This window comes from Penicillium canescens (assembly GCF_028828765.1).
Source record: "Penicillium canescens strain IBT 15451 chromosome Unknown utg000002l_segment0_segment0, whole genome shotgun sequence".
NCBI classification, from domain to species: domain Eukaryota; kingdom Fungi; phylum Ascomycota; class Eurotiomycetes; order Eurotiales; family Aspergillaceae; genus Penicillium; species Penicillium canescens.
The window spans coordinates 59,850-268,361 of record NW_026703964.1 but is presented as its reverse complement, the minus strand read 5'-3'; the positions used below and the strand labels follow the sequence as shown (position 1 = coordinate 268,361).

The 208,512-nt window shown below is 48.6% G+C and overlaps 75 protein-coding genes across 75 annotated transcripts; 35 read left to right on the top strand and 40 right to left on the bottom strand.

Moving 5' to 3' along the window:
- Nucleotides 1-562: 562 nt before the first annotated feature.
- N7446_001282 (amidase) lies at nucleotides 563-2,145 on the bottom strand (the record flags this gene model as incomplete). The annotated part of the gene is made up of 2 exons (XM_058510031.1): nucleotides 563-723; nucleotides 795-2,145. The coding sequence occupies 2 exons, from the start codon at nucleotides 2,143-2,145 to the stop codon at nucleotides 563-565; spliced, it is 1,512 nt and encodes a 503-aa protein (XP_058375567.1).
- Nucleotides 2,146-2,900: 755 nt separating this feature from the next.
- N7446_001281 (putative protein kinase (Lkh1)) lies at nucleotides 2,901-5,128 on the bottom strand (the record flags this gene model as incomplete). Its single annotated transcript, XM_058510030.1, has 6 exons — nucleotides 2,901-3,101; nucleotides 3,155-3,242; nucleotides 3,292-3,754; nucleotides 3,804-4,151; nucleotides 4,198-4,279; nucleotides 4,337-5,128. 6 exons carry the CDS (start codon nucleotides 5,126-5,128, stop codon nucleotides 2,901-2,903), a joined length of 1,974 nt encoding a protein of 657 aa, XP_058375566.1.
- A 1,984-nt stretch (nucleotides 5,129-7,112) lies between these two features.
- On the top strand, nucleotides 7,113-8,805 carry N7446_001280 (uncharacterized protein; the record flags this gene model as incomplete). Its single annotated transcript, XM_058510029.1, has 4 exons — nucleotides 7,113-7,203; nucleotides 7,419-7,791; nucleotides 7,843-8,157; nucleotides 8,274-8,805. The coding sequence occupies 4 exons, from the start codon at nucleotides 7,113-7,115 to the stop codon at nucleotides 8,803-8,805; spliced, it is 1,311 nt and encodes a 436-aa protein (XP_058375565.1).
- A 368-nt stretch (nucleotides 8,806-9,173) lies between these two features.
- N7446_001279 (uncharacterized protein) lies at nucleotides 9,174-10,964 on the bottom strand (the record flags this gene model as incomplete). Its single annotated transcript, XM_058510028.1, has 2 exons — nucleotides 9,174-9,805; nucleotides 9,881-10,964. 2 exons carry the CDS (start codon nucleotides 10,962-10,964, stop codon nucleotides 9,174-9,176), a joined length of 1,716 nt encoding a protein of 571 aa, XP_058375564.1.
- Nucleotides 10,965-11,550: 586 nt separating this feature from the next.
- ysh1 (cleavage polyadenylation factor subunit YSH1) lies at nucleotides 11,551-14,584 on the top strand (the record flags this gene model as incomplete). Its single annotated transcript, XM_058510027.1, has 5 exons — nucleotides 11,551-11,703; nucleotides 11,760-11,857; nucleotides 12,163-12,497; nucleotides 12,551-14,011; nucleotides 14,070-14,584. 5 exons carry the CDS (start codon nucleotides 11,551-11,553, stop codon nucleotides 14,582-14,584), a joined length of 2,562 nt encoding a protein of 853 aa, XP_058375563.1.
- Nucleotides 14,585-14,716: 132 nt separating this feature from the next.
- On the bottom strand, nucleotides 14,717-16,372 carry N7446_001277 (aminotransferase, class III; the record flags this gene model as incomplete). Its single annotated transcript, XM_058510026.1, has 5 exons — nucleotides 14,717-15,032; nucleotides 15,099-15,551; nucleotides 15,605-15,951; nucleotides 16,007-16,309; nucleotides 16,360-16,372. The coding sequence occupies 5 exons, from the start codon at nucleotides 16,370-16,372 to the stop codon at nucleotides 14,778-14,780; spliced, it is 1,371 nt and encodes a 456-aa protein (XP_058375562.1). The 3' UTR covers nucleotides 14,717-14,777.
- Nucleotides 16,373-18,742: 2,370 nt separating this feature from the next.
- Nucleotides 18,743-19,460, top strand: N7446_001276 (uncharacterized protein; the record flags this gene model as incomplete). The annotated part of the gene is made up of 4 exons (XM_058510025.1): nucleotides 18,743-18,775; nucleotides 18,829-18,903; nucleotides 19,070-19,343; nucleotides 19,393-19,460. 4 exons carry the CDS (start codon nucleotides 18,743-18,745, stop codon nucleotides 19,458-19,460), a joined length of 450 nt encoding a protein of 149 aa, XP_058375561.1.
- Nucleotides 19,461-19,710: 250 nt separating this feature from the next.
- N7446_001275 (RNA-binding signal recognition particle subunit SEC65) lies at nucleotides 19,711-20,937 on the top strand. Its single transcript, XM_058510024.1, has 2 exons — nucleotides 19,711-20,263; nucleotides 20,335-20,937. Exons 1-2 carry the CDS (start codon nucleotides 19,807-19,809, stop codon nucleotides 20,709-20,711), a joined length of 834 nt encoding a protein of 277 aa, XP_058375560.1. The 5' UTR covers nucleotides 19,711-19,806; the 3' UTR covers nucleotides 20,712-20,937.
- Nucleotides 20,938-21,124: 187 nt separating this feature from the next.
- Nucleotides 21,125-22,480, top strand: N7446_001274 (WD40 repeat domain-containing protein; the record flags this gene model as incomplete). The annotated part of the gene is made up of 3 exons (XM_058510023.1): nucleotides 21,125-21,162; nucleotides 21,209-21,371; nucleotides 21,425-22,480. 3 exons carry the CDS (start codon nucleotides 21,125-21,127, stop codon nucleotides 22,478-22,480), a joined length of 1,257 nt encoding a protein of 418 aa, XP_058375559.1.
- Nucleotides 22,481-22,572: 92 nt separating this feature from the next.
- N7446_001273 (uncharacterized protein) lies at nucleotides 22,573-23,950 on the bottom strand (the record flags this gene model as incomplete). Its single annotated transcript, XM_058510022.1, has 3 exons — nucleotides 22,573-23,335; nucleotides 23,386-23,463; nucleotides 23,517-23,950. 3 exons carry the CDS (start codon nucleotides 23,948-23,950, stop codon nucleotides 22,573-22,575), a joined length of 1,275 nt encoding a protein of 424 aa, XP_058375558.1.
- Nucleotides 23,951-25,091: 1,141 nt separating this feature from the next.
- Nucleotides 25,092-26,503, top strand: N7446_001272 (uncharacterized protein; the record flags this gene model as incomplete). The annotated part of the gene is made up of 2 exons (XM_058510021.1): nucleotides 25,092-25,203; nucleotides 25,263-26,503. 2 exons carry the CDS (start codon nucleotides 25,092-25,094, stop codon nucleotides 26,501-26,503), a joined length of 1,353 nt encoding a protein of 450 aa, XP_058375557.1.
- A 430-nt stretch (nucleotides 26,504-26,933) lies between these two features.
- Nucleotides 26,934-28,254, bottom strand: sur2 (sphingosine hydroxylase; the record flags this gene model as incomplete). The annotated part of the gene is made up of 2 exons (XM_058510020.1): nucleotides 26,934-27,511; nucleotides 27,564-28,254. 2 exons carry the CDS (start codon nucleotides 28,252-28,254, stop codon nucleotides 26,934-26,936), a joined length of 1,269 nt encoding a protein of 422 aa, XP_058375556.1.
- Nucleotides 28,255-28,798: 544 nt separating this feature from the next.
- On the top strand, nucleotides 28,799-29,651 carry N7446_001270 (translationally-controlled tumor protein; the record flags this gene model as incomplete). Its single annotated transcript, XM_058510019.1, has 3 exons — nucleotides 28,799-29,019; nucleotides 29,070-29,352; nucleotides 29,410-29,651. Exons 1-3 carry the CDS (start codon nucleotides 29,005-29,007, stop codon nucleotides 29,649-29,651), a joined length of 540 nt encoding a protein of 179 aa, XP_058375555.1. The 5' UTR covers nucleotides 28,799-29,004.
- A 616-nt stretch (nucleotides 29,652-30,267) lies between these two features.
- N7446_001269 (putative C6 transcription factor) lies at nucleotides 30,268-33,995 on the bottom strand (the record flags this gene model as incomplete). The annotated part of the gene is made up of 9 exons (XM_058510018.1): nucleotides 30,268-31,342; nucleotides 31,394-31,420; nucleotides 31,472-31,561; nucleotides 31,611-31,681; nucleotides 31,730-32,052; nucleotides 32,102-33,116; nucleotides 33,174-33,213; nucleotides 33,261-33,799; nucleotides 33,852-33,995. 9 exons carry the CDS (start codon nucleotides 33,993-33,995, stop codon nucleotides 30,268-30,270), a joined length of 3,324 nt encoding a protein of 1,107 aa, XP_058375554.1.
- A 1,633-nt stretch (nucleotides 33,996-35,628) lies between these two features.
- Nucleotides 35,629-36,328, bottom strand: N7446_001268 (uncharacterized protein; the record flags this gene model as incomplete). Its single annotated transcript, XM_058510017.1, has 2 exons — nucleotides 35,629-36,039; nucleotides 36,251-36,328. 2 exons carry the CDS (start codon nucleotides 36,326-36,328, stop codon nucleotides 35,629-35,631), a joined length of 489 nt encoding a protein of 162 aa, XP_058375553.1.
- A 281-nt stretch (nucleotides 36,329-36,609) lies between these two features.
- Nucleotides 36,610-37,814, bottom strand: N7446_001267 (uncharacterized protein; the record flags this gene model as incomplete). The annotated part of the gene is made up of 3 exons (XM_058510016.1): nucleotides 37,694-37,814; nucleotides 37,204-37,576; nucleotides 36,610-37,024 (listed from the first exon to the last, which is right to left on the bottom strand). The coding sequence occupies exons 2-3, from the start codon at nucleotides 37,443-37,445 to the stop codon at nucleotides 36,610-36,612; spliced, it is 657 nt and encodes a 218-aa protein (XP_058375552.1). The 5' UTR covers nucleotides 37,446-37,576; nucleotides 37,694-37,814.
- Nucleotides 37,815-39,210: 1,396 nt separating this feature from the next.
- Nucleotides 39,211-41,789, top strand: N7446_001266 (uncharacterized protein; the record flags this gene model as incomplete). The annotated part of the gene is made up of 5 exons (XM_058510015.1): nucleotides 39,211-39,406; nucleotides 39,454-40,432; nucleotides 40,481-40,757; nucleotides 40,805-40,922; nucleotides 40,978-41,789. 5 exons carry the CDS (start codon nucleotides 39,211-39,213, stop codon nucleotides 41,787-41,789), a joined length of 2,382 nt encoding a protein of 793 aa, XP_058375551.1.
- A 2,227-nt stretch (nucleotides 41,790-44,016) lies between these two features.
- Nucleotides 44,017-46,447, top strand: xlnD (beta-xylosidase XylA; the record flags this gene model as incomplete). The annotated part of the gene is made up of 2 exons (XM_058510014.1): nucleotides 44,017-44,319; nucleotides 44,375-46,447. The coding sequence occupies 2 exons, from the start codon at nucleotides 44,017-44,019 to the stop codon at nucleotides 46,445-46,447; spliced, it is 2,376 nt and encodes a 791-aa protein (XP_058375550.1).
- A 204-nt stretch (nucleotides 46,448-46,651) lies between these two features.
- On the bottom strand, nucleotides 46,652-48,619 carry N7446_001264 (phosphatidylinositol N-acetylglucosaminyltransferase subunit A/GPI3). Its single transcript, XM_058510013.1, has 5 exons — nucleotides 48,505-48,619; nucleotides 48,415-48,446; nucleotides 48,328-48,362; nucleotides 47,884-48,272; nucleotides 46,652-47,836 (listed from the first exon to the last, which is right to left on the bottom strand). The coding sequence occupies exons 1-5, from the start codon at nucleotides 48,519-48,521 to the stop codon at nucleotides 46,843-46,845; spliced, it is 1,467 nt and encodes a 488-aa protein (XP_058375549.1). The 5' UTR covers nucleotides 48,522-48,619; the 3' UTR covers nucleotides 46,652-46,842.
- Nucleotides 48,620-48,795: 176 nt separating this feature from the next.
- N7446_001263 (putative ATP-dependent RNA helicase DBP6) lies at nucleotides 48,796-51,244 on the top strand (the record flags this gene model as incomplete). Its single annotated transcript, XM_058510012.1, has 2 exons — nucleotides 48,796-50,135; nucleotides 50,185-51,244. The coding sequence occupies 2 exons, from the start codon at nucleotides 48,796-48,798 to the stop codon at nucleotides 51,242-51,244; spliced, it is 2,400 nt and encodes a 799-aa protein (XP_058375548.1).
- Nucleotides 51,245-51,699: 455 nt separating this feature from the next.
- N7446_001262 (uncharacterized protein) lies at nucleotides 51,700-52,062 on the top strand (the record flags this gene model as incomplete). The annotated part of the gene is made up of 1 exon (XM_058510011.1): nucleotides 51,700-52,062. One exon carries the CDS (start codon nucleotides 51,700-51,702, stop codon nucleotides 52,060-52,062), a length of 363 nt encoding a protein of 120 aa, XP_058375547.1.
- Nucleotides 52,063-52,134: 72 nt separating this feature from the next.
- On the top strand, nucleotides 52,135-52,531 carry N7446_001261 (uncharacterized protein; the record flags this gene model as incomplete). Its single annotated transcript, XM_058510010.1, has 2 exons — nucleotides 52,135-52,350; nucleotides 52,379-52,531. 2 exons carry the CDS (start codon nucleotides 52,135-52,137, stop codon nucleotides 52,529-52,531), a joined length of 369 nt encoding a protein of 122 aa, XP_058375546.1.
- A 217-nt stretch (nucleotides 52,532-52,748) lies between these two features.
- On the bottom strand, nucleotides 52,749-53,429 carry N7446_001260 (uncharacterized protein; the record flags this gene model as incomplete). Its single annotated transcript, XM_058510009.1, has 2 exons — nucleotides 52,749-53,282; nucleotides 53,337-53,429. The coding sequence occupies 2 exons, from the start codon at nucleotides 53,427-53,429 to the stop codon at nucleotides 52,749-52,751; spliced, it is 627 nt and encodes a 208-aa protein (XP_058375545.1).
- A 723-nt stretch (nucleotides 53,430-54,152) lies between these two features.
- Nucleotides 54,153-54,978, bottom strand: N7446_001259 (ADP-ribosylation factor family protein; the record flags this gene model as incomplete). The annotated part of the gene is made up of 2 exons (XM_058510008.1): nucleotides 54,153-54,874; nucleotides 54,930-54,978. The coding sequence occupies 2 exons, from the start codon at nucleotides 54,976-54,978 to the stop codon at nucleotides 54,153-54,155; spliced, it is 771 nt and encodes a 256-aa protein (XP_058375544.1).
- Nucleotides 54,979-55,506: 528 nt separating this feature from the next.
- N7446_001258 (uncharacterized protein) lies at nucleotides 55,507-57,255 on the top strand (the record flags this gene model as incomplete). The annotated part of the gene is made up of 2 exons (XM_058510007.1): nucleotides 55,507-55,585; nucleotides 55,682-57,255. The coding sequence occupies 2 exons, from the start codon at nucleotides 55,507-55,509 to the stop codon at nucleotides 57,253-57,255; spliced, it is 1,653 nt and encodes a 550-aa protein (XP_058375543.1).
- A 1,394-nt stretch (nucleotides 57,256-58,649) lies between these two features.
- N7446_001257 (Ribosomal protein L10e/L16) lies at nucleotides 58,650-59,108 on the top strand (the record flags this gene model as incomplete). Its single annotated transcript, XM_058510006.1, has 2 exons — nucleotides 58,650-58,873; nucleotides 58,901-59,108. 2 exons carry the CDS (start codon nucleotides 58,650-58,652, stop codon nucleotides 59,106-59,108), a joined length of 432 nt encoding a protein of 143 aa, XP_058375542.1.
- A 164-nt stretch (nucleotides 59,109-59,272) lies between these two features.
- Nucleotides 59,273-60,106, top strand: N7446_001256 (uncharacterized protein; the record flags this gene model as incomplete). Its single annotated transcript, XM_058510005.1, has 2 exons — nucleotides 59,273-59,804; nucleotides 59,890-60,106. 2 exons carry the CDS (start codon nucleotides 59,273-59,275, stop codon nucleotides 60,093-60,095), a joined length of 738 nt encoding a protein of 245 aa, XP_058375541.1. The 3' UTR covers nucleotides 60,096-60,106.
- An 873-nt stretch (nucleotides 60,107-60,979) lies between these two features.
- N7446_001255 (chitin deacetylase CDA4) lies at nucleotides 60,980-61,690 on the top strand (the record flags this gene model as incomplete). Its single annotated transcript, XM_058510004.1, has 1 exon — nucleotides 60,980-61,690. One exon carries the CDS (start codon nucleotides 60,980-60,982, stop codon nucleotides 61,688-61,690), a length of 711 nt encoding a protein of 236 aa, XP_058375540.1.
- A 75-nt stretch (nucleotides 61,691-61,765) lies between these two features.
- Nucleotides 61,766-62,912, bottom strand: N7446_001254 (mRNA splicing protein PRP18; the record flags this gene model as incomplete). Its single annotated transcript, XM_058510003.1, has 2 exons — nucleotides 61,766-61,958; nucleotides 62,011-62,912. The coding sequence occupies 2 exons, from the start codon at nucleotides 62,910-62,912 to the stop codon at nucleotides 61,766-61,768; spliced, it is 1,095 nt and encodes a 364-aa protein (XP_058375539.1).
- A 309-nt stretch (nucleotides 62,913-63,221) lies between these two features.
- Nucleotides 63,222-64,049, top strand: N7446_001253 (SAP18 family protein; the record flags this gene model as incomplete). The annotated part of the gene is made up of 1 exon (XM_058510002.1): nucleotides 63,222-64,049. The coding sequence occupies one exon, from the start codon at nucleotides 63,222-63,224 to the stop codon at nucleotides 64,047-64,049; it is 828 nt and encodes a 275-aa protein (XP_058375538.1).
- Nucleotides 64,050-64,561: 512 nt separating this feature from the next.
- N7446_001252 (uncharacterized protein) lies at nucleotides 64,562-65,063 on the bottom strand (the record flags this gene model as incomplete). Its single annotated transcript, XM_058510001.1, has 4 exons — nucleotides 64,562-64,615; nucleotides 64,692-64,807; nucleotides 64,960-64,995; nucleotides 65,045-65,063. 4 exons carry the CDS (start codon nucleotides 65,061-65,063, stop codon nucleotides 64,562-64,564), a joined length of 225 nt encoding a protein of 74 aa, XP_058375537.1.
- A 341-nt stretch (nucleotides 65,064-65,404) lies between these two features.
- N7446_001251 (glutathione S-transferase) lies at nucleotides 65,405-66,303 on the bottom strand (the record flags this gene model as incomplete). The annotated part of the gene is made up of 3 exons (XM_058510000.1): nucleotides 65,405-65,760; nucleotides 65,834-66,219; nucleotides 66,266-66,303. 3 exons carry the CDS (start codon nucleotides 66,301-66,303, stop codon nucleotides 65,405-65,407), a joined length of 780 nt encoding a protein of 259 aa, XP_058375536.1.
- A 1,663-nt stretch (nucleotides 66,304-67,966) lies between these two features.
- On the top strand, nucleotides 67,967-69,056 carry N7446_001250 (Enoyl-CoA hydratase AKT3-1; the record flags this gene model as incomplete). Its single annotated transcript, XM_058509999.1, has 4 exons — nucleotides 67,967-68,283; nucleotides 68,333-68,443; nucleotides 68,503-68,859; nucleotides 68,915-69,056. 4 exons carry the CDS (start codon nucleotides 67,967-67,969, stop codon nucleotides 69,054-69,056), a joined length of 927 nt encoding a protein of 308 aa, XP_058375535.1.
- A 402-nt stretch (nucleotides 69,057-69,458) lies between these two features.
- Nucleotides 69,459-70,919, top strand: N7446_001249 (glycosyltransferase family 4 protein; the record flags this gene model as incomplete). The annotated part of the gene is made up of 1 exon (XM_058509998.1): nucleotides 69,459-70,919. The coding sequence occupies one exon, from the start codon at nucleotides 69,459-69,461 to the stop codon at nucleotides 70,917-70,919; it is 1,461 nt and encodes a 486-aa protein (XP_058375534.1).
- A 102-nt stretch (nucleotides 70,920-71,021) lies between these two features.
- Nucleotides 71,022-72,065, bottom strand: N7446_001248 (2-hydroxyacid dehydrogenase; the record flags this gene model as incomplete). The annotated part of the gene is made up of 1 exon (XM_058509997.1): nucleotides 71,022-72,065. One exon carries the CDS (start codon nucleotides 72,063-72,065, stop codon nucleotides 71,022-71,024), a length of 1,044 nt encoding a protein of 347 aa, XP_058375533.1.
- Nucleotides 72,066-73,619: 1,554 nt separating this feature from the next.
- Nucleotides 73,620-74,613, top strand: N7446_001247 (FYVE zinc finger domain-containing protein; the record flags this gene model as incomplete). The annotated part of the gene is made up of 2 exons (XM_058509996.1): nucleotides 73,620-74,084; nucleotides 74,227-74,613. The coding sequence occupies 2 exons, from the start codon at nucleotides 73,620-73,622 to the stop codon at nucleotides 74,611-74,613; spliced, it is 852 nt and encodes a 283-aa protein (XP_058375532.1).
- Nucleotides 74,614-75,099: 486 nt separating this feature from the next.
- Nucleotides 75,100-75,752, bottom strand: N7446_001246 (GNAT family N-acetyltransferase; the record flags this gene model as incomplete). Its single annotated transcript, XM_058509995.1, has 2 exons — nucleotides 75,100-75,492; nucleotides 75,525-75,752. The coding sequence occupies 2 exons, from the start codon at nucleotides 75,750-75,752 to the stop codon at nucleotides 75,100-75,102; spliced, it is 621 nt and encodes a 206-aa protein (XP_058375531.1).
- Nucleotides 75,753-76,091: 339 nt separating this feature from the next.
- N7446_001245 (rRNA (cytosine-C5-)-methyltransferase RCM1) lies at nucleotides 76,092-77,879 on the top strand (the record flags this gene model as incomplete). The annotated part of the gene is made up of 2 exons (XM_058509994.1): nucleotides 76,092-76,289; nucleotides 76,353-77,879. The coding sequence occupies 2 exons, from the start codon at nucleotides 76,092-76,094 to the stop codon at nucleotides 77,877-77,879; spliced, it is 1,725 nt and encodes a 574-aa protein (XP_058375530.1).
- Nucleotides 77,880-77,989: 110 nt separating this feature from the next.
- Nucleotides 77,990-79,394, bottom strand: N7446_001244 (uncharacterized protein; the record flags this gene model as incomplete). Its single annotated transcript, XM_058509993.1, has 4 exons — nucleotides 77,990-78,954; nucleotides 79,004-79,072; nucleotides 79,121-79,246; nucleotides 79,304-79,394. 4 exons carry the CDS (start codon nucleotides 79,392-79,394, stop codon nucleotides 77,990-77,992), a joined length of 1,251 nt encoding a protein of 416 aa, XP_058375529.1.
- A 185-nt stretch (nucleotides 79,395-79,579) lies between these two features.
- Nucleotides 79,580-82,204, top strand: N7446_001243 (GMC family oxidoreductase; the record flags this gene model as incomplete). Its single annotated transcript, XM_058509992.1, has 3 exons — nucleotides 79,580-79,611; nucleotides 79,923-81,382; nucleotides 81,438-82,204. The coding sequence occupies 3 exons, from the start codon at nucleotides 79,580-79,582 to the stop codon at nucleotides 82,202-82,204; spliced, it is 2,259 nt and encodes a 752-aa protein (XP_058375528.1).
- Nucleotides 82,205-82,401: 197 nt separating this feature from the next.
- Nucleotides 82,402-83,119, bottom strand: N7446_001242 (glutathione S-transferase family protein; the record flags this gene model as incomplete). Its single annotated transcript, XM_058509991.1, has 2 exons — nucleotides 82,402-83,013; nucleotides 83,066-83,119. 2 exons carry the CDS (start codon nucleotides 83,117-83,119, stop codon nucleotides 82,402-82,404), a joined length of 666 nt encoding a protein of 221 aa, XP_058375527.1.
- A 481-nt stretch (nucleotides 83,120-83,600) lies between these two features.
- On the bottom strand, nucleotides 83,601-83,822 carry N7446_001241 (uncharacterized protein; the record flags this gene model as incomplete). The annotated part of the gene is made up of 1 exon (XM_058509990.1): nucleotides 83,601-83,822. The coding sequence occupies one exon, from the start codon at nucleotides 83,820-83,822 to the stop codon at nucleotides 83,601-83,603; it is 222 nt and encodes a 73-aa protein (XP_058375526.1).
- Nucleotides 83,823-84,005: 183 nt separating this feature from the next.
- Nucleotides 84,006-85,469, bottom strand: N7446_001240 (putative pyridine nucleotide-disulfide oxidoreductase AMID-like; the record flags this gene model as incomplete). Its single annotated transcript, XM_058509989.1, has 5 exons — nucleotides 84,006-84,043; nucleotides 84,097-84,404; nucleotides 84,453-84,810; nucleotides 84,870-85,211; nucleotides 85,262-85,469. 5 exons carry the CDS (start codon nucleotides 85,467-85,469, stop codon nucleotides 84,006-84,008), a joined length of 1,254 nt encoding a protein of 417 aa, XP_058375525.1.
- Nucleotides 85,470-86,334: 865 nt separating this feature from the next.
- sidI (putative long-chain-fatty-acid-CoA ligase) lies at nucleotides 86,335-88,291 on the bottom strand (the record flags this gene model as incomplete). The annotated part of the gene is made up of 6 exons (XM_058509988.1): nucleotides 86,335-86,660; nucleotides 86,714-87,043; nucleotides 87,094-87,473; nucleotides 87,523-87,820; nucleotides 87,884-88,075; nucleotides 88,135-88,291. 6 exons carry the CDS (start codon nucleotides 88,289-88,291, stop codon nucleotides 86,335-86,337), a joined length of 1,683 nt encoding a protein of 560 aa, XP_058375524.1.
- A 1,919-nt stretch (nucleotides 88,292-90,210) lies between these two features.
- N7446_001238 (uncharacterized protein) lies at nucleotides 90,211-92,949 on the bottom strand (the record flags this gene model as incomplete). The annotated part of the gene is made up of 10 exons (XM_058509987.1): nucleotides 90,211-90,276; nucleotides 90,322-90,897; nucleotides 90,947-91,129; nucleotides 91,179-91,511; nucleotides 91,570-91,667; nucleotides 91,718-91,876; nucleotides 91,930-92,132; nucleotides 92,182-92,456; nucleotides 92,509-92,804; nucleotides 92,856-92,949. 10 exons carry the CDS (start codon nucleotides 92,947-92,949, stop codon nucleotides 90,211-90,213), a joined length of 2,283 nt encoding a protein of 760 aa, XP_058375523.1.
- A 491-nt stretch (nucleotides 92,950-93,440) lies between these two features.
- N7446_001237 (putative transcription regulator (RTG2)) lies at nucleotides 93,441-95,435 on the bottom strand. The gene is made up of 2 exons (XM_058509986.1): nucleotides 95,326-95,435; nucleotides 93,441-95,269 (listed from the first exon to the last, which is right to left on the bottom strand). The coding sequence occupies exons 1-2, from the start codon at nucleotides 95,412-95,414 to the stop codon at nucleotides 93,577-93,579; spliced, it is 1,782 nt and encodes a 593-aa protein (XP_058375522.1). The 5' UTR covers nucleotides 95,415-95,435; the 3' UTR covers nucleotides 93,441-93,576.
- Nucleotides 95,436-95,921: 486 nt separating this feature from the next.
- Nucleotides 95,922-98,203, bottom strand: N7446_001236 (uncharacterized protein; the record flags this gene model as incomplete). Its single annotated transcript, XM_058509985.1, has 2 exons — nucleotides 95,922-96,489; nucleotides 96,537-98,203. 2 exons carry the CDS (start codon nucleotides 98,201-98,203, stop codon nucleotides 95,922-95,924), a joined length of 2,235 nt encoding a protein of 744 aa, XP_058375521.1.
- Nucleotides 98,204-99,638: 1,435 nt separating this feature from the next.
- N7446_001235 (ferric reductase family protein) lies at nucleotides 99,639-102,359 on the top strand (the record flags this gene model as incomplete). The annotated part of the gene is made up of 7 exons (XM_058509984.1): nucleotides 99,639-100,151; nucleotides 100,201-100,241; nucleotides 100,290-100,628; nucleotides 100,681-100,910; nucleotides 100,970-101,022; nucleotides 101,079-101,200; nucleotides 101,258-102,359. The coding sequence occupies 7 exons, from the start codon at nucleotides 99,639-99,641 to the stop codon at nucleotides 102,357-102,359; spliced, it is 2,400 nt and encodes a 799-aa protein (XP_058375520.1).
- A 983-nt stretch (nucleotides 102,360-103,342) lies between these two features.
- On the top strand, nucleotides 103,343-103,942 carry N7446_001234 (hydrophobin family protein). The gene is made up of 3 exons (XM_058509983.1): nucleotides 103,343-103,676; nucleotides 103,727-103,812; nucleotides 103,864-103,942. The coding sequence occupies exons 1-3, from the start codon at nucleotides 103,412-103,414 to the stop codon at nucleotides 103,918-103,920; spliced, it is 408 nt and encodes a 135-aa protein (XP_058375519.1). The 5' UTR covers nucleotides 103,343-103,411; the 3' UTR covers nucleotides 103,921-103,942.
- A 340-nt stretch (nucleotides 103,943-104,282) lies between these two features.
- On the bottom strand, nucleotides 104,283-105,862 carry N7446_001233 (uncharacterized protein; the record flags this gene model as incomplete). The annotated part of the gene is made up of 3 exons (XM_058509982.1): nucleotides 104,283-104,949; nucleotides 104,999-105,367; nucleotides 105,417-105,862. The coding sequence occupies 3 exons, from the start codon at nucleotides 105,860-105,862 to the stop codon at nucleotides 104,283-104,285; spliced, it is 1,482 nt and encodes a 493-aa protein (XP_058375518.1).
- A 313-nt stretch (nucleotides 105,863-106,175) lies between these two features.
- N7446_001232 (uncharacterized protein) lies at nucleotides 106,176-107,889 on the top strand (the record flags this gene model as incomplete). The annotated part of the gene is made up of 7 exons (XM_058509981.1): nucleotides 106,176-106,517; nucleotides 106,568-106,976; nucleotides 107,028-107,126; nucleotides 107,180-107,261; nucleotides 107,319-107,430; nucleotides 107,480-107,639; nucleotides 107,696-107,889. 7 exons carry the CDS (start codon nucleotides 106,176-106,178, stop codon nucleotides 107,887-107,889), a joined length of 1,398 nt encoding a protein of 465 aa, XP_058375517.1.
- A 171-nt stretch (nucleotides 107,890-108,060) lies between these two features.
- rglB (polysaccharide lyase family 4 protein) lies at nucleotides 108,061-110,207 on the bottom strand (the record flags this gene model as incomplete). Its single annotated transcript, XM_058509980.1, has 4 exons — nucleotides 108,061-109,278; nucleotides 109,326-109,340; nucleotides 109,401-109,492; nucleotides 109,550-110,207. The coding sequence occupies 4 exons, from the start codon at nucleotides 110,205-110,207 to the stop codon at nucleotides 108,061-108,063; spliced, it is 1,983 nt and encodes a 660-aa protein (XP_058375516.1).
- A 1,241-nt stretch (nucleotides 110,208-111,448) lies between these two features.
- N7446_001230 (uncharacterized protein) lies at nucleotides 111,449-113,050 on the top strand (the record flags this gene model as incomplete). The annotated part of the gene is made up of 3 exons (XM_058509979.1): nucleotides 111,449-111,781; nucleotides 111,847-112,848; nucleotides 112,907-113,050. The coding sequence occupies 3 exons, from the start codon at nucleotides 111,449-111,451 to the stop codon at nucleotides 113,048-113,050; spliced, it is 1,479 nt and encodes a 492-aa protein (XP_058375515.1).
- Nucleotides 113,051-113,246: 196 nt separating this feature from the next.
- N7446_001229 (transcription factor domain-containing protein) lies at nucleotides 113,247-115,710 on the bottom strand (the record flags this gene model as incomplete). Its single annotated transcript, XM_058509978.1, has 7 exons — nucleotides 113,247-113,614; nucleotides 113,666-113,904; nucleotides 113,964-114,377; nucleotides 114,443-115,272; nucleotides 115,322-115,406; nucleotides 115,468-115,552; nucleotides 115,602-115,710. The coding sequence occupies 7 exons, from the start codon at nucleotides 115,708-115,710 to the stop codon at nucleotides 113,247-113,249; spliced, it is 2,130 nt and encodes a 709-aa protein (XP_058375514.1).
- A 206-nt stretch (nucleotides 115,711-115,916) lies between these two features.
- N7446_001228 (fungal specific transcription factor domain-containing protein) lies at nucleotides 115,917-117,600 on the bottom strand (the record flags this gene model as incomplete). The annotated part of the gene is made up of 4 exons (XM_058509977.1): nucleotides 115,917-116,321; nucleotides 116,388-116,676; nucleotides 116,724-117,141; nucleotides 117,192-117,600. 4 exons carry the CDS (start codon nucleotides 117,598-117,600, stop codon nucleotides 115,917-115,919), a joined length of 1,521 nt encoding a protein of 506 aa, XP_058375513.1.
- A 2,016-nt stretch (nucleotides 117,601-119,616) lies between these two features.
- On the bottom strand, nucleotides 119,617-121,243 carry N7446_001227 (CRAL-TRIO domain-containing protein; the record flags this gene model as incomplete). Its single annotated transcript, XM_058509976.1, has 4 exons — nucleotides 119,617-120,161; nucleotides 120,216-120,315; nucleotides 120,383-120,424; nucleotides 120,482-121,243. The coding sequence occupies 4 exons, from the start codon at nucleotides 121,241-121,243 to the stop codon at nucleotides 119,617-119,619; spliced, it is 1,449 nt and encodes a 482-aa protein (XP_058375512.1).
- Nucleotides 121,244-124,269: 3,026 nt separating this feature from the next.
- On the top strand, nucleotides 124,270-125,935 carry N7446_001226 (uncharacterized protein; the record flags this gene model as incomplete). Its single annotated transcript, XM_058509975.1, has 4 exons — nucleotides 124,270-124,510; nucleotides 124,569-124,830; nucleotides 124,889-125,533; nucleotides 125,584-125,935. The coding sequence occupies 4 exons, from the start codon at nucleotides 124,270-124,272 to the stop codon at nucleotides 125,933-125,935; spliced, it is 1,500 nt and encodes a 499-aa protein (XP_058375511.1).
- A 378-nt stretch (nucleotides 125,936-126,313) lies between these two features.
- On the top strand, nucleotides 126,314-130,283 carry N7446_001225 (hybrid sensor histidine kinase/response regulator; the record flags this gene model as incomplete). The annotated part of the gene is made up of 3 exons (XM_058509974.1): nucleotides 126,314-126,381; nucleotides 126,441-129,946; nucleotides 130,036-130,283. The coding sequence occupies 3 exons, from the start codon at nucleotides 126,314-126,316 to the stop codon at nucleotides 130,281-130,283; spliced, it is 3,822 nt and encodes a 1,273-aa protein (XP_058375510.1).
- A 2,295-nt stretch (nucleotides 130,284-132,578) lies between these two features.
- Nucleotides 132,579-134,561, top strand: N7446_001224 (uncharacterized protein; the record flags this gene model as incomplete). The annotated part of the gene is made up of 6 exons (XM_058509973.1): nucleotides 132,579-132,661; nucleotides 132,720-133,183; nucleotides 133,243-133,604; nucleotides 133,662-133,811; nucleotides 133,875-134,058; nucleotides 134,359-134,561. 6 exons carry the CDS (start codon nucleotides 132,579-132,581, stop codon nucleotides 134,559-134,561), a joined length of 1,446 nt encoding a protein of 481 aa, XP_058375509.1.
- A 2,469-nt stretch (nucleotides 134,562-137,030) lies between these two features.
- Nucleotides 137,031-138,173, top strand: N7446_001223 (uncharacterized protein; the record flags this gene model as incomplete). Its single annotated transcript, XM_058509972.1, has 6 exons — nucleotides 137,031-137,217; nucleotides 137,266-137,333; nucleotides 137,395-137,777; nucleotides 137,828-137,892; nucleotides 137,942-137,994; nucleotides 138,162-138,173. The coding sequence occupies 6 exons, from the start codon at nucleotides 137,031-137,033 to the stop codon at nucleotides 138,171-138,173; spliced, it is 768 nt and encodes a 255-aa protein (XP_058375508.1).
- Nucleotides 138,174-138,577: 404 nt separating this feature from the next.
- N7446_001222 (glycosyl hydrolase family 43 protein) lies at nucleotides 138,578-140,569 on the bottom strand (the record flags this gene model as incomplete). The annotated part of the gene is made up of 10 exons (XM_058509971.1): nucleotides 138,578-138,615; nucleotides 138,694-139,108; nucleotides 139,214-139,304; nucleotides 139,376-139,511; nucleotides 139,576-139,581; nucleotides 139,634-139,778; nucleotides 139,857-139,944; nucleotides 140,009-140,312; nucleotides 140,380-140,440; nucleotides 140,498-140,569. 10 exons carry the CDS (start codon nucleotides 140,567-140,569, stop codon nucleotides 138,578-138,580), a joined length of 1,356 nt encoding a protein of 451 aa, XP_058375507.1.
- Nucleotides 140,570-141,060: 491 nt separating this feature from the next.
- N7446_001221 (uncharacterized protein) lies at nucleotides 141,061-142,314 on the bottom strand (the record flags this gene model as incomplete). The annotated part of the gene is made up of 1 exon (XM_058509970.1): nucleotides 141,061-142,314. The coding sequence occupies one exon, from the start codon at nucleotides 142,312-142,314 to the stop codon at nucleotides 141,061-141,063; it is 1,254 nt and encodes a 417-aa protein (XP_058375506.1).
- A 1,911-nt stretch (nucleotides 142,315-144,225) lies between these two features.
- Nucleotides 144,226-145,728, top strand: N7446_001220 (FAD-binding oxidoreductase; the record flags this gene model as incomplete). The annotated part of the gene is made up of 2 exons (XM_058509969.1): nucleotides 144,226-144,487; nucleotides 144,560-145,728. 2 exons carry the CDS (start codon nucleotides 144,226-144,228, stop codon nucleotides 145,726-145,728), a joined length of 1,431 nt encoding a protein of 476 aa, XP_058375505.1.
- A 4,964-nt stretch (nucleotides 145,729-150,692) lies between these two features.
- Nucleotides 150,693-151,385, bottom strand: N7446_001219 (uncharacterized protein; the record flags this gene model as incomplete). The annotated part of the gene is made up of 1 exon (XM_058509968.1): nucleotides 150,693-151,385. One exon carries the CDS (start codon nucleotides 151,383-151,385, stop codon nucleotides 150,693-150,695), a length of 693 nt encoding a protein of 230 aa, XP_058375504.1.
- Nucleotides 151,386-155,833: 4,448 nt separating this feature from the next.
- N7446_001218 (FAD-binding oxidoreductase) lies at nucleotides 155,834-157,963 on the bottom strand (the record flags this gene model as incomplete). Its single annotated transcript, XM_058509967.1, has 4 exons — nucleotides 155,834-155,901; nucleotides 156,256-156,423; nucleotides 156,481-157,644; nucleotides 157,705-157,963. 4 exons carry the CDS (start codon nucleotides 157,961-157,963, stop codon nucleotides 155,834-155,836), a joined length of 1,659 nt encoding a protein of 552 aa, XP_058375503.1.
- Nucleotides 157,964-158,731: 768 nt separating this feature from the next.
- N7446_001217 (uncharacterized protein) lies at nucleotides 158,732-161,357 on the top strand. Its single transcript, XM_058509966.1, has 5 exons — nucleotides 158,732-159,074; nucleotides 159,136-159,239; nucleotides 159,301-160,093; nucleotides 160,148-160,770; nucleotides 160,828-161,357. Exons 1-5 carry the CDS (start codon nucleotides 158,991-158,993, stop codon nucleotides 161,279-161,281), a joined length of 2,058 nt encoding a protein of 685 aa, XP_058375502.1. The 5' UTR covers nucleotides 158,732-158,990; the 3' UTR covers nucleotides 161,282-161,357.
- Nucleotides 161,358-161,575: 218 nt separating this feature from the next.
- On the bottom strand, nucleotides 161,576-163,165 carry N7446_001216 (MFS transporter; the record flags this gene model as incomplete). Its single annotated transcript, XM_058509965.1, has 3 exons — nucleotides 161,576-162,231; nucleotides 162,281-162,821; nucleotides 162,896-163,165. The coding sequence occupies 3 exons, from the start codon at nucleotides 163,163-163,165 to the stop codon at nucleotides 161,576-161,578; spliced, it is 1,467 nt and encodes a 488-aa protein (XP_058375501.1).
- A 261-nt stretch (nucleotides 163,166-163,426) lies between these two features.
- N7446_001215 (beta subunit of fatty acid synthase) lies at nucleotides 163,427-169,709 on the bottom strand (the record flags this gene model as incomplete). The annotated part of the gene is made up of 5 exons (XM_058509964.1): nucleotides 163,427-163,849; nucleotides 163,907-164,022; nucleotides 164,080-164,568; nucleotides 164,631-165,464; nucleotides 165,506-169,709. 5 exons carry the CDS (start codon nucleotides 169,707-169,709, stop codon nucleotides 163,427-163,429), a joined length of 6,066 nt encoding a protein of 2,021 aa, XP_058375500.1.
- A 480-nt stretch (nucleotides 169,710-170,189) lies between these two features.
- Nucleotides 170,190-171,714, top strand: N7446_001214 (2-methylcitrate dehydratase; the record flags this gene model as incomplete). Its single annotated transcript, XM_058509963.1, has 2 exons — nucleotides 170,190-170,547; nucleotides 170,597-171,714. 2 exons carry the CDS (start codon nucleotides 170,190-170,192, stop codon nucleotides 171,712-171,714), a joined length of 1,476 nt encoding a protein of 491 aa, XP_058375499.1.
- A 1,833-nt stretch (nucleotides 171,715-173,547) lies between these two features.
- On the bottom strand, nucleotides 173,548-176,037 carry N7446_001213 (Zn(II)2Cys6 transcription factor; the record flags this gene model as incomplete). The annotated part of the gene is made up of 5 exons (XM_058509962.1): nucleotides 173,548-174,133; nucleotides 174,187-174,653; nucleotides 174,711-174,884; nucleotides 174,954-175,776; nucleotides 175,829-176,037. The coding sequence occupies 5 exons, from the start codon at nucleotides 176,035-176,037 to the stop codon at nucleotides 173,548-173,550; spliced, it is 2,259 nt and encodes a 752-aa protein (XP_058375498.1).
- A 1,627-nt stretch (nucleotides 176,038-177,664) lies between these two features.
- On the bottom strand, nucleotides 177,665-179,034 carry N7446_001212 (uncharacterized protein; the record flags this gene model as incomplete). Its single annotated transcript, XM_058509961.1, has 3 exons — nucleotides 177,665-178,424; nucleotides 178,490-178,687; nucleotides 178,748-179,034. The coding sequence occupies 3 exons, from the start codon at nucleotides 179,032-179,034 to the stop codon at nucleotides 177,665-177,667; spliced, it is 1,245 nt and encodes a 414-aa protein (XP_058375497.1).
- Nucleotides 179,035-179,532: 498 nt separating this feature from the next.
- Nucleotides 179,533-185,154, top strand: N7446_001211 (uncharacterized protein; the record flags this gene model as incomplete). Its single annotated transcript, XM_058509960.1, has 5 exons — nucleotides 179,533-179,615; nucleotides 179,669-179,695; nucleotides 179,752-180,188; nucleotides 180,244-184,958; nucleotides 185,020-185,154. The coding sequence occupies 5 exons, from the start codon at nucleotides 179,533-179,535 to the stop codon at nucleotides 185,152-185,154; spliced, it is 5,397 nt and encodes a 1,798-aa protein (XP_058375496.1).
- A 913-nt stretch (nucleotides 185,155-186,067) lies between these two features.
- On the bottom strand, nucleotides 186,068-187,360 carry N7446_001210 (SMP-30/gluconolactonase/LRE family protein; the record flags this gene model as incomplete). Its single annotated transcript, XM_058509959.1, has 2 exons — nucleotides 186,068-186,612; nucleotides 186,673-187,360. The coding sequence occupies 2 exons, from the start codon at nucleotides 187,358-187,360 to the stop codon at nucleotides 186,068-186,070; spliced, it is 1,233 nt and encodes a 410-aa protein (XP_058375495.1).
- A 436-nt stretch (nucleotides 187,361-187,796) lies between these two features.
- N7446_001209 (MmgE/PrpD family protein) lies at nucleotides 187,797-189,373 on the bottom strand (the record flags this gene model as incomplete). Its single annotated transcript, XM_058509958.1, has 2 exons — nucleotides 187,797-189,032; nucleotides 189,095-189,373. 2 exons carry the CDS (start codon nucleotides 189,371-189,373, stop codon nucleotides 187,797-187,799), a joined length of 1,515 nt encoding a protein of 504 aa, XP_058375494.1.
- A 402-nt stretch (nucleotides 189,374-189,775) lies between these two features.
- On the top strand, nucleotides 189,776-191,090 carry N7446_001208 (TauD/TfdA dioxygenase family protein; the record flags this gene model as incomplete). Its single annotated transcript, XM_058509957.1, has 4 exons — nucleotides 189,776-189,944; nucleotides 190,003-190,332; nucleotides 190,385-190,759; nucleotides 190,819-191,090. The coding sequence occupies 4 exons, from the start codon at nucleotides 189,776-189,778 to the stop codon at nucleotides 191,088-191,090; spliced, it is 1,146 nt and encodes a 381-aa protein (XP_058375493.1).
- Nucleotides 191,091-208,512: the final 17,422 nt, after the last annotated feature.

Below are 208,512 nucleotides of genomic sequence, written 5' to 3'. Positions count from 1 at the left end.
CCCTAATGTTCTATTCCTTTATAAAATCTTGTGCTACATACCGCGATACTATAACTTACCACTACATCATAGTTGTATAAAGAAGAAACACTAATCCGCACAAAAGCCAACTTCTATATTTCAGATTGCGTAGTGCCGACCGAGAAGAGCCAAGTTACATAACCAAAAAGCAAAAAGAAAGTACTCGCGCCCGGGATCGAACCGGGAACCTTCTGAGAATTGTGAGATTCAAATTGTGAATCAGACGTCATGACCATTAGACCACGCAAGTGCTCGGGTGATTACTCATTCACAATTGTGGTTTGTGAGAGAGACCGGAATTGTCCAAAAAAGGCAGCTATACATGTCCACATCACTTTATATGGCATACGAAGTTATAGTGCCAACAAGTTATATAAAAAAGCAATATACCAAGCAATTGGGTAGATATACCTATATATTTCCATCCTAACCCCGATATGCTTATCCACAGTATCCTTGGATTGTAAGGATCATGCTTCTCGGCCTCTAGCAACCACTATAGTAATGGCCCACAACCCTTCCTTAACCACCTATACCTGCCTCATTCGAAACAATTCAAAATAGGTGCCCTCCTAGCCTCCGACATCCCCTCAACCCGCTCCGCAAGATCAAGCAATTCATCCTCCCCCCACTGCCGTCCCATAAGCTCCAATCCAACTGGCACGCCCAGAATAGAAGAATCAGAGCTAGGGCTTCTTCCAGCTAGGTCACACAATATATAAGTCAGACCAATCTATACGCCAGCCGGATTGCCAAGTATTAGAATAACATACCAGGAATACAGATGGCAGGCCTCCCTGTCAACGCAGCCAAAACTCCATTTCGACCCGGCTGCATCGTAGCCCCAATCTTCACGGGCAGTTGTCGTTGATGTGGATAAGCTAATGCGTCGATATCATATGCATCGAAGCAGTCACGTAAGGATTCTTTTAATGAGGCGATATACTTCAATCGTTCTTCATGTGCTGCGCTGTGGGGCGAGTATGTTTCTGGGTCTTCTAGTGCAGCTGTCATGACATGTGTCGCGGCTTTTTGATCGTATTCTCCGCTCTGAATAATCGTTTCGAGGGATCGATGTGGTGTTGAGGTTATAAATGGCGATTGAAGGAATTCATCCAGATAGTGCTTGAATTCGAAGGCTTGCGTGTCGGCTTTTGCGAGGAGGGTTGTGATGCTCCAGTCTGGATGACTGGATTCTGGGATTGGAACCAAGGTTATATTCTCATCTTGGGAGGCGAGAGATGATAGACTTGTTCGGATGATATCCTGTACGATCTCGTTCTCGGAGAGTAGTTCCGGCTCCGCACATGATTCCTCGATTGCGAAGTATGCTTCCAGGACTCCAATTCGAACTTGGCGGCCTGGTCTGCGAGGTGGTATCGAAATAGAAGTAGACCCATTCAGATCATCATATCCATCTCCACCTCCATCTTTCATGACCCCATACATAACCCTCACATCACAAACACGCCTCCCCATAGGCCCTGCACAATCCTGCGTCTCGGAAACAGGCACAAGACCTGCACACGACACCCTCCCCGTTGATGGTCGGAATCCTACAATTCCACAAGCTGACGCCGGTGAACGCAGTGAGTTCATCGTGTCTGTGCCGCAACCAACAAGTCCAAAGTTACATGCCAGGGCCGCGGCTGTGCCACCGGATGAACCACCCGGCGTGCGACCTGCATCATATGGATTGAGGGTTTGGCCGCCTAGGGATGAGGTTGTTGTTCCTTGTAAGGCGAATTCATGGAGGTTTGCTTTGGCGAGGATGATTGCGCCTGCTTTTAGGAGGCGGGTTACTACTTCGCTGTTGGTTGTGCGGAGGTCTTTGAGGGCTGATACTCCTGCGCTGGTGGGGAGGTTGTATGTGCTGTAGTTGTCTTTGAGGATTACGGGGACACTGTGTAGGACTGGGTAGGGAGTGTTGTTTTTGTTGAATGTTTCTGTTTCTGTGGCCTTTTCTTCGGCGGTTTTGAGGGCTTCTGGGTTGAGTGTTATGAGGGTTTTGAGGGTGCTATCGTGTTGCTTGATCGCTTCCAGGTAATGGATTACCAATGCTGGGCCATTGGAGGGATCCTGGCGTAGCAATTTGTGGAAATTAGAGATAGTGATTTCGTCCATGTCGGGAGTTGATGAGGGGTATTGGAGACGTTGGAGAATGCGTAGATCCGATGAAGGATGAATGATGCGAGATCGGCATCAATGCAGGAAAACAATAGATTTACAGGTACAATTGAGTACAGATACAATTGATTTCCAGGTACAATTGCAGAGCTCATATGTTATATCTACACATACTATTCCATTACATTCTATCAGATACTCATCTCTCCATACATGCAGTTCGGGTTATTCCGCCCCGAAAAGAGACACATATCACAAAATTGAATGAGAGCGAGAACTCCCTGATTGAACACTTATGTACACCCCATACGATTAAACCATTGGACGCCAAAAGCAAAATGGTATAATCATCCGGACTTAGCCTATCCTTCCAAGCCAACCGGATTCCTCAAACGCGAAAAAAGCAATAACATATAACGCCTGTAAGGCATAATAGATAAACAAATAAGGTTAGGATATGAGTTGCACCCAGAAGAGACATGCAGTAAGCCGAGCTGTTTTGCCATGTGGTGCCAACAAACCGAGATACAGCAAAGACTGCATGAGATCCTGCAGCCGAAGAAATAAAAAACATCGTGATCATGATTTTGCCAGTGAAAACACCTTTCCGTCCCATCCGCCATAGAAACAAAGATTACCCTCGAGATATGAAGCTGTCTATCCATAATTGGATCCTTTTCACGCCGGTGAATTCCCTTTCCATGCTGGCAAGGCCGAGTGTCGGCCGCTATAACTGTGTAAACCGAAGAAGCTCAAGCACGTTGTTGTTGTTGACGAGAAAGTCCCTGGCCAATGCGGTAAGCCTCAGTGCCATCGTCAACGAGCGTTTCCTTGAACCAGGGGTGCTTCAGCGCCGCCTTTGCGGTGATCCGATTTTTGGGGTCATAGACGAAGATCTTCTGCAGCAGGTCGAGGAATGAACGGTTGAAAGGTGTGTTGGTGGGAATGAACTCCTAAATAGCCAGAATCAGCGAAAGAGCTAGTATAAAGATATGAATAAACGTACCGTCAACCCCTTCATTGCGCGCACATACTTCCGCGAAGCCCGAGTGGTTTCATTGTTGGGGTAATCGAGCTTGCTCCGGACGAAATATCTAGGCAAAGTCAGTATCGGTGATGACGAGTTTGAGGGGACAAATTTACTTTGAGGCAGAGTTGCTGCCACCTTGTTTTCCACCCGCCATTACTCTCTTCACCAACGCTTGGTCGATGCGGCTGCCATTGACAGCCTCCATCATTGCGAGGTGTTCGAGGTTGTCATGTGTCTGGAAGAGGGCGTCTCCGGTGAAGAACTCCACCAAGATACATCCAATACTCCAGATGTCGCACGGGAAGCTCCAGCCGAGATTCAGTATGATTTCGGGGGCCCGGTAGTGGCGAGTTGAAACAACAGAGGAGTGGTATTCATCGTCAAAAGTGGCCGAGCCAAAGTCGATGAGGCGGATCTCGCTATCGAGGAGTACTCGGCGCTGCCGTGCGTTGCGAGATGTGGCATGAGAAGAAGAGGGAATGGTGCGGTTGTAGGTAAAGGTCTGGTAAGCGTTGCTAACGAGCAGGATGTTTTCGGGCTTGAGGTCGGTGTGAATGAGGTTGAGGTCATGTAGGACTGGGCGGAGTTAGTTGGAACATGGGATGAGAAGGAGCGAGAAGCTTACAAGCAACACTTGTAAACAGTTGCCGGGCGAACTGCTGGATCTGGCTGCTCGGGAAGGGTACAAAGGCATTTCCCTTGAGGAAGTCGAATACGCTTTGCCCTAGCAGATCTGTGACAATGCAAATGTGATTCCTGAAGTCGAAGGTATCCCGCAGGTGGATGCATTTGTTGCGGTTGGTCTTGTCGTTTGAAGACAGAGTTGACAAGACTCGCAGCTCAATTCGTGAAGCATCGCGGTACTTTTGGATCGATCGGATGATTTTGACTGCACAGCGAGACTTGCGGTGCTTGTCATATGCCTCCACCACCTTGCCAAAAGTACCTTGGCCCAGGAGTCTGATGACGGAGTCTAGAAAGTCAGTATGATCATCAAACCATGAGAAATCTGTACTCACATCGATCGGTCAACGCGGTGTCGGGTGTGACGATGTAGTGACCATCGTCATCGTCGAACTTCTTGTTTTGAGCGCTTGTGCTCTGAAAAAGGCAAAATCTGTCAGTAATCGCATAAGAAACGGGTCAAAAAACACTCACATCGCGAACGATAGGCACATGAACATCCTTGGCCTTGATGGGTGGTTTCGGAGGTGGTACGTAGCTCAGGAAAGCATCGCCTGTAGTCTCCAACTCTCGTCTTTTCTGCTCATCGCGAGTCGATTTACGCGTGGCGACGCGCTTCCGCTTTTGACCCACAGTGGCATCCTCGTAGTATACCCCATTGGGGGCACCAGAGCTGCCCTGCGAACCGAGCGATGTTGGTGCGGTTGTGTGTAGCGAAGTGGTGCGGTCCGTGGACAATGAAGCCGACGACTTGTCGCCATATTGCTGCGGGTTGATGGAAAAGGATGGACGGTCGTAGTGACCCAGATCGTAGGCGGTTTCAATCCCCGTTCGTCGCCTCTTGCCGGCCGGCTGCGGAACAGCAGGAGGTACTCTCGCAACAGACGTATGGGCCGAAGGAGCCGCCCCGTTGGACTCTGGTCCGGGACTATCATCAATCACAATGACTTCCTTGGGAAGACCATTCTTGTAGAACTCAGTCCAATCTGGCTTCTTTTTCCGGCCTCCCACAGAGGGAGCCACGCTGGAGCCGCTCTGATGGGTCATGGCCGAAGGGGTCGATGTCGTCGGAGGAAGTCTCGGAGGTTGAGTGTACGGGAGTGTGGTGGTTGTCGGAGAGGGGACGGAATAAGCGTAGGGATTCGCGAGGCGAGTCCCCGTGGTGGAAGTCGGGTAAGAGGTATTCGGTTGGTAGGGGTGGTGAGGGTATCCGTAAGCCTGGTGGTGAGAAGGATGGGTTGCAGTGGCCGTGGAGGGAGTGGACATGGTGCACGAAGTCCTATCCGTCAGAGGAACGGTAGAAGAAGAAGAGATTGGAGGAATTTACGGCCGATGGCCGATGATCGTTGTGCGCGACTCTCTCGAGAGGAATGGGCTTGGAGGCAAGGATACGCCAGAGAAGCAAGTGGAGATGCAAGATCGAGGGAACGCGAAGATGAAGGACACAGAATGAATCAAAAGTGCATTTCCTCAGAGGAAAGCTGAGATCATTGAACGAGGCGACATTGGAGGGGGAGAAGACAAGAGATGGGAGAGTCGGAGAGTTGGGGGACGTAAGAGCGTTGCCGATCTACGCGGTAACCTCGCCTTGATAACTCATTTTTTTCATTACATTTAGGACTAAGCCTCATTTTGATTGACCCGAGAGACTATATATGTCTCTTCTTCCATTCACAGAGGCCTCTAAATATGCCTTGGCCAATTTGACTCTTGGGGGTTCTCTATACAGGCTACGGTACACCTCCGGCCACAAGGTGAACGGGCCTCCCAAGGAGAAACGATCAGCGGGATATTATGGCCTCATTCCAGTCCCAATCGCACACCCGGAATGAGATCAAAGGCGTCTAGAGAGGGTCTTGGTCCGCCACCGGGGAGCACGTCCAAGCCCTGGCTTTAGCCGAACCATCCAGTCCACCAGTCCACACAATCCCCGCAAATCATAAAGAACATGAGTCCCATAATATGATTGAGACAGAAATATGTCAAATCCATTTCCACAGATTTCCACAGGGCGTGGAGAAACATAAAAACCAGCGTGAAGGGCGGATGTGGCTCACCGTAGACTCTCCGCATCATCCCTTCAGGTGACATTCCAGCTGACTCAGTCGTCCTTTATAGCAGAGATAAGACAAAGACATCTTGGGAGTACAATATGACCATATGAAACTATGACCATATGTAAATATGACAATATGGAAATATGAAAGGATCTCCGGAAAGAATGGGGGAAACGGCCACTTAAAGACAATCTAATTATAAGGTTGAATCAGATATTGAATGGTTCAGCCTGCGATTGTCGGTTTGCCTGAAAGGTAAAAGTGTAAGGATTCTCAGCAGAACTGGTGTAAGCTTTGAGACGAAGCATCGCAAAGTAGTGAGGTATAATTAGTAGGGAACATTCTGATATAGGAGATGTAGCCGCGTTGGTGGTGATGATCGCAATAATGGCATATCTCAGATAGAAAAGAAGAAAGTTGGTGGATCCGATTAACGTTAATCGTCCGACATGATAATAAGCCTAATTTCTGAGATTGGGTGGAATTATTGCAAAAGAGTTCTACTATAAGTCGATAAACTTGGTGGCACTAGGAAACTATATATCTTCAGGTTAAACGGTTATGTTCACCGCTTCTTCCGTCTAATTTCCTGTCGAAAGAACGGGTATTCTAGTTAGAATTTTCATTTGCTTTTAACCTTACAGCAAATAAGAGGGATATGCATATACGCTGTGCCGTCATGCTATGTTGCGCTTCTGGAAGCTCGAGCTGCCTCGGGGGTTATTTCCGAAAAAAACAAAACAAATCCGATTTGCCTCAGCCAGAATGGACATGGAAGAAGAAGCTAACATGTTTCAAGCTATAAAAGTCTCCACAGGAAAGCGGCAATCTTGCTCTGGGCTTAGCACCCGGTCGCAGTGTTGCCCTAATGGGGTGTGGCTGTGAGGCCCGCCATATTTTCTGGCCCATGCTTAGCTCTTTGGACCATTCTATAATATTGTATGGTTAAATTCGCACTGCTCTAGGGCTGAGTGGGGGCCATTTCTTTGGGGCCTAATTCCTACCAGCTGCATACCTATAAGAGCATGCTTCGCGACTGGAGGGTGGTGATGACCTCCCTGGCTGAAAGCCAGCCATGGTCCTATATAAATTGCTGCTGTTCTGCTGGTGCTACAACATTGTTTACCCCAATACAATTATTATTTTCGTCTCAGAAACCCCTTGACATCTCATATAAATAACGTCTTGACATCATGTCATACCTAGGATCAAAGGCCGTCAAAGGTCTTGCAGCAGGCATAGGTCTCAGTTTCGGAATCTATATCTGCACACAAGGCAAAGAAGGTGCAACAAATACAGTTAAACGAGGAAGATAACCAGCCAACAAGGAGTCTCTCAGAAGGAGCACACGCGACTCACATGAGCATGAAGGCGGACATCTCCCCCAAGAGAGAACCGCGATAGACTCCTTGGAAGAGCGGTCGGAGCTCGAAGAGGCCCAAGACGAACTAAGGCGCACCCCAGGAGACAAAGCCCTCCAGACTATAACGAAGCCCAAGAAGCCGTTGACGAAGCGAGTCTGGCTCACCGGTTTGCATCTGAGTATCCGCCTCCCGCATACTCGCCGACTGATGACACCCCCGTACCGCAACTACCTGCGCCAATCCTCTTGCCTCAGCGCAGACCAAAGAACCGCAAGCGCGGCTTCGTTCATGCGTATGCACCGGATCTTGCCGACTTTGGCATCGATCAGCCTATGTTCTCTGATTTCCTGAATACTGCCGAGAAGGCTTGTCAGGGAGCGCGTTGGTTGAATGCAATTAACCTGGCATCGATTGGAACGATGTTTATGCCCAGTGCTACGGGAATTGCTGTGTCTATTGCCATCCAAATAGCTACTGATGTTGCAATTGCTGTAGATGGAGCCCGGAGGTAAATCGTATATCGTTGATCATCGAGAGATCGACTAACGTGTTTGACCAGGACCAACACATTCTTCGATAAGATGAATCAAGAGTTTTTCCAGCCCCGTGGTCTCTTCTGCCTGGTAATGACTTGGAATCCTGAGTTACCGGATGCCCCATCTACTACTTTGGGTTTGAACTCCCTGATCTTCAAGGCTACAGATAGAGGTGGTTCAGACATGCTCAGCCGTCTTCGGCACAAGTTCAAGTCCTCCGACGGGAAAGGATTTATCTTCCCCGAGATAGCACCTTTGGTATTCCCAGAGCTTGACCAGCTGGCCTCGGACGAAGATGCAGAAAAGAAGCTCTCAAAGACCAAGAAGAAGAGGAGTTCGTGAGCAACTACTGGGACAAGCGAGCCCAAGCTAAATTCGTGAGAAAATGGAGTATCTATATAGAATCTCATTCATTGCTAATGCTATAAATCTAGGCCACAAACAATCCTGACAGTCATTTAACCCAAGGACCAAAGCCTACATTTACCTCGTGCTATGCCGATCCCAATCACCCTGCCAGCAGCGGCGACCTGCTTGCTCTGGTGACTGGAGGCCATCTCTCTATGGGCAAATTGCAGAGTCTGAAGGGTGCTCGTCCTGGTCTAGGGCGTACTCGCGGTTCATACAATCAGGATCCATACGCCAGCCATAACTACTCTTACTCGCAAAATGAACCGCGGTCTAACCCTTCCACTCCTCATGCTCCTCATGGGCGACCTCTGGGGAGGGGTATCATTGGAGATTTGAGGGATGCTCGAGACTCCCGCTCTCCCAGACAAAGAGGTCCGTATGGCTCGAGTGTGTACGAGGCTCAAAGTGGTGAATACAGAGTGTTTGATCGAACAGCTCGTGGTGACCGCGGGCAAAACATTGGCCTTCTTACGCCGATTGCGAAACTGCGTCAGCAAAAGGTCTTATACTTGGCCATTGTCAATATGCCGTCTGAAGCTGAAATGGCCCAGGCTCGTGAAGCTTTGGGTGCATGAATGTATAGAGGATACGGGCTAAATTGTGAGCGTTTTGATACATTTCAATATCAAAGCGAGCTTCTACGTAATACGTACGTAGCAGGTCATTTCGAGTGCGTATAAATTTAAAGGAGTTGACATATCGAAGGGCGACAAGACATAATAAAGCGAGGTACAGAAGTTCCTCTGTCGCCAACGAAAGATGTATGCTCAACCTGTAGATGAAGAAATCAAAGAACATCGCCCTTCACCCCGACAACCAACGCCGCCCAGAACACACAGATAATGCAGAAACTCCTTGTCGAAGCCATAGTGAACATAGCCAAGACGAGCGTAGAAAAGAATTAGAGACACAAGAAATAAGATTACAAACATTTATGACCTGATTAGTTCCCACGGTCTCGATCCTCTTTGGGGTCCTTCAGATAGCCCTTTTGCACGTGTTTGGTACCCCGTCCATCAGCCTCCAGCATGAACAACACATCTCTGACTTGGATACCCGCCCCCTTTTCTTGGTCTTCGCGCCATGTTCCGAGACGTCGGTGGCTCTGGCTGGGTGCTGATTCCCCGGATCCAGATCTTTCTGGACCAGCAGTTGGAGTAGAAGGAGCTGGACGCGAGGGCGATGAGAACCCACTGGCAGGACCACCGGACTTCAGCCATGAGTATGATTTTTTAGCACCGAACATGCGACCAGATAGCGCCATACGCGCCGTCTCCACCGATTGCTGGTGCTGTTGAGCTTCGCTCGCTTTGGAGTCTACCATCTTCTTCGCCTCCTTCTTCGTGATGGATTTCTTGTCGAAGCTGGGCGTCCTGTCGCCCATAGGCGTCGAAGGTGCGGACCCGTTGATGTCGGCGGACTCGACTCGACCGGCTTCGCCAAGAATAGCATTGCTATTACGTTTGGCACGCTTGGCTGCACGTCTTTCTTCTTGCAAAGTTTCCCTTTGAATAAGTATGCGGAACAGCTCTGCGTTGGATTTTGTGCCAGATGATTCAATTGCAGAATGGGGGCCTATAAAAATGTTAGCAACAGATCAATAATGAACAAAAAAGTCCAGCAAATTATATGTTACGGAGGGTAGCATACGCTTCACAGGAGTTTGTGCGTTCCCTGCAGTCGGCCCAAGGGGTTGCGCGATGTCTTTCCACTCCGTGGGAACTGCGCCATGAGAATGTGCCCGGCGACTTCGAGCGAGAGACGAGGAATAGTCAATGACACCTCGTAGTCTTTCTTCGCAGGAGATCGATAGAATGTTCAGTATGTCGACAAGAGGAGCACCATCCTGGTTGAGAATTGTCTGACCAGTGCGCACCACAGAAGACCCATCTGGACCAGTGACTTCAATAGGCTGGGGCCGACCTGGAACAGGATGGAAAAGACCCTCAGCCGGAATTCGGACACCAAGATCAAAGCCTCGCTTCTGAAGCTTCTGCTCAAGAAGTTTTGTCAATAAAAACGGCTCTTGGATGTGGTATTGCGCCCGTCTTGCTGCCACAGTATCCTCGCGGGTCGGTTCATTAGGATCTTTGAATGGAACGGGTGTTTGCGAAGACGGTTCGGTAGTGAAAGAATCATTCGTTATCGCGGGCTTAATCTGAGGCAATTCACCGAAACTGTTGGAAGCTGAAAGCGTTCCCGAAGTAGACACTTGAGAATTGAAAGAGGTGTTGATAGGTGGCGGGTGAGGCATCTGGAGTCCTCGCTGGGGTGGCTGCGCCTGCGCATTCTGCCCTGAAAAGCTCCGTGTGAGAAATGCCTCTTCTTCTCTCACATCAATGCCAGATGAAGCCAAGACATCCGTCAGTTCAGCTGCATCCGTTGTCTTATCCACCGGGCGAGAAGGAGGTCCCATGGTCCCAGGAGGGGCCGGGGGAGGAGGGGCGGGTGAAGTCATATTGACATTCATATTCATGTTAACCGGTGCTCCGTTCATCTGGGCTGGATTTGGTGGAAGCTGCATTGCGCCAAAGCTCGGGGAACCGTAAGGAGACTGTGTCTGGGAAGGCGGGAGAGGCGATAAACGAGGTCTTTTTGATGGAGGGGGAGCAGCGGCTCCATTCACGGGAGATGCAGCCGAGTTGGGAGATGGCGAGGAGACAGGCGGGGAGAAGGGCTGCGTAGAGAACGGCGGCTGGGGTTGCTGCTGCTGGGGATGCCGAGCTTGCGCCATGGTGACGGCACAGTGAGAATATGATTGTTTTAAAGATGAGAAGGGTCGCTATTGCGCAGATCCGGGGTGGTCTTCAATATGAAGAGACGTCCACGCGTGGCCGTTGAAATGAGCAGATTGCTCGCACCACCAGCTTCCAATAGCTGTAACCATCTCAATAAGTGTACTGGGCCATGGAGGCGACACGCAAATTGACCAGCAGTTGAGTTTAACGCGAAAGTGCCGGCAGGGTGAAGGGAGAGGGTTGGGGTAAGGGAGCTTTTACTGCGTGGCCGAGTTTGCTCCGCGGATCGCGACCAGCACGTGACGAATGTTTGACTAAGCGCCAAAACCTCCAGGGCTCCTTGCTCTTTCAATCACCCGTCAAGTCGCATAACATCATTTCGTTGACGTCTTTATTTCAATTGCCAGGCAGCTGCATCTTTTGTTGCTGCGTTGCGCAGGCCATGGTTGTTGCGATCAGCGCATTCTGAGATCTAGCACCTCCAACCTCCACCGCGGGCCTCAGTGCCCAAACAGCTGTTTTTCGGACTCAACTAGGACATATTGACATTCATTTCCCCTCATTTGATCTGCCTACGACAAAATGGCGGCCAAGCGCAAAGCCTCAGCTATGGGCACAGCCGTGGATGACGAGCCCGTTGATCCATCAGATGAGCTCGCATTCTATTGTCTCGGCGGCGGAAACGAAGTCGGCCGAAGTTGCCATATTCTGGAGTACAAGGGCAAGACAGTCATGGTAAGTTAAGGTTGCAAGCAGTGGCAATTCAAATAACTGATCTTTGTCTCATTCAGCTTGATGCGGGCATGCACCCAGCGAAAGAAGGCTTCTCTGCCCTTCCGTTCTTTGACGAATTCGACCTGAGCACAGTGGATGTTCTCTTAATCAGCCAGTACGTGCTTCCTTCCTTCTTTGCTTTACATGAATTACAGTCTGTGGGAAAGTGTTGGACCCTTTGTGCAGGTTCTAACATCACCCGATGTGAGGCTTGGGTTGATCTGGCAGTCTACTGCCGGGACCTGTCTCGATCGAGGCACATATTTTTTTCCCTGGATATATATGAGAACCCCAATACAATTGAATGTCATGCAAATATTTCTTGTATTCCTGTACCCTTCGAATTTGCTGAATTTGAGTGCCTTTGATCTTGTGTGTTTCTCCATGACCGTCGCAGTGCTAATGGTATGCTCTCCATAGTTTCCACGTCGACCACTCCTCAGCCCTTCCATATGTTCTCAGCAAAACCAACTTCAAAGGCAGAGTCTTTATGACTCCCGCCACTCGAGCAATTTACAAATGGCTCATTCAAGACAACGTTCGAGTCAGCAACACATCCTCTTCCTCTGATCAACGCACGACGCTATATACCGAGCGTGATCACTTATCGACTCTTCCCTTGATTGAAACCATCGACTTTTACACTACACATACGATTAATGGCATTCGCATTACCCCGTACCCGGCTGGTCACGTCCTTGGTGCAGCCATGTTCAAGATTGATATTGCTGGACTCGTGACTCTGTTTACCGGAGGTAATTGTGTTCCAACGAAAGAAGTCACCAATCATTCCACTAACCTCGAATAGACTACTCTCGCGAGGAAGACAGACACTTAATTCCTGCGGCGGTGCCCAAGGGCACAAAGATTGATGTCCTTATCACAGAATCGACATTCGGTATTTCCTCCAACCCGCCACGGCTAGAACGTGAGGCTGCATTGATGAAGTCGATCACGGGTGTCTTGAATCGTGGCGGTCGAGTTCTCATGCCGGTGTTCGCCCTCGGTCGTGCCCAAGAGCTGCTTCTCATCCTTGATGAATATTGGGAAAGGCACCCCGAGCTTCAAAAGTTTCCTATCTACTATATTGGAAATATGGCACGTCGGTGTATGGTTGTGTACCAAACCTACATCGGTGCTATGAACGATAATATCAAGCGTCTCTTCCGGCAACGCATGGCCGAGGCCGAAGCCAGCGGCGACAAGAGCGTCAGTGTCGGGCCATGGGACTTCCGGTTCGTCCGCAGTCTTCGCAGCTTGGAGCGTTTCGATGATGTTGGAGGATGCGTGATGCTTGCTTCTCCCGGTATGTTGCAGACTGGAACAAGCCGTGAACTGCTTGAAAGATGGGCACCGAGTGATCGCAACGGTGTTGTCATGACCGGTTACAGTGTTGAAGGAACCATGGCCAAGCAACTGCTTAACGAGCCAGATCAGATCCCGGCTGTTATGTCCAAGGTGTCTACTGGGCATGGACGAGGCCGCGTTCCTGGAGCGAATGACGAGGATCAGAAAGTTATGATTCCTCGTCGATGCACCATTGACGAGGTCAGCTTCGCGGCCCATGTTGATGGAGTTGAAAACCGCACCTTCATCGAGGAAGTTGCTGCGCCAGTTGTGATTCTTGTCCATGGCGAGAAACATCAAATGATGAGACTGAAGTCGAAGCTGCTCAGTCTTAATGCCGACAAAGCAGTCAAAGTTAAAGTCTACACACCAGCAAACTGCGACGAAGTTCGCATTCCGTTCAAGAAGGATAAGATTGCGAAGGTTGTGGGAAAGCTAGCAGAGCTTGCACCACCCTCAGAGGAGGCTGATTCCCAGCTCATGGCTGGAGTGTTGGTCCAGAATGGGTTCAATCTATCGCTGATGGCCCCGGACGACTTGCAAGAGTATGCTGGGTTGACGACCACAACCATTTCCTGCAAACAGCATATCACCCTCAGTTCTGCGAGCATGGACTTGATTAGATGGGCCCTTGAAGGGACGTTCGGAGCCATCGAGGAAGTCGGCACGACCAAGAAATCACACAGCAAGAGCCAAAATGACGACGACACCGATGAGACCGTAAAGCCGGAGGAGGCCGATGAAGAGATTCCATCAGACGAGACGCAAACATTCCTTGTCATGGGATGTGTATCTCTTCATTATCATTCGCGGACTCGCGAGGTCGAGTTGGAGTGGGAAGGAAACATGATGAACGACGGTGTTGCGGATGCGGTGATGGCTGTTCTCCTCACAGTCGAGAGCAGCCCTGCCTCCGTGAAGCGTAAGATCCCAACAACCCTCTCGACGAGAATTATGCTAACCACATTTGTTGATATCAGAATCCGCTAAAAACAAGCACCACCATCACCACGACGATGAAATGGACATGCCTACCCTTCCTAATCCACACGCCCAATCCGGGCCTCAGGAAAAGCTTGCCCGTATGCTAATGATGCTGGAAGCACAATTTGGTGGTGACAACATTGGCCCAATTGAACGCCCTCGCGTCCCAGCCGATCTCGCACTCGGCCCAGAACAAGATGTAGATGAGGCTAACGAGGAGCGTATCTCCGACATCGAGGCTGCGGAAATGGACCGTCTTATTGCTATGGGTATTCCAGTCCCTGGCATCGAGATCAAGGTGGACAAGCACGTTGCGCGCGTCTGGCTTGAGGACTTAGAAGTTGAGTGTGGTAACCCCGTTCTGCGTGATCGTATTCGCGTTGTCGTTGAACGGGCTGTTGAGACTGTTGCTGGACTTTGGGCGGAAAGCTCGATGCCTCGTGAACATGCTACCAATGGGAAACTTGAGTCCGAAGCTGCTGCGAAGAAGGCGGCTGCTATTGAGGCTTAACGCTGATCTAGATTATCACATAACTTATATTTGGTTTACTTGTACAATACCGAAATGTCACCAAATGATTTGACCTGGCTACTTGTACTTAACTTTCCAAGTTTGTTCGATTCAGTTGCTACTCAACTTTAAATTGAGAAATTGACATTAATGCATGTTCTTAAGCATCGGCATCTTCCCCGTAGAAGAAAGCCTACTTCTGTAGCGTTGCAAAAACTTCCTCTAGAACCTTCTCGAGGGCGTCCACAATAATGTCAATTTCCCCCTTGGACACAATATAAGCCGGTGCAAGTATCAGATGGTCTCCTTTGATTCCATCCACAGTGCCAGAGCTGCAATACAGCGAGACGCTGTGCTCCGGCTGCAGACCCTTCTCCTGGATAAGGAATGACAAGCGGTCGTTGGGATCAAAAGGCTCTTTCGTAGCCTTATCTTTGACGAACTCGAGCTTGGAAAAAGTCAGTAATAAGTCCAACCCACTTAGCGATGAAGAAGATAATATATGATAACTCACACCCCAGAACAGGCCCTTTCCTCGAATATCTCCCACATAAGGGTGACTCTCAAATCGCTGCCTCAGCTGCTTTTCAAGATAAGCTCCCATTTCCCGGACATTATCCAGAAGCTTCTCTTGCTTGATAGTCTTCTGCACGGCTAGTGCAGCTGCACATGAGATCGGGTGGCCCTGGTATGTCTGTCCATGGCGGAACACCCCAGTGCCCTTGTCCATAGTCTGGACAATAGAGTCATCTATGAGGATGCCCGAGACCGGGGCGTACCCACCACCCAGACCTTTTCCAATAGTCTGAATATCAGGGACGACATTCTCCTGCTCCCAGGCATGCAGGGTTCCGCAACGGCCCATTCCACACATGATCTCGTCGAAGATGAGGAGTGCGCCGTACTTTTCGCAGACGGCTTTCATTGCTGGGAAGTATCCTGGTACTGCTGGTACACAACCAAGGGCCTAAAATGATTAAATTAGGGAGTTGGGTTGGAAAAGACCGAAGAAGATCTTACCGCGCCAACGACCGGCTCAGCAATAAATGCACACACAGTCTCGGGACCAACACGATGGAACTCAGCATCTAGTTCGGCGGCGAGACGGGCAACATAATCTTCGTCAGACTCCCCGTCAAACTTGTTGCGATATGCGTAGCAAGGAGAAATGTGGGATGTGTTCTTGGATAGGAGAGGCTCGAATGGTTGCCGACGCTGCACGTGTCCACCAGCAGAAAGGGCACCCAGGGTAGTGCCATGGTAAGAAGGCAAACGTGCGATGAACCTCGTACGCTCCGGCTGAGGTGTAGGGAGTTCCAAGAAATATTGACGTGCCAGCTTGAGTGCAGCCTCGATAGCCTCAGAGCCTTGGTGACAGATATCAGTCATACCCTTGTGATCTATGTCATTGAATTGACTTACCTGAGCTGACTACAAAGAGCTTGGATAGCTTTCGGCCAGTGGAGTCAACTAACAATTGAGCAAGTTCCTCAGCTACCTCAGTGCCAAAGAAGGCAGAGTGACAGTAGGACAACTGGTCCATTTGATCCTTGATGGTCTGGGTGACTCCTTCATGGCCGTGTCCCAGACATGAGACAGCTGCACCACACGTTGAATCAAGGAATTTGGTCCCATCTTCCAAGAAAATGTAGCTGCCCTTACCACCAACAGCCTTCTTGGGGATGAAGCGCGTATCTCGGTGGAGGACGGCGCTGGTCTTGTCTTCTAGTAATATGTCAGAATGAGAACAATATTGAATACATCGTGGAGCATACCAGTTTGTGCCATGATTAGAGGTGTGGTTAGAAGAAAGAGAATTAGAGGAGATAACGACTCTTATGTATCCAAGGATCTTACGTACTCTGTGTACCCGAGGCAATGCTCCTGTGGGTCTGGGTTCGGCATGCCGAGGAGAAGCCGAGCACTGGATTGGTCTGGGGTAACACTCGGACTCCTTACGCGGGGTGGGGGCTTTCTCCGCCGACTTTCCTATCTCGTTTAGTCAAATGTGACTCATATACTTGATAAGACTAAAAGAGCCGTCGGGGGTTTCAGCTTTATTTTATAGTTTAGTTTATGTAGACATTCGACTCCGATGAACTCTACGTTTTCCCACACGCGGCCATCATGTTCCTACACCCTTTATATGTGGAACAATGTTGGAATGTTGGAATTAACGGCAGCACCTCCTTTCTCACGTCCATCTCAGTGGATGTCTACCTATGAATATTCTTGAGTGATGTCCGAGTTGACCAACCTCGACGTCGATCCTCTGCCCGTGACATGGACAAACACGCCCCTCTGTTTCTTACCGAGAGCGTTTGATCAACTTGGAAGTTCATACCTAACTTTTGGCGTCTATAGAACAGATTTGACGAAGGACTCGACTTAGATATCACCCAGGCATAAACTAGACAGTCCCGAATAATTGCCCCTGGACCGCCGGATCGTTCTGATAGTAAGTCGTCTGTATGGATTGTATGTCTTGTATTTCGCTCCCTACACAAAATTACTTCTCTTTCTTAAATCCAGCCTCATTTCCGACCATTTCCAACGACGCATAGACAATGATTGATACGAACCTGATTATGTCTACATAAAAATATGATACCACGTCGAGAGAAAGGTCCTATTCAAGACCCCGGATTGGAATACTGATCGTTGGACAAGGGACACAATCATTTTAATTGGGATCAATAATCTTCAGTCAATTCAGAAAGCTCGAACGGGGTCAGATTAATCTCAGTGAGCTGTATCTCACCATCTTGCCCCAAACGAGGTGCTTCAGGGTTAGCTTAAAATATGCGCTGAGCTCTCGGATCTACGTTCTTCGCCAGCAACATAGTTGACTCATTCAAGGTAAAGGTAGTTTCTGTATACTGCTTTGATGCTATCGATATGGTTCAGATCAAGAACTTGGGAAGGTGATTTTCATTAACGTGAGATGCGATCGTTCAATCACATCATGTAGGCTGCCAAGTGCGCGACTGGTGTAAGATTCTTTATTTCCGCAAAGAACTTGAACATGGGAACCAAGTCTCAGACTATCTATAATTTTTTTAATGTTATTTTACTGAAGTACCTGAACATCGGGTTAGAAAACTGCCGTAAAATTCCATTTCCGTAACCTCACTAGGCACGCTTGATATTCTAGATATGCCAGATAATAATTACTATTCACTTCCATAAGTTGAGTTATTCTTCTGATCGACAATAGTACCTCACTAACTGCCTGTGGAGTGTTCGATCAGCTCTAGGGGAGGGGTCAAAACACGCAACTGAGCACGCGAGCATTCGCTGTACAAACATGTTCCCGCAGCCACATAGCTGCATTGATCCGCGAATGAAGTGAATGCTGTAATAGTTCATGGAGAGCAAAAAAGATCGAATAGGAGATGTTTATTTACAAAGCTACATTCTTTTCCTGCAGGGAAATAAGGAAATGTCATCAGCCACTCTGATGGTGTCAACGAGACTAAATCAAAAGATCTCGAATCAATAGATTCTACTCCCCATGAAAGGAACTTACCCCTCACAGTATTGCATCTAGATCGTATAATGGCAGTAATTGATTCTCGCTCTCGCTCTCGCTCCATATAGATCGTCGTTGTAGAGTCCTAGGATTACAGGACACATGTAGCGTAGCCGGATTGCTGCCCAAGCAAGATGCGCAGTCGAAAGTGAGATGACCAGAAAGAAAGGAGAAAAGGAGAAAAAAAGAGAAATATAAAGGCCGGATCGCCCAGGAGACAATAGATAAGTGCAACTCTTTATTGCCCTAATTGCCAGAAAGACATTGACCGAGCCCTCACCAGTATGATTTCATAACTCTTACTCCTTTTTACGATAGTTGCCAGGTTCTCTACTGCTCTCTGTCCCTTGGCGCGGGATGTGCTAAGTGACAACGCCCCCGAAATCTCCCATGAGAAATTGAACGACATCCTGAAACGGATCAAAGAGCACGTTCCCTAGGAGGGAACTCATCGGGTAGAGAAACGTGATTGGGGGTTTGATGCTGAGCCCCAGCTCCTTGATGTTACCGGAGACAATACATGGCAGGCCCCAGGTCCGGATGATATGTGAGAGAAGACATCTACGGTATCATGGCTACGGAATTGCATCCCAACTTTTGCAGCCGTGGTCCTTGTCCCGGTCTCAATGCCTTCGCCAACCACGGATATTATGATAGGCGTACAATGTAAAAGCTCCATGATTCTCAAATCATTAAGGCTGATAACTACGAGGTCGGCGTTGTTGGTCCCCTGGAAGGAGCAATAGGTCCCAACGAGGCCTACGGACTTGCGCTCAGGTTTGGGGAGGTGAGCTTAGTAGTACTATGCACACTAAACTAGAGAAGAATTCTGACAGCACAAAGCCTATTACCTGATGGAGATGTTAGCCTATATTCCGGGCTACGGAACGGATTCCTGACAACTGGTACCGCCGACACCGTGGAATTGGACTATTCGCGACGGATCTCTAAAGTATCAAAACAGTGCCAGATCCTGTGCTTGTCGGGGGAACACTGGCACCGTAAACTCCTTCACCGGTGTAGATCAGGGTAACATTACCGGCGGTGCGTACAACATCTTCGGCTTGCTCAACCCTAAGAGGTGCTCATGCTTCTTCTACCAACTCATTCTCGCTGTCGTGCCGGATTTTCCGAGGAGCCGCTTGCTCGAAGATCCCCTCAGTCCGGCTTTGAATCTGTTGTCCGACAAGTTGAAACCATTCATTGATCCGGAGTGTGCAAAGATCGGTAAGTTTGATCTTAAAAGTATACAGTTCCTTGCTAATGTGCGTAACAGCCAACATCAACGACAGTTTTGCTGCCCAATTTCCTGGCGTTGCCCTGGAAACCAATAATCGCCAGTAATAGACAGGAGAGAGTGTTGTAATGTAACACTCTTAACTCTTTTTTCTCTTTTTTGCTTAACATACACAGTGTTTGGGCTATGGTTTGGAGATCATATAGTCGATAGTTGACATGCCGCTCGCTTAAACTTGGACAATGACATTTTCAATAAGATGTAGTTAGTATGAAACTGGAACAACACGTGTAACACGCATGGAAAGAAACTGTAGAGATTCCAACGTAGCCAAGTTAGAAGTGATATCGCGGAACTCCCAAGGCGGTCACTCGCCCCCCTCCGCACACAACTTTCGATTCTGCCACTGGCCACGATCTTCCCCAGACATCAGTTTCAATCAATTCAGCCAACATGTCGCACGCTCGCGTTGAGGAAGTCTCTGACTCCGACCCTGAGGAGGTCGCCCCCGAATACGACAGCGACAGCGACCTCCCCGCCAATGCCATCATCTCGCCCGCAAACATCGCAAACCGGGCCCCAGCACCCCAACCGCAAGCTCAACCCCAGATGCAAATGCCTCAAATGCAAGCCCCCGAACCACAGCGCGAGATCCCAAGACACTTCTCATGCCTGTACCCCGTTTACTTCGACAAGACCCGATCGCGTGCCGAGGGCCGCAAAGTGGGCGCTGAGCTTGCGGTGGAAAATCCTCTTGCTAGAGATATTGTCGATGCTGTTCAGATGCTTGGTTTGAATGCTGGCTTGGAGCCGGAGAAGCTGCATCCTAAGGATTGGGCGAACCCCGGTCGTGTGCGTGTGCAGGTTAAGAATGAGGATGGGCAGCTGGCCAACTCCAAGATCAAGAACAGTACGTGGCCAATTACCCATGAATTGGAAAACATTTTTGCGTGGGAAGATATGCTGACTTTATTCGCTTAGAGCACCACCTTTACATTCTCGTTGCGCAGTACCTCAAGGCCCACCCGACCACCGATCAGTCCCCTTACCGGTTACGCATCCGTGGTCTGCCCATGCCTGAGAAGCTTCCCGCTGCCCCGGCCGCCCCGCGGGGTTGGAAGATCGGAAAGATCCTGCCGATTCATTCCCCCGCCTACAGCGGCGGTGGCGTCAGCGATAACCCGCTCAAGGATGCGATGGCCGAGATGCAGAACATGCAGGGAATGCCTGGTATGCCTTCTATGCCTGGAATGCCAGATCTGAGCATGTTGGGTCTGGGTGGCGGCGAGCCTGCAGGGCCAAGCGGTGCTGGCGGCGCCGAAAAGAAAAAGAAGGAAAAGAAGAAGGGCAAGGCGTGATTCGGCATTTCGGTTCTTTTTCTGTGTTCCACTTGCATTGTACGGCGATGGGCGTTGCTTCTTTTCACTTTTATATTTTATGCACCCGAGGATACTTATTCCTTGATACCACAGATCTGCGATCTGACCATTGGGGTTCTATATACTCCGCTGGTGCACATCAGAGCCGATCTTGTACATTCATAAATCCATGCCCAACAGACATTCTATTTGTAGATCATGGTAGCCCATAAATACTAGAAACCCCTTCGCCACAAAGTGTTTGCTTTGCCTGCCCAACCTCCTGTACATCAGCCTCCCCAACCACAGACAAGGACAAAGCTATTGACTGCAAGGGGCTGTAGATTATATCACCAGTATCAACACGTCGCGTCCCTGGAAATCACATTCCCTTGACATCAATCTGAAACATCATGAGCCAACTTCTTACTCCCAGACAAGCAGGAGAACTGTAAGAGCCTTGATATTCCCATGAGTACTGTCTAACCCTCATCTAGTCACAAAGCCATTATCGCATACCTATCATCGATCAACGTGAAGAGCACAGCTATATTACAAGAAGAACTCTTCATCGATGGAACTTTCGAAGATGCCACTCGCAAGAAGTACGAGGGGCTATTAGAACGCAAGTGGACGTCCATCATGCGCTTGAACAGGCGGGTGCGATATCTCTTCATACGCCTGATCCAGAATGCATATTGACATAAATATAGATACAAGAGTTGGAAGCCACCAATGAAAAGCTAGAGACTCAACTCCAATCCGCTGGGACTGTCAGGTCCCATCATGACTCGACCAACTGGCTCCCAGATGCCCAGCCAAGACATGCGCTCCAATCTCATCGAGACGGCATCACATGTATGGCTTTTCACCCGGTCTATTCATCCCTGGCATCTGGATCTGAAGACTGTACCATCAAGATCTGGGACTGGGAGTATGGCCAGTTGGAGCGAACGCTCAAAGGTCACAGACGACCAGTTCTGGGACTGGACTATGGAGGCCCCAAGGACCAGATACGACTGGCGTCTTGCTCGAGTGATCTCACCATCAAGATCTGGGATCCGAGCAATGAGTATGCTAATGTTCGCACGCTGTGTGGCCATGACCATTCTGTTTCTGCTGTGCGGTTCTTGACTCCGAATGGGAACTTGTTGGTTTCTGCTAGTCGGGATGCGTCGATTCGCATTTGGGATATGTTGACTGGGTATTGCGTCAGGACAATAGACTCGCAGGGTGAGTGGATCAGAGACATTGCACCATCTCTAGATGGGCGCTATGTTGTCTCTGCGGGCAATGATCGAGCGGCTACCATCTGGGAAGTTTCGTCGGGAGATGCTGTGGCACGGTTATTGGGGCACGAGAACAAGATTGAATGCTGTGTTGTTGCGCCAACTGCAAGCCATGAGTATCTTGCTACTTTGGGGCCGAAGAAGTCGCACGAAGAAGGGTTGTTTGTTGCAACTGGGTCTAGGGACAGTACCATCAAGTTGTGGAATGAAAGAGGGCAGCTCATAAAGACATTGGCAGGCCATGATACTTGGATTCGAGGGCTGGCTTTCCATGGAAAGTATCTGCTTAGTGTCAGTGACGATAAAACCATTCGATGCTGGGATTTGTCCCAAGATGGGCGGTTGGTGAAGACGGTCAGAGGAACCTCTACGCAGTTCTTGAGCTGTATTCGTTGGGGCCCTAGTTTATTACGGTCTGGAGGAACTTCTCATGTGCTTGCGATTGGCAGTGCAGACTCTAATGTGCGGGTCTGGATGTGACAAAGCTGGGAGTTTGGGGTAAATGTGTTTACTAGAAGAGTGTCACTGTGTACCTAATACCGAAATAACTTATGGCTCGAGACTTTTATCACTCAGTGTTTCTGCGTATATGTAAGTCCTTCAGGCGATTCTCCATTTCTGTACTGCCAAAGCCGGCTAAAATCCTTCACACGAAGTACTCCGTCTATGCCGTTTGTTTGCATTTGCTGGCTCAATGCAGTAAGGAAACCCTTGTCTCGGGCTATAGGTCGATACTTGACTCTATGCGAAGAATCAGGGTATGAATTGATCCCAGAGGCACATGGCTCGACCTCCATATCCATGAACTGGTTAGACTCAAGCACTCTGTGATCAGGGCCCAGGGTAAACATGTTGTCCAAGTAATGCTGATTTAGTAGATGACCCGAGCTTGGACGAACAAACAAGCGGCCCATGAATCGATTTGGAATGTCCGCGAAGTGAAGCACGCCTCCCAAGGCCACAATATCAGCTGCATTAGCGTAGTGTTCAATGTAGCCGACTGGGTTTCCATGTTGATGCGCAAGATCGGTCGTTGAGTCTATGTCAGGCCTTGCCAACTTCGTCCACCGGGGAGCGTTGAAGTGATTTGCAGCAGATCCAAATGTGAAAATCTCTAACCGACAGAGGAGATCATGGGGCAATTCATCCAAAAGCCAATCCATGACGAGTCCTCCTTCGATGCCGCCTTGGCTGTGAAGAAGCAGGACCACTTTGTCACATTCCGGGTTTAACAAAGCCTGCTTTATCAAGGCATATGAGTCTCGGATATCACCCGTGGCATAGGAAAAGTCTCGCTGAATGAGACACTCAATCATATCAAAGACAATACCGGCGCTATATTTCTGTTAGTATTTTGTCCTTTCTCTAGATCAAATATCACTTACGTGCGGTTATGTATACCGATTATCCTTCTCCCAAAGGTGCTGGATAGTTGATCAACATTCATCTGAGCCCATCGACATCTATATTGAAGTGAGCCAACGAGCAAAAGAAACTGCCAAAAAGAGTAACTCACCCAGCTGCAATCCCATTTATGTAGAACCAACACTCCCGGTCATGACACGGCCGTTCAGCCACAGGCACTTGTGACACCAGAATTCGCCGAAAACCATTCAGCCCAACCATGACAATCACATAGTTGATTAACAGTGCACCAGTGAAATACGCCAGAATCCAAAGAGCGGGGATCATGAATAGGAACATGACTGGCAGCGATACCAGAATCGCAACCTGGTAAATCATAAGAAATATGTGTATCACCACAATGAACCCGTTGCGCAACGACGGATAGAACTCATCCCACGGACCGGTGCGACCTAGATGCAGGGGCAGGAAGATCCCTGGTAGCGCCCAGATCTTGTCGACGAAGAGAACCAAGTCGCTCCATAGTAATCTCGCAGGTGATGCGGTATAGGGCAATGGTGTACCCTCCTCACCTGGGCAGGTCATAGTGAAACGTCGCCAGGAGACTGTGACACTGAGTGACGAGACAGCGAGACAGTGAGACAGTTGATTTCGAGGTAACCTAATTCTCTGTCATGTGATTCTATTGTGACGCATCTTCCCATGTGATCGAAGATTACTCTACGGAGTACACTTCGAACATATCAAGTATATTCCACTATTACTTGACTGTTTACTGATTTGAGCTCATCTATAGTTCCAAACAGAGTAAGCCTTTGGGGCTGTGTTATAAGCTTATCATAGGTCTGCATTCCAGCCGTGGCTTGGCCCTCCGCTATGATCTTATACTGATAAGGAAATGTTGAGCTATATCTCTAGTGCTATGCAAAAAGCTCGCTTAATGGCACTTTAAGATATCGAATGTATGTGTTCAATTTCATTGATCTTTGTTAGATATGGTACAGCGCCTACAGATCAACTGTTGACAAGGGCAAGTGTCTAACAAGGCAATGCCTGTTGACATTGATTGCTATGTAAACCCACGTAACAAGTTTCATGATTCTCCGTTTGCGTTCGAGATGTATGCTTTATTCATGACTGTTTGGTCTCAAATCGTAGTCTACAGATCGTTCTCAAATCAAGTATTGGATGGACATGGGAGTAAAAGGTGTTTTCATGTCCGTGATATATTGGTCAAGACATTGATACTACGAAAACAAGGGCACCGACACTAGTTATCCGATAAAACTGTTAAACAGGCTCTTTCAGGCTTCGAGTTAATAACAATGGCGTTTCATGGACTTCTTTTTTCTCGACTATTTCCACTAAGCCACTGCCAGAAGGTCCTCTGTCGGTTGAGTTAATAACAAAGAAACAATGTCCAAGGAAGCAAAGAGCCATATAATGCCATCAATGGCTTTGTCCGTTAGACAAAAAAAGATCAGAAGGAACCATATTTGTCTCCTTGGGACTAAACAATTTGTGCAAGCTGCCAAAGATTTACCACAGATGAAAGAACATCTTTGTAGTGCCCGTAATTGATAGATAAATAGCAGGTCCAAGCCCGATATCTCTTCCTCTACCATCAAAAAAATACCAAGTTTTACCAAGCTAGAACAATACATTTCCAAAACTCAGACTCCCATGGCTAAGTTTCGCGTTCCCGACTACTTCAAGGGCCGCGCCGATGCGACCCTTCCACCCAACCCGAACGATGAAGACAGGCACGGTAAGGACGGACATCGAAGACATTCAGTCAGTGGTCATGGACCCCGGTCCTCAGGAAGTAGACACCCGCGGTATGTCACTGACCTGACAAAAGAAGAACTGAGAAAGCTGATAAATATCTTTCATACAGATACAACTAGGAAGCATGATGAATCCACCAAGAAGAAAATCGCCGACCTGCCTAAGCGGGTACGCCGTGAACGCTTTGCGAGTTCGAATAAAGACATGTGCCGACTGCACTATGGAGTCAATTCGGATGTCATTTGCGATATCTTGAAATTGATTAAGAGGGAGGTCGAGTACCACATGCGCAGGTATGACCGGTACCCGCACCTGCTGAGACCGCTTGATCAACTCATTTTATCGAAGTTGCGCGGCACCAAGGGGATGTGGACAAAAGAGCGTAGCGCAGGTTTCTGGCCCTATCAGGAGAACTGCTGTCATGCGTGCATGGTGGCTCGAGTCACTAATGATAAGAATTTTTTACGCAATATTCGTGTTTCCCTTATAGCTCGAACGCCAACCCGCAAGTGTCACAATCCGCGCAGACTCATGACGTTTGTGGATTATTCCATAGGCCAATTTCCTGAGTTTGTCGATGAGTTATTTGGCACGTCCAGCCAGTTTGCGTTCATCTTGAAGGACACCCGCAAGAAGTGTATCAAGGCATGGTACAATGATCCCGACAACAAAGGCAGGAGAAGCGGACGACCAAGGCACGGTAGTGGTCACCCTAGGAGGTCGGATAGTAAGTATGACCTAAGGAAGGGTTATGTCCAGGCACCGCCAGAAATTGCATCGCGTCACCCTTCCCAACAGTATGATTCAGGAGGCCCGTCTTCAATTAGACGCGCTGAAACAAACATTGGGGCGCACAGCATGCATCAAGGGAGCTCGACCCGGCCGAAAAATTCCAGTTCTTCACGTCGGAGGCAAGACTCCGTAGTTCATCGAGATACCTCACGCTCGCGCCATGGCACTAGTTCGGAGGCTGGCCCTAGCAGTTCTCGATCCCATGGGCACAGCACGACGGAGCTCCGCCGGAAGCGTGTCCCATCACCGCCACCAAGCTCTGCCATTGGACCTCGAGATGAAGTAGATAAGCTGATTGATATGTATCGAAACATGGGAACGAATCCGTACAAACGAAGAGAGGAGCGTTTGGCAACAGGCCACAATGATCGTCAAGTTTCCAACTCGGTCGAGGTGCCGGTAGCCCATCAGTACACCGCATCTGAGTATACTCCGTCGGTCTATTCTGAGGAAAGCGAGTGGGTTGACGAGGAAATTGTGGATTGGGAGGCTCATGAAAGGCATATGTCAAAGTACGAGTCTGACGCGATGACCGTCTGGTCTATGGTGTGTGGCTAGGCGAATAAGAGGTGAAGAGTTGATGTTCACTCTCGAGGTCTTCTTGTCTTGTTTTCCATATCTACTGGGATTATCGCCCAGGTGGAATAATTTGTCTTTTTCTGCGTTTATCTGCTCGTTAGTTCTTGTTTTTTGTTTTCCCTTTTCCCTTTGTTCCTAGTAACTTTTTGCAAATCGAATTATCTCACACAACACCAATGAAGAACCAATGTAGATGGCAAATGAATAGACATTATTGACAGTAGCTCGTAAAGCAAACCATGTACAAAGCACTGACAAGCACATTCTGAAGGTATTAATACATTGGGATCCAAAACCCCTTATACAAAAATGACGGAAAGCCCCATAGTCTGGCGGAGACGACCAGCAGCTCCAGGAACGGGATTGGGGATGCATAAAAAAGTGACACGTGCTTCATTTCATGACGGCTTTAGTTGTGGAGAACACTTCCAGGAACCCCATGACTTGGGCCCTTGAGACTATCGACAGTCTTTCGGCGCAGACGGGTGCGGGTGGCGGGCCCCTCGGGCGAGACAATCACGCGCTCGTGTTCGCGTTCCTCTGTAACCGTCACAGCAGGAGCGGCTTCAGGTGTCTGGGTAACATCAAAGTCCACCTGCTTTTGGGCATTCTCACGGGCTCTCTCGTAACGCAGCTTAACCTCGCCAGTCCACTGGGTGCCAAGAAGACGATCCCAAAAGATGAAGAAAGGCTGGGAGAAATTGGTCTTGATACCCCAGCTTTGGTGGTGGATGTCATGGTAAGCGGCGTTGTTGGAGGTGAAATGCTGCAATGGATCCCAGGGGAAGGCATAGCCACAGTGATCATCGACAGTCTTGATAGTCGAGAAGGTGAAGAACCACATGGCCTGGCGGTTAGTCATGCCGGAAACCAAGAATCCAATTCCAGTGCCAGCCGTGTCCAATAGGAATCCCTCAACCGGGTGGTTGTAGAGAGCACCGAAGGCATATGGAACATAGAGACGGTGATGACGGGAGTGAAAGGTCACTGTGGCCGTTAGATAAGAGATAAGTAATAGTCTTCGAATGATTAAACCCACCATACAACCACCGGTTCAAATGCATGGCCCGGTGGAGGAAGTACTGCCAAGTATCCACGATAGAGACGGCAAGCATAAACTGCAGAGCCGGCACGAAGTACCAGTAGATGAAGCCTGCAACTGCAAGTTCCCAGCCCATGAAAGCGGGGGCGAGAACTTCAGCTCCATTCTCGAGAATCTGCGACTGTGTCGCACTTGGGTAGGAACCACCGGCCAAAGCTCCGGCGAGAATCGTGTGGCCGCTTTGGGACATAGACTTGGCAAGGCCAACCGCATCCACTCCAACAAGAGCCAACAATGATGGGAGGGCCTTCTGGGCAATCCGCAATCGCTGTGCCCACACGGCCACATCGTGCTCCTCTCTTCCAACAGTCTCCTCCGCATCGAAATATACTACCGCAAGACCTGCCACGGTCTGGATGATTTGTTGCAATACGACATCACGAACAACTTCCCACCGAGTCACGCGATTCCGCTTCAAGACCTCTGCGGGGGTGTGGAGTCGGTATTCAACAAAGTATTCATTAACATCCAGATAGTGATAGATCATGGACATGCCCCAATAGGCGATGATGGGTAAGAGCAACGCAAGAACGTTATCGGGAATCGGATCAAGCAGGTTCTCTCGCGTTTTGAGTGTATAGGTTGGCAAAGGAGGGAGGTCGAACGCGACGGAAGCGTTTACGGCCATGATGGCGGAATATGCCTTAAGCTGGCTAGCGAGGTCGAAGTCGAAGAGGTCTCGAGACGAAGATTGAAAGAGGTGGAGTCAAAAGAAAGCAAAGAGAGTGGATGCCAGCAACTTCCGCGGAAGTCCGGGGCTGACAGGAGCAGCAGGCGCGACACAACGACGCAAAAGTGCCCAACCGAGAATTAGGGAGGCTGTATAAGTGTAAGACAATAAGAATGAAGGAAAGGAAAAGAAGGTGATAAAAAGATAAAAGATCGCGAGTTCGATCAGGAGACGGATGTGACGGGTGGCGCCAGACGGAAACGGACAAGGGTGACAGTACAGAACGATTATCGATGGGTTGTTCAGTGGCAGAGAGGAGCAGATACGGTATGGTATGGTAAAAGATTGATTGCTGACTCAGATCTATAGTTCCCCGGGGGTTGGCAGATCATCCAACGCTCAAAGCACTCAATTTACCGCATTAAAGTACATCAAATTTCACCAGCGAAAGGGAGAGAAAGTAATTGAAACCAATCCCCTCTTTAAAACTATTTGCTTTCCGCCTAAAACACCCAAGACACCAACAAATAATAATCAGGCGCTAAGGCGGTGGCCAGACCCCTTTGGGAGAGAAGCAAACAAGCCAAATTCCCCCACTCCGCCACTAAAAAAAACTTCTTCCCCTCCTTTATTTTTCTCTCTTCTTCTTCCAGCGCCAATTTCCCTTCTCTTTCTATTTTTTTTGAGACGTCTCTTCCTACCGCCAAAATGATTATCTACAAGGTATGTTCGCAAGCGCCCCTTGATCACTTTCAATTTAACAATGCATCTAGGATATTGTCTCCGGTGACGAGCTCATCTCCGATACCTTCAACCTCGTTCCCGCCAAGGACTGCGACATCCTGTGGGAGGCTGACTGCCGCAAGTACCTGAAGAAGAAGAACGAGGACTTCGCTCTCGAGGGTGCCAACCCCTCCGCCGAGGACGCCGAGGAGGAGGGTGGTGAGGGTGAGGCCGTCATGGTCCACGATATTGAGGACCAGTTCCGTCTCGTCTGGCTCAAGCCCGAGGAAGGTCTTAAGCCCTCCAAGGAGAGCTACAAGTCTCACCTGAAGGGTATGCTCACCTTTTTCTCCGTCCCCCGTACAGATGGCTAATTCACACTCTTTACAGCCTACATTAAGAAGCTCAACAAGCGTGTCGCCGAGACCAAGTCCGAGGCCGAGCTCAAGGCCTGGCAGGAAAAGGTCAAGGTTGCCATGAAGAAGCTCACCTCCAACTACGACAACTACGATCTCCTCATGGGCGAGTCCATGAACGGTGATGCTATGTACGTCCTCATCGATTTCCGTGAGGATGGTGTCACCCCTTACGCTACCGTCTGGGCCGACGGTCTCCGCGAGGAGAAGGTCTAGATAGTTATGGATCTAATGCAGGCGGCAATAAAAAGAAATGCATCTCACGAACAAATACCCTGCAGGGAAGAGTGAGACTTCCAGACCAGACGCAAAGCAACTACATACCCATCTTGGGTCTGTGTCTGTTCTATAATGCTCTCATGTTCTTTATATCCTGATTGAGTGATCCATTGGGTCAAGAGTTACGCCTCATGAATTCATCATCTACTTACGTCTCCAATTTTGGAGTTCCTACGTACTTTTTTTCGATTCCTTAGCTTTATAGTCCCCTCGGTGTACCCATCATACAGTAAAGTATCAACATACGGTCATTGGGCTTTTCATCATCACCAATGATTGAATCTGACCGAGGATTGCATGATGGAGATAGCCCCAGATACCCCTGATAATCCTTGCCAATCCCCGGAAACTGATCCGGTGGGACCAAACAGCGAACGCATAGACCACAGAGGGCACCCACATGTAGTCTCTATGGTTCGTTATACTACTAAATTTGCGATATAAACATTACGGTGCACAGAGAATTCACATATCATATCACTAAGTATTTAGAAACAACTATAGGTACATAACATTAGCATTACAAGTATGTCAATTATGTCCAAACAACACTCTATGTATAAGTCGTACGATCAGTAGCCCGACCAACCATTCGAGTTCTCCAGACTGCTAGCACCGTTGCCATTCCAGGACGGGGGAAATTCATATCACTCGGGGAAGGTACCAGTGGAAGACCATTGCGATAGATATCGGCCATATCCCCGCTGGAAGAATTATTAGTATTTGATGCGTTCCCAAGGTTGGCAAAGTCAAGACCCGCAACGGGATCTAGTTCCATGAGATCATCTGCTACGGGGAGATGTTGTCCGAAGACCGCATCCCATTGGTCCCAATCGAAGTTGAGGTTGGGATCGACCATGGAAGGTGGGGTAGAGTCGCCTAGAGGCATGGGATTTAGAGGGGATGTATCCATGAAGGGTATGGCGTGTGAAGGGGCGAGGTTTGAAAGTGGCTGTTGGTCTTGCTGTAGGGGGATAGTCGAGGCTGAAGGCGGCTGAGCCTGGATTGGCGGAGACACATCCTGGAATGATGCCAGTTCCGGCGAGGATGAGGGGATATATGGACCAGCTGTAGGGGGTGGCATGGAACTGGGTGTAGATTTCGGATCGTATTGTGTGTTGAAGGAAGGTAAGGGTTTGTCCTGGGGTTTCTGTGAATATCGTAAGGGACTGGGTCGGGGAGAGGTAGAGGTGAGATTCGACAGATTGTGAGAGCGAGTGATGTTATAGAATGTTTTGTTGAAATCGTTGACTTTAGGGTCATGTGCTGACGCAGCCCGAGAAGCTGGTCTTGACACTGCTGGAGATCCAGAATGGGAAGCGTAGAGCGGACCATCAACATGAGGATCACCTGCTGGCGAGGAAACACCGGCTTGGATTTGATCCTGCTCAGTCCACAGCATTTGAGGATTAAGGCCCGCCTTTTGCCAGGCCTTTTGACGAAGGCGACGGATCATATCCCAGGCTTCACGGCCTCCATCCTTTAATGGTCGTTGTGTCGATACACCGTCCTCACCCCCTACGACTCCTCCATCTGGACCAGATAGAGCAAGTATGCGGTCGATTAATGCGCGTGATTTTGATGCCTCGGGGCTATGAGGTCGCTCATACAAATCAATAAGCATGATCCTATACTTCGTTAGTGTGATGGGCGACATAAAGGTAGAAGGTGAATCATACATAGTGGCATGCATAGGTTGATGGTTGCTTGGAAGAAGGTTAGTGTACATATTGGTCAACCTTAAAGAGAGAACTTACCCGGGCCAGCTCCACTGGAATGGCTGGAAATCAGGATCAGTTGCGAGTTGAATGAACTTCTTCATAAACCCATGACAATGTCGAAGTGCACTATAACAATCAGAATATAACCTAAATTTGGAACGGCGTGTCAACGAACCTCTGTCGTGCAGCAGGCCAAATGCGGCTGCGAGCGTTCTTGAGGAAAGGTTGATAGGCAACACAAAAGGCCTTGAACAAGATTAGCAAGGACAACACCATGGAGTTTAGGAAGCGCACCTTGTCAATATACAAAGACAGAATGATTCTGGCCCACTTATGGAAACAAACAAGAACCGGGGAGTGGTATTGTTCTGGACATCCTGTCGGTCCCTCGCCTGGAAGCTCTGTATCAGAGGAGCGACCATCCACAGGGGATTTGGACATGGATAGAGCCCGACCAGAGGTCGAAGAATGGTCAAGAGCGTTGCCCTCTGGAATCCGCTGTATTATTGAATTCAGCTTCAGCTGTAATTCTAATAGTATAGATCGAAGTTCCTCCATGTCCTGCCTAAGAAGAGGCTTGATACCAAGCTGGATTTTCAGTATCCGTCGGACAGCACCTAACGGGATCTATTAGCTGCTGCATCTCGAAAAGGAAATTTAACTCACGGGCCATGGCATATTTCCCCCTTGCAGTGAGGTAGTACACATTGACCATAGATGGCCCGCCGCAAAGGTTGGGATCGTCCGGATTGTCAGGTTGGCGTCCATGAGATGCGACCGATTTCTCATACTGCTCGGCCGCTGGGCTGTCCAACAGTGTATCTTTGATTTCACTGGTCTCGCACACATCCCAGTAGTTTTCGTCACTGACAAGAGGAGGCAAACCACTTGACATCGCAACGACGCCATCCATATGCATAATATGCCACCACAATCGGCGTCGGTATTCTGCCTCGCACGGATTGATGCCAAACTTAGCTGGATCGCGATGTAATCCCATGTTCTGTGCCACCCTCATCGCCAGACTAACAAACAGACTGCTCGTTAAAGGCTCTTCCTCTTTTGAAACGATGGTCTGCACAATGAGATAGGCCGCAAGTCCTTGAAGAGAAGGGCTGCGCGGGAATGATATTTTTGTCAACCAGCGTGTGGCCTCGTCGCTATACATCGTTGAGAGTGCAAAGCGTGAAGATACGTTGAATTCAGCTTTGATTGCTCGAATTGAGATTGTGACCGAGCCGCCATACCAAATGGCATACAACAGTGGTATGAATGATGGACTTGGGCAAGGGTCACCTGAATAGCTGCTGTAGTCATACCAGTTCCAGAAGGAGTTGTAGAGCTTGAGAATAGTGGGAGGGTGGAGAACAGGGCTGATGGCGTGTACGCCAGACATAAATCCTTTGTAAAGAATGTGACTCTGTCTCTTCGTTGGAATATGGTCAAGCATTTCTGGCTCCACCACCTTTTCATTTGTTGACGGTGAATCACCGGATGGAAAGATAATAGATTGCTGGAACGACCGGGACGGGGGTGTCATCGAAGGCGTTGAGCTGCCTACTGACTCCCTCCATGACGGTTGTGTATTGGTAGCTGGGTCTGGCGTTTGCGTGTTTCTTTCTGGAGCTGGCTGATCATGCGAACGATTTTGATCTCTCAGCAATTGATTAAGCTCATTGATCTGGAATATGAGTTAGCTGCAAAGGGTTCACAAGTATAGCATTGATTCATAACATACTTCATCCGAAATATAAGCCCAATACGTGGTGCCGACATATCTGGCCTGGGTCAAAATAGTTCTCGATAAGAATTGAATCCAACCAACCTTGATCTTCCACCATCCTCCAAGCTTAAGTGGCCCAAATTCAGACTACCAACCGGGTCGACCAGATCAGTAGCTCGGCCTGACGGGATCGGGAACTCGTCGCCACTTGATTCTGCCGCGATGCGACGCGGGCTGGCAGGTCGCGATAGTGCTACATTTCCATGCGTATGACTCGGCCGTGGATCGTTCGATGTTGTAGGTTCCACCTTCGTATCGAGGGTCGTGTCTTTCTCGGCTGCAGCTTCCAGGGCTTGGTTCGTTCCGCCAAGACGCTCAATCATCGACATGAGCTTGTCCAATCGTGACTCAATTGCGCGGGGGTCGGATTTGTCGCTTGTTGATGATTCGGCCTGTTTCAAGTGCCCATAAATCGATTGAAGCTCATCGACTCCTTCCTCCAATATTTGTGCATTTTCTCTCCGTCGCTTGACTCCGTGCGTATGCTGAGAGGTGTCACGCGCACCTTCATCCCTTTGCGCCGAAGCATCGTAGATGCACTCGGTGTTATTTTTCACACAGTTTCCACATATCGGATGTCTCTGATAGGCGTAATCCATTAGCTACATCTAAATTCATAGCAGAATCGCATACCTTGTCACATTTGACCTTCCGTCGGCGACAAGTGTGACAGCTGTAGCTCGCGCGATTTCGGGTAATCTGGCGACTAGATTTGGATCGCAAGCCAGGAGGGCTAGAGGAGCCCGGCAAGGGGAAATTGGGTAGACTGGGGTTCATAGTAAGACATCAGGCTTGATGGGGAGTTGGTGTGGAGGAGTGCGGGCGGTATAAACCACAGCGGGGTCCACGGGGGAGATGACATACGACAGAACCACACGGGAATCGCTGGTTACCAAGCAGGATAAAAGGGTGACTTTATGTATACAGGTCAATGACGATCAAATTATTTAGAATTGCGCGAGTATGATTACTATTATATTTTTCCGACCGTATAAAAGGTAGGTAAAAAATAGTAATTTATCCTAGTAAATTAGCAAGTTATAAGTCTATTTTAGGTGACTTCATATAAAATTATGCGAATAGGCATTACCTATAATAGGCCAGGCAATGCCTATAGACAAAAATGGGCGGACCTTCCCTTAGCCCAAACGCCTGAGGCCCATCGTGGACGGCAATAGGCCTTACCTGAAGGCCTATACTTTAAGGCCTATAGACAGGCATTGTCGCAGTCTACCTAGGATAAGCGAAGACACCTATGGGGCCACCCGCCTACATAACGCCATAGCTGACGTGCTCTCGACTAACCTAGTCGAGTAGCGGTATGGCCTAAGGTAACCTATTGTTACAAGTTCGCAACGGGAAAGTTTAGTCGGGACAGGCAAAGTCTGCTTCACAAGCATGAAGAAGCCGATATTGTGCGGCGCACATAGGTGTCTGCTATTCGAGAGCACCAGACGGCTATGCTCTCGATCTATATCAATCTCCTACGAAATTATATCTACAGTCTACCCAACTATTTTTAGTAATAACGCACGCAATTATGAGCTGGTTCTTGGTGGGTATTTTCGGATAATACTGATATTCTGAGCAATAGGGCCAGGACAACGACCTACCAGAACTCAGGCCGCAGATTGACTTACTTTGGTGCCAACTTTGCCATGGCCGCTGATCACCCCTCTTATCATAGCAATCACCCCAGAGATCCAATAGCATTTCCTTTGGAAGGGATCTGCTCGCGAAGGCGAGCCAAATGTGCCGCGAACAAGGCCAGGCTCCAAGCTTCTCATGGGATGGTCCCTGTATACATGAACTGCCGGCGGATGAGGTGGTCAACCATTAAGCTGATACGGTGCCAGCCATAAAAGTACCCTAATTGAAGGCAGGGGGAGCGGATCAGAACATCAATGCGCGTAAGTGAAGCGCACTGAGGGCATTGAGATCAGGGTGGATTATTTTGTGCGCTAAATAAAGCTGCTCGAATTTAACAAGTTGTGACGGCGTGCTTTCTGCGCCCCTGGGCTACTCCAAGTGACTGCTCAGTTTAACCCTCCCGTCTTTTGGCTTGTTGCCATCCGCAGGAAATTGTCGTACTTAATCAATTTGCTGATCCTCTCCTATAAACCTTTGTGGCTGATTCTGGCGGTCACCGCTGCTTCCAGACTAGCTGTTACCTCGACGTACACAGCCCTTGGGACTGGCTGGCAAGTATGACCCGGAACAGACCAGGCTGGAATTGGCCAAGCGGAGTGTTCGAGATTGATATCCGCACCCGCATCGAGGAGCAAATCGACGATCTCAGAATGACCCATCTCCATCGCTATTTGCACAGCTCTTCCGCAGGAGAAATAGACTGGTATTAAGACGTCTGTCCTTTCAAATTCATGGACAGAAAGAGGCCGGCCACGACCGCCTAACTCATGGTAAGAAAAATGTTGGCATCAGCGCCGTGTGCAAGTAGCAATTTGACCAGAGCGACGTTGCCCAGCCTGGCTGCCCGGATAAGAGGCGGCGTAATATCCTCTGCTCTTAAAAGCTTCAAATCTAGGTAGTCGTAGTCTTGGTATGCCAAGGGTTCTTCCGAAAGAGGTCGATCCGACTCTTCAAAGTCGCAGCAGACACCATGTGTCAGAAGAATGGTAGCGGTTACTGTGTCCTCCTGCTCAATCTCGAGCGCAAGAGCTCTTGTGCGGGCGCGGTCGGTGGTTTTCCGCAGGAGAATCTCAACTAGCACGTTCTTTCTTTTTCTGACTGCCTTAAGCAGAGCTAGTCCGTCTCTTATAGAATGCGTCGAGTCCACGTTAGCACCGTGATCGAAGAAGATCTAATCTTTCGTGCTCAACAGCCCATTCGAGTGGTGTAACAGGCCCTGCGTAAGTCGTATTCGTTAAAAGCTGAGAGTTGGTGGGTGTATGCTCGAAAGTGTAGAACATTTGCGTTCAAGTTTGGACAGTATCCAAGGGTTTGTAAGATCACGCGCTTGCTGTATCTAGCTTCCGATGCAGCCCCGAGTGCGTCCTCTTTCTGGCGCTCACTGGGATGTTCCGTCGCAGGTGGAGGTGGCGGTTTGCGTTGATGATCTGTTTCTTCGGGCTTAGCGGGAGCTTTTTCATCGGTGAAGCGATTTTTGAAATGGAATTCTTAAACTGTCAGATCCCACAGTAGATCCCACCTATCATCCTCTGCACGGGTTAGTAAAGCTTCCCTTTCCGCAGTCCGGCTTTCTCTAACCCGCTGTGGCCAGTCTGCCGACTAATTAAACATCGAAAGCATGTCACTCCAGTCCGTTTCTTTGTACAGAAGTTCTGCAGATTTCCGCGAAAAGACCGTTGTGGCGTCGTGAGACTTGAAAGGGGTCATGATTTTCCGCTGAAGGCATTCAGTCCATTTCAGGCTACGGAAAAAAGCGTTTTGTGGGGTCTTTATCAAGATGCCTGGTTAGAATGTCCTTGACGGTTGACGGCAAACTCTCAGGGAGCTGTAGTCCTTGTCCAATAATTTTATGTCGCCTCTCGTTGTCGTCCTTGCTGTAGATCGGGGGAATGCCAATTAACATCTCATAGAGAATAATCCCCACATCCCACCAATCCACTGCTGGGGAAGCGCTTGCGGCCGTGGAGAAGAATCTCGGGGGCTGGGTACTGTGGTGTCCCAGGTATAGTGCGATCCGTGTCACCGTCCTCCATAATCTGTAGCGATTATAAGCCAAAAGTTCGAGGCTTGCACAGGCTAATGTTGCCTCGGCCGACTTGAAGGCAAATTTGGGCTGTGCAATGAAAGGGTGCTGGATCCCAGAGCGGAGACTGAGGCTGGGTAACATATTGATGCCAGCATCGATCCGGGATCAGCAACATGATCGCAGCTGCAAGAATCCACTGTTTGCATGCCATAGCTTCGACCGGTGTCTTTCTTTCTAACGTATACAGAATCAAATTTCTCAACGTAGACAAGACCAAGATAATCAAGACTACTCTCATTGCAGACAGACCACACATTCTTCGTCTCCAAGGTCGGCATTTCTTCCTTTGAGTACGAAGTCGAAATCGTCAGGGTATCCGTACCATCTTGCACGTCTACGCAATACTCACCACTGTGAGACCCAGGTGCATTTCTCTGAATCAGGAACAGGTTCACGTTAATTAGCCCAAGGGGTATGACCTGGTTTTCATATCCTTCCGATGACATCAATTCATCAAACTTCTTGTCCCCGGCGAACATGGACACAGTCATTTCAGAAGAAGGAGAGGCAGAGACGTCAAACTTCAGTGGCCGTTTCAGTGACCGTTTGAACAATGCCCAAGAAACCGATCTAGGAATTTTCACATACGTCGCCTCTGAAGATACCCGGAACCCCTCATATTCTACGATTGCGTAGAGCCGCCATCAATATCTTGTTTTGAGATCTCGACTTGAGAAGGTATTGCCTTGAGCAGGACTTTCTGAATCTTGTAGGTCCGGGTCATGTGGTAGGTTCATACAATAAGAGGAGCCAAGGTGAACAGTCAGGGCTCCAGATCCGGGCGGCTCGATATCAGACACGGACTCTGTCCCGTTCATGGTACCCTGCTGGTTTCCATCTCCGATGGGAGTCTCAGACATTGGTGCTTGTGGTATTTCACTGTGTACGGGGTATGGAAAGGGAAGGATGTTAAGATTCATATGATATGTATTCCACTGGAGCCTAGACCTGATGGAGGCCCCTGAGCCATTTCCAACCTCGGAATGCGCCTGATGCTTGCTAATATGTGGTAAATGCATACATCTTCACATTACCGGTACAAATGTATTGAAAAAATGTAGACAAAAACTTCATGTGGAAGAGGAACTATCTACAAGCATTTAAGAGAAAGACCAATTATCTGCCAACTACTTCTAACTAGGCGGACGTTGTCATGGACCTGCTCGTGCTCGTCGCTGTCCAAGTCATCGGCACATATTCCGCACCCGACTCCGCAGCGTCTAAGTCCAGCTCTTCATAGAAGGTCTGATACTCCTCCATCTGCTCGGTTGTCCACGTGGGGAAAGCCGGCATGACCAGGGTCTTAATGCTATCTCGCGTGCTCAATGGCACCCAATACTCCGCTTCATCGTCGGCGCTATCATCATGATAGTATTCCACCACATCTTCCTCTATGCCAATGCGCAAGCGCAAGTCTCACTTAATTGGTGGACCAACAGCACCTACATCACCGTTGGGGTCAAATATTCGCTGCGCGCTAAGTCAGTTCTAGGAATTACACTCATTCTATGCTATAAGGCCGACCATTGGTCTATCGTAGAACTAGCGCGTACCGTATCTCTTGAAATCGACAAATAGGACGCTTAAAATGTCGTCAAACCTAGCCGATTTCGGCGCCCAATTCACCGTCACCTAGCGTTGTGGTGGTACCTCAGTAAAGCCTTATTCTTAAGCAACAGCCGCTTATCGCGGAGAGCAGAGAAAGACTTGATTCGGAGATAAATGAACAGCATCAAGTTCTTGAAGGCCATTGTCTCTGAAGCCTTCAGTCCAGGAGGTAGAGGAAACTGTTTTCTTTATATCCGAGTTGGTCGATGCCTATCCAATTCTCTGTGTCTATGTACATATTCCTTATGGCACCTTACCATTTTCATAAAGACCCAGCCATTATCATTTCTAGTTAAGCTTGAGTCATCCATCCAAATAGACGCACATCCCAACTGATGTTCCCTATGCCTAGCGACAGGTAATAGCCATGACATCTCACCTAGAGCTGGAAACAACAACTAGCAGTCTTCACGGCCAAATTCCCTACCTCATCAAAACTCAAAAGCCGATGCAGTTCGGTGTTGTTTCCGTGAAAGGCCGCCACCCCCGCATGCCGATCAACTGTATTTACCCGTCATCAGAGTTACATGGCAGATGTCTCTGTACCATATTATGTGCGGGGAAGTCCGACACGATGAATTGTGATATAAAATGCGCCAGTGTAATGTGAGATTCAGTTAAGCAGAGGATCTTCTCTATCCCTTGATCATGAAGCTTCTCAATCTCACGCTTTACACGCTGTTTGTGTGTATATCCACCACCCAAGCCGTGATATTCAAGCCACAAAATGAGTATAAGAGTTTGACCCACAACAATGCCTCTGTGCCTATTGACCTAAGTTATTACTTTAACAATCGCGCATTTGGACTCAAGCCAAATGATTCTAGTTTCGATGGCTCAGGGAGTGAGTAGCTCGGGCGTATACAAATGGATTAGATTAACTGTCGACAGATTCCTATCCAGCAGATCAAATGCCACCTTCTCAATTTACATACGGGGGCATCTTCTATCGGTTTTCCAACTTCAATGCTTCAGGATATGACAATGTACTAGTACAAGGACAAGAGATTCTTGTCCCAAGATCGAAGTATTTCAGTTACCAGATGCTTGCGGCTTCCGAGACAGGGATGGCATCTGCCTCTATTGAAGCAAAGTATAGTGATGGCAGCACGACATCTGGGCCCCTCTTAGTTCCGGCTTGGTGGAGTTGGCCATATCCTGCTGGTGCAGACCTTTCGTTCGGACATTATTTGACAGAAAATACCACCAATTTCAATCGATCCAATATTTTCCAGACTGTCAACTGGCTCGACTCCTCGAAAGAGCTCGTTTCTCTCTCGCTTCCTAATTCCTCGACTGGTGCGTCAACTGAGCCCGGGGGCGCGTCAGTAAACACAAAACTGCACATCTTTGCGCTGTCAATACTGCCGGTACCCGAATATCAGTCCAATACTCCAAGACTTGAGATTCAATACGCTCGCTCTACGCAAAAGTGGATTGATGGATCCGACAAAGTTCAGATCATTGAAGCCCTTGTCAACAACGTTGGATCTTCCCCCATTACACGAAACAACAGTGTGCGCATCCAAGTTCATTCGCCCGGTCTCGAAACCGTAACTGCTGCTATTATCAAACGACTCGGCCCTGGAGACCAAGCTACAGTTGAGATTGGTGTTCAAAACAGGAAGGGAGTACCCATAAGCAGTGGTCCAGCGACAGTCATTATCAGTGGGCATGATGTAGTCTCGGCGCCATATTCCTTCAATGCAACGTATGGAATTCGCCCATTTGAGGCCAATTATGAGTCGATCTACAGTCATGAATCCCCAAACTGGTACAACAATGCCAAATTTGGTATCTTCATACATTTCGGTGTGTACTCTGTGCCAGGCTGGGGAAACTCTGGTTCTAAAGAAAACTATGCAGAATGGTAAGTCAATAATCTCAAGCAGCTGCGTTCATCTCTCAAAACATAAAGGTATTGGTGGTCCTTGAACACCGCGAATGACCCTACGAATACCTCTGGTTACCATTTGGACAAGTATGGACCGGACGTCGTTTACGATGATTTCATCCACGACTTTACTGTAGATGCATTCTCCCCCAAAGAATGGGTCGATCTATTTTCAGATGCCGGTGCCAAGTATTTTGTGCAAGTTAGCAAGCATCATGAAGGCTATGCTCTTTTCGATCTCCCAGCAAACATCTCCATGAGGACATCTGTAGCCCTCACACCACATCGAAATTTGGTCAAGGTACGGAAGGCGTCCAGTGTCCCATAATATAAAGCTCATCCCTTCAGGAACTATTTGATGCAGCCAAGAAATATCAGCCACATCTGCACCGGGCCGTATACTACTCACTCCCTGAATGGTTTCATCCAGACTACAAGAAATACGGATTTGGCAGTTGGCCAGGAGGTAAGATGTCTATGGTCAACTTCTTCTTGTTCATGTTTGTTTTTGACGCCCTCAGGAAATGCCACCAATCCTTTCACGAACGAGACCTTGCCATATACTGGCTATGTGCCACTGGCAGACTTTATCGACGACAAGATACTGCCTGAGATGAATATTTTGGCGGACCTTGGTACGGAGATCCTGTGGTGTGATATTGGCGGACCCAACAAGACAGCGGAATTCGCATCAGCGTGGTTCAACCGTGCCGCAGAGGAAAACCGACAGGTTGTCATGAATGCTCGATGCGGCCTTCCAGGTGACTTTGATACTCCGGAATATGCTCAGTATAAAAGTGTTCAACGCCGGAAATGGGAAAGCAGTGCTGGCATGGATCCATACAGTTATGGATTCAATCGCGCCACCCCTCTGGCCAGCTATATGAACGCCTCGGCGATAGTCACCACACTGATTGATATTGTGTCTAAGAATGGTAACTTCCTTCTTGACATCGGTCCTATGGCAAATGGGACCATCCTGGACATTGAACAGCAACACCTCCGGGAGGCTGGGAGGTGGATCAAGAGCCATGCTGAAGCTATATACGATACATCTTATTGGTTTGTTGCCCCCGAGGAAGGCGAAAATATCCGATTCACGACTTCACAAGATGCTTTCTATATCCATTGCTTGACAAGGCCAAATAACACGCTCACCTTGTCAAGCCCGATTCCCTGGTTGGAAGGCGACAGCTTAACTGTTGTCGGCGGCCACATGCACGGTACCGAAATCCCATCAATGAAGACAGCGAATGGTAGTGTGGTCCTGTCTGTGAGCAGTGAAGTTGCAAGGGCAGATCAATTTGCATGGGTTTTCAAGATCACTTACTGAACCCTACACACACAGATGAATGTATGCGTCTAAGTGGAAATTAGCTAGGATGGCCACGGATTTGGGACGATGTTGAATCAATGCAGTATTGGTTGTTTTTGGGTCTGCTACCTACTATTTTTGAGACCAATGAATACTTCTGGCGTTCAATCGGGTTTGAATATGAAGCTATTTAAAAGAGGCCAATCTTTGGCTGGACTGATATGAGAAACGAAAGTCGTATAAGCTAACAAAAGGCGCCATCCGCTAGTGGCATGGAGTCGAGTCGTGGGTGGAAAGAACAATGGAAGGTGGTGATCACAGGTTTCTTTGTTCACATCTTTAGTTCTCTTCACCGTCCCTTTCTCTACATCCTGCAGCGCAACCAAAAAAGCAACAGCCCTTCTCTTCGCAAAGAGAAGAGAGCACTCACTATCATGAGTAATTCTCCTCTCTCGCCTCCCGCTCTGCCATCGCCGATAAAAACCCCTCGATGGTCACCCATGGCGGACCCTTCTGTGATCCGTTGGCACGCGCGAGATGACCGTCGCGAAAAGAGAAAAAACATGAGAGATGTGAATCTGAGCATCTCATTGGGCTTGGCCAGTTTATTCCCTATTGGTCTTCTGTTGGCACACTGAGCTGAAGCTAACAATCTTCCCTCGACACAGAAGCTCCGCAACCTCAGCGAGGATCATGACCAGTTCTCCTCGGACAATGAAGAGGTATTTATAACCAACTGCAGCATCGATTTGCGGTCCTATACTGGATATGGCTTATTATATGGCGTATTCATATATTGTGTCCCACGCTAGCATTGCCCCTGCCAATCACTACTATCATTTGGAGATTGCAGAGGCTAATTACTGACAATGATGTTAGGAAAAAACAGTCAAAGAGGAGCTTGAAGTGACCGAGGAGGATCCTGGGTGCGAGGTATCTCTTAATGCTTCTTTGACCATCATGAGTTCTCTATGGCCATCTAGTATCATCAACTAACACGCTCACCGAAGGCGGCAGACGTCGACCCGAGCAGTGTTTCCCAGGTACAGGAAGTTCCGGAAGAGAGTAGGTGACTTCTCAAACACCTCCATATAGACTCGATACTGATGTTTTGGCAGAGACCACTGAGAAGGATGCCTCCCCCAGGAGGAGAAAGTATGAACATTCCATACATTCTCTTGCGCCTTCCATTTGTTTTTGCTTTTATCTAAAAACGGGTAAGGTTGTGGATCTCTTGATGTTTTGTATTTTTCTGGACTGTGAAGTGCTATTTGCTGCCAGCGTTATGTCTTTGCCGGTCAGTTGATGCCTTCACAACGATCAGATTTGATACAAATGGATATTCTCTTTTCCCGTCACTGGCTGGTATTTCTGATCTCAAGCCAAGTTATTTTCTCTGATCTCTTTCTTGATTCTCGTATCTATCACATACTCATCATTCAGAAGACGCATGATTTACATCCAGTTGGACATATAAGAATCGATGGAATATTTAGAGCTCAAACACCCATATCTGGGCACCTTTTAGATGACTTCATATGACTTAATTTAACCCACTTTTCTCTATGTCCATGACCTATATTACGTATAGGGAGCTAAGAAAGGGGCTTAAGTTATAGGCAAAATGTATATTCTTTTGCAAGACCCAGACATTCACCATTGTTGATGAACGAAGACCCAAAAACCTCATAGCAATTAGGAATACTCAACTTTAGAGAAATGGCTAAAGAGAAAGGCAGAATATAACCGGAAGTAAGGGGGAACTCGGCAAAACTGGTAGCGGGGGAAGGGGAAGCAAACCTGGCCTGATGTTATTGCATCACATCATATCTACAGCTTCAGGCTAAATTCGCAGATAATTTGCCAAGAATATTTTCATTTCCGTTATACTTCCAAGACTCGGATGGCTTGAATGGCTTGGGATGGCTTACGCCGAGACGGTAGGCTAAATCTTACGTTAATCGGCAAGGAGCTTTCCCGATACAACTATGGGATGTTAGGCAGATGCAAACAGAACTCATTTGGACACTTTCACATTTTCACAACACTTCAGGCTAAACACCTGCACGACTCGCAACGAACTCGGCGAAACCCCGCGTGAACAACCCCAGGCTAAACCTCGGGGGATCGACTGTTGCTTGCCCGATTGGGCTGTGTGGGGGTGAGCTCCGGCTATAGATCTGTTATAGCCGGCGACGTATAACTTGAAGCTGCTGCCGGGCTGTTGATCAAAACATCACTCAATATGAAGTCGGTGTTCTCCTTACTGGCCTTTGCGCCCACCGCGCTGGCGCAGGCTCAAACAAGCTATGTCGACTACAACACCGAGCCTCAGCCCAATTTGACTCCTCAGACGGTGGCTACTATTGATCTCTCTTTCCCCGACTGCTCCAATGGTCCATTGAGCAAAACTCTGGTCTGCGACTCGTCTGCCAGGCCTCATGACCGCGCTGCTGCCTTGGTAACGCTGTTCAATTTTGAAGAGTTAGTTAATAGCACTGGGAACAACATACCTGCGATTCCTCGGCTGGGATTACCGCGGTATCAGGTATGAGTGAAGCTCTCCAAAAGTTATTAGAAATTTTAATGTTAATTGATTACAGGTATGGTCTGAAGCTCTCCACGGATTAGACAGAGCGAATTTTACCCACTCTGATGAGTACAGCTGGGCAACTTCTTTCCCATCTCCCATCCTCAGCATGGCTGCCCTGAATCGGACCTTGATCAACCAGATCGGTGACATCATCTCCACCCAAGGTCGCGCTCTGAACAACGTGGGTCGATATGGGTTGGATGTCTATGCGCCCAATATCAACACCTTCCGTCATCCGGTCTGGGGTCGTGGTCAAGAAACTCCCAGTGAAGACGTATTCCTCGCGTCCGCATACGCCTACGAATACATCACCGGAATTCAGGGAGGCGTGGACCCTGAGCACCTGAAGTTGGTCGCAACCGCAAAGCATTATGCGGGTTATGACATTGAGAACTGGGACAACCACTCTCGTCTCGGAAACGACATGAACATTACGCAGCAAGATCTAGCCGAATACTACACTCCACAATTCGTCACTGCTGTCCGAGATGCTCGGGTACACAGTGTCATGTCTTCATACAATGCTGTCAATGGTGTACCAAGCTCGGCCAACTCTTTCCTGCTTCAGACGCTCCTCCGTGACAGCTGGAACTTTGTCGAGGATGGTTACGTCTCTTCGGACTGCGACGCTGTGTACAACGTCTTCAATCCCCATGAGTACGCTGGGAATGTGTCTAGCGCCGCAGCAGACTCAATCCGTGCTGGTACTGATATTGATTGTGGTACTTCATATCAGTACTACCTCAATGAGTCCTTCGCCCAGGGCGAGATCTCTCGCAGTGAAATTGAGCGTGGCGTTATTCGTCTGTATTCCAACCTGGCCAGCTTGGGATACTTTGATGGTAAGGACAGCAAGTATCGGAACCTTGATTGGTCCGACGTTGTCAAAACCGACGCCTTGAACATCTCGTACGAGGCTGCAGTAGAGAGCATTGTTCTTCTCAAGAATGACGGCACTCTGCCACTGTCCAAGAACACCAGCAGTGTTGCTTTGATTGGGCCATGGGCGAACTTCACTCAAGGGCTTGTCGGCAATTACTTTGATGCTGCAAATGCCCCATACCTGACCACACCGCTCGCCGCACTGCAGCAATCGAGTCTCGACGTCAACTATGCTTTTGGCACCAACATCTCCTCACACACTACAGATGACTTTGAGGCTGCCATCGCCGCTGCGAAGAAGTCAGATGTCATTGTTTTCGCTGGTGGAATCGATAACACTGTCGAAGCTGAAGGCTTGGACCGCATGAACATCACTTGGCCTGGTAACCAGCTTGATCTCATCAAACAGTTGAGCCAGCTAGGCAAGCCCTTGATTGTTCTGCAGATGGGCGGTGGCCAAGTCGACTCGTCGTCTCTAGAGGCCAACAAAAATGTCAACGCCCTTGTGTGGGGCGGTTATCCTGGACAGTCCGGTGGTCTTGCATTGCTGGATATCATTACCGGCAAGCGAGCACCCGCTGGCCGTCTGACAGTAACCCAGTATCCCGCCAAGTATGCCACGCAGTTCCCGGCTACCGATATGAACCTGCGCCCCAGCGGCGACAACCCAGGCCAGACCTACAAGTGGTACACAGGAAAGCCCGTGTATGAGTTCGGACATGGACTGTTCTACACTAAATTCAAGGTATCTCTCGCACGCTCCCGATCGACCAGTAACGGAACCGCCTTCGACATAGTCAAGCTTCTGTCACGATCCCACGCTGGCTATAATGTGGCTGAGCAACTCCCTTTCATGAACTATACCGTCGATGTTACCAACGCGGGCAGTCTCCTTTCAGATTACACTGCCATGGCATTTGTGAACACAACTGCCGGGCCAAGCCCTTACCCCAACAAGTGGCTTGTCGGTTTTGATCGTCTCGGCTCTATCAAACCTCACGGCTCTCAGACCATGTCGATCCCAATCTCGCTGGACAATGTCGCTAGAACAGATGAATCCGGCAACCGCATTGTTTATCCCGGGAGATATGAGCTTGCGCTGAACAATGAGCGCTCTGCTGTGATGTCCTTTACTTTGACTGGTAACGCAACGACTATTGCTAGCTGGCCCAAGGAAGAGCAGCAGGTTTCTCCTGCATAGATCTGGCTATCATAATTATTGAATTAGAAATAAACTCGTCCTCTTAACGCAGATATATAAAGCTATTTACTATACTATCATGCTGTATCTACATATACAATTTACAATCTTGCTGCTCATTTATGCTGTGTTACCCGAAAGACTGGCGTTTGACCTTTTGATATCCATAACAGTATCTCTACTATGAGTAAAGTTCCAGGAAACGGGATAGAGTCTTTGGATTCGTGTATATATTATGTAGTATATAAATTTGGACTGGGATAGCTATGTACAAAGAAGTTCACCGCCCTCAAAGGTTCAAGCGATCTGTCAGTGGAAAGGGTGTTCGAAGCAAGCGGAGCAGAAGTGGTTGCAATAATGGTCGACAAAATAGAATCAATGCTGACCCTCCGGTCTCATCGAAGAACCCGAGAAGTGTTGGAGTCGCGGGATTTGGGCGCAGGTGGCTTCCTGGGCCAGCTTCGGGCGATATCAATATTGGCACGGGGGAACCACATCTCAAGGAAAACGTAGATCAGGAAGTCGATCACAACGCAAAGGCAAAACAGCTTTCCGGCCCAGACACCACAGCCGTAATATCGCTTCAACCGATCAATGAGTGCGAAACTACGAACGCGATCACCGCTCGCTTCCCAGCCCTGGCCAGGATAGTATCCATAAAACTCCTCTGGGCTGATGTCACCAATGATTCCTTCATATACGCGCTCCGTGCGCTCGGCCACATCCCGCCAGGAATACATCATTTTCACTTGGTCGTGGAATCGGTCGGTTCGCACTCGATTCGAGCGTAAAGCCGAAATCGCTTTGCTGGTTGCAAGAACGATATCATCTTCTTCCGGTTTGGCAAACGTTGTCATGTGCTGGGGCAATACTTCCGGGATACCGCCGACCCGGGTACACACCACGTAAAGACCGCAACTGGCAGCTTCGACAATGACTGTCCCGAACGCTTCCGTCAAACTCGGGTGGAGGTAAATGTCACCTCGCACCATTACATCTCGAACCTCCTCGTGTCGTACTGAGCCCAGTAGCTCAACTTTGTCTTGCAGCACGTTGCGTTCTAGCATCTGCTCCAAGTCGATTGCTTTGGGACCTGATCCTGCAATGATAAAGCGGGTGTTGGGATTCGAAGCAAGAATGCGCGGAATAGCGGCAATAAGTAGATCTGTGCCCTTGTTGTAAAAGAGGCGAGAGATGACTACAATTGTAATTGGGTCGTCGGGGCCAATTGGCCGCGGGGATAGTGGAGGATCCGGTGGTGAGCTCAGGGTCTGATCTGGCGGACGGGTGGTGTGTGATAAAGGACAGAAGTTCTCTGCCACAACGGCATTTGGGATAACTGATACCATCAACGGGTCCAGTGAAGCTCGAAGAACTGTGTTCTCCTTGCTGCGACTTGTTAGTAGGATATCACAGCAAATCCAAGGAATACCCACCAGGTATGGCTAACGCAGATTGCATGATCAACATCACTCAATGTGAACTTGAGTAGCTTATTGGTAAGAATAGAAGCTGCGTCGGCAAATCCGAACAGGGAATGATCTGTGAAGACGGTCCGCAGACCCATGGTGCGCGCATGAAGGATAGCTTCTCCACAGAAGCTACTCAAACTGGCGTGTCCGTGTACAATATCGATCTCTTCTCGAATGACTATATTTCGAAATATGGGGAAGAATGAGAAAACGGTAGGGAATGTTGTTTCGCGGTAGATAACGAAGAAGGGAACGTGGTAGATCTTCAGTCCATTGGTGAGGTAACGGACTCCGGTGCGTCCTTTGTATGCATGTGTAATGACAATGACTTTGTGTCCTCGGTCGATAAGTTTCTAAAAAGCGATTAGAATGACGATAGATGAGAATGCGACGAGGCCGAGCGCTTACGGACGACAGTTGGTAGATGTGACTTTCAATTCCACCTATCCAAATTAGTTATTGCACCAAAAGCATCGGACCACCTGAAACACATACCTGACTGTGGGAAGAAGAAGTCACTGACCATACTACAGCCACCAGAAGCAATGTTAGCAAGTCATTGCGATTCAATGGAGCGGTACTGACGCAATGTTATACGGCATCGTGATTGTGGTTCTCGGATTCAGAACCCCGAGACGTCAATTTTCCTCTTTGTAGCAGCTTCCTTTCCATGGCTAACAGATCTCACTGCTGCTCAAAGTCGCATTCATTGCAAGTTGTCGCCAAAGGAGAAGCTGTTGTTGACTCCCGTCGATAAGAACAGCGGTAAGCGGGGCGGTGGTGCTATTTTGCTTTCTGCCGGCATAAAAGATTCAGAGAAAAGGAATTTGTTCCCCACGCATTCAGCAACTGCAACAGTCGCAGATTTTCGGAATAATGGCCGGCCACAAGACGAGGGAGTCCTCGAAAGGCGATGTGGACCCAAATTCCGCCAAATCTCACAAGCGAAAGAGAGATCAGAATGTCCCCCAGGTCGCCACCTCTCCCACGCCGACGAAAAAGCATAAGAAGCGCGAAAGCTTGTCAACCGAACAGTCAACCGAGCACGATGATGGCAGCACCAAAAAGCGCAAGCGACTCAAGGATGCTCTCCAGGGAGAAGATTCCCCGCAAACGTCCAAGAAAGAAAGTGCTATCTCGGCAAACCGCAGCAAAGAGAGTACTACAGACTCGCGTCACGATGTCAGTGAAACGGGAAAGAAGTCGAAGAGCGGCAAGCGAAAGAGCACTAGCGAGAGCGACAAATTGGATGATGAGGTTGCACCTGTAAATGCAGATAGCGACGATGAGGAGGTGGAAGCCAAACCCAAAACATCCAAGAACAAGCACTCGGGTATTCTGTCGAAATTCGAGCGCACCAAAACTGTCGCCAGCTCCAAATCCAAGAAGCCCGAGCCTGAAACTGTCGAAGATGAGACGCCTGTTGTGGAACCCGTCTTTGCACAGGGCCTCGAGCCATTGCCGCAGCCTGAAAATCCCCCAGAGCTAGAGCAACTCCCAACTTATTCCTCTCTACCTCCCTGGCTGGCAAACCCTCTACGGAAGTCGGCCGACGTCAGATCCGAGTTCTCCGAATTGGGGATCAAGCCAGACCTTCTCAAAATTCTCCAACAGCATGACTACAAAGAAGCATTCGCTGTACAGTCCACTGTTATTCCCCTGCTTCTTCAAGGCGAGCAGAACCACCCTGGCGATCTCTGTATTTCTGCAGCCACTGGATCTGGAAAAACACTTTCCTATGTCCTTCCATTGGTCACTGCTCTAACGCCACGACCTGCCTCGAGACTAAGGGGTTTGATTGTAGTTCCCACCCGAGAACTGGTGAAGCAAGCCCGTGAAGCCTGTGAACTTTGTGCTACGGGATCGCGACTTCATATTGGAAGCGCAGTGGGCAATGTGGCCATCAAAGATGAACAGAAGCAATTGATGCGAGTGGACCAGGTTTACAATCCAGCCATTCAACAGCAACAACGGGATGGACTGGTAGGGAATGACTGGATGAACCTGAGCCTTGAAAATTGTGTCAGCGAAGCAGTCGACTCAAATGGTTCTCTTCCTGGTTACATCCAACGATCAGAGCCCAACGTTGACATTCTTATTTGTACCCCTGGCCGTCTAGTTGACCACATTCGTTACACTAAAGGCTTCACATTGCAGCATCTAGAATGGCTCGTGATTGATGAGGCTGATCGTCTCTTGAACGAAAGTTTCCAAGAGTGGGTTGATGTCATTATGCACTCGTTAGACAGCCGACAGGCGCCAGAGACCTTCGGCCCTGGCGGCAAACTTCTATCGGAGCTTGGACTTTCTATTGAAGCCAAGCCACCTAGAAAAGGTGATTCTGAGTGCAACAATGACTCGCGATATCTCGAAGCTCAATTCGTTGCGCCTTGCCAACCCTAAGATGATTATCATCGGGTCCGAAGATGCTTCAAACGAGGAAGACCTATCTGCCACTCATCCCGATGCTCACTTCGCCTTGCCACCAACCTTGTCCGAACACATTGTTCAAGTCGGCGACGGATCTCTCAAACCGCTTTACCTGCTGCGTCTCCTTCTATCTCACATTGATCTTAGCGGAGATCTTGCTTCCAACGTTTCTGATTCATCCGACTCTGACAGCACCAGCTCCGATGACACCAGCGATGACGATACTAGCTCCGATGAATCGTCCGATGATGACACTTCCTCTTCTGGATCTGATTCGGAATCCGAGTCTGACTCTGACTCCGACTCTGATTCGTCGTCTGATTCCGATTCTTCAGACGAGTCTTCGGACGCTGACTCGGAATCTGATGCCATGGACCTGGTGCCTGAGTCGACGCGCAAGACTGTCTTGATCTTCACCAAATCATCAGAATCTGCCTCACGTCTCTCACGCCTCATCTCGCTTTTACACCCACCACTGGCTAAGCGTGTAGGAACAATCATCAAATCTAACAAGTCTTCTGCATCTCGCAAGACCCTGACGGCTTACCGCCAAGGCCGTATCTCGGTCATCGTGGCCACCGACCGTGCTTCTCGCGGTCTTGATCTCCACTCTCTAACTCATGTTGTCAACTACGACATCCCAACAAGTGTTACTACCTATGTCCATCGAGTGGGACGTACCGCACGTGCTGGCCGGGCAGGTTCGGCGTGGTCTCTGGTTGCTCATCGCGAAGGTCGCTGGTTTGCCAACGAAATTGCTGCTAGTGTGGATGGCCGGATTACACGTACCTCAAACATCGATCGTGTCCAGATCAAGCCGGACTCACTCGGCTCGCTCAAGCCCAAGTACGCGAAGGCCTTGGACAAGCTTGAGAAGGAGGTTAAACGCGGCTAGTCAAATGCAGCGGAACACGTTGAGATCTGGATTGTATTTTACAATTTGTTAGTGGTCTGCATTTCAAGCGGTCTATCTTTGTACCATAATATCGAGTAACAAATGCTCTGCAAGCTCACTGAATCACGCATAACGCTTTCTTCTTTACTTTTTTATTTTTACTTTGCTATTTTACTGCTTCCAACCTCCGTTTTTTACTCATCAGTTCTTCCAATCTTCACTTCGTCTTATTGCCTTTCACCTCTTCGACAATCAGTGCTTCCAATCCTCACTTCTACGACAATCACATCTTCAACTTTGATCTTGTCGATTTTAATTCTTCCACTCCCGTCTGCTTCGGCTTTCCACATCTTCCACCTCTTCCAGTCCTATCTTCCTTCGCTTTACGACCCCATCCACTCCTGCACCGCAACACCAATACCAACCTCTATCTCTGTCTCACAGCTGCGCGGATCATGGATTCAGCCACAGACGACGACGAAGCAGTGGCTCCATCAGGCAGCCAAACAAACCTGAGTAGGAAAACTTTGCTTCGCGATACAGATGACATAGGCATTCACGGCGACGGCGAAAGCACATGCAGCAGCGATGAAACATATTCCGGCCCCCGTGAGAAATTCCTCTTCAACGAGGTAATCGACTCCCAGAAGCCAAGCGATGCTCCCACAAGCAGTATTCCCCCTGCGGAACAGGACATGAATCAACCCAGTGCTGAGTGGACCCGCATCTGTGCCAAGATACTCAGGCAGGATCGCAACGCTGCAAATAGCCACCTGATGCAAGATGCAATCAATCTGGAGCAACTGCGAGGATCATGAAAGTCAAACCCTGTTGCGACTGGACTAGTAGCTGCTGCTACTAGTGGCTTGACAGATGTTCAAGCGATAACAATGGGTCTGATGACACAGCTGCCAAGTCTTCCCGAGGCACTTGTTTCAGCGCTATTGAAAATAAAAACCAACACAGATTCTATGGCAGTCAGAGATGCACTGCGGTTTATCAGAGGTGTTGACGCATACGGAACCGACATTGCGAATGCAGGAGAGAGCCCTTCCACCGCGCACCACAATGCTCTACTCAAAGAGTTCGCAGCTGATATCCCAATGGTCAGCGAGGCCTCCTCAATTACAGCAGTTGGTAGCATCAGCTGAGTGCTTGGCCAAGGATAGCTCTATTGACCACCGCATTATCCTGCCGCAGGTCACACAGGAGCCACCGGTGGATACCACAGCCGAGGACGAGGAGATTGCTCTTCTATTGTATGAGCAACTCAAGAAGCGCTGCTAAGTGTTTCTGTTACGCGGCTTTCTATTATGCGGGCAATGAATTTTATTGAGAACTGTCGTTCGACCAGTGCTTGAGAACATGCGGAAGATCAGATAGTTAATGAAATGTTTTCTCAGGCTTACTGAATACTACAGTAGGAATGAACAATAATAGTACAGTATCGCATGGCGTTATAACATCAATGGGAAAACCAGCTTCCGCATCATCAAGGCGTAGCTTAGTGCTTTCTCTGCTGTCCCTTGTCTCGTTTAGTGCCGGGCTCATACTTCCACTCCCGGCTCAGAGTCTCAGCAGACTCAGGCACCATCTCTTCAGCAGCACGAGAAGCCTTGTCACCCCGGGTGCCACTCACGTCAGCCTCTTCCCGTTCGAGACCGCGCTGGTCGGGGAACCGGCGCTCAATATCTCGATCCTGAGCAGAGGCACCCACACCCTCCAAACCGGCGGTTTGCTTCTTGCGACCATGCTGGCCATCGTGCCTGAGCTCGACGCTGGTTTGACCTTGTAGGGGCTTGCCGAGGCCTTGGTCGACATCTGCTGAGGTCGAGCCCATTAGGGTGTCTGCTGCAGACGTGTATGTGGGCTCCTTGTCGGATCCACCGTACACATTGGGGTTGTTTGCCTGTCCGCCGGCTTCCGAGACGGGGTTCGCTGTGTAGGAGCTGCTTGCAGGCGCGGTACCTTGAGGGTGAGCTTCCGCGTGGAATTCGGAACGCTGGTCGGCTTCGCTGACCTTGCGACCGGGTTGGTGCTATATATGATGTCAGTTCTATGTCTTCTGTGACGATTATTGAGGTTTACATACACCCTTGGTGGTAATAGGGCCTCCTGGTGGCACAGAGGGCTTGAAGCCCTGCTTGGGGTTGTTGGCGGAATCGATATCCTGGAGAGTACTCATTGTGCAATTAAAGGTTGGAAGATGCTTTTTTTGATGATTGGGAAGATTGACTGAATTGTTAAACCTAAGCATGTACTGTCACCAATTTATACGTGCTCTGGTATACTTCATCCTGGAACCCAGGAGTGACGTCAAGGCACTGATCTCATCAGTATACTACGTAGCCCTGTACAGTGGCAATACTCGATACCTGTATTATTAACCTGCAAAGTTATCTCGGAGTCATATAAGTTACAGACCTGTTTCATTGCTGTCAAGTCAATGTAGGGTTATCAATACGTGACATCAAAAAGTGGAACTTCGCAAAGGCGATGGCAACTCCGGCTTCAGATTGGCTGGATCTCGCCCCGGTGACTCCTTGATCTTGTTCTTATAAGGGTCAGATTCTTGTTGCTTCGGATTACTTCATTCGGTGAATATCATCGACCGAAAACGTGGCTATATTTCATGTCTGGCGGGCAACTCCTTTCGCTGCGAAGCACTGGGACTCCTCAGAAATCACCCCTGAAGATATAACGACGTGTATCGCTGGTGTTTCACCAAGACTAGGCCCTACAGGTCTATTCGGAATGCTAGCACAATATGACAGATATCTTGATATTGAAGAAATCTCATTGGTATATTAACAGAAAATGTAATCATTAACAAACGCCATAATGCATCTTAATATGCTGCGCCGGGCATAAATGCGCGGGAGTAGGAGCCCAATCTCCATGTCAAAAATCAACGCATCACCGGGGGCCGACCCTCCTTGTTCCATTTGACACGACTTTGCACCCACTCAACAGCAGCCTGGACGCCCGATCCGAGTAACGCGCTGACCGGCAGAACGCGACTGTCACGGACGCCGCCTCCTGTCTCTCCCTCAAACACCTTGCGGACCAGCCCTTCCTTGATGCGAACCACTTCAACACAGTCCTCGCGATCTTGTTTGTTTGCTAGCACTAGGATGGGAACGCCCGCGACGTCTGCATTTTGTAGGACCGATTCGAGTACCTGCCGGCATTCATCCAGGCGTCCGAACTCGCTGCTGGCCGCGTTGATTCCGACATTCTGTTCTGAAAAGGCTTCTGTACTTGTGCTTCCCCGTGTATTATTGCGCGCTGGCCCGGCCACCGAGCTTGCGCGCCGAGATGATGATAGCAGTCGTGTAATATCGGGGTCCTGTCCAACGTCGGTACTGTCGACCACGAAGATGATCGCGTGGCAACTACTGTAATAGCTCTGCCATAGACCGCGCATCGAGATCTGACCACCGACATCCCAAATCTTCAAGTTCATGTCCGGTAAAGGTATGGTTGAGACATTTTGGCCGACGGTGGGGACGGTCTTTCCGGGGTTAGGCGCGGGGGCGCCATCGGAACGGGGTTGATAGAGCGCTTTGATCTGGGACAGGAGAGTTGTTTTACCGGCGTTGTCTAGGCCAAGTAGCAAAACGGAGTATTCTGTTCAAGTCGAGAGATCAGTCGCGAGTCTTGCGATGGTAGTTGCAGGTCCTACCCTCTTTGCTGGTGGCGTATAAGTACAGCGACTTGGCCAGGTGGTACATGGTCGCGGTCCCCAGAGCTCAAGACCAGCAATTCACACAAAATCGAAGAACACCGCAGATCATGACAATCGCAACTCGAAGCTGCGAGGCTCACCCGCGGTCCAGCCTCATCCGCATTAGGAAAGTAGGGCTTAGGGCTGAAGCCGGGAACCTGGGGCGATATCAACGACGCATCAACTCTGATAGCTCAAGCATTGGAGGTCTCTCGGAGCTCAAACGAGTTCAACATAGCCATTGATCTATAGATCTGCTCCTGATATTGCACTCATGGACCGGAGACCACCTCTTTGAGTCTCATCGCAGAAGGCGCCTGTTTCCGGCGAATGAAGAATGAGGAGACATCTCCCCCACTCGTGTTTTGTCAGCCTGATTATTGATCGCCGGGGGAGATTGGGGACTTCCTACTTCCTATCTCCTCCTACTTTACTTTCTTCTTTCTAATGGCAGATTCTTCATGGCCTTGTCGTTCTTACAATCTCCGGCGTGACGACCTTGTGCTTTGAGGCCTCGGAACCACTTCTCTGTCGCATGTCTGACCCAATATGCCCCGCGCCGGATCGATTGTCTGATGCAAAGGCGCCAATGGAGACTGACACTGTCATTGTCGGTATGTTGAACCTCTTTTTCTTCAGCTTGTCTCTTCGTCCTTGCTACCCCGCGGTATCGGAGGACTGCTCTCCGAGCTCGTATTGACAGCTTACAGGCAATGGGCCGTCGGCCATGATCCTTTCCTATATCCTTCATGGTCATATCCCTTTCTACTCGTCTGACCCTCCACATCCCGATCACCTCTTAGACGCCAAATTGAAAGCCGCGCCGGACCTTTTGGATGCCGACGTCAATTCCCTTACTGCGCATTTTGACGCCTCGCGCCTGTCATATTCAACACAGGCGCTCCCCATCAATGTGTTATTAGACACGCTTGTACGGCCAAGCGTAGATGTGGATGAACCAGGCTGTATTTCCAATGTCGAGTGGCGCTCTCAACCTGAAAAGGCCGTGCCACACCTGGTTTTTGGGAAACCGTCAAGCCCGGGTGGTCAGTGGACAGAAGACCCTTTGGGTGCCAGTTGGGACATCCAAACCTTGAGTTATGCGGCAATGCTGTCTTTGCCCGGCTACTCCTTTTCTGATCATCATATGAAGACAACAGGTGAGGAGCTGCCTGCATATACGAGGCCCACTAGACGCGAGATTGCGGAGTACTTTGCAACCTATCCACAGGCTGCCCTGATCGATGATTCTTTTCGATGCGGGGAAGAGTTGAAAGATATCTCCCGCACCGCCGATGGATTCTACATTCGATCTCATAATATTAAGTGCAAACGACTCGTCCTGGCAAGTGGCATATTCTCGGAAATCCTTCCACCAGAGCCGCTGCTACGACCTATCTTACATACCAAATCTACACCCTCCCTCCCGCTTCTCGTCGTTGGATCGGGCTTTTCCGCCGCGGACTCGATTATCTCCGCTTTGCCAGACCAAAAAATCTTGCACATATTCAAGTGGTCTCCCCATGATCGCCCGTCTCCTCTTCGGGGCTGCCACCAGCAAGCCTACCCCGAGTACGCTGGTGTCTACCGTCTTATGAAAAAGGCCGCACTTGCAGCCGAAGACGCTGGCAAAGGCCAGCGACCCAAATACCGGCGCGCCACCTCGACCCCATTCCTCGAAAGTCGCAATTGGGAAGAATTATACGAAGGTGTCTCCAACGTTGAAATCACGAATGTGGACATGCACGATGACCTGGCTACAGTCATATTCCGCCGCCGGGACGGATCTGTCTTTTCTCGGTCTGTGCGCGGCCTTGTCTATGCCGCCGGTCGTCGAGGTACGCTGGATTATCTTGATCCCAAGCTCCGCTGTGAAGTGCTGGGGCAAAGCGATCAAGATCCAGTAGTGACAGGTCAAACGCTCCGCGCAAAAGCCATTGAGGATCTCGAGGTTACTCCCGGTGTTTATATCATCGGGAGTCTAACCGGAGATTCTCTGGTGCGCTTCTCTTACGGCGGTTGTGTCTACGCTGCTGGGCATCTTATGGAAGGCGAGCGGGACACACGCAGCGTCTGTAGCAGTGTCGTCTCGACTGCCAAACTACACGGCTCCTCACTTTCTGTTATGAACGGCATGGATGGCCACCTTGTCTATCCGACCGGGGATGCCTCGGAACTGACCCGCGAAGACACATTCAGTAAGATGTCCACGGTCACCGATCAGCCTGCTGTACGTGGCTGGTGGAAAACACTGACACGTATGTGGAATGACATCCTACGATAAGTCATTTGGCAATGTTGTTTTATGTTTATATGTAAATCTATGACTGCAAATACATTCATCTAGAGCTTTGTCCAAAAGGCTGCTATTAAGCAGCTACATGGGTAGGCCTAACATCACTTTCCATTTTGTGTGTCTTGTTTTAAGCCTCATTTTCGGACACCGACAGACATCATGCACCCTATAGCGCTGAAGTGGTCACCAATCAGATCGTGAACAACACATGCAGTCTGCCCATCACCCGCTCCCGTCAAACAAACGGAAACGATGGTGTCGAACTTGATGATATGTCCTTGCATTCGGGAGTTCCATCTTGAAGTGAAGGCGACAATACCTATTGAACATGGCTTGCCACAATGCATCATCATATTGAGGTGAAGTCGAAACATACAAGTGACATCTTTGTACTACATTAGTTTGACACCTCAATCCCACTGTTTAAAGGGACCAAGTCCTGTTACAAGTCTGCATATACGTACTTTGTGCATCCTTTAGGCCTACCAAGTCCCAACGCTAACACCTCACACTATTATCCCGGCGGAAATGCCCACTATCATTGCTGAAGATTCTGCAGATCCCGTCGAATATAATATCTAATAATACTTTCAAATCCCGAAAGATGTTTGTGATTTGCCAATCCGCCCGGGAAGCACTTTCCCTCAGCCATTCGGTGGCATAAGTGAGTCATGATCAGATTCTTATAGTTCCCGGACGTACATGCTTACCAATTCTACAAATTCTCTGACAAATCCATACTTCTACCAATTTGTGCTGATATAGCCTTCCTCTGAGCTGCCGCCGCTTTTAGGATCTCAGAGTTGGTGTATACATTAGCATGATTTGGAGCAAGGCTTATCCCTGGGCCCCGGGGAAATACGAAACCATGCTGGACCACCGATCTATAAATCCCCACGTCTGTTCAACTTCGTTTTCCCACGCGGAAGATATAGACCATGGGAATGAAACAATGGTTATGAAATATGCGGAATGCTACTACTACCTTCGGGGAGGCTTCATTAGAACCTTAGGATGCAGCGTCCTATTCATAAGACGACATGGCAGTTACACGGCACAATATGTCCAATTCAATGAGCGATGCCGGTATCAACTCTCTTCCCAAGCAGGCTCACGGAACACCATTCTGATAAGTATGAGAACGATAAACGATATCAATCATAGACATGCCTCCGGGGATGAAGAGATGGACAAACTCGAGGATGATCATGAATCATGTATTGCTGTAGCATGTCGGACGCTCTCTTCATTGTCCGAATTCATTCAATCTGACTTTCGAAACGAGGCAATCAACAAGATATACCGCTTCGCAGGAGGTATCCATCTGCAGGAAAATATCCAAGGATATTGTATTTCGCACGACGCGATCCGCTAATGTAACAATGTCCCGGTTATTGAATTGCACCGGCTCCTGCATGCAAGACCCTTCCATGCTTCTGGTTATTAGTGCGGTGCTTATGAGAATCTTGACCTTCTATGGGGTCCTCTACGAGTCACAAATTGGCAGAGTACCTACAGACACGCGGGATGGCGAATGCTCATCTTCGCAGCATTCGGACAGCAACCATGGCATCTCTACAGTGCTGTCGCTGTCTGAGAGAAGAGGGTCCATATAAGTCGTCCCGTTAAATAGTCCGCTAGTCATTCCAAATCTCAATCTCCCTCGCGACACCGAGACGAAGATGAAGACCCAGCCGCTTCTTTGCGAGTTGCAGACATTATCGGGTATGCTAGGCCTTCGAGCGATACAGAATGCCGAAATGGCTGAATATGACCCTAAGCACATACTATATAAATTGGGCAATCTGAAGCGGATATTGAGTGTGGTGTGTACGGAATGACTATATTGTGACGAGGGATACTCCGCAAAAAGCGGCAAGAGATGTGACCTAGAAGGGAAACGGGATTTGTAAGAAATGCAAGTATAAATATCGATGACTTGGAGACTTGTATCCTCTGTAGAATTTCTCAGCTTTTCCAAAGATTCATCATTGAACCATTGAACATGTGTCTTACCGAAGCAAACTATGGCTTTACAGCTGTGCCATCATCGGCCACTACCCTTCTCGCGATTGACCCTCCGAAGATACCAGCACCCTTCACCCCAGTATCCCAAAGTTCAATTCCATCTACGCCCCTGGCCCAGCGCATCGATGTGTATGCAAAGGTGCATCTCCCCGAGCCAACGTACAACCACTGTCTTCGGGTATATCACTACGGGCTCGCTATAAGGCAATATCGATTCCCGGAGTGGACTTTCTCGGATGAAACATACTTCCTGGCTTGCTTGCTTCACGATATCGGAACCACGAAGGAGAATATGATAGCTACTAAGATGAGCTTTGAGTTCTATGGCGGCTTTATTGCTTTGGACGTTTTGCAAAACTTGGGAGCTTCTGCCACAGCTAGTTCAGCAGCTGCCGCCCCGAAAGATCAAGCAGAGAGTGTGGCGGAGGCCATCATACGGCATCAGGACTTTCACGAGAAAGGCAATATCACGGCTTTGGGTCAGTTGCTTCAGTTGGCAACAATGTTTGGTATGTCCATGCATCAATAATGATTCCTCGCTTAAAATAATGCCGTCTCGAGAGATCAGCAATAAACTTACTTGTTTCCTTGCAGATAATATCGGGGCCTGGGTAGATCTGGTTCATCCGTCAACCATTGAGGATGTCTGCAAGCATTTTCCTCGTCTTAAGTGGAGCCATTGCTTCGCTAGTACTATTCGCGAAGAAAACAGTCTGAAGCCTTGGGCTCATACCACAGTGCTGGGAGAAGAGTCTCCAGCTAGGGTGATGGGAAATAAACTCATGGCGCCGTATGAATGAGTGACCCTGGAAGAGGAGATGGAAGATTTGCAATTGCTCCAGATATGAAGAGAGAAGATTCAAGTGTCAATTATCAAAAGCTATGAGAAGAGTAAGTTACAACAGGGGTCCGAACAGATGGATCGTTCAGCAGTGCGTCTGTGCATGTTGCCTATGTGGTTGCAGAGGCTGGACCTAGAGTTCAAAAAGTGAGTTTATGATATCTTGATAACACCCTAGCCTCCTGCTTACTTGGACGCATAAAGCTTTCCACATTCTGGACAGGGAACCTTCACTTTGGGCTGATGGCATTTCCTGTGGTGCTGTAGGAGTAGAGGACTGGGTTATGCGTTAGCTTGCTCTGTCCTTGCCGTATCATAGGCGAGGCTTTCACTTACCGTATCTTAAAAGCACTTCCACATAATGAACAGATATGCGGTCGAGCGTCCGAGTCTGTAAGAATATGTCAGCAGTAATATATCTGTATTAGTAGGGGGAACATACGGGCTCTTGCGATGTGGTTTTTCAAGCCGCGTTTGGAGCAGAAAGTGCTTGAGCATTTTTCGCAGGACCACCGTTGCATGCATGAAAAGGTAAACTCGCTTCGAGGCTTCAGTGTAGAGACTGCCCAATAATTCATGGCAATGTATACACAATTGTGGCTGTGGGAAATCTTTTGTTGATCAGTAAGTAGGAATCTGGGATATTATAAGGATTGTTTTTACCTTTTTTTCGCCTCTTTTTTGCCCATTTTCGAGTGTCTCGGGCAAATCATCTACATTGTATAAAAGAGTGGATGTGAAAGGACTTATGGCCTATGACTGTAGCAATGATCTCTCACGAGAAGGAAATGCGCATCTCCCGTAACGCGCGGACCTGAACAACATCATTTCTACGAAACCAACATGCTTGCCATCCTCAGCACATTTTGTCTCCTAATACCACTATATTGCATATATAAACCACCGAATATCCTCATCCGCTACTGTCAGTGTCGGTGGCCCGACGTGCTCTTCCACGTTCCAACAGACAAAAAAGTGGTCGCGCTCACTATTGACGACGCGCCTTCCACGCACACGACTGAAATACTTCATCTATTGCAGTTGCACAATGCAGCAGCGACCTTTTTCCTGATTGGATCCCAAATTCCGGAATATGAACATATCCTGGTTGATCTGGTTCGGGCTGGCAATGAACTCGCCAACCATGCTATGTATGATGAGCCGTCGCGTGCACTGAGTGACGACGTGTTAAGGGAGCAAATCAGTACAGTGCATGCTCGGATTCAAGAGGCATATGCTGCTGCAGGGAGCCAGACAGAGCCAGAGAACTGGCTCTTTCGTCCTGGCTCGGGGTTCTTCAGCTCTCGGATGAGAATGGTTGTGAAGGAACTAGGCTATCGCTTAGTCCTCGGGGATGTGTATCCGCATGACCCGCAGGTTCCATATTGGAAGTTGAATGCCAGTCATATTCTGAGCATGGTTAAGCCGGGGAGTATTATCATCTGCCATGATGGGCGCAGGTGGACGGTGCCGATGCTACAGAAGGTATTGCCTGAGCTGAGCCGCAGGGGGTATACTATTGTCACAGTCTCTGACTTGTTGACCAATTCATAGATTGCGGGCCATAAATGTACATGTTTTCGTCTTTAAACGCTATGGGTATATTCACACAAGACACCGTTTTGACCTTCAGCCCATAATCTGCAACTGATCCTCAGGGGGCCAGCGTACTTGCGCAAAGCTCAAACAGCGCTTGATACTTTGTAAGTATTTGCGAGTGATCTCATCACTCAGGATGTGTGCTTGTTGATCGCTCTGGTGCAGCTTCTCTCGAGCAGATCGCTCGTGAATACCAACCATAGTCACACCGATGGGCCACGCTCTGTAGTCAAGTTAGCATAGATTCCGATATTGAAAATATGTAATGGACGTACGCCTTTCCAATACTGACTCGCAAGTATGCATCGTTTGCATCGACGTATCGTCGCTGCTGCGCCTTGTGCACGATCTCCACAATCGGTTCCAGCAATCCATCTTCCAGGTCTGATTTCTCAAAGAGGCGGAACAGCGGCGTCATGTTCTCACGGGATTGGATCATAGCATTGTATGCTTGCTTTCCCTGGAAACTCTGCCGCACGGTGACATCCCGCTTTGCTAGAGCCAATTCCCATTCTGACAAAACCATGTTGAAGTATGAGCCCAACTGCCGGAAAAGGAAGAGTCGGTTCTCTTGGTCCTTGGGAATCGTTGCCGGAATGATCATCTGTGCACCAGAGACAGGCTCCAATGTTGTAGGGATAGGCCCATCCGTGATCTTCTGCTTGGGGATGGCTGCCCGTTGGACCAGGCGGCGGTATCGTCGAAGTCGAGCTTTATAGTCCTCCCCAAACAATCGTGCAGGTGCGTCCATTGCCCGTAGTTTTTCAATAAGCTCGTCCTCCTCGATATCTTCCTCCTCAGGAACCTCCTCTGGCTTGTCCTCAGGCAAGTCGGGTAGACCGAGTCTCCGCCGCCGTTCACGCTCTTTGGCCAGCTCTTCCTCCTGTCTCCTCGCCTTTGACTCCTCCGCTAGGCGTCGCTTTTTGTCCTCTCGTTCGCGTTTTCGGTCTGCTTCTTCCTCATCAAGCTTGCGCTTATTCGCTATGCGCTCTTCTCGCTCGCGTGCTAACCGCTCCTGCTCTTGCTTGTAGGCCTCAACACGTGCGGCTTCGACATCTCCTCGGCGCATGTATTTCTTCGTTGGTTGTGTCGAGCTTTTGTCGGTCTCTTTGCCGGAGGATTTCTCGGGGCCCTTGGCCTTGGAGATCTCCTTCGACATGAGCGCGGCGAAATCCATGGTGGCGGGGCTGCCGCACAGCGAGTTTCGTAGTAAGCTATAACTGTACGAGGGGACTGAGTTATGTAAAAGAAGTAAAAAAATAAACGGTTATCGTCGAAGTGTAGTTGCGATGGTGTGGAGTGGAGGAAAAGAATGTTGAGCGTCAGAACTCGCAGCTCCGACGCATTTGGGCTTCCTCCATTCACACCCCCTCAATACCCTAACTTTCCTCTCCAGTCTTCATTTGAGCTCCAATTCATTCAAATCTCACAGATTTTCCTCACTTGATACTCTCTCTTCTTAACTTGCACCTTTCACCCTGCCAGCATGCCCGGTCCATCGCGCGAGGGCCTCAAACCCTCGATCGATCGCGAAACCACCACGCCCTTTCATCTCAAGCTCTTCTACCGCGTCAACACATTTCACTCCCTCGCCGACTTCAGCATTCCCTCACCACATCGTCGAGGAGGCCCAGGCAGCGGTCCCAATGCCATTCGCGGAACATCACCTCCAGCTGCAGCACCTCTCCCACCCCATCTAGATATCTACACCTGGCAATCATGCACACTGCGCGAGCTTTCACTGTGCCTCACCTCAGCTCTGCCCTCCCTCCTTCCTGATCCACCTGTCGGAACTCGACTCTGTTTCCGACTTATCTACCCCGACGCGCGCGGTGCAGCAATTATGGGTCCGGATGCGCGTGGACGATACTTGAGCAGGGATCTGGGGAGTGTGATCGTCGCGCCGAGGGATAGTCCTTTCCGCGCCGAGGGCGACGAGGAAGAAAAACAAGAGACTCGGCCCCGCGCCGGCCCGCTTCGGTTCCAGGGCTCAGAGGCCGACAAGCCTCTACAGGATGCTCGGTTTATTGTCGGAGACTACGTGGAATGCGCCATTCTTCCACCGCTCGAAGATGGATCTGTTGCGCCGGCACTTCGTGGTGCGTCAGGACCGCCCCCCGGCCCTGGCGGAGGTGGAGGTATGCGCGCGTTCCGTGACAATGGATTTGGCGGACGTGGCCGTGGTGGTCCTCGTGGTGGTCCTCGTGGTGGTGATCGTGGGCCTCCTAACATGCCACACGGTGACTGGAACCGCGGAGAGCGATTGCCAGATGGTGGCCGAGGGGGAGGTCGTCGTGGATGGGCACCCTATTAGGAAGCTCTGATGAATGAAAACGGAGGAAGAAAGGACAAAAGAGAATTACCAAAGGGCGATAAATACCCATGTGAAGTGTACGAATAGGCAGTATAGGACGAATGGAACCACAGGTTTACGATTTGCCAGTTTTGTACCAAGAGCCCAAGAGCTCGCGACAGGTAACTGCTACGTAGGCATTGAGTTGAAGATCGAGCGATCGTGCTCCTGTCGTAACACATCTCGATTGACCCTCTGGGTCCCACGGAGTCCGTTCGATCCATCGCTAGCCAGCCTCAATCCCCCTGATTAAGGACCAAAAGTTAACAAAACAAAAAAATTCCATGCGATATATGCTTGTAGTAGAGTACACGGCCCACGGAGCAGACACCGGCACAGAAACGAGTCGACAAAATCGATACAAAGTCCCCAATTCCTGTCTACCACGCCATATCACATCGGGTCGCGGCACGGTCCGGGGAACGGATTTGAAAAGGAACAATAATTCAAGTTTTCGATTGATCGCTAGCTGTTTACCACTCTTGGATGGTGTCACCCCTGCGCTTGCCACGGAATTCGTATTTGCCCTGTATGTCGTCAGCGTGTATTCCTTCACAGACCTGGGACAACAATTGCAACCCAGCAAAATGATCCAATGCATACCTCAGTCTTGTAGGCAATGTAGGTGAGAACACCGGGGATTAGACCCATGTAGACGAAGGAGAGCCATGCGTGGCGCGGGGTCCATTTCCAGTACTTGTAGCGGTTGGCGTTGAGTTCTGTGGAGAGTCAGTCACTGTGTCATGGTTGGGTTTTCGGTCTCGTTCTGTGCAGGGGTCGTAGTATTCAAATAGACAAACACATCCTTGGTGGGTGTAACGCGCAATATCCGTTCGAGATAGGTCTGGGGACATGGGGTTGGGGAATGTACCGTAGTATTTCTGGAGGGCCGGGTCAAGGACCAGAGCTGGACAATGGATTAGCAATTGAGGTCATCATGCTGGAACAATACTCACACTTGCTAGGGCCGGCCATGGTTGCGGGGAGCTTTGGATCGTAGACACAGAATCGGCAAGTCGAGCATCGCCGGAGTTGAAGTTGAAGGTCACGTGTTGAGTTGGCTGATGTAATCATATTTTTGCTTCACACATTTACAGAGCACAGGTTGTATGATGCTTGAATTAACTTATAAAAATCAATTGAATTGATCTGCTACATCTCATGTATTTCCATGTTCAATTTCAATCATGTCATTACATCTGCCGTTGCGGCTCTGTTGCATATCCGACTCTGTCCAACCATATTTCGTGCATATCACATATCACATCAACGGAGTATTACAAGTCTGAGAGTATAATTTACAATCCATTCCCTCTTCACATAGAAGCAGAGAACTTTCCATCAATCTCCTCAATCTTCTTGACGGCACGCTTGTACCCCTCGGTTTCCTCCAGCCGTTTGGCGTACGCAGCGAAAAGAGGGTACTTGTCGCGGTTCTTTTTGTCCTTCAACATGCGGCCACTGACTGCGATCACCGCAAAACTCATGAGGATATCAGCGGCGGTCAGTTCCTTTCCGCAGATGAAAGGACCACCGTCGGGAGCAGTGCGCAGCTGCTCCTCGATGAATGCCAGGTTGCCCTCGACATTGCGGGTGAGGAACTGGTTCTCCACCTGCGAGGCGACAATACTGGTGATAGGGCGAACAAAGAACGGAGGAGCATTCCGAATGGCTATTTGCGAATGTCAGTCGATCTCATTCAAATCGAGGGCGTAGCGGTTATTAGCGGAAGGCGAGCCACTTACAGTCGTTAACCAGACTCATCACCAAGAAAGGCATCAGACTGCCCTCCACGTAATGCATGAAGTAGCGATAGCGCATCCAATTTTCGGTCTCTCCACCCACTTGGCCTTCACGGCCGGCCAAGTACCGTTGCGGAACTAGCGTCGGTCGCACGGCACCGAAGTGGTCGACGAGATATTCCATAATCGCGCCAGACTCGGCCAGCACCAGAGGCTTTGTGGCGCCCGGTGCCTCGATGGTGATCAGAGGCGATTTACCAAGTGGATGTACCTCCTTCAACTCCGCCGGAGCGAGCTTGTCGGCGCGGCGTTTGAAAGTCTTAAGCTCATATTTCAGCTGCAGCTCTTCCAGAAGCCAGAGAATGCGGTGGCTTCGAGATTGCTCAAGCCTGTACGCGTTAATATGATTCTTAAACGGTTCTCAGAGCCACCTACCAGTACAGAGTAATCTTGCAGCCTTGGTTGTTGTCCATTATGTGTTGAAGCGAAGTTAAGAACTGGCAAGCTCGTCCAGGTTTATCAGTGCCGGTACATGATGTCAGGGCCGAGGTACATGACGGATGAGGGTAAATCGCCGATCTGCGGTTCATGTGAACTCTGTTGGGATTCAACTATTCTGGGAGCCCTTGATGGGTTCGCTCATTGGTTATTGCTTTTTTGCGCGTTCGTGAGGCTTAGGATTCCCTTTTGATTACATGTATATCTGACGTTTATGTTACACACTGTGGCACGCTCCCAGGTTTAGGGCCCACCGCCCCCACCAACTTTAGGCAGCCGGCCCGGGCCCGGGGGTAGCCATGCCTAAACCATCTCCGATTTTGGTGATGTTAAAGAGCCCAGGCTAGATAGGCGTGTCTTTGTACCTCTCGAATCGATCGCCCAAGTCAACAGCGAAATCAAACCATACATAGATGCCGACTACAATAGCGGACTAGAAGCCTTCGCGAAGCAAACAAAGACTGTTTGTGGACTTGCTGGCAAATCACCGACTGCAGTGAGATATATTCTGCAGAACCCGAACGTGAAGGTTGTTGTCAATTATGTACTCAGCGTTACAGCGGAAAGCTGGTGGGGAGATGCACATACCAAGTGCGTGTCGCCTCCGCTGTTGGGTTTTTCTTTACGGTTCGTGTCGGTCCTGGTAGTTCTCGACAGGGTTTGCACCGTGATGATCAGGATCATCATGCAACACTTACGCATGGATACCCGAGGGAGACTACTAAGCTAGGTTGTTTCGTTGCCAATAAGTGGTAGAACCGGAGCAAGTGAGTATTACACTAACTTTGGTATTCTATAGCCTCTAAAGTGACAAAGGAGAATGGTGCTACTGAGATTGTTCTCAATTCCCATGTCTGGGATGATGAACACAAGCCCGCTGTCGGGGAATTGGCCTATGGGGAGATGGACGTTGGAGACAGCCTCTTGATTCTTGGAAATTGATGTCATGGTGTAGGAGCTAATGTGACTGCCGACTCTTTCCAAAGTGTTGTAGTCACTTTGTTCTGTAAAGGCGTCCATCGTTTAGAGGAGAATAAGTTCCTAGCAGTGACTGCAGATCAGACGAATGAACTACCTCAGGATGTTCAAGATCTACTTAGGCGGGCCAGTGCGCCATTCTGTAGATGGCATGATCTCTCTCCTCCATACAGATTTGTTCTTGTTGAAGAGCTTTTTGGAGTGTTTCGGTCGAGACTGCAAAGGACATAATTTTATGTATCCTTGCAAATAGTCTGTCGCTCTGTATATATTGCACAGTGTAGATGGACATCCCAGCAAAATGAACTTCTCAAAGGTTAGTTTAGATCAGCGGTCTGATGATCATCGAAGTTCAAAAATATCGTAAGTTTTAGGGAATGAACTGGAAGCATGGAGTATGGGATTGGCTCCGGTTGATCATCCAACTTTCGGGACTGGCTATAAAGTGTTGGAAGAAAGGCGGACATGCCCAGTCCCAAAGCCCTCGGATTCTAGATGTGAAAAAGGTGAGTACTATGGAGAATCTCGGCATGTGCACTGTGAAAAACCATGTTGATCACCCCCGCTCGATTCACTACCGAGGCATCCCCGTTATATACATACAGCGACCCTTTATTAGTTACTACATTATAATCAATAAACATTATACAGATCAAATCAATGGCACCACCTGCGGCATTTATTGAGATCCCGGACTCTTATGAGAGCCTCGATCTCACTCATGTGAAAGTCTCTCACTATCCTTTAGGAAGCCCGACAGCAACTCCGGTCGTGATAGTTACTTTAAATCGCCCAGAGAAAAATAATGCGTTCACGCCGCACATGGCTGATAGCCTCGAACTCGCGTTTCAAACTTTTCATCTTGACCAACGGGTGAAGGCGATTGTTTTGACTGGTGCTGGGAGGATGTTCTGTGCTGGGTCAGATCTGGGGATTGGATTTTCCAATGAGGGGAGAGCTGTCGATTTTCGTGATATGTAGGTTTCAATATGTTGACATTGATCGCTTGTTAATATGCTCTTCCAGTGGGGGTCGAGTGGCTTTGGCAATGCATCGGTGTCATAAACCTACAATTGTTGCTTTGAATGGCTCTGCTGTGGGAGTAGGAATGACCATGACTTTACCAGCTGCAATTCGGTAATTTCTATCTTCTTTCCTCTATGTGGAAGGGTAGGGATTATTGCTAATTTGATCAGTATCTGCCATGAAACAAGCAAATACGGATTCGTCTTTACTCGACGAGGTCTGACTATTGAATCCTGCGCCTCTTACTTCCTTCCTCGACTCATCGGTCTGTCTCGAGCCATGTCCCTGATATCGACCGGCGGTGTCTACCCCGGAAATTCAAAGTACTTTGGTGACTTGTTCACTGAAACTCTGTCAAACGCGGCGCAGGTTCTCCCCCGGTCTCTGGAATTAGCTCAAGAAATGGCAGAGAATGTCAGTCCCTTGGCATTGTCAATGAGTCAGGCGTTGATGTGGGAAGGCCCTAGCTCGCCGGAGGCAGCGCATCTCCTTGAGTCTCGGGTTTTTCACCATATGGCTGGTCAAAGGTGAATTATTCTTTATCTAGTAAACGCTGGTGTCTAAGTGTCTAACATGCAATAGTGACTATACTGAAGGGGTCAGTTCTTTCCTCGAAAAGCGCAAGGCCAATTTCCAGTGCGATCCTCATGAGCACAGCCCTCTGAGCTATCCATGGTGGTCTGAAGTAGATATTAACGTCGAGCCGAAAAAGTCCAAACTATAAAATGGCCGGTGATTTAATTCAAACTTGTTTGAATGCACTTGGTTGTTAATATCATTGGATGTTCGAACTAAATAAAATGTAAATAACGTTAAGTGGAAACCCTAACTTGAAGCAAAAACGAGAAAAGTCACGATGGGAGGATAAAGGGGCAAGCGCAAGGATCATCCCCTCCATATTCGGTTTGCATATCCCATGACTTTCGAATGTAAGTTGTTCGTCTTAAAAGGCCAAATTGGCGCACGCCGTGAATAGTTCGCTACGACTGGCCGCCAAGCAACGATCCTCAGCGGGCGGATGCGGCACGTGCATCGATCATCTACACTCTATACACATACTTGACTCCTTCAAAAGCAACCACCCCCTGGCCAGCCCTGTTCAATATGTCTCTCTTCATGTCTCACAATGGCCGAATCTACGCCCCTCCTCTCCTCCCTTGAGGGTGAGGTTTGCAAGGTCCAACGCTTCCCCAGTGCCCTCCGCGGCAAGAAGATCCTCCTCGCGACAGAATCATGGGGTCCCGTCAATGGAGTCAGTCGGACGACACGCAGTCTGGTCGAGTATCTGCGCGACAACGGTGCAGAGCTGATTCTCGTCGCGCCTCATTTCAAAGGCGACTCGAAGCAGATGGCGTCTTCTTGGGAGCACCGTTTGCCTGGCTGTGCCTTGCCCTATAACCCCGACTTGACAGTCGTCTATCCGTTTCAGTTGGCAGATGTCTTTGATCGGTGCTTCGAGCCTGATCTCATTTATCTTGCCAGTCCGGCTTCGCTCGGCTTCCAGATGCTCTTGCAGATCCGCCAGCTCAGATCTCCGCCGCCGGTCTTGCTCAACTTTCAGACAGACTTGTCCGCCTATGCGGAGATCATGCTGCCCGTGCCGCTGGATCAATTCGGTGTCTGGCTCTTGGCTACTGTGCAGGGTTTCTTGTTCCGCACCCGCGCAGTCCATACCATCTTTTATCCCTGCAGTGCCATCCGCCGGTATCTGGAGCGTGCAGGTGCACCGGTCGACCGACTCGTTCAGCTAGGTCGTGGTGTGGACACTATACTCTTCTCGCCGACACGGCGCGACGACTCATATCGACGACAGATTGCTCCAAACGGCGAGATCATCTTAATTTGTGTTTGCCGCATCGCCCCAGAGAAAGGATTCGAGTTCCTTGCACAGGTTGTACAGCGGCTGGCCGCTGACAAAGTAGCCTTCAAGTTACTTATTGTCGGCGGAAACCGTAACCCAGCAGTCGAGAACAAGGTGCAGCGCCTCTTCGACGGCGTCCGTGACCACGTCGTCTTTGCCGGATTTCTCACCGGGGCTGCTTTGTCTCGCGCCTATGCCTCGGCCGATCTTTTCCTTCATTGCTCTATCACAGAGACATTTGGGTTGGTGGTCCTGGAGGCCATGGCCAGCGGCATTCCAGTCATTGCGCGCGATCAAGGTGGCCCCTCGGATATCATCCGCCATGGACAGACTGGGTATCTAGTCCCACCGCACGATCTGGAACGCTTCATCTCATTGGTCAAGGATGTTTCCCACGACACAGTAAGGCGAGCGACTCTTGCTGTGGCTGCGCGGGAGTATGCCGACAACACCACCTGGGAGAAGATCAACTGTCGGGCAGCCTGGCAAATGGCGGACGCGTTGTCGCATACCGATCAAGAATCACAAGTCCCCCGGCAAGCCGCTAGACGTGGAGTCGTTGGATCGATCTTCGAGCAGCTTCGACTGATTCTGGCTGTGGGGCTGGTGTATTTCATGTGGTTGATTTCGGTAGTCCCGTTGATCGTTCATGGGAATCGTTTCCTCCCAAGGGCATGGCAAGCTATCCAGGATCAGTTCCAGGAGACTCGTCCGTTGCGCAGTTGAACTAGTTTCAAGTTATGACCTACTTAATACTCATGATGAATGATATCTTTTGCAAGCGTTCCATTAAGTCCAATATCAATACATACGCATTCAACTTAAAACCTACAATCGTACGGGCTCTGTATCCCGACGAACCAATACATGTCCCCCTGTAACCAAGGAGTTCTTGCACGAACGAGCAGCCACAAAATCCGATAGATTGCCTAACGTGACCTCGGCAATCTCCGACAGTGCCTCGCGTGTGAAGAACCCCTGATGACCACAGATCAGAACATTGTGAAAGGTCATAAGACGCATTAAGACATCGTCCTCGATGATCTCGCCTGAATGGTCATTGTAGAAGAGCTCGCCTTCTGCCTCATACACATCCAAGGCCAGCCCGCCCAACTGTTGTGTCTTCAGTGCCTGGACGACAGCTGTGGTATCGATGAGTCCCCCGCGCGAAGTGTTAACTAACAATGAACCCGGTCTGATCTTCGCCAGTGTCTCCTCATTGATAAGATGTTTTGTGCTGTCTGTAAGCGGACAGTGCAGGCTGACGATATGACTCTCCTTCAACAGGGTCTCCAGATCGACCAGTGTCCCATACTGTCGGAACTCGTCCCCGGCGAACGGATCGTGCGCTAGAAGCCGGCATCCAAAGCCGTGGAAGATTCGCGCGGCGGCGAGCCCGATCCGCCCCACGCCGACGATCCCTACGGTCTTGCCATGCAGTGTATTCCCCAGCAGGCCCTCAATGTTAAAGTTGCCCTCGCGGACGCGGTTGTACGCGCGGTGTGTCTTGCGGTTTAGCGTCTGGATCAGCGCCACTGCAAACTCCGCCACCGCTTCGGGGGAGTAGGCCGGGACGTTCGCCACGAAGAGGCCTAGCTCCTCTGCGGTTGCGAGATTCACATGGTTGAAGCCTGCGCAGCGGAGGAGGATAGCACGGATCCCGTAGGCGTAGAGGGCTTTCAGCACAGGTTCATCTAGAGTGTCGTTTACGAAGACACAGACGGCGTCACATCCCCGCGCGAGTGGCACGGTCTCTTCTGATAGAGAGAAGGCATGGTAGTCAATGGTGCATAGCGAGGCGAAATGCTGATCGCGCACTTGGTCTAGATAAGTGCGGTCGTATGATTTGGCACTGAAGACGGCTAACTTCATGATTGCGTTTGGGATTAGGTTGGGGATTCTCCAGGTTTGAAGCCACACATGTAAGTCATGACGACATCCGGGGATCTGCAAGCGGCTATATTTGGGATGTTGTGTACGATTGGAGGTTACTCGTACTTCCCTTGACATGTTACTGGTACATGTACATAGATCTGTCAGACATTTGAGCCTAACGTTATCTGGTAACCAATTGGGGTAGACATTAGTGCGGTCAATCAGTTGTGACACCGAAGAAACTCCGGCCAAATAATGATTCCCAGGTGTATGCAGCCTCAATTTCTAGAACTGTTCAAAATCCGGTCAACCTGACACAAGCCGAGGCCCGGGTAGAAAGCAATAAATTCGATGTATAATGTAAATTGCTTCTAAGGGGAACACTAGAAGGCTTCCACTTCTTCCTTCCCCTTCTGGATTAACTTTAAGGGGCGGGAATTGGCAACCGCAGCACGCTGATTGGTGAGGATGTGTCATCTCCGCGGGGCTCCGGAAGCGGACTTGGCCCGAAAGGTCAAGCCGGCCCGATGGATAATCTGACTGGCCAATCAAAGGTGACGAAATTGAATCTGGCCAATCAGCAGGCCATGATAAGACCAGACGCCACAACCAGCCTGATTGGTCATTAGCTTCCCGCTAATGAACCTATTCTGAAGGAAGGAGCGACCGGGAATGTGGCTATTCGATACGCCGGGGACTATTGTGTGCATTCCAGAGTGTCGAGTATATGAAGTACATCTAAGTACCGGAGTATACGGAATATATAGGATATATGTATGTATATGAAAAGGAGTATCGAACGTGTTCAGATCGACTGCAGTAACATTATAACTGGGGAACTGCAGCCCCGTTGGGTGGAGAGAGTGGGGAGACCGCATAGGGAAAGCCATCGTGCTTCATGGATAGTGACCGGTCTGAATCCTAGCATATCTATAGACAAGAGGCAAGAGGCGGTCAAAACGAGAATGTGATTTCATGGGAATCTCGACCATTTCGGTCTGTGCCATCTGTGCCATGCATATGGAGAGGGAGGGATAAAGTACAAAGTACAAAGTAGATGGCCGGCCAGGTAGTACCGGGAGGAAGTATAGATACCTAATATCCCTTCACACCTCCTTTTGATGTGACATGTGCTACTTATTGAGCCGCCTCCCTCTATTCTCGCATATCTGATTCATTCTATTCCGACTCACTCTCCTATTCACTACTCTACACTCTCCTACAACATTGATCTCACTGTTCAACAGTTCTTAGATCCAACGTCCCGTCCCCACTGTTCTCGGCCACTTACCGTCTATTTGTTTCCCCGGCTGAACGGCCAATTTTGCCTCCAATTGATCGGTCGCCGATTATTCGAAATCCCGCTTTTTTTTTTGCCCCTCAACTCCATAAGAGGATGTCCTGGGCGTTTTGCCGCTGCTCATCATAAACTCAGTGCTGTCCGGCTTTCTGCCCATAACTCCAGCTTCCCAACTTTAGCATCTTCACCTTCATATCCTTCTCACTCCTCATCATCTCATCATCCCTTACGCATTTTACATCCCACCAATCATGGCTACTCATGTCTTGACCTCGACCAACCTCCCGGCCAACCAGATCTCGGTCTATGGCCAGCCTTCTCCTACCAACTCTGCCACCAACTCTGCTACCAACTCGGCTTCCAACTCGGCTTCCAATACTCCCTCCAACAACTCCCCCACTTCTCCCCATCTCACCACGGCTTCTCTGCACCAGCTCCCTCTGCAGTCCCGCCAGTTGCGTCCTCCCAAGGGCCCTCTCTATGTCCCAGCTGCTCTCCGCCCGACCGAGCGCCCTCAGAAGTCGTCCCCTATTACCCCACCGCGCAGCGTGCATGGTTCCCTGGACAGCCTCAACGAGGATTCCGTCGAACCCCTCAGCCGTCGCTTCACCATGGAGAGCCAGTCCAGCAATATCAGCAAGGTCGCTCAGCACGAGTGGATGAAGAACGAGTCCCTCGGTGAGGTGACTGGTCTTCCAACCCGTGAGCACTGGAAAGTGAGTATTCCGTTCCCCCCTGGGCCTCTTTATAGGCACTGCGATGCGATGGCGCGTATGCGATCACTTATGTCGTGTGAGCTCGTCATTCGATGGCGTGCTCCAGTCTCCCCACAATAAACTTGGGCTAACATTTCTCCAGGCGGACTCTGCTTCTTCGAACTGTGATTCTCCTACCTGTCGCTCCTCTTTCGGTATTTTCCTTCGTCGCCACCACTGCCGTCACTGCGGTCACGTCTTCTGCGCCTCTCACACTCCTCACCTCGTTCCACTTGACCAGAACGCTCGCTTCCACCCCGAGGGTGAGCCGTCTCGCGCTTGTGACCTCTGCTGGAGCGCCCACCAGCGCTGGGAGGAGAACCGTTCCGACCGTCTGAACAAGATCCAGAACAACATCGACGCTCAGCAGACCGGTGTCACCGTGCCCAACTCTGCCGAGGACATGGACGCCAACCCCGAGGAACCCAAGGGCCAGACAGCCGAGGTCGCTGCCTCTGTTCCCCGTGACTGGAACTGGAGCACCTTCTGATTGCGTTTCCCGCTGGGTTACTGTAGCCAGCAGGCCTGCTGCAGCGCATCTACTTGATTTACTATCTTCACTTCTAATCATGCTATCTCGCGTGACTTGCTTCTTTGATTGGCGACGGTTTTCGGCGTTCGATTGGCCCTTGGCCAAGGGCATTGTTTGTTTATTTTTCTTGCTTGTTTTTCTTGCGGTCTCCGATACGCATCATATCTAGAGGGCTTTCTCGCCGGTTCTTAGAGACTCGGTCGCTTCTTGCTTTTTTGCCTTTGCTTGCGATGTTCCGGATACCCAGCCGACTCCACTGAGCGGCGATCTCATTTGATTTTCTGTTTCTTTGCACTGGTCTTTGAACCGTGACGATGCGAGGGGGATCGCACTCTCCATGCCCCCATTTGATTTAGTTGAATCTACTTTGAATCCAACTATTGAATTTGACTCTTCTCTCGTAGACTGCGTAGTGTACATCTCCATTATATCTCCAAGTGTAACTCAACTCAAGGCCAATCTACGAAACATTCCACGATGCTCTATGCCTTCCTCGTACCAAGTCCCCAACTCCTCTTCAGTCACAAATCCAAGTCTTGCATACATCCGCTCCACATCCACTTGAGCATGAACAAGCACGAGGCCCTTCCAGGGCGGAGCACTCTCCCGCTCCGCCCTTGCGCCGATCAACGCAGCAGCCTCGTCTATCTCCGCCGCATGCGCAGCCGCCCAGTCCAATGCCGTCTCCACTAATTGTCGCCCAAGTCCGAGGCCGCGGTACTCTGGCATGATCGCCACCCGAGTCAACTTGATACACGGCTCATGCGTCCAGTCGTACACCGCCTCTGCCTCGGCCTCAGCCTCTGCCTCTGCGTTGGTTATCTGGCTGTGTGGCGGCTGCGGCGGGGGACCAGTCGAATGACCCCCACCGGTGTGGTCCCGTCGTAGATTACCCAGTGCCAGCTCCGGTTGTCGTCGCTGTCGATCTCGGCCTCTGCGGAACAGTTTTGTTCGTCGACGAAGACGTGCATGCGGATTTTCATTGCATCGTTGAATGTGGTGGGGTTGGTGTTGGGGGTTGAGGTGGGGAGGACCAGCTTTGCGCTGAGGCCTGGCGGTGGTTGGATTAATGTGCTGAAAATAGGATTGGGTGCCATTGTAGGTGCCAGAAAGGATGTTATGGAGATGCTCAGGGGTCAAGTTGGAGAAGAAATGTGCGTAGATTTGAGATCTGAGCGGAGGGGCTGACCCAGATATATTGATGGAGAGATGGCCTAAAGATTAGTGAGTTGAGATTTAAAAGATACTTAACCTAGTCGGCATTATAACCCTTTCATACCAGAAGCTTATTATAGTCAACATTAAGCCAATGATGATTCTATACAAAGTCTTTGTACTGGAGTAAAGTAGTTCAACTGTATAGATCAATGCAAACAAAGCAAACAACGTCAATTTGACGAAAATCCTCGACTTTCTCCAATCAACATTCCACTCCAATGTCCCTCTACTTTGATGCGGTCGCTATCCTGACCGCGCCCTCTTCGGGCGGCTCATTCAAGTCGAGAATCTACAGCGCTCGCAATCTGCGTGCAACCCCGGCGCAGATCTATGCGTTGACCACCGAGGCTGCGAAATGGGACAGCGTTCTGGCAGAGGTTATAGACAAAGCAGGCATCCTTGCCCTTGAGCGGAAGGTGAGATTGATCGCAAGGAGACCGCTGAGATACCTGCTGACTGACCAAGTGATTTTTCTCTAGCTCTCTCCTCTTCTTGCTCTTCTCCTCGTCCATGATCACCTGCTCTCGAAAAAGGGCATTGCTGCCCCCGCGGCTCACCCGATCCGCCAGGCTGTTGAGCGTCACAAGGTTCGACTCAGGGCTGAGTTTACGAAGGCTCGTGTTCGTCGTGGATGCGCTTCGGTTGAGCAATTGAAGGCTGCGGTTATCCGTGAGAAACGGGAAGCCGATGGCACCAGCCATTTTGTTTACCCGCGCTGGGTGCGTATCAACAACATCCGGACTACCTTGGACGAGCAGCTTAGCACTACATTCAAATCTTATCGGCGGGTAGACAGCCTGGCAGCATTGGCTCCGGAAGACGAGCTGGAAAGCCGCAAGCCGGAGCCTCGGTTGTATATCGATCCTAATATCCCGGATTTGGTGGCTGTTCCCTTCGGCGCGGATTTCACTGCCTCTTCCGCCTACAAAAACGGAGAGATCATCCTGCAAGACAAAGCGTCGTGTTTCCCAGCATACCTTTTGTTGGGTGACCGTGGGCCGAAAGACCCATGGCAGGGCGATTTGGTTGACGGCTGTGCTGCACCAGGCAATAAGACTACCCACATGGCTTCATTGCTAGCGAAACAAAAGAACAAGAAGAAGGATAAACAAAGGATCTTTTCTATGGACGCATCGGCTATGCGTTCCAAAACCCTGCAAAAAATGGTGGGTCTGGCCGGGGCTGACTCGATGGTCACGGTGCTACCAGGTCAGGATTTCTTGGCTCTCGACCCGGAAGATCCTCAATTCGAGAAGGTAACCGGATTACTGCTTGATCCCAGTTGCTCTGGTAGCGGTATTATCGGCCGTGACGATGTTCCTCAACTCACGTTGCCTGCTGCTCCGGTATCCAAGGCCCCCAAGTCGCAGGGCAAGAAGCGTAAGCGCCAGGCAGACGACCACGAGGAAGCAGATGGCGAGCAGTCAAAAGCTACCCCCGGAGCCCCGCAGGCCTCACCTACGGACGAAAACGATATCCCTGACGGAACAATCGATCCAGAGCGGCTCACTAAGCTATCAAGCATTCAAGCACGAATTGTTGAACACGCTTTGAGCTTCCCGAATGCAACACATGTTACATACAGCACTTGTTCCATCCATTTGATCGAGAACGAAGGTGTTGTGGCTCGTATCCTGGCGTCGGAGGTTGCTCAAGAGCGTGGCTGGCGCCTTTTGCGGCGGGAGGAGCAGCCGGAGGGTATGCGTCGGTGGAGCAAGCGAGGTGTTCGAGAGGAGAAGCCCAAGGAGGGAGAAACCGGACCATCAGGTACGGTGGATCTCTCTGATGAGGCACTCGAAGCTTGTATCCGCTCATGGCAAGGTGATGCCGAGGGTCTAGGAGGATTCTTCGTTGCTGGGTTCATACGCGATCCCGATCATGCCGTGCAAGCTGCTTCAGCTGTTCCAAAGAAAAAGCCACAGGAGCAGGAGCAGGAACAAGACCAGGGAGACGACGACAATGAGGATGACGACGAAGACGACGAATGGGGTGGATTCTCAGATTAAATTGAATTATATTAATGCAGATCGGCTAGCAACAGAAGCTGCTAGGCCGTCTGCCTGATACCACACATTTATCTTTATTGTAAAGTGCTAGACAGATTGCACAGATAGACCTAAAGGAACGTCCGCGACTGATTCCGGACTGACTCTCTGGTGTAGACGTCCAGTTTAACCGCAACCAAGACAGCCTCATGCGCACCGGTAGGCCCGGTTTGTACTTCTAGTCGCCATTGTCCTGTTCGAACAACCCAGGCATCAAGGGTATTATCCGATCGCGGACGTTTGGCTGGAGGCGCGCCGTCACCAATGTCAACCTTGTGCCCCAATAAGGCGAAATATTGAGAGTCTTGTTGGCCATCCACTGTCAAGTCAGTTTCTCGATCGATATGGATCTTGATGGGGCCTTGTCCCAATGGCGGATGAGAATCGGGCAGTTTCATCTTTTTGGCTATGGCCTGTAATAGCCCAGCGAATCTTTGTTTCGCGAGACCTAAGAAGTTGGCGCGCATGTTGCCTCCATCGACCAAGCTAGACTCGTCGCCGATTTCCACCACCAGATCGGCCGCCTTCTCGTCCACAAAGGGGCGTGCATACGTGACGTTTCCACCCGTTTCAGAAGTATTATAGACGAACTGAATCCCTGACGGTCGCACGTCCTCGAGTCGGATGACAATCTCTGATCGCTGACTGAAGGGATTGGTCGTAATCTGATGCGGGATCAACCGCTGCTCCAAGCCGCGCAAGTGGAAGTAACGACAATCGCGCAGGAGAGCCGCCCGATGATCTGCGTTCCGAATGTGCAGCGGATATCCGCGCAGCATATGTAGTAGTTCATCGAAGACATCTGCAGATCGGTTCGGTACACTTGGGGGTACGATGGCTGGAGGACGCAAAAGACCCTGGCGGTCCAGACCAGGGAAGACCTCGGACGGGGATGCGAAGAAGGCAGCGAATCCGAGAGTGAAGAAATTGGGGGAGTCGCCGGGGCTGGAGAAAATATCGCGGGGGATCTGGAAGTGGCGGTCGCCGATTTGGATAAAGCACTCGGCCTCGAAGAGCTGCGACATCAATCGGGGTACTGTGGCTGGTCAGCTCGGACAACCGAAAGAGCTGTCGCTGGAGCTAACATGTATAGAATTGCGCATCTGCGAAGAGCTTCACGAATTGCGCGCCATCCTGTGGCCGGATGTGGTAGCCTGTCGCGGATCAGTCTCCGTCACCTCTGTCCACGAAGGCTCATATACCCTGGAGATGTCTAGCGATCTCACGGAATGTAGTTGGATCGCGGTCGATATAGAGAGTTCTGATGTTGGCAACATCGTGGTTTTGGTTTAATTGGTCCTCGAAGAAGCGCGAGAAATAGGATGGAGCTGTTCACGTGTTGAACCAGTGAGTCAGTGTTGGACCAGGAGGACACGAGTACTCACCATCAGAGGCAATGGAGGCACCCGAGAGACGAAATAGTTCGGAGCCAATTTGAATGGGGAAGACCTTTTCAGTCGGGAGAGTGCAGGCCATGATGATGAGGAAGAGAAGCCGGAGGGCGGAGATGTTTCCTTTGCATCACGTCAGATCTCCATGACTTTGATACTCCCTCTACATGTATTCCCTCTATTCTCTCTATCCAGTCTACATGTATTGAGCTTCGTTGGATTAGAGCTTCATTTGTGAAACAGTTCGGCTCTTTCATCTCGGCATTTCACATGGCACTGGAGCTCGGCAGCCGCACGAGCCTGTGAGGTTCGAACCGTCGATCTCCCCAGGAACACACGATGACCATTCTTGAGGCAGTTCGTGGCCTTTGACTGGACAAACCAGACCCGCCGAGCTCCAATATTGAAGATGTCTCCCCACAACCGAGGCAGCGGCCCGAATCTCAAGGTGTGAAAGGGTTTGGCGTGGAATTTCTGCCAATTACAGCTTCGACAAGCTGAACTTACTCTTGTTGGGGAGAGTGGAGGAGGCAGAACCCTCTCATTATTTATTCTCTTCCCCACTGTTCTGTAAGCTTTGATTCTTGAGATTCAACCATGTCTCTTGAATCAGCTACCCCCGGGAGGTCCCTCTGCCTCCAGTACCCTCTAACAATTATTTTTCGGAGCTGCAATGGACGACGCTATTTGCCTTGGCTGATACTGTCATTCCCTCCATACACAATGCTGCAACAACCAGATCATCATCCGATAAAGTCATCTCAGATGCAAAGTGGAATTCTACAGTGTCCAACCTGTCCAGCCTGATCGGTGGGCCCGATGCGACAAAGATCGCGACTCAATATTTACAGGAAGATGTGTCTTCAAACCCGGTTTTCCGCAGCATCGTGGTGCGCATATTGGGTAACTATGTGCACGACGAGGGACGGAATGGGTTCGGCTTGATCATGAATGCGCTCAACACCCGCGCGGGCTCATTGATTTTGACCGGCTCAACAACTCCTATTCAAGACCAACCGGTGGAATTTCGGGAAAAAGTCTTCCGCGGGTGGGATACTTCGCGATTGCCCCCTATGCGTACGGTCTACCGAGGACTCTCGGCCATTGTAAAAAAAGCCTGGGCTATGAGCAGTCCGACGATCGGCCCTGTACTTGGTTTCCCACGAGTTCCCGTCCACGGTAAGCCCGCTGATGGCTTCCAATATGAATTCCTGCAATTTCCTCCAGGGAACCAGCCCGAGACGATTGAGACCGATGTTGTTATCGTCGGAAGTGGCTGCGGCGGTAGCGTAACTGCGAAGAACCTGGCCGAAGCAGGTCATCGCGTGCTGGTCGTCGAAAAATCCTACTCCTACCCATCCAGCGCCTTCCCCATGGGCCCGAGCGAGGCTTATGTCAATATGTTCGAAAGTGGAGGCGCTGTCTTCAGTGACGATAGCTCCATGGCAGTCCTCGCGGGCTCGACCTGGGGAGGCGGTGGCACCGTGAACTGGTCCGCCGCTCTACAGACTCAGGGGTATGTTAGACAGGAATGGGCAGATACTGGTCTGCCATTCTTCACCTCTCTCGACTTCCAGAAGAGCCTCGATCGCGTCTGTGACCGCATGGGCGTCAATACTGAGAAGGTGCAACATAACCACCAGAACAGTGTGATTTTAGAGGGTGCCCGGAAACTGGGCTATGCAGCCAAAACGGTACCTCAGAACACTGGACACGGCGAGCACTACTGCGGGTACTGCACATTGGGATGCCCATCAACGGGCAAGAAAGGTCCCACGGAAACTTTCCTCGCTGACGCAGCTCAGGCCGGTGCTACATTTATGGAAGGGTTCCAGGCCGACAAGGTGCTATTCACCAAGGTCAAGGGCAAGCAGGTTGCTTCTGGCGTGAAGGGAGTTTGGAAGTCGCGCGATTCATACTTGGGACTCAGCGGCCCCGGTGTCATTGAGCGCCAGGTCATCATCAAGGCTAAGAAGGTCGTTGTTTCGGCTGGTACCTTGCAAAGTCCTCTTTTGTTGCTGCGCAGTGGTCTGAAGAATTCTCAGATTGGACGTAACCTCCATCTTCACCCAGGTAAGTCATTATCACTTTCACTCGGGCGCACATTGCAAACACTAACATTTCCAAGTTGTCGGAGGTGGTGCTATCTTTGACGAGGAGACCCGCCCTTGGGAAGGCTCTGCGCTGACAACGGTGGTTAATGAGTTCGAGGACCTTGATGGGCATGGACATGGTGTGAAGATTGAGTCGGTGTCAATGATGCCCTCTGTTTTCATTCCCGTATTCCCCTGGCGAGGAGGATTGGAGTATAAGTTGTGGGCGGCCAACATGCGTCGCAGCACGAGCTTCATCACACTGACCAAAGAGCGTGACACCGGGCGCGTGTATCCAGATCCTATTGATGGACGAGTCCGTGTGGATTACACCGTATCTGCATTTGACCGCAAGCACATTGTGGAGGCCCTAGTCGCTAGCGCCAAGATTGCCTACATCTCGGGCGCCAAAGAATTCCACACCACTTATCGCGACCTTGATCCCTTTATCCGGCCTGAGACCTCGGATCCAAATGCCCCCGAAGGCACCAATGATGCGGCCTTGCAGGATTGGATCGCAGAGCTTCGTCGGAAGTCGCCCTTGAATCCCGAGCGTGGCTTGTTCGCCAGTGCACACCAGATGGGTACCTGTCGTATGGGCAAGTCACCTAGGTCGAGTGTTGTTGACCCGAACTGTCAAGTATGGGGGACGGACGGCTTATATGTTGTCGATGCCTCTGTGTTCCCCAGCGCTAGCGGTGTGAACCCCATGGTCACCAACATGGCCATTGCGGATTGGGCCAGTCGAAACCTCGCAGAGAAGATGGGATTCGTTCAAGGTGCCGTAATGGCTCGTCTGTGAACATCTTGTCCTTTAAGTCCAACTCACCTGGGCACCCTATTTTGACTTAACTAAGCGCTTGAAAGCCAGTCTTTGTACTTATGATATCCATAGCATGATTATCCCTACTCTATTGTTGACACCCATGATTCGGTAAAGCCGAAAACATTTGATTCTTTGATGTCTATGTAATCATTGGTATCTTTTCAAGTACTTGTTTAACCCTGGTAAGGCTGACGTTTCTCAATGAAGTTCTTCTCGCCAAAGGCCTGCTTGACACCCTCGGATTCGATGGTGCGCTCGTACCAGCCGACGGTGATGGGGTACTTCTGGCGCATCTCAGCATCGATGATCAAAGAGAAACCCCAGACAAGAGCAGCGGCAACGGTGATATCAGCCAGACTGAGCTTATCTTCACTAGCGAACCAGGTGCGACCCTTGAGATAGGTCTCGAGACAAGCCAGCGAGCGTTCCAGACGCTCGAGGTTGGTCTGCTCAACCTTCTCGTCGTAGGTTCGGATGTTCAGACGCCACAACGCCAGCTGCGTCACAGGGTCCGTGATTTCACCCTGGGCATAGCAGATCCACTGGCGGATTGTGGCGCGCTCGGCAGGGGTAGCACCAGTCAGCTGGGCGGCGGCGGGTCCGCTCTCGGCGACGTACTGGGTGATGGCATCCGACTCGAACAGGTTGGTGCCGTCAGCGCCCTCGAAGGCGGGAACCTTGCCCAGAGGGAACTTGGCCAGGAAGTCGGGAGTGCGGTTGGTCTGACCCATGGTGAATGCGGGGACTGCCAACTCCAACCCGTTAAGGTTGGCAGCTGCCTGGGCCTAGAGTTGGGGTTAGCTCTGACAATCTGGCATAGGGAGCTGGCAAGCCGACCTTCATGACCCGGGGGCTGGGCTGATAGGAGTAAATAGTGCCGAATGGTGCCATTTTGTGTGTGTATGAGGTGAAGTGGCTGAAAGCACCGCGGAAGTTACTATTTAACAGAGCGGGGTGGAACCCAGTGGAATCCGATTTCTAAGCGCAGCAGCCGTGCATTGTAAGCAATTGAAACAAATGCCAATTGAAGGACAGCGGTGAAGGAAGTAGAGAATGGAACTCATAGTGTAGAGAGTACGGTAGAGTAGAAGTATAGTAGAGTAGAGAGAAAGGGAAGTTCCAAGGTTGGTCGTCGGCTGCTGACTTCCCCCCGTCAACCTCCAAATGTCCAATGCCAAATATCTTCAACCTCCCACCAGAGCTACATGGGCTCATCATTGATCAATTGCCTATCCCTGATGTGCTGGTACTTAGACTCACATGTGCCTACTTCTATACTTTGATTCAACCGTCTCACCAGGAGCTTCTACAAGCGGAATCAAGCGACTGGGCCCGCCACCGGGACCTTTACACCTGCCGCTATTGCCTGCGCCTACGACCACAATGCAATTTTGCCGATCGCATGTTGCATCGACGACGCAGCCGAGCGAGCCGTGATAGCGACAAGCGATTCTGTATCGAGTGTGGGTTGAAGCCACGGGAAGGGGGAGGGAGTGCGCGATATGGACCCGGAGCCCAGGTGACGGTCCAGGGAGCTCATTTCGTGCTCTGCCTCGCTTGTCGAAAATTTCAACCGGGTGCGCAAGACCGACATGGACGCAGTCTTTTGTTATGTTTGTCATGTTGGACGGAATCTCAAGCCGACAAGCCCCCCACAGAGGATCTGCAATAATTTCATCACTTTAATTTACTCCACCAAAAACGCCGAATTCGATATCTAATGAAGTGCTCAATGCCACGCACAATGCCAACGAATATAATACATCCAGGCTTATGCCTAGCATGCCTCACCGAGGCGCATATAGTTCCAGCAAACTGCAATTGGGTCAGCTTTCTCTCACACTTTCAACGGGATATCAGAAACATACTGGTATTTCCCATGTCCTTCCCGAACAAGCTTGCCAGAAGATCTTCACCATGCCGGGTGCCCTCACTCGGGGTATAGCTGACGGCCTTGTGGCCAACAGCCAATCCCATCACAGACGGGAAAGGCTGCAAGGTCAAGAATTCTGGCTTCTCGCCAGTGCATTCTGCGGTCATGTGCCGATGAATGTTCATGGCGGCATAATGGCCCATGTGCATTGCGCCACCACAGCGCTTGATACCTTCCCACGCTGCGATGTCTCCCACTGCCCAGTGGTTCTCGGCGTTGGGAATTGCTTCTGAGAATTGAAGTCTGCGATGATTAGTCTCATTCTTTGAACACCTGCAGGGGCTGGCTTACGAGCGGTGCACTTTGATGTATCCTTCCTCATTCAATACTTCTTTTGGCAAATATGTTGATGTCGGGATGGATTGCGAGATCGCGCTCACAACGTAGCCAGTTTTGAGCTGCCGACCATCACTAAGCGTAAGGCTCCAGACTCGGTTCTCGGGCTCTGTGTCCACGGCTGTTGTGTCAATGACGCGTTGGCCTAGGATTACCTCGACACCGGCTTCCTGTAATAGTGAAAGCGCACGCTCGGCAAAATCATCTGGCAATGGCTCTGATGAAAGCAGGCGGTTTCGGGAATGGATTAAAGTAATTTTTTGTTGAGGATGAAGGACCTTCAATTCGGCTGCCATCTCGACACCGACAGCACCTGTTCATACCAGAAAAAGGTCAACAGGAGAACGTATGTATAATTGAGATCATACGTACCTCCACCAACAATAGTGACGCCATCACGGGCACTTTTTACATTTGCCATGTGCTCCTTCGCTTCGTTGAGGAACTCATCTCGTCGCAAGGATTGAGGTACCGTGGGGAACGATCGTCGCAACCCTGAGCTTGCAATCAGGTAGTCATAAGACTCTGTCCGGTTGAATTTGCTTTCCGCATCGATGATATGGGCGACCTTTCCAGCGAAGTCTACTGAACTGACGCTTCCCTGGATGAAGCTGAGATCGGGAGATTTCAAGCCGGGGATATCGCTGAATCGAGTCCATGCCTGCGATGCGAACCTGTCACAGGCCAGGGCCTTTGGAGATCCGATGAGATGGACTATAAGACATCAGCCGGGGCCATGCATACCGGCCATCTCGAGAACCTACAATAGCCGTCTCTTTTATCAACTACAGTGATCTGGATTGGAATGCGATGCGCCGGGGCTTTAGTATCTGGGTTGCTGTTGAAGCGGGCAATGCGACCCTGTGAAAGGTCGATCAGAGCTAATGCGGCTGCCAGACCGCCATAAGAGCCACCGATCACGAGCACACGAAAACTCCGAGATACAGTTCGGACAAAGTCATTAGAAGGCATGGTGAATAGATAGGATCGAACAAGGCAAAGAAGGAGCAGAGGTGAGAAGAAAGGGGAAAGAGAAGAAAAAAAGATCTCAAAAGGAGCCAAGGAGCAAGGAGCCAGAAGCTAGAGACAGGAGAAAACTACTCTCGCGTCATGATCCCAACTCACATGCGGGTCCGGATCTTATCAGATTGGCAGCGACATCGGATATACAGTCCACTGGGTCCACGGGTAGAATGTTTCACTGTTTGTTCTCTTGGCTTCTTGGCTATCTGATCCGATTCCAGCCGGGAAGGTGATCTGTATTGGTTTCCGGTAACAAGGTACTGACTTTCCTGATTTGGTACTCAAAACAGTGGCTGCTCTGGGTTCTGTGGCGCATCTTACGTGTTGCAGGAACTTTGCACGCTAGTTCACCAAGGGTTCAGTGCAAGCTTTGAGACTGAAACCACCTACTGTATTTGGGCTAGCCCAGGTCATCCACATGGTTTCATATTTCAATACGGAGTACTTCAGGCTACACTATGTGAAGTCCGACCAACTTGGAAAGCCCCAAGACCGGTGATCCGAAATCCAGACATTCACAAGTAGATGTAGCTAATGTTGCAGCAGATGTCCAGGTATGTATCATGTATGTAATATAATACCAAGATCCGATGCAATGGATCCGTATTACACTAGCCCAAACAGACAATGATAGGCGATCAGACAAGATTTCGCATCTAATCTGATTTCGGTAAATTGCAGAGCGGTCAGAACCGACTTACAATACACGCAATGCGCCATCTGATAATTTGCGAATCCGGTTTTTCAAGAGTTTGCACGGGGTATTGGGAAATCTAGACTCTATCTTTTAACACTGTACACTTGTGTTTTTCATTTATTGGCGCTGAGCCAGCACCTCCGTCGCCAATTGCCGTAGCTCCACCTTCCGGACTTTGCCGCTTCCAGTTACAGGCACCGTGCTCGAAATTCCTTCCTCGCCAAAGACAAATACGTGTTGGGGAGCTTTGTGCCGACCGAGTGTTTCGCGCGTCCATGCGCGCAGCTCATCGTCGGTGGGTCGGCTGGTGCCTGCGATCGCGATGAATGCTCCGACCACCTCGCCGTATTTCTGATCGGGGATTCCAATGACGGATGCTAGTTCAATTTGAGGGTGCGCGGTCAATCGCTCTTCTATCTCGAGGGGATAGATGTTCTCGCCGCCTATCAGATGTTATTAGTATCTGTGTCGATCCATGGTGTAGGGTTGAAATTACCGCGGATGATGATGTCCTTGAAGCGACCGGTGATGGTGCAGTAGCCCTGCTCGTTGAAAGAGGCTTCGTCGCCAGTCTTGAGCCATTTGACGCCCTCGGAATCGGTAATGAATGTTTCGGCAGTCTTCTCGGGGTTCTTCCAGTATCCTTTGGTGAGCTGGTAACCAGCCATGCAGAGCTCGCCTCGCTGGCCAACAGGAACGATGTTGCCCTGCGCATCAATGATTTTGGCACGCGCATGTGGTAACACCTTTCCAACGGTGGTCAGTCGTGTGTGGATACTATCTGTGGTGAATGCATTGAAGCATGTCGGGGAAGCTTCGGTGAGACCTAGATAGCAGGTTAGTTGAAGATCCATAGTGCACCAAAAGAGATCGTACCGTAGCTACTGGTATACTCGGTCATGTTCAATTCCTCAAAGAGTCGCTTCATAAGCGGCTTAGGAACGGGGGCTCCCGCGATGATACCAGTGCGAAGGTTTGCGGTATCAAAGTTGGAGGGCTTGGGGATGCTGAGAATTGCCTCAAACATAGTTGGTACGCCGTGGAGCGCAGTGCACCTCTCGTCGGAGATAGCGTGCAGAACAGCCTTGGGATCGAACGTCTCACTGGGGAAGACGATCTTAGCGCCATGGGTTACCACCGCCAGCATGCCTAGGACCAGCCCAAAGCAGTGGAACAAGGGTGGTGGACAACACAGAACATCAAATGAGGTGAGGTTCATCCGATCCCCGATGAATCGCGAGTTGTTAACCAAGTTGCTATGGAGAGATCAGCTTTCGTACACAATTGATCGCAAAGGCCACATACTGGTGTGTCAACATGGCAGCTTTGGGGTTGCCCGTTGAGCCGCTAGTGAACTGCAGATTACAGACATCGTCTGGACGCAATTCCGCCTCGCGGTCCTGCAAGACGTGTGGGGCTTGCGACAAGCCGCGGGCGATAACATCGTGGTAGGTGGTAAAGTTCTTGTAGGTTTCGCGCAAAATAACAATTTCCTCCAAAGATTCCGACTTGCCAGCTTGCTTAGGGTTGGAACCGAGTTCGGCAAGGACTTCCTCGAGGTTATGCCGGCCAATTCGCGGTGTCATGAACAGTAACCGGCATTCTGCGGAGGAAAGAACGAAAAGAGATTAGTACGGGGCCGCTAATGCGCCAAGTGGACACATACCACTATGATTAAGTGCGTAATATAACTCGGAAGGGGTGTAAGTGTTGTTCAACACCACCAAAATAGCTCCCACCCGAGCGGCCGCAAAGAATACTGAGATGTACTGCTCGCAATTGCCTGCCATGATGCCCACCCGATCACCTTTTTGGATACCCGAGGCTAGCATGCCTCGCGCCAGACGTTCGGTCTCATCTTTCAATTCGCCGTATGTCCAGCGCGCATTGGTCCAGGGAACACCAGACACTCAATACCTCCATACTGCAGTGCCTGAAGCGTCAGCAGCTCACCCAATGTAATATCCAGCAATGCTGGCTCCGTCGGACCAGCGACAAGAGACAACTGAGTATTTGGAGGCTGTACATGCGACAGCGTCTGCTGCAAGCGCTGAACACTTCTTGGAGCAGCCATGATTGAGAAAGTTGAAGAAGAATGGAGCCCGGAGAGAGGGCTTATAGATGTACCCGACAAATTTCGCACACTCCTCAATCAGATATGAAGCGACTCCACCTCGGATGTAATTTCGCTGGGCTTTTATGCTTGGTTGCTACGTAACCTTGCGGGTCCGCCCGAGCAAGCGAACCTTGGCTGTATTTTTCATGTCTATCTTCAGTGTCTACATATACGATGTTTCTTCTATATTTCTTCAGTGGTCCTATTTTCCTATTCTGTTCTGACCTCGTATATATGTGTGTTCTGCGTTTATGTCGGAGCCTGGGGTTGGGGTTGAATTCTATTGAATAGCCCTATGAACTTTCGGGTATCTATATATGACAATGCCGATCACCCCAAAAAGCCGCCTGGTCCGAGACATTATTCTCACAGGGAAATTCCTGTGAAGGATTCGATTCTTTCGCGCCAAGCTCGGCTACAGGGTGGACTGACAACGGAAGTTGCTTCGTCCGATCATTCATTCTGTTAGAAAGCAACGAGAGTAGCATTCAGACCTTCCAGCAGCCTCGGCCCTTTCCACAGATCGTCTAGTATATTTTCCGGTCACGGTAGTATAGTCCGTAGGGGATGTCACGCCGCATCTCACCATCTTCTTGATCCACCAAAAAACGTTGAAGAATGTGACCTCGTGGCATCATACTCCACTCAGGATCAGATAACTTCTGCAGAGTTTTAATGCTGTGCGTTATCAATCAGTATCATGGGGTGGAGTCACAAGGGAGACATGGATGTTGCGTTCTGGTATCGGCTCGCTTTTCCGAGTTGGGAGTTGGCCCGAACAATTGGAGCCACTGGGTCTTGGCAGATCCCGATATTCCGAGCTGATTCTTCGTTCTCGCTAGTGGATGTGAGAGGGACAAAGGAGAGCCAGTGGGCCGCGGCTTGTGTCCCGGATCATCTCGACAGGATCGTCCCTATCATAGATTACATACAATGCGTACACCCGGTTTTGCCAAGATCCGTCCCATTCTGCGAGGGAAAAAACTGGGATGTGCTACTGTAGCCCTTGTAGTACCAACAACTGCAGCAGATCTAATCAATCGGGCTGATCTAATCAATCACACCCGACATCGGCGTCTTCGTATTGCCCCACCCAAAATTACCACTTGAAAGATTTGGCGTCAGCCTCCATAACAATGGTATTGGGTATCAAAACGATGGTATTTATTCTATACAGTACATTGACCTTCCCATTTCAGCCCATGACGGCTTGATGATGTGATGCCTATAACTATAGACCCGCTTGATTATTGGTTTCAATAGGCCTAAGCGGTTAAATTGGTTGTCAACTAAGTTACTAGCCTACATTGACACAGATACTGAACCCTGGCTTGTCCCTGCATCGCTATTTTAGACTGCATTGGCCCATGCCATAGCTTTGGGACCGCAAGGCCAGCTCCATGCCCAGAACCGAGACTTTTCTTTCTATTACATTGATTCAGTTGAACTATCTCGGGTAAATTCCGTATAAGGCTTCCATGACCAACTACTATGATCCAAACAGTCAATAAAATCCCTACTATTTAGGTTCCCGGCTGCGTTGCGTCCGTCGAGGAATAGGCGTTGATGCCGCTGCTGCATGTTAAGTTTCCTCCTAGTGATCTGAAAACTCTGACGGAAGATGTGAAACTGTGTATTTATCAATTCAAGCTCATAGGATCACTGAATTCTGAAATCGTTGGGCTCTTTATCCAATTGTTAAGAGCGGACGGATCCATCATTGCTCGTCGATCAAACAATAATGCTTTCCCATGCGATTAAATTGAAATCTAGATTTTAAAAAATTGCTCCCTTCTGTACATCGCCAAACCCTGAGTACTCACTTCTGAAGGCATGAACGTCCTTTGGTTGGAGAGCAGCGAAGAGTCAAATCCACCTTACTGTATGAATTTCCCGCTTTTTGGAATGTCAAGACGAGCACAGCCTTTCCAATCGCAAGTGTTCTGATACGAGTTAGCTTTGTTGATAAAGTGGGAATGGCAACCTACCTTGTAAACCTCTGTTCCCCACCAGTTGAAATTCCTACTGGCGCCAGTAAAGAAGATAGTCAAGAAAATCACCACGCCAGCAATTCCCACGGACGAGTCCATGGCAGAGCTCAGTACAAAGTTGTATTTGCTCCACCAGCCATGTAGCCTACTGCGGATGAGCCAGCCAAATGTGAGACCGACAACGGCCCAACTACCGTAGTTCATTCCGGTTGCAGGTGGCAGGTAGTTCAAACCACCTAGGAACAATGGGACATGGACCCTTTTCCACAACGAATTTGGATAACGACGACTCAAATAATAGACCGGAATCGGCAGAATAGCACCGATAATGAAGAAAAACAGCAAAGCAGAGTAGCCAATCTGGTTCGAGAAACAACGGCGAGGACCGACAGCACCCCAGATCAAGGAAGTATTGAAGTGAGTGCTGGAGTATGGACAGCTGAATCCGTTGACAGCAGCAATGGTGCAAATACCCTTAATGTGGTTCAGTGCCCAGTTCAGAACACCGAGGGAGGAGAGCGTGCCCACGACCATGCCAGCACATTGCACCAAGAACAGCTTGCGCTGTGGGATCTTCAAGATATCAGTATAGTGAAACCAGTATAGCGAAACGGATACTTACATGGCAATAGTACGCCAATTTCATGTCCTGCGCAAAGTAAAGTCCCTTGATGGTCGTGATGTAGCCAATATCAAAGAACCAAATGTTAGCAAGAACCTTGCCCTCGAAGACGAACCCGGCCACAATGCGGCAGAAGATGTCTATATTGATCTTCAAATTTGAAGTGGCATAGACCAGGGCCAACTAAGACCAGTTAGAAAAGTGCAATCGCACGAAATATCTCCAAGCATACCGGAGGATAGAACACCAGCGCAACAAGACACGCTAGCAAGACACCATACCACCTCAGTTCAACGTCCCACCACTCAACTGCGAAAATTGCCATGAACAAGGCCAGAATGCAGCCAATCAGGTACCACCACAGAGGAACATCGGGATCTCCCCTCTCATCTTCACTGTACTCTCTGGAGCGACCGGGCAGAGATTCAATAATCAGATGAGGAACCCGTCTGGCGGCATCAGCCATGACATGACGTTTTTCAATAATGACCCAAACAAGTAGAGCACTCAGGGTCGCAAAGGACAGCCCGTACATGTTCAGTGCGTAAGTAATGGGCATGTAGACCTAGATGGTTCCTCGTATCAGCGTGTGAGATGGAATACCAGAACAGAAATCGTGATACCGGGGAGTATGCAAGATACTTCTTGACATCGAGCTTATAGCCTGATGCTGCATTGACAATCTTTTTGACTTTGTAAACACCACCCGTGTTGTCGAACACTATTCGCATGTCAGCTCTCAGCCTACCAGGGTCGCATGGGTATATGTACCTTTGGAACTCTGGAAGGGGAGATATCCCGTATTCCAGACATTGGTATAGTAACAAGCAACGGCCACAATCCAAATCCAAAACGCCAGAGAAACAAATACGTTGAGAATTGCCCACGAAGGAATGAGCAATGGAGAGCCAACATAGGATATTTGACTCCCTGGTCTGTGGTTAGCGCGCTCTCGGGACGACCGGGAGAACCAGGATACTCACAATCAAACGTAATAGGTAGCAAGCCCATTCCGGAGCTCATTCCAAAAATCTGGTTGATGACTTTGCTTTCTGGTTTGATCCAGCATGGGAAGCTGAAGTAGCTCAGTGCCGGGAAGATGAAGTCTGGGAACCAATACCAACAGAACGAGATGCAGCATGCCATGGTGAAGAATGCGTAGCGAGAAATACTCCATGTGTCGTAGCTATGACCATCAGTTCGACTGCAAAAGAATTGTACTTTTTAATACATACCGTGACTGTACTTGATCTTGCTTGACATGGTGCAGGGTCGTGGTCAAAGCAGTAACACTTAGCACTCCGGGCCAAATCAGCTCCTGTGGCACGACGATAATTGCTCGGAATATCCCCGCAAGACAGAAACCGACGAGGAATGTGGCAAAGGTAATCAGAATCTGGAAGCCCCATCCTGCCTTATAGCCGTAGAACATTTGCTGCTCCGTTAGGACATCGGCACCGAGACGAACGTAGATACTGAGGTTGGACATGATGTAAATCAAGGTGTGCTCCTATGGTCCGGTGGTTAGGTCAACCTCAATCACGACTGTTTAGCAGGTTTACTTTTGTGTTAAAAAGCCCAGGGTTGAGTCCGAAAGACCATGCCCCCAGCGGAACAGTCCAATTAGGAATGACTTTCTCCCAAAGCTTTCCAAGAGGATAGGTCAGCAATAGGACAACCGAGCCCGAGATAGTCAAAGAAGGCGTGCGAAGAGTATAAAGCGTGTTCAGCCCGCTGGCCACGATACAAAAGGCAATTCCCAACACCCACATACGCAAAGTAAGCACAGGCTCAGTTGGATCATCTTCAGCAATGCCTATACCGGCAGCTCGCAACGTATCAATCTGGGAGTCGACATCTGTAACAATGTGAGGATGGCGAAAGAAGTAGAAGTAACAAGAGTGCCTACCGGAATCAGTGGAATCCTGAACCTCCTTTTCACGAACGTTCTGAAAATCCTTAGACTCGTTGGCCTCATTGGGCTCCTTAATCTTGACATCCATGATTAGAGAATTGGAGATTTGAAAATGGAAACGGATCAGATAAAATATTTATCAGATAAGATCCTCGCAACGGGAAAAATTCAAAAGCCAGCTCGACGTGTAATGTCTCTTCGGTCATACCTCTCAGCCCTACAAGGCTAAGTGGGGACTAAGCTTCAACCTCCACTTTGGATTTTTTTCGTGTCAGCCTAGAATGCTTTTTACGCATATGGTGTGGCATATGCTGGTGTAGATATTTACATCTATAAGCATTTTGCTGTTTTCGTTTTCTCCTGTTTTCCTGTTTTCCTGTCTCTTTGTCTCTCGGGATTTTCTGTCTCGTTTCCCCTGGTGTGCTAAGCTTTCCAGGGTATCTCGGCAAAGTAAACAGGTTTAGCAACTATTGACGCATGTGGACCCAGGTCCCGCAAGTTCTTTCAACCCAGAGGCGGACTGGCTAACTAGGCCGACGCAGATATTAGGTCCAAAGTCTTCCTTGTCCATATTCAATTTCCATATCCAAGTTCAAAGTCTTGTATGTAATCTCCATTATGGCTGTAGAATGAGATCTTGATCATAAAAATGTGCATGTCTGTACACATTTATCCTACGTCAAATGCACGTGGCCTGTGCATGGCATATATCCACTCAACGGGAGAGCAATAAATCCTCTTCTACCACGGAGACACGGACTTTAATGCCCCAGCCGTCTCGTCCACCAATCCAGTTCTTTCGCTTCCCAACCTTTTCGATTCTCTGCACGTCATGCTCAAGCTCCTGTTTGAGGTGAGTCGGATCGTACGCGACTTTTTGAATTGAAATCGTCAAGTCTAGGCCATCTTTCTTCCCCTTCTTTCCTAAACCGGTGACCCATTGTGCCGAGGGGACGATCCGCGGCTTGGAGGTGTCGATAGACCCGGTTGGGTACAGCTGACTCAAGACCAGGCCAAGTTTCCCGAGATAGCGGGTCCACCAGACTTCTTCGGGGGTCAAAATCCCCTGGAGATGGGTCTTTAGATCAACGTCTCGGGGTGGTAGTTCTCCACCATATCGCTCCTGGAGCATTAATGCCAAGAGGGCACGGTGTGCATGTGGAATGCCATGGGTAGAAGCCAGGAACCCCGTACTAGTGCTGTAAAGCGCGGCACTAGAGGACAATTCTTTAGACATGGTGGCGTGAACGTAGAGGGCATTGGCGAAGGCCTGTATGAGGTGGAGACTGATGGAAGAAGGGAACGATCGGGTGTCGGACGGTCGAGGAAGGGCGGCCAACAACAAAGCCGCGAGAGCCTGAGCCGAAGACGGGGCATAACGGGCAGTGGCAACCTCTAGGGGATCCTGTTGGCGCACGACTGGGAGCATCTCACGGAAGAGCACACCTTCCCGCACTCCGCCCTGGCAGAAATGAGCTTCCTTGATTCCATACGGCAGGGACTCGGCCAGTGTGTTCACTAAAAAGGCAACAGACGGGACTTGTTTCCGTCTCCGATCAGAAACCCGGAAGATATCATGTGCCGTGCGAGCTACTTCCTTGAGAGCTTCGGTGTCCTCGAAGTCTTTCTTGGGCGCGGAATAGCCATTGATGATCGAAATCGGATAATTTCGGCCCTTGGTCTGGTGCAGATACAGCAGGAGATAGCCCCATCCCCGGAACCCTCCACCTGACAGATAAAGGGGAAATCCCCCTTGTTCGCGTGCCTTTTTCACGAGGTGCTCGGGAACCTCAATGGTCTCAAAGGCAGCGCGAAAGTTGTCTGCCATTTCACGGCGGAACTGCTCCCGGGCCTTGTGAGCCTCCTCTTTGCTTTTGCCCCGTTTCAGATCGGCCAGTTTCTGGGTCAATGCGGCTGCTCCATATGGAAAGCTGACCGATCCCTGTGGGCTCATTTGGACGTTGCCTGCATGCGAAGCGATCCAGGTCATCTGCATGCTGCCACCTCCTAAATCTAGCGCCAGGCCCTCCACATCGGAGAAGCTACTGGAGATTCCCCAAGCTCCAATGACTCCTTCCTCTTCCTTGCGTAATGCTTCCACCGAAATCCCAGTCTTATGGCGGATCGCATCAATAAACACAGAGGCATTGATGGCGGTGCGAGTCGCTTCTGTTGCAATGATTCGGATGTTTTGAGTGGGAACGCCAAGTTCCACACAGACAATCTGGAAGCGAACTATAGCGCTGACAATTCGGTCGATGACATGCTGTGGGATGGGAATTCTGGAGCCTGACTCGGGGTCGATTTGAGCTTCATAAAGGGAGATATTTACTCGATGGAAGTGTACAGTAGGAATGACCCGGGTACTGGGAGGTGAAAGGTCTGAAATCGAGCAACGGATGCCATTGCTGCCAGAGTTAGTGGGTGGTCAATGGAGGGGCAAGGAGTGGTCTCAAATGCCTACCTGCCCAGATCGACCACGGCATGACGATATACATTCTGCCCAGGATCGGATACCTCAGTCATAGCTGGAATATGCTCACCTCCTCCCATGATGTTGCAAAGAGAATGGATGCTACACGAGAAATGCCTGACATCATAGGCGATCGTCCTCCATTCTGCCTAATAAATTCGTTCCGCCTTCGCTGTCTACATTTCGCACGCCTCTACGAATTCGGTCCTTCGAGACATTTACGCTATATAGTTCGCTATTCATATCTACTTCAATTATAGTTCTATACTTCTCAGGTGCCTTCGCTAACCACAGGAAGTCTACGTGTAGTTAGACACTGTGCTTAAGGGTCACCCTAGCATTAAAAATCAAACCTGTTCAAAAACAGCCAAAGAAAGGAATGGACTTAAAGAAGGTCTGAACTCGGCCATTTTGATGGGATAAAGTATCTTCGGAAACGGTACATGGGCGACATCTGTAGATATCGTTGAGATCTTGGAAGAATATTGATTGATATTGACCTCCATACTCAACGCGATTGCTATTTAGTTACGAGATGTCTGATTGATGTGATCTCAAACTTGGGCTATGCGCCTATTATCTCAATTCTACGCAAAGACGCGTCCGTCGAGAATATCTGCTCGGGTGCCCAAATGGAACAGTGGGATATGCTCCTTAGGTGCTGGGACCGTGACTGTCTGGCCACCAGCATAGGTTTCATTGGACCACCAATAAGTCCATGGTTTCGACGCATTGTCCGCCGTTTGTGGCAGGTATACCGACCATTCTGTCACATTTGGTGTCGTGATGGGACTCACCAGCAGTCGTGGGCCAAACATGTACTGCTGTGTGGTGACATTGGCGTTTGTCTGTGTCCACCCAGCAACATGGCTATCTGATTTCTCAAAGTCCATATACAATGGGCGCATAATCATCCGACCGGTCTGGTGGAGTTGGGCAAAGATGGCGCGGAGGTAGGCGGACAGCTGGTATCGGAGGTGGATATATGAGACAATAATAGGAGTGTTCTCAGCACCGTATGACCATGGTTCGTTTGCACAGGTGTATGCGTCCTGGAATTCGCACTGTCGTGAGCCGTGCGTTCTCATAAAAGGAAGGAAGGTAGTCCACTGCAGCCATCGGATGTATAGCTCCCTATATTCTGGGGTGTCGATGCTAGAAAACTCAGCAACAGCCAACGGCGAGAAAGAAGAAATACATACTTTGCGGACCAAGGGACTGTCGGATCTTCCTGGAAACCACCTGCGTCCAGTGTCCACCAACCCCAACCGGTCGCTGCAGCAGACAATCCGCTGGCAACCTGTGCGCCCAGAGTCTCCCACACGGCTGTCGTGTCACCAGACCAAATCATACTGCAGAATCGCTGAGACCCAATGTATCCAGATCGACTCAAGGACAGATAGTCACATGGTGACCCGATGTCCGTCTTGGTCGAGTTTCGGAATCCCTCCTCGATTGCCTGCTGGTGGGCCCAAGGGTAGAGCTTTCCCACACTGCTCTGTGTACCGGCCGCATACAAAACATCCGGCATCGGGAAGGGAAGAGACTGGATATAGTCACTCTGGCCATTGTTTTCGTATGCCTCACCAAGTGAGCCACCATCCGCCTGATCAATCCAAAAGTTCTTGATACCCTTGTCAAAATAGTTCTTTTTCAAGGTGTTCCACAAGAATCGGCGTGCGCCAGGGTTGGTAGAGTCATAGTTGCGAATGTAGGACCCATTCCAGGAATCCGTCGTACCAGGACCGGACCGAGTCGCCGACAAAAACCCTTGCGCCATCATTTCTAGATAGTTCACGCTGTCGTCTGCCACACTGGGCCAAAGAGAGGCCATCATTTCGGCATTGGTCAGCTCTTTTACTTGTCGTGCCATCTCGGCTACATCGGGCCAGAGGTTTGGGTCAAGACCCCAGTCTCCTTGATGGGCCCAGGATTGGTAGTCGATGACAATCATAGACACCGGGATCTGGTGGTCATGAAACTGTTGAGCTAGCAAGACCACTTCGCTTTGGTTTTCATATCGAAGCTTGGATTGGAGATAACCGAGCGACCAGTCGGGCGGAGTGGGTGCTCGGCCGGTGAGTGCAGACAGACGTTGCTGGAGTGTGTCGTAGTCACTGGGATCAGATGCGACAATCACATAGTCGACAACCGATGCGGCATCTGCAGTAAATCTGTTGCGCAAGGGACCAAATTCCATACGACCGGTGGAGGCCATATTCCAAATGAATCCGTATCCTTTATTGCTCATGAACACCGGTGTGGGAATGTGGGTGTTGTAGTTGATCAGGTCGATTGTCAGCCCTTTCTTGTTGACAAGATGATCCTGCTGGGTGCCTGTGCCGTAAATCTGCTCATCCGGCGTCGTGCTGAAGGAGAACTCGGCAGCAAACTCACTTCCTGGACCGGTCCAGGAATAGTACCGCGGATTGAGTGATTTGAGTGGCGCATACTCATTGGTAAGGAGAGTTTCCGAGCCATCGGCCTCGACTCGATAGAAGGCAAGTCGGTAGCCTCCCGGGTTACCGCCCCACCCAGAGGTGCGAACAACCATGTTGCCATTGCGCAGCTCCTCCGATCGGTTGCCGTTGAATGCCGTGTCGAAGGCCATTCCGTGTGCCTCTCCCTCCTCTGGTCCTTCGAGGGGAGGGTCATAGACAAACCCGACCTCTTGGCCCGTTGGCTGCCGGAATGGCCAAGCCCGCACTCGGAACCCATCATACCCAAAGGGCTGCACCAGGACAGTCTCGAAGCCATGCTGCATGCGAAATCCCTTGGAAGTCGGTTTATGGTAGTTGGATGACTGCCCTGGTGAGGCCACTGAGCTGGAAGCCCACATGGCACCGAGTGCAATCAGAGATAGCCGCATTTTCACCCACAAAGTATCAATGTAGGGATCGGTGTGCAAGTCCAATTTTCAGCACTATGACTTCCCTAGGCTTTTTAATCCATCCATTACTTATGTGGTATTTAGGCTGAACGTGCATGCTGTACCTCGAAAACACGTCACATTCCATGGGGGATCGACACATACAACTGCCATATTGACGGGTAATTGGCGTTGACAATGAAGGTCTCATAACGAGTCAACCTGCACAGACAGCAGGGATCGGAGGGGAATGACCCGAGCAGAGGCCGATCAGCATCAAACACACTTGTTTATCCGAGTAAATTGGTACATGGATCGGATTGCGCCGCGGAGTGGAGTTTAGGATGGGGAAGCTGAACAACCTCGGGTATTGAATGCGGAGTTTGACAGTTGTCCTGTAGAGCTCTTCGTCATAGCTATCGTGGGCTGTTGTTCTATGCGCTTGATGTGCAAAGTGGGTCAAGGAGCAAACAGGCCAATCCGGTCAAAGCCGTCTTTGTGAAAGGAAGACATCAAGACTCGTCGTCGCAGATATGTCAATGGATTATACAGCAGAGCTGAGGCCAGGGCATCGCGGCTTGACTTCTGTAGTTCTGTAGGGTCAGGACAGAAGGACACTTCTCGGCTGGAAGCAAGGGGGCCCGAATGTCGGCATTACCTTACGAATACTGCATGAACCCCGGTCTATAGATGTTCCGAATGCTACGGGTATATATTATATCCGAGGACCCCTTATGTAATTAGAAATTGCCCTAATAGCGAGAAATAGGGGTAATGAAATACAGAGTCTTTGATATCTCCAATTAGCCAGACAATATTCGGGATTTGACTCCGACTTGACGCCTTAGGTGTCAGTTTTGTCACGTGACAATCAGGTGTCCGTTGAACTTCTGTCCCCAAAGCTAATCTCTGCGTGATAGGGCGTTAGAAACATTAATGCTACTGATATGTATACTAGACATGCTCAGAGCTAGATTCTTTAATAACAAAAGTAATAGATATTTTGACATTCTTGCTTAAGCTCAATAGATATATATGTCTGCAGTATATCTAATTATAACTCTTCTAATACGCCACAATAATTGCCAGTTCTTTCAACTCTCCAGTGATTGGAAAGAATAATAGTCACCCGACATACATTCGGCTGATCTCTATTTCACTCCCAAATACATGTAATGTACACGCACGGAGTATATCCCATTCCCGTGACTTGACCACGCTAGCCCATCAGGTGAACTTATCTAATCAATCCGATCTGATAAGATGGAAACACTTGCATTCTTCATCTTTTTTGAGTAAAAACCAGGCCTCCAGGAAACATATATAGAAGATCTCATTTTCTTTTCTAGTTCTCTGCTTTCATATCCCCTTTATTAGCAATATTCGTCTGTCAACAAGGCCCATTCAGAGAATTTGCTGGCCCACATGGGCCCACATGATCGGTAGCGATTATCGGATCCCTGCCGGTGCTCCGCCTTCTCTCCTCAACCGTTTTCTCACTTCCCCCAGACCGGAGATCTGGGGACTCACCATGTTGCTCGGATGGCTGGTCCTTACACTCGCCCAGTTTGTCTGGGCTAACCAAGATGAGCGATGTGTGACGGCAGTCTTCTCGGCGTATAACTACATCAGCTTTGCCGGATTTCCCACAAAGGGCATGTGGGATACTCGATGTCGAAATCCCCTTGAAGTTACATCCATTTACGCCGCCACGGAAATTTATTGTGATGAAATAGAACGTGCGACAGGCCTGGCTCTGCTGGCTGTTGAGTGTCAGGAATTTGGCCACCAGGATCTTCTGCCAAGAGATGCAGTCGCCGAGAATTTGACCGATGATGCCATTCGAAATATGAGGAAAGTGGATTATCAAGAGCTATCTAGAGCTCAGCCCATGGACGCGCCCGTTGTTATCTCTCAATCCTACTTTGACTTGATGTTCAACACCATCGTGAGACAGACCCTCAGTACTTGGCGCTTTAGAGCTGACTATCTGTTAGAGCTCCTGGGAATCTGTGACTTGGTTACATCATGCCTTTAGGTGAGTCTGTCCAAGATGACAGTCATGAAGTGGACGCTGATCCGTCAGTTATGCCGGATACGCGTACTGGGGCGGTATACTCTCTCTCGGAATGGCATTTCGGTTATGTGATTGGAAATTTCACCGGCGACAACGTCAGACAGAACGTGCGATCGAAGCCAACGTATACCCGTTCCTGAGGACACTGGGAAATACGCCACTATTGGGAACAGTGCTTCATTGGCTCCACACTCATATCATGATTCCGGCGCCGCTAGCGACACGTGGTCGACACCTGTTAGGTTGCACATTCTCGACCAGAGCCGAAGCACTTGTAGTATTGGGATTCTGGGTTCTCAGTATTATTTTCAGCATAGTGGGTTACCACACGTTTGCTGGAAATATTTAGTAAGTTTCAAGGTCCACGATGCAAGAAGTGAAAGTGCTGACGGGCCAAAAGTTATCCAGATATCCCAAGCCAGATTTTGCGGTATTCTGCGGACCGTACAGGAATAATGTCGTTTGCAAACTTTCCCCTTTTGTGGCTCTTCGCTGGTCGAAATAACATCTTCTTATGGGCCACTGGGTGGAGCTTCGCATCCTTCAATATCTTTCATCGCCATGTGGCTCGAGTGGCTACCTTACAGGCAATAGTGCACTCTGTTCTCTATATAGTCATGTTCTTTCAAAGTGAGTATAGACGTGCTGCAATTGTGTGCTATAATGCTTACCATTCTTTCTAATGACAGCGGGAAAAGCCTGGAGGGGAATCACCAAGACCTACGTGTTGTGGGGTGTTTTGGTAGGGAACATTCTCCTGTTTTGAGACACAGTTCATGGGAGCTAACGTCAGATAAGGGCACCATTGTCATGATCATTCTGCTGATCACCTCATTGGATCGGATCCGTATCGCAACGTATGAATCATTTTTGATTGCTCATATCGTGCTCTCGATAATTACACTCGTGGGATGCTTTTAGTAAGTGCCTTCACTTCATTTGTCAATGTGCAATGTTCCCCTCCTAACAACCGTTAGTCATACGGTGATTTTTGAAGGGAATGAATACTGGAAATACCTATGGCCTTCGGTAATTATATGGGTGATTGATCGCTTGTTGCGAATCGTGCGGTTGTGTTACTGTAACATACATGTGAGCCTTTCACATAAAAGTCTGGTCAAGACCACTGCGACACGCATGACATATGACGAAGGAGCTGATGTGGTGCGTATGGAGGTCATTCCTGGAACGTCTTCGCTACACCCTTCACCAGGACAGTATTACTTCTTGTACCAGCCATTCAGGCTCACTGGTTGGGAAAGCCACCCTTTTACTATCGGAGCATGGTCTTATGAAACAGGAGACCAGTCCTCGCTTGCACCGACATCATTGGGTCAACTAGGAAAACCGCCCGATGTATCGCATCTGCCGCTTCTTTCAGGTTCATCCTCTGATCAAGATTCTCTTACTATCCTGCGGGATGCATCTCCCGCGGAAAAAGAACAGCAGATGCTCAAGTTGATATTCTGGGTTCGTCCTTACGACGGCTGGACTCGAAATTTGCGCCAGCAATGCCTAAGGTCCCCATCTACGAAGATAGAAGCCGGTATTCTCCTTGAAGGACCTTATGGTGACACATTCCCTATCTGGAGATATGAATCAGTGTTGATGATCGTCGGTGGAACGGGCATTGCCTCGGCTGTTCCTTACATTCAGGATCATCTCCGCCGCTCGGTTCAGGACTGGGAACGGGATTCCCAGAACGAGAAAACCCGAGTTCGAGACATTGAACTTGTTTGGACCGCGAGACAAACGGCGTTCATTCGAGATGTTTCTCGTCGAGAATTGAAATCTGCCTTTGACCGTGACGATTTTAGTGCCTCGTTTTACACGACTCGTGATTCTACGGCTTGCACCGAAAATTTGAACGAACCTGGAATTAACATTCAACCAGGGCGACCTCACCTGCAATCTCTGGTTATGAGCCGGGCTGCTGATGCATGCTCAGCTGGCTCCAGCCTCGCGATCCTCGTATGTGGCCCACCAGGAATGGCGGATGAAGCTCGCGCTGCGACACATCTCGCAATGCGACGAGGCTATCGATCCATTAAATTTGTGGAGGAGTCATTTACATGGTAGGCAAGGGGTCTCATGGGCGATTTCTGATGGGTATTCAACGACCACGCATATTTTCATGACTTGTATACATAGAACATGATCTGTTTTGTAACTTCAGCATATACGGAATAGAACATTTGTCAGGTGCTTTTGTCCTACGCGATTCCAAACTTGTTTCCCACCAAAAGTTTGTCCGTAGGATCGATCTTCGCAGGAGATGCGTTCTCATTCGAGCCTGATGATGCAGCTGAGGCCTGGGGATATTGGTGGCTTACAGGGGTGCTTATGCACGACGCAGGAGGGGCTTGCAGCCACCGCCACATATGAGTGACTATTGAAATCGTAATGTGACAAGCCCAACAATTCCAGCAAGTGCCTTAGCTCCGTACAGTAAAGTATATCCAGTCATTGAAGATTAACGCTATTCAAGGAATATAACGAGCCAAGAAATTAGGCAGTCGGTTCTTGTGCAAGGCAAACCCCGGATAATGGAGAAGTGATGAGCGTTATGATGGGTCATAAATGTCCATCAACTTGGGGAAGCTTGACGTCTCACATATAAAAAGCAAAAAAGGCAACTAGTGCAGGATCAACGGTTGAAGACCCCAATCTGTAAGCGCCAACCTCCAGTAGTTTTAACCGGTGTACCTTGCATTTTCACTCGCATCTGGGGAACATGCAGCCGACGCATAGTAGGGACCGTCGATCGGCAGGGGAAACCTTTACGTTCATGCAGCTTCAGCTATTTGACCCCTGCCAAGAAGCAATACTCTACGATGACCAGTGACCGTGTAACTTGGAGTTATCCACTCCCATGCATTGCAGTGAAGCCGGGATGTCTGTTTGAATTTCCGCGGGAGGACCCAGAGGTAGGATGGTACAGGGACAAAAACAAGCGATAGGGGAGAGCGAGAGCGAGACCTGACCACCAGAAAAGTTATAAAGGACAGAGATTCCCGGCTCAAATTGTCTTTCATCCACCATCACTTCGCTCTTCTACTTCAAAGCCTTTAAGCTCATCTCGTTTCATTAATTTCCAATCGCTCTTCGCGTTAACAAACAAACCTTTCAAAATGAAGTTCTTCATCCCCGCTGTTCTCCTCGCTGCCACTGCCATGGCTCTGCCATCCGCCAACAGCAACGTTTCTGACAACAAGGTGAAGGACGCCGTCAACAAGTGTGGAAACGATGCCCAGATGTCTTGCTGCAACAAGATCAACAAGAACGAGGGTGTTAGCCAGAACAACATCGGAGTCTTGTCCAACGTTCTCGGTGCCATTGGCAGCGACGGCCTCGGCATCGGCCAAGGCTGCACTCAGCTTGATATCCCCGTGTCTGGTAAGTGACATTGAAAGACGAGTTAGAGATTGAAGCTAACATGGGCATAGTTCTTGGTGCTGCCGGTCTGACCGACTTCCTCAAGAAGAACTGCCAGCAGAACATTGCTTGTTGCCAGGATACCAGCTCCGAGGCTGTAAGTGTTACCTCCAGTAGAGACGGAAAACAGACATACTAACTGCAGTAGCACCACAACCTCGTTGGCGTTGCTGCCCCCTGTGTCAGCTTCGGCAGCCTTCTGTAAATTCTCTGTTGTCAAACGGAGCCCTTTTCCGTCATGGAAATATCAACAAGAGCCACCATCCTTGTCAATTCTGGTGGTTTCTGCGGGGAGGGCTGATAGCAGACACGAGTACAAATATGTACACTCACAAGCCCTTGCAAGGGCCTTTGTTTTGCGATCTCATTAGACCAGTATCCAACTTGTGAGACTGTGGTCGAAGGTGGATCGAGCCATTCGTTTGTCTTCCATTTGTCGCCGGACTTTGGAATTCCTTTACTGTATTTATTCCTACTATTAATAGAAGGTCCTTGCTCTCATTTCCTTCCGTCAAGCCTTGTTGGAATTCTTGACCCTTCTAGAAATCAGCGTTGCTATCAACCAAACTAATCCACTACCTTCACGTCTGTAGTTGTCGGCTGCTCCTCAACACCCCACTCAATATGATTATATCCGTGAGCGACCAAGTAGTCCTTCCATTCTTGATCACCGTGATCCAAAATGGTATCGCTATCCTGCAGGACGAACCATGCCAAACACGCCCCAAGGACCGCAAAGCCGGAGCCGATTAAAAATACAGCTTGAGTACCATGGGTAGTATCATCACCCCAACTAGCCAGGATTGGCTTGAATACTTGCGTTCCAATTGCTGCGCCGGCCTTGCTCCAGGCGGCAGCAAGACCCACCCCATGTCCGCGAACTGCAGTTGGGAAGCTTTCACTTGCAGTGAGAACAATTGTGGCACCAGGGCCAACCTCTCCGAGGGTCAAAAAGATGCCATAAAGAACAATGAACAGCGGCAGCTTGGTTTGGATCGGACCTAGAGCACCCCCCAGGATAAATCCTAGGATGGCCTGGAGTCCGAAACCTAATGCCATGGTGCGGCGACGACCAATTTTGTCTGACAAAAGACCTCCAATAAATGCACCTGGAATATAAAAACAATTGATCACTGTTCCCCATGCCATGGTGAGGGCTAATGAAGATGTTGGATTAACCCGTCCGACGATGGTGGATGAGAAAAGACCAAAGGGATACGAGATGTAGTTGTATCTGACAAGGAATTAGATAAAATTCCAAATCATTCTCCCGGAGAACTTACATGAACCATGAACCGCAGACTCCGAGTAGGGATCGCCAGTATTTCTTCAATACCAACCAGTACGGAATTCGCTGCTTCTTCATAGAGCTCTTTCGATACGCCGAGCTCATGACCATCCGATATCTAAACCAAAAGATCGACAGCGGAGGAATGGCGCCCATGGCTAGAGAGATACGCCAAACCGTCTCGTAATGTCGCACCTGTTGGTGGAAACACAGCAAAAGAATCAAAGGGACAAGTGCACCAAAGGCAAACCCCAGAGAAGCGGACAAGTCGCCGATCATGGCAAAGATGAAACCTCTTCGCTTGCGGATACCTGGAGCTTCATCGGTCGCCTCTGCTGCACCAGCACCGGCCACAGGATACTCCCTATAACGCGTAAGTATAGATCTCTAAGTATCCCGAACTGATGACTGACCCTCCCGCACCAACCCCAGCAATCCCGCGAGCAATGATCAGCATCCAAAACATGCCATTCTCATTGACACCACTGGCGCCTGCGCTGAGGGCAATTCCCAAGACCAAAATGACAGTGGTAAGGACTGCGCCTGTTTTCCGACCTAACTTATCCGAGATGTATCCAAACGAAAGCATACCAATAATCATGCCAACCATGAACGCATTAGACAGTCGAGCGGCAACTGCAGTGGTTAGAGACTCGGGGTATATGACCCCCATGAGCAATTCCAAGTTGCCGATGATCGAGGCGTTAAAGCCATCCGAACCAATAGCCAAACCACTGAAAATCACCATGAACACCATGGAAACACGGGAGTAACCCCGATCACCGTTGGCCACATCAGGGGCTTCTGGATTGGCAGATACAATGCCCTGGGGCTCTTTTTTCTCTTCCATCTCTGACATGGTGATTGACGTCTCCGTAGGCTCGAGTAGTATTGCCCCCGTTTCTGTCAAAACAGGGGAACGGGTAGGGATCGGCCATTATATAGGAGATAGTGCAGTGCCAATCCCTTCACAGTTTGATCGCACCAATCTGCGGGGTTTGAACGAAGCTAACGATGTAGTTGACGCTAAAGAGCGGCAAGGAGGGAATGAAGGAAGGCCCACGCGAGAGAGAGGGGAACTCGGAAAATACAGTCGAAGATAAAGTCGAAGATAAAGTCGAAGATAAAAGTCCAAGGAATAGGATTGGATCATTTCCCTCTTCACCATCACCATGTCTAAACTAGCATGGCAGCAGCCAAAGCGTGGATTTTCGAGTGTCTATGTGGTCGCCGCCCTGGGCTTATTGGTGACGGGTTATTGTTATGGACGTCATCAAATCCCACGGTCGCTAACGAGCTCACCCAACCTTCAACAATGCGCAATTGATAACTTGCTTGGGACTGGTCTTCCTTTTATGAATGCTTCTCCTATTACGCTCGCAGATTTCGAGGAGCGTCGGGACCGCCTGGCCAATGCTCTGGTGGCCGAAGATGCCGACGCTTTTGTCGTGGAACCGGGCTATACGTTCAAATACTATGGCAACGTGAGCCAGCCGGAATGGGAGGTTTGGGAGGTAATACACACCCCGTATCTATCCGAATGCAGGCACTGATATATCTACAGCCCGAAGAACGCCCATTTTTGATGGTGGTTCGTCCCCAAGAGGATGAGACAGGCACCGTCAGGGCCAACACCACCTTCCTCTGTCCATCATTTGAAGCAGAACGAGCTCGCCTCCTTGGAATGCCTTTCAGTGATTCTATTCAAATAGTTCCGTGGGAAGAACATTGGAACCCGTATAGAACCCTTCAGCAAGCCAACGTGTTCTCTGGTCTTCAACGACCCCCACGGTTGATGGTTGACGAAGAGATGCGGGACTTTATACAACGCGGGCTCGCTACTGTCGGCTTCGATGTGGTTGGCCTCAAAGGTAAAGTCGAGGAAGTGAGACAGATCAAGAGCGACAAGGAAGTCGACATCCTGCGCGCAGTCAACACAGGCACCGTGGAGGCGGTGCGGCAGATCAGGAAATGTAACATGCTGCAACGCCCTCTTTCAAACCAATGCTAACCCGTCTCGAAAGGCCTCTATCCTGGTCTCACCGAGACTGAAATTGCCGTCGCCCTTGATAATGCTTTGCGGGCCGCAGGGTTGGAACCCTTCTTCGATATTGTGCTCTTTGGTCTGATCCATCTAGCAAAGTTTGCCTCACAACTTGATGCTGACCAACGCTAGACGAGAATGCCTCGAACCCCCATGGAGGAACAAATGGAACCAAAGTTCTAGAGTCTGAGACATTTGTATTAATCGATGTTGGGTTTGTACTTCCTGAACAGCCCCACGATTCCGACTGGGAGAGCTGACAACGCCAAAGGGCTCATTTATATGGCTACTCGTCGGATATTTGCCGCACCTTCTTCCCACCATTTCTCGAAAAGCCATCAAAGGGAGACACGTTGTCGCCTCGGATGTTAGAAAAGCTCAAAGTACGTTACATTACGCCCGAACTAACCAATTCTCATTGACGCTTTGTAGGTCTGGGATATTGTCTTCAAAGCCCAAACACAATCTATTCACCAGATGCGGGAAAACTCGACAGCATCGAGTGTGGATATCGCTGCTCGTGAGGTCATCACTGATGCAGGCTACGGTGAAACTTTCACACATCGCGTGGGACATGGAATCGGAATCAAAGGTCAGTAGATGGTCACTGTTTTTCGAGTACCAAAGCTAAGCCAAGTATGTATACAGCCCATGAAAGCCCATATCTGAACCAAGGCAACCTGGACAGCCTGCTCAAAACCGGCATGACCTTCACTTCCGAGCCAGGTATCTATCTGGTCGACAAGTTTGGTGTTAGACATGAGGATGTGTTCCTAGTCCAAGGAGATGGAGAACCTGAGCTTTTGACAGGGTCGCGTGCTATCGGACCTTGGAACCCATGATGGCCGCAGAACGGAATCCCACTGACCTGGGACATCTGCTATTTTCCCCTGAACCGGGAAACTGTCACCGGAATAAAATTCACCTATCGTAGCTTGCGGCATGCAAAATTGCAAAAGCAATCAAATTTCTGCTAGTCTAAGAAGCGTAGCATAAGTCACGCCAGATCTCAATCACTTTACTTCTAACCGAATTGCATCGTATTGCACATAGACAGTGGCCGGAAGAATTGCAGTCTCCTTGTCTGTCGCATTAAAGGGCAGGTGAAGCCGCAGAACATTGTCTCCGACACGAAGCCAATCTGCAGGAAATTCCATTTTTGATCCAACCTGATAGCAGCTCACCGCGGACCGCACTATACAGCTGCTTGATTGGTTGAACCCAATGACGAATGTGAGGGGGTTTGACTGGTCATTGAAATAGCTTTCGAGCGATAGATTGTTGTATTGCTCAGCATGGTTGTACACATCGGTGTTACCCGATGCAGTCTTTGCACCCGCTAGTTGAAGCGTCAATGTTGCAGTATTCACATTTCGCAATTGCTTCGAGGTGAGTGCAAAATGAATATTCCAGTCATTGGTTGTGTCGTACTCAACGTGAGAGTCACTCGCCGTCGGCCCGAAGACTGACCAGTGGACAGTGCTCAAGTCAGTGGCCGGATCACTAGTGCCGATCGTGTAGTTGACACCATTCGGGAAGTCAGCACGCCAGTCATAAGAACCCCAGTAAATGAGATATTCAGGTGGATGGAGCGGATGAGTTGGATCTCTGGCATTGCCACGTCGGAACTCCCCAGATGACTTGTCTGGAGTACCGATTCGCCAAATCTCTGTCCCCGCCGACTCCTGCTTCCATTCCTTGTGCACTGCCGTCTGCTTGCTTGCACGTACAGTGATTCCGTCCAGAACGAAATCACCAAAGATACCCTCTGCGTAGACAGTGAGTCGATATTTCCCTTCCTTAACGCGATCAATGCTGAAGGTGCCATCCGCGTTCACGTCTGTCCAGTATTGATAGGAGCTCGGGACCACGCTGTTGTCTTGGAAATATTGTCCATCGACCGTGAGAATCGCGATCGGGCGAACGGCGCCCTGAGGAAGCGTGACGGTTCCTTTGACACTCCCACGCTGGCTAGAAGGAGCATACCCAATGACGTGCTTAGCAATGGAGTCATAAAATGCAGCATTCCAGTGAGGATTTGCCAGTTGTTCTGCCTCTGATCGCAACTCTTCAAGCGATGCCGACCCCCTGCCACCATTGAACAGATAAAACTGAGGTCCAAATGTTCGATCAAATCCATCTGTGATGTTAGGTGTGCCCTCGCCGTGATGGTTTGACACGATATAATTGTAGACTATCCCATCGACTGTTAGGTCGGAGTGAAGTGGGCCCTAAGACAAATTAGTATCTCTTTTTCACGGCCAGAGTTATGACTTACGCCGTAGTAGGTATCCTGAAAAGAAATCGTCAGAAAACTTGTATTAAAACTTGGGTTGAGCGGGGCGGGACTCACTTTGGTATTCATCACCAGCCAGGCTCCATACGTTGCACCGTCTGACGTGCTTCCATCGGCATAGAGACCATGAACACTGTTGTTCCTCCATTCTAAAAATCGACCCTGGTTAACATATGATAAGAGTGAGCAGAAAGAAGCAGCCATACGATTTGAGAACGTGTATTTGGTAAAATAGTCAGAAAATTGAGTGACGTAAGGATCGCTCGGTGTGTTGTTGAATGTCCATGTCGCATCTTGAACAACGATTTGCTTTGCAATGGCGTCTTTGCTTGGCAGAGGTGCAGTTTGAACATCGCTGGATGTAAGATGGGTCCAGAGATCAGAATTGGGGCGGAACAAGGTTCGGAACTCCTGTAGATTGCGTAGGAAGGGGGTAGTTTTGTTGTTGTATGTCAGTCGACTGAACATATGCAGCCCAGTTTCGCCGTCACGCAGGAACCAATATTGTTGGAATTGCTGGCCCGTGGGTGTGTAAGTGTCGGTCAGAATCATCCCCCCGTACTTGGTGCCCGTTGAGTCTATGCCCTGGACTACTTCCATGCTCGGGGTCGTGGCCCCAGCAGTGTAAAAGCCCGAAGGAATACAGTAACAATCCAGATAAGGGCCTATTCCTGTGGATCCAGACTGGGGACCCAGCAAGTCTTGGCCATCAAGAGAGAGATCGACGATCTGACCAGCGCTCTTCTTTAGAACGGCTGTAAGACGATCATTGCCGAGTGTGATGTAGGTTTGGTTTTCCGCAACGTGTAGTGCTGCGGCTGTGGCAGCCCACGCTGAGAGAACGGTCACCACCGAGGTCCGCATATTGAATCTACGAATTGCGGCGTTTAAACCAGCAAATTCAACATGGTGAGCGGCGAGATAATAAAGCAAGGAACAAGCAATACCGGGTATCAATGGCCCGAAATAGCGGGTTTCCTGAGGTCAATTCCATGTTTGCGTTTGCACGCGGACATCAAAATCCGCCAATAGCTGGGGAATCCAAAAACTCGATTCTAAGGAAGCGAAGAAAGCTTCTACTAATCTTGGGTGCGGGGTTGACGGAGAAATTTCTCGGACGCTGCTCGCCCGCCTTAACGTTAGTTGTTAAAGACTAAGGATCTGACCGGAGAGGATTCCCCCGAGCTCGAACATAAAGACTTCGGGGAAAGAAGAGAAGCCAGTCAGGGGTGAAGAAGGCATGTGACCTTGTTGTCACGATTTGTCCTGTATCCACCCAATTGGAGATGTAAATGACTCTGTATTTCCATTACCCCTATTTCTCACTATTTATGGGTCCATTCTAGTTACATAAGCTATGCCGACGGATCATCTATCGACCGGTTTCATGCAGTATTCGCAAGGTAATCGCGACACTTGCTGGCCTAGATTCCCAGGCCTCAAAATCCCGTGATTAGTTAGTTAGGTTGGTTAACGTTAGTTACAAGATAAGTTAACTAGATCAAACTGCCGACCTCACTTCCGAAAGACGTTCCGAATGTCCTCGAGTACTGCAGATCCCATGGAGCTATTCCGTCGACACGTACATTGAAAGGCGTTTCACTGCCAGATGACATCCCGGCCTCATCCCACATGACCGTTTCATTAATACCCCCGTGGGGACGGGAATATCGAATATTTGGCGATGTTTCCGGACCTCATCCCGAACAGCCTCCGGGTCAAGGTCCGAAGTGCTTACCTCGGGATTTTGTTCTGCATCGGCAATATTAACGCGGAATTGAGTCGTGTCAGTACAGATGAAGTGGTCCCTGTCGGCAGCTGCGCCAATGAACAGCAACCTTTTTGTGAAACGCATCCAAGTGCGGGCGTCAGTCCGTTGTACAGTTCCCACACCCAGCCGACTTCCCCATGGGGTATCAGGGAGGTGTAGCTGGACTTAAAGATGGCCGCCTTTCCTCCCTTTGCACCGCCTTGCTAACAACGCTTTTTCATCTATGAAAAGTTGTCAATCAGGACGGCAACCAACCACTGAGTGCACCCGCGGGGGTTGTTGATTATTCAACCTCTGATCTCCTTGGCCGCGACAGAGCGCCCTCTACCCCAAAATGACAGCAGACGTTGCAGACCGCGTTGCTCCCGAAAGCACTGGGCCAAATTACGATATGAAGACCCTTGGATCTAGAAGCCCAGTTCACTTGGAAAATGTCGGATCAACTTCCGTAGATCACCAGGCCCTAGACGAAAGGATCTGGGAGAATGACTCTCCTCAAAACCCCCGCAACTGGTCCAATTCGAAGAAAAATGCACAGATCCTAATGGTGGCTTTTCATTCAATGATGGGAACATTCATGGCCGCCGGGATCATACCCGCCTATGACACTTTCGCGGAAAAGTATGGTGTCACCGTCCCCGATGCCAGCTATCTGACATCGTTCCAGGTATGTGTTGTCCTGGTCCACCTAAGTGTGGCGCGTTCGCTTACCAAGGAGATACAATCATGTAGATCCTGCTTCTCGGCCTATCGCCTTTGATTTGGAACCCAATCACCGCTGTCTACGGCCGATACCCAGTGACTCTGCTCTCAGCTTTTGGAAGTATGGTTTGCAATATTGGCGGGGCGCGATGCACATCATATGGTGCACAGATGGCCACTCGGGTTATCACAGCGTTCTTGATCTCTCCTCCCATCGGAAACGGGAGTGGTGTCATAACAGAACTTTGTGAACCAGAGCATCGAGGCAAGAAGTTAGGCTGGTGGACCCTAATGACAACAATAGGTACACCAGCGGGTCCGTTTTTCATGGGATTCGTCATCAAACATATCGGGGTTCAGTGGATCTTTTGGATCTTTGCCATTATCAACTTGTGCCAGTTTTTATTCTACCTTGCTTTCGGCGATGAAACAATTTACAATCCAGAGAACGAGCTCAAGACAACTGGGTTTTGGAGTAAGATGGTTCCAAGAAAGATCAACTCTCGTTCTATAAAGCTCCAGGACATTATCGAACCGTTTTCTCTTGCTCGATATCCGCGCATCTCTATCGCCGCATGTGCTCATGCAATTACCTTCTGCTACGCAAACATTGCTTTGATTGTTGAAATGCCTATTGCGTTCGGTGAGAAGTTTCACTTCGACGCCCAACAAATCGGGCTTCAGTTCATTGCTATCATTATTGGTTGTGTGCTAGGTGAACAAGTCAGTGGGCCAATGTGTGACTGGTTGCTTGGCCGTGTTCGCAGGAACAGAGGGAGCTCATGCCCGGCTGATCGCCTCTGGCTCTCTTACATTGCTTTTGGTACAATATTCGCTGGTCTGCTAACCTGGGGCTTTCAATTACAGCATGCGACAACTTGGAATGTCACTCCTTGTATCGGTGCCGCAATTGCGAGCTTTGGTAACCAGATGCAGACCACTATTCTCACAACCTTCGCCGTCGAAAGCAAGAAGGAACGTGCCAGCCAGGTTGGAGTTTTTGTCAATGTGTGCCGACAAATCTATGGATTTGTAAGATGCTACCAATATCAAGATTGTTCACGGACGTTACTAACTGTTTTTCAACCAGCTTGGACCCTTTTATTTCCCGGATATGTTCACCACCCTGGGGCTGGGTGGGGCTTCGGGTGTGATGGTCGCAATTATCGGTGGATGTGCCTTGTTTCCAGTCATTGCAGTTCAATTTGTCGCCACTCGTGCGGACAAGCATTAAGATCTAGAGGAAACTGCTGCGTTACGCTGTTCTAGTGGCACCGCCATCCATTTATGTCTGGCCAATGAATTTCTAGTTCTATCAACACCATGGCACGACACGAACAAAAAAATGTACATATTCCTACCTACCCCAAAAGAATATGTGATAAACTTGGGCGTATATTTGTGATTCCTGGGATTGAAAAAAAGTCACACTAGAAAAGATTACTCGGGACGCTATTTAACCAAGACATATCCTGGAAGTCGGGAAATTCAAAACTGTCCAAGAACGCCGCATTCATGCCTTCCCCAAAGGACATCTCATTCAATGCAGTTGTCGAGTTGACTAAAAAGTCTGGACGAGGCGTTTGGCTGGGGATTTGCAACCCCTCAGATACAACTTGTTCATAGAGAATTTCAAGGGCAGCCACGCAACGTCGTGCGGACGTGCTATAGCTCTCATATTTGCGAAGGATTTCGAGTGCACAGTTCCAGGACCGTGTGACAGAATCTTCTGTTACTTCAGCAAGGATCGCAGAGCATAATCGGCCCGCGATCAAGACTGTGGCAGATGTATAAACATCTATCCGAGTCAGAATTAAATGAGCAAACATAAGAAAGGACCGGTACGAACAGAGAACATTGTACCACCAGGCTGGTAGCGGGCCCCCGGTGCCATCCGCAGGAACGTTGTTGTAGATGAGCTCGATTGATTCCTGGGCAGCCTTGACACATATTATGGAGCATTGGAGTGCAACACGATGGGGGAATGAGTCGTTCATCGAGATCAACGGATCCGTTGATGAATAATCTCGGGTAGCGCAATATTTGGATAGAATTGGCCGAAAAAGTAACATCCGTACGTGTAAAAACCTGTCATAATTAGTTATTAAACGCAAAATACCGAGAAAATCATGGAAATATTATCTGACCTGGCGCGTAAGACAATGCTTTGGCGACAGAAGATAGGGTTTCCAGGTACTAATGAGGATCCTCCGCGCAAATGGGGAGGAAGGCTTCGCGTCCATCGCGCCAGAGAGCGGTCAAGCTCGAATATTGTCCTATCCCCTTCGCTGGCAACGTTATTAAAGTAGAAATCATGAATATCATCTGAACCATCATCCGACATGGGCTTGTAAAGGCTGAGAAGAACATCATTCATAATCTCGTAAAGCTCCAACGATTTGCCAAAGAATGCCATGATGGAAGGCAGGTTAGATGGCTGGGCTACCTCCACATTTGATCCAGGGGGGATGTATTCTTCATCCACGGCGGCTGGGAGAGGGACTGCACCACTGGAGGTCTTCGAGATCATCGCAGGACGGCCAAATGTCATAGATATAACTCTGCAGGAAGTCACAGTCAGGAACAAGGCAACTTCCATGACAGCCGAATGTAAAGCGTTACCTACCTATCCATCAAAATACACCCGTGCCATATTTTGCGCGCCAATTGCCGTTCTCGGAAGGTTTGGAGGCGGTTGATCGTTTGAGGGAGATGAAGTCCCAAGCTTTGCGCGTTACGGATTGCGAGCCCCGTGACAATCCAGCATTGATGCGCAGAATCGGTGCTTTGCAGATATTGAGCCATAAGTAGCAAGCATTGAATCAGACCAATGGATCCAGTGTCCCATAAATTGAACTGAAATAGGCCTTTCGCCCGGGAGAAAAAGACATCTGCGGATGTTTCTCGCTCTGTCGGTGGGACGAAATCAGCCAGCTGACTAGCCAGAGCAAAGATAACGTTGAGAGTGCACATCAGCATGCTTTCATCATACTCCAGGCTCTCACCACTCCAGATCTTTTCATACTCATCCTTCATCTCGTCAGGGATCAGAAACGGATATAATGGGAAAACATAATCCCAATACACCTGCATCAGGCTGTCTGCCATTTTCCGCGGCGGTAGCACATAATTTCCCGCAGATGACTGTGGTCGCTCGGACCGTTTTGGAACGATGTTCGATGGAATAACAGTATGAGGTAGCGAAGGCCCCTGATGTGGAGACAATACCCTCTTGTCGACGGCGGTCCTAATTTGACGCATGAATCCTGCTGCGCTAGAGCTTCCGAAGAATCCTTGGCTAGCACGCTCTTCCTCGACTGCACCCATCATCGCATTGACGCCATCGCCATCACCGATGAGAGTAGATATGTTACGCTCACTCGGAATGTTTCGTGCAGAACTCTGGGATGCATTGGGCTGTCCAATGCCAGAAGTCGGTGTCGGCGTATTCACGCACTAGTATAGTTCAATTAGCTGTATATTAAATGTCCATTAATGCGCGAACCGGTGTATGGCCTGATCCCCGGGTCTTCTCTGAATCTTGGGGGCTTTCAAGTTGTTTAATCCGGGATTCCAGAGTGGAGATATACCTACATGTACCCAGTATTAGCTTGTATTTGGTGAAACATAAGGAAAGGTATTCAAACTTGCGTTTGTCGTGCTCTTTTTTTCTCCAACTCTCCTGTATAAACGCAATGAACTCCGCGTTCGGTCCTTTTGCTGCATGGCCCACACACTAGGTCGAATCAGTACGGGTTCCGTTCCGGGTCTCATCAGTAACATACTCGGTTGCACACCATCACAACGGACTTTCCTGGCGCGACAATCGTCACATGCGACAGCAATTTTTCGGCGCTTCACTCTGTCTTGGGATTCGGAAGATTGGCGGTTCATGATGGCAATAAAGTCCGATGCAAGAAGTACAACGAAGAACATAGGAAAGGCTCGGGATGACATCCGAACAAGCCCGGGAGACGGTCACGACCGAGAGTGCATTTCGCGACACGTGACGCGCTACATGTTGAGTACTTCATATTCGTGCTAGTAACCAAAACGTATTGAACTCACTGTCTATGCTATAATTGGTTATACTGCAATATTCATGTAAAGTTCACCCATGCTAGCCATGATTCAGACATTTGTGGCATACTCCCATCAAACCAACCGAGAAACAAGTCGTCGTCGGTATTCATATCATGAGGTAAATTGTCATCCTCGGTTAGTTTATGACCTGCTGCAGGGCCCACTGAGATGCTACAGGGGCCACTGTTCACAGAAAGCACTTGGTTCAAGACATGTCGGATTGCCCTCTGACCCTGCTGTGCGACACGATAGTTCCCATCGTGGGGCGCAATGATGGCGTCCAAGTATGACGCAAAAAGAGTAAGATTTTGAATAATTTCCGAGCGGGGAAGATTAAGCGCTGTTGATCGCGGCGTGGGTCGAGTTTGACGCAGTAGCTCCACAGAGAGAACACCAGCCGAAGGCAGACCCGGCAAGCACATCTAGAATACAAACTGGAATGTTAGTCATCGTATCATTCGCCATGCGACGGACAGGTATACTCCTACATTTCCTATATGGCTGTTAAGGGAGTGTCCAGAGCGAATCTTTTTCGATACCATCAGGATCACCGCACTGAGTATCTCTCGCGAGATATCAATGATTGCCTCCGGTTCGGTTTCCGTGCGTTGTGCCAAGGTCCGATATAGCAGGAAATCATTATAGAGAAACTCCATATGTACCTCGAAAAGAAGATCCTCCTCTACCCTAGATATAACGGACCCGTCGCTGTCAGGGTTCCAATGAAGGAATTCAGGCAACAATTGCCGTTCTTGACGGGATTCGTGTGATAAATTTCTGTTCAAGTCAGCGAAGTCCTGCTATTGACCAAAGTGACTTCATACTCGACTCGATGACTCAGATCACTTGTGCGACAGCTCAGTGATAGCTCCAAGACCTTTTCACGAAGAACACTCGTAACAAAAGCGACTCGAGGCCAAGCGCCTTTCATCAAACTCGCTTCTTGGTTCCATCCAGTATGTTTATCCAATTTTCTAATTGCAGCATCGCGAAAGGGCGGATCAGCGAATATTTCCTCAACGCTCAAGTCCAGAGGCATTTGTATGTCACAATAGCGCCAACTGATGAGTGGTGGTCGACCAAGGAAGGTGGCAAGCACCTTATCGACTGTATAGGCTGCGACCATCGTTCTTTTACGCATCTCAGCAAGGAAAAACGGAGTATTTGCACTCGAGTCTTGATGAAGACCTAGGGCGAATACTGTCGTCGACAGTTCTCCCAGCTTTCTCCATGGTCGGAAGTCTGCAAATCCGTTAAGCCTTCTTCTCGCAAAAGGGATCGGGGTTACATACCACTTTCACCATAAACTATCGCAAGGAGCGAAGTCTGATGCAACAGAAGCCAGCTTACAATGTCGTTGATTATGCCACTGCTATCGCAAAACTGAAGGCATGTGTCACCAACTGCGGTGGCTGTAATAGCAAGCCTTTTCGCATCCATTGCACCCTGGCGTGTAAATATGGGGTCATCGTGAGAGATCCAGTCTGTGGTAATACCTGTCAAAATGAACAGAAGGCCAATGACTTCCCATCTACCAAATGATGCGGACTTGAAGTCTTCCCAACTCATAGAAGGCCGTACCTCCAAAGGCCGGGCGTGAGTTTCAAAGAGTTTCTTGGACATCAGAAGAGTTTGTTGACAGAGGTCCATGCCGTCATAGTCCGGATCATTCCACATTTCCTCGACTACAGTAAAGACCATATTCGTAATTGGCCAGCCGATAGTCCATCCCTTCCATATCTTAAATCTCGCAGTGACCAGATCTCTGTAGAACGGAAGATTCTCTAGAAGCGCCAATACTTGAGCACCGAGGTGGACTCGTTTCGTATCGACGGGAACCGTATCATGGCCTCCAAGTGAGAGAGCTTCAGCAGGCAGGCCGCTTCGGGTGTCTGTGAACACATCAGAATAGCTAGTTTGGCCTAGAAACCCTGGAGCAGAGACAGAGAACTTTTTTGAGTCCAGCCATCTTTTTCATTCGTTGGCGAACTTGATATATTCAAGGTATCCGTTCCATGAGCTACACAGCGCTTCTTCTTCTTTGGATGTATGGCGGTGACTTGGTTAGTCAACGGTGCTGGATGGTAAATACAACGGTTGTGAAGACCACGGCGCGAACAGCGTCCACAGACGGGACTTGTGTGGTCACATCGCAGCTTTGATGTGCGACACGGTTCGCACGATGATAGCTGACCGTTACGCCGAGGGGTTGCCATTGCAAGAAGATGCCTCTCGGTCTGTCATGATAAGCAGGACTAGAGGTGTCGGTTGTTCGGAGCTCGGAGCTCGGAGCTTACCTACTCCACCCGTGTATGATTACTAACTTGTTAAAGTGTTCCTTTTTCCTAGGCCATCCCATGCTGGTCATCGACAAGGAGTGAGCGATCTACACTAGCTTGTCCCATACATGGCCGTGTATAGGATAAGACTTCTGCTAGATGCCTAACTAGAGTTTTAAAGCAGAAAAATAGTTACACTCTGGAAAACTTACCTGTCCATACTTTCTAAATGATCGCTGAACGACAACGTGCATTCTTGGCAGGTTATTTGAATAACACTTTTCGGTGACCGAAAGTAGTTAACCAGTACTCCATATTTTAATGGGGTCAAATGTGCAGCTTGTAAAAAGCAACGAAATATTGTCTGCTGATAGTCCGAGTCCCGAATCCCGAACCCTTGAGTGACATGGAATTGGTAGACAATAGAATATACTAGGAACAATATTATATGGCTATAAATACAGATAAAAACTGCTCAACACAAGATTATCACAATTTACCTTGTTATCTCTCGTTCCTTCTGCTAGTCGCGAAGACTATCCGCATTCATATCTTCAGCGCGCTTCTGTGCATTTCTTCTCAGATCTTTCATAATGAGCCCATTCATATTGTTGAACAAGCTACGAAGAAGAGTGGACTCAGCGAAGGTATCAAAATGAGCTCAAGTTCATTTTATTGTGTTATTCATGCTGAATGAATGAGAGAAGCAGGGTAGCCGGAACTTTCGGAAAGACGATATAGAGTCAACAGTTCCACTACGCAAGGGCAGCATGGCCGATGGCCAAGGCAAGAAGGAGAATGTTGGGATTGAGAAGCTCAATTTGAAACAAGCTAGATATAGTGAGTACGTCTGTTGCGATATATGAAGGGTTACTCATAAATAAATAGCTATGATTTCCACAATGACTCGAATTTAAGCTGGCTGGGTTCAGAGCCGAGTACAGACTAAGCTGGTGACTCTGCAAGGTTGAATTGTCTTGACTGGAGGAGTGATTAACAAGAGGGGAGAATAGGAAAGCTTTACGGAGAGATGTTAGTTCATATTTCTTGAGATATACCTGGTAAAATTGTAGTCGTACTTATTTTCAGTTTCAATATTCCGTATATTCTGCTGCATGTAATATAGTAATAATATAATACTAGAACGAGATTCTGAATAGAGAAAGAAAACCACTGAGAAACCCCCAAACGGATTCAAACTCGTGAGTGATCGAAGCGGGAGAGGAAGAGTGATTATTCCACTTCTATGAACAAGTAATACGTAGTATGTGTATCTACGGAGGCCAAAGAACGAGAAACTGGTCTTTTAGGATTTCGGGAGGAGAAATAATTACGAACGGGCTGCTGAGGGAAAAAAAAAAAAAAAAAAAAAAAAAAAATATGGGTCAATTTGAGTATCTAAACCGTAGACGACATAATATTGGGGATTCATCAACATTTAAGAGACAGTGGTCTGCGTAGCGCTCCGGTTCACCCTTTCCAAGTGTTCCACTTCCGATAACTTCGTTGTTTCAACAACCTGAGTTTCGGCGGGAACATCCTTTGGGTAGAAATTAATCTTTCCACCCTCCTGGATAATCCTCGTTCGGTCCAGGCAAAGACGAGCTCGAACATAAGGGTCAAGCTTCCAGTGGTTGACTCGCAGTCTCTCCACCAGATAAGCCCTCTCACTTTCGCTGGCTTGGATCTTGCTAGTGTCCTTTGTTTTGGATGCATCAATCCATGATGAGGTCGCGGATAGAAATTCTTCACCAATGGCTTCACGCTCGGCTTTCAGAGCATCGCGGGTAGTAGTATCGTTCATCCGATCATTTTCGTGGGCATCCGGTTCGACGTATTCGTATGACCACTTCTCGTCGCCACCCATCTCCTCCACAATCTGATCACGAGAGATGAATTTCTCGAGATCGTCGACACTATTCGTGAATTGAACTTTGGCGGCAATCTCAGGATCCATCCATCCTCGGATAAGTTTCCAAATGCCTGAAGGACCCAGTTAGTGAGTGACTTATCCTGCGACGAAAGAGATAGACTGACCAGAGAACACCCATGGGGCTTTGTGAATGAGCATGATGCCCAAGGATTCGGGGTAGTTCGCCTCAAAACACTTCAGGATGAATTTTACGGGTGGATATTCCTACCGCGAAACTTTGTTAGCTCTTCAAAACAATGGCTGGTTATTTCCTCAGATCCACACCACATACCATGTTCGATAATCCGAAGTTGGTCATGTCGAATAACACAGCCTGGTGCAACGTCAGAATAGCCCCTGTACGCCAGAGCATTGTATACTAAAAACTTACAGCAGTTTCGACTGGGGGAGACAATGTCAATCGCACCGACTCGATAACATGCACAATATAGCGTTCCAATGACTCTTCAGTCTGAGCTCCTGGCTTGTGCAGGCGAACTCTCACCACGACGATCGGCCGGCCGACCTTGTCAACGCCATGCACGTAGCTCTTTCCCATGCGCATTTGAGACAGGAAGTCGTTCCCAGCTTTCTGCTCACTCGTGCTCGATGTATTTTGAGTCTGTCGGAGGGCATGGAGCTCTCCCTTAGCCATAACGTCCTCATCCACATGCATTTCTTTCACTCGCCACACAATGGCTTCCATCATCATGGCAAATGCCTTTGGCACATCCCACTTTCGAGCTCGTAGAAATCGCAGGAGCATAGCATCCGGGTGGTCATGCTTAAGGGTATCGAGCACTCCTGTACGGAGCTCCGTGGGTGTAATCTCGGAGAGCGCATTCTGGATTGCTTTACACTCGGGCGCTCCTGCTCCGATCTCACCAAGATATCTCAAGATCTTTTGTTGGTAAGGTGTAGTAGGCGCTGTGGTAGTCTTATCAGAAAGATTGCTTTGCGTGCGGCCAAGGAGGGATTGGCGTCTTTGGGGCTGGGCAGGGCTAGTATGTTCCTCGACGCAGCCATTCGGTGCTTCTTCGCCCATAGACGGCTCGCCCGCCTTGAGTAGAATTGTCCAGAGCTTCTGCAGCTTGGCCTCCTGTTCCTGGTTGATGTTCCCAAGGAACCCAGGTCGTGGTCCGTCGGCAGCCATTGTGGTGATGCAGTGAGGTTGTAGAAACAAAGGACAAGACAATAAGGAATTGAGAACAAGTCGACACGTTGAATCTGGAAAAGGACCTCTGAACTATCTATACAAAAGTCCCAAAGGCCCTCAGGGGGTATGCGGGGTCAATGATATAAATTCGCGCCTCCCCAGATGATCGTCCAAAATCCACATGAAACCCCTCATTATGCCCTACTAAAGCAGCCTCGGTCCCCCGGATTGTTGGGGAACTGGGTCCATGCACCCCATGATTCTGACTTTGGAACTGACGATCACTTGCAAGCCAACATGAGCCAAACTTCGAGTACGATAACCCATTTCCTTTGAGGTCAAGTGGGCATGAAACCTCGGGTTCTCGGTCGTATTTCAAATATCATACATGTGGTGTGCTCAAAATTGGGGACTCGGTGGAGTCTCACGTCACCCTCTTAATAAATGCGCTTCAGTCGATATATGAATGCCTGGGGCCGAACTCTGGATTGCCTCTTCGCTTGCCCCTGCCCTTTGTTGCAACAAGGCTCAAAATGCCGAGTCATTATGAAAAGAGTTGCGTTTGCAGTGGGAATGTGGGAATGTGGGAATATGGATGTCGATCCTTTCCTTAAAACTCACGATGATCAATTCAGAAGTTTCGTCATGGAGACAGAACCTCGGTGATTATCTTCACTGAGGATCATTGTCTGCACAATTGCAGGCTTGGGAATGTGAGACGTCATTTTCATTCTAACTTGGTGAAGTGCTGGGGAGAGAGCAACCCCCGGAGAGAGCAACCCTGGGGCCCAGCGGCTGGGACTGGAATTACGCGGGGTCCGTACTTTGCCGAGGGAACGTCGTACCTTTGACCAAGCGATCGGGCTTGCACGGAGAGCTATCGTGTTTTTTCAAATCTACTGTTAAAAAGATAGTAATTAATTTCACATCGAATCACCAACACCCGTCACGTATTATCTCTTTCCTCCTTCGAACGTTAAAGTGCTTTGTGGGCCATTGACCCGGGATTCTAATGGATTGCATGAAATCACAATTCCAGCCAAGCCTAGCTGTAAGTTCGGTCTGGCAAATGGAAGTCTGGAGTGCGACCACAGATGTCCTTAACGTATCTGATTTTCTGACCTGGGTTCGAATTCGTGATCTGTCTCTTATATCCAGAGTAGTCTGATGCAAGCTTTCTCTACTATTCATTTCTTAATTTCGCGAACGAGAGCACAATTTTCGTGTTACTTGCGGAAATTAAGCACAGAAACCATGATAAGATCCAGGTCGCCGTCCATGGGTGGACGTTGTAGGAACCCCCTTATATGCAACCAAATAAACCTGTAGATAAAGTGACGTATCTCTGATTATGCCCAATGAGAATCAAGTAGATGTGGATCTTGGGTCTACAAAGGAATGTGCAGGTTGACCTAGAAAAAAGCAAACCGGCAAATCATATGTATGTTTCGTATCTTTTACCCGCTTTGCAGGATGCTTGGCTAAACGGGGGAAATCGACATTAAATACTTAATATTAACACCGAGTATGAAAATGGTGTTCTGATTTGGGGATCCAATTTATCTAGTTTACTATTCTATTGACTATTTGTCGTTCATCGTTAGGGTGGTGATTCCGTGATGCTTGTGATGTGACCATTGTTATTTCAAAATATGCTTTTCCGGACATAAGGTTTTCAGCCGTGGCGAGATCATTCTACCTACCGTCAATGAAGCGCAAGGGGTCTTTCATGATGTTTTATAGCATAGTGGCCTGATTCCGCTTACTTAATGGCTGGCCAAGGATTATAACTTGTCGCACCGCTTATTAGACTATCGGAAGTAAAAGACGACACTTATTCTCCTGTCAAATAGGCTAAGTGCTTGGAATTTATATCTGATTGAGTGGGCTCTGTACAATTTTAAGACTTTGGATTACGCTTTAGGATTTGCGGCTGCGAGTTTATAATTGCCAGGATGTTTCTCCGCGTATTGCTCTGCTCCGTATATCATTCAATTAATGAGGTCTCAAATATCGCACATAGATCTGTGATACATTTGGGGACCGGTTTGCTTTTATTAAAATAAAATAAAATAAATAATAGATTACACGCAATCAGTCTACCACTGGGCGCAACAAACAGAGCAAACCAGAGCCAGTGGTGCGGATAGTAGGTACAGCATTCATTCAATTAGGAGGGTGATATATCATTTTAGCAATATGAGATTTGAAATGTGGAGAGGAAGGCAAGGCATGACGGAAATAGTGTTGAAAGACGATATTTTAGAGCCCTGGAGTTATTTTCATGCCTAGTTTTGTGAGTCAACCCAGGAATTTCAAACAATGGATTTTCCCGAATGAACGGGCTAATGACAAAATTAGTTGATAAATTGCGGGGCTTCTTGCTGCGTTTGAATTGATCCGACGTTATCCAAAGGATACGGGTTCCAAATCAGAATTATTCAGTCTGTGGATAAAACGATCTCACCTGAAGTGGTCAAAGTATCTAATGAGGGATTTGCACAGTGGAAGACGGGACAGTATGGTGCACTTAGTATTTGTCGACGAGACTGGCAAGTCAGCCTGTGACCATGCTCTATACGAACTGGGAGAGTTTAGCCCGAGCAGGAAAATTCAGCCTTCAAGCTAGGTTCAGAGTGAGTCTCCGAGTAAATGCGTGTCCTGTGAATGTTACTGGTGAGGGTGTAGGTGTGTAGGTTGTCTCAGGGCATTGCTATTTTTCTATCGTAGGGCAAATGATTTGTGTGTCACCAAAAAGACTCATACAATCGGCCAACGCTCAGATTGCCGATCCTCTGGGTCAGATAGGGGATTGGGTTGGGTTAGCCGATATCGCTCCACCGAATTCCCCCGAACATCGGCCTGTAGACACCTAATTGGCGGAGGCTTATCAGCCAAGACAGCCACGTGCTTAAACTTTATTAGCGTTATCTTTCCGGTTCTATTATCCGGGGCATCTATATAGAAGTCGAATCCAGCTAGAAGGAGTATGAGGGTAGCTGATTATGGCCGCATTCGTAACCATGCCGAACGCAGAGCTTGAATCAGGGCGTCTCTCGCCGTCAAAGGAAGCGCCAACTATTGCAACTGCCAATATCTCAAAGGAGGCGCCAACTATTGCAAGTGTCAATATCGATCCCCGGGCAGAGCGCGCATTAGTCTGGAAGTTCGATCTTCGTCTCCTCCCTGTCCTTGCAATTATGTACCTGTTCAACAGCTTGGACAAATCCAATCTAGGGAACGCAAAGACAGCTGGACTTGAAGGTGTGTAATTCCTGATGACTGGTGAGGATTATGGTATTGATGGAAAACAAAACCACAGAGACACTCTCATTGAAAGGAACCCAGTACAATCTGATCCTGAGCATATTTTTCGTGCCATATGTTTTGACTGCTCCTTTCTTGGGTCTTCTTGGTAAGAAATATGGGCCAAACATTGTGCTACCCTGTATGATGCTTGCTTTTGGCACCTGTACCATTCTGGTAGTCGCTGTTTTCAACTTCAGTGGCCTTTTCGCCATCAGATGGTTTTTGGGGATGGCAGAAAGTGCCTTCTTTCCATTGGTAATCTATTACCAAACGACGTATGCCTGTTCCCCTCCTCCGTTGTCATATTGGAGCTGTGGTTTAATTCTGTTACAGCTTTTACCGCCGAGGCGAGTTAGCCCGCCGACTAGCTATTTTTTACGCTGCACAAACGATTGCCTCAGCATTTTCTGGATTGCTCGCTTTCGGAGTTTTTCAAATAGAATCGGGTCCATTGGCCTCTTGGCGATATCTGTTCCTGATCGAAGGTGGAGGAACCATTCTCTTTGCACTCTTTGCACTATGGTACTTGCCTCGGTCGGCTTCAGAGGCTGCGTTCTTGACCCCGGAAGAAAAGGAGCTCGCATACCTTCGACTGCAGATTGATAGTTCTTCGGTGGTAAACGAAAAGCTGGACATCCGTGATGCATTCCGCGTTTTCAAACACGGTACTAGCTGGGCAATTCTAGCCATTCAAGTTTGCCTGGGTGTTCCGCTGCAATCGGTCCAGCTATTTCTTCCGGTTATCATCAAGCGTCTTGGATATAGCACTGTGAAAACCAATTTGTTCACTGTAGCGCCTAACATTTCCGGTGCTGCAGTGTTGCTTATATTGGCTTTTGGCAGCGACTGGACCCGGTGGAGATTTCCGTTCATCGCACTAGGATTCCTGTTCACGTTTGTTGGATTCATTATCTACGCAACCATCGACGTTCAGCGGGATCTAAGCGTTGCATATTTCGCCTCATTCTTGATGACTTGGTCAGTCCGGCTCAATTGGACAGAGGGACATCCAGCTAACGCTTCTCTAGGGGAACCTCTGCGCCTTCTGTTCTTCTCGACACTTGGTACAACAACAATATCGCAAATGAAGGTCGACGTGTCGTCTTGACGAGCATCGCTGTTCCTGTGGCCAACTTGATGGGAGTCGTCAGCTCAAACATATTTCGCAACCAAGACGCACCAATTTATCTCCCTGCCCTAATCACTACGGCATCATTCGGCGGTGCTGGCATTGTTCTAACACTTTGCCTCGGAGGTTGGATGATAGCAGATAACAAAAAGAGAGACCGGACGCAGGGGGTTCACCTTAAGGCAAAGAATATTCCAACAGAATACCTTCAGGACGGACCTGCTTGTGAAACATTCCGTTGGTTCTATTGAAGGTTACTGAGTGTGTATGATAAGTTAATGAAAGAATGACACGTTCCAGGTGAACACAGTGAGGGCATATATATTGTGTCATACGTTTAGCATATTCATATTTCTGGCTGAACATATCGCAGGTATTGGCCCTGTGAATAAAGAAATGATCACCCCCAAAGCCTCCTTATAAATGTAGTGCCATCTACTTACACAGGTGTGCTTACTGTATACTCCCTGAAGTGGGTCCGTGATGATATCATGGCCCCAGAAGGCCCTGAATTGACACACGCCGGTTTGATTGGGTGACGTCTATACAGTTTCCGCAAACCGGATTTTACCGAGGACTCAACTTCGTTTGGACTTTGCAAAGTGCTTTCCTCACCATCGCTTTTGATCATGACTGAGCTTGGGGGCTCTGCTCCCCAGTCGTATTACAGACTGGCCCAAGAACGGGAATTCTACAAGTAAGGCTTCGTTTGAGCCCCACGTACATGTAATGGATGCTGATTCTTCGGTGGGGCAGGTATATCCCTCGTGAACAATTCGCGTCGCATTACGCCCCCTTCGACAATGCTAGCCAGAATACCTTCAAACCGCAGCCCTCCCGTGACACAGCCTTGAACTCGTTTGCCCAGCTAGGCGCTATCCGTTTGGGGGCTCGGCATGCGTTTATCTCACTCTTCGATCGGACCCACCAGCATGTGGTCGCAGAAGCCACTCCGTCATTGAGTTTGGTAGGCGGCCATGTTCGTGATCAGCGTGACAATCTTCGACTGGGTTGCTGTGTGATGCCCAAAGAGAAAGGACTCTGCCACTATGTGGAGGGTCTACCGTCCAAGCAAGCTACGGAGTATGCCGATGTTGTAGGTGATCGCACATTGGTTGTCTTGGATATGAGCAAGAACAGCCGATTCGACCGACGTGAAGTATTGGACGCATTTTCCGACGTCAAGTTTTATGCTGCAGTTCCCATCATCAGCCCTCGAGGGTACACAATTGGAGCTTACACTGTGATGGACACCGAAGCGAGGACGTCAAATCCCGACCAACGTGATTTGCAGTTCATGAAGGATATGGCTGGAACGATCATGGAGCATCTGGCAGTGGAACACTCTGCACTCAAGAATTACCGGGCGGAACGGATGATCGTCGGCCTAGGCAGCTTTGTGGAGGGCAGGTCAACTCTTCGTGATTCATGGCGAGAAGCCAACGCACAGTATGCTGCCTCGGAACAGTCCGGAGAGACCGTAGAAGGCCAGTTGAATATTCAGCAACAGCATCTCCAGGAACGTGCCACGAACAAAGGTCAAACAGACCTTGCTTTCCGCGACTCACCAGGGAAAGTCAAAGATGACACCAATTCTCAACCAAACTGCAACGGACCACGGTCAGACCGCAATCCAAGATCCAAGGTCGAAGTCGAAGACAATACTGTCCGAAGTGTGCTTGCGGGAGAAACCCTCCAGGATGACAGCCTGTCATCCGGCATCAAGCAGGTGTGCTCGCGAGCAGCTAACTTGATTCGAGAATCGATTGGAGCTGAGGGTGTGATATTTCTTGATGCCAACAGCGAGCGTTTTGGAAGCCTAGTCAAGCAAACCCATCGCAAAGTCTCGGGACCAACCTCGAAAGACATCTCTTCAAGCGGCGACGAAAGTACAGATTCAGCATCTTCTTCAAAACGTCACACGCCTGATTCTGACAGAGAATCTGAATCAGAGAATCCGCTTGTCTCTGAATGTTTGGGCTTCTCAAGCTCCAGAACCTCGAGCGTCAATGATGGGCCGAGGTCTGGTCAAGCTATTGTGATTCCAGAGCCCCTCTTTACCTCCCTCATTCGTCGATATCCCCGTGGGAAGATTTTCATTTATGACGCCAATGGATCCGTTTCAGAGGACAGCGACACAAGGAGCACCGGGCCAGAGTCCAATCTTCCTGCCGTCGTCTCCCGAGGTGGCAAGGGACGCCCTAGAAGCAAGAAGCGACGCAGACCACATTTCAAACAAGATGCCGACAATTTGATCAAAATATTTGCCAATGCCAGAAATATCCTTCTTCTTCCCATTTGGGACTCCGACAAAGGCAGATGCTTTGCCGGAACACTAGTCTGGACTAACGATCCAGGTCGTATCTTCACATCGGAAAATGAGCTCGTGTACATCTCGGCCTTCACGAACAGTATGATGGCCGAGATACGGCGATTGGATGTTGAGATAGCAGAGAAGGCCAAAACCAATCTTGTCAGTAGCATCACCCATGAACTTCGAAATCCGTTGCATGCAATTTTAGGAACGGCGGACATTCTTAGTGACACAGCTATGAATGCTTTACAACATGGCATGGTTCACACAATCGAATCATGTGGTCGGACCCTTCTGGATACCATCAACAATCTTCTTGATCTCACCTTCATCGACAAGTACCAGAAGAAAGTCCCGCGGTCAAAGCGGAAGCCGAGAAAGAAGCACCAAGCATTGCCCGCAGGTTCGAAGGAAACGAGCGGCGGTTCAACCCAGGACCGTGGACGAGATGTTTCATATACGCATGTTGAACTGGATTCAGTGCTTGAGGAGGTTGCAGACTGTGTGTTTGCGGGATATAGTTTCTACACTCACCCACAGGCACCTCCTCCAGCCTTGACTGGGGACTCCTCACGATGGGCCGGCCCAACGAACAAATCCGACACAGTCGGCCCTAGAGCCAGTCAAGTTACGATCATATTCGATATTCAGCCAGACACGGAATGGGACTTTTACACCCACGCTGGAGCCTGGCGCCGTATCCTTATGAATGTTTTTGGAAATGCCCTCAAATACACACCCTCGGGGTATATCTACCTTGGATTGAAATCTGTGCAACACGAATCCGGGTCCGCAGACGAAAATACTGAATTCGAGGTCACCCTTACTGTCAAGGATACTGGCAAAGGTATCGGGGCGCAGTATCTCCAAAATGACATATTCAACCCGTTCACACAGGAAGATCCTCTTGCGTCTGGAAGCGGTTTGGGGCTGAGCATAGTTCGACAAGCCGTCGGATTTCTCAGTGGGTCCATTGAGATTGAATCAACTCAGGGAGTTGGAACAACTCTCTCGATTCGAACTCCACTCACCCGTTCCCTTGGTACATCGGACACCTCATCATCAGACTCGAAGTTTAGCTCCTTGCAGGGATATACGCAGGAAAAGACAATAGGTCTCCTAGGGTTTGGATCCTCCCTTCACTCCCAACGAGATACGGCCCTTTATTCGTCGTTGGAGCGACTGTGTCGCGATTGGTTTGGCTTGAAGGTGTCCAACGTGTCGCCCATCAAAGGCGAGCATTTCCTGTTCGACTTTTACTTGGCCGTGCAGACTGAGCTGGATAGCGAGGATACCGAGGGGAGGAACTTGTTTGCCCTAGCCTCACAGCTTGCTTACAAGGATGGTTGTCGCTCACCGGTTGTCGTTATTTGCCAGTCTCCCGAGGAAGCTCATCGACTATTTGTTGCAGCCCAGAACCGTGATCAAACGGCCTTCTTCGAATTTATCAGCCAGCCATGTGGACCGCGGAAACTGGCTCGCGCGTTGAACATCTGCATTAAGAGGCAGACGGATCATGAAGCTGGTCGCCCCAGTGCTGATGAGCCAACTCACTGGGTAGAGATGCCGGAATCATCTCATCTACCAATAGACCTCGGGGCTGTTGATCCGCCCAAAGAACGAATGAAAATCAGCAAGCGACCAACAGCGGATACAATGGCCGGTCCAGATCATGAAGATGCCCAGTCTTCACTAAATGCCCAACTCCAAGAAGCAAAGCCACAGAGTGTCACCGGTACGATGCCTAATACCGAAAAGGCGGAGCAAGAGACTCAGGCAGATTGTCCTGGATCGACAGTCTTGCTGGTCGATGACAATGATCTGAATCTGCAGTTACTATGTGCCTACACAGAAAAGTGTGGTCGTAATTATGTGACTGCGAAAAATGGCGCAGAAGCGGTGGAGATATACAAAGCCGACCCTGGCAAGTACCAAGTTGTCATCCTAGGTATGTCCCCTCATTGTAACATTCTTCTATCTTAAGATGCTGAAGTTACTCTGCCCCTCAAATTCTCGCAAAAATACTGACAGTGCCAGATATATCAATGCCCGTCATGGATGGATTTGAGGCTTCCCGACAGATGCGCCGCTCAGAGAAGGAACACCGGGCAGGCTTACCTGAAGCAGCCCAAAAAGGGCTGCCAGATACAATCATTGCCGCATTGACTGGGCTCGATAGTCCCAATGCCCAAAAAGAGGCTTTCGGGTCTGGTATCGACACATTCCTGATTAAGCCTATAAAGCGAGGAGATGTACAGGCCATCCTGGATCGAATGAAAACGTGATGAGATCTCGGTTACGATCAATTGTTTGTTAGAATGACATATCCTGGATTAGCAGTACTTTGAAACGGCAACGCGAACTAAATGGAGTACGAAATGTAGATGCAATTTGGGAACCAAAGATTAGGTAAACACTTCAAACACTGCTATATATACACATGTTCAAGTGATAGTTTCACCATGAACGGTTCCTGTCAAATCGAATAACGTCAGATTTTCGTCTACAATTCAGAAAAGACTGCCAGGGAATAGAATACAAGATAACGGCGTTCTTACAAAGGACCGTATATAAATTGGAGGCGGAAGTCATAATGATGTGAATCAAGGAGAAGACTGGAGGGCGCACTCAATTCATCATATATTATACTACCTCATATATCTACAACCCTACATGTATTATATGGCCTGATCGGCTAGAATGTTTAGCTCGATTTCGATTTGTTGTCCATCGACGGGTATTGGAGTTGAGGACCGTTTGATCTGGCTTTCACGTCAGTCCATATATAGTCCAAACAGGGTTGTGAACGGATGCCGTAGGTCACGGCCACAAGGCGAATGAAGAATACGGCTACTGCAGAACTTCCAAAGCATGCGCCGTTGTAGTCCGCATTCCTTTGAAATATATTGACAGTCTATCATTAGGCAATTTTTTCGAAGGGGATCTAATTGTCACTGTGATATAATTACCCTTTGGATTATTCTCATCACACTCCCTCTATGGAACACTATCAGCCTGAGTAGTAATGTATCGAAGTTAACCTGAGCGCTGATGGCCTTCATCAACCCGTACTGGAACCTAAATAGTATTTGACGAAGAGCCGCTGGAAAACTCCTGAATTGTTTAAAACTCTAGACCTGGCAATCAACGAAACAGAGAGTCTTCGGACCGAAAATGGAGCTATCATGGAGCTATCATGCCCTATTATATCATGATTGGCAATATATCCATTGACGGAGTTAAAATACGTTTTTCATTGATCTCGAGAGGATTTAGCCATTCGGAAAGGGTTCTGGCGCATGCGATGTCTGTTAACCGATTCAAAACGGAGGATAAACTTAAGATTTAAACACATCCTGTCTTGCGGAGATATCCATGTTACTGATCATGAAGCTGTACAACTCATGAGGCCTCCTATAAATAATTCATTGATTTATAAGAGAGAATAAGTAACGATAGAAGTCATTCTAATCTGCGGCTGTCGCATGCTCAGCGGTACATGTTTATTTAGTAGGATAGATCCAATGTTGTTCATTCCTATGGAACTTACTACTAAGCTACGGACAATATACCTCCGATTACTGTAAAATTAAATATTACTCTATAGTATTCGATCCATCTGTATTAGTTGATCTCAGCGACTAGAGAGATTGTTCCAGGGCAATATCTCAGCCGCTCGTATAATGCCGTTTCATTGAGCAAATTCAATATCAGATCAGAAGTACCCCAACAATGATACATTTCATTGGATAGAATGTAGGAAAAATAAAATTAAAGATACACAATAGACAAGGATAATATCACCTTCGGGAGGTTCATCAAGGTATTGCTTCCAGTGTGACGTCTTAACTTGCTCCATCCCTCGGCGGTTGTGTGGCGCTCTTGGCACAAATGGCCCGAGAGCCACGCGAAGGAAAGGAACCCTCTTAAAAGTGATTTTGTCAACCTGGGCTATGGAAGTAGATTCAGGGATTTGTAGTGACCCCTTCTGTTCACCAGTAAGTAGGTTAAATTGGAATCTGCTGCCGGCTACTTCCCACTTAGATTATATGTTAATGCACCCGGTATTGCTCACATTTTCATCAACTATTTCCCAGCTTCTACTGCAGGAGCCGAAGCCGGCTAAATCCGGAGTAGAATGCAAGGCAGTACTCTCATATGCTGGGACATTCCCACGGGGTAAGCCGCCAAGATGTGCCATGCCGCCGCCAAGGGATGCTATGCCACCGCCGAGGTGTTTTGTCTGCCTGCCAAGCGTCTCGCACGTAGGCAACAAAGTCGCACGAATTGTTTCGGAAGGTGAGAACTTGGCCTTCTAGCCAGTTAGAGTGTGTCTGAGGAGCCGCCCCCAAATCCTACATCGGTGGCACACCCTATCCCTACTACGCACGCACGCTTTATTCCCCATATCTTGGCCTCGCCAATGCACCATGGAAAGGTACCTTTCTCGGAATACCGCATTTGTCGATCCGGGGCCGCATCTGGGGAGTGGATGCTATATAACCCGTTACTTGCAATGTCCGCACTTTCCCTGTCCTCAATGCTCCTTCCGATTTTCGAATCTGCGCCATCTGGACACCATGTTTGGGATTCCGAAATTCTTTGGTTGGAGGGGTAGAGCCCTCAATTTGGCGATAAGTTCCCTTGGGAGTCTTGACTTCTTGTATGATAGTGCTATCTTCTGGTGGTTATACTATTTGACGTGTACTGACTATCGCAAGGCTTTTTGGATACGACCAAGGTGTGACAGGTGGACTGCTAGACCTTCCATCTTTCACCAAGTACTTTACCGATATTGATACCGCGGATCCAGCCATTCAAAATGACCCGGCCGTCAGATCACAGCGCAGTTTAAACCAAGGCATCGCGGTTGCATCGTATAATTTGGGCTGCTTTTTCGGTGCCATCTTGACGGTCTTTATCGGAAATCCACTAGGCCGACGAAGGACTATCTTCTGTGGCTGTGTCATCATGGCCACGGGTGCTTTACTGCAAGCCACTGCTTTCCATCTGCCGCATTTCATTGTTGGGCGCATCATTACAGGGGTGGGAAATGGAATGAATACAAGTACAGTGCCAACATGGCAGTCAGAATCTGCAAAGTCTCATGACCGCGGTAAGATGGTTATGATCGAAGGAATGCTCATCACCGCAGGCATCACGCTTAGTTATTGGATCAATTACGGTAGGGCAAACATGGCCCACACATGTAAAAAATTGCGATTTCTGATGACCAGAAAACAGGGTTCTCGTTTATCGGGGAAAGCGAAGTGGCCTGGCGGTTCCCGCTTGCCTTCCAAATTCTTTTTGCCGTCGTGATTTTTACTTCTATTCTTAACCTGCCTGAGTCCCCACGATGGCTTGTGATGCAAGGGCGGAACGACGATGCCTTAGAGATTCTAGAGTGCCTTAACGAAAGATCTCGCGATGACCCTTACATTAAGAATGAGCTTTTAGCCATCCAAGAAACTGTCAAGGAAATGTCAAAGGGGTCGTATAGGAGTCTTTTCGATATGAGCGAGTATCGAGAATTTCATCGAGTGGCCCTCGCCTATATCAACCAAATGTTTCAGCAAATATCTGGAATTAATCTTATCACTTACTATGTGAGATATTCCCTAGCACTACGGGAATTTCAGCCGCGTACTAACACAGCTCCACAGGCGCCATCCCTGTATAAGGAGATTGGTCTCGGGGAAGGCAACCTTCCCAAGTTGTTAGCCGCTTGCAACGGCACAGAGTATCTGATGGCTGCATTCATTCCTATTTTCATTATTGAAAAAGTCGGACGTCGTCCACTCATGCTTTTTGGGGTAATTGGGAAATTCAAACTTTGATTTCGAATAATGTTGGTTAACTAACTTGCATATAAACAGGCCGCTGGCATGTCACTCTCTATGGCTGTCCTTGCCGGTACGAACTATCGCCTGACTGTTCTTGGTGACCAGCAAGCCGGTGTTGGCCAGGCTGTGTTCTTATTTGTATTCAACACGTTCTTCGCCATCGGTTGGCTTGGAATGACGTGGTTGTACCCAGCAGAGATTGTACCCCTGCGGATTCGTGCACCGACCAATGCATTAGCCACAAGGTAGACCGGTCACTACTTCGCAACACCTCGTACAGCACCCTCTAACTATCATCACTAGTGCCAACTGGATTTTTAATTTCATGGTCGTCATGATTACCCCAGTCGCATTCGATAGCATTGGGTACAAAACCTACATCATCTTCGCTGTTATGTAAGGCCCCAATCCCTTTATTAGACCAACTGGTCTAGAGGCTTGGCTGACAATTATAGAAACGCATTTATCTTCCCGTTTGTGTACTTGTTTTTCCCCGAAACTCGCTATCGGTCTCTAGAAGAGATGGATGCGATATTCAAAAAGTCTACGAACGTCTTCAATGCCGTTTCTTTCTCCATCAGAGAGCCCCACCGCTACGATAAGCATGGCCAGCTTAAGCCTGAGTATCTTGAGGAATCCGTTCTTTACGAGACAAATTCTGTGCACGATGCGGGACAGAAGCTCGATAGCGATGAAAGTGGCCAGAAGATCAGCGTGTGATGAAATGGAAAACGACAACCGACATGTAGTCCGAGCCGCTAGTATATATTCTATTATTTCTGAGATTGCCTTCTTTCCTTCATTGTGATAATTGTCAATACATACGCCGCTATACAGATAGGTCTAGTCATGATCGATGGTTTGTAAAGCAAGCTCAAGGGCCATCGTGCTTTCAATGAAGATTAAAAGTCTTGGTAGTCCTGCCCATGTACATATATGAGCTTGAACGCCCTGGGAACTTAATCAGCTGAACATGAACTATACCTTATCCACTAAAAGCTCTAGGTGAAGTTCAGGTGTGTACGATGAAACTCCGAGAGCCAGCCATTCAATCTCGAGGTAAGTTATGGCACCTCATGACATCTTGCAGGGTGAAAAGGTTTATTGAAGTTCGCTTCCAGACAGCTTAATTTCCGTCAGCCTCTCCCAGGAGCACGAAAACATTTAGGGAAAAATTTGTGAAAAGCCAGTACTTCAAGTCATCGTCTTGCATTAGACTTCTCTAAGGATCCCGTCTTGCGCAGCTGAGCTTCCATGTCTTGTAACTTTGCAGCATCGCAACAGACTATCGTGGGCCATTTTGCGCAAACTAGTAGCCTTGGCATTTCTTTTAACTGCAAAGCAGACATTCCCATGAGTGGAATTCGATACGGACTACTTTCATGGGTATAAGGGTCGAGTGATTGTCACTTTATGTCTAAATCTCGTACCGTTAGAAGCAGTGAGCTAAAAGCTGAAATAGAATGGCGACAAAACAACGTATACAGTCGATTGCTCACAAAATGTGCTGTCTTTCGATGCAAAGCCCAACTGGGCTTTGCATCGATTTACTTCACGAGAGAGGATCAATCCGTGTGCTAAGCATTGGGAGCTTTTAATGGGCGGTGTATATATACTCCGGGTTCCTGTAATTTGGGGAGGCACTCACAGTAATATTAGCAGCTATGTAGGTGGGGAATCTTGCGATAAATATCTTACGTGAATGGTGGACACCGTTATAAAGGAGCATGAACTTGCAACATTATATCTCCTTGAAAAATCCCGTTTCGACCACCTTGTCGGTAGGTACCCGAAGGTTAGCCATCTTGTTCCGTGTGTTATCCCAGATCCATAGGAAAATGTGCAACAACATCTTCCTAACATATGAAGCACCGGCCTTGATTTTCATCTGCTCGTTATCCATTCTATATAATACTTCGTGCGTGTATGCCTGCTCCACCTTGGCCAGTGACTGACTCAATTCTAAGAATGGGGGTCCTTTTAATAGGGCGATATTAGAAGGACACCCATATTTAATAATTGGACCATAGCAAATGTACACTAAACAAACCTAGGCCGGCCGCAGTAATTGTATTTCCAATGCATTAATTAGTAAAACTGCATTAATTTAACAACCAACTAGCCTCCTGAGTCAAGGTACTTCCATTTACTATGCAGCCCACTAGTAAAATTAAGTCACTCCCGACCCTCTAGTATTATCTACATAGCGGGATGATCCGCCGCGGTTTGAGATTGGATGCCTAGGAAGCACAGGAATGCTGGCAGATATAACGGGGAGCTAGCGAGGTCAAGGTCGAGGACGTGTACGAGGATGTAGAGGCACCTAACGGGTGGGAATAGATTCGTCTATGGCCTAGGGAGTTTAAGCTACGCCCCCGTCGTCGCCGGCGGCATCTTAGGAAATGCGAATTGCTTCGTCTACGGCCAGTTGGTTGTTAGCAAGGGTCGAGAGTAACTTAATTTTACTAGTGGGCTACGTAGTGAATAGAAGTACTTTAGATCCTCAACCGCCGCTACTCGGGGCATCAGGTATTGCCAAGAAATGCATTATTTTTTATGCGTTGGAAATACAATTACTGCGGCCGGCCTAGGTAGGTTTAGTGTACATTTGCTATGGTCCAATTATTAAATATGGGTGTCCTTCTAATTTCGCCCTTTTAATATTGATCTTGAATTAAAGCGCTCGAACAGTATAAGAACTGGAGCTCATAATTTTCCCCTACCGCTTATAACCCAACTTATACACCTGCTAATATTTGGTCTAGAGCAGAATTAATGGACCATGGCGAGGGCCGCGGGAATATCCGCGAGTTTGTTCCACGTCATACTGAATTTGGGAAACAGTGGCAAATGATGTCACCACTCTTCGATAGATGCATTACTTTGTAACACTGGATTGAGCTGCAAGTATTCTTCCCCGGTCTACTCACTTGTGAAGATGATATATGTAGGGGATATATACATCAATTCGGGCCTTGTATTTTCTAGTGGAATAACCATCGAAGGCAAATTGTGACCACATTGACCGCATTATCAACATATATTGGGATATCCTCTCAAGTTCAGATTATTTTTGGATGAGCTGAAGGTATGTTGAACTGCTATGGCCGGAAAATTAATTTTACCGCCATGATCTGAAACCTAGACATTGCTGAGGAGAATACCAGCAGGCAGCGCCGATGGTTTATGATGACTACAACCTATTGGCGAACGGTTCTAGCGGTCGTCCCCATTGTTGGTGCGGTCGTCGCAACTGTCTTTTTCCTTCTGCGTCTCTACAGTCGACTCCTCCTAAAAAAGAACCTCGACACTGGAGATATTTTAATGTCTCTAGGCTTGTTCATCTCTTACGGAGTAACTATTTGTACTATGCTCGGTGGGTACAATGAACTATTGTTATGTGCAGAGCTGATGTTGACTTTAGCTGCATTCAGTGGAGTTGGAAATGACATTTGGGGTCTACAACTCAAATACCACGGTCGTGTGATTATGGTAAGATAACGTCCATGGGATCACCTGATGCAAGCAGAAATGAAGATGCTAATAGTGATAGCTGTTCTGGCTCACCCAAACCTTTTGGGCGCTGTCCCAGATTTTCATTAAATTATCAGTGACTCTTCTTCTTCGCAGCCTTCTCGCCTCTGTACGAAAATGGGAAATCACTACGACAGCTCTCTTCATCTATACCATTGCCTGGGGTATAGCCGCAATTTTGGTGAACATCTTCCAATGCTGGCCCCCTCAACACTTCTGGCTGCCTACTAGTACCCATGGGGCATGCATAAATGGACAGACAGCATTTTTTATGTCAATTGGCGCACTCTCCCTCATACAAGATGTCGTCCTTCTTCTCCTTCCTGTCGCTGTTGTCTGGCGATTGAGATTGCCCATCCGACAGAAGGTCCAGATCACTGTGGCCTTTTCTATTGGCGGATTGTAAGTATTCTGGACAGCATTCTACTGCTTTGTTAACCTCTTTATGTTAGAGTGTGTGTCTTCAGTCTTCTCCGGTTAGTGGCATTCAAAAATTATATAAAAAATAACGCTACTTGTGGGTCAGGGCTACCACATTTAACGAGCTAAGCTGACTCATAATATAGCTAGTGGCTCTAAAGAAGCTCTGTGGACCCTTCTAGAGCTCAACCTTGCGTTTGTATGTACTTCCCTCGTCCTCATGCGGCCATTTTTCCAAAATTGCGCACGTAATTGTAAAAATTACCGCTACAGCCTCTGTAGTGGCACTTATATCCACACCGGATGCTCCTTTTTTATCAACCTCCTTCAGTATTGGCAAGCTCCGATTATATTTCCTCACGATAGTCGTTTATCTGAAGAGTCAGCTGGTGTGGATTCTCCTTCAAGCCTGGAAATCACTCGTTGTGAAACGGATATACAATGCTTATAAAGAGTATTGCACATGCTGCACGAATGGTCTTTTGCCGAGTCTGCTCATAATATTCTAAAGAGGGTCTTTTACCACAGAAGACCTCCGACCACGTTTATCACTTAATGTGATGCCGGGGGCATTTCATGGAGTATATACACTCACATTGACAAGGATAAGCAAATAAGAAGAAACGAGAGCAGCCACGGGAAACATGATGGAATTGCTGTTCGACAATGTGTGGGTGCACAATATACCAAAGTGGCATCTATTTATCCACTCATCATTCTTAGTGCGGCGTTACGCGGTGAATACCCTTCAAAGAAACCACGGGCATACTTCACTTGCCTAACTACCGCTCTGGAACCACCAAGCAATCGACGTCCGGGCCTGAAAATACGACGCAATTAGTTAACCTGCTCCAACTCAATTTATATCTCACCACCAAACATGGTCAGCATCACTTACCCCATCCCTCCTCATATCCGCGGATAGTAATAGCATTCGAATCCCCAGCATGCAGCTCAACATTCAGCGTCGACGAGAAAGGCGTATTTCCATTTGTCGAAGGGATAAATGCCAGAACGTACGATTTCCCATTCACCGTCACTGTTGCGTACCGCTGTTTTGTATCCCCATTCTCGTACCTCACCTGAACTGTAGTTTTCGAGGTATCATTACTGGAGATGCCGCTGAACTGGAGGGTTCCATTGCTGGTGCCTCCTAGATATCCTACCGATTTTCCGCCAGAACAGCCACTGCAGGAGAGGATCACAGCTCCCTTGGATAACGTGTTAGAGGGAGATTCTGCTTCGGGGATGGTTTTTGCAGGGGACGGTGTCCAGGGCTGCTGTTCGGAGATAATCCAACTTTCTTCGTCGGTCTATGGGTGTTAGATTATTTTTAGCAAGGAACAGAGGTAGTTCGGGCTCATGAAATATGGGGGCGGAGAGGGAGTTAAAATGAGCGTGGGAGAGAGGAGCCATACGAGGGTCGCGGTCGTTCCAGAGAGGGTCAGTGGAAGCCAGATGTAAGTTGATGCCATGAGGTTGGAGGAGAGCCATCGATCGCCCATGTACCTGATGAAATCAGCCAAAGAATCAAACCGTACGAATATTTTTCTTTCAATGCTTTCCCCCACGGGACATACATCACATTCTTGCCTACTCCCAGGATGAATGTAGTTTGGGAGTTGAAGGTGTTCGTGCCGGCAGGGGCAAAATCGGCCCAGGCACTCCAAGGACCTTTCAGGTTCGTAGCGGTGCTGTACTTGTTATCATTTGTAGCTGCAAAGGCTGTTTAGCCCTAGGCAGGATCCACAATGGGTTGTTGGAGAGACGACAAACATACCCCATCCTATAATCGAATCTGGTTAGACCAGATCGTAGTGGAAAGAACAAGCACTGACCTGTCAACTGGGATCCAAAAATGAAATACACGCCGTCCTTCTTGTATATAGCTGGAGCTTCAATATGCTGGGGCCACAAGTATGTGCTGGACGTAACGTTGGTGTAGTCATCAGTCAATCGGTCAATTCTCAACCCATTTGGGCGCTGGTGATATTTGTTAGAACTGTGTATGTACAGTACGACATACAACGAAAGACACTGAGTGCCAATCAACACACTAACATCCTCTGATAAAAGATAGGCAGACCTATCTTCATCTTTGAAAAGACCTATATCGCGCGACTGGAAGCCCAAGGGCCGGAATGAGCCTCTAGAAGGAACGAATAAGTCTAAGGAATTGTTAATGGACATTGGATAACTCCTGTGAGACTCACAAGTAGTTATACTTGCCACAAACACTGGAAGATACCGCAACGCCAGTCTTTGCTTCCCCGTAGTTGCTGCTGTCAATGTGCATCCACATCACATATGTAGATGTTGCATCGTTGTAAATCACCTTGGGACGCTCAACGATTCGATTTGGACCGAGGTCTCCGCTTCTTTCGAGGGAGAGCAGTTCTCCCACAAAGGCCCATTCCACCAAGTTGGTGCTGGAATAACAATTGACAGATTGGAAGGCACTTCCGTTCAACTTGTTCTCGCCAATCCAGTAGTAGATAGAGCCGACTTCGATTATTCCTTAGGTGGCAAATGTGTGAGATCTGGGGTATAACTGACAAAGGTACACTTCGATCTACATACATACCTCCGCCATGAGCCTGGACGTGTTGGTTTGTACCAGCTGCTGTCCACGTCGCAGCCGGGACCTGACAATATTAGCGAAATATATTCGGCTATCACATACTGATCAAGGAGACACGGACAATTTGCAAAGCAGCGAGGCTTCCCTGTAACAAAGCCAAGCCAGCAACGGCCAAATTTTTCTTCAAACCCATATTTGATGCCCTGAATAATTATTCAATAAAAGGATGGCTTGCCTAAGTAAAAGGACTTCTATCTCAACGGATTAGGGAAGGAGTGGAATATATCTCTCACAATCCTCATCGGACAATTACTAATTAGCTTCATGCACATGGCCTTCGTTCCCTGCAAATTGACATGCAATAGCTGACTACCCCATGCCTCTGATGTAACGAAGATTTCCCCCGTCATGTCGATGGAGCAATTTAACAGAGTCTTTCCATCAGTCGTTGATGAAAATCATCAACTGTTCCCCTCGCCCCCGCCGGAGTTTCGAGGTACCTCGCGGGGAGTGCGGGGTTGCAGGGATCATTGATTAAGTGTGGTCTAACTGCCCGGAGGTGAATTTTCCCTTGAATGTTTTGCGGAGGTTAGCACCGTAGCTCCAGCTACATGTTACATAGATTAGCACAGGCATTTGCCGCAGAAGACCAGGCTATGCCAGTTTAGCTTTAGTCTTGACTCCTTATCCCTCGAGGGTATAGAGCAGAGTTCCCCATCCTAGCTGGTCGTAACCACCACTATCAGACCCATAGTTCCCAGAGCCTCCTTCAGATCCTCCTCCATTCGCCACAACCATGTCTCTATATTTCTTCGTCCATGTGGTGTTCAGGCCTTTGAGGACCCCATAGTGATTGTAAAGCAATTCCCAAGTTGGACGGATGTTACCGCGACTGGAGTTGCTGATGACTGGTAAACCTAAATACACGTTGCCGTATGCCTTGTAGGGAACATCATAGCCGAGATTGTATCTGGCTTCGTATTCAGCGCTAAAAGGATTTGTGAGTACGGAGGAACATAGGAGTGGATCACAACTGGCAATGAAGTCAGAACGGAAGACATACGCAGACAAAATGATGCTATCATTGTGAGCGAATAGATCATTCCCCTGGTTGTAGGTCATTTGACCTATCGCGGCGAAGAGTGCAATATCCAGCATGGTATGACCTTGATCACGACCAGTCTCCATTGGCTGACCCAGGACTTGATTGTCGTACCAATAAGTGTAGGGAACTGCATTGTTTATCTGTCCATTTCCAGTTCCATTAAGAAACCAGTTCACGCCTTGTTGGTATATTGTTTCATTATCGGTGAGAACTCCAATCGAAACTGCGGCAGCGATCTGGGATAAATCCCACCCAGGGTACACAGCTCCACCCCAGGAGCCCCAATTTTCATGATCCACAAACCATTGATTAATTGCTGGGTAAAAGACGCGCTGCATCATTCCGACGAAGCGGTTGAAATTCTTCCATTCGGTATAAGTGCGCATGATTTCAGCAGCCTGACAAAATTCGTAGCCGTAAATTCCGACCACAAGATACAAATCCGCGGTGCCACTGATCTCAGTAAGGTTCACAGACCATGCATCAAGGATGCCGACAGCAGCGTCTGCGTAGGTACTGTTTTTCATCACAGACCACCGAATGGCAAGCACATAGGCCGCTGCAACATCCTGGTATAACTGGGCATAATTCTCGGCGTGGGTGCCGTCGTAACCTCGGTAGATGATAGACGCTGGGTTCGGTTTGTAGGAAGGATCGGAATACGGACTGTCGACAAGTTTGTTCCAACCCTCCATCCACGGCTCGGCCCCCTCGTTAACTTTCTCCCGGATGCGATCAAAGTCTTCAGAGGTGTGAAGAAGCCCTGGGTGAGTAAAGGTTGAGCAAGCAGAAGCGACGCAAGCCAATATAAAAAAGTAAAAAATTCCCTTCATGACGACGACGATCAGTCCCCCATAAATACGAGAATCTTGATCTCTGTAAAAGAATGCCGGATGTATCCAAAACGACTTCAAAAAGAATGACTCGGTGCAGTTGAAAAATGGTGAATTATAGCAAGAGACATTTTGAACTGCGCATGGAGGTTTCTTTATATGCCGTCTAGAGAAGACTTTCTCATATAGCAGACTTGGATCATCGTCTTGTCCCACTCTATTTAAGCAAGATATCGGAGATTGCTTCTAAGCCGATGAAATGTGGGAAGCCGTTCTTAAGATGAAACAGCACTACGCGATCACTCAATCACGACCCGTCGCCCGTGAACACTTATTGGTTATTGTAGTGGTGGAACCCATGACAGTAGCGTATTAAGGGCCTGAGGTATCACAAATGCCTTAGGAAGCTTGCATGCAATCTTCTCCTTCGAGGGCAGCATCCTACCATCATCAATATGACTACAGTTTTTCCACCAGATTCTTCATTCATGATATAGCTTCAAGATCAGTACTTCAGTCGCTTCCTGAGACTACTCTCTAAGCCTACGGTGGGCATGGGAGTGGTTGGTTGTCTTCTCTCCATTGATATCGACCCGTCTGCCATATCAGACTGCCATCGAGCCATCCCCATTTCATTATATAAAATTCCATACGGAGTAGATGTTGTCTCACATTAATGAGCCCTAAACCAAGTGAGGAAGAAATCCCGAAATGATCGCTGTGACACAAAGCTAACTAAGCTACCAAATGTCTTTTTAAAGTTAGGGCATCACTAAAAAGACCCCCATTCTGACCATTCGGACCCTACCTATGTTCACTAAACCCGATTAGGTCTCATACAGTAATTGTATTTCCAATGCATTAAACGGTAAAAATGCATCAATTTCTTGGCAATGCTAATGCCCCCGAGAATTGGCGGTTATGGATCTGAGGTACTTCTATTTTACTATGCAGCCACTTAGCAAAATTAAGCCCCCGACGTCGCTAGCGAGTAGTTTTACATCGTAGGCATTGGGAATAGCTTCGCCGGCATCCTAGGGAGCGTAGAATGCGGCCTAGGCATTGCCTGCAGCCGTTCCTACCTCGCCGGCGACATCTTAGGGCTTAGGAATAGCTCTATCGGCATCCTACAGTGAGGATGCCTAGTCTAGTCGCCTTAGGAAGCACCGGGCATCTTCCCAATTAGGAAATACGTTAAAATTGATTTAGTCTCTAGTAGTGACTTAATTTTACTAGGGGTCTGCATAGTAAATAGAAGTACCTTAGATCTATAACCGCCAATTCTCGGGGGCATTAGCATTGCCAAGAAATTGATGCATTTTTACCGTTTAATGCATTGGAAATACAATTACTGCATGAGACCTAATCGGGTTTAGTGAACGTAGGTAGGGTCCAAACGGTCAGAATGGGGGTCCTTTTAGTAACGCCCTAAAGTTAAATGACGTGGGGTTAATTGTGTACGGTGATTGGCGATGTTTGTCTTTGCCGTTAGTTTCCGGCTCTTGGCTCCACCAGAATTAGTTACCGAAACCCTAATAGCTGCCCTTAATACTTAGGGAAATCAAATTGGGGTGTTGATCATTCAAGTGGCTTGAGGCGGACGCGTCGTGCGACGCGTTCCAGTTCCGCTCGTTGCGCCTCGCAAGCATATTGCCCGACAAGACTAATTGACATTGAGCAATTGACAAGATGAGAGTAATTCCTAGGCCTATTGTCCCGATCGCATGTCCTAAGCTATTGTATCCGTATCAATCTCCATTATTCGCTTGTAGATTACGTTATCAGTGTTCGTAAGCGGCCCAAGCATAGTAAACACAGTAAACGCGAAAAGGGGCCTTCAGGCCAAGTTACGCGAGGGTCGTCTCTTTCTCGTAATACATGTTGCATTATCTTTAAGTCGGCCTTTTCGCTATGGGCAATACCACCAGCATTACTGCTGGACGTGACTGTCTCGTATCCGCCGTCGGAGGCGTTGCTGCTCATGTCGCGTTCCAAGATACACTTCTTTATCAGGCTACCGCAGTCGAGCTATACAACTTGAATATCCCGGTCACCCCGGCGGCAGTCACATACCCTCAATCAACGGACGAAATCGCTGCTGTTGTCAAATGTGCCTCCGACTATGACTACAAAGTGCAGGCTCGCAGTGGAGGCCATAGTTTTGGCAACTACGGTATGACAATCCGCTGATGATGGTAGTTCAGCTGCCCGAGCAACCAGATGACTAACCCCTACTTTGCTCTAGGCCTCGGAGGACAAAATGGTGCCATCGTGGTCGATATGAAGCACTTCTCGCAATTCTCCATGAACAAGTCAACCTTCATCGCGACCTTGGGTCCCGGAACAACTCTAGGCAATCTGGACACCGAGCTTTACCATGCAGGCAACAGAGCGATGGCACACGGTATTTGCCCGACCATCCGGACAGGTGGCCACCTGACGATGGGCGGATTGGGCCCGGCAGCGCGCCAGTGGGGCCTAGCGCTTGACCATGTTGAGGAAGTCGAGGTGGTTTTGGCAAACTCGAGTGTTGTGCGAGCGTCGGATATTCAGAACCAGGATGTGTTCTTTGCCGTGAAAGGTGCTGCTGCTAGCTTTGGGATAGTCACAGAGTTCAAAATACGCACGGAGGAGGCACCTGGCCTGGCCGTACAATATTCGTACCCGTTCAATCTGGGGACTCCTGCCGAGAAGGCGAAGCTCGTCAAGGATTGGCAGGCATTTATAGCCCAGGAGAACCTCTCCTGGAAGTTTGAATCCAACATGGTCATCTTCGACGGCCAGATCATTCTCGAAGGTATTTTTTTTGGCTCAAAGAAGGAGTACGATGAGCTCGACCTGGAGAACAAATTCCCCACCAGCGAGCCCGGTACTGTGCTAGTTCTGACGGATTGGCTGGGGACGATCGTTCATGGACTGGAAGATACCATTCTGAGGCTGGTCGGAAACTCCCCGACTTGGTTTTACGCCAAGTCACTCGGATTCACCCCCAGCACGCTGATTTCTGATTCAGCCATCGACGGCCTCTTCGTTTACATCCACAAGACCAACCCCGGCACTTTGGCCTGGTTCGTCACGCTCAGCTTGGCGGGTGGAGCTATCAATGCCGTGTCTGAAGATGCCACAGCATATGGCCACCGCGATGTGCTTTTCTGGGTCCAAATTTTCGTAGCCAACCCGCTTGGTCCAATCTCGCAAACTACGTATGGTTTTGCCAATGGACTCTACAATGTTCTGGCTCAGGCAGTGCCAGACAGTGCGGGACACGCATATCTCGGATGTCCAGATCCTAAGCTGCCCGATGCCCAGTGTGCATACTGGCGTAGTAACCTTCCACGGTTGGAAGAGCTCAAGCGAGACTTAGATCCAAAGGACATCTTCCACAATCCGCAGGGTGTTCAGATTGTCTCCTGAGATGACACAGGTCGGCATTTTGTACATAGTATTTGACAGGATCCACACTGTAACGGAGAAATACCATCTATGAGGGTCACACATAGCGCATCTGTATTACCCAGAACTTGACGTAGCTTTTCGGTTGCTTCCTAGCGCTATCCCTTTTATATGGATTCTACTATAGCTGTCTTCAAGGTTTTGTTAGGTTGGGTTGGGATTTGGGTCTAAATTTTGGACCCCAATTTGGTTTTGGAGAAGTCTAAAAACAGTGTTAAAGTCCCCGTCTCACAGTCAACAATCGTTGGCTTCGCACGGCCAGTTGACTGGGAGACCACGTATAAAGAGAATGTAGTAACTTTCAGATGGATAATTATAAAGTGTTATAGCGAGCAGTTCCCGCATAAGCGGCCAAGGGATACAGTCTATTTAAACTGGATACGCTTAATAAGTCGTGCCGAACATAACCTAAGCCACTTAGGAAGCTGGTCGGAGTTTTCCTGCATAAGAGTTATTCGCCAGAGAATAAGGAATACGGTTCATAGCACCGCAGCTGATCTGTCACAAATGAAATATCTAAAAGAGTGCGAAGCAGATCTATGAAGGATTGAGACCAGTTACAGATAGACTCTCGTCTCGGGGTTGAGCAGTGAAGAAATGCTTGTGTGGTGGCCAAGTCGGCGTCTATTAGGCCATTCACCGAACCTCCCTATATATATCGCTCTAGCATGTCGGATGACTGTCAACGGTATAGATAGGCCCTGGTCGGATGGTATATATATTTGTAAGTTTAGGGGGTGTTCGGGTCGTCTGGACCGCTGTGCCTATTGTGCGCGACCTGCGCTGGTTTTTTGAAGTGGCCCTGTCAGAGGGCTATATTTAGATCGTCCCTCTATTCCAAATTCTATCCCATGTGCCTAATATCCTCATGTTAGCCGTCTCGTGTCCCGCGCAGTGGGCAGAGGTGCCGACTTTGAACGGTACTATCGTGTGATTCGTATCGGCTGCTAGGAGCCGGCGCAAAACAGGACGATGTCAACACTAGCAATGTTCTCTGCAAATTTAGGCTCGATATCAGTTGATTCTAGAGATCGAGAGCCCAAAAGCTTATGGTGGAGCTCCTTCGGATTCTTCTTGTTTTGGACCAGCCTTGTCTCACTTAAGGAGACTTCCTCATGCTGCCATGGGTAGGACGGTAGATCTGTCAGAACCCTACCAGCACTATTAGCTTGAAATAGGTCAATGTAGCCACCGCTTATATAAAGTCGCCTAGCAGTGGTGAGAAGTGCTTTACATGGCGGTTGGCCGCGAATAAGGGGAGGGATATACTTAGAAGCTTGATCCGCGTTATGCAACCGCAAAATCTGACGTAACGGGCTTGACAGTGTTTAAGTGCGGCCCGATCCCGATAAAAATAGCAGGCCGGCGAGACTTTCGGAGGAAGGTCTAAACAGCTCTATTGAATAAAACCGTGGATTGTAGGTTGTCACGCTAGTATGCCGTATTCAGGACTAATGGGTCGGATATCATTTGTCCTGTCACCGTCAAGTAGAGCGGTTTTATGGCGTCCTTGTGAGTCATGACCGCTATTATCAGGCTCTTATAAACTACCCCGGGAGATCTCATGTGTTCTATAAATATATTAAAATCGTGGTTCTCAGTCAAATTGAGTTTTGGCCTACCCGAGTGATATGCAATAGAGATGTTAAGTTGTTCGCAAAAAATGTCCGTATCATTCGACAAAGCCCTATTTAGGTGGGCGGACTAGGGTCCGAACATCTATGGCTCCTGTTGACCGCTAAATTGGTGGTTAACCTATTACTGGGCCACAAAGAGGCTGGTAGAGCACATTGATACTTCACATACGCTGACACCTATCATCGTTGTTTCTTCGAGTTAAGCCCTCTCTATCTCCAATACTTGTTTTCTAGTGTGATTTCAGGGGTTTCCCTCACAACATAAGGCTACGGCCTTGACGATCCTAATACAAATAAGTGCACTATGTTAGAGGAATACGACCCTTATTAAACAAAGGACACTGCTTACCTTAGATAAGTCTGTTTTTGGTCAATCGAGGCCTAATCGTAACGGCCGCACGGCATGTCGAAGGAAGTGTTAGATCAACACCACGCGCATGCTGTTAACCCAAGAACATAAGTCACCTATGCATTCTTTGCCGGAACAGCGAGCATAAGAGCCGTTCAATGTGCCCTTCGCGGTCAATGACGGAGGCTTCGTCATCTTCATCTTAAAAGACAGTTGCATCGGCATCATTGACTGCGCCAGAGAAAGCCAATGTTGGGCAACATGTTAGTTCCTAGACTCCAAGGTCTGCGTTCTGACATCAATAATTACTCGTACTGGGGGATCCTGCCTCTGAATAAGATTAACCAGTTGACATGCAGGAAGTGGAGAGCCCCTTCCATCCTGTACTAATATACAAGCACGATTTTCTTCCTATAATTGCGTCTGTTTAACAGACCCACTCTGACGAGGCTCTCGGTTCGGAGATTGCGGTGCTGATTGGGCATTCTCACCCAGTAACCGAATGCGAGGTTTTGGAAATAGTCAGCCTGTGGTGGTTTATATTCCCCCCAAAGTCACCCACGACGTGTAAGTACGAGATGATCGAATGACCTCGCTCGATGTCGTCCGGTGGTCTCCCAAGCAAACCTATGATACCCTGAAAAGCTTGGAACCGCTCTAGGCTTTGCAGGGCTTCCAATCTCATATGAGGATGAAGCTGTGGGATATCCTTATTGAGGGTGGTGCACCCGCTCAAGATATCACCAAGAACATTCGCTTCCGAATTGATTTAATTAGATCCTGGAGTTCTGCCGATCTCGCCCGTATTATAAACAACGAAAGACAAGTAGGAAGCCTCTATTACAGTACACTGATTACTCCGCGTGAACATCGCTCTCGAACACGCAATCCGACCAGGAATCCCCATATCGCCGTGGTAGTGTGTCCGGGTTCATTCAAACGTTACAATCCACAGAGTAGTGACGGCAAGGAGACCCTTAGCTTACTAGACTGGATCTTCATCGAAGGTACCTATACCCCTCAAGACGTCAGCTTTCCCCAACTCGACCAGCTTGCTCTCCAAGACAAGATCATAGCTGTCGGTGACACGAAACTGGTCCGCCATCAATTTACCTCACAAGTATAACCCTCCATCGAGTTCTCCTAGGCCCACTTCGGTGATAGAAGGTCTGACGGGTAGCGCAGCTGAACAGGCATCCCTCTGAACTTCCTTTCAAAGATTTCGGCAGCACTAGTCCGCCTACGCCCGGTCAGTTTGCGCTAACCTCAGATGACCCGCCAGACTGTTTGTGGACACCTACCAAGAACCGACTTTCGTCAATCAGCTTAACATATGCGCCGTCGGAGCGTGATCATGATATTGGGGAAGTTTTGCTTCAGTGTTTTAGGATTCCCAAAGAAAGAAAGTCCTGATTGACACATAAATAACTGACTCGACACGGGAATTAGCTGACACATCTACAACTTTGTCATCGGAGCTCGGCCAATGTCCTGAGATCTTCTCAGTCCTAGACCTCATGCTCTTTTGCATTGTCATCACCCCAAATAACCGACTCACGAACTTCTCCACTCGTATTTCCGTCAAAACTGAGATTTCTGGTCATGCTCAGGCACGCTATTGCTTGCTCCCAGAAGTAGTAAACAAGGCTCCAGAAGACCTATACCTCCCCGATGTGGATGTGAAGGTCTCACGTATAGATAGAGGTAGGTAGTGTCTCGAGATGAATAATCGATATTAAGAACAACTATATAGTTGACTCTAGATACAAGACGTAGCGCGAGGAAGGAAAAGAGACAGGCTTCCTCGCGATCAGAGGAACCCATATGCACCATGTGGGTCTTACCTCCATTCATCTTGTATGCTTCATATATATACCTGACACTGGGACCAGAAATATTGTCCGATCCAAACCTCACTGAAGACTTTTGGATCAAGAAGGCGAGCCAAATGCCACCGCACTATGAGGCGTAAAAAATATGCACCTTGTCTTTGGTCTTGTCTAGAATTGTGTAGTTACAAGGGAAACGTCTTAGCACAGCTTACCATCCGACATGCATTTCTTGTTTCTGCATATGTTGTATATGGAGCGTTTTATGTGTTTTACCATAAGCAGGAGATTAAGACGTTACAATTATGAGTTGCTACTCCGGGGACTTATGATTACTTGAAAAGAACCACAGTTGGAGTTCCTTTGCTATTAATTTGGTCGGTTTCTGTGGCCAGAAAAATCACAGTTGCGGATTTTTCAAAAAATCCCCGTTTTGCGTAAGCCGCGGCGACTGATGCAAGAGATATTGTTCTTTCTGGGGAGCGGCTCGAACGATCTCCTCGAATGGTCGGATGGCCTAAAGAGCCCAAACTGAGATTTATTACATCAGATTCTGCCTTTCCCCATTCTGCTCGTCGATGAGTTTCCATTGGAGGTGTACATTTGTGTCATCTCCGGGGCCGATACTCCCATTAAGTTAAGCGAGCGAGTCACAGTAGTGTAGTCAAGCCAAAAAATTCCTTCCGGACCAGGAATGCCATGAATGGCGCTGTAACCTTCGGAGAACACAATCACCCTAGCAGAAATTCCAAGAACATCTTTTTGGACTGAGATAATGGGGCAAGCCTAAATAATGGCGAAAGGTTCTGCACAACAATTACTCTGGGGAAGTAAAAAGTCTTTACAGGTGTATTGCGTGCACGACACTCAAGAGTGAGCGGTATGTTTTAGCGTAAGGTACGTAGAAAACACCACTTTTCGTTGATGCAAAGCCATTCCCTCTTTTCTGCGGGTGAGCAATAAGAATAACAGTTCTCAAAATAGCTCGGAAGCGCGAATAATAAAAGCTTTAAAGCCCTGACCAAAATGACAACAACGCGCCGTCAAAGAATCAGGTTCCAGCCTGTAATACTCTCTGGCTAGAGAAATGAAGACAGAAAACAAGTTCTATTAACCACCGCCAGCGGCCCCTTCTTGACTTCTCGCCCGGCGCCTCTCTTTCTCTAAAAGCCCCAACCCGGTAATAATTACCATAGTATCAAAAACAGCCCCATAATCCACATTAATCTGGAACTTGCCAGACTTCTTCCGGCTTTTCATCCCATTGTTCAGGTAAACAGCGACGAGCTCTTCAGTCTGTTCATCCTGAAGCTTAAAATTCTTTGAGCTGATTTTAGATGGCTTCTCCTCTCCAATCCCAACGGTATTGGTTCGCTTCCAAATAAAAGCCCTCCGCTCACCAGTATCCAGTGTAATCTCGAACCGATAATGCGTCGTGAGTTTATGGCGTGTCAAATCCTCCCAGGCGATGTTGGGATCATCCGGATTACCGAGTCCCACTTTACAGTGTCGAGAGAAATTGATGAATTTGCACACAGCTGTGATCGGGGCATCCTCGGTTTCGCCGGCGTGGTATGTTAGGTCTGGTTTGCCAATGGTAAATGTTGAACACCGCACGTAGGCGAGGGGGTTTTTTTCGGCAGTTGAGATGGCAAAATCGAGCTTACGTCGCCGATGATATACATGGAAAAGGCGTGAGGATGGAGCTGTGGGTGGGGTGTCGCTGTAAATTGAGAGCTCAGCGGAGCTTTGGCTGTCCGGGCGAGCAGTGTTTGCAACGTCTAAGTAACGTTGAGAGGACATGTTGACGTGGAGGTAAATTCAGAAGAATGGAGTCTCCCTCTCAAATCGAAGTATCGAAGTATCGCATCGATATATGAAGAAAAAATAAAGTATTTTAAGTTAACCAGCAGGTGAGGCTGAGTTGTCGACCTCGTGTTGGGCGGAGGCAGATCGCCAGTGGAGACGTGTGCACGGCCAATCAACTTTCTGCGGATACGGTTGCACCGCCTCATACGAGCCGATGTTATTAACAACTAATTTAATTTCTCCAAATGGCCCCGAAAGTTTATTCCTGATTACCAAGACAAATCGAAGATCCTTGCATCGGTGTGCATAGTGAGCGTGAGCCAGTGCTGACATTTCGTTCACTCACTACACACAATGAAAATTCCCAACGTGACTATGAGATACTGATGATGCAGCCACCCACGCGGTACTAGTTGTGCAGAATCTATACCAAATTACACAATGAAGTTCCAAATCGAAATCGGCCTCCATGTGAAGTACGATCAGATAACTCATTCATATTGAGAGTTAGATCCGTACCAAAAAGAGGGCTCGATCGCTAATCAACCATGCAACAAGAAAGGAGTATAGCCATTAAAAAAAACAACCCATGCGCCCGCCACCGTTCCAGATCGCCACGGGTCACTGCCAAGTTCATTCAAGGCTTAGGCGCATACGAAGCCAAGAGGTGATCAGACACAGCGGGCTCCTCTTCACGACTAGAAGCCTTACCCCGGACAAGCAAGGTCATTCCGATCCCAAACACATACGAGGACAAATTCATCTAGGACAGATATGACTAGCTACGCAGTAACATTTCCATTAAAGTAACTATTGTAGTGGGGTATGCCATTTAGCATTGGTACTCCCTAAAGAGGAACTTCTACCTTTGTGCTCGAAATTTGGCATCTATGGCCTGAGTGTGTTCATATAGTTGGTCGTGAAAGAACTAGACTTGGATCTTACACAAATCCCCAACGAAATGAAGAATTGTTGACCTCCCTATTAATGATGAATTTCGGGCCAGTATCTGCCATCAGCCTATCGCTGCCATCACCACTGCAAGCTTCCTAATTCTGTTTGGCCGTTGGTGTAACAGGCCAGGTCCCGATCTATTGCCCAGGCCAAGCCTGCGCGATGTGATCTATCAGTTCCGCAGGGTATTTACTCACCGCTGCTCACACCTAAATTTTTACATTTCTCTAAGCTTTAGATAAACTGCATGTTGGCACCGCTCAATTGAATCACTTCAGCCGTAGCCCCTCACATTTGGATTCTCTTGCTTCCGTTGATACGCCAGGTCTACTAGCTGCCACCGCGAATTCCTCTTCACTATGTATTAGATAATCTTTAGGCACCATATGGGGGATCTCAACTCCTACGAGCTTCTTTAATGCTAGTTGTTTATCAATCTGAATATTAGTTATTAAGCAGAGAGAGACATATCGTACAGGAAGGGGAGATCTAATAACAACAAGCATCTGAAATAACTATGACAAGATACGCCATCTGAGCAAGGCTAATTCCTTCTTGCAGGCAAAGCGTCCGATGGAGTATTTCTTTGTTCGCCAGGACAAGCTAAGATCGCTCCCAAGAAGGACAAAATACTGCACGATCTCAATATCGTACAATAGAAAAGTGTTAACCCGGTGACAACAATTTCTTCTCTTGCTGCATCGCATTCGGCCTTTGCTCCCATAAACTCAATAGTTCCGGTATTTTTGAGGGCCCAAATATTGACAGAGAATCTCGCTACTGTTCCTTGGTTCTCGTTCATGCAAACAAAGTTCCATTTCTTGAACCCTCTGCTACTAGACCAAGTCAGGATAACCGGGAAGCTATTGTCAGAGAATGCACGCGAGTGGTAGGTGTATACAGTCTGCCAGCGCTTTTGCGCTACTAGTGTGTCTTTTTGACCATGGAGTTCGTACTCGGCATTGATCGAGAATGTGTGTAGCGTTCCGGTGCCGATGGTCCCATAATCAGGCGCAGATTTGAAAAAGAAATGAGGTGATTTGTTTGATTTTTGAAAACTGACGGTATAAATAGGGTTGAAATCGGGATTGCAGTCATCCGTTATCACAGTTTTCCATTTCTTCCATGAGAATTCGACATTAAGTCTGGGGACGTTGCGGTCTTGTAGAGATTGACAAGTTTCTGATGAAACCATGTTAGGTGACGTTCACCTGAGATCGTAGATATGAAAGGGGGAAAGGGAGTCTACTTGAAACTTTCGAACTGAGATGTATCTATAAGTACCAGGGATATTGAATTTGCTATGACTCTTCTTGAATGTGTGCCATCGGCGAGGCGCAGCGTCTTGGCATTCTGAGTCACATCTCGTCGATCACCAAGCTGAAGGCGCCAAGGGCCTCGGCTGATGAAAGAAAAAGTCAAAGTTATACAGGTAACTGCTACGGCTGGTACAAAATAGGAAGTGAGAGTCTGTAATAATGGTAATCTATCCCACAGGGGTAGCTGCAGTCTGGCAGACTGCAGGTTGGGGTTTTCCTCTTAACTATGGCAGGAAAAGCGGGTCGGAGGCCTGGCAGCAAGTGAACTTCGTCGCCAGACTGCCAAGGTCTAGAGGCTTCCGATCGGTCTAAAATTTCGGCACGTTATAATAGACCATGTGAAATATCCCCCATTAGCTCTCGAGAAAATGGCGATTTAAAATCGGAGTTTTTTTGGAAGGGGAAGGGGGAATACCATTACGGTGTACGATTAGCACCTAAGACGCCACTACAACACTCCAACCGAATAGAATAACCTCGATAATACTAGTCCACAATGATCAGGAGGGGTAGCAATTAAATTAAGGGTTTAGACGCTCCCTAGCTATCATCTCACTATTTTTTTTAACACCATGAGACCCTAGAGTCAGCATTCGACATTCGTTATCACACCATGGCAAGCGGCCAAATAGCTCTTAGAACTCAGCTTTTTGGAACCTAGGGCGCGTTTCCTATCGCAAAACCCGCACCAAAATCTTCTATTGTAATGCCCCAAAACACGCCGAGTCATATCGTACTTTCGTGCAAATCCTCGGTCGTGATATTTGCAATCAACCATAGGGCATCTCTCCGGCCTTTAAGACTCATAAGTTAAAACATGAGCGTTTATATCCTAAAACCATTTTCGGCAATCAGCATGAGGACAAATACCACCCTGGCACTTGAATTGATTGGACAGCCAGTGAACAGCATGAAAAGCGTTGTTGGACGGAGTAGGACCGTTTTCAATGATTTGGCCGCTTTCGCAAGTATGAGAAAGATGATACTCATCACGGCTGTCACAGGCTCTATTCGGGATGATTTGGGATTGATCAAGTGGATTCGTTTCATCTTTCGTCCCAACAACACGAACTAGGTTCAATAGGAAAGACAGATTTGTATCTGTTGCTTCTAACTGGCGAATAAAATTAAACTCGGTGGTTTCATCGGCTGTAAGGAATGAATTTGACATCGAAAATGGCGGCATGCACCCTTTTATTCAGTTAGTGAAGATTCTCGCAGCACAATCATGTTGCCTCACATTTGGGTTTAGAAGAGGGAAGGTCATCATTTTCATACAGTGGCTCTGTAGAGCCAGATAGGGGTGGACTATTCCCAGAGAAGCCCCCATCAATTGGTCGTAAGCATGATGAAATTGGCTCAGCACAGATAAATGGTTGATCGCAACCATCCGTTTTATATCCTTGCTGAGTATCCGTGGCAGGACAAATCATGTCAACAGGTCTCTTCATATATCCATAATATAATCCGAAGCCAACGGACTTGTCGTTCATTTTCGCTCCCGAACAATTAATTTACTACAAATCACACCTAAGCAGAGTCTTTTTCATACCTGTCAATTCCGGAGGATACAGTACGCTCGTTGCCGTGGTCGACTAATTACGTTTAAATTGACCGGTTAATAGGATGTATGTCTCAGCTATGGGTGGACGGTTTATTCAACAGGATTTGTGTGCTGAATCAGCAATTGAAATATACCGAAATAGGAAATGACCTGCACTTGTTGAATAAACCGCAGTGCTCTAACAAATAATCCGGGCCTAGAAGAACCGAACCGCTGGAGGTTCGCGGTTCTAGCTTACAGAACTGAGGACCGCCAAGACTCGCCCATTTCTAGGTTCTTGCGGTTCACCCGCGGCTCCTCGATAGGCCTACTATCAATAATACGAGTGGGGTTCAAGCCGATCTCAATAATTACTGAATTACTTAGTTATACATGCCAGTTTCAAGACAGCATCTTCATACATCGAAGCCCTGGCGCAGTTCAACATTCAGCATTTATTCCATCAAAGGAAGCAGGCAGGACTGGACACGCCTCCTGCTATATCTGCTTTGACGGCTAACTATCGGACGGTTCGGGTATCTGAATCTTACGGCAATATCTCAGTTTGTCGAATCTCTTTTCAAGGAATCTATGAAACCGGCCTGTCCAGTGAAGAAAGGGAAAATTCATGTTCGCTCCAAGTTCTCGACGTCATCGGGGAGACGTCGCAGTGGTTTGAGACGCTTCAACAACACTATGATAGTAAGTGATTGTGCCCCTTGATAGAACGGCGCCTAATAGCTTTTTCAACAATAACGGTTACGTCCCTCCCACGAAAGAGATGCAAGCACCGTTTTCTAGACGCATGCGCACTTTATCCCCGACGGACACCAGTGAAGCCGCACAAAGTAGGGATGGTAAGTGGAAGGTAACAACATATGTCGATCTGAATTTATGGAATCGACTCCCGAGTCCGGCGACACTCCCGAAAATACTCTTCCGACTATGGACAATAGTCAATTTCAGTCTACCAACTATTTTGAGCCTTCACTAACCGATGTTTCAAATTTGAAGCCTCGACGGTAAATATCGAATCTTCTAGACATACTAATGCCTCTGATCTGGGCAAAACGCTCCTCCAACATGCGACCTTCGTCAGCGAACAAGTCGGCCGATGCAGCTAGGGACCATCCGTGCAAGCATATCAGCCGCGAACATGTCTCCTCCTCCTCAGACAGGACGTGGCAGGAATGCCAGGCCAGCTGGCGGTCCACCTCTGAAGGGCAAAAACACCAGCGCACAGCAGATGGGCATACGAACTATGTTTCATTACCCGCTGGGCGCACACTCTGCGGGTTGTGGAACACATCGTTCGGATCAATAGCAGCCTTGATTTCTTGCAATTTTGGCAAATTACGGCCCCAATACGCCTCCTGGGCATTGGGTAAGAACGGATCGACGAATCCAGGGTAGACGTTTCTATCAGCTCCCGGAACCGTCTTCGTGACAAGTTTATTAATTCCGTCGAGGAAGTCGACGGTTGTCTCTGACACGCGGCCCAGGAGGTTGACTCCAAAGGACTCCACATAAAACATGACATTTCGCTGGGCGTACGCGGTGGCATGGACAGGGACGTCGTTAGTTGCGCCGCCCGCTATGCTGATTACCACAAACCATGTTGGGGTCCCTTTATCAGCCGTATCCAGATAGTGGAATAATTCCTGCACTGTCGAATTCGGCGGAAGCTTATCCGTCTCGAAGGACAACGACTTCTCGTAAAAGTTTAACGGTACCCCTCCGACGATGCCAGTGGCCAATTTTTCTATATCGTGTCCTAGCATAGCGAGCGGGTCGGTGAGCACGATCACATTGCCGGCATTTGAAGCGGGAAGGCGTTTTTCAAGTCCCAGTTGTTCATACTCCTCCTTCGAGCCGTGAAACTGCCCCAGAATTATCATCGTACCCTCCGTAACGATCATCCGCGTGTCAAACTTGCGCGTCAGGTTCTTCTGCGAGCATAAGTCCTGCCAGGCCATGTACAAGTTTGCCCGCTCGGTGGAACTGCCAATGCTAAACTCGTACTTATACTGGACCGTCTGGCTGAGCGACGGATAAGTACGCACTTTGAACTCGGTCACAATCCCAAAGCTCGCAGCCGCGCCCCTAATAGCAAAGAAGACGTCTGGGTAGGACTCCTTGGAGGTGCGCACGATACTTGAGTTGGCCAGGACGACCTCTGCTTCCTCAATATTATCTAGTGCTGAACCCCACAGGCGCGAGTATGTGCCGAGCCCACCGATGGTGAAATGGCCGCCGACACCTATCTCGGGGACAGCGCCATACGGCATGGCTCTTCCGCCGGCATCGTTCAGCTTCCGTGTTACGTCGCTGAGTTGCAGGCCTGGTCCGATAGTGGCCATGTAAGTTGAATTATCTAGCGAGAACTGCTGGAAATGCTTCATATCAATCGCGACTTCACCGTTCACTCCGCCGAGACCTAACCGTGAAGTTTAGTTAGCTTGAGGTGAAAGTCGGCTGATCACAGCAGCGCGCATACCGAAGTTCGCATAGCTACGACCTCCACTTTTTGCCTGGACCTTATGGTCATATTCGACAGCACATTTTACGATGCCAGCAACCTGTTCTGTAGTTTTCGGGGTTGCGACGACGGCCGGGTAGATGGGCCAGTTCAGATTGTATGGGTTAGCAGCGGTCGACTCGTAAAAAGGCTGGCTCGGAAAAGCCAGAAGGGACGAGTCATTCCCGACGGCGGAGAGCAGGCATGCGTGAGCTGGTGAACTAGGGGCGTTTCCCATTTTGAAGGAACTCTGAAGGGGAAATTTTTTGCAGCGGGAAATTTCACAGAATAGTAGGACCTGATGGTCAGGGGCAGGCCAATAAATAATATTTCATATTTTTTTTATTCTTGTAGGATCTGGCTACGGTATATAAGATTTGGTTAGCAGCCCAATTAGGTGCTTGATTGTAGTTTTCAGGCCCATAATTAATTAACCAGAACAACTAGTAAATCTGCTAGGCTAAGAAAACGGTATATAACGGACCCGCAGTGGATTGGGAAACTTGACTATACATGGCAGGAAATCGGAAAATCTGTCACCACAGCTGAACAGCCGGAAGTAGACGGCACACAGAAGACGGCAGTGCCCAAGTCGCAGTTGTTTCATTTTGCATAATTCGTCCCTACTTATATACTTATAGCGAATTCAAATTATCTCAGCACACTTGTCGGTCCAACTACTATACGAAGTGTGAACCCTTTTATTGATAGCTCCACTACTGTAATTTCTACCCTGGTCAGGTCCATTAACATTAGCGTAAACTTCCACCACTGGAAAGCGGTGAGGGATTTCCTTTCCTATTGGAAGGGGGGAGGGGCTGACTCAAGACTGAGGCATAGCAATTATGTGGCGCAGGAATTAACCATAATTCTCAACATATTAGAGCATGTTCCCTCCAGGACTGCGATATACATGGGCACAACTATCTATGATGTAGCAATTGTCTCCAAAATTACATATTTAGTTGCTTGATTTCCTCGGATATATTTTTAAATGGGCTCTATTGCTTGGTCTATATCTAATTGATCGTCCGAAGGAGTCAGCGAAGGTATCTGGGAAAAGTCCCTTGGAGCCCGTTCTATAGTGGCACAGATAGCAAGACCTTCGGACCTCGCGTGCCGAGCCCCGACCGTTGATCTCATCACCTTTCCATGCCTCATCACCCATCACCAGCATCACAGTCCGCCTGTATCGTTTATTCTGCTTCAATGAATCTGTTTATCTTTTCCTAGTATCATTGGCATCATCTTCCTTCCTTCTCATAATGCAGAAAAGCAGGAAACGCGCCCGTCTCACCCCCGAGGCTGACTCCACAATACCTGCCTGCAATCAGTGCCGGTCGCGTAAGGTGAGTGTTCATACTATGGAGAATATATAGATAGATCATGTGGTAATGTACTGTCGTTCAGATTCGATGCGATCGCATCCAGCCAGAATGCTCCACCTGCCGCAAAGCTGGTGTCTTCTGTGACTTTTCCGCTTCGTTCAAAAGGACCAATCCGGCCAAGCAACTGTACAATTCCTCACGCTATCTTTATTGTTGCACGAAGAAAAAAAAAGACTAACAGAGACAGGATGAATGACTTCTCGTCGGTTCTTAGCCGGTTGGACCATATAGATCGATCGCTGATCCGCCTGTCTCAAGAAGTCGAATCCTTGACCGCAAAGTCCACCTCTAGGGAAGAGCTATACCCCTTGCCAACCACCCAAGATCAATGTAGACCGAAAATCAACGATAGAAAAGGAAGCTCGAGTGTTACTCCAATAACGCCGGCTCTCTCAACGGAGGAATGTAGCGAGCATCTGTATGGCTATCCCGCCGCTCTGTGTCTATTTCGCGCCTCGCAGAAGCTACTCAAGGCGGCCCTTCACGCCAAGCCTTCGTCGCTGGGCGGTCCACTCGCGGAAAGCACAGAGAATGTTGCCTTACGGCCATCGCTACTGCGCCATTGTGAGGTGTTTCCCTTTCGAAAGAGGTGTACCGATTCGCCTATCACTGGTGACCAACGACCCATCTCAGCACCTCCTCAGGATGTCGTGTATTCCTTGATCGATCGCTACCTGAACCACATCAATCTCTTTGTTCCAGTGTTTGAGGCTGATGATTTATATGCCGCCATCCGACGATGTTTCCAACCTGATGGCCCTCCCCTCAACCCCGCCTGGCTGGTCTGCTTGAACAGCATCGTCCTGCTGACTTTGCAGTTAGATGCCCGAGTGGCCCGACGATCTGGCTTCAAAATTCATCCGTGGAATAATTATTCGCAGGTAATTTCCGACGCATTGAGCAATTGTTGTCGTGCTCTAGACGATCCGCACACCCTGTCGCATCCAACCGAGGTCAACATTCAGGCGCGCATTATGCTGGTAAGAGAGACAGCCCTGTGGGTGAATCATGAATTGTTATACTGAATTTTGTAGGCTCTGGTGACACGGGAGTTCTTTATCACTGCGGTATTTGAGAGGGCCTGCTACTCAGCTTGTCAACTTTCGCGATCTATGGGCCTCCACCGGTCCGTCGGCGTGGATGAGACTGCGCTGCAATCCCGCGAGCGACTCTATTGGATTTTGTATGGAATGGATAAGAGCCGGGTCTTTCTCAGTGGCAACTCTCCCGATCTTCATTTCTTTGACTCCGAGTTCCAACCCCGTCAGTCTACCGCGGATAGCTCCCCTGAGATGCAACTTCATGCCACTGCGGCATATATGATGACTGTCTGGGAGGAAATTTATATCGGGTTATACTCAGCGCGGGCGGTACGTTCAGGAGAAGAGTATCGCAGAGATCAGGTCCATCGGTTGCAACGTCTCTGTGACGAAGCTCTACCTTTAATCCCTTCACTGCGGTCCCACAACCCCGGCCTACGTCTGATGCAACTGGAGATCAAATACTGCTACCATGTCAGCAAGAGTCTGATTCACCGTTGCGATCGGACGGCCGAGCAACGGCAGATCACCCATGACCACGCCGTCTCCGCCCTCCAAATCATGGTTGATGTCTTCGAGGAGTCGACGACTCCAAGCAGCTGCCTTGTCCTGGGCCGGTAGGTGTCTTCGCGTCCTTAATATCCATTATTCCGAAACTGACACATTCCCCGTAGTATGTTCCAAAATTATCCGCTCGTTGCATTCCACGATCTTTGCGTGCGATACCTTACGGGAGATGGTACAGTCGACTCCGCGACCCTCATTCCACGACTGATGAACGTCCGTCGCCAATTGAGCTCCATAGACCACCAGGAGGTATCCAGCGCATATTTGACGAAGCTCCACCATGGGGTCACTTGGTGTACCGAATTGATTAGCATGGTTTCAGACGCGGGTCAGACCTGGGAGCCAGCCCCATTGATGTTGACCCCGGCGACCACCACTGATCTGGGTGACCCTCGGCCATCTGCGTCGGTCGGGTATATCTCTACAACCGAATGGCTTGACAACGAGAATACTTTGACCCCGGAGCAACCATATCCCCTAGGATCGTTTTCATCGCCCGATTACTTCTTTGACCCTACACTTTTTGAATCTTTGCTCATGGAAGGGCATTTCGCCACGTAGATTAGAACTTTGATGATCATATCCATGAATTATATACCCTATTTATCAGCCCACCAGTTCTATCCATGAAAGCTAGGATTATCTCCGAGGCATCATGTAGGCATCATGTAGGTGGTATCACTGCACACACCATCGGCTTCGAGTGCAAAAGGGCGTAGATGAACAGACTACATATTCATCGAAGACCGGATACGAGTCTGTCAAAATCACCAAGAAGTCTGATGCAACGCCACCAAAAGCACATAGTCCGATTCCTTCTCTCTTATTATTCTCCGCAACGTCTCTAACATCCACTCAAGTTTTGTTGGCTGACATGCGCGACCACATCCGGATCTTCTGCCCATACAAGAGGAAGATGACCGGCACTGGAGCCAACGCGACAGCCAAAAACGCCAACAGGCTAGTCGCCCAAGGGAAGCCCAGGTTGTGGTACATAGCATTAGCAAAGAGAGGAAACCCCGCCCCGAAACAGCTCCGCACAACCGTGTTGGCAGAGATCGCGCTATTCGCATAAATCAGATACACATCAACAATGTATTTCAGACCCGAAATAAAAATGGCGAACATCGACGACGACACCACCGCCGGGGCAATGATTTCCGCACCCCAGGAAATATGGGGATTACTGGTCCACGCGAACCAGAACAGTCCGATGGGCAATCCAACGGCGCCCACAATCATCGGCGGCAGACGACGCTCCGGTACTGATTTACCTGGGGTGGAGTTGACCTGGCGCGCGAAGACCGTCATGGACCAGATAAACATGCCTACTAGCCCGATGATGATGCCAACGAAGAGCCCGAGGAAAGAAAGGGACCCGATTTGAGGCTTCCAGCCACGTTGCTCCACGAACGAGATGGGGAATCCCTGGAAAAAGAGAAAGAGCAGCCCGTAAAGGAAGCTCATGTACAGCGTGACCAGGATCATGATGGGCTCCGTTGCAAGGAGAACTGGATAGGTTGTTAGTGGGCATAATGATAATGTGAAGGGGTCTCTTACTCCACGGGCGCACGAGATAGACCTTCGAAAAAGACTTGATCGTTGTCTTGCTTTCCTCTTCCATCTTACTATGCAATGCCCAGTTCTTTGTTTCGAATCGTAGTCGCGCGGCTTTGGCTGTGAGAAGGGCTGGTGCAAAAGTCTCGGGCAGGACGATGCTAGCGAATATGGAGAAGCTGTAAGCGGCGATCATCGTAATCCACATAGTCCAACGCCAGCCCAGATAGCTCTGCGTGATGAAGTCGCCCACAATGGGTCCAATGACGGGACCCACGAAGGCTGTGGCCACGAAGCAATCCAACGAGATTCCTCGACTGACCGCAGTATTCCACACGTCTGTCAATGCACCTCCCGTGACAGCCATTGATGACGCACCAAAGGCGCCGCTGAAGAAGCGTGAGATTAAGATTGTATAAAAGTTCTGGGCGACGGCGATCGGAATGCAGAAGGTAGCGAAGAGAACCACGCCGCTGAGAATAGGCAATCGCCGCCCGTACTTCTCTGATAGAGGGCCGAAGATCAGAGGGCCGGTAACAAATCCCTATAAGTAAAAAAGAACGCCCATTGATTAGCTCTAGAAATTCTTGCAGGGGATGTGAAAAAAGGGGACTATACAATTAAAAACATGGTGGTGGTCAGAACTGCCACCTCGGAGCTGACGTGGAACTCCTTCTCTAGCGATGAAGCAGTACCACTCATGACACTGGAGCCGATATTGACGATCAAAGGTAGAATAATGAGTACAATGCTGACGAACAATTTGTACTTTTGGGACCAGTTATGGGGATTTTCGAGGTCATTCTCGCCGTCCCATTCTACTATCCACGTCGGCTGTGGAGGATCGGGCCCCTTCTCGGGATTCTCGGTAGAAGATGTGCTCGACATACTGTGTGACTAGGAATGATGTTGAGAGAAGAGAATTGACAACCTTGCATGGTTGAAGGTGTTTATCTATATGTGTCTAACTGCGGAGCTCGGCAGCCGCGGCCCGACAAGTATGATATGTGCACACAGGGAATAATGATTTATGATCCATTGATTGATAATTGTAAGAAAAACGAAACTAATATTCGGGAGTACGGCACACACCTACAAGGAAATGATAGGCATAATATTATACTCCTGAAGGTGATAGTTATATTCAAATTAAACGGACAGAATCTCTCCGAGAACTGGACTGGCGGTCAACCGATGCGCATCCTTGAGGTACTCTGAACTCAACGAGAATGGCTTGCCCATGACATTGGGAATCCATTTCCCAATCAGGCGTTGGGGGTCGACATCGCCGTCGCGGATCCGTTCCTCCAAAAAGCTCCGGTATGAGGGCACCCCGCCGCGTAGATGTGCTGAATGGAACGGCACATCAATCCCCTGAAGTGGGATGAGCGCAGTGCTGCGTTGCACGGTAATCGGACTGGACAGCTGCTGAGCTTCGTGGACTTTCTGCGACACTATGTTGAGGCATTCTTCTGACTGAGGATTGTCCATCAACATCCGAGCTAGGATCGCTCCACCAGGAGCTTTCGCGATATGGTCGAGAGTAGCCCCCAAGGCGTGTAGATTTTCCAGCTGTCCGAACATCGTCAATGTCTGCTGCTAGTTAAAAAAAGGGCGAAGAAGACTCACCGTTCCCGCACAGACATATTGTTCGCCTTCCACGTTGAAGTTGACAATCTCCAACAGTTCATTTGTCGTTGTCGCGATCACCTCCACCAGCTTTCTCAGCGCCGCTTCTTTGAAGACTAGCAGCAGCAGGTTAGCAAATAGGCCATGTTTGTGAGTGGTGGTCTGCAACTTACATTCGCCCACCCGGATGGGATTCACTGCAGCCATGGAGAAGTTGGTGCGTCCTTGATCATCACGCTCAATGGCTATTTGCATCGCGAGACCACGATAAAACACCACCTGGAGAAGATCTTCGAAGCGCATGAACTCAGCAAAAGCGGACAATGCACCATATTCTCCCAAAGAATGGCCAGCAAAAGATGCGCCCTCCTGAATGATCCCGCGGTCCTTCAAGTCAGCCATGGCCGCCTGCTCCAACAACACGATGATTGGTTGTGCGAATTGGGTAGAAAAGAGCAAGCCGCGGGAATCGGAAAAGGTGTATGATATGCTTTCGCTCGTCAGATCCTTAATAATAGGCTCTTTAACTACAGAGCCATCGGGGCGATACGAGTCGATTGTCATCGCCATGTAGTTAGATCGTAACTGTCGGCCGCGCTGGCCTCGGAAATACACCGTAAGCAACTTGGGATTGCTTCGAACTAGCTCCAAGACGGACCAGCCTAGGTAGCAATTTATGTTAGGAAAACGGAGAGCGAAATTGACTGAGTCGCAGCAAACATACCGAATTTCCCAAGTAGAAATTGATCCGCATCATCCCAGACCTTCTTTGCCGCCGGGCTGGACTGGTAAGACGTCATCCCCATCCCCAGGGACTGACTACCCTGACCGGTAAAGACGTAGACACTGGGAGCCTGGTCGACTTCAGCCTCTCCACGAAGTACCGTCTCTTGTGTCCGATTGTTCATGGCCGCCACTTTCAGCAAAAGCCTGCCTTCTACCAGGCCGATCTGGTCCACATGAACGTCCAGTTGATCCCCCGGCAACACCATTCCAACAAATGAGCAGGACCATCGCCGGAAGCGCTGGATGTCTCCATCCGCTGCAGTCCGTTCGACGACAGACCGAATGGCGGCAGATGTGTACATGCCGTGAGTAATTGTGCCAGGGAGCTCCGCATACTGCGAAAAGATTTCAGAAATGTGGATTGGGTTGAAGTCTTTGGAGAATTGACTGTATGGTTCATTAGACTCTGGAACCCGCACGGCCTGTGAAGCGCTGTAGAGCTGCACTGGGTGCTTTAACTCTTTCAGCTCAGTGGCGGGGTCTCCCTTTCGGCCGAGGAAGTCCAACACTGGATTTCCCTTGCAGCCGCCGGCTTGGAAGGCTACTCGACCGATTTCGGTCTTCTCACCATTCCAAGCATTGAAAATCACCAGCCCAGTGGTGCTGAGCTGTTCGAATGTCTGCTTGTCTCTCCTGGAAGCGAGTGTCGTGAGCCGAAACGACAACGTTTTCCCAACAAGGTCCAGTTGGGGGTCATCCAGTGAGAGCCAGCTCCTCGATCGTAGAAGCTCTGCCTCAATGGAGGATGATACTTTTATCTCAATTTCGGGCTCTTTAATGCGTTCAAAACAGTCATTAAAATCAGTGTATGACCCCAGCAGGAAAAAGTCGACGTGACCCATGCGACAGGGCTTCCGTTCCTCTCAATGGTTGCCTTGACTACTAGTGATTTTCCTGTCTCTTCAATGTTGATGCTCTGGATATGAGAGCTTGACTGAAGAGCATCGCCCAATTGAAATGGTGTCGCTGACGGACAATACTCGGTCGTATTTTCGCGATGGACCAGTCGAAGCAGATCCCCCTTGACAGCAGGAAGCAGTAGAGGCTTGACTAACACTTCCCAGGCAATGATAATTGCGATGTCCAAGGGGACAGCACTCTCACTCTCTCTGGTAGGTGGAGATCCCAGTATCTCATGAAGCTCGTCAAGCAACTTGTGAGTCAAAGTGATCGCTGGCGCAGTAAATGTAGCGTGCGGTGAGCTGGCATCCATTTCGTAACCAAGCCACAGCTTGCTGTAAAAAGATTTGATTCGGGCATCTCTCTCAGAATCAAGCTCGACCAGAGCAGACAACACCCCTGCTGACAGATGCTTATACTGAAGTGACAAGACTGCTGACACGGCCGTGAAGTCACTGGGCTGATATAGATCAACCCCGAGAGTATTGTCGCTATCGTGGCGGTATAACACAACGAGTTTATTTCCACTTTGAGTGTCGCCCAACACGATCCGTTGTGCCCCATGATCGAGAAGTAGTGTCTGCCCTGTTTTCAGTTTGAAGAGATTTTGGAAATGGTTCTTTCTGCGAACACCATTTCGGATGATATGCGATTCGCAGACCAAATCATGCACCCATCCAAATGAGTTGGCAGTCAAAACTTCCAGCCAGTCGACTGAGTCATCTGGAAGGGCACGGAACGTCTGGATGCAGGCGGTATTCTCATTGGAATGACCCAGCGGCCAATGCGACAGTGGGGATGTAGAAGCAGGGTCTTTCATCTTTGGGATGCGGCTTAAGTCTCCGTCATAATGTTCTGAAAGCAGGGTGGTCGTATGGAAGTCGGAGATTTTGCCCAATATGTCCTGGGCCGACTGATCGCGGTTGATGGAATGTCTGACAGCGACCGGTCCTTGCAGAACACAAACTCGCTCAACATCTTGATCCACAACCGCTTCAATATCCTCCGACTGCCAGAGGGAGTCCTTCTTGAACCAGGACTCAAAGTTCTCGTCAAGAATGGGGATGAAATTGACGGGTTTCTGTCCTCGAGCCTTGCATCTTTGAATGAAAAAAGTCGCATCGTCAGGGTGCAGCTGTTGCCTGTCACCTTCAGGACAGTGCGATGTGAATGATTCAATGAATCTCGTTGGATCTCGCAATGCGTCAAGTTCGACAGCAAACCCAAAAGAGATTCTGGCGAGGGATCGTAGGGCAAAGTCATAGACTAGCCGCATGTACGAACCGTGAATCCAACGTTTCTGGTGGCTGATATACATAAGCTGGATCAATCTCTTTAGCACCGCCGTGTAGGTCATATCGATGAGGTCGAGCGGATTTCCGGTCAAGTCCTGCCCAAACCAAGGTTTTGCATAGTCGCTATTCAATCGCGAGATGATGTACTGCTTCTTCTTTTGGAGCGCCTCGGCCATCTTCGGGCGCGGAAGAGCGAACATTTCTCGGTCCAATTCAGCCCAGAGATGCACAGCGCGATTGGCGATCTTATGGATTGGCTGTCCCATCTCAGATTTGACTGTGATCACGCCTCCCGCACCGCCGGTGTATGTTTGCTCCCAGCCGCCGTCTGCCACGCCCGGCGTATGGCAGATGAGCTGTTTGACCTGTGGGCTCGTATGAGCTTCCCGACAGACCATGAGGCGACTACCCAGCAATACTCCATCGAAAGGCATCATGGGATAACCAAGTTGCTTGGACCAAGAGCCTGACATATATGGGTATGTGTCTTCACCCGCTCCAAAGCCACTTCCAGCAACAAGAATCACATTTTGCCTGTTCCGGCATTCGTGGTAAGTAGCCAGAATGGGCGCATGGAAATCCTCGAAGGAGTGATGACCACCACCTCGGCCTCCAGTCCACTGGAGAATGATCGGAAAGCCCGGGCGGCCGTCCGCAATTTCGAGGACGGCCATGATAGCGTCGATAGAGCCTGGCTTGAAGGAGATGTATTTCAAGCCAATTTCGTCAATGTAGTTTAGAGCAACTTCGAGGGAGGGGACACCAGCACCGATGGTGATCCCATCAATCGGTGTCCCATTGCGGATGAGTTTGCGAACCAGTCGCGTCTGCCAGGAAATTGCCTCCGGATTTACATAAATCAGGTTGAGTGTGATTCCACGAGCGGGTGAAATCTCAGAGACCAACTTCTCGATCGCACGCTCCAGAACGTCCTCCGAATAGTAGCCTCCTGCCGCTAGTTCGGCGTAGTATCCAGCATTCATGACCGCAGCCACGAAGTCCCAAGGAACCGAGGTCGGCGTCATACCGGCAGTGAGAACTGGAGGAACTTGAAGCAGACGGCTCAATTTGGTATCGAGGACCAGCATTCCATCAAGTGTCTGTAGTAATCGTGGTGCGTATGCGACGCCCCAAGGGAGCTCACGGGGTGGCAGGGTTGATGCGAAGAGTTCGACCTTTGATCCAGTGTCACGGCCGACCACGTCAATTTCACTTCCGCAGATGATTCGTTGACCATAACCCTGGCGGTTCTGCTTCACCAGCTCTCCCAAGCGACCGAGGCCGAATACAACAAAATGTGTGGTGTTGGGGTGAGACAACAGTCTAGGGAAGTCGACAAAGCCGGTAGTGACAGCATCCACGACAGACTGCACGAGAGCAACTTCACCATCCATATTGATCGCCTCACCGGTGGTAGTGTGGATCAGCTGCACTTGTCCGTCACTGGTCGTAAATGTCTTGTCATGAAGGCGATATTTGATCTTGGCGGCCGCTTCTTCCAGGTAGGTGGTGTGGAAAGGAGCGCTGATCGGGAGGAAATGGTGATAGATGACGGACTTTCGTTGGCTAAATGGAATTCTTGTCTGGTCCATGTCTGCTGAAGCAGCGATATCTCGAAGATACCCACAAAGGCCATAGAGGGAGGCCTGGGGGCCGGCAACCACAAAATTAGTCTTGGAATTCGCCAGAGCAACATGTATCTGGCTGTTGAGCGAGAAATATGTGTTGCATTTCTGCAGAATCTCGTCCAATTTGGTGCGCTCTAACCCTCTGACTGATAGCATGGGGGATGGCTGACCATATCCTTTCGACAGAGAGTCCTGAATGCTATCGGGGGATATGAAACAGCGTGGTGCTCCTTGGTGGCTCTCGAATCCGGTCCAGAAAAGTATCTCCATGGCAAGGGAGGCATTTGTGTAGAACGCGTCCCACGACGTCGATTTGGCCACCGCAGCTGCCACAACAATTCCTTGAGAATGTCCTGATACCCCATTCAAAGATGCAATCATCTCATCTGGGGATTTGCCCAAAACATGGCAGGTCACACAGTAGTGAGCCAGGTCCAGAAGACCGATGATGGGAAAGCTCACTGGGGCTGTGCTCAAAAATTCTTCACATGGAGTCTCTTGATCATCAACGAGCCAGGACTGTAGGTCGATGATTCGGCCTGCAAAAAACTGCTTCGTGTGAGGGCGCTGACACAGTGATGCGAGCACTGGCGTGATGGTGTCAATGAGACGTCGCAACAGACATCGATAGGTCGTATTGAGAATTCTCAGCTCCCGCACACAGGAAGCGTTGGCTGAACCCTGGCCACCAAACAACATCATGACTTTGGACATACCAGTGTGAGTAGACTGGAATAAAGCACTCTTCGCAGGGGTCAGAGTGATCGAAACATATTCCATCGCGGAAAAATAATTTCTCAACGCATTCCTTCGACTAGCCACGGGATCTGATGTCCCAGTTATCACGCTGTGGATATCAGAGTTGCGCACATATCGTGATTCAAACGATCGAAGTAATGTGTCAACGATGTCGGCAGAGACACCATTGTGTATCAAATGCCCCAAGAACTGCAGGGAAAGAGTCTCTGCCGACTGGGGTGCGGTCTGGGTTTCCCCGTTACTTGCTGGATTGGAGAACTTCTCCAAAAATGGGATTCTGTAGGAGTGGAGCGTGGGGATGATATGCGCATCGACCGGTAACGATGCCACAATCTCGCCGTATTGTAGATAGAAATCGAGCAGGTGAGCTGCTGAAGACGTACTGGGCGTGCATATTCCGGAGGATGGAGAGATGACCTCCAGCGCCGAAGTCATGGCGGCAGTCTATCGTCTTGGAATTCTGGTCCGTTCAATAGAGGAAGAACGAACGAAAATAATAAAGTAATTCGATGTAATTGGGTAAGAGAGCTTGTGCGTATTGATCCACGAAGTCCGCTGGATGGATTCTAATATAATACTATAACAGGGCAACTACTTCGCCATTACTGCTCAAAGCGAGTTGGAGGTGGACGATCTCACCAAAAGGGGAGAAATTGTTGGTGTTTCTCCATGCGCCGTGCAATTTGGGCCGTGGTCGGTGCTGTTCAGCCCGACCTGGAGGTCGGCGGCCGCGAGCCGAAGGGAATTCGTCTCAGCCCTAGGCGTATTGTCTACCTTTTTCCGAGGCTCGGCGAGAACAGCTAATGCTCAGTGGAATTTTTGCGTTCTTGGGTGTTAAAATACCTTTGGGATACAGACTCGATGCGAATAATATCTCGTCTCTAAGTCGCCGCGCAGTCTCAACCAAAAAGTACAATGGCGACCATACCCGACCCAGACGACAATTCAAGTCACGGCTACGACGAAATCATCATCTCTATCGTGGACTATGTCTACAACTACGAGATTACCGAGGAAAAAGCTTGGGTACGGGCCAAGGCGGCTCTAATAGATGCCCTTGGGGCCGCGTTAGAAAGCGTCGACAAAAGTCCAGAATGCGCCCGACTCCTAGGACCGGCTCTTCCCCTCGCACCAGGTGTGTCGGGTCTTTTCCGACTCCCGGGAACATCCTACCAGCTCGATATACTCAAAGGCGCTTTCGATATGGGAACGATGATCCGGTACTTAGATCATAACGATGCATTTCCGGGGGCTGAATGGGGCCACCCCTCAGGTAGATTTCACTCAAATCAAATCTTGTTTGTCACTAACACGCTATACAGATAACCTGGGAGGTATACTGGCTGCAGCAGATATCTGTAGTCAGTTAGCTTTGGTCAATGGGGACCAATCGCAGCTTATCACCATGGGTCAGGTCTTATCCGCATTGATCAAAGCATACGAGATCCAAGGCTGCTTCCAGGTTGCAAACGCCTTCAACAAAGTGGGCCTTGATCATGTCATTCTTGTCAAAGTTGCATCGACCGCTGTCATCTCTTGGCTGCTTGGTCTCTCGACCGAGCAAGCCAAAAGCGCAGTCTCTCATGCGTGGATGGACGGCCACCCGCTGCGCGTATATAGACAGGCCCCGAATACAGGCCCTCGCAAGGGGTGGGCAGCCGGGGATGCATGCATGCGCGCTGTCCATCTCGCCTTACTGGCACGCGCCGATCAGCCGGGCGCTGCGACGGCCTTGACTACCCCACGATGGGGTTTTTATGATGTGTTATTCAAAGGCAAAGCATTTGAATTACCTCGCCCCTTTGGAACGTGGGTCGTCGAAACCGTGCTTTTCAAGATCAACACAGCTGAGGGGCACGGAATGACGGCAATCGAAGCTGCCCTCGAAATTGGTGACACAATGCGACAGAAAGGGCTCGATCCGGCAGTCGACATTGGAAGTATCCATGTACGCACCCAAGAGGCCGGAATGATCATTATCAATAAAAACGGGGCGCTACACAACCCCGCCGATCGCGATCACTGTCTGCGATATATGGTAGCCGTGGTGTTGCTGAAGGGCGCGCAGATCGAGACGGCCGATTACCAAAACAACAGCCGATGGGCTACTGACGAACGCGTGGAGCTCTTGCGTCAGAAGATCACCATGGCCGAAGACCCGACATTCACCCGCGATTATCACGATCCCAACATGCGCAGTGTAGCCAATGCGCTTTCTGTCACCCTGACCGATGGCACGCAGCTTCCCGATGTCTTCATTCCATACCCGTTGGGCCATGTCCGTCGCGAGGGAACCCTGGATCGCGTCCATCTCAAAGCTGTAAAGAACCTTGAGCTCCGATTGCCATCTGCTCGAGTGGAGGAGATCATGTCCACTCTTTCATCCGCAGAATTTATTTCACTGCCCGCGTGCCAATTTATCCAAATGTTTCGTCCGTAGGTCGAGGATCATCAAGGGGTAATGACGATCTGCGCTGGAGAATCCGGGACCACCAGAAATCACTAGTACAAGTACATAGCACCCACGCATCAATTGGTTTTGAATAATGTATCGAGTCTGTTCATTATATTATAAAAATCGAGATCCGTAATTCTTTTTACACTTCTTGTACCTTCCAGGAACAAGAAAGCACGCTGGATCCACATATTAGATTTTACTTCCCGGTGAGACAAGTATATAATCCGGTCGTCGAACGCGGCCACCAGGCGGTGTCCGGGTTTCCGGGCGTAATCTTACTTTTCTCCATTCCACCTTCTTCATAATTATGTCTTAAGAATTAGAAGACCGTATCTCCAATGCCTTAGCAGTATGCTCTGCCACCCAGAAACCTAACGTCTCGGCGATCGCCCGGGAATTTGGCATTACGTCTAGCATACTGAGGGGCCGCCTTAAAAGGCCATAAGTCTAGTCACAATCGCATCCCATCCAACAGAGCACTAGAACCCGAGCAAGAGAAAGCCTTAATTCTATGGATCGATACCTTGGACCAGGCCTATTCTCCCCCAACCGTAGGGCAGATTCAGGCTACTGCTCTACAAATTGTTCGACGTTATGAACCTACCCGCACGCTCGGAAAAACTAGGCGTACGACTTTATCGCCCGTCTACCTCCAAACTTTGAAACTATTAAGCAAAAGCCGATAGCAAAAGCACGATACGAAGTCTGCGAACCTGGTTATTTTATTTGTTGGTACGAGCGCCTACAAAATACGCTTCAAACCTATGGAATTACCCCGAAGAATCTATATAATTTCGACGAAACCGGGTTCCGAATTGGCGAAGGCAAGGCCTAGGACGTTGTTTCAGCCCGGGGAAATTCCAAAAATAATACCGGCGGATAAGCTGAATCCCTTACTAGTATCGAATGCGTATTATCCACGATATTACTTCCGGAACTACACCACCACGACTATCAAGCTTATTGCCTAATACCCCGTCCGAGATAGTACAAAAACTGAGAAAGGTAAGCACTAAGGTTATAAAGCATATTCAAAATGACTCGACAATCTCCCCGAAGGTGCGATAAAGCCCCGCTTAGATACTAGCGGGTGGCCTCGTTCTCGCTGAGGTCGGGGCTCAGTTTGCGGAAGACAATCTGCGAATTCTACGGCGCAAGAAGCGTTCTAATACCGCTAAGACCAAGCGAAGGCTTCCGGAAATAGGCCCTCGTTTGGTTAAGGATTGTAAAAAGCACATAAATGATCGGGTTGATAAAGAAAGGCTACAATCATTCAATCGTTCGAAGAAAGCCTGGCGGGATGTAGCTATTTTAAAAGCAATTGCCGACGGAGAAATCGAGGATATAGGAGAAATTGGGTCAGATTATGATGAAGAGAGGCCTCGGAAATGGATTGATGATCTTTCTTGTATTGATTTAGAAGGTGATGCTATTTAAATTCAATGAATTTGTTGATGGAATTGAGAAAAGTGAGATTACGCCCGGGAACCCGGACACCGCCTGGTGGCCGCGTTCGACGACCCGATTATCTCTCTTCCTAACTATTTTGCGCATCGAGAACTATTTACTGGAAATAAATCAGTGCCAAACAACATGTATTAACTCTCAAAATGCTACAGAACATGGATGATTTCCTTATTGTAGTTGATGTCATTTCCTCCTGCACGTAATATGTTTAGCGGTATCTAAATTCCAAGGTCGAATATGATCTGCATGGCACTGAAAAGTGCAACCACAAGAAAAACAAAACAACAAGTTCAACGCCGTCGTCCTTCCATAAATAATCACGCAATGTCGACCTGTTGGTCTTCTCACTTAGACAGCCCCACCAAACCCATGATTATCGCCAGAGAATGCATCCAGAATAGAGTGGAAGTCGACAGGGTCAGGTGGCATTATATTGGAGCCTATACCGTCAGGCATCAGGAATTGACTGTTGCATTCCACGAGAGAGCCATGGTCAGTTTGTTCTCTATTCCCCGCTGTCATTTTGTCAAAACCCAGCGAGCCTTCCAAAGGATATGAAAAGACATCCCAAAATTGGTCTCGAGCGCCCGAGATTCCAGAAGGAGTTCTCAACGCGTCTGGTTCAAAAGAACCCTGTCCCGTAGAATGACCGTTGGAAAGAGTCGTCCCCCGGGAAGATACGGCTGCTGATAGCGATTGAGCCCGGCCCCCCTCCTTCAAAGATCTAAGACTCTCGGCAACTTGATTACAGTGATCAGTCACATGTCTGATCTTTGAAGAATATGACCCAGAAGCTGTCATTGCGGCCAAACATTCGGCCTTGGAGGCGAAGAATGAAAGTGAATCATAGTCAGGTTGGTCCTCGGACTCATAGTTGTCAAGTAGGTGAATGAAAACTTCCAGAAAGGATATCATGGAGTAATTGAGGCAAATACTAACGAAGACAGATCAGAGGGTTGAAACAGACACTTGAACAGCGGCACATACTTGTCAAAAACCCCAAAGCCTGAGAAGCCATCTCCAGGCTGATAGCTCAGGCAAAATTCCTTGAACAAAGTAAGACTGGCCCGAGCGTGCTCTATAGAGGTATTCTTACTTTGGGTGGCAACCATACGACGCTGTATCAGAACCCAACAGGTCGAAAGTGCATACCTCAGCTCCATGGCACAGTACTTATTCGGAGACGGAACAGGGCCAGAACCAGTCGGGGACAGCACGGGTTCATGTTGAGCTGCCCAGGATTGAAGCCGCCGCCCGATGTTATTGGCACGACGATTGATCGAATCTCGACCAATATGGCACACTTCGGCAGAATAGAGATTGCGGTAGAGGTCTTCTTGAATATGAGCAAGGTGCACTCGAGCAGTGAAGTGGTTATCGACCGTTGGCAGAGGGACGCTGCAGTCATATGACGGTAGCAAACAGGGTTTGCCAGCGATCAACGAAGCGTGTTTCTATAATTTATCAGGGTGAGAAACAACTCTCCAGTGGGGATCGCGTGGGCAAATCACATCAACAATAAAAAGGGACCAAAACAAGTTTTGACGCTCAGTCTCAAGGTATTCATTTGTCGGGCCGGCCCTAGAAATGTTGTGGTGGAGGCCGATAGATTTGGAAAGCTGGCACGCCTGCGAAAAGAGAGCCTCGAACGTTGTGAACGAAAAGTATTTCAAGGCAATCAGAGCCTGTACGAAAGTTGAGTTAACGTTAGTCACACCATTTCAAATAACGTAATCGTATTCCAAACAGCTTACCAGGCTCAGAAGAGCTTGAACATTGGCCACACGGGGCTTGAGAAGCTTTTCAAAGTTATTACAGCATCTTTTAGCATTCTGGAGAAGATTAGATATGAGGCCATTCTCAAGAGTGCCACAACCCAGAAGCCCAGACTTCCGCGAAGCATTGAGCTTAGCAGCGAGGGTTTGTAGGAGAATGTGATTAAATGAAGTAATCCAGGCGAGATCGGGTGACTCGGTGTCCGATGCGTACTGCTCCTGCATGGCGGCTAAGATACTCCGATGATCGAAAATTGGTAATAGGGGGCTGAGGTCGGTCAGATAGGTCTCCAGGAAGACTTCCATTAGCACTCGAGGGGGAATGGATGGGACGAAGTCTCCTAGATCAGGTTCCACGACCGATGGGCTTTCCTTTGACATCGTCTGGAAGAGATTTGTTGCGTCTTGTAGTCGCCCGGTAACCACTGAAACAGGCGGTTGGAGAGATTTATCCCCATCATAGCCTGACAACGACGACATCAGCCGACTGCAGGCGGTTTGAGCTTCCGCATATAGCGAAAACATTGAGCTCGGCCCATAGAATCTCTCGTATCCGTGCTCCCCAACAAATAAGTAATACCGATTAGATTGAGAATCATCTGAGCTGCCGTCTAAGTGTTCTGGACTCATGTCAAAATCTTCTGATAAATCCATCTGACCATAAGTGGATAGATATTTGGGAGAGGCGGTTTGCGTGGAATGGCCATGTATCGAACTCGAGGCTTCCACTGCGGAGAGGCATCGGGTCAGCGCATCCTCGATCTTGCCCAGGCGACTTCCAAGAAGTTCAACGTCATTGATCCTGATAAATCAATAGAGTCAGAAAGGTCCTGCGCCGGGAAGATAACACATACAGTCTCTTGGTGTGGTTCACCCGCTTGCCCTTGTTGGAGAATCCACACGGGAGATTGGATTTGCGGCAACTGGAGCATTTTGGATACTCCTTGTTGCATTTGACCTTGCGAACCCTACATTCGTCGCAAGCAGGTTCGTAGGCCGCCTGCTGCGCGGTGGGATTTCCTTCGTCCCGATTCGGTCCTGTCGAATCTGGATCGTTCATCATGGGCGTTAATGGCAAAAAGGAGGGGAAAAAAGGATATCACGCGGGTGGATGAAAGCGAAGTATCCTGACACAACAAAAGAATGGGCCTCAGAATGCCAATTATTGGGAATGGACGCCATCGAAATATCAATGCCCTTGGGGCACAACAGTGATTGCACATCAGGGCCTAAGACGACATCATACGCTAAGTTATGGGCTAAAGATATTACTGCAGATATAAAACAGCCTAAAGACTAGTCACGTCTGAATGAGAAACAGCTCAGAACCATGAAGTTTCTTGAGGTTGACTAGATATCTAGGATAAGCATCTTGATGATGGGTAAGGATGAGCTTGATTAACGCTAGTGTGAATCCTCCGACACGGCATAGTTGCTGCAACCCTGATAGGCGAGCTGACGTTCATGAGTGTCGATCGCGAGGGTCAATGCTACAGATCAACTATTCTGCATCATGATTCTCAAAGATGATTGGACCGGGGTTATAGTGATAAGCCCTGATAAAAACGCTACAAAGTATATGTGCGACTTCATGACGGGAAGGATCCGTGAAGTGACGACTTCTGCAGTGGGATTCCTTGGCGATGTATTTGTTCATATCTGGGAACATTAGGGTTTGGAAGTACTTTTTACGCCCAGATTGACGTCAAAGCTCGTATTCTGTGTGGTATGAGTGGCGGGAAGGAGGGGGGCTATCCCAGATTGCGATAGCTTCCTCTACGCCCGCAGCCGTGCCACGACCTCGGTCAGTGATCGACAGGGTGCCCTTCAACCAAACAGCAATGTCGTGAAGCACAGGTGGCAATACAATCGGCTTCAGGGTTGTAGAACACCGGTAGACCTGGAACGTCCTGGCTTTATTGCGGGCCCCGCTACACCCTCGATCTCACTGTGAAGCAGTCGTGATTGGCATATCATCATCCTGCTATCTCCGTTGTGAGAAGAAAAAAGGGTTGGCACCAGTCCCTCCTTCGCCATGGAGTCATCTTACTAAGCGCATTCCTCATGCGGTAAATGGTAAATGTGTCTTTCTCCGGCCGAAACCTGCAGAAAGTCAATTGCGACTGTCCGTCTGGTTGGAAGAGCTTCTTCGTGATCCACTTTCCATGGTGTTATCTTACCGGCGTACCCTAAGTATAGATTTTTATCTGACAGTCCAATTTGCGCTCTATCCGTGAAGGAGTCAGATCCCGGTAGTTGGCATGAAATGACGAATCCTCTCTTAAGCACTAGAGGCAAATAATCGGAACATTTCACGGCTTGAGTTTCCCAAAATCAATATTTATCTGAATTGTCGCCGTTGGCTATCTATACTCCCGGTGTGGGTATCTAAAAGGCGCCTTCTTCCGCCACTGCCCTTTACTGATACATGGTCCGATTCAAATGGCCCGTGTAAATTTGGCTGGGGCGCCAGATCCGCGCCGTTCCCGCTGGAAATCCATTAGTGAGATGCCCAATTCAGGAAAGATTTCACGCTGCATAACTTACCCATTGCCTCCCTCCAGTGTGCCATGAATCCCTGGGTCCGTGAGAGAAGGGAGAGAGGGAGAATAAATTCGCTAGGGAAGCCCCTAAACAAGGCAGACGTCTATAGTTAGCTAAATTCTCCACGTTATCCGTTAAGGGCGAATTTACATGGCCTTGTATACGAGGGCCGCGAAAAGATCGGCGTTCGGCCGCAATTTCCGCGACGTGAAGTACTCATCCTGGGACGCGACGCGATCCACTTCGAACGCGATCTGCAGCACCGGGTCGCGGGAGATTTCCTCCGCCAGCTCGTCCAGGATTTGACGAATGAACGTGAAACGAGGATCGGTCACTCGATAGATACGATGTCCGTAGCCATAGAGTCGTTCCTTGCCCGCTTTAACACGTTCGATCTTTGCAGCAACGTTTTCTGCAGATCCAATCTCCTCAAAGTTCTTGTAAGCGACCTCGATGGCGCCGCCATGCAGGGGGCCATAGAGCGCCGAGATCGCCGAGATCATGCAAGAAAAGACATCTGGCAGCGAAGATGCAGTCTGTAAGAAAGCCGCGGTTGAGCAGGTCATCTCGTGATCGGCGATCAGCACCCAGAGTCGCTCGATTCGATCCACGTACTGCGGATTGGGCAGGCCGGTAGAAGTCTCGACATGGCCCATCATGAGCAGGAAGTTTTCAATATACGACAGACCAGGCTTTGGTGGCGTGAATGGACGATCAAGATGATGACAGTAGACAGCCGCTGTCACCATGGGCAGGGTAGCCATGAGGTAAATGATCTGCTCGTCAACTAGCTCCAAGTTTCCTAGGTACAGGTTTTTCGCTACATGAGCAGGAATACGATCCATTTGACTCGATTGAACCGCAGACAGTCCAGCGATCATCATCCCGATGATTGACGAGCTTCGCCTAGGGGGAGCGTGTGAGTTCCAAGACGCGAGTTTGCAATCAATGCGGTGCGAGAGCAGACTTACGGGAACGAGCGGATCACGTTGAAAATAGACTCATCAACTAATGGGACGTTGTTCAATTTCTTTTGCAGGTTCTGAGATTCATCCGGAGAGGGCCAATTCCCCCAGATGAGAAGATGGGCCGTGTCGATGAACTTCTTGTGGCCGACAATGTCCGCAATTGGATATCCCCTATATTGAATCGTGCCTTTCAATCCATCGCTGGACGTCATTTAGATTCTGCGTTTCTTACATGGACGGAATTGGGTTCAGCGTGCATACATGAATGTGATCTGGCTTTCGCCGACGGCAGTATTGGAGAATCCGGGATCGAAAACTCGAATGCCCTGATCTACTTGATCTTCCGGGTGCTCTGGATTTTCAGGCGCCTTGACCTGCTTGAACGCGCTGGCACTGATAGCATTGTGGACAATGGGAATGGGATAGTAATTCCCAGTACGACTATCCACGACGTGCAGGACAGGGGGGTCTCCTTTCTCAATCTTTACCCCATTGCCGTTCGATGTGCCATTGTGGACATTTGTCTTGGTAGTTTCCGATGCGGGCATGACTTTGTATTGTAAAATAGACGAATAGCGATGGTTGTGGCTTCAGTAGCAAATTAGGTAAATCTTCACGGCGGCGATTGCAACAACTGGACCCAAGCAGCCACTTATATTGCCAGGAATCTTTTATACTATCAGCCTTCCGGACTCATGAATTTACCCTCATAGCATCAAAAGCCCACCGTTTCTATTGCTTCGACACCCGATGTCGGTTGTCGGTCGCCGGCTGCCGGACGAGTCCCAATGGGGCTGCTGGTCCTATTGTGCCGATTTCTCCACCGGAAATATATCGCCCGTGGGCTTCGATAGTTTCGGGCCGTCTCAACAGAGCGTGTCGGCCAACATGCCGGGCTTCCGTGTAACCGGAGAAGGTGACTGTGAATAGCCTCCTCACAGAGAATCCGTATATGATCCGTGAGTAACCAGGAATTAAGCACCCCACTTCAGGCAGCAGGCTTCGTGCAAATTGAGCCCACTGGAACACACCAGAAAGCATCCGCAATGCAAACCAAACAAATGTCGAATAGAGAGCTGGACCAGCAAGAACGGGCGCTGGCCCGAACTTTGCTCATAGAATTGCTGGCGTGAGTATCGCGTTGCCATCGTGGAGAAGTTGTGAGGCTGATGCATCTCTTAGATACCAGTTTGCCTTTCCAGTGCGTTGGTGAGTAGATGGCAACCAGCTGAGAGCGGAAGATATTTAGATTAACCCAGAACCAGGATTGAAACTCAAGATCACTTCTTGACGCAGCGCAATGGGGTGGAGCGATACATCGAAGTTGGACCTGCAAAGGTCCTATCCGCGATGGGAAGAAAGACGGCAAGCAAGAAGTATCAGCTGCAGGATCAGCTTCGCTTGCTACGACGCCAGTTTCTGTCGTATTCGGACGACTACGAAGATATTTGCTATCAGTCTGAAGAGCCTCAGTTGCCTGCCCCGGTCAAAACACCAAACCCTGAGACAATACCTACCGCTACCCCAGTGGTAACTAATAGCCCCGAGGCTGAGCCTTTGGTGGCCCCGTCGCTCGTGGTGGTTCCCGTGGAGGACAAACTCCTCAGTGCCTTGGACATTGTCATCGCATTGACAGCACAGAAATTGAAGCGGCCGTTTGATGAGGTTCCGACAGAGAAATCAATTCGTGATTTATCGGGAGGTAAGCTCAATACCCCATATCCTAAAGCGAGTAAACACATGTTAAGTGACAACAGGCAAATCCACATTGCAAAACGAACTCGTTGGAGACTTGATGGCCGAGTTTGGTGGTACCCCGGATGGCTGTGAGGATCTTCCTCTGAGTGCCGTAGGGGCCGCCTTGCAATCCAACTTCGCAGGACATCCAGCGAAGGTCATGTCTGGCCTGATATCCAAATTATTCTCGTCCAGATTGCCCGCGGGGTGGAACCAGGCCGCTGCTGGTGCTCATCTCGAGGAGCACTGGGCGCTGGGCCCACAACGTCAAACAGCCGTCTTGTGTTTTGCGGTGACTTTAGATCCGGGCGTGCGACTGGAAAATGCGCAACAGGCCCGAGATTTCATGGACAGCATCGTCAACCGTTATAGCAAATACAATGGAATCACCCTTAGTTCCGCAATCAACCGAACGGAATTTTCCGACGCCAATCCCAATGCGATGGTCGACAGCAAAGCGGTCGAGGGTGTGCGACAGGAGCAGCAGGGTTCATTCCAGCTTCTTTACCAGGCTCTGGGGCGAATCACCAAGTCAGATACGGGTGATCTGATAGGAAAGGTGGCTGAGAACAAGGAGCGCTGGGAAGCAGCAGAACGGCAACTGGAACTCTGGCAAGCCGAACTGGGAGAAGAGTACTTGACGGGGATATCGCCCAAGTTCGACCCACTTCGAGCCCGCGTGTACGATTCTTGGTGGAGCTGGGCGCGAGTGGACACTGCAGCATTGCTATTGGAATCTTCTGCGCCGACTGAACATCAGGATGCATTATCCATGGAAATCCGTCTGCAGCGAATTTTGAATCGATCTGATGCGAGTTGCTTAGACATCGTCAGTTACAACACGTCCATGTTGATAGACACGCTGGATAACCATCCGAAGAGTGCCTACCTCGAGTCATGTCTCCAAAGCTGGCAAGATACAGTTCATAAAAAGCCCATTTTCCAGCACAGAGCTTTGCCCTTGGGTCCAAAAACGTCGGTGACATCCAACGGTATCGTGGAGTATCAAGAAGTCCAGAGAACCGTATCTGGGAGGCCAGACACTTATTGTGCCCTGATGAAACGCGGCAGTCGCTTCGAAGCTTCCGATCGAACAAAACCCCCTTTCATTCATTTGCGCCGCCAGGAAGGCGTTCACTTCACATACAAAGAGGATCTCACTTTATTATTCCTCGATGTGTTGGAGGCAGCGACATCTCGCGGTTTGAGCTTTGCCGGTAAGACGGTGCTGGTCACCGGAGCGGGTGCGCGGTCGATCGGTGCAGAGATCGTCCAGGGCTTGCTGGCCGGAGGAGCGAGGGTCATTGTCACAACAACTCGATCCAACTCTGAATTCTATCGGTCCATGTATCGAGAACATTGCGGTCGCGGCTCAGAGCTCATTGTCTTCACGTTCAATCAGGCCAGCAAGCAGGACACCAATGCACTCATTTCCCACCTGTACACTGAGATACTAAGTCGCGAGAACGATATTGACTGTGTGATTCCGTTCGCGGCTATCCCGGAGAACGGTCGGGAAATCGACGGGCTTGATGGTGTATCTGAAGTGGCTCAGCGGGCCATGCTGGTCAACCTCCTGCGCTTGCTGGGCTGCATCAAGCAGCAAAAGGCCAGTCGTGGATATGTCGCCAATCCTACCCATGTGATTCTTCCTCTGTCGCCAAACCATGGCACCTTTGGTGGAGATGGTCTCTATTCCGAGTCAAAGATTGGGCTGGAAACCCTCTTCAACCGATCTCAATCAGAGAGTTGGTCCGATTATTTGACCATCTGCGGTGCAGTCATCGGCTGGACTCGTGGTACGGGCCTCATGAGCGCTAACAACATCGTCGCGGACGCAATTGAGATTCACGATGTGGTGACTTTCTCGCAGTCCGAGATGGCTCTTAATATTCTGGCGCTCATGGCGCCTGAAATCATCCAGCTGTGCGAGGATGCTCCCATATACGCGGATATCAGCGGTGGTATGCAACAGCTGCAGGGATTGAAGGAACTTTCTTCAAAGGCGCGCCGAGAAATCCAGACACGGTCTCGGACGGCAAAAGCCATCGCGGCAGAAGACGAGCGGCAAGAATCTCTTCTGTTTGGATCCATCCCTACGGACGGCCCGCCTCCTCAGCAACGATTGGCAAATCTCCACGTCGGTCATCCCGAGCTGCCTGAGTACGAGACCGTTACCGCGGGCACTCAGGTACCGGGTGAGCTAATTGACTTGAAAAAGACAATTGTCGTGGTTGGCTACTCGGAGCTGGGACCATGGGGAAGCGCCCGTACACGATGGGAGATGGAGAATGCTCATGAATTCAGTCTCGAAGGCTATATCGAGATGGCGTGGATCATGGGGCTCGTGAAGCATGTCGACGGAAATGTCAAGGGTGCACCGTATGTGGGTTGGGTGGACGCAAAGTCGGGGGAGCCCATCCACGACGCCGACTTCAAGGAACGGTATGGGTCGCACATTAAAGACCATGCCGGCATCCGCTTTGTCGAGCCGGAACTTTTCGATGGGTACGATCCAGCCAAAAAGGAGTTCTTGCAGGAAGTGGTTGTGGAGGATGATCTTCCCGTCTTCCAGGCCGCTGAGTCTGTCGCCCAGGCCTTCAAGCTCAAGCATGGCGACAAAGTTATCATCTCCCCATCAGCCAAGGGCGGAGACGACTTCGACATTCATTTCAAGGCCGGAGCTTCCTTCTTGATCCCCAGATCCGAGCCCTTTGATCGGCTGGTAGCCGGACAGTTGCCCACCGGTTGGGATCCCAAGCACTACGGCATTCCCGACGATATCATCTCCCAGGTTGACCCGATCACGGTCTATGTGCTGTGCTGCGTTTCGCAGGCCATGTTAAGCGCTGGGATCAAGGACCCTTATGAGCTCTACCGCCATGTACATGTTTCCGAGGTTGCCAATTGTATTGGCACTGGTGCAGGCGGCCTCCTGGCCATGAGAGGTGTCTATAGGGACCGCTACCTGGATCGCAACGTCCAAAGCGATATCCTTCAAGAATCATTCGCTAATGCCATGGATGCGTGGGCCAACATGCTTCTCCTTGGGGCGGCTGGGCCCATCAAGTCACCATCGGGCACCTGTGCGACCGCGTTTGAATCGCTGGATATTGCTTGCGAAACACTCCAGTGCGGCAAATCCCAGGTGGCGCTTGTGGGCGGAACAGATGATTTGCAAGAAGAGATGTCCTACGAGTTTGCAAATATGAAGGCCACCGCCAATACTGTTGAGGAGCTTTCTCGTGGACGGGCTCCCGGCGAGATATCCAGGCCTACGGCAAGCTCCCGGGCTGGTTTTGTGGAGTCGGCGGGATGCGGCGTTCAGGTGCTGATGACCGCGGAACTTGCTCTTGATATGGGGGTCCCAATCTACGGAATCATTGCTCACTCCCAGATGGCCGGCGACAAAGTCGGTCGATCAGTGCCTGCCCCCGGCAAAGGTGTCATGACGGCTGCAAGGGAGTCGATCTCGGCGCAAATCTCGCCACTCCTGGATTCCAGATTCCGCCAGACGCAATTCGACGAGTGTGCGATTCAGATTCAGCACTGGAAGCATTCACAGCTAGAACGTGCCAGTCAAAGCGGACAATTCTTACCAGGGCTGGTCGATGTCATCGAGAATGCCACTGCCGAACGCCTTCGTGAAGCGCGCAATCTCTGGGGATTGGACCTGCGGCGGCAGAACAATGGAATCTCTCCCATCCGTGCGGCGTTAGCAGTCTGGGGTCTTGACATTGATGACATTGGCGTTGTGTCTTTTCATGGCACTTCGACCAAGGCAAACGACAAGAACGAGTCCGAGGTCATCAACACCATGATGGAGCACCTGGGACGCTCCAAGGGGAATCCCCTTCTCGTAGTGTGCCAGAAGCATTTGACAGGTCATCCCAAAGGTGCAGCGGGCGCCTGGATGCTCAATGGCGGGCTACAGATCCTACAATCAGGAGTCGTGCCCGGTAACAAGAATGCCGACAACGTGGACTTGGCGCTGAGGCAGTTTGAGCATCTGATCTATCCGTCCGAGGCCATTGCCACCGCCGGTGTAAAAGCAATCATGTTGACCTCGTTTGGATTTGGACAGAAGAGCGGTTTGGTGGTGGGCTTGGCCCCTCGGTATGTCTTTGCCGCGATTGACCGGCCTCGGTATGAAGCGTATCGCGTCAAGTGCGCCATTCGCGTGGCGACCACCAATCGCGCATTCATCGAGGGCCTATCTACCAATTCTCTCTTCAACGCCAAGACGACATCAGCCTGGTCATCCGAGGACGAAGCTCGGGTGTTCCTAGATCCATTCGCGCGAGTGTCTCGCGTCGGGGATAACTACGCCTTCGATGCGAACAATTTGCATTCCAGCGACTCTGCCTCGGCATCTGACACCAGTTCGGGCAGGACAGGAGTCACAACTCCATCGACGCCCAGCGTGGAGGGGCTGGTGGACGGATGTCAGAAGTGGGTGGAGCAGGCGGTTTTGACAGAGGGTGCATCACATGTTGGGGTGGATGTCGAGCCATTGACTGCGATTAATATCGGCAACGACGTGTTTCTGGAACGTAACTACACGGCCAGTGAGCAGCAATACTGTCGCAGCGCGCCCGACCCCCGACAGTCATTCGCGGGAAGGTGGGCGGCCAAGGAGGCGGTGTTCAAGAGTCTACAGTTGCCATCCAAGGGGGCGGGTGCCCCTCTGAAAGATATCGAGATCCTGAGTTCTGGTGGCATTCCTACGGTCCATGTAAGTTATTGCGTAGGTTTCCTTTGCTTTCTTGTGTTCTCAGCTGATCGTTCCGGTGCAGTTACATGGAGACGTGCGTCAGTTGGCGGAGGAGAAGGGAACGCGTGGGGTCCAATTGAGCATCAGCCATACGGACGAAATGGCCATTGCAGTTGCCGTGGCAAGTGTGGGGGGAGGCCATTCAATAGAGGTATAGTGGTGATGGCTGTCTGTTCATTGGAGAAGCAAGGCCAAGTAGACGCCTCGAAGGGCAAGACGCGATATCCACGTGGGGGGCATGCTAAGAAGAACAGTGGGGGTACTTTTATTCGCCCAAATTGCCTGTGTTTTTACCAGTATTCCAACTCCCTCATGGATTTTAATAAATTTGAATCAGCACACGAAACCTGCTCTTTTTTTCCTCGTCTAATACTATTAGAGGACCCTGGGATTTAATGCTTCTTATTATCATTTTACTCATCACGTCTAAAAGTCTGGCGCTACTTTCGAATATATATCTTTTCTAACTGTCTACCCAGTCCTCTTTTACATGTCTTTCCACCTATTGATTTCCATCTATTTCTCGTTGCTCTTTCAAATCTCCCTGAAATCATTTAAGTTGTCAATATAGAGTGGCTGATCGTTCCTAAGGTTCATAGAGCGAGAGGAAGTTAGCATAAACTATCACCAGAATTTTTAGAGCATTCCAACCTTGGAAGGTTGTCAGAACACTAGTAACTCCAGCTGCGCGGACCGACATTAAGGGCGAAAACACTGCCCGCTGAGTCTATTCTGGTTACTGATTATTTCTGAAACCCTCTTAGTAACGACTGCCTAAAGTCATACATAATAATATAATCTCTATGGGGGTACAGGAAAGGTGAAAATACTGCATTCTCATATTGCAGTTTGGTACCCCTAGAACCCTGTACACTGCTACTGCCACAGGCCCGAACTACACCGCGGCGAATATTTACAGCGCTTCTTTGCTATGTTGAAACAATGTATAGGGCGTCATCCCCGAAGTAAAATTCACTGCCTCTCGTCACCCCTCGATAGGTACTGAATCAGTGTCTACTTAGGCTGAACCAGTCGACAATGCACCAAATGGATGCACACCTTCTGGATAATCATGCATATACCGGTCCCCGCAGCGCCCATTTCACGCGCGCCACTCCTCCAATCCCCACTATCCACAACTCATCATAGTTGGGCCCAACAAACTCCATATTGACTGCCGTGAAATTGGTCTGCACGCGAAGCAAGGGCGTCCCTTGCGCATCAAGAATATCCACACCGTGGCCCGTGGCTGTCAGGAGCATTCCGTTACGAGCCACCTTGAGCCCGTCTGGCGCGTAGTCCAATGCCAGATAGATCGGCCGCTTGTTGCTTATCGATCGGCCGTCTTCACTAACATCAAACGAATAGACTGTTCGTTTGCCCGTGCTGTTGTATCGAAGTCCAGGAACGGGCTGAATCCGAGGATCGATCACCGCTTCCCCAGCCCCGGTGTCGGACAGATAGAGCCGGCGTCCGTCGGGGGACAACGTAATCCCATTAGGCTCAACCAGCGTGTCGTCCACAATGGCCACCGCTCCAGTGCGTGGATTGAAACGGTAGATAGCCGTTCCCAGCTGTGGTGCGGTGTCACTGGTGTGATCTGCCCAGGAGTAAACTGCCTTCTATGTTAGCGGATCCCGTTGCTCTACCACGAAACAGAAAAACCAAGACATACAGTTATCGGTGAACCAAATATTCCCACTCCCATCCACATCAAGATCATCACAGGTGTTGAAATACCAGCCGAAGTAGTTATTGACCAGTGTTTGTGACTCGCCCGTGACGGGATCCACCTGATATATCCCGGATACGAAACTGTCATCTGCCAGAGAGCGACTCAGCCCTCCGGACGAATATACGATAGATCCATTCCGGTATCTAGCCCCAGAGGGTGCATACAGAGGTGGATTCGTCGTCTTTTGCGAGAGACTGGGCGGGTCCGACCTCAAGTCAACAACGAGCTGCGGCAAAAAGCCCTGCTCCAACCGCGAGAACCACAGCTCGTGGGTTCGAGGTACATAAACAGGGGCTTCATGGGGAGCATGCGAAATACTGAACATATATTCAAATGTCGGCGTCTCGCCCAAAATGTCAGCTGCCTGATCGGCATCCCAAACGAGAAAGGTAGCATTTGAAACGCTTTGGAACGAGGGATCGTCGACTAAGACAGTGGACGAATAAGGGTCTGCATCCCCAATTTGATTATGCACCTCGCGATAGAATCCCGGCGTCAAAACTGCACCATATCGGGCGATGCATGTGACATGGGGGAACGAGTACTTGCTGCAAGGGCCCGCGACAGCTCCTTTACCGTGCACTATTACCGGTAGAAGGGCCAATATGGCAAAAACCAGAAGTTGCATGGTGGAAAAGTGTTGATTATCGGTAGTGAATATCCAAGAGCTCGTTGGTACAAATTATTGCTTTCTGCACAGAGACATAGATAGCTCCAACTGCTTTTATTTTTAAATTCCAGAGCGAAAGGCCATTCAATCAATCGTATACCTGGATCCCGCAACTAGGTCCGTTCTGACAGCTTCTCCCGTGGCGGAGACAGACTTGACCTTGTTTTCGGTTCTACCTTCGCCGGGCGACTTTCCGGCGACCGAAGACCGAAAGACAGCCACGAACCTTCATCTAGCTCGTATTCGTTCATTGCCTACTCCCACGGGCAAAAAGAATTTGATGATGGAAAAGAGACATCATTTAAATCTAATACTGTTTAAGTTAAGTGTATATACATTAAACCTATCGACAGTGCCGGTATCTGGCCTGGAAAAATGGCACTCTTGAATGAAACTATTGCAACGAGTTAGGTACTTCAACACTCAGTAAATCAATCAGGTCCTCTATGTCGGTCAGATCCTCCATACCCAGGACCAAAGCCTCAATTCTCGCTTGTCGGTCGGCACTGATTAGATTGCCCGTCAAGCGACGGAACTTTTCGAGGATCTCGTCGTTGGTAATGGGCTCATCGACTCCTTTGGGCTGCAGCAGGGTATGCTCGATCTGCGTGTCGTCCTGAAAAGTGATCTTGATGATCGAACCACAGCCAATGTTGGGTTTGTCAAGAGTTGGTGTATGAGTACAATGCGTTTTATAAATCAGATTCCAGATCTCGTCTCGGTTTAATTTAGGAGTCGCAAATTGCTCCAAAAGCACTTGTTCGTCGACGAGCTGGGAGGCCGCCACAAATGCCGTATTCATCTGCCCCCCGGTAGCACTCAAGGGCCGCTCTTCGGGGGCCCATCCACAGTGATGGTAGACGGCATCACCGAGTTGAATGTGGATATCTTTGATCTGCGCAAGGCTTTCCACACCCCGGAGGCGATTGGGATACAGGGCTTGCATCTCTGCAAGGCACTCGATAGTGCCATGAATACCCCCACAGCAGGCATGCAGCTTGAGGCGAATCCATTCGGCTGTATGCCAAAATTGGCCCAAATCTTTGGTGATCTCTTCGGGAAGGGTATTTGGGGTGTGCTTTGATCCCACCCCGAACATGGCGAGGAACCCTCCATACGGCCGCTCAAATACCTTCTTGATTCCCTGATACCCGTTCCAAGCCAACATAGTGCCCAGAAGTCCATTGCGGGCAGCGAATCCGTGATGCATTCGCTTGACCATCCCGTCATATTGAGCGGCCATCAGCCCACTCGCTTGGGTGCACGCAACTCCGATCGCGTCCTCGGTCTGGTCAGCGGACAGACCCAGGAGCTTGGAGGAGCTTGCGGCGGCTGCAGGACCTCCGAAGACTGAGCCACAATGCCATCCCCTTGCTAGCACCTCTGTTCCATGGAGTGCCATACCCACACGTGGTCCGACTTCGAAGCCGACAATGGTGGCTAAGAGCAGTTCCTTTCCTCCAGGCACTTGCGGAGCCAGGGGGTGGTACTTGGCGCTTATGGCGGCGGCGAACAACGGCGGTATAACCACAGCTTGCGAATGCAAAGGAGCGACACTGTGATAGTCGTCGACCTCACAGGCTTGGATCCATGAGCCGTTCAAAGTAGCCGCCGCAGTCGCTCCTAGTCGCTGGACACAGGACCGTCAAGTTAGATCTGGGTGTTGCTTTGCAAAATGAGGGCTTTCCTTACCTCTTCATACCCAATTACCACATGTCTTCCAGGATCTTCGAAACTAGAAAAAGCCTCGAAGGCCTTGGCGGACCAAGGCACCTTGGCTCCAACTAAGGCGCAGGCGATCCCATCCAGAAAGATATACTTGGCTCGGGTGCGTACGGCCTCGGGCACGTCATCCAAGGTCAAATCTCCTACCCAGGTACAAAGTTGGCTTGTAATGCCGCCTTTTTCATTGTACGCGGCAGTCTGTGTATTGGTTGTGGATGTCGTTTCAAACTTCGAGCTAATCGCCATGATGGAATATAGGAACGGATAGTCTCATCAGGGAAGGAATTTCATTTCCAACCCGGCTAGAAAATGACCGATGCCCATTATATTCATCGCTTTCATCCCCTTTTGATCAGATGTGTGAGGTGTGGCGGGATGAGAATTGGCGCGGCCGGCACCTTCGGGCCTCGCCCATCTGATTCACGGCGGCCGAGCACCGAGATTGACCGAACAACACGATTTCGGCCATCCCCACGTCACAATAGCGGGGAAAGAGGGCGTGCTTTTGTCTTCATGGATGTCGCTTTGAACGGGGCATTTGCTAAATTGCGAAGGACCTCGTTGTGTTATATATATCCGGCTCAGTCAAAGTAAAATTTGGTTAACACGCATTCGTAATTTGCGATCATCAGCCCAATATCATTCAAAATGACAGGACAACAGTATCCGCAGCCGATGCGGCAATCAGGCTCTCTTGACCAGTTCGAAAAGTTCGAATTGACTCCGATCCTGGGTACAGAGTTTCGTCAGGTTGATGTGACAGAGTGGTTGACTAGCCCTGACTCCGACCGCCTGCTGCAAGATCTCGCAATTCTTAGTATGCCGCCCACTAAATCTGTGAGAGCAGAAATATATGAGCTAACTTCTTTGATAAGTTGCCGAGCGCGGTGTGGTGTTCTTTCGCGGACAGACGAACCTTGACAACGAGCGTCACAAGGAGCTGATCAACCGAATTGGAGCTCTCGGCGGCAAGCCTAAAGATAATGGACTCTATGTTCACCCATTGTACCAGATTCGCCAAGAGCCAGATCCTGAACTCCAGCTTCTCAACCCGGAGGGCGTCATCAAAATCTACGGCAAGACGGCCAAAGGCGACAAGAAGCAGTCGGGTATCAACGAATGGCACACGGATATTTCTTTCGAGGCGAATCCACCAGATTACAGTAGTTTGCGCTTGACAGACCTTCCTCCAGGAGGAGGTGGAGGTAAGTTTGCTCTCGATCGTGAATTGGGTCTTTTCTCATCCATCACTGCTAGACACACTCTGGGCCTCTTCCTACGACGTGTATGACAAGCTCAGCACTCCCTATCAGAAATTCTTCGAGGATCTGACCGCCACCTACTCACAGGAGGCTTTGAACCAAGTGGCAGCCTCCAAGGGTACTACCATCTTCCAGGGCCCTAGGGGCTCCCCCGCCAATACGGGCTCAGCCTTGACTTCAGTCCACCCCGTGGTGCGAACCCATCCTATCACTGGATGGAAAGGAGTGTTTGCATTGGGAGTGCATTGTCATCATATCAACGATGTCACCAAGGTAGAGAGTGATGAGATTCTAGAGAAGATCATTCATCTCGTTGCGCTGAATCCAGACCTGCAAGTCAGATTCCGGTGGGAGAATTCCCACGACATTGGTAAGTCCTTTGCCACTATATTTCGCTTTGTAGCTGAACGAGTCACCAACATCATACAGCTATTTGGGACAACAGAGCCGTTTACCATGCGCCCATCCAGAATCATGTTGGAAAGCGCCGCGGTTGGCGTGTTCTCTCCGTAGGAGAACGCCCATATCTCGACCCGACCAGCGTATCCAGAGCGGAGTATTTAGCTAGTCTCGCAGAAAGGGAGAATGGTACTGCGGAGGCCAAGAAAGATACGGCTGCTGATTCTATCGAAGGTCCTCATAAATTGGGAAATGGCAGCAATGGCCGGGTTGAAGCTGCTTCGAGTGTCGCTATCGAGTGATTCGCAGTACTCCACGTTGATTTCCCCCAAAGATGGAGCTCATCATAAAGCTTATGAGAAGTCAAACTCTTTGTCATGTGTCTATGTGTATCCTTTGTCGTATATGTCAGAATTTCTATTAAATTGAAAGATTCTACATGCAGCCAATAATAATGATTCCGGTCTGGAGCATGCTATCTTTATCCAGCGCCATATCTCCTTTGACATAAACCCTCTCGCTACATGATCTCGACCCCATATAGTCATCATCTCACAATTTCCTCTTCACAGCTCTGTCCCCATCCCCCGTGGGCATGGCATCTGTGGTCGAAACGACCCTATCCCACGGGGGGTGGTGAACTCTACTAGAGTTCAGGTCTTGGCGGTCCCTTCACTATGGGAGATAATGGTACATAAAAAGTGGGTCCCGCAAGGGTTTAGGTAAATTTCCTCGCTAGGGTTTAGGGTTCAAATGACCTCTGACAGCTCTCAAATTTTGGTCAGTTATAATAGACCATTTGACATATCCCCTATTCGCTTCGGAGCATGCACTGCCTACTAGTGGCTGAGAAAATGGCGATTAAAAATCGGAGATGTTTTGTTAGGGTAGGGGATTTTGTACCTTTACCGCCGCCACAGCACTATAGACGTATCTAATTACCTTAATAATGCTAGTCTATAATGATCAGGAGGGCTAGCAATTAATTTAGGGGGTTTGAAAGCTTCCTAGCTATTGTCTCACTTTTCTTTTATACTATTTCACCCTATCCCACGGGGGTAGCTATAGTCTAGTAGACTGTAGGTTAGGGTTTTCCCTTAACTATAGTAGGAAAAGTGGGTCGTACGCCTAACTATAGGTTTACTTCGTCGCTAGACTACGGAGGTGTAGAGTTCTCCGATTAGCCTTAAATTTTGACTAGTTATAATAGAGTATCTAATTTATCTCCTATTTTCTTCGGAGTATGCGTAGCCTTCTAATTCTCGAGAAATAGGCAATTAAAAATTGTAGATGTTTTGTTGGGGTGTACTATTACGGTGTACGATTAGCACCTAAGACGCCGCCACAGCACTCTAGACGAATAGAACAACCTCGATAATACTAGTCAATAATAACTAGGAGGGGTAGCAATTAATTCAGGGGGTTTTGAAGCTTCCTAGCTATTATCTCACTTCTTTTCCACACTATTTCAACCCAAAGTTAGCATTCGACATTCGTCAAATTTCATGCAATTCATTATTGTAAGATATATATATTACTCCTTTTAACGATGTGACGGTTAGATGGCGGCTAAAAAGGGCTGCTTCTGCTGCCGTTTTACGAGTCTTGCTAACCGTCTCGGTCTTGGCATTGAGTGTGCTAATCCCCACGGCCCGACTTTTACCTCCACGCAGGACGCTCTTGTCTATCCCCTACCTACCTAGACGGCTATGATGGAAAATGAAGGAGCTAGAAATGGCTCCTCCTCCACCACTATATTTTCTCTAGTTCCGAGTCCCACTATGCCGACCGTGGCCTTTTTAACCCCCCCCCTCCTATCACTTTCCGTCTATTTCACTTCGCTCCTAAACCTAGAAAGCACTACCCTCTCTCTAGCTTTATTTTATATCTCTAGTCTTTCCTATCATAGCATCCTCTCTGCGAGCTATTTTACCTATAGCGCCTCGCTGCCGATCGGTCGGACCTATTAAGAGTGAGAGTTAGAACGAGAGCGACGTAGACTCCGACGTAAGCGCGATCTTTACTGATAGCGGATCTAAAAGTGATTCTAACAGCGAATCGGAACTCGACAGCGAAGATTCGGATGATAAGAGTGACCCCGGCGATGAATCCAATAAGGACGAGGGCTAGCTAGCCCCCGAATATTATCTAGCCGAAGCAGAGGGCTTAGATGTCTCTCGGCTTCGACAAAAGCGGTATAGTGACGGTACCTAAGAAAAACTCGATCAAACTGCCGCGTACTAGACTAGGTAGACTATATGTCCACCGCCTAGTCTTGTCGAAAGCTAACCGGTGGTTTCCTTGTAGGTACTGTGAATATCTTAACCTTAATCCTCTAAAGCACTAGCAATAGATCTTAGACTTAGATAAGACGGTCCGTTTTTTATATAGATTTTTTAGTTAGCGTTATGATATACGACGTAGGAAAAATAGTCGACACCACCTAGGAATTAGATATAAGAGCTCGCTCGAGTCATTCTAGAAGTAGTGGTACCTTGTTCTTAAATAAGAGACCGCGTCGGGGCTGGCGAAGGAAACGATTGTTAAAGTATAAGATATAAGTAGTTGATCGATACACTTATAACTAGCTAGTAAGCAATAGTTACTGATTGTCTATAGATTATTGCCCTTGTAGCGGAGCAAAAGGGCCTTAAGCTCACTAGGCGGCCGAAGAAAAATATATATATTAAAGATGTCGCCGAATTCGCACGTGTACTCTTAACTACCATAGAGACAATATTTAATTATGGCTAGTAGCGTATTTAACTCCGTCTTTACTACTAACTCGTAGTTATCACTGCAAACCGCCCGAGCGCTCTCCTAGGCCTTCGCTATCGGGACCTTGTGCTAACGTTGATTCGAAACCCGGAGGGAGGACCCCCACGACTCTTTATTTTCCTAACTCCCGAATTTACTAAGAGGTTTCTTAGGAAGAAGGCTCCGTGGGTACCCCTACTTTTCACATTTTTAGAAGGAGTAACCGGCTAACTTGATAAATAGGAACGAGTTTAAAATCCCGGAAATTATCTTTGATCCCACTCTAGCTCTTAGTCCGTATGTTTGTTTGCTAGGCATACTCTTCTATATTAGAGGCTTTAAGACAAGGTCCTCTACCGGACTAGTGCTAGATTGCCCGGAGAATCTATACCGGCTTCGAGTTCTAGAAGGCCTAGGGCAGTAGTAGTTAATTTTGAAGGACGAAATCCTAGACAAATTTGTTTTTTGCTAGGTCGCCCGGGATATAACCGGTTTTCGTATCGTCTTAGAGAAGAAGATAACGGCGTTAATGCTAGGATCTCGTATACGCCGGGTAGGTGAGATCATAGGCATAGAAGATATCACTAAGCTATATAATCTCCGGTATGCCGGGGCTAAGGTTTTTAATTAGAGTGGTAAGTGTTACTTAGCTCTATTAACTACTACTTGACTAACCTTCGAATAGACGAGGTAATAGATAGCCTCTAGAACGTTATTTTATAACACGTAGATATTTCCACTTTCGTTAAACACTATAAAGTGGACGTCGATGTTAATGTCTAAGGTATTGTGCGGAAGACCGGGTCTTAAACTCCGCTAGTGCGATTCGCTTGTTCTTTAAGTGTATCGATTGACCTAGATAGGCCGTATAAGCTGTTAACCGAAGAATCTCGCTCCCTTAACGAACTTCTAGTGGTTCGTGTAGAGTAGGGCAAGGTTAACGAGCGTAAGCGGAAGTAGGAAGATCGCTAGGCCAAAATAGAATACGCTAAACGGTTATACCAAATTATCTTTAGCCACCTTAAAGAAGGAGCTATTTCTAGGCACTAGCATAAGCAACGGGAGAAGCTAAGAGGTATTTAAGATCGGGCAATAGAAGCTAAGCGGAAGTTTAACAAAGCTGTCCGTAGACTACGCAATTAGAAGCAGCGATAACGGAATAAGCGGATCCGCGAGAATCTAACGCGGTATAAGAACGAGCAACCTATTATTGACCTAGAGCGGCAATTAGTAGGAAAGCTAGTGGATACAAAGGTAATAAGGGCGTTAGAACACACCGGATTTATGACTTTAGAGGTTACGATGCTAATTAACACTATACTAACTATGCCGGGCGTAACTATTAAGTGTTACGGACCTACCAGGCACCAATCGATTATGGGGCCGCAACTTACTGATGGGCCACCGAGAGCCAACCGATCTATCTGTTATCAGATCACGTGCCGTACCTTATACCCTAGACACCCTAGGTATTCAAGGGGAAAAGAAACACAATCATGCTCAGTGAGCGCTTAGTGAGCAAAGGCATGATTAACCCTAAGCGGACCTACCCGGCAGACTTTATCCTATATATATGTGCCTATATGTAATAGATAGGATCTACGTGCCAATAGGCCACTTTCGGCCTTCCGTTCGCTGTCTTATTGTATACCGCAATAACCAATAAGACGACCACCACGTGATTATGTAAGTAGTAGAAAGGTTAACAGTCGATGAGTAGATCTTACTAAGCTAGATCTACCATTCTACTTTCTACTATTCTACTTAGGAAGGACTTAGGATATATAAGGACACTTATTTATATATCTAGTTTAGTTCTTCGTGTTTAATCATATATTGTTACTTATGTCTACTATTTAGAACCTTTGGTGACTCGTATAACTTGATTATAACTTAACAACACTACGAATAGACCCGTACTTCGGTATAGGTTAGTTCGGCGCACTATCTAGCATCGCTCCTCAATACCCTTAATAGGACTTAGCCCGTATAAGGCCTACTAGGCGACGGTATAGTTAAGAGATAGATCGTTAACGTTAGAAGCAGAGAAGTATTAGGTAAGTATAACCTAGGAATCTTCTAATATAGCGACGACCCGTTAGTCGTGCGTAACACATTAAACACCGTCTCGAATTAAGTACTCGAGTCATAGCAAATATGTCTTAAGTTAGCTCCGGAAAGAAGCTAGTGGCCCGACCCACTAACCCCGATTCCGATAACGAAAGAGATAACCGTATTTAGGAGTTATAATATATCGTGCGAGAACTTAAGAATAACTTAGAGTTACTCGGCGGCAACTATAACTAACATAGCATAAGCGTGAAGGATCACCTTAAGCAGCTATATGCTTAGGTTATCGCTTCGGCACCTACTAGTGTAGTCTAAGGGCCACGACTACCTAAGGCTAAGTGCTTCGAAGGGAACCGAACTAAGCTTCGAGGATTCCTCACTTAGATAGACATATATATAGATATAAATAAAACTAAGCTCCCTACCGAAGTAAGTAAAGTGATTTTTGTGTTAACCTACTTACGAGGACAAGCATAGGAATGGTTCGAACCATATATTCGTGATTACTACGGAAAACCGTATAAGGCGTGGTCCCTAACCACGACTAATATCTTTAACAACTATGCCAATTTCCGTTAGTATCTCGAAAACACCTTTAGAGATATCGATACCGCTAGAATAGCTAAACGTAAGCTATAACGAATCCGATAGTATCACTCGGCTTCGGTATATACCTCGGAATTCCTATAGATTATCTCGTATTTAGATCTACCCGATAGAGCGTATATTCTATACTTCGAAGCTAGACTAAAGTTAGACGTAAAGGACGAACTAGCACGTATCGACCGACCGGGAACCCTAGACTAACTCATTAAGGTCGCCGTCAAAATCGACAATCGGAATAGCGAGTGGCGACGCGAGCGATAAGAAATAGACTAGTAGAAGAAGGGCAAACCTTATAGTTTCCACCGATATAACTCGGGCTGACGAGATTATTATCGACCCGCCCGAGACAACGATCTATATAGGCTAAAGCCTATAGAACTAGACGCCACTCGTAAAGAATAAGACGAGCGGAAGAAAAAGAACCTCTACTTTAACTACGGGAAACTAGGACACCGCGTAAGAGAATATAAGTAAAAGAAGTCGTACGACAAACGACCATAGCTACGGGCGACACGCGAAGAACTACGTACGACCTAGGAATCCTAAAACGACTAGGATTAGAGTAATAGACTCTACGAGCGACTCTTGTCGGTATAGACCGACTAAGAAGCTAAGTAGGGCCTCCGCTAATACGATAGCGCGGAAGAGATCGAGTTTCTAGAAATAGATTTAGACATAGTCGAGAGCTAAGGATAGATATAGCATATATCCTAGGAACAACAAAATAAGTCCCTAGGAATAGTCCACGATTCCTAGGAGTGGGGCACGGGGCTTCCGGGAGCCGATTAGGCGCTCCTAGGAACCGCCCGCGACCTAGGAACCGGATCCACACTCCTAGGAACGGAACACGAGATTCTAGAAACACCTATCGAAAGTCCTAGGAACGGACATCGCTAAGCTAGGAGCGATAAAGAAGCCGACAAACATATAGCCAAACTTATAGAGGAGATTTAGACCGACTACCTAGACCGACACCTTATTAGAGCAATCGAGGAAGACAAGGAACCGGACGAATGCCCTTGCTAGGACGCCCTATACGCCTATAAAGGATATACACGACACCCCGATTATAGTAAGATAGCCACTATTATGTGCTACGACGAAACGTGTATAGTTCACGGACTAGGCAAGCTAGATTATAGCATTAAACTAAGACCACTACGGTAGATAAAGAAGCTATAATAGAAAACCGAGTACTAAGGGGTTTAGTATAACGGACGATAGATCTACGATCACAAATATTAGAAAATCGAATAGCAATTAGCTATAACCACTAGGTTCTACCTTAAGATAGAAGTTACGTTCCCTATAGGAAACGCACGAACACTTATCGATTCGGGAGCTACTAATAACTTTATAAACCCACGGTTTATACAAAAATATTAAGTGAGCACTATTGCTCTAGAACATTTTATACTAGTGTCCGGACTCGACGGGAACTCGTTATCCTAAGGAATCACACACACCACTTACTCGTTACCTATGTCTATTTAGGGACACCCCGAAATAATTCGATTCAATATTATCGAATTAGGAAACTACGACATTGTTTTAGGCATTCTATAGCTATAGAAGCATAACCCTAGCATTAATTAGCAAACGGAAAGAATCACGTTTAGTAGATACTCGTGTAGAAAAGAATACGACGACTTCGAAGCACGTCGTAAGGGACTAGGCGTAAAGGTAGCCGGTACCCCGAGCGCTTAGCAAAAGTATAGTAAGACTAAGAAGGGCCTACAGAGACCCCGAGGTGTGGTTAATAAGCCGATTAAGACGATCGCCCTAGATGCTATAGAACAATCTCTAGACATAACTAACGACGAACTATCGTAGTATATAATTATTAAGCATAAGACGCTAAAAGTAACTAGCGAGGAACCGCGACTACTAGAGGAATATCGCGAGTTCGAGGATATATTTATAGCACCCGCCGAAGGAGTGCTACTAGAATATAGACCTTTCGACCACGAAATCAACACGATAGAAGGAACTAAACCTAAGTTCTAACCTATCTACTAGCTATCGGAGAAAGAGTCGTAAACACTTAAGGAGTATATCATAGAGAACCTAAAGAAAGGTTATATTAGAGAATCAAAGTTATCGGCAGGATATCCGATTATCTTTATACTAAAGAAGGATAGGAAACTCCGGTTATATATGGATTATCGATAACTAAATTCGATCACTATCAAGGACCGACACCTATTACCCTTAATCTAAGAGCTATAAGATCGATTGCGAACCGCTAAATAGTTTACTAAGTACGATATACTAAACGCGTATAATCGACTTAGGATCAAAGTAGGCCACGAATAGAAAACGGTATTTAGAACCAAGTTCGGACACTTCGAATATTTGGTTATGCCTTTCGGCCTCACTAACGCACCTACGTTATTCTAACGCTTTGTCTTTTATATATTCGGAGAATATATCAAAATCTTCGTTATTGTGTACCTAGACGACGTCTTAGTATTCTCTAACACCCTTAAGGAATATATTTAGCATAACAAACTAGTGCTATAGAAGTTCCGAGAAGCTAAAGTCACCGTAAAACTTAGTAAGTGCGAATTCCACGTATAAGAAACGACCTTTCTTAGATATCGTATTAGCCTAGGAGGACTAGGAATAGAGGAAGATAAGGTCAAAAGCATTAAGGAATAGCTAACACTAAAGAACGTTAAGGAAGTGTAACAATTCCTTAGACTAGCAAACTACTATCGAAAAATAATCGATAGCTACGCCGGAGTCGCGTTAGGACTATACCGACTCACGAAGAAAGAGCAAAAGTTTGAATAGGACGAAGTAGCGGAGAAATCGTTTAAAGATCTTAAGGATCTATTTGACACTAACACGATTCTCGCTATATTTAACTACGACGTACCTATTATCCTAGAAACCGACGTATCGGACTACGCTCTCGGAGCTAGACTAACGTAACTAGGACTAGACGGGAAGTATAGACTAGTTATATTCTAGTCTAGAAAGATAATTCCCGCTAAGCTTAACTATAATATGCACGATAAGGAACTACTAGCTATAGTGTTAGTATTTTAAACTTAGAGAGCATATCTAGAAGGAGCGAAATACACTATAACGGTCAAAAGCGACTATAAGAACCTTACCTTTTTCATAACCACGAAGGTTCTTACACGACGATAAGCGCGATAGGCTAAAACCCTTGTACAATACGATTTTAAAATCGAACACTACAAAGGAATAGAGAATAGCTAAGTAGACGCACTTAGTAGAAGACTAGACTATAAGCTTAGTACTAAGACAGCTAAACCCGCTATATTGAAATAGAACGACGATAGCACTATCTTATATAATAAGCAAACTCTAGTAGCTACTAGCGAACTTAAGGATAACGAGTTTAACCAATAAATTCGGGAAGCAATAGTAAAAGATCGTCTTATTCAAGAAATCTAAGAAAACCCGAAAGACAATAGGATTATCGACGATAATAACGGACTAGTGTACCTTCACGGATTGATATATATTCCTACTACACTACGAAACGAAGTTATTCGCCGACATCACGATATACCCACTCACGGGTATATAGGAGTTAAGAAGACTATAGAGTAAATCACGAGAAATTTCTACTTCCCAAACATAATAAGGAAGATTCGCTACTATATCAAAGATTACGATACCTACTAACGAAACAAACTAGCATAGTATACGCTATATGGGGAATTATAATTATCGGAAGTACTATCCTAACCTTAGGAATAGATTACCATAGATTTTATTACTAAACTACTAGTATCGGATAATTGCGATATAATCATAGTTATGGTTGATAGGCTTACGAAGTATACCTATATAATTCTAACCACCGAAACCATCGAAGCTAGCTAGATAGCAAGCTTGATTATTTAACACGTGTTTTTAAACCACGGAATACCTAGTAGAATCATATCCGACCGGGACAAATTGTTTATATCGAATATATAGCAATCTTTTGCGGATTAGATAGGCATTAAGTTAAGACTCTCTACTACCTACTACCCGTAAACTAACAGACAAATAGAGAGAGTAAACTAGACTATTAAATAGTACTTAAGATGCCATATAAATTACTAGTAGGACGACTAGGCATCACTACTACTAATAGCGTAACTAGCGTATAATAACGTAGTACACTCTATAATAGGGGAAACACTATTCTTTGCGAATTATGGTTACTACCTACGGATCCTAGGAGATCTAATCGGCAAAAAGCTAATAGTAGAATCATCACGGATTCTAGCTAGTAGGCTTAGGTAGCTACACCTATAGCTATCTAGAGACATTAAATTCCTTAGGCTAAGGATGAAAATATACTACGACCGTTAATATATAGAGGGACTAGACCTAAAGAAGGGGGAAAAGGTTTATCTTTTACGCCGTAATATCAAAACTAAGCGACCTAGCAATAAATTAGACTACCTACGACTAGGACTATTTAAGATCGAAGAAAAATTAGGACTAGTTAGTTATCGCTTAAAGCTACCGGAAAGCATAAAAAGACTCTATTTAGTGTTTTATATCTCGTTACTCGAACCGGCACTAGAAAACGCCAAAATCGCTACTAATATATAAATCGAGGAAGAAAGCGAAGACGAATATAAGGTCGAGGAAATCCTAGATAGATAACGAATTAGTGGAAAACCTCACTATCTAGTGAAATAGAAAGGGTACGATACCTCGGAAAATACATAGGAACCTATCGAGAACCTAAGGGACTACCACTAGCTAGTTTAATAGTATAACCACTAGGCGAAGGTAACCCTCTAGAACTATCACTAATAGCACTAGCGGAAAAGGCCGGGCCGTCCTAATAAGACGCGGGGAGGTTAGCTAACTCCGCTAAGATCTAATCGAAGTTCGGATTCTCGGTAGTAGTAGTAAGCTGCTCGAGATTAAGAGTAGAAGGAGCAGTCTACTCTAGGGACGTTTGTTTTTTATTAAGAATCTAAAGTAACTCAGTATTATATTTAGATATCTTAAAACCCCTTTGTTTTAGGAAGGCTATCTATTTCCGTAGGCGACGCTATCGGACTATAGCCTCCTAGTATTGTTTTGTTTTATTTAATACCTATTGATATAGCGTAGCGAGACGAGACTGCAAACTATTTAACTCGGGTTCTAATAAATCGAGTTTATCTTTATTCTTTTCGATCGCGGAGGAGAGTTTATCCTCGGCACGTTTTAACAAATCCTATTCCTTGCTAGTGTAGAAGTCACGCTTATACACACGGCCCGCACGAGTGCACGACGTATATTTCGAATAACGACGCGAACAATCTATTAGACAATCCACCCTAGTAGCACTATAGTGTTCGTAAGAAATTAAGGAAGTGAAACTATTGTTCTTAATATATTCGGCTTAACGGTGATAAGCTTCGGTCGAGTCGCTAGGAAGTCTAGGGGAAGGCTTAGAAACAAAGTTAGCCTTACGTTTAGGCATAACGAACATATATTATTTTAGAAAAGAAAAACTATATCACTTACCTAAGGGGGGACCGTAGATTTATAAGTCTCGAGGACGAAACTCCTAGGAGGGGGAGGTGATATTACGGACCTACTAGGCACTAATCGATTATAGGGCCGTAACTTACTAATAGGCCACCGAGAGCTAACCGATCTATCTATTATTAGATCACGTGCCGTACCTTATACCCTAGACACCCTAGGTATTTAAGGGGAAAAGAAACATAATCATGCTTAGTGAGCGCTTAGTGAGCAAAGGCATGATTAACCCTAAGCGGACCCACCCGGCAGACTTTATCCTATATATATGTGCCTATATATAACGGACAGGATCTACGTGCCAATAGGCCACTTTCGGCCTTCCGTTCGCTATCTTATTGTATACCGTAATAACCAATAAGACGACCACCACGTGATTATGCAAGTAGTAGAAAGGTTAACAGTCGATAAGTAGATCTTGCTAAGCTAGATCTACCATTCTACTTTCTACTATTCTACTTAGGAAGGACTTAGGATATATAAGGACACTTATTCATATATCTAGTTTAGTTCTTCGTGTTCAATCATACATTATTACTTATGTCTACTATTCAGAACCTTTGGTGACTCGCACAACTTGATTATAACTTAACAACACTACGAATAGACCCGTACTTCGGTATAGGTTAGTTCGGCGCACTATCTAGCATCGCTCCTCGATACCCTCAACAGGACTTAGCCCGTATAAGGCCTGCTAGGCGACGGTACGGTTGAGAGACAGATCGTTGACGTTGGAAGCAGAGAAGCATCAGGCAAGTATAACCTAGGAATCTTCTAACATAGCGACGACCCGTTAGTCGTGCGTAACATTAAGGTTAAGTATTAGCGTCGGATCAATACGATAAACGTAGTGACTACTTTCTATAGCGTTAAAGAAGGGCGTCCTAGGCCTCGGCCGACTAAATCTTATCGCCGGCCTACCACCGACGATATTCTATATCCCCCTATAAAGCGGTAACGGCACTTAGAGAAAGACAATTCCGAGATTATTCTTAATAAAGCGATAGAATCTGTGCGGATTAAGTCTCGGGCAAATCGACCCACGATCTGCTTTCTCTGCGTCGGGAATCCTAAACTTTCGCTTAAAGACCGAGTCGTAGAATACGCAACGTCAGGCTCACTTACTAGACATTTTCTACGGAAGCATATAAATCCTCCCTAGCCTATCGAGGGCGTTGCGTGTAATATCTATGAAAATCTATCTCTCTAATAGAAATTATTGCTTCTAAACCACGCGGAGGATGCCCACGGGATAGTTATACGCGGTCGCGCTTAGGAACGGCTTACGTCCTAGTTAAATAGTGTAAAGTTTGTTGCTATAGTATACCGACACTAATAATTTCGTCTCTATTACGATTATGAAATCCTCTCACGTTTGCATTTACTTGCATTTAGATTAAATGATATTTCTTCTCCGCTTCTGCCTCCTTTATTTCATTAAACTACTCTTAATATTGTATAGATCGAAATCTAGCTAGCCTCTTAATATATACGTTATCATGTCGCCTAAGTCTATAAAGACAAAATTCATTGGCTTTTGAATGCAGATATCGGCTTCCTATAGTAGATTCCTCCTAAGCGTAATAACTAAAAAGATGCTTAGTTCACCAAAGGCCAAGCTTATATAGATTAAGGTCCGCTCAGACCTAATGAATATATATACGTATAGATCGGACCGTGGGTTAGCGACGCTTTTGGACATGCCCTTGTTTCTAGCATTTAGTAGACGTAACATACAATCACTTAATGCCGTTAGTTACGGTCCCTTAGAAAATATATGCGACATGATTGGTTATACTATAGTAACCTACTTATTTGGTGAGCATCTTGGCATATAGGACATTTACTATTATAGTCGTCGAAGCTTCTAAGAGCACTAAGCAAATCAGGCTCAGACTTAGTGAGCCGGCTTAATATTGTCACGTGATGACACTCATACTTAGTGAGCACTCAGAGGGCGCTTAGAAGCCTAATAAGCCATCTACTAAGCGCTCGGTAGCAATCAGTCTAAGCCCTACGAGCACTCGGCTCTACTTGTAAAGAAGTAGGGTTCTAGTGTTTACAGGATAGAGCCTGGTAACTAGGTAAGATAAAGATGCCTAGAAGCGAACAATATATTGGAGGGATATAGAGACTGATTCTTGGAGAACCGCTAGGTTCTCCGGAGCAGATTATTTAACATAGGGGATTAGCGTTACGGTGAGCCAACACTAACGTGTCGACACCTATATAGTGTCGATCCTCTGGGAGTGCGAGAGATCTACGTATAGCGTCTAAGGATTCCGTTACAATTATCCCCCCGTCCGCTACGGGTGTCCGTACCCGCGGTGAAGCCTATAGAACGTAGCCTATTAAAAACCTAGTGGGAAAAGGTAGCTAGTTCTAATAGGGACTATAGTGATTGCGTATAGATAGCGAGGCGATAGGAAAACGATAGCGGAATATAGAATAGTTGTAGGCAAGAAGATTGCGGCCTAAGGCAGAAATAGGATAGGGCTAGAAAGCCTCAAGAATTCCTAATTAGGATGTCGGAGGTCTGTTTGTATACGTGGTGTACTTGTTGTGATAAACAAAGTGATCACAGTCAAATTGCGTGTTTGTTCTTGCGTTTGTTTGTTTAGGTTGCAGGGTTTTTTCTTTGTTGTGATTCTACACCTATAGGTATAAATCCCCTGTTGTTTACCTTCCCACTTCTCTTTCCTCACCATTTTCCACAATAGCGACACGTCCTCACGTCGCTGTCGTTTCTCTAGGGTTTCTCTAGATTCTCGCTGTCACCTCTCTAGGTAGGTATGGCTGGTCATTCCTATCACTAAGTCTAACGACACGTCGCTAACCCACTGTTGTTTCGTCGTTATTGCAGTAGCGTTCCATCGTCTACGCGCTGATCATTATGCCTCCCCGCGCAAAAGGTCGAGGCCGTGGCAAGGGTCGGGCTCAGGCTCCCCCTGCACCGTCTAGTCGCTGAAGCTTCCACTTATCCTGGTGCCCGTCTTTCTGATGATAGTTACCATGCTTAGGCTTTTGCTATGCAGACTTTCCGTTCCCGTGTTTATGATATTGTTGTTAACTAGGAATAGTATAACAATCTCACTAACCCCGATATAGAGCAGCTTAAGGCAGATACGGCTAAGGATTTCCCTGTTAAGGACTATCTCGTCTAGTCGTCGGGTTGCCGGTGTTTCGTTAGTTTATAGGAGGTTTTTGTGCCGTTAATATTTCAAGGATAATTTTGCGTTTCTTAGTTTTTGTGAAGATAGCGGGTTGCTAGGGTGAGCTAGTTATTTCGCTATATTTTCGCTAGTGTTTTGTGGTCGGATCGATGTTTTTCTAGGGTAATCTTAATTAATTCGACCTTTTCTTTTGCTTCTAGAATTTTGCGATAATACCTCTAGCATTTCCTATATCTAAGAGTGGCACCTATTGGTTATACTCGGAAGGCTATCCTTTCTATTTAACTAAGTAGTGTAGCTTATTCTAGAACTTCTTTTTGCCTTAGACCTCTTTAACCTCCTACTCGTTATCGTCTTCTAGCTCTAGCATAGGTAGAGTTTCACTATCGTTTCGCTTATACTATTCTTAGAGTAGGGAGATTAGAAACACGTTATAAAGGCGGGAATATTGTTCTAGTAGGGCTAGCCGGTACGCTTATTTCCTAACTTTATCGAGAATTCGGAATAGTCCAATAAAATTAGGAGCAAGCTTTCTTAATAGGCTTTTTAATCGAAGGTTACGGGTTAATAAGGCGACTAATTGTCCCCTTCGGAACTATATCGGTTCGTGGCGTTTATTATAGTGTTTCGCTGTAACGGAATCCTCAGAAGCCATGCACAGATCTCTCGCTCTCCCAGAGGATCGACACCATATAGGTGTCGACACGTCAGCGTTGGCTCACCGTAACGCTGATCCCCCATGTTAAATAGTCTGCCCCGGAGAACCCAGCGGTTCTCCAAGAATCAGTCTCTGTATTCCTCCAATATATTGTTCGCTTCCAGGCATCTTCATCTTACCTAGTTGACAGGCTCTATCCTGTAAACACTAGAACCCTACTTCTTTACATTCGCCTATGATTCGCTTACTTTTCGCCATACTTTTTAGAGTTTCGCGCGTAGTTCTTGCAACTTTTCTAGTCGTGTAATAGTTGCTAGGACCTCCTCCCTAGAAGTGCCGTCCTCGGCACGTAGTTAAAAGTTTGGATTATAGCCGTATAGTGCCTTAAAGGGTGTGAAACCCGTTATTAAGTTTATAGCATTATTAGTGGCAAATTAGGCTGTTAGGAGAAGGTTTAGCTAATTGATTTGTTCTATAGTAAGGAAATATCGAAGGTAGCTCTCGAGTACTTAGTTTATCCGTTCCGTTTAGCCGTCGGTTTACGGGTAAAACGCTGTCGAAAACCTTAATTTGACATAGCTTTGATAGCAGAGTTTAGACTAGAATTTGCTAGTGAAGACTAATCCTCGATCTAAAACTACACTATTCGGCGGTCCGAATCGGAGTTCAATTTCTCGGTGAAATAGTTTAGCCAATTATATAGCATTAATTGTAGATAAAACGGGTAGGAAGACGGCGTATTTTAAGTATCTATCCACGATGACTAGGATAGCGTCGACGGTGTTATCCCTATAAATAGTCTGCGGCAAATAGGTGATAAAATCTATTGCTAGATCGCTAAAGGGTCGCTAGGGTATCGGTAGCGACTATAACTCGCTATAAGGTCGATGCCTTAGCGTGGCTGCTCCTTAGCATACTACGTATTCTTTAACGTATTAGGCCATATCCTTTTGTAAGTTAACCTAATAGAATTTACGTTTTAATAACTCGGTAGTGCGAGTGCGACCAAAATGTCCTACGAGGGGATCGTTATAATAGATTTTTAGCAGGTTTTGTCGTAAGCTATTAATTACGGGGATATACAACCGATTTTGGTATTTAAGGAGACCTTTATAGTCGACTAGCTATCTATAGCTCCCGCGCTTCTCTAGCTTAACGTCGGTGATACGACGGCGGGTCTCTAGGTCTTCGCCCTATATTTGCCCGATCTAGGACTTTAAATTAGTCGTGGAGTTTAATTCCTAAACTAACTAACCCGTGGTCCTACGCTACACTTATAAGACTCCGACGATTCGACGCCTTACCTTAGGGTCTTCGCCCTAGATCCGCCCGATCTAGGACTTTGCTTATGAGACTCCGACGATTCTACGCCTTGCCTTAGGGTCTTCGCCCTAGATCCGCCCGATCTAGGACTTTGCTTATAAGACTCCGACGATTCTACGCCTTACCTTAGGGTCTTCGCCCTAGATCCGCCTAATTAGGGACTTTGCTTATAAGACTCCGACGATTCTACGCCTTGCCTTAGGGTCTTTACCCTAGATCCGCCTAATTAGGGACTTTAATTCTATCGTAGCGTCTAAAGTATAAACTTGTTTAACCACATAGGCGCGCTTAACCTCCCGCTAGGTAATCGCACGATCTCCCTTAGCGGTGCGAACTATTATAGCGTCTTCTTCTAAGACAAGGGGCAAAACTATATAGCGGTGACTAACGACTTTTTCACGGGACGCACGACGGCGGTACGCTAGGTAGCGTAGAGGTACTCGACGGTATAGAGAAGCTTGATAGCGTTTCTCTCCCTTAATAGACGCTCGACGGCGTATTAGCACTCGGCGGTGTAGAGATACTCGACGGCTATCTCTCTTCTTACTAAGCTCCGGCGTCTCGGGCTCGCTAAGCTTAGTCGTAGGTATATCCTAGCTAGCCTCGGTTATAGGCATACCCTAACCGGTATTTATTTCTTTAATAGCGGTTCGCTATATACTTACCTCCTAATCGCTAGCGAAACGCTCTTAGATCGGGGTCGTAAGCTTAGCTACGGGCGCGACCCGGCTAGTATTTAGTTTCCTTAATAAGCTATCCGCGGGATTAGTCTTCCTAGCGCGATACTTTTGTTACGGACCTACCAGGCACCAATCGGTTATGGGGCCGCAACTTACTGATGGGCCATCGAGAACCAACCGATTGAACGGTCAACAAGATCACGTGATGATCACCCTAGGCACTCAGGGTGAGCAGCCAAGACAGGCGCCAGTACCGGCACCTAATTTACCTACGCACCGAGATTACACCACAACGCTAGGTAACGGTAAGGCCACTTTCGGCCTTCCACTCGCCGTCTCATTGAATACCGCAATAACTAATGAGACGACCACCACGTGATCATGTAAGTAGTAGAAAGGTCGCTAGTCGACGGGTAGATCTTGCCAAGCCAGATCTACTGTTCTACTGTTCTACTTTCTACTGTTCTACTTAGGAAGGACTCAGGATATATAAGGACACTCATTCATGTATCTAGTTCAGTTCTTCGTGTTCAATCCTACATTGTTACTTGTGTCTACTGTTCAGAACCTTTAGTGACTCGTACAACTTGATTATAACTTGACAACACTACGATCAGACCAATACTCCGGTATAGATCTATTCGGCGCTCTATCTAGCATCGCTCCTCGATACCCTTAAAAGGACTTAGCCCGTATAAGGCCTATTAGGCAACGGTACGGTTGAGAGACAGATCGTTGACGTTAGAAGCACGGAAGCATTAGGCAAGTATAACCCAGGAATCTTCTAACATAGCGACGACCCGTTAGTCGTGCGTAACAACTTTATAGTGAACTCGAACGGAGTTAAAAACATAAGCCACCTTACCTATCTACCGTTAAGCTTAGGCTGCTTTATGAATATCTAGAGATTAGTATAGTCTAAAAGCACCTCGATAGGGTA

Coding starts and splice junctions, on each gene's coding strand:
- N7446_001275 (XM_058510024.1), top strand. CDS start 19,807: ATGTCGCACGCTCGCGTTGAGGAAGTCTCTGACTCCGACCCTGAGGAG. Junction 20,264..20,334: donor CAACTCCAAGATCAAGAACA/GTACGTGGCCAA, acceptor TTATTCGCTTAG/AGCACCACCTTTACATTCTC.
- N7446_001264 (XM_058510013.1), bottom strand. Junction 48,363..48,414: donor CTTCTTCTTCCCACAGTCAG/GTATGTGTTTCA, acceptor TAATTTGGATAG/GTGGAATTGAAAGTCACATC. Junction 47,837..47,883: donor ATCTGCGTTAGCCATACCTG/GTGGGTATTCCT, acceptor AACAAGTCGCAG/CAAGGAGAACACAGTTCTTC.
- N7446_001237 (XM_058509986.1), bottom strand. CDS start 95,414: ATGGGAGGAGGTGAGCATATTCCAGCTATGACTGAGGTATCCGATCCT. Junction 95,270..95,325: donor GCCGTGGTCGATCTGGGCAG/GTAGGCATTTGA, acceptor TAACTCTGGCAG/CAATGGCATCCGTTGCTCGA.
- N7446_001234 (XM_058509983.1), top strand. CDS start 103,412: ATGAAGTTCTTCATCCCCGCTGTTCTCCTCGCTGCCACTGCCATGGCT. Junction 103,677..103,726: donor GCTTGATATCCCCGTGTCTG/GTAAGTGACATT, acceptor ACATGGGCATAG/TTCTTGGTGCTGCCGGTCTG. Junction 103,813..103,863: donor AGGATACCAGCTCCGAGGCT/GTAAGTGTTACC, acceptor TAACTGCAGTAG/CACCACAACCTCGTTGGCGT.
- N7446_001217 (XM_058509966.1), top strand. CDS start 158,991: ATGCAGAAAAGCAGGAAACGCGCCCGTCTCACCCCCGAGGCTGACTCC. Junction 159,240..159,300: donor ACCAATCCGGCCAAGCAACT/GTACAATTCCTC, acceptor TAACAGAGACAG/GATGAATGACTTCTCGTCGG. Junction 160,771..160,827: donor AGCTGCCTTGTCCTGGGCCG/GTAGGTGTCTTC, acceptor CATTCCCCGTAG/TATGTTCCAAAATTATCCGC.